Source organism: Pristiophorus japonicus, chromosome 2 (genome assembly GCF_044704955.1).
Source record: "Pristiophorus japonicus isolate sPriJap1 chromosome 2, sPriJap1.hap1, whole genome shotgun sequence".
Taxonomy (NCBI): Eukaryota; Metazoa; Chordata; class Chondrichthyes; family Pristiophoridae; genus Pristiophorus; species Pristiophorus japonicus.
Genome location: NC_091978.1, coordinates 116,457,737 through 116,714,434, shown reverse-complemented (window position 1 = coordinate 116,714,434; position 256,698 = coordinate 116,457,737). Strand labels below are relative to the sequence as shown.

Genomic DNA, 256,698 nt, shown 5'->3' with positions numbered 1-256,698 from the left:
CCCTTCCCCCCCTGTCTCCCTTCCCCCCCTCCCCCCTCTGTCTCCCTTCCCCCTCCCCCCTCTGTCTCCCTCCCTCCCCCCTCTGTCTCCCTCCCCCCTCCCTCCCTGCCCCCACCGTCTCCCTCCCTCCCTGCCCCCTCCCCTGTCTCCCTCCCTCCCCCCCTGCCCCCTCCCTGTCTCCCTCCCCCCTGCCCCCCCGTCTCCCTCTCTCCCCCCCCTCTGTCTCCCTCTCTCTTCCCCCCCCTCTGTCTAATTCTCTCCCCCCCCTGTCTCCCTCTCTCCCCCCCTCTCTGTCTCCTCCCCCCTCTCTCCCCTCCTCCCCCCCTGTCTGTCTCCCTCCCCCCCACTGTCTCCCCCCCCCCTCTCTCCCTCCCTCCCCCTGTCTGTCTCCATCCCCCCCACTCCCCCCCTCTCTCCCTCCCTCCCCCCCCCTCTGTCTCCCTCCCTCCCCCACCCTGTCTCCCTCCCTCCCCCCCGTCTCCCTCTGTCTCTCCCTCCCTCTGGTGGCACATCATATGTAATAGTACAAGCAGTAAACGTGCTTGGATACATGACATCACTCTCCCCCAAGTCCTTAGTGCAAATCGCCTTCATGCATTGACTGTGCTCTGGGCTTAGCTCTATCTGGTTGACCCTTGGAGGGTCGTTTCCGTCTTGGGTGAGTGGGTGGTGTTTCGTTGGCAGTAGAGGTGCTGGTGATTTTGATTTGTGTGTCCATGGCCACTCCATTCTCTCCCCCGCCCCACATATAGGTTATGCCGGTGGCTCATTGCATTCATATACATTCAGGTTTAGAAAAAAAAAATTGCACTTATATCATTACATTTGTGGTACAGTTGTGAGGCAAGTAAATTTTGACCGATGACTTAATATATACTTGGGGTCAGTGTTGGTGTCAGCACCAGTGCGTGAGGACAAACTAGTATCAGAACTGCTGGATGGTGTCCAGGTAGTCTGGTGGCGGTGCGGTGCCCAATGCTGGCAGTGGGAACCCGGTTGGCTCAAGTTGCCTGCTCTCAGGGCCTTTGCTGTTGCTCCTAGCGTCGGGCAGGTTCACAGATGCCTGTGACCTCCCTGTCATTTCCTTGCGCCCCGGGTCGCTGCTGCTCCCTGAGGAGCTGTCGTCTAGCAGTGCGCAGGGAACTGCTGACTCGCTTGCCTGGGCATTATTTGGTTTGGGATCTTGGTTGGTCCCAGTCCCATTTGGGAGAACCGTTGTGGGTGACCCTTCGTTCCCGGGTGTAGCCTTGGTGGCAATAGGGTCTGGGGGCTGTGCATTAGCGCGATTTGCTCTTTCAGGCTCGTGGCGGTTGGTGCTATCGGGTGCCTGAGAGATGGAGCCAATCAGGGGGCAGGGTATCGATACCAGTGCCGTTGCCCTCCTGAGATCATTTGCTCTGCAGCTTGTCTATATTGGCTGCTTGTGGCCACACTCCGTGGTGCATCACTCTAGTCCCAGGGACGCAGGCTACAGCATTGGGTAGCTCGCTGGATCTGTGTGCTCCCGATGGGTGTTTGCCCACTACATTAACTGAATACAGTTGAAATCCTGCATCGCACAACGTTTCATTACTCATTGTCGATAAACTGGAGCTCCGACTTTTCTTTGCTTATTACAATTATAAAACTCTGATCATCAATTACAAGCTTTACATCTAACTCACAGTTGCTGTTACATTGATTGAGAATGTGAACCTGTCCCTTTAAGTGTGGTGGGTTGCTGGCCTCCTTTAAGAGAGCCTTGCTATCTTTACCCCAATCATCATCTTCGCTTGGTACCACGTGTTGCTCCATCAGCGCTGCACCTTGTGGTCTGGCCGCCGCCATCTTTTTCTTCGGCGCTTCACCTCGTGGTTTGGGCGCCATCTTTCTTCCATCCACGATGTCGACTGCGGTGATCCTCTTCCCCCTGGGTTCTGCCTCCGAAGCTGGGAAGTCACCTTTGGATCCGATTTTCTTCCTCCGGAGTCCTGCCACTGGAGCCTGGAAGGTGCATTTGGGTCGTCTCAGCTGGATCATCTCCACGCATGCTGAGCGGTCTGTGCCTCGGGTGCTGTGCTGGTCTGCTCTCTGGTGCCGGATCCAACATCAGGTGAGGGCTTGCTTTGCCTCTGAGCACGGCGGACGTCGATTGCTGGAGGGATGAAATCTTCCCAGCTCCAATGGATCTTCTCCATCCACCACCTTCCGAGTAGCGTTGGTCCATCACCTGCAACAATCCACAGAGGTAACTTGTGCACCACGCCATCATGGAGTACCTTTATATCCGCACTACCAACGACTGGGATAAGTTAATTGGTGTAGGTGCGCAGTTTTGCCTGAACCGGGACCAACTTGGGTCATTCAGCTTGATTGTCCCATAGCCTCTCAAAGGCTTCTTGATTCATTACTGACTGGCTCGCCTCGCCCCCCATGTCCACTTCCATGAAGACTGGAACGCCGTTTATCTCGACTTCCATCCGCAACGGGGAACATTCTGTGGTGCAGGTAAACATGCCATACACCTCATCGTGGGGCTGAGCTGCCTCTCTGACTTATCGCTTCATAATCCGCGCTGGATTCATAGTCATCTGCAGACTCTTCATCAACACAGTGAGTCATATTTCTTTTACACATTCGCTGGAGGTGGCCCTTTGTGCTGCAGCCTTTACACACACAGTCCTTAAAATGGCACTGGTGAGCCCGGTGATTTCCTCCACAACGCCAGCATGGTGCTACTCGATTAGCCCCCCTCGGCGGACTCTGAGTTAAAGGACTCAGTGGCCTGTTCTCTCTCTCCTGAGGAGATTCACGTTCTACAGTCCAGCCTCTAAAAGGCGCCATTCTGTGTACAGTATTTGCCGGGTTTGAGTCCTGAGGATGGGTCATCCACCTAGAGCCGCAGGTCGAGGTCATGAATGCCTGGCTCACGGTGATGGCCTTCTGCAGTGTAACTGTGGTATCAGCAGATAGTAGTCTGTGAAGAAGGCCCTCATGGCCGATTCCGATGACAAAGATATCCCGCAGCGCTTCGGTGAGGTGGTCGCTGAAATCACACGGTGCTGCCAGCCTCCTGAGGTCTACAGCATATTTCGCGATTTCCTGGCCTTCGGGTCGTCGGTGGGTATAAAACCGGTGTCTGGCTGTGAGGATGCTCTCTTTGGGCTTGAGTTGTTCTTGGATCAGCGTTACAAGCTCCTCGTATGTCTTGGTCATTGTCTTCGCTGGTGCCAGCAAGTCCCTGACGAGGCCATAGACGGTGGGCCTACAACTGGTTAGCAGGATAGCTCTGCGCTTGTCAGCCAGTGTGGCCGGATTATCGCCTGCCAGGTCATTTGCTGTGAAGAAATGGTCGAGCCTCTCCACAAAAGTGTCCCAATCATCACCATCGGCGAACTGCTGCAATGTACCAAGATTAGCCATTTTTGCGTGGAAGTCCGTAATCTCATCGCCAATTGTTATGTCTTTGTCTCATGGAGTCATTATCAGAGCATCCAATGTGTTGTACTTGAACTGTAGTGACCTTAGTCCATTTAATGTAACTCCAGAGTGAGGATCACACATGGTGGCCTGCCTTTTATACTAGGCCTGGCACACCTGTACAGGTAACCTACAAGTTTCCCGCTGCAGTGCCCTCTGGTGGCACACCTTGTGATAGTGCAAACAGTAAACATGTTTGGATATATGATAAGGTCCGTCCGCGCTGTCGTCAAAATCATGGGCGCAGACAGGGCCATATCCAAAAAAGACAATCTTGAGCTACGCCGGCTCAAAACGTTCCTCGCTGGATTGCTGAGGGAGTGGAGGTCATCACACGACTCTGCTCCCTCCCCCCAGTAGGTTCATTAGAGGTTGCACTATGCTCTTGTCATGAAGATAACCATAGCCAGACTCAACATCAACGGTGGCAGAGAGCTGCACCGCAGATTTAATAACATTTCGCTCCTCAGGGAGGGGAAATATGCGGTGTGTTTCCTGCAGGGAACCCACACTGTTCCGGGAGACGTGGCTCCTGGAATGGCAAGAAGAGGTCTGCGTGAGCCACCTTAGCGCCACGCCTTGTAGGGTGGCTATCTTGCTGATCCCACATTTTCAGTCGGAGATCTTGGGGGTCAAGGAGCCTGTGCCAGGCCAATTGCTCCATGTCACTGTTCGCCTGGGGGACGTGCCACTCCATTTAGTGAACGTGTACGCCCCTCAACCTGGTCCGCAGCAAGTGCGCTTCTTCGAAGAAGTGTCCACTCTTTTAGGCTCCGTCGACATCTGTGACTGCATTGTCCTCGGGAGGGGTTTTAGCTGCACCCTCGAGGCGAGGGGCCACTCTGGTACCCCACAGAGCATGACCGTGATGGATATTGTGTATGTAGGCACCTTTAGTCCCCCTCGTCGCCAGTTATTGTGTATGTAGGCACCTTTAGTAATGACTCCACAAGGCAGGATATGATACTTAAACTATGCAGAACTGTAGTCCTTTATTTGCAGTTCCTGAGTGACGACAACAAGCTGTGAGTTCCCTTTTATACTGGGTTACCTGCTGTGTGCAGGCAATCCTTAGGTCTCCAGCAACAGCACCCTCTGGTGTACAGGCAAGGTGTGTACAGTGTAAGGGTACATTCAGTGTTCCATAACAGTGTTACAGACATCACACAGTAAACAGGCATGCATACACAACAATGGAGAAGTTGAGGGACTTGTTTGGGTCCTTCGACTTGGTGGACGTCTGGTGAACTTTCCATCCCGACTCCAGCGCATTCACTAGAGTGAGGCCTGGAAGAGGATGGTCCAGAATCGACCACCTGTATATATCCTGGGCATACATCTCCTGTGTTCTGGCGGCTTCCATGCTCGGATAACCACCTTGTGTGGGCGGAGCTTGCTTCACTGTCCACGTACTGGCATTTTAACAACCTGCTGCTGGAGGACGAGCAGTTCCAGGATTCATTCCGTCAGTTCTGGGCCGACTGGAGAAGGAATCAGGGGGGCTTCCCCTCCTTGAGGTTATGGTGGGATGTGGGCAAAGCTCACATCCGTCTCTTCCGTCCGGAATATGCGAAGGGGCCGACCAAGAGGCGGGAGGCCAGGGTGGGACACCTGGAGAAAGAGGTGCTCGACCTGGAGTACCATCTCGGTCAAGTTGTTGAGGACCCGGCCCTGCGGACTGTGTATGAAGAGAAGAAGGGCGTGCTGAAGAACCTGCAGCTTGTCAAGTCGTGAGGTCGCACATCCGGTTCCTCCGGGACCTGGACCGCAGCTCCCCCTTCTTCTACTCGCTGGAAAAAAGACGGGAGGTCTCGACGCTGCTGGCTGATGACAGATCTCTGGTCTCGGATCCGGAGGGCATCAGTAATAGAGCCCGAGACTACGACGGGGCTCTGTTCTCTCCGGATCCGTCCAGCGAGGAAGCAAGCAGAGTTTTGTGGGAGGACTTGCCGAAAGTCGGCCCAGAGGGCGCAGAAAATCTGGACACTCCGCTAGGCTTGGCAGAGCTGACTGGTGCCTTTGACCAGCTCTCCAGGAGAAAGTCCCCGGGGCTGGACGGGCTGACCATGGAGTTCCATAGGATGTTTTGGGTCGTCCTGGGGGGCGACTACGCGCGGGTCCTGGAGGAAAGTCTGGCAACTGGGGAGATGCCCCTCTATTGGCGCAGGGCAGTCATCGCCCTGCTGCCTAAGGAGGGCGATCTCTGCCTACTTAAAAACTGCCGCCTGGTCTCCCTCCTCAGCACGGATTACAACATTTTTGCCAGGGCCATGTCTGCTCGCCTTGGCTGGACCACATGATCCACCCCGACCAGTCCTACACTATCCCGGGCCGGACAATCCACAACAACATCTATCTGATCCAGGACCTGGTCCAGCATTCCCAGAGGGTTGGTCAGTTGGTTGCCTTCCTTTCCCTGGATCAGGAGAAGGCATTCGAAAGGATGGATCATGAGTATCTTTTCTGGACTCTGCGCGCCTTCGGGTTCGGGATGGATTTCGTCGCCCGGATCCGACTTTTGTAAGCCGCCACGGAGTGTTTGATTAAGGTTAACGGGTCTTTGACGTCTCCCCTTTGCTTTGGGAGAGGGGTGTGCCAAGGATGCCCCATGTCCGGCCAGTTATATGCTATATGCGTAGAGCCCTTCCTGCGCCTGTTGCAGAAGAGGTTGACTGGACTGGCTGTGCAAGGACCGGGCGTGGAGATCATCCTCTTGGCTTACGCCGATGACGTGCTCCTCATGGTCGAGGATCCCCTTGACCTGCGGAGGATGCGTGAGTGCCAGAAGATTTATTCGGCTGCATCCTCCGCCAGGATCAACTGGGAGAAATGTTACGGACTCCTGGTGGGCCAGTGGCGGGTGGATTCCCTGCCGGAGGAGTTCAGGCCTTTTGCCTGGAGCACCATCCATCTCCTCTATCTGGGAATCTACCTTAGCCCTGCCAAGGAAGCCTAGCCAGCGAACTGGCAAATGCTGGAGGCCAAAGTCGCCGCTCGCCTCAGGCGCTGGACAGGACTGCTGAGTGCTGTCCTACAGGGGTTGAGCGCTAGTCATAAACCAGCTGGTACCCGCTATGCTGTGGTACCGGTTGGTCACTTTGACCCCTCTCCCTGCGTTTGTCACCAAGATATAGAAGAAGCTGGTGGACTTCTTCTGGAACAACAGGAAGCACATGGTCTCTGCTGCGGTTCTCCCACTTAGGGAGGGCGGTCAGGCATTGGTATGCGTCAGCACCCAGCATGTGACTTTCCATCTTCAGATCCTGCAGAGATACCTCTACGTCGAGCCCCCTTCAAGATGGTGTGCACTGACATATTTCTTCTGCCAGCTGTACTATCTCAATTATGACATGCAGCTCCTGTTTGTGCACCATGCGGGGACTGCCTGTCTTTTACCAGGAACTCATCGGGGTCTGGAAGAGGTACCAACGATACAGCTAAAAAACAGGATGAGGTCGTACAAGCTGAGTTTAGGGAGCTAGGAGTTAAATTTAAAAAGTAGGACCCCAAAGGTAGAAATCTCAGGATTGCTACCAGTCCCATGTGCTAGTCAGAGTAGGAATAGCAGGATAGCTCAGATGAATGCGTGGCTTGAGGAGTGGTGCAGGAGGGAGGGATTCAAATTCCTGGGACATTGGAACCAGTTCAGAGGTGGGACCAGTACAAACCGGACGATCTGCACCTGGGCAGGACCGGAACCAATATCCTAGGGGAATTGTTTGCTAGTGCTGTTGGGGAGGGGTTAAACTATATGGCAGGGGGATGGGAACCTATGCAGGGAGATAGAGGGAAGTAAAATGGGGGCAGAAGCAAAAGATAGAAAGAAGAAAAGTAAAAGTGGAGGGCAGAGAAATCGAAGGCAAAAATCAAAAAGGGCCACATTACAGCAAAATTCTAAAAGGACAAAGTGTGTTAAAAAGACAATCCTGAAGGCTCTGTGCCTCAATGCGAGGAGTATTTGTAATAAGGTGGATGAATTATCTGCGCAGGCAGCAATTAACGAATATGATATAATTGGGATTACGGCGATATGGTTCCAGGGTGACCAAGGCTGGGAACTCAACATTCAGGGGTATTCAACATTCAGGGGTATTCAACATCCAGGGGTATTCAACATTCAGGGGTATTCAACATCCAGGGGTATTCAACATCCAGGGGTATTCAACATTCAGTGGTATTCAACATCCAGGGGTATTCAACATCCAGGGGTATTCAACATCCAGGGGTATTCAACATTCAGGGGTATTCAACATCCAGGGGTATTCAACATTCAGGGGTATTCAACATCCAGGGGTATTCAACATTCAGGGAGGATAGACAGAAAGGAAAAGGAGGTGGGGTAGCACTGCTGGTTAAAGAGGAAATTAACGCAATAGTAAGGAAGGACATTACCTTGGATGATATGGAATCGTATGGGTAGAGCTGCGGAATACCAAAGGGCAGAAAACGCTAGTGGGAGTTGTGTACAGACCACCAAACAGTAGTAGTGAGGTTGGGGACAACATCAAAAAAGAAATTAGGGATGCGTGCAATAAAGGTACAGCAGTTATCATGGGCGACTTTAATTTACATATAGATTGGGCTAGCCAAACTGGTAGTAATACGGTGGAGGAGGATTTTCTGGAGTGTATTAGGGATGGTTTTCTAGACCAATATGTCGAGGAACCAACTAGAAGGCTGGCCATCCTAGACTGGGTGATGTGTAATGAGAAAGGACTAATTAGCAATCTTCTTGTGTAAGGCACCTTGGGGAAGAGTGACCATAATATGATAGAATTCTTTATTAAGATGGAGAGTGACACAGTTAATTCAGAGACTAGGGTCCTGAACTTAAGGAAAGGTAACTTCGATGGTATGAGACGAGAACTGGCTAGGATAGACTGCCAAATGATACTTAAAGGGTTGACGGTGGATAGGCAATGGCAGACATTTAAAGATCACATGGATGAACTTCAACAATTGTACATCCCTGTCTGGAGTAAAAACAAAACGGGGAAGGTGGCTCAACCGTGGCTAACAAGGGAAATTAAGGATAGTGTTAAATCTAAGGAAGAGGCATATAAATTGGACAGAAAAAGTAGCACACCTGAGGACTGGGAGAAATTTAGAATTCAGCAGAGGAGGAAATAGGGTTTAATTAGGAGGGGGGGAAATAGAGTATGAGAGGCTGCTTGCTGGCAACATAAAAACTGACTTCACATATCAATAGAAGCTTTTGCAGAGAAAAAAATTAGTGAAGACAAACGTAGGTCCCTTGCAGTCAGAATCAGGTGAATTTATAATGGGGAACAAAGAAATGGAAGACCAATTGAACAAATACTTTGGTTCTGTCTTCACGAAGAAAGACACATATAACCTTCTGGAAATACTAAGGGACCGAGGGTCGAGTGAGAAGGAGGAACTGAAGGAAATCCTTATTCATCAGGAAATTGTGTTAGAGAAATTGATGGGATTGAAGGCCGATAAATCCCCAGAGCCTGATAGTCTGCATCTCAGAGTACTTAAGGAAGTGGCCCTAGAAATAGTGGATGCATTGGTGATCATTTTCCAACAGTCTATCGACTCTGAATCAGTTCCTACGGACTGGAGGGTAGCTAATGTTACACCACTTTTTAAAAAAGGAGGGAAAGAGAAAACGGGGAATTATCGATCAGTTAGCCTGACATCAGTCGTGGGGAAATTGTTGTAATCATTTATTAAAGATGAAATAGCAACGCATTTGGAAAGCAATGACAGGATCGGTCCAAGTCAGCATGGATTTATGAAAGGGAAATCATGCTTGACAAATTTTTTGAGGATGTAACTAGTAGCGTGGACAAGGGAGAACCAGTGGATGTGGTGTACTTGGACTTTCAAAAGGCTTTTGACAAGGTCCCACACAAGAGATTAGTGTGCAAAATTAAAGCACATGATATTGGGAGTAATGTATTGACGTGGATAGAGAACTGGTTGGCAGACAGGAAGCAGAGAGTAGGGATAAACGGGTCCTTCTCAATGGCAGGCAGTGACTAGTGGGGTGCCGCAGGGCTCAGTGCTGGGACCCTAGCTATTTACAGTATATATCACTAATTTAGATGAAGGAATTGAGTCTAATATTTCCAAGTTTGCAGATGACACTTAACTGGGTGGCGGTGTGAGCTGTGAGGAGGATGCTAAGAGGCTGCTGCAGGGTGACTTGGACAGGTTAGGTGAGTGGGCAAATGCATGGCAGATGCAGTATAATGTGGATAACTGTGAGGTTATCCACTTTGGTGGCAAAAACATGAAGGCAGAATATTATCTGAATGGCGGCAGATTAGGAAAAGTGGAAGTGCAGCGAGACCTGGGTGTCGTGGTACATCAGTCATTGAAAGTTGGCATGCAGGTACAGCAGACGGTGAAGAAGGCAAATGGTATGTTGGCCTTCATAGCTAGAGGATTTGAGTATCGGGGCAGGGAGGTTTTAATGCAGTTGTACAGGGCCTTGGTGAGGTCTCACCTGGAATATTGTGTTCAGTTTTGGTCTCCTAATCTGAGGAAGGACGTTCTTGCTATTGAGGGAGTACAGCGAAGGTTCACCAGACTGATTCCTGGGATAGTGGGACTGACATATGAGGAGAGACTGGATCAACTGGGCCTGTATTCACTGGAGTTTAGAAGAATGAGAGGGGATCTCATAGAAACATTAAAAATTCTGATAGGACTGGACAGGTTAGATGTAGGAAGAATGTTCCCGATGTTGGGGAAGTCCAGAACCTGGGGTCACAGTCTAAGGATAAAGGGAAAGCCATTTAGGACCAAGATGAGGAGAAACTTCTTTGCTCCGAGAGTTGTTAACCAATGGAATTCTCTACCGTAGAGAGTTGTTGATGTCAGTTCGCTAGATATATTCAAGAGAGAATTAGATATGGCCCTTACGGCTAAAGGGATCAAGGGGTATGGAGAGAAACCAGGAAAGGGGTACTGAGGTGAATGATCAGCCATGATCTTATTGAATGGTGGTGCAGGCTCGACGGGCCGAATGGCCTACTCCTGCACCTATTTTCTATGTTTCTATGGAATAGAGTTGCCAGCAAATGCAGTTCTCCCCCGTCTGGCGTGGCGGCTGTCCTTCGGGAGCTGCTGCTCAGGAATCCGTACCTCTACGAGCGCAGTTTTAGGTCGAAGGCAGCGAGTCGGCTGTGTTTGGCAAGGTGACCAGGATCAGGGACCTACTCATGGCGGAGGAGCAGGCTACATGGCGCCAGAGGAGATGGCACGGCGCCTATCCTGGGCCATGTCCGGGGCGCGGCCGATGCCATCGAGTCGCTAAAAACAGGACTGGGCCCTGACTCCATTAGATGTGTCGAGGATGCTCAAGCACGTGGGGCAATCCCGTCCGAACTGACCCTCGTCCGGATGGAATTTCTTATCGGCGCCAAGCCCCGAAACCTCCCTTTGGAACCAGCGCCTCACAACTTGAGCCTCTTCCGGGAAATCCCCTCCGTGCCTTTCAGTTCTGCGCGGAGGGCATTTCTTTACAGGCTGCTCTTGCACACTCTACACTTTGCCATCCTTGTCTGCTGTCCAGTCACGCCATGGTGCACCATCTTGCCGTCTGGAGGAGGTGGGGGTCCCCAATGGAGTGCTCTCTACACAGGAGTCCTCCCTTTATTTATTGGGGACTTGGCCTGGAGGGTGTTGCATGGAGCAGTCCCATGCAATAGGTTTTTAAGTTGGTTCACGGACTCCCAGGCCACCTGCAATTTCTGCAGTCTGGAGGAGTCCGTGTTCCACGTCTATGTTGTATGTGTGAGGTTGCAGCCCCTCTTCCAATATTTGAAGGAGTTGCTCCCCAAACTCTGGTTGCACTTCAGTCCCACGCTCCTGATCTTTGGGCACCCTGTGCGGTGGGGAGCGGACAGGTCGGAAGGCCTTCTCGTAGGACTGCTCCTGGGCATGGCCAAGGTGGCGTCAACCGGTCCAGGCAGCGGGCGGTCGAGGGGCTCGTTCAGCCCGAATGTCTGCCTCTCTTCCGCGGTTATATTTGAGCAAGGATGTCCCTGGAGATGGAGCATGTGGTGTCCACCGGCACGCTCGCGGCCTTCCGCGAGAGGTGGGCGCCAGAGGGACTGGAGTGCATCATCACCCCTGGCAACCAAATTTTAATTTGACCGTTTAAAGTTTAATTTGTTTAAATTGTCAGTTTTAGTGCCCCTTTAATAAGGGGGCACTTGATTATTGTTTCAACTGAAATAGTTGTGGAGCTGTTGAGAGGGCTTTCTATGCAGGAGTCCTCCTTTTTATTTATTGGGGACTTGGCCTGGAGGGTGTTGCACGAGGCAGTCCCATGCAATAAGTTTTTAAGTCAGTTCACGGACTACCAGGCCACCTGTAATTTCTGTGATCTGGAGGAGTCCGTGTTCCATGTGTATGTTCAGTGTGTGAGGTTGCAGCCCCTCTTCCATTATTTGAAGGGGCTGCTCCTCATTTTCGAGCTGCACTTCAGTTAGATTAGATTAGACACTTCAGTCTAGTTAGATTGTTAAACCTTTGCTAATAAACCAATTAGTTCTTAAGCAAAGAACCCATGAAGCAAATCCATTACAATATAAATGCCAGTTTCTGTTGTTTCAAAAGGAATTTGATCAAGTTTCACATGAAAGGCTATTATTTGAGCGTAAAGTTGTGCAGATTCAGAATGTATCTTGGGAATGGATAAGAAATTCACTCGGGTACAAACCAATGGATTCATTTTGCAAAAGTTCATTCTTGGAATGTGGTGTCGATGGCAAGGTTGGCATTTGTTGCCTATCCAAGTTACCCGGAGAAAGTGGTGGTGGGCCTTCTTGAACTGCTGCAGTCCGTTTGCTCCCACAATGCGGTTAAATAGGGAGTTCCAGGATTTTGACGAAGCGATGATGAAGGAACGAGAATAACTGTCGAGGTCAGATTGATGTGGCTTGGAGGGGAACTTGGAGGTGAAAGTGTTCTCATGCACCCATTGGAGCAGTTGGTTAGAGGAGTTAGTTAGTTATAGTATAAAGGAAAGCAATGGATAATGCTGATAGGGTTAGATAAAGAGGGGTGGAGGAAGCTCATGTGGAGCATAAATACTGACATCGACCAGTTCGGCCAAATGGCCTGTTTCAGTGCTGTAGATTCTATGGTCCCAATTTTGCCCAAGCAGAAATAAAGGCGTACGCTGACTTGCACATTTCATTGTGGACCATCTGTGCTGGAAAAAAAAATCCCAAGTTTCTGGTAAACATAAACATCCTGTTGCGCCGGTGTTACCTGAGTCGATCTCGGGGGGCAGTGCTTAGAGTGTGCGCCTAAGACGCACAGCGCATGTGCTCAAAAAAAACAACCAACTCATTGCGCGTGGAAGAAAAAAAAATGAAAAAGAACTGCGCATGTGCAAAACAAAAACAAAAAATCAGCATGTACGTATGGGGACTGTGTGGATCGGCCGGGGGTGGCAGCGGGTCCAGTCGGCTGTGTGGGGGATTGGGAGAAGGCTGCCTTTGATGTTTTTGGGTTGAAGACTCTTATTCATTTGGTGATTTTGCCTGCCGTGTGGATTTAGAAGGCTTCCTTGGACTTCAGGAACACCTTTGAAAATTTTGGGCCACTTGGGACATTGATGGAGAAGGTGGTGAAGATTTATGTTTTATTTGAATGCTTACAGTTCTATCATCGAAGGAGTACCATTAATGGTAAGTTTTCTTTTATCTGTTTTATTTTTAAAGTTCCATCAAGTTTATGTAAAATAGCCAGGGACTCCCTTCGGCCGGGGATAGGAGCAGGCCAGCGCGGATTTCTTTAACTGCAGGTAAGGTTTTTTCCAATGGTGTTTCTAGTGTCTGTGCGCCGATTTAAAAAATATTGTTAATGAGGAAAGTTGACCGTTTATGGCCCGAAGTGGCACTTGCCATTCTGGCGCTGGTAGTTGACACCAGTGCCCCAACATTGTGGAATCTTTAAACTAAGCTCCATTACGAAAAAATAGCTGGGCGCCAAAAAAATGGCGCTCAGTGCTGGACAAAATTGTGACCTATGTAATTCTATGTCATAAGGTAGGGGAAGGATTCGTGTTGTGATCACTAATTTGCATAGGTGGCTTGGACTCAGAACCGAATACAAATTGCAAATGATATCAAGCTAGAAAGATCGGTGGAATTGGAGGGGGATCTTAGAAATTATAAGAACATAAGAAATATGAGCAGGAATAGGCCAATTGGCCGCTCTAGCCTGCTCCACGATTTAATAAGATCATGGCTGATCTGATCTTGGGCTCAGCTCCAATTCCCTGCCCGCTCCCCATAACATAGAAACATAGAAACATAGAAAATAGGTGCAGGAGTAGGCCATTCGGCCCTTCGAGCCTGCACCGCCATTCAATGAGTTCATGGCTGAACATGCAACTTCAGTACCCCATTCCTGCTTTCTCACCATACCCCTTGATTCCCCTAGTAGTAAGGACTTCATCTAACTCCTTTTTGAATATATTTAGTGAATTGGCCTCAACAACTTTCTGTGGTAGAGAATTCCACAGGTTCACCACTCTCTGGGTGAAGAAATTCCTCCTCATCTCAGTCCTAAATGGCTTCCCCCTTATCCTTAGACTGCGTCCCCTGGTTCTGGACTTCCCCAACATTGGGAACATTCTTCCTGCATCTAACCTGTCTAACCCCGTCAGAATTTTAAACGTTTCTATGAGGTCCCCTCTCATTCTTCTGAACTCCAGTGAATACAAGCCCAGTTGATCCAGTCTTTCTTGATAGGTCAGTCCCGCCATCCCGGGAATCAGTCTGGTGAACCTTCGCTGCACTCCCTCAATAGCAAGAATGTCCTTCCTCAGGTTAGGAGACCAAAACTGTACACAATACTCCAGGTGTGGCCTCACCAAGGCCCTGTACAATTGTAGCAACACCTCCCTGCCCCTGTACTCAAATCCCCTCGCTATGAAGGCCAACATGCCATTTGCTTTCTTAACCGCCTGCTGTACCTGCATGCCAGCCTTCAATGACTGATGTACCATGACACCCAGGTCTCTTTGCACCTCCCCTTTTCCTAATCTGTCACCATTCAGATAATAGTCTGTCTCTCTGTTTTTACCACCAAAGTGGATAACCTCACATTTATCCACATTATACTTCATCTGCCATGCATTTGCCCACTCACCTAACCTATCCAAGTCGCTCTGCAGCCTCATAGCATCCTCCTCGCAGCTCACACTGTCACCCAACTTAGTGTCATCCGCAAATTTGGAGATACTACATTTAATCCCCTCGTCTAAATCATTAATGTACAGTGTAAACAGCTGGGGCCCCAGCACAGAACCTTGCGGTACCCCACTAGTCACTGCCTGCCATTCTGAAAAGTCCCCATTTACTCCTTCACTCCGTTATTGTTCAAAAATCTGTCTATTTCCACCTTAAATATATTCAATGACCCAGCCTCCACGGCTCTCTGGGGTAGAGAATTCCACAGATTTACGACCCTCTGAGAGATGAAATTCCTCCTCAATCCAGTTCTAAATAGGTGACCACTTATTCTAAAACTAAGCCCCCGAGTTCTAGATTCCCCCACGAGTGGAAACATCCTCTCTGCATGTAACTTGTCGAGCCCCCATAGTATCTTATATGTTTCAATAACATCACCTCTCATTCTTCTAAACTCCAATGAGTATAGGCCCAATCTGTTCAACCTTTCCTCATAAGTGAACCCCTTCATCTCAGGAATCAACCGAGCAAACCTTCTCTGAACTGCCTCCAATGCAAGTATTAAATAAGGAGATGAAAACTGTACGCAGTACTCTAGGTGTGGCCTCACCAATACCCAATGCACAAGGACTCTCAGGCCCCTCTGTACTCCAGCATTTTGTAATCTCTCGCCATTTAAAAAATAATTTGCTTTTTTATTTTTCCTGCTAAAGTGGATAACCTCACACTTTCCCACATACTACTCCATCTGCCAAATGTTTGCCCACTCACTTAGCCTGTCTATATCCCTTTGCAGATTCGTTGTGTCCTCCTCACAACTTGTTTTCCCACCCATCTTTGTATATCCTCACAACTTGTTTTCCCACCCATCTTTGTATCATCAGCAAACTTGACTACATTACACTCGGTCCTTTCATCCAAGTCATTTAATATAGATTGTAAATAGTTGAGGCCCCAGCACCGATCCCTGTGGCACCCCACTAGTTATTGTTTGCCAACCGGAAAATGACCCATTTATTCCGACTCTCTATTTTCTGTTAGTTAGCCAATCCTCTATCCATGCTAATATTACCCCCAACCCCGTGAACTCTTATCTTGTGCAGTAACCTTTTATGTGGCACCTTACTGAATGCCTTCTGGAAATCCAAATACACCACATCCACTGGTTCCCTCTTATCCACCATGCTCGTTACATCCTCAAAGAACTCCAGCAAATTTGTCAAATATGCTTTCTCTTTCATAAAACCATACTGACTCTGCTTGACTGCATTATGATTTTCTAAATGTCCTGCTACTGCACCCTTAATAATGGACTCCAGCATTTTCCCAACAACAGATGTTAGGCTCACTGGTCTCTAGTTTCCTGCTTTCTGTCTGCCTCCTTTTTTAAATAGGGGCGTTACATTTGCAGTTTTCCAACCTGCTGGGACCTCTCAAGATTCCAGGGAATTTTGGTAGATTGCAACCAATGCATCCATTATCTCTGCAGCCACTTCTTTTAAGACCCTAGGATGCAGGCCATCAGGTTGAGGGGACTTGTCCACCTTTAGTCTCATTATTTTACCGAGTACTTTTTCTTTAGAGATTTCGATTGTTTTAAATTCTCCCCTCACTATAGCCCCTTTACTATCTATTATTGGGATGTTTTTAGTGTCTTCTACCGTGAAGACCTATACAAAATATTTGTTCAAAGTCTCTGCCATTTCTCTGTTCCCCATTATTAATTCCCCAGTCTCATCCTCTAATTCACTTTAGCTACTCTCAAGCTCTTACTATCTGTTTTTATATTTCTTGCTAGTTTACTCTCATAATCCATCTTCTCTCTCTCTCATTTTTTTAGTCATCCTTTGCTAGTTTTTAAAAATGTCCCAATCCTCTGGCCTCCCACTCATCTTGGCAACATTGTATGCCACTGTTTACAATTTGATACCATCCTTTACTTCTTTAGTTAACCACGGATGGTTCTCCCATCTCTTAAAGTTTTTCCTTCTCTGTGGAATATATTTTTGTTGAGAGTTATGAAATGTCTCCTTAAATGCCTGTCACTGCTAATCAACCATTTTACACTTGAATTTATTTTCCCAGTCTATTTTAGCCAACTCTGCCTTCATACCTTTGTAATCGCCTTTATTTAGGATCAGGACACTGGTTTGAGACCCAACTTTCTCACCCTCCAACTGAATTTGAAATTCAACCATGCTATGATCACTCTTTCCTGGAGGATCCTTTACTATGAGATCATTTATTAATCCTGTCTTATTACACAGTACTAGATCTAAGATAGCCTGCTCCCAGTTGGTTCCACAACGTACTGTTCAAGGAAACCATTCCGGATACATTCTATAAACTCTTCCTCAAGGTTACCATGGCCAATTTGATTTGTCCATTCAATATGACGATTAAAATTGCCCATGATTATTGCCGTACCTTTCTTATAAGCCTCCATTATTTCTTGATTTATACTCTGTCCGACAGTGTGGCTACTGTTAGGGAGCCTATAGACTACACCCGCCCAGTAACTTCTTCCCCTTATTATTTCTTATCTCCACCCACACTGATTCTACATCTTGATCTTCTGAGCCAATATCATTTCTCACTACTGCACTGATCTCCTTTATTAACAGAGCTACCCCACCTCCTTTTCCTTTCTGTCTATCCTTCCGAATTGTCAAATACCCTTGAATATTCAGTTCCCGGCCTTGGTCAACTTGCAACCACATCTCTGTAATGTCTATCAGATCATCCCCATTTATATCTATTTGTGCCATCAACTCATCTATCTAGTTACAAATGCTGTGTGCATTCAGATAAAGAGCTTTTAATTTTGTCTTTTTACCATTTTTCCCTACTCTGACCCCACTCTTATTTTTATACATTCTGTCCTTTCCTGTCACACTTTGATTTTCATTTCCCCCATCGCTACTCTGCTCTATTGCCTTCTCCTTGCTCTTTGACTTTTAAAATTTCCGCTCAACTGGACCCTCCCCCCCCCCCCCACTATTTAGTTTAAAACCCTCTCTACAGCCCTAGTTATTCGATTCGCCAGGTCACTGGTCCCAACATGGTTCAAGTGAAGCCCGTCCCAGCGAAACAGCTCCCTCTTACCCCAGTACTGGTGCCAGTGCAGCAGGAATTGAAACCCATTTCTCCCACTCCAGTCTTCGAGCCATGCATTCATCTCTCTGATCTTATTTACCTTATGCCAATTTGCTCATGGCTCAGCTAGTAATCCAGGGATTATTAACTTTGCGGTTCTGCTTTTTAATTTAGCCCCTACCTGCTCATTACTCCATCAACAGAACCTCTTTCTTTGTCCTATCTATGTCATTTGTACCTATGTGGACCACGACAACTGGATCTTCCCCCTTCCATTCCAAGTTCCTCTCCAGCCCAGAGGAGATGTCCTTTACCCTGGCACCGGGCAGGCAAACACAGCCTTCGGGACTCAGGCATTCGGCTGCAGAGAACAGTATCTATCCCCCTTAGTATACTGTCACCTACCACTACAACTTTTCTTTTTACTCCCTCCACTTGAATGGCCCCCTGTACCATGATGCTGTGGTCAGTTTGCTCATCCTCCCTGTAGTCCCTGCTCTCATCCACACATGGAGTAAGAACCTTGTACCTGTTGGACAAGAACAAGTACTATGGCTCCTCCATCATGACCTCCTGGGTCCCCCGTACCTGCCTCGCTCGTAGTCACATGCACCTGTCCCTGACCACGGACCAAATTTGAATTATTTAACCTAAGGGGTGTGACTACCTCCTGGAACACAGTGTATAGGTAACTCTCCCCCTCCCTGATGCATCGCAGTGTTTGAAGCTCAGACTCCAGCTCATCAATGAGGAGCCGAAGTTCCTCGAGCAGCCAACACTTACTATAGATGTGGTCGCTGTGGACTTCAATGGGGTCCACCAGGTCCCACATGCTGCAGCAGTAACACATCGTCTCCCTTGCCATCTCTAATGTATTTTATTTAATTAGTTAAGTTTTGAATGTTTAGATTTTAATCCCGGCTGTTAACTTAAATCAATGCCCAAGAAAAAGAGAGAAATACTGATCAACCAATCTCTTCCCTGCTTTTCTGTGATGTCAAACTTTGATTTATTTTTACTTCTCTCACTCACAGGTTGGTTGGTGCTGTTCCACCTAGCTCATTTTATCTGGTGGTGTGCTCTCGTGCTGGTTTCGGGCTCCTTTTATATCCCACTTCGATCTCCCGTTGGTGGTGATTGGTTATAGAATGAGTTTGAAAAAATATGTAAATTGTCAGAACAATGGCAGATGAAATTTAATACAGTACAAACAAAATTTAATTACTGTACATAATTAGGAAAAATAAGCAACACTAACCTAGAATGGAGGTGTCTGAGAAGTGATCTTATAGCGGTAATCATGACTGTAAATAGCATGGAAAAGTAAAATTCAGAAAATCAAATTAAATTGTCTATCTGGGGCAAGGGAGCACAGATTCAATCTACTAAAAGACACATTTAGAAGTAATATCAAGAAATTCTTCATACAGCATGATAAACACATGGCTACAAGTCCACGCCATCACGATGACTGCCTTTTTCCACCTCTGGAACATTGCCTGATTCTGCCTCTGCCTCAGCTCATCTGCTACTGAAATCCTCATCTATGCATTCGTTAGCTCTAGAGTTGACTGTTCCAATGCACTCCTGGCTAATTTCCCACAATCTATCCTCCATGAACTTGAGGTCATTCAAAACTCTGCTGCCAGTGCCTTAACTCGCACCAAGTCCCATTAGAAATCAGGGATGCCTAAAAATGTATAAAACTGATATGAATGTTGTGTTTAAATCGTTGTTTTGAACTGGAGATGAATTGTCTATTCAAGATGCTTAGAAATGCTAATGTCTTGGTACCCTGCTAAGATGTTAGTGTTTTGCACTATGACAACCATTATCTGTGGTTTTCAAGTTAAAGCTTTCATTTTGTTTATGTATCTTTAAGACAATTTGTTTTGGAAAGGATGGAAGTTGAGAGAGTTAACATAAATATGTTGCTACGTCGTAAATGAGGTAACGACTCTGGGGCAAGCAGTTTTCAGGTTTGGCTTTATGGGATAAAAGGAAAGGATAGGGATGAGAAAGATTTCCACAGGAAGAAACCCTGGGTTAGTATAAACAGAGAAAACATGGTCAAAATCGTAAGACACCTTTAGGGCGGGCTTTGTTTCGAGAATTGAGACAAAGAACTAGAAGCCTTATTGGATATTAAGTTTTATGGGGAAACTCTATAGGTCAGAATGTCTTGTCAATATCCAGGATCAGGCCCACCATTATGGAATAACGGTAGTATTATGTATGTAACTATGTAATACTTGCCACCAGAGGGCGCGACTATTGGAGTCCTAATGGTCACCTGCACACACTAGCAGGGCTAGTATAAAAGGTTGGCTGCCATGTTGTTTAGGCACTCTGGAGTTGTAATAAAGAAGACGAAGGTCACACTAAGTTTAGCTCACAGTACCCAGCCTCGTGGAGTTCTTCTATACACAACAGGTAGCCTCCTCAAGGTTGCTCTCATAGACGGTGTTAGGGGAGGGTGAAACAGAAGTTGAGCTGGTCAAACACTTTTTGAGTGATCCCATGCTTTACCGAAGGAAGCTCCAGACAGAGAAAGAGACTGCAACCCAGAGAACTGCTCATGTGCAGCAGCCATTTGTCCGATCGGCATGGGTATTAACTATGTGTTATGGTTGTATGTTTTTGCTATATAACTAGTGTGTTATATAACTAATGTGTTATATTCCATCTTAAACTCTGATTAAACACAACATATCCACCAGATTGTTTTTACAGTCGATCCTGATTATTAAAGTAACCTGAGAAAGCCATAAACTTGGCTATTTCTAACATCGCCTGTGCTCATTGACCTACATTGGCTCTCGGTTAAACAACATCTCGATTTTAAAATTCTCATCCTTGTTTTCAAATCCCTCTATGGCTTTGCCCCTCCCTATCTCTGTAATCTCCCCCAGCCCTGCAACCATTCGAGATATTTGTGTTCCTCCAATTCCGGCCTATTGAGCATCCCCAATTTTCATCACTCCATCATTGGCGGCCATGTCTTCAGCTGCGAAGGCCCCAAGCTCTGGAATTTCCTTCCTAATCTCTCTGCCTCTCTATCTTTCTTCAAGATGTTCCTTCAAACCTACTTCTTTTGATGATCTGTCCTAATATCTCCTTATATGGCTCAATGTCAATTTTTGTTTAATAACGCTCCCGTAAAGTGCCTTGGAATACAAGTTGTTGTTGTTGTTGGAATAGCTGCCAGATAGTATGGCGGGGGCATTGGAAAAAGTGCAAAAAAGATTGACATGGATGATACCAGAACTAAAAGGTTATAACTATTGGGAATGATTGAACTGGTTGGGACACTTTTCTCCAGGAGAGGGCCGAGAGCTGACTTAATCAAGGTCTTTAAAATTATAAAGGGGTTTGATTGGGCAAATGTATAAGAACATAAGAAATAGAAGCAGGAGTAGGCCATTTTGGTCCTTGAGCCTGCTCTGCCATTCAATAAGATCATGGTTGATCTGATCTTGGCCTCAACTCCACTTCCTTGCCCGTTCCCCATAACCCCATATTCCCTTATCATTCAAAAATCTGTCTATCTCCACCTTCAAATATATTCAATGACTCAGCCTCCACAGTTTTCTGGGGAAGAGAATTCTAAAGATTCACGACCCTCTGAGAGAACAAATTCCTCCTCATTTTCATTTTAACTGGGCGATCCTTTATTTTGAAATTATGCCCCCTAGTTCTGGATTCCCCCACAATGGGAAACATCCTCTCTGCATCTACCCTGTCAAGCCCCTTTAGAATCTTATATGTTTCAATAAGATCCCCTCTCATTCTTCTAAGCATAGAAACATAGAAATCTACAGTGTAGAAGGAGGCCATTTCTGCCCATCGTGTCCGCGCCAGCCGACAAAGAGCACAAGGCCCTTGGTCAGCAGCCCTGAAGGTTACATATAAACCTCTGAACAATGAATGGTGGAAAAGTAAAGAGCATCCGGCCCAACCAATCTGCCCTACAAAACTGTGACACCCTTTGCACCGCAACATTCTACACTCCACCCCAACGGGAGCCATGCAATCTCCTGGGAGAGGCAAAAAAACAGATAAAAATCTGTCATGTATTCTACTGTCATTGTAATCCATGTATAAACTGACCTAAGTTGTACACTGTGAGAACACTGACCACTAGATGGTGAACTTGTGGGAGACACTCCTAACCTGGACTTTCAGGTATAAAAGGGGAAGTTCCACCCATCTTCTCCACTTCAGTGCTGGCAAATAAAGGTTACTGGTCACAGAGTGACCTTCTCTCTAGTATGGGCCTCGTGCATTTGTACTGTGTAGTAAGGACATATTAAAACCCAGGCCAATTGGGGAAAAAATCTGGGAAATTTCCTCTCCGATCCATCCAGGCGATCGAAACTAATCCAGGAGATCACCCTGGCTGTATTCGATTTCCTGCAGTATTTACCATCGTATCTGCGCCAGCCAACAAGAGGTTATCCAGTCTAATCCCACTTACCAGCTCTAGGTCCGTAACCCTGCAAGTTACGGCACTTCAAGTGCCCATCCAAGCAGCTTTTAAATGTGGTGAGGGTTTCTGCATCCACCACCCTTCCAGGCAGTGAGTTCCAGACGCCCATAACCCTCTGCATGAAGAAGTTCCCCTGAAATCCCCTCTGAACCTTCCACCAACCACTTTAAAATTATGCCCCCTCGTAATTGACTCCTCCACCAAGGGAAATAGGTCCTTACTATCCACTATATTCAGGCCCCTCAATGTTATACACATCAATGAGGTCTCCTCTCAGCATTCTCTCTTCCAATGAGAACAAACCCAGCCTATCCAATCTATCCTCATAGCTAAGATTCTCCATTCCAGGCACCATTCTAGTAAATCTCCTCTGCACCCTCTCTAGTGCAATCACGTCCTTCCTATAATACGGGCGACTAGAACTGCACGCAGTATTCCAGCTGTGGCCTAAATTATACAATTTCAGCATAACCTCCCTGCTCTTATATTCTATGCCTCGGCCAATAAAGGCAAACATTCCGTATGCCTTCTTAACCACCTTATCCACCTGGCCTGCTACTTACAGGGATCTGTGGACAAGCACTGCAAGGTCCCTTTGTTCATTTACACTTCTATGTGGCCTATCGTTTAATGTGTATACCCTTTCCTTATTAGCCCTCCCCAAGTGCATTACCTCACACTTCTCCGAATGAAATTCTATTTGCCACTGCTCTGCCCACCTGACCAGTAGATTGATATCCTCCTGCAGTCCATGACTTTCCTCTTCATTATCAACCACACAACCAATTTTAGTGCCATCTGCAAACTTCTTAATCATAATCCCTATATTCAAATATACCACAAAAAGCAAGGGACGCAGTACTGAGCCCTGTGGAACGGCACTGGAAACATCCTTCCAGTCACAAAAACATCCATCAACCATAACCCTTAGTTGCCTACCTCTAAGCCAATTTTGGATCCAACTTGCCCTGGATCCCATGGGTTTTAACCTTCGTGACCAGTCTACCATGTGGGATCTTATCAAAAGCTTTGCTAAAGTCCATATACACTACATCGTTCGCACTACCCTCATTGACCCTCCTGGTTACCACCTCAAAATTTCAACCGGGTTAGTCAAACACGATCTTCCCTTAAATCTCTGCTGATTGTCCCTAATTAATCTATTTCTTTCTAAATGTAGATTTACCCTGTCTTTCAGAATTTTTTCTAATAAATTTCTCACCAGAGGTTAGGCTGTCATGCCTGTAATTACTCGGCCTATCCCTTTCTCCCTTCTTAAACAAAGGTACTACATTAGCAGTCCGCCAGTCCTCTGGCACCATGCCCAAATCCAAAGAGGACTGGAAAATGATGGTCAAGGCCTCTGCTATTTCCTCTTTTGCTTCGCTCAACAGCCTGGGATGCATTTCATCCGGGCGTGGGGACTTATCTACTTTCAAAGCTGCTAAACCCCTTTAGACCTCCTCTCTCACTGTTTATATCATCCAGAATTTCACATTCCTCCTCGAAAGCAGTATCTGCATTGCCCCTTTCCTTTGTGAAAACAGATGCAAAGTATTCATTAAGAACCATACCAACATCTTCCGCCTCCACACAGAGATTCCCCTCATGGTCTCTAATCGGCCCTGCTCGTTCTTTAGTTATCCTCTTGCTCTTAATATATTTATAGAACATCTTTGGGTTTTCCTTAATTTTATTTGCCAAGAATTATTTATGCTCTCTCTTAGCATTCCTAATATTGTTTTTAATTTTACCTCTGAACTTTCTATATTCCTCCAAAGATTCTACAGTATTTAGCCGTCGGTATGTGACATAAGCTTCCCTTTTTTTCTTTATACTCCCCTGTAAGTCCCTAGACATCCAGAGGACTCTAGAATTGTTATTCTCACTCTTTTTTTTCTTTAAGGGCACATGTTTGGCCTGAGCCCACTGGATCTCCTCCTTGAATGCCTCCCAATGTTCCGACACTGATTTTCCTTCAAGTAGCTGTTTCCAGTCCACTATGGCCAAATCACTTCTCAACTTAGCAAAGTTAGCTTTTCCCCAATTTAGGACTTTTGGGCCCAAATTTCCCCTACAGTTACCCAGTTTTTTTTTTGGAATAAGTAGCTTTTTTTGGAGTAACTTAAAAATCGCAAATTTCCCCATTTAACTTGCTCCAATGTAAGTCAGTTAGTTAGACTTTTTTTTAGTTTAATTTGTTCTCTCCAAAAGGGGGCGTGACAAGCCACTTACACCTCTTCTGGCCATAGAAGCAAATTTGGCCAGCTGAGAGTTAATCCAAACTAATTTAGGCCAGTGTATGTGGCCATTTTTGTAGCCACAGAAAAACCTTACCGACATTTAAGAAATCAGCGCAGGTAGCCATGGCGGGGAGGGGGCAGGGCAGGGTGGGGGGGGGGGGGGGGGAAGGTGAGTTAGAGGATTCCAAAGCTCTAAAGACCTTCACAACATCAGCACAACATTACAACATCTTCAGCACAACATCACCACAAATAAATGAAAGATAAATCAGCTACAGAAAATAGAGCAGTCCTACCTTGCCGACTGCAAAATGCACCGGCTAGCCCTCCCACCAGGGCTAGGGGCAGCAGGCACGTATGACTGTAGGGGTGAGGGATTTTTACTTTTTACAGTTGACCCTAAATGTTGCAGGTCCTAATGAAGGATGATTCAGTTTTGATGCAAAATATCTTTTATTGTGAATTTTACAGTGCACTTCAACGATACCAACAACAACAACAACAACAGCCACAACAGGAAAGAAAGTTTGCACCCATCCCTCACCCACATCTCAGGGAAAGTGCACTTCCTTATAGGGTTGGTGATGGTGGTGGGGGGGGGCGTTGGGGGCCTGGCTTGCATCTGACCGATGGCTGGTGCGTGGAGTGAAGTGGGAGTGACATTTGAGTCTCCAGCCTTTGTGCCCTTATTGCAGAAGCCAGCTCCCTCATGGCATCTGCCATCATCTGCACACCCTCTGAAATGCCCGCCCTGACTTCCCGTCTTAGTGCAGAGATTTCACTCGATAGTGTGGCGACCTCATCACGCACCCAACTGACGGCCACCACAAGTGATTTTGTGAGGGCATTGGTCTCCTCACCCAATGAAAAAAACCTGATTAACTTCTGCTGAGGGCTGCCTCTCAGGAGAGACTGGTCGGCTTTTCCTTCCCCATGCCCTGGGTCTACTAGTGGCATCCCTCCAGTACAAGGCGCAGGCTGGGACAGTGGGGGACTGGGTGTCCCAAGATGCATTTCCCGACCGCCACTCGGACCCGCGACCTCGGAAGGTGTGAACCCATGGAAGGTTGCCGAGGAGCTAATGGAGGGTTCTGGCTGTGTGATGCCCTGTGATATGTCCTGATCGATATTGCGGTCAGCATTCTCCTGAGCACACATTTCCATGGACCCCTCCTCCCTCCACCCGTCTTGGTCTGGAGCGCACGCATCTGGATCCTCAGGATCTTGAGGAGTGTCTTGTTCTTCTGCAAAAGACAACACAACAGTCAAATGGTTAGCAGCACAGGAGGGGGCAGGGTGGGTGGCATGCGTAGTCTCACGCGTAGCAGGCCAGTCAGCAGGTTGATTTGAAGGGCCACTATGCATTTTAATGACTCACCCTCACCCTCGCGTGTGGGTCCAGCTTGTGCAGAGCTTATTCTTTTTCTGCCAGTGCGAGTCAGCAAAGCAGCAACCCTCTGTTCCAGGGGTGTTAGTTGGTGCAGATTTGGTGGACCTCCTCCTGTTCTAGTTCTCTCCCTCTTGTTGTGGGCCAATTTCCTCTGCAAAGATGAAAATATTAATTGTCAGACATGGTGCAGTTCTGATGGGTGGGACACATACAGATGGTCACATTTTCCACTGCAATTCAATTTAAAGATGAAGATATTACTTACACTCACTACTTGACCAATGTCCTGCCATTTCTTCTTGCACTGGCTTCTAGATCTTGCGCTGTTGACCCCAGCGGAGAATTCTTCAGCAACGAGTTTCCATCTTTTTCTCATTTCCTTGGGGAGACCTTTGATGGACCACTCTTGCTGATATCCAGCTCCAGCCATTTCTCCTCAATAACTCACTAATTCACCACTTCCTCATGGAGGAAATTCTTGGGGTTTTTTGCACGCTCTTGCGCCATTCGTCCATTGGACTCAAACGCAGGTAATGTTTAAAGATCGCAGTTACACCTCTCTTACACCTATCCAGCACTCCTTTCCACTCCCTCAGCCACACAAAAATCAATATTCAGACCTCACCTTTATATATGCTCCATAGCCACTTATTCTGAGGATGCTCTCCCTTTAATTGGCCGACTGTCAAGCTTCCTGTTACACTGCGTATGTGCGTAGACTGAACCGCCCAGTGCGCTGCACACTCAAGCAGTCATGCGTGCCCCTGCCGACGCTGCATGACACGCTGGGCCAAAGGCCTGCCCCCCCTGCCGGCCGCGCTGTGCGACGCCGATGGATCCAGACGACAAGGGAGCAGCCAAATTCAGAGGTAGATTTTTGGCGCTTTTTTTCCTCCAGGAAGTCGGCACACCACATCGAGATACGTCACTCTAAGCAGCTGGGGAAATTTGGGGCCATAATTCCTGGTCTATCCTTCTCCTTATTCATAACTATCTTGAATCTGATTAAATTATGGTCACTCGCATCCAAGTGCTCTCCCACTAATACCCCTTCCACCTGCCCAGTTTCATTCCCCAAAACTAAATCCAAAACTGCCCCCTCTCGTGTTGGGCTTGTTATTTCCTGACTAAAAAAAGTTCTCTTGAATGCATTTTAAGAAATCCGCACCCTCTACACCCTTCACACTATATTTGTCCCAATCAATATTAAGATAGTTGAAATCCCCTACTATTACTGCCGTATGGTTTTTGGACTTCACAGAAATTTGCCTACATATTTGCTCTTCTATCTCCCTCCCACTGTTTGGGGGTCTATAATACATGCCCAGCAGCGTGAACACCCCTTTTTTATTTTTCAATTCAACCCATATGGCTTCATTTGATGATTCCTCTAACATATCATCCCTCCTCACAGCTATAATAGTTTCTTTAATTAATACCGCGACCCCCCCCCGCTTTTTACCCCCCTCTCTGTCTTGTCTAAAAATCCTGTAACCAGGAATATTGAACTGCCAAACGTGCCCCTCTTTCAGCCATGTCTCTGTAATGGCTATAATGTCATACTCCCAAGTGTCTACCCGTGCTCTTAGCTCATCTGCCTTATTCGCTATACCCCTTGCATTAAAGTATATACCATTTAGCACAGGAAGACCTCTTTGATTACTACTTACTAACCCTTGTTTCCTCTGTCTTACAGATTCACTTTCTACATTCTTGCTGTCAAATTTCAGCTTTACTTCCTTCCCTATTGAATTTGTTCTCAGGTTCCCTTCCCCTGCCAAGCTAGTTTAAACTGTCCCCAACAGCACTAGCAGAAATCCCCGCACGGATATTGGTCCTGGCGCTGTTGAGATGCAACCCATCCGGTTTGTACAGGCCCCATCTCCCCAGAAGTGGTCCCAATGCCTCAGGAATTTAAAGCTCTCTCTCTTACACCAACTCTCCAGCCATGCGTTCATCCTCTCTATCCTTCTATTCTTGTACTCATTAGCACATGGCACCGGTAGTAATCCAGAGATCTCATCCCTCTTTCTACCCGATATGGACCATGGTCTCTAGCTGTTTACCCTCTCCCTCCAGAATGCCCTGCAAGCGCTCTGTGACATCCTTGATCCTGGCACCAGGGAGGCATCATACCATCCTGGAGTTACATCTACGGCTGCAGAAATGCCTCTCCGTTCCCCTAACAATTGAATCCCCTATCACTACAGCTCTTTTATTCTTTGTCCCTACCCCCTGTGCAGCTGAGCCACCCATGGTGCCTTGGACTTGGCTCTGGCTGCACTCCCCAGAGGTACCATTGCCTTCACAGGTACTCAAAGGAGAATATCGGTTGGAAAGCGAGATGGACTCACAGGGGGAACTTGTGCACTACCTGCCGCGCGTTCTTCATCCATCTGGTGGTCACCACTTCCCCTCTGCCTGCATGCTTTTAAGCTGCGGAGTGACCACCTGAAACGTGCTATCCACGTAGCTCTCAGCCTTGTGGATGCACCGTAGTGACTCCACCCGCTGCTCAAGCTCTGAATTGCGGAGCTCGAGTAGTTGAAGCTGGAGACACCTGTTGCACACATGGTTGTCTAGGCCGCGCGAAGCATCCAGGACTGCCCACATGCCGCAGGACATGCATACCACAGGTCTGAGCTCCCCTGCCACCCCTCTATTTAGACTTATCTGGTTAAAAAGAGAAAGAGATACTTGCCAATCAAACAGCTAATCACTTACCTGCCCAGCCGAGGGCTGTGAGCTCCTCACCATAAGTGAACTCTTCGCCGACCTCCAGATCTCCTGCTCCTCGAATTCCTGACCTCCTGAAGTCACAGGGTCTCCCGAGTCCCCGACCTCCCGACCTGCCGAACTCACAGGGTCTCCCAACTCGCCGAAATCCCGATTCCAATTAATATAGGCCCAACCTGCTCAACCTTTCTTCATAAGCCAACCCCTTCATCTCAGGAATCAAGCTCGTGAACCTTCTCTGAACTGCCTCCAATGCAAGTATATCCCTCCTTTAAATAAGGAGATCAAAACTGTACACAGTACTCCAGGTATGGTCTCACCAATGCCCTGTACAGTTGTTCATCTCTTCCCAAGAGGATCCTTTCCTGTGAGATCATTAATTAATCCAGATATCAATATGGAAGATCTTTCCACTTGTGTGGAGTCCAAAACTAGGGATCATAAATATACAAACATCATTAATGGCTGCGGTAGCATTGTGGTTATGTTACTAGATTAGTAATCCAGAGATCTAGTCTCATAATTTGGAGATATGAGTTCAAATCCCACCATGGCAGCTGGGGAATTTTAATTTAGTTAATTAAATAAATCTGGGATACAAAAAAAAACATGAAACTACTGGATGGTCATAAAAACCCATCTGGTTTGTTAATATCCTCCAATAGCCATTAGGAAAGGAAAGCTGCCATTCTTACCCGGTCTGGCCTAAATGTGACTCACATTCTGTGAATGAATAAATAACAATCCAATAATGAATTCAGTTGAAATGTCTTTACTCGGAGAAAGGTTAGACTGTGGAACTTCTTACCACAAGTAGTAGTTGAGGGAGGTGAATAGCCTCACAGGGAAGCTAGATAAGTACATGAGGGAGAAATAAATAGGATATGTTTATAGGTTTCGATGAAGGTGGGAGGAGGCTCGTGGGGAGCATAAACACTGGCATAGATTTGTGGGCTGAATGGCCTGTTTCTATGCTGTAAATAGTATGTAAGACTATGGGGCAGAAATTCTGAGGAGGAGGGCTTCCCATGGGTAAATTCAGAAAAAAATAGAAATAAAATGCGCACTTACCTGAAGCTGTTGTGCTTGCTGGAACTTCCGATCCACAGGCCTCCTCTCCCTGCGATGCGCAGTGTATGCACGTTGGGATGTTCGCAGAAGTCACGTGTGCCTGGACACCCAATCACAGGTAAGTATTTTCTCATTCATTGTATTAGGATTTTCGGTTATGAAACATCTATTACAATGAATGAGAAAAAGCCCAAAACGTACAAACACTACATAAAACATTTTAAAAAACACCTCACACAATAAACTAAATGAAATAAAAAATGTTACACGTTTCTTAAAGAAAATTCCTGATTTTAACAAAAAAGTTAAGGTTGGGGTTTAAAATAACATTATCTGAGTGGGCAGGGTTTTAACATAAATGTGTTTTTTAAATTTTTATTTTAATCATGTATTTTCTATGTATTTAAACTCTTACACCTGTAAAAGTAGGCTATGCGCCTGCTTTTTCAAGCGCAAGAGTTTTGAGGACATTTGTCGTGCAAGGTATGGGTAAATAGCCTGAACTTCCAGGTACAAACATCCACGTTCCCGATCTGCGGATCATCAGCTTGACAGATCGGAAAAGCCAGTTTTCAGCGGATGCTCATTGCGTGTTGAAAGCCGGCTTTTTCGATGCCTTCCATAGAAACTTTGTATGAAACCAGGACGTCGGAATTTCTGTGCCAATGTACGTATTGCACATTGGCCAATTAGGCCGGCACTTCCGGGGAATCCCCCTTATGTTTACCACTTTCCTTCCCAGTGCTCAGATTCAGGTTTACAGTGTCAGCTGTGGCTCAGTGGGTAGCACACTTGCCTCTGAGTCAGAAAGTTGTGGGTTCAAGTCCCACTCCAGCAACTTGAATACATAAATCTAGGCTGATATTGCAATGTAGTGCTGAAGGAGTGCTACACTGTTGGAGGTGCTGTCTTTTGGATGAGACTAACTGAGGCCCCATCTGCTCTCTCAGGTAGACACAATTTTGAAGAAGAGCAAGGGGAGTTATCCCTGGTGTCCTAGCCAATATTTATCCCTCAATCAACATCTAAAAAACAGTTTATTTGGTCATTACCACATTGCTGTTTGTGGGAGCGTGGTGTGTGCAAATTGGCTGCAGCGTTTCCCATATTACAACAGTGACTACACTCCAAAATTGGCTATGAAGTACTTTGAGACGTCTGGTGGTTGTGAAAGGCGCTATATAAATGCAAGCCTTGCTTCACACGCCATCATTGGAGCGTCATTTCCTGCAGATTGACCTATAACCCCGGTGTCGGAGCATGCGTGCAGCGGTTTAACGCGTGGAGTGCTTCGCTGCCTGTTTGTGCGTTTCATGAAGCGCGCGTGCGGCTGCAAGTAACTGCAGGGAACTGCTCGAGACTGATGGGGGGGAAGAAGAAGAAGCGAGCCGAGGCTGCGGCGGCGACGACAGCTGTGCTGGCGGCCCGACTTCAGCGCCCAGATGGAGCCCAGCTTGCGACTGATGGGAAAAATCAGAGCCTGCGGCCAACCGCAGCCAAACCGGGCACGAAGGAGAATAAAGCCAAAGCAGGTGGTGTACTGGAGCGTGTCAGTGCGGGCGGGCGGTGCTTTAATTGTCGGTAGTTTCTTGAATGAACGCGTTAATATTACAGGCCGTTGTAGCCTCGGTTCGCAGGTTCCAGCATATCGGCGCGCTCTCCAGGGGACAGAATCCCTGACCAAACCCGGTGGGGAGATTTTTACTTTGTTAGTGGGATGTGGGCGACGCTGGCAGAGACGCCTCGATTGAGAAGTTGTGTGGCGGGCCATCTCCTTGACCGCCTGTAGTGACTGGGGGGTGTTTGTGCTGGCTGGAGGATTCCAGGATGTTAATCCAGTGACTATGAAAAAAGGCCACATATATCTAATGGGGTGTGCCTCTGTCACCGGACAACATCACCATGGAGTATTGTGCACAGTTTTGGTCTCCTAACTTGAGGAAGGACATTCTTGCTATTGAGGGAGTGCAGCGAAGGTTCACCAGACTGATTCCCGGGATGGTGGGACTGACATATCAAGAAAGACTGGATCAACTAGGCTTGTATTCACTGAAGTTCAGCAGAATGAGAGGGGATCTCATAGAAATGTTTAAAGTCTGATGGGTTTAGACAGGTTAGATGCTGGAAGAATGTTCCCAATGTTGGGGAATTCCAGAACCAGAAGTCACAGCCTAAGGATAAGGGGTAAGCCATTTAGGACTGAGATCAGGAGAAACTTCTTCACCCAGAGTGTGGTGAACCTGTGGAATTCTCTACCACAGAAAGTTGTTGAGGCCAATTCACTAAATATATTCAAAAAGGAGTTAGATGAAGTCCTTACTACTAGGGGGATCAAGGGGTATGGTAAGAAAGCAGGAATGGGGTACTGAAGTTGCATGTTCAGCCATGAACTCATTGAATGGTGGTGCAGGCTCAAAGGGCTGAATGGCCTACTCATGCACCTATTTTCTATGTCTATGTTTCTATGTTTATGAAGGGAGTGGTGGCAGGAATAGGAGGCATGTTGAAGCAACCTTGGTGAGTTGCTGCCGACTAAAGCCACAGTACACCGGCAGTGGATATTGAGCCTGGTAACAGGCACGAATCAAGCAAACTGCCTTGTCCTGGATCATGTTAAATTTCGTGGGAGTTGTTGTGACTGCATTGAAGCAGGCGAGTGATGAGTATTCGGTTTCATTTTTGACTGTCATATTTTTGAATTGATTGTAGATGGTGGTAAGAATTTGAGGGGTCAGGAAGTGAATCATTTGTCTGAGTACCCAGACTCTAATCTTGTTGCCATAGTGCTGTGGTGAGCCCTATAAGCCACTGCTCAGTGGCCCCAAGAGAATGATGGGGGACTGTGATGGTAGTGCCTTTGAAGATCAGGGGAGATGGTTAGACTTTTTCTAGTCAAAGAGAAACAATGTGGTCTGAATGTTGCTTTCTAAGCCTGGCTATCATCTACTTTCTGCTGTAGGCTGGCATGGGCTGCTTCATTATCTGAGTTGTTGTGAGTATATGATTAGACAGTCAACATGGTTTAATGAAAGGGAAATTGTGTTTGACATATTGGAGTTTCTTGAGGATGTAACTAGCAAGGTAGATAAAGGTGAGCCAGTGGAAGTAGTATATTTGGATTTCCGAAAGGCATTCAATAAGGTGCCACATAAAAGGTTGTAAAACAAAAGATAACAGCTTATGGGGTTGGGGGGTAAGGTATTAGCATAGATATTAAGGATTGATTAACAGTAGAGATAAATGGGTTATTGTTAGATTGGCAGCCTATAACTAGTGAGGATCAGTGCTTGCTTGGGCCTCAGCTATTTACAATCTATATTAATGACTTAGATAACTGGACTGAATCTAAGGTATCCAAGTTTGTTGACTATACAAAGCTAGGTGGGAAAGTAAGATGTTAGGAGGATGCAAAGAGCCTTCAAAGTGATATAGACAGGTTAAGTGGCAGATGGAGTATAATGTGAGGTCATTCACTTTGGTACGAAGAATAGAAAAACAGAATATTTTTAAATGGAGAAAAACTATTAAATGTTGGTGTTCAGAGTGTGGATGTTCTAGTTCAAGAAACAGAGTTAGCATGCAGGTACAGCAAGTATGTCTTTGGCCAGGCCAACATCCCCAGCATAGCAGCACTGACCACACTTGATCAGCTCCGCTGGGCAGGCTACATTGTTTGCATGCCTGACACAAGACTCCCAAAGCAAGCGCTCTACTCTGAATTCCTTCACGGCAAACGAGCCAAAGGTGGGCAGAGGAAACGTTACAAGGACACCCGCAAAGTCTCCCTGATAAAGTGCAACATCCCCACTGACACCTGGGAGTCCCTGGCCAGAGACTGCCTGTAGTGGAGGAAGTGCATCGGGGAGGGTGCTGAACACCTCGAGTCTCATCGCCGAGAGGATGCAGAAAACAAGCGCAGGCAGTGGAAAGAGCGGGCGGCAACCAGTCCCACCCACCCCTTCCATCAATGACTATCTGCCCTGCTTGTGACAGTCTGTGGCTCTTGTATTGGACTGTTCAGCCACCTAAGAACTCATGTTAAGAGTGGAAGCAAGTCTTGCTCGATTCTGAGGGACTGCCTATGATGATGATGACAGCAAGCAATTAGGAAGGCAAATGGCATGTTGGTCTTTATTGCTAAGCGGGTTGGAGGACAAGAGGAAGGAAGTCTTGCTACAATTGTACAGGGCTTTGGTGGGACCACACCTGCAGTATTGTGTGCAGCATTGGTCTCCTTATTTAAGGAAGGATGTCAATGCCTTGGAGGCAGTGCAACAAAGGTTCACTAGATTGATCCCTGGGATGAGAGGGTTGTCCTATGAGGAGAGATTGAGTAGATTGGGCCTATATTCTTGAGTTTAAAAGAATGAGGAGATCTCATTGAAGCATATACGATTCTGAGGGGGATGGATGGGGTAGATGCTGAGAGCTTCTGGCTGGAGAGTCTTGAACTAGGGGGTGTCTCAGGGTAAGGAGTCGGCTATTTAAGACTGAGATGAGGAGGAAATTCTTCTCTGAGGGTTGTGAATCTTTTGACTTCTTGACCACAAAGTGCTGTGGATGCTCAGTTATATTCAAGGCTGAGATGGATCGATTTTTGGACTCGAATAATAAAGGGATATGTGGATAGGGTGGGGAAGTTGAGGTTGAAGATCAGCCATGATCTTATTGAATGGCGGAGCAGGCTCGAGAGGCCGTATGGCCTACTCCTGTTCCTAATTCTTAGGTTATTGTGAATGAGCGGGACATTTGAATCGTCAGCATGCAGGCACACTCCTGACTAGCTGGGTGTCATTGACTGGTGAAGTTATGCAATGATGAAATTTGTGTTTGTAAGCATAAGTATCTTGTATTTTTTTTTCATTATGGTAATGTCCTTTATTGATACTATGACTATGATGGGCTACACTGAATTTATTGTTTCATTGAAAGTCAGCGATTAAGTATATGTTTTGTCACAGAACAAAGCAAATTCTCAAGACAGGAGATTTGCTTGAAGGATTGAAGAGGAGGAAAGTATAAATTGGGTAAAACTACCACAGAGTTTATCTATCTTGTCCTAAGCACGGACTACTTGGTTTCTGCAGCTTCATACACAAATCACATACTTGGTTACAGCGGTAAAGCAAGACAGTTTGGCTGTGACGGTTGTGCACAATATGCAGTGGGATAAAGCTGTATATATTATTTACTGGGTCTGAAATAAACAGAGTGAAGTTTATTTGCTCTGAGTGCCAAAAGAAAACTGGGTAAACGTCTTTGCAACATTAAGGCATCACGAAGGCAGTTCAGTTGTGTCACAGTAGTTAAACTGTAACTGTGTCCTGATTTATAAATTGAAAGTTGATATCAGTGTCTGAGATGGATATAAATTGGTGAGCTTAATTTAGTAGATTCCTTAGGTGACAGGGTAAGAGCATTAAATAGCCAGTTTTAAGGAATGAATAGAATAAAGTCTGTATACCTTTAGTTAGCAATGTTTACAAAACTATGCAATATCGTTCTTATCAGTAAGAAACCTTTGGCATAGTTGCCAAATTAAATTAATTTAAGGGTTAAGTCGTGGCAGGAAAGCCCAGACCTGTCTCATGCTCCTCCTGTGCTATGTGGGAAGTCAGGGATGCTCCCAGTGTCCCTGACAACTACACGTGCAGGAAGTGTATCCAGCTGCAGCTCCTGACAGATCGCATTGCGGCACTGGAGCTGTGCATGGATTCACTCTGGAGCATCCGCGATGCTGAGGATGTCGTGAATAGCACGTTTGAGTTGGGCACACTGCAGGTAAAGGTTACTCAGGCAGATAGGGAATGGGTGACCATCAGTCAGTGCATTGGAAGGATGCTAGTGCAGGGGTCCCCTGCGGTCATCCCCCTCCAAAACAGATACACCGCCTTGGGTGCTATTGGGGGGGATGACTCATCAAGGGAAGGCAGCAGCAGCCGCCAAGTTCATGGCACCATGGGTGGCTCTGCTGCATAGGAGAATAGGAAAAAGAGTGGGAGAGGTATAGTGGTAGGGGTTCCTGTTGTAAGGGGAATAGATAGACGTTTCTGCGGCCGCAGTCGAGACTCCAGGATGGTATATTGCCTCCCTGGTGCAGGGGTTAAGGATGTCTCGGAGTGGCTGCAGGACATTTTGGAGGGGGAGGGTGAACAGCCAATTGTCGTGGTGCATATAGGTACCAACGGGATGAGGTCCTACAAGCTGAATTTAGGGAGCTAGGAGTTAAATTAAAAAGCAGGACCTCAAAAGTAGTAATCTCAGGATTGCTATCAGTGCCACGTGCTCATCATAGGCAGTCCCTCGGAATCGAGGAAGACTTGCTTCCACTCCGAAAGTGAGTTCTTTGATGGCTGAACAATCCGATACGAGAGCCATAGACCCTGTTACAGGTGGGACAGACATTCGTCGAGGGAAGGGGTGGGTGGGGCTGGTTTGCCACGCGCTCCTTCCGCTGCCTGCGCTTGGCCTCTTCTTGCTCTTTGCTTTGAGACACGGAGAGCTCAACGTCTTCCCGGATGGACTTTCTCCACCTCGGGCAGTCTGTGGCCAAGGTCTCCCAGGTGTTAGTGGTGATGTCGCACTTTACCAGGGAGGCTTTCAGGGTGTCCTTATAACGTTTCCACTGTCTTCCTTTGGCTTGTTTACCACGAAGGAGCTCCGCATAAAGCATTTGCTTAGGGAGTCTCGTATCTGGCATGCGTACTACGTGGCCTGCCCAGCGAAGCTGATCGAGTGCAGTCAGTGCTTCAATACTGGTGATGTTAGCCTGGTCGAGGACACTGATGTCGGTGCGCCTGTCCTCCCAGGGGATTTGCAGGATCTTGCGGAGACATCGTTGGTGATATATCTCCAGCGACTTGAGGTGCCTTCTATACATCGTCTATGTCTCAGATCCATACAGGAGGGCGGGTATTACTAGAGCTCTGTAGACCATGAGTTTGGTGGTAGATTTGAGGGCCTGTTCTTCAAATACTCTTTTCCTCAGACGGCCGAAGGCTGCGCTGGCGCACTGGAGGCTGTGCTGAATCTCCGCATCAATGTCTGCCCTTGTTGACGAGGCTTCTGAGATATGGGAATGGTCTACGTTGTCCATGGCCACGCCATGCATCTTGATGACTGGAGGGTAGTGCTATGTGGCGGTGACAGGTTGGTGGAGGACCTTTGTCTTATGGATGTTAAGCGTAAGGCCCATGCTTTCATATGCTTCAGTGAATACATTGACTATATTCTGGAGTTCAGCCTCTGAATGTGCACAGACGCAGGCGTTGTGCGCATACTGCAGCTCAACGACAGAGGTTGGGGTGATCTTGGACCTGGCCTGGAGACGGCGTAGATTAAACAGCTTCCCATGGGTTCTGTAGTTCCACTCCAGCAGGGAGCTTGTTGATTGTGAGGTGAAGCATGGTGGCGAGGAAGATTGAGAAGAGGGTTGGAGCGATAATGCAGCCATATTTGACCCCGGTCCAGACGTGGATCGGGTCTGTAATGGATCCATTGGTAAGGATCACGGCCTGCATGTCATCGTGCAGCAGGCGAAGGATGTTGACAAACTTTTGGGGGCATCTGAAATGGAGGAGGACGCTCCATAGACCCTCACGGTTGACCGTGTCAAAGGCCTTTGTAAGATCGAAAAAGACTATTTCTAGTCAGAGTAGAAATAACAAGATAGTTAAGATGAATATGTGGCTTGAGGAGTGGTGCAGCAGGGAGGGATTCAAATTCCTGCAACATTGGAACCGATTCTGGGGGAGGTGGGACCAGTACAAACCGGACGGGCTGCACCTGGGCAGGACCAGAACCAATGTCTGAAGGGGAGTGTTTGCTAGTGCTGTTAGGGAGGGGTTAAACTAATATGGCAGGGGGATGGGAATTGATGCAGGGAGACAGAAGGAAGTAGAATGGGGGCAGAAGCAAAAGATAGAAAGAAGAAAAGTAAAAGTGGAGAGCAGAGAAACCCAAGGCAACAATCAAAAAGGGCCACATTACAGCAAAACTCTAAAGGGACAAAAATGTGTTAAAAAGACAAGCTTGGAGGCTCTGCCTCAATGCGAGTAGTATTTGTAATAAGGTGGACGAATTAACTGCGCAGGCAAATATTAACGAATATGATATAATTGGGATTACAGAGACATGGCTCCAGGGTGACCAAGGCTGGGAACTCAACATCCAGGGGTATTCAACATTTCAGGAAGGATAGACAGAAAGGAGTTGGGGTAGTGTTGCTGGTTAAAGAGGAGATTACGCAATACTAAGGAAGGACATTAGCTTGGATGATGTGGAATTTGTATGGGTAGAGCTGCGGAATACCAAAGGACAGAAAACGCGAGTGAGGGTTGTGTGCAGACCACCAAATGGTAGTAGTGAGGTTGGGGACAGCATCAAACAAGAAATTAGGGATGCATGCAATAAAGGTACAGCAGTTATCATGGGCGACTTTAATCTACATATAGATTGGGCTTACCAAACTGGTAGCAATATGGTCGAGGAGGATTTCCTGGAGTGTATTAGGGATGGTTTTCTAGACCAAGATGTCGAGGAACCAACTAGAGGGCTGGCCATCCTAGACTGGGTGATGTGTAATGAGAAAGGACTAATTGGCAATCTTGTTGTGCGAGGCCCCTTGGGGAAGAGTGACCATAATATGGTAGAATTCTTCATTGAATTAACTGTGTCACTCTCCATTTTAGAGACTAGGGTCCTAAACTTAAGGAAAGGTAACTTCGATGGTATGAGACGTGAATTGGCAAGAATAGACTGGCGAATAATATGTAAAGGGTTGACAGTGGATAGGCAATGGCAAACATTTAAAGATCACATGGATGAACTTCAACAATTGTACATCCCTGTCTGGAGTAAAAAATAAAACTGGGAAGGTGGCTCAACCATGGCTAACAAGGGAAATTAAGGATAGTGTTAAATCCAAGGAAGAGGCATATAAATTGGCCAGAAAAAGCAGCAAACCTGAGGACTGGGAGAAATTTAGAATTCAGCAGAGAAGGGCAAAGGATTTAATTAGGAGGGGGAAAATAGAGTATGAGAGGAAGCTTGCTGGGAACATAAAAACTGACTGCAAAAGCTTCTATAGATATGTGAAGACAAACATAGGTCCCTTGCAGTCAGAATCAGGTAAATTTATAATGGGGAGCAAAGAAATGGCAAACCAATTGAACAAATACTTTGTTTCTGTCTTCACGAAGGAAGACACAAATAATCTTACGGAAATACTAGGGGACCGAGGATCTAGCGAGAAGGAGGAACTGAAGGAAATCCTTAGTAGTTAGGAAATTGCGTTGGGGAAATAAATCCCCAGGGCCTGATAGTCTGCATCTCAGAGTACTTAAGGAAGTGGCCCTAGAAATAGTAGATGCATTGGTGATCATTTTCCAACATTCCATGGACTCTGGTTCAGTTCCTATGGATTGTAGGGTAGCTATTGTAAGCCCACTTTTTAAAAAAGGAGGGAGAGAGAAAACTGAATTATAGGCCGGTTAGCCTGACATCGGTGGTTGGGAAAATGCTGGAATCAATTATTAAAGATGTAATAGCAGCGCATTTGGAAAGCTGTGACAGGGTCAGTCCAAGTCAGCATGGATTTATGAAAGGGAAATCATGCTTGACAAATCTAGAGTTTTTTGTGGTTATAACTCTGAGTGGATAAGGGAGAACCAGTGGATGTGATGTATTTGGACTTTCAAAAGGCTTTTGACAAGGTCCCACGCAAGAGATTGGTGTGCAAAATTAAAGCACATGGTAACGGAGGTAATGTATTGATATGGATAGAGAACTGGTTGGCAGACAGGAAGCAGAGAGTCGGGATAAACGGGTCCTTTTCAGAATGGCAGGCAGTGACTAGTGGGGTGCAGCAGGGCTCTGTGCTGGGACCCCAGCTATTTACAATATACATCAATGATTTTAAATGAAGGAATTGAGTGTAATATCTCCAAGTTTGCAGATGACACTAAGCTGGGTGGTGGTGTGAGCTGTGAGGGGGATGCCAAGAGGCTGCAGGGTGACTTGGACAGGTTAGGTGAGTGGCCAACTGCATGGCAGATGCGGTATAATGTGGATAAATGTGAGGTTATCCACTTTGGTGTCAAAAACATGAAGGCAGAATATTATCTGAATGGTGGCAGATTAGGAAAAGTGGAGGTGCAACGAGACCTGGGTGTCATGGTACATCAGTCATTGAAAGTTGGCATGCAGGTACAGCAGGTGGGGAAGAAGGCAAATGGCCTTCATAGCTAGGAGATTTGAGTATAGGAGCAGGGAGGTCTTACTGCAGTTGTGCAGGGCCTTGGTGAGGCCTCACCTGGAATATTATGTTCAGTTTTGATCTCCTAATCTGAGGAAGGACGTTCTTGCTATTGAGTGTGTGCAGCGAAGGTTCACCAGACTGATTCCCGGGATGACAGGACTGACATATGAGGAGAGACTGGATCGACTGGGCCTGTATTCACTGGAGTTTAGAAGAATGAGAGGGGATCTCACAGAAACATAAAATTCTGACAGGACTGGACAGGTTAGATGCAGGAAGAATGTTCCTGATGTTGGGGAAGTCCAGAGCAGTCTTAGGATAAGGGGTAAGCCATTTAGGACCCAGATGAGGAGAAACATCTTCACTCAGAGTTGTGAACCTGTGGAATTCTCTGCTGCAGAGAATTGTTGATGCCAGTTTGTTAGATATATTCAAGAGGGAGATATGGCCCTTACGGCTAAAGGAATCAAGGGGTATGGAGAGAAAGCAAGAAAGAGGTACTGAGGTGAATGATCAGCCATGATATTGAATGGTGGTGCAGGCTCGAAGTACCGACTGGCCTACTCCTGCACCTATTTTCTGCGTTTCTATGAAATGAATGCCCTGGCTTCCTCTGGGAGGAAGATGTTAACATTCTGAAGCATTATTGATGAACCTCTGTCTGAAGAGATGCCATCCATAACTCCTGGATCCTTTGATCTAAGGTTTAAATTCACTTTCCACACTAGTATCTCGACGAGCTGATTTAAATCTTACCTCCCTTGATCTCTGGGAACTTAGTACACACTTGTGGTTGATATTGTTGTAGATTCTACAATCTTACTCTTGGTGGAGATGAACTTTCTGAATTTGCACAACTCATCCATACATAGCCGAGACAAAGTACTACTAAAGACCGGGACGGAAGTGTCAACACAATGGGCTCCATTGTACCCAAGCCCGTTTTCTGGAGTATTGCCAGAGTTACGCCAGTTATTTAGGTCCATAAATCCACCAGAACAACATGTCCAAACTTTCCCCGGTGTTTATATTGTAATCCGGAGCCGCGCAGCGTGGTCAGTCGCCTCGGGGGTGGGGTGGGTGGAGCCTGCTATCTGCGCCGAAAAACGCAGCCGGGCCTTCTGCGCATGCGCGGATGATAAACTTACGTTCTTTACGTCGCTGAAGTGGCTTCGCATGCCCGGTACAGCTGAGTTGACAATCGGCCATTTTTAAAGAGCCAGTTGTGTGTATGCCAGAAGAAGTGCTGTGTGTGTGTTGGAACATTGAAAAATTGCAGCTGCATGCAGAAGGAGTGCTGTGTGTGTCCGAGAGCAGCTGCAGCAATGCAAGATGCAACATGGACCAAGGACCAAGAATTTCATGCTGGAACTGGAGACACTAGTTACTGTGATTTGAGAACAGATGGCAGGAGCTGGATACCAGCAGAGATCACAAAAGTTCCACCAAAAGAACTGAAGAAATGCTGGAACCAAGTTGCAGAAGATTACTGTGCAATGGTGACCATCACAAGACCTGGAAGCCAGTGTAAAAAGAAATGGCAGGATCTTGGTCAAATAGTTAGTGTAAGTAATATTTTCATTTATTCAATGCAACTGTAAATGTGACCAGCTGTATATGTCCCACCCAGTAGAAAGACACCCTCTCTAAAAAGCTGCATTTTCATTTTTACAGATGAAGGTGGCACATAATAAAAGGGAAAGAACTCGAACAGGAGGGCCCAGAAAATGTGCACCCACTGACCCCCTTGGAAGAGAGGGTCGCTGCTTTGCTTTTCTCCAGGCAGGACCCATCAATCAGTACTGCGCAAGCTGGGCCCACATTCAAGGGAGGGGGCAAGTCCTGCAAATTCATCGTGGCCCTTCAAATCAGTCTGCTGCCTGGCTGGCTATATGTGAGCCTACTCTTGCCACCCATCCTGCCCCCTCCTCTGCTGCTAACCATTTGACCATTCTGTTATATTTTGCAGAACTTGAGGCCAATCCTGAAGATGCAGAAGATGATTCAGAAGCGGATGAACCTGGAGAACATCTTCCAGTCCCACCCTCCAGAGCGCGAGGGAGGGGGAGGGGATGGAGCTGGATGAAGCTCCCACTGTTGGATTGACTTTGGAGGGGTGCCGCTCATGGAGTTGGCAGCCCCTTCCGTGACTCGTGGTTTGAGTGTTGATGGGACTTTCCATGGTTTCGCACCTTCCGAGGCTGCGGGTCCCAGTAGTGGGGTGTAGCAAGGCACACCCAGGGCCCCACCGTCCCAGGCTATGGGTTCCATTGTGGGGTGCAGCGAAGCAGACCCAGGGTGAGGGGAAGGAGAGCTTCGCCACGCTCTCCTGAGATGCAGGATATAACAGATGTGGTTCAGATGATGTCATTGAGTGCGGAGAGCATTGACCTTGCCCGATCACTCCTGGACACCATCAGTGGGATGAGTGATGAGGTAGCGGGACTGTCGGGAGAAGTAACAACACTCGCTGGGACTATCAGTGAAGGAATAGTGTCCACGAGGGAGGGAATGTCAGAGGTAGTGCCAAGCACGACACTGGCCATGATGGAGGGAATGTCAGAGGTAGTGCAAACCACGACACTGGCAATGAGTGAGGGAATGTTAGGGATAGTACTGGCCATTAGGGAGGGAATGTTGCAGTCTGCTGAGACACTGTCAGCGTGCATGAGGGAAGGCATGTGTGTTAGCTGCTGCAGTAAGGGAACACGCCCAGACTCTGCGCCCATTGACAGAATCAACTGCCACTCCCACTGCAATCCCCACACCAGTCTCTGAAGAGCCCCAAGCCGGGACCTCCAACTTACTGCCTGACGCTGACGCCCTCCACCATCAAGAGGTGCTCAGTACCCGAAATGTTAGAAGAAATAAGCATGCTACCAAGCCCAAAATCACTGCACCACGGCCTGCGGGCAGGGGTGGTGGAGAGTCCAAGACCGAGCGCTGTGGGCGTTCAGTCTTACACTGAGGGGGATGAGAGATAGGTACAGCCTTTCTTTGCTGCTACTGTTGTTATTATTGTTGTTACTGTTGTAACTGTTCTCAAATTACAAGTTTTTTGTAAGTTATGTAAATTTACAAGTTTATAACTGCTCTTAAAGTCAAGTTTGATACAAGAATAATTTTATTAAAGTTAAGTACATTGTAAAGTTTTGAATAAAATATATTTTACATTAAAACTGAATCATGTTCCATCAACACAACATTACGGAACAGCTCTAAACAGTAAACATGTCCATGTGGAATAGTTGTCACAGAGCCCTCCGGCATCAGTAAAGCGCTCACTGATGAGCTGCTGGCGTGGGGCATGATGGCCCGCCCTCCTCCGCTGTCATGCTCCGGCCTCAGGCACTTGCATAGCTTCCTCGTCGTCATCCTCCTCCTGCTCGTCACCTGCATCTTCTACATCATTATCATCAGCCACTCTCACCGCAGGTGGGTCTTCCACTACCAGGTGCTGCTGCCTCATGATGGCTAAGTGATGCAGGATGCAGCACACAATAATGAACTGACTGACAGTCTCCGGGGAGTGCAGCAAGTAGCCTCCGCAACGGTGCAGGTATCGGAAATGCTGTTTCAATATGCCAATGGTCCTCTCAATGATGCTGCGCGTCGCAATGTGTGACATGTATTGACAGTCAGTTTCCGTCCGGATTATGCATAGTGGTGTCATGAGTTAGGTGGCGAGGCCGTACTCTTTGTCTCCCAGTAGCCAGCTCTGCCCTTCTGACTGCTGCTCAAACATGGCAGATATAACGCTGTCGAGTAGGATGAACGCATCATGGCTGCTACCAGGGTATCTTGCATCGATTGATGCATGTCGTCACACATGAGCTGCACATTAATGGAATGGAAGCCTTTTCTATTCCTGTACATCTCTGAATCATCCAAAGGTGCTCGCAAGATGATGTGGGTACAATTAATGCAGCCTTGTACATTTTGGGAAGGATTGCTTGGGTCGTCATGGGGAACTTGAAGTCATTCCTCTGCGCAAATAGTGCAGTTGTGACCTGGCGAATGGAGACGTGTTGCATGTTGAAAGATGGCGCACAGATCCCCAGTTGTAACTTGAAACGATCCGGAGGCATAGAATGAAAGTGCAGCTGTAACCTTCACTTCAACTGACAAAGCAGTCCTCTTGACGCTTCTTGGCTGCAGGTCTGGTCTCACCAACTCTCAGATCTTATAGACAACAACTTTGCGGAAATGCAGCCTTCAGACACAGTCTGCATCATTTAGGTGCAGGTACGAACGCCTGTCTCGCTATACCTGATGTGGGTAATGCCTCCTGCCCAGCAGCCTACAGGCTCTGATGTTCCTGATGCGATGAGCTCTAATCAATTGTCTCCTACGTAGCACCATGATGCAGAATGCTCGCACAAGGTATGGCATTGTCAGTATTGCTCCCATACTTAGTTAAACTTTCAAAGAAGCTCAAAACAGCAGGAAAGCAGGCAGCACAAGTTCGCAGTTCTCTTGCCCCAAGCTCTATGGCTGGACCAAACCCAAAGGTCTTGTCCTCTCCTCTCTCTTTCCCCCCCTCCTTCCCCCCCCCCCCCCCCCACCACTTGAATCTTGTGACCTCTCTCTCCCTCCTCCCTCCCCTCCCCGGGCACCAAGCCTTCAGATCGGCTGTCTGCGACCCTCTCCGGTCCTCGAGTGCGTGCCGGTCTCGGTCCGCTGTGGCCCCGAGTGCGTGCCTGTCAGTGCCATCCCTACCCCGCTGACCCTCTCCGGTCACCGAGTGAGTGCCTTCCTGGTCCGTCCGCCTACCGCCCCTAGCCCAGGCCGAATGGCCTCCGATTTACTTACCTACGCCGATTTCTTTAACTCTCCGCAAGGGTTTTCTCGAGAGGCCACATATACTGGCCTAAGCAGAAATGGAGTAACTATTAACTGGCCAAAGTTCACTAAATGGCCAGAATTGACGTCGGTGGCTGGTTACGCCCCCTTTGGATGGAAAAAAAAATGTAACTTAATGTGTTACGCTGGTGAAAATTGATTGGGGAAACTGGGTTTTTGAGTTAGGCCAGAAAATGCAGCCTGCTCAAAAAAAATGGCGCAAATCACTGGGGAAAATTGAGCCCATTATTTTCTACATCCTTAATTTCCCAAGAAACGTCTGCATTTCTGTTGACGTGAGTGACGTGTATTAGAAAAATTCAGCCCTTCTGGCGTCAATCACCTCATCGCTGATTACCTCAGACTCAAAGAAGCAATAACACCTCGACAACTAGTTCACTCGTTTACTTACTAGCTTCAAGTCTTTGCTAACAAAGGACCTTACACAGGTCCAGACAAGGCAGAACCTTGTGTCCCTCTTAATGAGCCATCTCTTAGCCTGTTGTCTTAAAGGCTTTTCTGTCCAGTGAAGGAATTTTGTTTGTATAAACCTTTACGGCTAAATTAGCATCAGCCCTTTCCTTTTCGAGCATTCGCTCTGATGACTTATTTAACATTTTAGGAACACATTTAAGGAAATTCTTGGGGCATTTCTCTTCCAAGCCATTAGTTGTATTTAACTTAAAAAAAAAAAAAAAAAAAAATTTGTATTATTTAGGACAATGAATCACAACCAATTAATAATTTAGGAAGTGTTGTCATTTTGTCGGTAAACTAATTTGTACACAGTATGATTCCACAGTCATAAAATTAGATAAATGACCAGTTAATCTGTCTGTGGTGGTGTTGATTGATTGAGATGAATGTTGGCCAGGACACGAAGAGAAAACTCTGCTGTTATTTGAATAGTGCCCCGGAATCTTTTACATCTACTTGAAGAGGCAGAGAAGGCCTTGGTTTAACATCTGATCTGAAAAAAATACTATATTGAAGTGCCAGCTGAGATTCCGTGTTTTAAAAAAAAAAAAATTCTGACAGAGATTTTAACCCACAACCTTCTGACTCAAAGAACATAAGAAATAGTAGCAGGGATAGGCCATTTCGCCTCTCGAGCCTGCTCCACCATTCAAGCAAATCATGGCTGATCTGATCATGGGCTCAGCTCCACTTCCCTGACCGCTCCCCATAACTCTTATCGCTCAAAAATCTGTGTCTCTCCGCCTTATGACCCAGCCTCCACAGCTGCCTGGGGCGGAGAATTCCATAGATTTACAACATTTAGAGAAGAAATTCCTCCTCATCTCCGTTTTATTCTGAGACTATGCCCCCTAATTCTAGATTCCCCCATCAGTGGAAACCTCCTTTCTACCTGGCCGAGCCCCCACATTATCTTATGTCTCAATAAGATCACCTTTTATTCTTCTGAACTCCAATGAGTACAGGCTCAACCTATCTTAAGTCAACCCCTTCATCTCAGGAATCAAGCTCGTGAACCTTCTCTGAACTGGCTCCAATGCAACTATATCCCTCCTTAAATACGGAGACAAAAACTGTACGCAGTACTCTAGGTGTGGCCTCACCAATACCCTGTACAGTTGTAGCAGGACTTCTTTGCTTTTATACTCCATTCCCCTTGCAATAAAGGCCACCATTCCATTTGCCTTCCTGATTACTTGCTGTACCTGCATACTAACTTTTTGTGTTTCATGCACAAAGACCCCCAGGTCCCTCTGTACTGCAGCATTTTGTAATTTTTCTCCATTTAAAAAATAATTTGCTTTTTTATTTTTTCTGCCGAAGTGGATAACCTCGCACTTTCCCACATTAATACTCCATCTGCCAATTTTTGCCCACTCACTTAACCTGTCTATATCCCTTTGCAGATTTTTTTGTGTCTGCCTCACAACTTGTTTTCCCAACCATCTTTGTATTATCAGCAAACTTGGCTATATTACACTCAGTCCCTTCATCCAAATCATTAATATAGATTGTGAATAGTTGAGACCCAGCACTGACTCCTGTGGCACCCCACTAGTTACTGTTTGCCAATCGTAAAATGACCCATTTATCCCGACTCCCTGTTTTCTCTTAGTTAGCCAATCCTCCATCCATGCTAATATATTACCCCCCAACCCCATGCACTTTCATCTTGTGCAGTAACCTTTTATGTGGCACCTTATCGATTGCCTTCTGGAAATCCAAATACACCACATCCACTGGTTTCCCCCTTATCCACCCTGCTCGTTACATCCTCAGAGAACCCCAGCAAATTTGTCGAACATGATTTCCCTTTCAGACAGGAATACCTGTACTACCATTGAGACCAGCTACTAGTGTGTTATAGCTATGTATTGCAGAATGTACTCAGAACTTTGTAGAAAATTTGCAAGAGAAAAATTCTGACTCGTATTGCAGCAGATAGACAATTTACAATCTTATTTTGACAAACCAGGTGGAAGCCCAGTGCTTATCATGTAGGCATCAGATGGTAATGATTAAATGACATTCAGAGTAGTTATTTCAAGCAACAAAAGGCAACAATATGTTGATAAAATATCCATACGTGTCAATATCATTAACAGTTCAGCTGAATTTTTTTTTGACATGAATTAAATTAACTGACATTGGGACTAAGCTGCCATTATTTGACAGCAGCACTATGAAGTCAATAAAGTGGCACTATTGCCTCTGAAAGTACAGTGAATCAACTGCACATCAGAATATTGAGCATCTTCCTGGCTCAGTTAACTGATTATAGAGCCTGCCACAGGGTTCACTTGGTTCCAGATTTCCATCGGTAGGTGTGTCATCTTGAGGTCACCAAGACCATGTAGATCTCACTTACCTACCCCCAAACGGAAAAAAAACCAGTCGCTCGGTCTTTAGATAATTGAGATGTTGCGTTGTCGCTAGGGGACAACATATCAGGAGCTCCTTGTGGGCAGCATGGTAAGCGGCACAATCTATATAAAATGTGTGAATGTCTTTCCACCATCTTGAACGTGGAAATGTACCATATCCCATTGAACAGTGGTCAACATTGAACCTTGGATGTATACATGTATGTTCTCACACATGGCTTCCAGGTAATACCTTCCGACAGATGTTCCCCCAAGTCTCAGCAGCTGAATGATGCACATCTCGCCAGTAGGTTTTGCTCAGATATCACACTCTGTATAGGCTCACAGATGAAAATGGACAAGTTACTGGGGAGCATTAGTACCTAGAACTCATGGGACCATACTGCAGTATGTGTTGGTGCTTTTGGGATAGGAGGGGAGAACTTCAAGGGCTAGATTTTCGTTGCCTTTGCGACCATTTTAGCACTTGGGGGAAGCGCTAAAGCTGGAAAAAAAAGTTAGTGCCGGGGCAGAACTCTCGGCATTGTTTTTGTGCTTGCCGTCGTGACGTATTGAACATTTGGATGATGTCAGTCGTAGCGCAACGTCACGCTAGCGTCCCGGGTGGAACTTTCGAACATAACGCCCGATTTAGCATCTGCCCGTGAACCCGCCAGCAAAAAGCAGTCGGATGTAGGTCGGACCCAATGCTAACGGCGCCATCTTGAAAACTGAGGCTAAGTTTAATGGTGTTTGGTAATGATATAAAATTATTTAATTTAATAAAAATGCATAAGTTTACTACAGTGCTGATCATTTATTCTCTGACTGAAAACCTGAGTATATCTTTGGCATTTGGAAGGAATAGACAATGTAACTTTTTACCTTGCTTTAGTGACTAATGAAATGTTGTTACATGTTCTGTTCTGAGCAAACTTTTTTTTTGTGTTTATGGATCATTCTGTCAAACAGATGTTGCTCACTTCATTGGCATTGCTGGGCTATTTTATTTTCTTGAAAGCCAATAATGGCTCACCACTACTGGCCAAGATCAGCAAACTTTGCACAGGCAAGTGGGTTAAGCCTGAGACCTTTATGATCTGCAGACCTGTTTAGATAAAAAAAATCAGTGAAAGTGAGTGTAGGGACGGGGAAATGCAGCCTCATCTCACTGATTATCCATACGTGTGCAATTTCTAGAATGTTCACTAAACCATCTGTCATTGTCTTGGGATATAAGCCAATTATATGTTGGCCATTGCTGTCTTGACTAATTCAGTATCGAAAAAGATTTGGAAAAGAAGGCTGCATTTATCATAGTGAAGTTAATAGTTTATAGTTTACAATTGTCAGTTTATAGTTAGTTGTAAAGAACGTTTTAAAAGGTGGGGGCGATAGATTGTCAGCCATTATTCGTGGCTGCTATATTTACATGCAATACTCCCCTCGGCAGGTCTGAGTTTATGGCCATCAGGAGGGGACAGGAATTGCCAATGGGGATTGCAGAACCACTTGAGAGAGGGGGTGGAGGAAGAGGAGGAGGGTGAGAAAGAGGAGCCTGGCGAGGAACCCATGCCACCACCACTACAAGCACAGGGGAGGCATCGTGAAAATTTTGCCGCTGCAAAAAAATAGAAAATAGGTGCAGGAGTAGACCATTCAGCCCTTCAAGCCTGCACCACCATTCAATGTGATCATGGCTGATCATACAACTTCAGTACCCCATTCCTGCTTTCTCTCTATACCCCTTGATCCCTTTCGCTGTAAGGGCCATATCTAACTCCCTTTTGACTATATCTAATGAACTGGCCTCAACAACTTTCTGTGGTCGAGAATTCCACAGGTTCACAACTCTCTGAGTGAAGACGTTTCTCCTCATCTCGATCCTGAATGGCTTACCTCTTATCATTAGACTCTGATCCCTGGTTCTGGACTTCCCCCAAGGGGAACATTCTTCCTGCACCTAACCTGTCCAATCCCGTCAGAATTTTATATGTTTCTATGAGATCCCCTCTCATTCTTCTTTTAAATTCCAGTGAATATAAGCCTAGTCGATCCAGTCTTTCTTCAAATGTCAGTCCTGCCATCCCGGGAATCAGTCTGGTGAACCATCGCTGCACTCCCTCAATAGCAAGAATGTTCTTCCTCAGATTAGGAGACCAAATCTGTACACAATATTCAAAGTGTGACCTCACCAATGCCCTGTACAACTGCAGTAAGACCTCCCTGCTCCTATACTCAAATCCTCTCGCTATGAAGACCAACATGCCATTTGCCTTTACCGCCTGCTGTACCTGTATGCCAACTTTCAATGACTGATGTACCATGACACCCAGGTCTCGTTGCACCTCCCCTTTTCCTAATCTGTCACCATTCAGATAATATCCTGCCTTCCTGTTTTTGCCACCAAAGTGGATAACCTCACATTTATCTACATTTATACTGCATCTGCCTTGCATCAGCAGCTGATAATTGAAGGCTATTCAAACACGTTCACTATTCCCCCTCTAATTCTGCAAATGAGACACGACACACGAATGGTTGAGGTAAAGACCAGATTTTGTGAAAAATGTAAAGTTGTCCAGCTTTACAAACTAAAACAAACTTTAATAAACACTGTAAACTTTTAAAATTTAACAGTAAGATAATTGGAAAACTTTAAAAACTTTCAGAAAACAACAGCAACAAGAACAACACAACAACCCCTATCCCAACGTCTTTTTACACCGGGTGCTTCCCTCCCCTCCTCCTCGCTCTTTCACACCCCCCCCCCCTTCCCCATGCCCTTGCATCTCGCCCCCTCCCTCATCAGCTCCCCATCCCCAAAGTAGCACTAGTTCATGCAGCAAGGTGACCAGAGTCCTGCTGCATTCAGGAGAACGACCTTGGAGATGCCACGTGTGGATGAACTGGAGAAGCTCGGGGTATGGAAGGCCTGGCTTCTGACTGGCAAGCCTGCTGCTTGGTGTTGCCAGTCATGGGTGGTGTGGGTCTGGTGGAGGTCAACAATTGCGCATGCGCATTGACAGCCTCGCAGGTTTCCTGGCTTGCATGGACAATCTGCGACCAGACCTCTGTGATGGTCACAGTGAGTGTCGCGATGCTCGCGGGAATACTACCCAGGACCTCCAGGAGCTGTCGGGTGAGCTGGATGCTCTCCCTGCAAAGTGACACCATGTCCGGTTGGACGTCTGCCTGTCTGTCAGCAGACCTACTTTGCCGACTCGCTCTCTGGAGAGACGGCAGATAGGATTTCAGACGTGCATTGCTGCACGCCATTAGTAGTCCCTGGAGCCTCTATGTCAAAGCCCGGGAATGTATGGTCATCCCTGGACGACATGTTACCCGGTGCAAAAAGAGGTGTGGAGTGTTTCCTTCCCCCCACCCCCCAGCAGTCCTCTATCTCCTTCCCCCCCCTCCCCCCACACACACACACATGATCCCTGATGTGGAGGGTTCATCGGAGGCATGAGGCGCATGTGACTCTTCATCTAAGTAGAAAGCAACAGACCAGTGGTTAACAGCAGGTGAGGGGACAGGGTGACGAGAGGAAGGTCACAGTACACAGGCTCGTTTGAAGGATTGGTACTACCCCATTATATGTAGTCCACAGACACTGCACCACATTGCCCCAACCCTAGTCCATAGACACTGCATCACATTGCTCCAACCCTAGTCCACAGACGCTGCATCTCACTGCCCCAACCCTAGTCCACAGACACTGCATCTCATTGCCCCAACCCTCGGTCCACAGACACTGCATCTCACTGCCCCAACCTTAGTCCACAGACACTGCATCACATTGTCCCAACCCTAGTCCACAGATACTGCATCACATTGCCCCAACCGTAGTCCACAGACACTGCATCACATTGCCCCAACCCTCGTCCACAGACACTGCATCACATTGCCCCAACCGTAGTCCACAGACACTGCATCACATTGCCCCAACCCTCGTCCACAGACACTGCATCACATTGCCCCAACCCTCGTCCACAGACACTGCATCACATTGCCCCAATCCTAGTCCACAAACGCTGCATCTCATTGCCCCAATCGTAGTCCACAAACACTGCATCACATTGCCCCAACCCAGCCTAGGGCGTGTGCAGGACTTGCCCTCAGTTTCCAGGTGGGGGTCAGCACCCCCACGGGCAGTTGCCTGACGGTCGGGGCCGATGAGAGCCGCCACACTCTCCTTCATCCGTTAGTGGGAGGATTTGAGGCGGACCCCAGCCTGTCCGCAGCTGCTCGCCATGATTATGCGCCCCTTTTTGCCTATCGATGAAAATGGGAATGTTTACCAGAGGGTCCATCTGCTCTTTTGGCACACAGATAGCCACCGAAGCACTTATACCATACTGTGGTAATGTAATACAGTCCTGTGTTTAATTGCCTTGGAAGTTGCATGTGGTTCATCAGGAGGACATCGAAGTGTGGAAACATCTTATGAGATCTCAGAAAGCAATCTTAATAATGTGTAAAAGATTATTCATGGCAAATTCGGTGCCAAACGAAGCCTACCTCTGTGTCATGCATTTTAGGAGGCAACCCACACACAGCTGAGACCTAGCAACGGCATCAGAACAAATAATCTGTCAGATTAATAATTTCAGTAATGAAGGGGTGCATGAATCAAAATGGTACTCTGACGATTCTTGTCAGATCGATGAACTATTTTGCGGCACTGATCTGCCATCCTTGCCACATTGCCCGAAGCAGACACCTCTGCTATCTTCAAAAAACTACCGGGAGGGCTCTACCTCCCACCCACCTCCTGTGTAGCTGACCCCATTGGGTCCCCACTGCATTAAGCAGGACATCATTGGCCTTGATGGTAAACTGTCTGGCCCTTTGCCTTTCCTCATCAAGTTCCCCGCGATGATGCTGCATCTTGAAGACCGGAAGTAAAATGGCTGATTCAGCCTTTGGTATACTGCGCATACGCAAGACCCTCCCTGCTTGCAATCGTGTTTGTGATCGGACAGCTGACCACGAGCGTGGGAAGAAGAGAAAAAAAATCACCAAAAGGGCCAATTTTTTTTTGCCAGCGCAATTTTTGGCTCCGGTGCAAAAAATGTTTTGTGTAACACTGGAGTTAATGATCGCGCAAATATTGATTGCTGTTGGGCAAAAGTTGACAGTTCCAGCGCTAATGCTAACTCGGCGCTAAAAAAAATTTTTTCCACGATTTGCGCCCAAAAATGGCCCAAATTGCAAAAACCCAAAAATCCAGCCCCGTTTCTTGCCTGTATTTTGGAGCAGTAAGACCAGTAAGACTTGTATGACGGTTTCTTAGAATGCCCAGTATTCACCCTTGCCACTGCTACTCCAGTTTTGAATGTCCTATTAATAAATGCAAGAATTACAGTACTGTCTACATTATATTTATTTATGTATTTTGGGAATGTATATCATAACCGAGACAATGCACTTTGTATACAACAACGACTGAACTGTTACGGAATGTCGGTTGTTTTCTGATGGTTTTTCTGACCTTATGGTAATCTGGCCTCTTCCCAAAGAGAAAGAAAGACTTGGCATTTACATAGTGCCTTAAACTGTAGGACATCCCAAAGTGCTTCGCAGCCAATGAAGTACCTTTTGAAGTGTAGTCACTGTTGTAATGTAGGAAACGCGGCAGCCAATTTGCGCACAGCAAGCTCCCACAAACAGCAATGTGATAATGACCAAATATTTTGTGTCACTGATGTTGATTGAGGGATAAATATTGGCTAGAACACCATGGAGAACTCCCCCGCTCTTCAGATGGGGGCCTCAGTTTAACTTCTCTGAAAGATTGCATCTCCGACAGGGCAACATTCCCTTGCTGCTGCACTGGAGTATCGGCCTAGATTTTTGTGTCAAGTCGCTGGGTGGGACTTAAATCCACAATCCTTTATTAGTCAGGAAATTGTGTTAAGGAAATTGATGGAATTGAAGGCCGATAAATCCCCAGGGCCTGATAGTCTGCATCCCAGAGTACGTAAAGAAGCCCTAGAAATAGTGGATGCATTGGTGATCATTTTCCAACAGTCTATCGACTCTGGATCAATTTCTATGGACTGGAGGGTAGCTAATGTAACACCACTTTTTAAAAAAGGAGGGAGAGAGAAAACGGAGAATTATAGACCGGTTAGCCTGACATCAGTTGTGGGGAAAATGTTGGAATCAATTATTAAAGATGAAATAGCAGCGCATTTGGAAAGCAGTGACAGGATTGGTCCAAGTCAGCATGGATTTATGAAAGGGAAATCATGCTTGACAAATCTTCTGGAATTTTTTGAGGATGTAACTAGTAGAGTGGACAAGGGAGAACCAGTGGATGTGGTGTATTTGGACTTACAAAAGGCTTTTGACAAGGTCCCACACAAGAGATTAGTGTGCAAAATTAAAGCACATGGTATTGGGGGTAATGTATTGATGTGGATAGAGAACTGGTTGGCAGAGAGGATGCAGAGAGTAGGGATAAACGGGTCCTTCTCAGACTGGCAGACAGTGACTAGTGGGGTGCCGCAGGGCTCCGTGCTGGGACCTCAGCTATTTACAAAAAACATCAATGATTTAGATGAAGGAATTGAGTGTAATATCTCCAAGTTTGCAGGTGACACTAAGCTGGGTGGCGGTGTGAGCTGTGAGGAGGATGCTAAGAGGCTGCAGGGTGACTTCGACAGGTTAGGTGAGTGGGAAAATGCATCGCATAAATGTGAGTTTATCCACTTTGGTGGCAAAAACATGAAGGCAGAATATTATCCGAATGGTGGCAGATTAGGAAAAGGGGAGGTGCAACGAGATGGTACATCAGTCATTGAAAGTTGGCATGCAGGTGCAGCAGGCGGTGAAGAAGGAAAATGGCATGTTGGTCTTCATAGCTGGGGAATTTGAGTATAGGAGCAGGGAGGTCTTACTGCAGTTGTACAGGGCCTTGGTGAGGCCTCACCTGGAATATTGTGTTCAATTTTGGACTCCTAATCTGAGGAAGGACGTTCTTGCTATTGAGGGAGTGCAGCGAAGGTTCACCAGACTGATCCCCGGGATGGCAGGACTGACATGAGGAGAGACTGGATCGACTGGGCCTGTATTCACTGAAGTTTAGAAGAATGAGAGGGGATCTCGTAGAAACATATAAAATTCTGACGGGACTGGACAGGATAGACGCAGGAAGAATGTTCCCGATGTTGGGGAAGTCCAGAACCAAGGGTCACAATCTAAGGATAAGGGGTAAGCCATTTAGGACCGAGATGAGGAGAAACTTCTTCACTCAGAGTTGTTAACCTGTGGAATTCTCAACTGCAGAGAGTTGTCGATGCCAGTTCATTGGATATATTCAAGAGGGAGTTAGATATGGCCCTGACGGCTAAAGGGATCAAGGGGTACGGAGAGAAAGCAGGAAAGGGGTACTGAGGTGAATGATCAGCCATGATCTTATTGAATGGTGGTGTAGGCTCAAAAGGCCAAATGGCCTACTTCTGAACCTATTTTCTATGTTTCTATGTTTCATAATAAAACCAGATTAAAAAAACCAGGCCAGTTTGTGTGGAAAAAAATCTGGGAAATTCCTCTCCATCGATGCGATCAAAACTAGTCCAGGAGATCACTCTGGCCATGAATTGTGTAAGAGCTGATCTCCGCCCCAGCCAGAAACACGTCCAGCTCTCGCTTGAAGGAATTCAGCAAATCAGCATCCACCGTATGAGACGGAAGTCTGTTCCAGAGGTCCACTACTCTCTGGGCAAATAACCACCTCCTGGTGGTTCAAGAAGGCAACTCACCACCACCTTCTAGAGGGTAATTGGGTATGGGCAATAAATGCTGGCAGCAATGCCAACATCCCATGAATGAATGAATCAGTTAATGAGAAAAAAATTAACTTTGATCTGACCTTGTACAACTTAAATTTGTGACCCCTGTTTCTCCCTAATCTATTTAATTTGAACAAAATGTAAACTGGAACACAATCTATTCCCTTCATTATCTTAAACCTCAATCAGATCACCCAAAGTCAATTCTTCTCTAAAATGTAGAGTCCCAACTCTTTTAGCCTGTTTTAATAACTAAAATGCTTTAACCTGGAATTCATCTAGTGGTGATCTTCTGTACCCTTTCCAAAGCCTCAATATCACTGTGAGGAGACTAAAACTGGACACAATATTGCAAGTGAGACCTGACCAAGGTCTTGTACAAGAACAAAATAGTATGCCTTGTCTTGTACGCAATTGTCCTATGTATACAGCTCAACACCTTTATTTGCTCTAGCTATCACTTCATGGCATTGCCCATGTACCTTGAAAGATGTAGGCACTAGAATGCACAAATCTGTTTCTATCTCCACCACCTTTAATGCTTTTCCCTGATAGGTGTATGCATGTGGGTAGGGCAAATTCATATCACTGCACTTATCCAAGTTGTGCATCACTTGCCAGTCATGAGCCCAATCTTGCAAAGCATTAAGATCCACCGAAAGCAGACTAGCATCATCTGCAGTCCGAACACTCGCACAGATCTGAGTATCATCTGCAATATTGCAGATCATACCCCCAACGCTTACACCCAGATCCATTGATAAAAATAGTAAAGAGCAACGGTCCCAACAGCAGACCCTGCAGGAGACTACTGGTGACCAGTCTCCAAACAAATCCAAATCCATCCAGAAACATTTTCTGCCTACAACCTGCCAGCCAGTTCTCAATCCAGCTCGATATATTACCACTAATACCAGACACTTCGATCTTGTATAGAGAAGCCTCTTCTGGGTACCCTATCAGAAGCATTTTGGAAGTCTTAATGTAGGCAGTGTTTACTGGGCTTCCCTCATCCATCAACTTAGTAACTTCTTCAAAAAATACAATTAGATTTGTATTTCTATAATTATATAATTTTTTGGGGAAACACTGCTCTACAGTACAGTAACTTGAGCAGAAATGTATTGGGCCACTGGACCAGTGTTTGCAGGTTTCAGCTAATACAATTTTCTATATTTTCTTTTAGGTCCGAAGACATATAGCTTTGGAGCAACCTCTGCAAATGAACTGAGTACTACTGGAAATTTGGATAGATCCATTCTTAAGGTGATCATAAACAGTGATGTAATTCCAAGATTTTTGAAAAGACCATGACTTTTGCAGTTCATATAAAATCAATTTGCACTTCTTAAAAATTCCCTCTCTATTTTTCTTATTTCCCTCTTAAAATACTAACACAATCACCTGATCACTAAGATGGGCAGGAAACATAGTTCCAGGTGTGTTTCCATATAGCTCTGCAATGGCCATCAGTTGCTGTGCAAGATCAGTCTGACTTGCTGTACTTTTTTGGGCGTGCTTAATCTCAATTTTTCAGCTTATTTGTTAACAGCTTGGAACCGTGTATCAGCAAACTAGTGTTTTAAGAATAAGTTTTGTCAGTGCCATAGAAACATAGAAAATAGATGCAGGAGTAGGCCATTCGGCCCTTCGAGCCTGCACCACCATTCAATATGATCATGGCTGATCATGCACTTCAGTAGCCCATTCCTGCTTTCTCTCCATATCCCTTGATCCCTTTAGCCATAAGGGCTACAACTAACTCCCTTTTGAATATATCTAACAAACTGGCCTCAACAACTTTCTGTGGTAGAGAATTCCACAGGTTCACAATTCTCTCAGTGAAGAAGTTTCTCCTTATCTCGGTCCTAAATGGCTTACCCCTTATCCTTAGACTGTGACTTCCCCAACATCGGGAACATTCTTCCTGCATCTAACCTGTCCAATCCCGTCAGAATTTTATATGTTTCTATGAGATCCCCTCTCATTCTTCTAAATTCCAGTGAATATAAGCCTAGTCAATCCAGTCTTTCTTCATATATCAGTCCTGTCATCCCGGGAATCAGTCTGGTAAACCTTCGCTGCACTCCCTCAATAGCAAGAATGTCCTTCCTCAGATTAGGAGACCAAAACTGTACACAATATTCAAGGTGTGGCCTCACCAAGGCCCTGTAGTAAGACCTCCCCGCTCTTATACTCTCATCCTTTCGCTATGAAGGTCAATATGCCATTTGCCTTCTTCACCGCCTGCTGTACCTGCATGCCAACTTTCAATGACTGATGTACCATGACACCCAGGTCTCGTTGCACCTCCCCTTTTAATCTGTCACCATTCAGATAATTTACCTTCCTGTTTTTAGCACCAAAGTGGATAACCTCGCACTCATCTACATTATACCACATCTGCCATGTATTTGCCCACTCACCTTACCTGTCCAAGTCACCCTGCAGCCTCTTAGCATCCTCCTCACAGCTCACACTGCCACCCAGCTTAGTGTCATCTGCAAACTTGGAGATATTACATTCAATTCCTTCATCTAAATCATTAATGTATGTTTTTATATATATATTTGTGTTGGAATCGGACATTCCGAGTTACTGCATGGGTTACATGTAGAGTGAAGCACCCTTGGCATTCTCCAAACTTTGTTTCTTGACTTCCAATCCTGATATGTGAGTTTTTCACACCAACTATATCCTGATGGTCTCCCATTTAGACTGCCAATTTTGAGCAGAATTATGGGAATATTCATGCTGTTGACTTACATTCACAAAGAATTGGTTAAGGCTAGTCATAGTCAATCTTACTATAAATTTTGAGCCAGCATGAGTAGTCTGAGTTCTAGTTTGAGGTCTGAAGTGAAAGGACAGACTATACCCTGCTACCTTGTTCCCTCACACTGGAGAACAACTATTGATACCGAAGTTTTGCCTGTTGTAAATCACTTGTGTTCATTCCAGAATGTGTAGATATTGGAATCGTGATATGACACTATCAGACATCCATACTGAAATTGTGTTGTCATGTAGTCATTGTTCAGTGCCAACTGCTATCTCAATTGTGCAGTTTAGTCAACCTGACAAAATACTGGTCACCTTTAATTAATGGAGACCAGGTTAAAAAGTGCTTTAGATATCATAGAAAATAATAGAATTCTGGGAATGAACTATAGATATTCTTGTACCCGTTATAACTCCAAATCAATTGAATTGGATGCATACTTTCTAATTCACTTTTGCCATTTGTTATTTGACCGATTGCGTAATAACTCTGTGATAAGTTCTTTATTGATACCAGTGTCAGCAATGTAAACCACATGTAATTGTGAATCATAATGATTAAGTACCAGTGTTATTTATAAATGGTTAAAGGAGTTTTGAAGATTAGGTATTTAATTGTACATTTATGTTAGGTGGAAAAACATACTGTTGCATTGACACTTTGTTAATTTTAATTGTATTTTTTTAAAGATTAATTTAATTAATTATAATTTCTTACAGGTGGTCATTAAGCCTGAGCTGGAACAAAAAATTATAAAATTGATCAATCAATTCAAAACCCAACATAGAAAATCAGGAACTATTTCTGGAAGGCTCACCGCTAAAAAACTACAGGTAATGCCATTTACTTCCTCAATAAACATGTGTAATGGCAGGTGTGAATAACTGCAGTGACTGTACATTATGTAAACGTGACAAAGGATTTTCTCTGCACTTAGTGCAGCTAAGTACTGTGGCTACAAGAGCAGGTCAGAGGCTGTGTATTCTGCAACGAGTTTCTCCCCTCCTGACTCCCCAAAGCCTTTCCACCATCTACAAGGCACAAGTCAAGAGTGTGATGGAATACTCTTCACTTGCTTGGATGAGTGCAGCTCCTGCAACACTCGAGGAACTCGGCACCATCCAGGACAAAGTAGCCCACTTGATTGGCACCCCGTCCACCTCCTTAAACATTCACTCCCTCCACCGGCGTACTGTGGCTGCAGTGTGTACCATCTACAAAATGCACTGTAGTGACTCACCGATGCTTCTTAGACAGCAGCTCCCAAACCCGCAATCTCTAGCTTCTAGAAGGACAAGGGCAGCAGGCGAATGGGAACACCATCACCTCCAAGTTCCTCTACAAGTCACACACCATCCTGACTTGGAAATATAACACCATTCCTTCACCGTTGCTGGGTCAAAATCCTGGACTTGCTCCATAACAGCACTGTGGGAATACTTTCACCACATGGACTACAGCGGTTCAAGAAGGCGGCTCACCGCCACCTTCTCAAAAGCAATTAAGGATGGGCAATAAATGATGGCCTTGCCAGCATCGCCCACTTCCCAGAAACCAATAAAAAAAAAATTGATTCATAACTTTGCCATAGCTGGCACACCAAGGACCTTCCCCTCTTCCCCCTGTGAACACAAAAGTACTGCTATCTAACATCTAATAGTAGTAGAAAGAAAATTATATAGTTGAGTGTTATAACGCAGAATGAGTTTTATTAAAAAAGGACACACTTGTCTTGCAACATACTTTGTTAATATTTGTGAACTGTCATGCAATATAGGTTGAGCGTCCAAAATCCAGAATGTTCCGGACTCCGGGGACGATCCGTGGCAGGGTCGTCTGGAATCTGTAAAATGTTCCGGAATCCGTACCGGATGCCACTGCCCGGCCTTGGGGCCTCGACGCTGGCCGGCCTCGAGGCCTCGACGCTGGCTGGCCTCGGGGCCTCGCCTGAACACCTCCACGGCAGCAGGGCCCACCCGAACACCTCCTGGCAACTGGGCCCCGCCCAATGAGCTCCCAAACAGAGCTGTCGACCCGAACAGCTCCTCGAAGAGCAACCCCCACCCCTTTCTGACCTTCCGAAATCCGGAAATACCCAAACCTGAGCTCGGGTGTTTCCGGATTTTGGATGTCAGAAACACGTCCCGAAGTCTGGAAAAACACTAAAACCGGCTCGGCCTCGATCCGGAGGTTGCCGGATTCTGGATGCTCAACTGTACAAAGAATGATGCCAAATTATTGGGCTCAATTTTCTCTGGTCATTTGTGCCGTTTTTTTTTGGCATATTTATTTTTTTCCAAGTTGCCCCCTGCGATCTGTGTGGCGTAACTGACTTAGTTACGATTTTTCTAGGCCAGTTTTTTTTTAACGTTATGCCTGTGCCGGTTTTTTTCAATTGTTCGCAGTTTGGCCAACATTTTTTTTCTCTTAGGTTGGCGTATCTGGCCACTCCCGAAAAACCTTCTCGTGAGTTAAGAAAACCAGTGCACATTCACAAATCTGCGCTGAAAGATGCCATTGTTTTTAAATTGAAGATTTTGGATGGAGTCAAGAACACCGTCAAAATCAATAATAAAGTTCAACTTTTTTTTAACCTGTCAGCCTAGAAGTGTAAATTTGTTGGATTTCAGAAGTTTTCTCATTTTTTCTACTCACTCACACACCACCACCGAACGTCTTGAAACAGCGCTGGAGGGTTGCAGCTTTGGCCGGCAGAATCGGCATTGCGTCCGGACACAGCAGCTCGGGGTTCGGCTACAAAACAAGGCCTGTGGGGGGGGAGGGGGAGGGGGTGGTGGTGGAGAAGAGAGGGAGGGAGGGAGGGAGGTGGAGAAGAGAGGGAGGGAGGGAGGGAGGAGAAGAGAGGGAGGGAGGGAGGAGGAGGAGAAGAGAGAGAGGGAGGGAGGAGAAGAGAGGGAGGGAGGAGGAGGAGGAGGGGGGAGTGCGATGTACCGATCGGAAGGCTTGGAGCCCGGGGAGAGAGAGAGAAGTCACAAGACTCGAGTTGGGGGGGTGTGGGGGTGGGGGAGTGAGAGGAGAATTCGCAAGACCTTTGGGTGTGGTCCATCCATACAGACCTGGAGAGATACAACTGCGAACCTGTGCTGCCTGCTTTCCTGCCATTTTGAGCTTCTTTCAAAGGTTGAATTTACGTATGGGGGCAATACTGACAATGCCATATCTTGTGCGAGCCTTCTGCATCATGGTGCTACGTAGGAGACAATTGATTCGACTTCATCGCATCAGGAACATCAGAGCCTGTAGGATGCTGGGCAGGAGGCCTTACCCACCTCTGGTATATTGAGACAGGCGTTAGTACCTTCACCTGGGTGATGCAGACTGTGTCAGAAAGCTGTGTTTCCGCAAAGAAGTTGTAAGTGAGATCTGTGAGTTGGTCAAAGCAGACCTGCAACCTAAAAGCATAAGAAGGACTGCTTTGTCATTTGAAGTGAAGGTTACAGCTACACTTTTATTTATGCATCCATTTCAAGCTACAACTGAGGGATGTGTGTGCCATCTCTCAACATGCAACACATGTCTCCATTCGCCAGGTCACGGCTGCACTGGCGTGTAGCGTAGGAATGACTTCATAAAGTTCCCCATGACTGCCCAAGCAATCCATGACTGGGCTGTGGGCGTCACCAGGATTGCTGGCTTCCCAAAGGTACAGGGCTGCATTGATTGTACCCACATCGCCTTGCGAGCACTTGGAGGATTCCGAGATGTACTGGAACAGAAAAGGCTCCACTCCATTCATCTGCAGCTCGTGTGTGACGAAATGCATCATATCATGTCAGTCAATGCAAGTTACCTTGGCAGCACCCATGATGCGTTCATCCTACATGACAGCGTTATATCTGCCATGTTTGAACAACAGCCAGAAGGGCAGAGCTGGCTACTGGGAGACAAAGGGTATGGCCTCGCCACCTGACTTGTGACGCCCCTCCGCATAACCCGGAGGGAAGCTAACCGTCAATACAACATGTTGCACATTGCGACGCACAGCATCATTGAGAGGACCATTGGCATATTGAAACAGCATTTACGATGCCTGGAACATTCCGGAGGCTACTTGCTGCACTCCCCTGAGATTGTCGGTCAGTTCATTGTTGTGTGCTGCATCACTTAGCCATCATGAGGCAGCATCACCTGGTAGTGGAAGACCCACCTGAGGTGAGAATGGCTGATGATAATGATGTAGAAAATGCAGGTGACGAGCAGGAGGAAGAGGAGGATGGTGACTAGGATGAGGAAGCCATGCAAGTGCCTGAGGCCGGAGGACAACGGCGGAGGAGGGCGGGCCCTCATGCCCCTTTAACGATTGCTCGAGCCTTGCGCCAGCAGCTCATCCGTGAACGCTTTACTGATGCCTGAGGGCTCAGCGACAACTATTCCACATGGACATGTTTACTGTTTAGAGCTATTCTGTAATGTTGTGTTGTGTTAATGGAACATGATTCAGTTTTAATGTAAAATATTTAATTCAAAAGTTTACATAGAAACATAGAAACATAGAAAATAGGTGCAGGAGTAGGCCATTCGGCCCTTCTAGCCTGCACCGCCATTCAATGAGTTCATGGCTGAACATTCAACTTCAGTACCCCATTCCTGCTTTCTCGCCATACCCCTTGATCCCCCTAGCAGTAAGGACCTCATCTAACTCCTTTTTGAATATATTTAGTGAATTGGCCTCAACAACTTTCTGTGGTAGAGAATTCCACAGGTTCACCACTCTCTGGGTGAAGAAGTTCCTCCGCATCTCGGTCCTAAATGGCTTACCCCTTATCCTTAGACTGTGACCTCTGGTTCTGGACTTCCCCAACATTGGGAACATTCTTCCTGCATCTAACCTGTCTAACCCCGTCAGAATTTTAAATGTTTCTATGAGGTCCCCTCTCATTCTTCTGAACTCCAGTGAATACAAGCCCAGTTGATCCAGTCTTTCTTGATAGGTCAGTCCCGCCATCCCGGGAATCAGTCTGGTGAACCTTCGCTGCACTCCCTCAATAGCAAGAATGTCCTTCCTCAGGTTAGGAGACCAAAACTGTACACAATACTCCAGGTGTGGCCTCACCAATGCCCTGTACAACTGTAGCAACACCTCCCTGCCCCTGTACTCAAATCCCCTTGCTATGAAGGCCAACATGCCATTTGCTTTCTTAACCGCCTGCTGCACCTGCATGCCAACCTTCAATGACTGATGTACCATGACACCCAGGTCTCTTTGCACCTCCCCTTTTCCTAATCTGTCACCATTCAGATAATAGTCTGTCTCTCTGTTTTTACCACCAAAGTGGATAACCTCACATTTATCCACATTATACTTCATCTGCCATGCATTTGCCCACTCACCTAACCTATCCAAGTCGCTCTGCAGCCTCACAGCATCCTCCTCGCAGCTCACACTGCCACCCAACTTAGTGTCATCCGCAAATTTGGAGATACTACATTTAATCCCCTCATCTAAATCATTAATGTACAGTGTAAACAGCTGGGGCCCCAGCACAGAACCTTGCGGTACCCCACTAGTCACTGCCTGCCATTCTGAAAAGTACCCATTTACTCCTACTCTTTGCTTCCTGTCTGACAACCAGTTCTCAATCCATGTCAGTACACTACCCCCAATCCCATGTGCTCTAACTTTGCACATCAATCTCTTGTGTGGGACCTTGTCGAACGCCTTCTGAAAGTCCAAATATACCACATCAACTGGTTCTCCCTTATCCACTCTACTGGAAACATCCTCAAAAAATTCCAGAAGATTTGTCAAGCATGATTTCCCTTTCACAAATCCATGCTGACTTGGACCTATCATGTCACCTCTTTCCAAATGCACTGCTATGACATCCTTAATAATTGATTCCATCATTTTACCCACTACCGATGTCAGGCTGACCGGTCTATAATTCCCTGTTTTCTCTCTCCCTCCTTTTTTAAAAAGTGGGGTTACATTGGCTACCCTCCACTCCATAGGAACTGATCCAGAGTCAATGGAATGTTGGAAAATGACTGTCAACGCATCCACTATTTCCAAGGCCACCTCCTTAAGTACTCTGGGATTTATCGGCCTTCAATCCCATCAATTTCCCCAACACAATTTCCCGGCTAATAAGGATTTCCCTCAGTTCCTCCTCCTTACTAGACCCCCCGACCCCTTTTATAACCGGAAGGTTGTTCGTGTCCTCCTTCGTGAATACCGAACCAAAGTACTTGTTCAATTGGTCCGCCATTTCTTTGTTCCCCGTTATGACTTCCCCTGATTCTGACTGCAGGGGACCTACATTTGTCTTTACTAACCTTTTTCTCTTTACATATCTATAGAAACTTTTGCAATCCGTCTTAATGTTCCCTGCAAGCTTCTTCTCATACTCCATTTTCCCTGCCCTAATCAAACCCTTTGTCCTCCTCTGCTGAGTTCTAAATTTCTCCCAGTCCCCAGGTTCGCTGCTATTTCTGGCCAATTTGTATGCCACTTCCTTGGCTTTAATACTATCCCTGATTTCCCTTGATAGCCACGGTTGAGCCACCTTCCCTTTTTTATTTCTATGCCAGACAGGAATGTACAATTGTTGTAGTTCATCCATGCGGTCTCTAAATGTCTGCCATTGCCCATCCACAGTCAACCCCTTAAGTATCATTCGCCAATCCATCTCAGCCAATTCACGCCTCATACCTTCAAAGTTAGCCTTCTTTAAGTTCTGGACCATGGTCTCTGAATTAACTGTTTCATTCTCCATCCTAATGCAGAATTCCACCATATTATGGTCACTCTTCCCCAAGGGGCCTCGCACAACGAGATTGCTAATTAATCCTTTCTCATTACATAACACCCAGTCTAAGATGGCCTCCCCCCTAGTTGGTTCCTCGACATATTGGTCTAAAAAACCATCCCTTATGCACTCCAGAAAATCCTCCTCCACCGTATTGCTTCCAGTTTGGTTAGCCCAATCTATGTGCATATTAAAGTCACCCATTATAACTGCTGCACCTTTATTGCACGCACCCCTAATTTCCTGTTTGATGCCCTCCCCAACATCACTACAACTGTTTGGAGGTCTGTACACAACTCCCACTAACGTTTTTTGCCCTTTGGTGTTCTGCAGCTCTACCCATATAGATTCCACATCATCCAAGCTAATGTCCTTCCTAACTATTGCCTTAATCTCCTCCTTAACCAGCAATGCTACCCCACCTCCTTTTCCTTTTATTCTATCCTTCCTGAATGTACTCAACTTTAATAAAATTATTCTTGTATCAAACTTTACTTTAAGATCACTTATAAACTTGTAAATTTACATAACTTACAAAAAACTTTTAATTTGAGAACAGTTACAACAGTAACAATAATAATAACAACAACAACGGCAGCAAAGAAAGACTGCAGCCATCTCTCATTCCCCTCAGTGTAAGACCGACCTCCCGCTGCGCTTGATCTTGGACTCTCCACCACCCCTGCCCGCAGGCCGTGGCGCAGTGATTTTGGGCTTGGTACCAAGCTTATTCCTTCTAATATTTCGGGTACTGAGCACCTCTTGACGATGGGGTGCGTCAGCGTCGGGCAGCAAGTTGGAGGGCCCGGCTTGGAGCTCTTCAGAGACTGGTGTGGGGATTCGATTCGGTCAATGGACGCGAGGTCTGGGCGTGTTTCCTTATTGCAGCCGCTAACTCTAACATGCCGTCCCTCATGCGCCCTGACAGTGTCTCAACGACCTGCAACATGCCCTCCCGCATGTTGAACAAACTGTCTGAACTACCTGCAACATTCCCTCCCTCATGGTCAGTGACGTGGTTTGCACTACCTCTGACAGTCCCTCCCTCATGGCAACTATTCCCTCACTGATGGTCCCGGATATCGTTCCCATTTCTCCTGTCATTGCTGTTACTTCTGCCGACAGTCCCGCTACCTCATCATTCACCCCACTGATGGCATCTAGGAGTGACCGGGTAAGGTCAATGCTCTCCGCACTCAATGACATAGTTTGAACCACATTGTTAGATCCTGCACCTCAGGAGAGCGCGGTCAAGCTCGCCTTCCCCATGGGTGTGGCTGGGACGGTGGGGCCCTGGGTGTGCCTCGCTGCACCACACCACTGGGACCCGCAACCTCGGAAGGTGTGAAACCATGGAATGTCCCAACAACATTCGAACCACTAGTCACAGAAGGGGCTGTTAACTCCATGAGCGGCATCTCCTCCAAAGTCAGTACAACAGCTCTGTCCCCTCCCCCTCTCCCTCACCCCCATGTTCTTGGTCTGGAGGATTCTCCCCTTCAGGCTCATTCTTGTCTGAATCTTCTTCTGCATTGTCAGGGTTGGCCTCAAGTTCTGCAAAAGATAGAACAGTCAAATGGTTAGCAGCAGAGGAGGGGGCAGGGTGGATGGCATGAGTAGGCTTACGCGTCGCAAGCCAGGCAGCAGGCTGATTTGAAGGACCATGATGAATTTGCAGGACTTGCCCCCTCCCTCGAGTGTGGGCCCAGCTTGCGCAGTACTGATTGCTTTTTTCCAGGCAGGACCCATCAAAGCAGTGACCCTCTCTTCCAAGGGGGTCAGTGGGTGCAGATTTGCCGGGCCTCCTCCTGTTCCAGTTCTTTCCCTTTTATTATGTGCCACCTTCATCTGCAAAGATGAAAATGCAGCTTTTTAGAGAGGGTGTCTTTCTGCTGGCTGGGGCATATACAGCTGGTTACATTTACAATTGCAATTCCATTGACTTACACTAACTACTTGACCAAGGTCTTGCCATTTCTTTTTACACTGGCCTCCAGATCTCGTGATGGTCACCACTGTGCAGTAATCTTCTGCAACTTGGTTCCAGCATTTCTTAATTTCTTTGGATGAAACTTTTGTGTGACCTCTGCTGGTATCCAGCTCCTGCCATCTGTTCTCAATTACAGTAACTAGTGCCTCCACTTCTTCCTGCAAGAAATTCTTGGTCCTTGCACTGCGTTACATCTTGTATTGCTGCAGCTGCGATTTTCCCAATGCTCTCACAGCACCCCTTCTCACACACACAACTGGCTCTTCAGAAATGGCCGATTGCCAAATCCGAGCTGTACTGAGCATGCGCGCCCATTGGAATGACATCAGAAAAGTAAAGTTTTTTTCCTGCGCATGCGCAGAAGGTGCGGCTTAGTTATTCGGCGCAGACAGCAGGCTCCACCCCCTGAGATGACTGGACATGCTGCGCGACACCAAATTCGAATTATACATCAGGGAAACTTTGGCAAAATATTTCTGGCACATTTCTGGCCCAGAAAAATGGGCGTAACTCTGGCAATATGTCAGAAAACGGCTTGGGGAAAATTAAGCCCATTGTTTGTTAAATGAAATAAGGAAGCTACAATGAAACTTAAGATAGACTTCTGGAACATGGAAGTTTTGTCATTGGAAAGCACAAAAGCAAATTTCAGGTTTATTTAATTATAAAGCTCTGCCTCTTCGATACACCCATGGTGAGTTTTTATGGAATATTGATAGTGGGTGCTTCGAGAAAATGGCTATGCATATTGTGGGCAACAGATGATTACGGTAAAGGGTGCAGGTAAGTTTGTATCAATAACAGAAGATTCAAACTCTTAATAGTGTAGTGGTGGTTGGGAAAATGAACAGCTTTTGGTATGCTTAAGGCAGTAAAACACTCTTGGGATTTACATGAGGTTAGCTTCTGTAGTTTATGATGCTATCTAACAATACTGGCATTATCTGCTACCTCGAAATATTCCCACAGGATTATGAACATTTTCAAGAAAGAAATTTTAAGATTGGAAATTTCATTTGATATTTTAATGCTGATTGAAAATGTAAGGAATAGTAAGTTGAAGTAGGCATTAATAACCGTGTTGTCTGTGTAGGACCTATATGAAGCTTTGCAAGAATTTTCATTTCGGCCAGAGGACATTGAAGAAGCCATGAAAAATACTGTTATTTATGGTGGGGACCTTCATTCTGCTTTGGACTGGTTGTGTTTAAATCTTCCTGATGGTAAGTTGTTTGAATAGCAATAGCTAATTAATTTATCTGTGATAAGAATGAAATAGTACTTAGATACAACGTTCGTCTTCAGAAATTACTGCTCCCTCTTCAGCAGTGTTTTACCTCTGCTGTCAATATTTTTCCCCATAGTTTGCTGACAGTTTCTTTTCAAGGACAATTATGGTTCAACATTACTTTATCTTTATTATTGTGTGGCATACCAATCCGACTGATTCATTTCAGAATACTGTTGAACTACAAGTTAATGGGCTATATTGCCTTGAAAAATTCTGCTCCTGTATTTCTGTGATCAAGATATAGGATGCGCAAGTATATTTTAAAATACAGTTTGCGATACAACACCCCTGTGCTTACAAAACACAAAAAGTTAGTATGCAGGTACAGCAAGTAATTTGGAAGGCAAATGGAATGTTGTCCTTTATTGCAAGGGGGATGGAGTATAAAAGTAGGGAAGTCCTGCTACAACTGTACAGGGCGTTGGTGAGACTACACCTGGAGTATTGCGTACAGTTTTGGTCTCATTTAAGGAGGGATATACTTGCATTGGAGGCAGTTCAGAGAAGGTTCACGAGGTTGATTCCTGAGATGAAGGGGTTGTCTTATGAAGAAAGGTTGAGTAGGTTGGGCCTATACTCATTGGAGTTTAGAAGAATGAGAGGTGATCTTATTGAAACATACAAGATACTGAGGGAGCTTGACAGGGTAGATACAGAGAGGATGTTTGCCCTCCTGGGGGAATCTAGAACTAGGGGGCATAGTTTCAGAATAAGAGGTCGCCATGTAAAGCGTAGATGAGCAGGAATTATTTCTTCTCAGCGAGTTGTAAATTTGTGGAATTCTCTGCCCCAGAGAGTTGTGGCGGCTGGGCCATTCAATATATTTAAGGTGGAGATAGACAGATTTTTGAATGATAAGCGGGTATGGGGTTATGGGGAACAGGCAGGGAAGTGGAGTTGAGGCCAAGATCTGATCAGCCATGATCTTATTGAATGGCGGAGCAGACTCGAGGGGCCAAATGGCCTACTCCTGCTATTTTTTATGTTGTTATATTCTTATTATCATAGAAACATAGAAAATAGGTGCAGGAGCAGCCCATTCAGCCCTTCGAGCCTGCACCATCATTCAATATGATCATGGCTGATCATGCAACCTCAGTACCCCACCCCTGCCTTCTCTCCATACCCCCTGATCCCTTTATCCGTAAGGGCCACATCTAACTCCCTTTTGAATATGTGCAATGAACTGGACTCAACAGCTTTCTGTGGCAGAGGATTCCACAGGTTCACAACTCTCTGGGTGAAAAAGTTTCTCCTCATCTCAGTCCTATATGGCTTACCCCTTATCATTAGACTGTGACCCCTGGTTCTGGACTTCCCCAACATCGGGAACATTCTACCTGCATCTAACTTGTCCAGTCCCATCAGAATTTTATAAGTTTCTATGAGATCCCCTCTCATTCTTCTAAATTCCAGTGAGTATAAGGCTAGCCGATCCAGTCTTTCCTCATATGTCAGTCCTGCCATCCTGGGAATCAGTCTGGTGAACCTTCGCTGCACTCCCTCAATAGCAAGAATGTCCTTCCTCAGATTAGCAGACCAAAACTGCACACAATACTCGAGGTGTGGTCTCACCAAGGCCCTGCACAACTGCAGTAAGACCTCCCTGCTCCTGTACTCGAATCCCCTCGTTATGAAGGCCAGCATGCCATTTGCTTTCTTTACTGCCTGCTGTACCCGCATGCCTACTTTCAATGACTGATGTACCATGACACCCAGGTCTCTTTGCAACTCCCCTTTTACTCATTGCACTTGCAATAAGCTCCACCATAGAAAATCTGCTAATATTAGTAAAAACAATACATTGATGCATTTCCTTGGCCATCACTTGACACTTTCTGTGAAAATAATCATGGGCAAAATCCTAATCAATTCTTTTGTTTCACATTGGTAGTTTAGCTCAATAGGAACATATTTTTACGTGACTAAAACAGCAGGGCATCATAACAATTGGAAAGTAAATAGTATATTATAAACTGTAAGCAGCCAATAATGAAAGTGAAGATTCGATAAAGTAATGTACATTGTTCAAATGCTTTACAGTTACAGTGACCAGTGCAGTTTTAATTATAAACCTCTGCATTTTCTTTACATTCTACCCTACGTAAACTAGAGGTGCTTCAAAATTCGGCTGCCCATGTCCTAACTTGCACCAAGTCCCGCTCACCCATCACCCCAATATTTTTGCCCATTATTCAAATGGTATTCAGTTACATTGGCTTTGATTATTGTAAAATTGCTGAACTAAACTAAATGATTGTTTTGTTACAATTCCGCCATTATGCTTTTTATAGCCTTCTATGTCAATGCTCTCTATTCACTGAGATTGCAATCTTTAACTTTTGACAACTGCTCTTGTGAAAAGGTGCCTTCTGCAGTACAGGTATCAAGACGGTAGACAGCAGCATGCTTCTAGACTCTGCCACTCTTTAACTGGATAATAGGAGGCAAAGAAAAACACCTTGTGGAGAAGAATAGACTATGCTCAGCACGTCCCTTCATAGATTAGCTGAATTCAGGACCTTTGCAAGTGGGGAATTGTAAATGTAAACCTACGTCCTAATGCTGTGGCACAGCATGTGTACTACCAAGATGCCTTGTCAGTTATATTTATTCTGCAGATATCCAAATTTCCATGAAGTATAAAAGAAATGTCGGTTATTAATTACAGTAATTTAAATTGGGATAATTTCTCATTGAACAAAGGACAGAAATTAATTTAGAATAACTTGTAACATTTCTTCAAGATTCGTTACCCGATGGATTCAGTCAGAAACTGCAGGAGGAAGAGACGAAAACTAAGCCCAAATTTGAGATGCCCGTAAACCCTGTGGCAAAATATGAAGTATCTGAGGGCAAAAAGAGTGATGACAAATCTCAGATCAAGGTGAGAATATTAAGCTTTTGTCTGGTTTAATTTTTTAGAAAAAGGAAAAAAATGGAGGTGCGCCTGCTGGTGATTCAGTGTTGCCTTTTTTCCCTTTCCCCACCAACCCAAAGTCTCAGCTTTTGTTTCATGGGCACTTCACAGTGGAGAATTCCAAGAAGTGATAAGACAAATATGTAGGCAAATTTCTGAGAATTGCAAAAGCAATAGGGCAATCATAATAGGGGATTTCAACTACTCTAACATTAAGTGGATAGAATCAGTGTAAAAGGTATAGAGGGGGCAGAATTCTTAAAATGCATTCAGGAAAATTTTTATAGCCAGTATGTAACAAGTCCAACAAGAGAGGGGGTAGATGTGGACTTAGTTTTAAGGAAACATAGAAACAAAGAAAATAGGTGCAGGAGCAGGCCATTCGGCACTTTGAATCTGCACCACCATTCGATACGATCATGGCTGATCATGCAACTTCAGTATCCTACTCCTGCCTTCTCTCCTTACCCCTGATCCCTTTAGCTGTAAGGGCCATATCAAACTCCCTTTTGAATATATCCAATGAACTGGACTCAACAACTTTCTGTGGTAGAGAATTCCATAGGTTCACAATTCTCTGGGTGAAAAAGTTTCTCCTCATCTCGGTCCTATATGGCTAACCCCTTATTCTTAGACTGTGACCCCTGGTTCTGGACTTCCCCAACTTCGGGAACATTCTTCCTGCATCTAACCTGTCCAATCCCATCAGAATTTTATATGCTTCCATGAGATCCCCTTTCATTCTTCTAAATTCCAGTGAATATAAGCCTAGTCGATCCAGTCTTTCTTCATATGTCAGTCTGCCATTCCAGGAATCAATCTATTGAACCATCAGCTGCACTCCCTCAATAGCAAGAATGTCCTTCCTCAGATTAGGAGACCAAAACTGCACACAATACTCAAGGTGTGGTCTCACAAGGCCTTGTACAAGTGCAGCAAGTCCTCCCTGCTCCTATATTCAAATCCTCTCGCTATGAAGGCCAACATGCCATTTGCTTTCTTTACTGCCTGCTGTATGTGCATGTCTACTTTCAATGACTGATGTACCATGACACCTTGGTCTCGTTGCACCTCCCCTTTTACTAATCTGTCACCATTCAGATAATCTACTTTCCTGTTTTTGCCATCAAAGTGAATAACCTCACACTTATCCACATTATGCTGCATCTGCCATGCATTTGCCCTCTCACCTAACCTGTCCAAGTCACCCTGCAGCCTCTTAGCATCCTCCTCACAGCTCACACTGCCACCCAGCTTAGTGTCATCTGCAAACTTGGAGATATTACATTCAATTCCTTCGACTAAATCATTAATATATATTGTAAATAGCTGGGGCCCCAGCACGGAACCTTGCGGTACCCCACTAGTCACTGCCTGCCATTCTGAAAAGGACCCGTTTATTCCCACTCTTTGTTTCCTGTCTCCCAACCAGTTCTCTATCCACGTCAATACATTACCCCCAATCCCATGTGCCTTAATTTTACACACTAATCTCTTGTTTGGGACCTTGTCAAAAGCCTTTCAAAAGTCCAAATACATCACATCCACTGGTTCTCCCTTATCCACTCTACTAGTTACATCCTGAGAAAATTCTAGAAGGTTTGTCAAGCATGATTTCCCTTTCATAAATCCATGCTAACTTGGACCAATCCTGTCACTGCTTTCCAAATGCGCTGCTATTTCATCTTTAATAATTGATTCCAGCATTTTCCCCACTACTGATGTCAGGCTAACTGGTCTATAATTCCCTGTTTTCCTTTTTTTTAAAGTGGGGCTACATTAGCTACTCTCCAATCCATAGGAACTGATCCATAGTTCATGGAATGTTGGACAATGACCACCAATTACATCTACTATTTCTAGGGCCACTTCCTTAAGTACTCTGGGATACAGACTATCAGGCCCTATCGGCCTTCAATCCCATCAATGTCCCGAACACCATTCCCTGACTAAAAAGGAATTCCCTCAGTTCCTCCTTCTTGCTAGACCCTCGGTCCCCTAGTATTTTCGGGAGGTTATTTGTGTCTTCCTTAGTGAAGACAGAACCAAAGTATTCAGTTGCCATTTCCTTGTTCCCCATTATGAATTCACCTGATTCTGACTGCAAGGGACCTACATTAGTCTTCACTAATCTTTTTCTCTTCACATATCCATAGAAGCTTTTGCAGTCCGTTGTTATGTTCCCTGCAAGCTTCCTCTCATACTCTATTCTCCCCCTCCTAATTAAACCCTTTGTCCTCCTCTGCTGAATTCTAAATTTCTCCCAGTTCTCAGGTTTGCTGCTTTTTCTGGCCAATCTTTCTTGGATTTAGCACTATCCCTAATTTCCCTTGATAGTCATGGTTGAACCACCTTCCCTGTTTTATTTTTTACGCCTGACAGGGATGTACAATTGTTGTAGTTCATTCATGTAATCTTTAAACGTCTGCCATTGTCTATCTACCGTCAACCCTTTAAGTATCATTCGCCAGTCTATCCTAGCCAATTCACGTCTCCTACCATCGAAGTTACCTTTCTTGAAGTTCAGGACCCTAGTCTCTGAATTAACTCTGTCACTCTCCATCTTAATGAAGCATTCTACCATATTATGGTCAGTCTTTCCCACGGGGCCTCGCACGACAACATTGCTAATTAATCCTCTCTCATTACACAAGACCCTGTCTTGGATGGCCTGCTCTCCAGTTGGTCCCTCGACATATTGGTCTAGAAAACCATCCATTATACATTCCAGGAAATCCTCCTCCACAGTATTGCTACCAGTTTGGGTATCCCAATCTATATGTAGATTAAAGTCACCCATGATAACTGCTGTACCTTTATTGCACGCATCCCTAATTTCCTGTTTGATGCCATCCCCAACCTCACTAGTACTTTTCGGTGGTCTGTGCACAACTCCCACTGACGTTTTCTGCCCTTTGGTGTTTTGCAGCTCTACCCATATAGATTCCACATCATCCAAGCTAATGTCCTTCATAACTATTGTGTTAATCTCTTTAACCAGTAACGCTACCCCACCTCCTTTTCCTTTCTGTCTATCCTTCCTGAATATTGAATACCCCTGGATGTTGAGTTCCCAGCCTTAGTCACCCTGGAGCCATGTCTCCGTAATCCCAATTACATCATATCTGTTAACAGTTATCTGCGCAGTTAATTCATCCACCTTATTACAAATGCTCCTCGTATTGACTCTGAGAGCCTTCAGGCTTGTTTTTTTTAGCACTCTTTGTCCTTTTAGAATTATGTTGTAATGTGGCCCTTTTTGATTTTTGCACTTGATTTCTCTGCCTCCACTTACTTTTCTCCTTCCTACCTTTCGCTTCTGCCCCCTTTTTACTTCCCTCTGCCTCCCTGCATAGATTCCCATCCCCCTCCCCAATAGCATGAGCAAACACTCCGCCGAGGGCATCGGTTCTGGTCCTGCCCAGGTGCAGACCATCCGGTTTGCACTGGTCCCACCTCCCCCAGTATTTTGAATTCCTCCCCCTTGCATCATTCCTCAAGTCACGTATTCATCTGAACTATCCTGCTATTCCTACTCTGAATAGCACGTGACACTGGTAGCAATCCTGAGACTACTACCTTTTGAGGTCCTACTTTTTAATTTAACTCCTAGCTCCCTAAATTCAGCTTGTAGAACCTCATCCTGTTTTTTTTACCTATATCGTTGGTTCCTAGGGGTATCAGTGGGAGAGCATTTTAGTGGTTGTGATCATAATTCAGTTAGATTTAGCGTAGTTATAGAAAAGGACACCGCTGGACCAGGAGTAAAAATTCTTGATTGGGGAAAGGCCAATTTTACTGAGCTGAAATCTGATTCAGCAAAAGTGGACTGGAAACATGTACTTGAAGGTAAAGCAGTGGGAGGCATTCAGAGAGCAGATAGTGAGGGTTCAGAGCAAATATGTTTCCACAAAGGAAAATGGTGGAACTCCCAAATCTGGAGCACCCCTGGATGTCAAAAAGCATACAGGGTAGGATAAGGCAAAAGAGGGATGCAGAGAGCTAAATACTGCAGAAAGCCTATAGAAAGTGCAAGGGTGAAATTAAAAAGGAAATTAGGAAAAAAAAGAGAAGGCATGAAAAAATGATTGGCAAGTAAAATCAAGGAAAACCCAAAGATGTTTTATAAATACATAAAGAAAGACTTGCATTTATAGAGCGCCTTTCATGACCACCGGCCAATGAAGTACTTTTGAAGTGTAGTCACTGTTGTAATGACCAAGAGGATAACTAAGGAAAGGGTAGCGCTTATTAGAGAGTAACAAGGAAGCTTGTATGTGTGGAGGTGGCAGACGTGCATATGGTTCTCAATGAATACTTTTCGGTTGTGTCCACAAAAGAGAGGGATGATGCAGACATGGTCGTTGAGGAGGAATGTGAAATATTCGATGAGGTAAACATCGTGAGAGAGCAAATGTTGGGCCCAAGTTTTCCCCCAGGGTTGGAATGGCGCATCTCCATGTGTTGTGCCGACTTTTTAGAATAGAAACGGCACCTATTATTTACCTTTGTATTCTCCCCTCCGTCTGGTCGATCCAGGCCCTTTGCGCAGCACAGCAGAATATGTGGAGGGTGGAGCCAGGTCCCGGCGCTGAAAACATTGCCGGGACCTCTGCACATGCGCGCTAGAGTGTGCACGCATGTGCAGCAGCTCCAGGCCCCCGAGACTGTGTGGGAGCGGCCCGAAGCACGCCGCCCCGAACCCTGGCTGAATGGCTGCCAGGGCGAAGATCGGACTCGAGCCTCCTTCCCTCCCTCCCGTTTAGCTCCTGCTTTCCCCCCCCCCCCCCTTCCCGTTTAGCTTCCGCTCGCCCCCCGCGCCCTCCCCCCCCCCCCCCCCCCCATCTCCATGTTGTCGTCGGCAGGGCCCGCCCGGCATCTTCGGCGGCCCGGCCCAGCTTCTACGTCCTCGGTGGGGCATGCCCGCCCCGCCCGAAGACTTCAGCGCGGCCCGTTCAGCCTCCCTCTTCCCTCTCTTCCCCTCCTGTCCCTCCCCCTCTCCTCTCCCTCCATCCTCCCCCCCCCTCCCTCCCTCCATCCTCCTCCTCCTCTCCCTCCCTCCATCCTCCTCCTCTCCCTCCCTCCCTCCATCCATCCTCCTCCTCTCCCTCCCTCCCTACATCCTCCTCCTCTCCCTCCCTCCCTCCATCCTCCTCTCCCTCCCTCCATCCTCCTCCTCTCCCTCCCTCCATTCTCCTCCTCTCCCTCCCTCCTTTTCTCCCTCCCTCCATCCTCCTCCTCTCCCTTCCTCCATCCTCCTCCTCTCCCTCCATCCTCCTCTCCCTCCCTCCATCCTCCTCCTCTCCCTCCCTCCATCCTCCTTCTCTCCCTCCCTCCATCCTCCTCCCCTCCCTCCATCCTCCTCCCTCCGCTCGCTCCCTCCCTCCTCTCCCACCCTCCTTGCCTCCTTCCCTCCTCCTTCCCTCCCTCCTCCTTCCCTCCCTCCCTCACTCCTCCCTCCTCTCCCTCCCTCCCCCCTCCCACCCCCTCCTCTCCCTCCCTCCCCTCCCCTCCTCTCCTCTCCTCTCTCTCCCCTCCTTCACTCTCTCCCCTCCTTCACTCCCTCCTCTCCTTCCCTCCCTCTCTCCTCTCCTTCCCTCCCTCTCTCCTCTCCTTCCCTCTTTACTCCTCTCCGCCCTCCTTCCTCCCTCCGCTCCCTCCCTCCCCCTCCTCTCCCTCCCTTCCTCCATCCTCCTCCTCTCCCACCTCCATCCTCCTCCTCTCCCTCCTCCCTCCATCCTCCTCCTCTCCCTCCTCCCTCCATCCTCCTCTCCCTCCATCCTCCTCCTCTCCTCTTCCTCCCTCCCTCCCCCTCCTCTCCCTCCCTCCCCCTCCTCTCCCTCCCTCCCTCTCCCTCCCTCCCCCCTCCTCTCCCTCCCTCCCTCCCCCCTCCTCTCCTTCCTTCCCCCCTCCCCTCCCTCCCTCCCCCCTCCTCTCCCTCCCTCCCCCCTCCTCTCCCTCCCTCCCCCTCCTCTCCCTCCCTCCCCCCTCCCCCCTCCTCTCCCTCCCTCCTCTCCCTCCCTCCTCTCCTCTCCCTCCCTCCTCTCCTTCCCCATCCTCTCCCTCCCTCCTCTCCTTCCCCATCCTCTCCCTCCCTCCATCCTCCTCCTAAACCTCCTTCTCTCCATCCTCCTCCTCTCCCTCCTCCTCTCCCTCCTCCTCTCCTTCCTCCTCCTCCTCCTCCTCCTCTCTCTCCCTCCTCCTCCTCCTCCTCTCTCTCCCTCCTCCTTCTCCTCTCCCTCCCTCCTCTTCCTCCTCCTCTCCTCCTTCCCTCCTCCTCCTCTCCTCTCCCTCCTCCTCCTCCTCCTCCTCCTCCTCCTCCTCCTCCTCCTCTCCCTCCCTCCTCCTCTCCCTCCCCATCCTCTCCCTCCCTCCATCCTCCTCCTAAACCTCCCTCCCTCCTCCTCCTCTTCCTCCTCCTCCTTCTCTCCATCCTCCTCCTCCTCTCCCTCCTCCTCCTTCTCTCCCTCCTCCTCCTTCTCTCCATCCTCCTCCTCCTCCTGCTCCTCCTCCTCTCTCTCCCTCCTCCCCCTCCCTCCTCCTCCTCCTCCTCTCCTCCTTCTCCTCCTCCTCCTCTCTCCCTCATCCTCTCTCCCTCATCCTCATCCTCCTCTCTCCCTCCTCTCTCTCCTCCTCCCCTCCCTCCTCCTCTCCTCCTCCTCCTCCTCCTCCTCCTCCCCCTCCTCCCCCTCCTCCCCCTCCTCCTCCTCCCCTTCCTCCTCCCCCTCCTCCTCCTCCCCTCCTCCTCTCCCTCTCCCTCCTCCTCTCCCTCCTCCTCCTCCTCCTCCTCCTCCACTCTCTCCCTCCTCCTCCTCCCCCTCCCTCCCCCTCCCTTCCCCTCCTCCTCCTCCTCTCCTCCTTCCCCCCTCCTCCTCCTTCCCCCCTCCTCCTCCTCTCTCCCTCCTCCTCCTCCTCTCTCCCTCCTCCTCCTCCTCTCTCCCTCCTCCTCCTCCTCTCTCCCTCCTCCTCCCCTCCCTCCCTCCTCCTCCCCTCCCTCCCTCCCTCCCTCCCTCCCTCCTCCTCTCCCCCCCTCCTCCTCCCCTCCCCTCCCTCCTCCTCCCCCCTCTCCCCCTCGCTGTCAGAAACACAGAGACATTGGGGAGGCCCCGTCCCAGCCCTGTTGGAGGGCTCCCGATGCTGCAGTCGGTGAGTAGAAACTTAATTTTTTATTTATTGATTGATATTTAAACAAAAATTTAAATTAATTATTTTTTTTTTTATTTTATTGGTTGATTTATTGATTGATTTATCATTTATTATTGATGATGGCTCTTTATTTGTAAAAGTGAAGTGTTTAACGTTTGTATACGCCCCATCCCCCCACCCCCCCCCCCCCAATCTCTCGTTCCCTACACCTGATTTATAAGTGTAGGCAAGGTTTTTCTGAGCGTACAAAAATCTACACTTACTCCATTCTAAGTTAGTTTGGAGTAAGTTTTTGCTGCCTAAACTTGCAAAACAGGCATCAGTGGCTGGACATGCCCTCTTTTGGGGAAAAAAAATCTGTTCTGCAATGAAACTATTCTAACTCACTCGAACTGGAGCAAACTAAATGCAGAGAATTGCAATTTCTAAGATGCTCCATTCTAAACTAGTTGCTCCAAAAAAATAGGAGCAACTCAGGCCAAAATTTGAGCCCTTTAAGAGGTTTAGCATCTTTGAAAGTTTAAAAATCACCAGGCCCGGATGAGCTGCATCCCAGGCTGTTGGGTGAAGCAAGGGAGGAATTAGCAGAGGCACTGACCATCATTTCCAATCCTCTCTGGCTACAGGTGTGGTGCCGGAGGACTGCAGGGCTGCTAATTTGTACTGTTGTTTAAAAAGGGAGAAAGAGATAGACCGAATAATTACAGGCCAGTCGGCCTAAACTGTTGAGTTGGAAAAATTCTGAGGGACAATATTAATCATAATTTAGAAAGGCATGGATTAATCAAGGAAAGTGAACATGTACTTGTTAAGGGACGGTCACGTCTGACTAATGTGATTTAATTTTTTGAGGCGGTAAGCAGGAGGGCTGATGACGACGATAGAACATTTGATGTAGTCTACGTGGATTTAAGCAAGGCTTTTGACAAGGTTCCAAATGGCAGACTGGTCAGACAAGTAAAAACCAATGGGATCCAAGGGAACGTGGATCTAAAATTGGCTAAGTGACAGAAAGCAAAGAGTAATGGTCGACTGATGGTTTTTGTGACTGGAAAGCTGTTTTCAGCGAGGTTCCGCAGGGCTCAGTAGTAGGTCCCTTGCTTTTTTGGTATATATCAATGATTTAGACTTCAATGTAGGGGGCATGATTAAGAAATTTGCAGATGATACAAAAATTGGCCATGTTGATAGTGAGGAAGAAAGCTGTAGACTGCAGGAAGCTATCAATGGACTGGTCAGGTGGACAAAAAAGTGGTAAATGGAATTCACTCCTGAAAAGTGTGAGGATAATATATTTGGGGAAGGCTAACAAGGCAAGGGTAATACACATTAAATGGTAGGACACTGAGAAATGTAGAGTAACAGAGGGACCTTGGAGTGCATATCCACAGATCCCTGAAGGTATCAGGACATAGAAACATAGAAAATAGGTGCAGGAGTAGGCCATTCGGCCCTTTGAGCCTGCACCACCATTCAATATGATCATGGCTGATCATGCAACTTCAGTACCCCATTCCTGCTTTCTCTCCCTACCCCTTGATCCCTTTAACCGTAAAGGCCACATTTAACTCCCTTTTGAATATATCTAACGAACTGGCCTCAACAGTTTTCTGTGGTAGAGAATTCCACAGGTTCACAATTCTCTGAGTGAAGAAGTTTCTGCTCAGCTCGTTCCTAAATGGCTTACCCCTTTTCCTTAGACGGTGACCCCTGGTTTTGGACTTCCCCAACGTCGGGAACATTCTTCCTCCAGCTAACCTGTCCCATCCCGTCAGATTTTTATGTTTCTATGAGATCCCCTCTCATTCTTCTAAATTCCAGTGAATATAAGCCTAGTCTATCCCGTCTTTCTTCATATGTCAGTCCTGCCATCTCAAGAATCAGTCTGATGAACCTTCGCTGCAGTCCCTCAATAGCAAGAATGTCCTTCCTCAGATTAGGAGACCAAAACTGCACACAATATTCAAGGTGTGGTCTCACCAAGACCCTGTACAACTGCAGTAAGACATTCCTCTCGCTATGAAGGCCAACATGCCATTTGCCGCCTTCACTGCCTGTTGTACCTGCATGCCAACTTTTAATGACTGATGTACCATGACACTCAGGTCTCGTTGCATCTTCCCTTTTCCTAATCTGTCACCATTCAGATAATATTCTGCCTTCCTGTTTTTGCCACCAAAGTGGATAACCTCACATTTATCTACATTATACTGCATCTGCCATGCATTTGCCCACTCACCTAACCTGTCCAAGTCACCCCGCAGCCTCTTAGCATCCTCCTCACAGCTCACACCGCCACCCAGCTTAGTGTCATCTGCAAACTTGGAGATATTACACTCAATTCCTTCATCAAAATCATTGATGTATATTGTAAATAGCTGGGGTCCCAGCACTGAACCCTGCGGCACCCCACGAGTCACTGCCTGCCATTCTGAGAAGGACCCGTTTATCCCTACTCTCTGCTTCCTGTCTGCCAACTAGTTCTCTATCCACGTCAATACATTACCCCCAATACCATGTGCTTTAATTTTGCACACTAATCTCTTGTGTGGGACCTTGTCAAAAACCTTTTGATAGTCCAAATACACCACATCCACTGGTTCTCCCTTGTCCACTCTACGAGTTACATCCTCAAAAAATTCTAGAAGATTTGTCAAGCATGATTTCCGTTTCATAAATCCATGCTGACTTGGACCGATCCTGTCATTGCTTTCCAAATGCGTTGCTATTTCATCTTTAATAAATGATTCCAACATTTTCCCCACGACTGATGTCAGGCTAACCGATCTATAATTCCCCATTTTCTCTCTCCCTCCTTTTTTAAAAAAAAGTGTTGTTACATTAGCTACCCTCCAGTCCATAGGAACTGATTCAGAGTCGATAGACTGTTGGAAAATGATCACCAATGCATCCACTATTTCTAGGGCCACTTCCTTAAGTACTCTGGGATGCAGACTATCAGGCCCTGGGGATTTATCAGCCTTCAATCCCATCAATTTCCCAAACACAATTTCCTGACTAATAAGGATATCCTTCAGTTCCTCCTTCTCACTAGTCCCTCGGTCCCCTTGTATTTCCGGAAGGTTATTTGTGTCTTCCTTCGTGAAGCCAGAACCAAAGTATTTGTTCAACTGGTCTGCCATTTCTTTATTCCCCATTATAAATTCACCTAATTCTGACTGCAAGGGACCTATGTTTGTCTTCACTAATCTTTTTCTCCACATATCTATAGAAGCTTTTGCAGTCAGTTTTTATGTTCCTCGCAAGCTGCCTCTCATACTCTATTTTTCCTCTCCTAATTAAACCCTTTGTCCTCCCCTGCTGAATTCTAAATTTCTCCCAGTCCTCAGGTTTGCTGCTTTTTCTGGCCAATTTATATGCCTCTTCCTTGGATTTAACACTGTCCCTAAATTCCCTTGTTAGCCACGGCTGAGCCACCTTCCCAGTTTTATTTTTACTCTAGACAGGGATATACAATTGTTGAAGTTCATCCATATGATCTTTAAATGTTTGCCATTGCCTATCCACCGTCAACCCTTTAAGTATCATTTGCCAGTCTATTCTAGCCAATTCACGTCTCATACCATCGAAGTTACCTTTCCTTAAGTCCAGGACCCTAGTCTCTGAATTAACTGTGTCACTCTCCATCCTAATGAAGAATTCTACCATATTGTTGTCACTCTTCCCCAAGGGCCTCGCATAACAAGATTGCTAATTAGTCCTTTCTCATTACACATCACCCAGTCTAGGATGGCCAGCCCTCTAGTTGGTTCCTCGACATATTGGTCTAGAAAACCATCCCTAACACACTCCAAGAATTTTTCCTCCACCGTATTGCTACCAGTTTGGTTAGCCTAATCTATATGTAGATTAAAATCGCCCATGATAACTGCTGTACCTTTATTGCACGCATCCCTAATTTCTTGTTTGATGCTGTCCCCAACCTCACTACTACTGTTTGGTGATCTGTACACAACTTCTACTAGTGTTTTCTTCCCTTTGGTATTCCGCAGCTCCACCCATACAGATTTCACATCATCCAAGCTAATGTCCTTCCTTACTATTGCGTTAATTTCCTCTTTAACCAGCAACACTACCCCACCTCCTTTTTCCTTTCTGTCTATCCTTCCTAGAGTACAAGGCGTTTCTCTAAATATATGGCAAATATTTGAAATATAATCAATACTAAATATCAGCAAAACAATGCAGCTTTTAATTGTTACCCATTTTTGTTTTCTTAAATGTGTGAAAATAGCTTTTAAACTAAAACATTATTGGGATAAGTTAACTTTGTTTTGAATTTAAAGTGTGATATTTAATGTTTTACATATAATTACATAGAATATACAGCACAGAAACGGGCCATGCCGACATTTATGTTGCACTCAAGCCTCCTCCCATCCTCATCTAACTCAATCAGCATAACCCTCTATTGCCTTCACCTTCATATGTTTATCTAGCCTCCCCTTAAATGCAGCTATACTGTTCGCCTCATCCACTACCTGTGGTAGTGATTGAGTTCCACATTCTCACCACTCTATGGGTAAAGAATTCGCTGTTTGTTTTCTTAATGACGATCTTCTATTGATGGCCTGTAGTTTTGCTCTTCCCTAGAAGTGGAAACAGTCTCTCCATGTCTACTCTGTCAAACCTTTCATAATTTTAAGACCTCTGTTATGTGCTCAACCTTTTCTTTTTCAAGAGAAAAGAGACCCAGCCTTTCCTGATTGGTATAACCCTGCAGTTCTAGTATTTGTACAGTTAAAGGCAGATGTCTGATTCCTAAATATATTTGGAACAGACAAAGATTGACATATTTTTGAATTGAATGGTAAGGATTTTGAGTTGTAATATTCTCTTGCTGATAGGCAGTTGGAGGTCAAAGCACAGAAGTTAGCATGAAGGAATGGATTTTACGATACGCTGAAGAAGCAAGTAGTGGTGATGATGATGATGATCAGGATAATGAAGTACCTGAAGAGAACACTGAAAAGGAAGAACACTTTGATCCAGTGAGTATGATAATTATTTTGAACTGAGTGAAGGACCAAAATTGGTACAATTTATTTGTGTCTGAAAATAACTTTCATTTGAGTGGAACATGAAATTCTTTACATGAAGTGTGATTTTTTTTTTTCTTTTCCATAGTACTCAGAGAGCTTTTTCAGCCAGTATGTAGAAAGCCCAACAAGAGAGGGAGCGGTTCTGGACTCCGTTTCAGGGAATGAAGCTGGGCAGGTGGAAGTGGTGTTTTAGGGAATAAAGCTGGGCAGGTGAAAGGGGTATCAGTGGGTGAGCATTTTGGTGATAGTGATCATACTTCAGTTAGATTTAGTGTAGTTATGAAAAATGACAAAGATAGACTGGAGTAAAAGTTCTCAATTGGGAAATTTTACTGAGCTGAAATGTAATTTTGTGGAACTGGACTGGAAACGGCTACTCGAGTATCTCAGTATCAGTATCTCTGCAGTGGGAGTCATCTAAGAAGGAGATGGTGAGGGTTCAGTGCAAATATGTTGGGCGGCCTCGCCGCCGAGGAGGAACTGTTCGGGCGGGGCCCGCCGCCGAGGAGGAACTGTTCGGGTGGGGCCCGCCGCCGAGGAGGAACTGTTCGGGCGGGCCTCGCCGCCGAGGAGGAACTGTTCGGGCGGGCCTCGCCGCCGAGGAGGAACTGTTCGGGCGGGGCCCGCCGCCGAGGAGCAAGTGTTCGGGTGGGGCCCCGCTTTGGAGGCCCCGAGGTAAGGGCGGCAAGGCCCGAGGTCGGGCAACGACGGCAAGGCGAGGCCCGAGGTTGGCTGGTCCGGATTCCGGAACATTTTATGGATTCCAGACGACCCTGCCGGTCCGGATTCCGGAACTCCGGATTTTGGATGCTGCACCTGTACCACGAAAAGCAAGGGACCTACTACTGAGCCCTGCGGAACCCCGCTGCAAACAGCTTTCCAGTCACAAAAACACCTGTCGATCATTACACTTTGCTTCCTGACACTGGATCTTGATCTTGGAACTGCCTTTGTTTTTTCTTTCTCATCAATTTTCTTCCCTCTTTTGAAGATACTGACCCCATGATGGGTTACAGTTCTGTCGATGTCAAGTACCCACTGGCACCTCACACAATACCATTATTGATGTGAGCTTCAAGTGAGTCAGCAGGCTATTTGACCATAGGAAACATCAAAGTTGAGCTAAATACTGCCTCAATGAACAGTTTTTATTTTTTTTTTACTTTCTCCAACTCAGGGCCATTGAACCCAATTGTAATGGTCTTAACGCTGCACTGGCTGAAATCAATAAACTCTGAATAGATCAGGAAATCATGTTCCTCAGGAGAACAAATCAATTTCAGAGGGCTCAGTTGGAAGAGTTGGACTTGGTGCCATTTTTTCTTCCTTACTCATTATAACTGCTTATGTTTAGCATAAAATATTGCAGTTACTAGCATAGGACCTGAAGGTTAAGATCTTGTGATGGAAATTCAATTGGATTTTTCACTTGTTTATTGAACAGAATGATCTTTACTTGGAACTGACAGCAAAACTACTTGATACCAAAGAGCGGGCTCTGTCCTTTAAGCAGAATAATAACAAACATGCTCACCGAGAAGCAGGCGATAGAATAAAGATACTCCAACAGGGTAAGGACAAAGTTCCTCTGTTTCTCAGATGCTATAATGTTGCAGGGGATCTTTTTGAAGTAGTTTTCAAAGTTAATTGTTGTGACCTTAAAGTGATCATGGGTTGGGAAGGCCGGAATGAGGATAATATCCGACTAAAAATTGTTTTTCTGATTACTTATCCTTGCATTAAAGATTGTGACTATCTTTAAATGGTAAACATGAAGGTCATGTCTACTTACAACACCAGCTTTCAGATTGGTCTATTTGGAGGACAAAACCAGCTTTCTGATTGGTCCCCTTGGAGGACAAGGCACACCCAGCTGTTTATCTGGAATGTGTAATTATATCCTGCCTGCCTAAGTAATCAAGTACTTCACAATGCGTAATTCGAGCCATTCATTCTGACTGCCAGGCTCCAGAAAGCTCTTAAAGAACAGACAGGGCTCAACCTTGCAGGTTAGGATCTTCTCTTCTCCACCCTACCCCCAACAAGTTCCGAACCATCCACCCAACACCTGAATTTCTGACTGTTCCCTCCCCAACAAGTTCCTGACCTTTTACCTCTGCCCAAGTTCCTGACCTTCTTCCCCTGCCCAAGTTCTTGACCTTTCCCATCACCACCACCATTGATGCAGCATTGTGTGTGGGTCATGGATTTTAACAATTTATTGGGTATGACGAGAATAGTGACAGTGTCATGATTTCGTCCAGTCCAATAGTGTCACGTGAAATACATGCACCAAGCTTTCTGAGAAATCAACAGGTCTAGTGCGAGGAGAGGGAGAGCGTGGTGTGGGTGTAAACACCATCCCCACAATGCTCTCTGTGCTCGTTACCCACCCCCGAGTTCCTGATCTTCCCTCCCTCGAGCTCCCCCCCCCCCTCCTCACCTGCCCTCCAAGTACCTGAGCTTCCCCCCCCCCCCCCACCCCCCCGAGTATCTGGCCTTCACCCCCCCCAGTACCTGACCGTACCTCTCCCCCCCCTTTCCCCCACCCCCCCGGATACCTGAGCTTTTCCTCCCCTCTCCCCAAGTACCTGGCCTTCACTATCTCCCCCGTAAGTACCTGGCCTCCACTACCTCCCTCCCTCCCCCCTGAGTACCTCCCCCACCCCCCCACCCCCCCCCCCCGAGTACTTGACCTTCACTCCCTCCCTCCGAGTACTGACCTTCTCCCCCCCCCCCCCCCCTCCCCCAGTACCTGACTGTACCTACATAAGAGATAGGAGTAGGCCATTCAGCCTCTCGAGCCTGCTCCACCATTCAATATCATGGCTGATCTGATCATAGACTCGGCTCCACCTCCCTGCCCGCTCCCCATAACCCTTTACTCCCTTATCGCTCAAAAATCTATCTATCTCCGCCTTAAATATATTCAATCATCCAGCCTCCACAGCTCTCTGGGGCAGAGAATTCCATGGATTTACAACAGAGAGAAGAAATTTCTCCTCATCTCAGTTTTAAATGGGCGGTCCCCTAGTTTTAGTTACCCCTATGAGTGGAAATATCCTCTCTGTATCCACCTTGTCGAGCCCCCTCATTATCTTATATGTTTCGATAAGATCACCTCTCATTCTTCTAAACTCCAATGTGTATAGGCCCAACCTACTCAACCTGTCTTCATAAGTCAACCCCCTCATCTCCGGAATCAATCTAGTCAACCTTCTCTGAACTGTCTCCAATGCAAGTATATCCTTCCTTAAATATGGAGACTAAAACTGCACGCAGTACTCCAGGTGTGGCCTCACCAATACTCTGTACAGTTGTAGCAGGACTTCTCTGCTTTTATGCTCTCTCCCCTTGCAATAAAGGCCAACATTCCATTTGCCTTCCTGATTACCTGCTTTCTAACTTTTTGTGTTTCATGAACAAGGACCCCCAGGTAGCTCTGTACTGCTGCATTTTGCAATTTTTCTCCATTTAAATTATAATTTGCTTTTCTATTATTGCTGCCAAAGTGGATAACCTCACATTTTCGCACATTATACTCCATTGGCCAGATTTTTGCCCACTCACTTAGCCTGTCTGTATTCCTTTGCAGATTTTTTGTGTCCTCCTCACAATTTGCTTTCCCACCCATCTTTGTATCATCAGCAAACTTGGCTACATTACACTCGGTCCCTTCATCCAAGTCATTAATATAGATTGTAAATAATTGAGGCCCCAGCACCGATCCCTGCGGCACCCTACTAGTCACTGTTTGCCAACTGGAAAATGACCCATTTATCCCTACTCTCTGTTTTCTGTTCGTTAGCCAATCCTCTATTCATGCTAGTATATTGCCCCCAAGCCCATGAACTTTTATCTTGTGCAGCAATCTTTTATGTGGCACCTTGTGAAATGCCTTCAGGAAATCCAAATACACCACATCCACTGGTTCCACTTTATCCACTCTGTTCGTTACATCCTCAAAGAATTCCAGCAAATTTGTCAAACATGACTTCCCCTTCATAAATTCATGCTGACTCTGCCTGACTGAATTATGCTTTTCCAAATGTCCTGCTACTGCTTTTAAAAATATGATACCTGACCTTCACTCCCTCTCACCCCCCACCCCCCCCCCCCGAGTACCTGACCTTCTCCCTCTCCCTCCCTCCGAGTACCTGACCTTCACTCCCTCTTTTCCTCCCTCCCCCCCTGAGTACCTGACCTTCACTCTCAGCCACCGCCCCCCCCCCCAGTACCTGACCTCCACTCCTGCCCCCCCCGAGTACATGACCTTCCCTTTCTCCGCCCCCCCCCCCCCCCCCCCAAGTTCCTGACCGTCCCCCTCTCCCTCCCTCCGAGTACCTGACCTTCCGTCCTAAGGAGTAATTAGGGCAGATGACCAAAAGCTGCTCAAAGAGGTAGGTTTTAAGGAGCATCTTAAATGAGGATAGAGAGGTTTTGGAAGGGAGTTCCAGAGCTTAGGGCCGAGGCCGCTGAAGGCACAGCCACCAATGGTTGAGCGATAATAATCTTATGATATATTTAGGAAAAGATAGGCTTTCCCCATCATGGAGTGTCTCAGTGGCTTTTAGTGTCTGTTTACGTCCTCATTCCGAGGTGCAGCAGTAGATTTAAATTGGTTATGCAATTAGCTATGGAAAAATACATTTAACCCTAGTAAACTATAAGGTGTTACACTGGGGTTGAAAAATATGGAGAGTGCCGCATAAGCATAGAGTAAATAAAGTTGAATTAATGTAGACATACTTGAAGCAAATTTGGATGGAATAATTGACATGTTGCTTTTGAAGTCTTGACAATGTACCAAAGCAGTGTGCGTGTGTCTATAAATATATATAAAATGCACACGCAAATAGTCTGGCTACAGACATTATGCTGAGGTTTTACAATGCACATGTCAGCCTTATTTTGTTTGGTGATTTGTTCCTGCTGAAATACTGGGGGACCGAGGGTCTAGTGAGAAGGAGGGACTGAAGGCAATCCTTATTAGGCAGGAAATTGTGTTCGGGAAATTGATGGGATTGAAGGCCGATAAATCCCCGGGGCCTGATAATCTGCATCCCAGAATACTTAAGGAAGTGGCCCGAGAAATAGTGGATTCATTGGTGATCATTTTCCAACAGTCTATCAACTCTGGATCAGTTCCTATGGATTGAAGGGTAGCTAATGTAACACCACTTTTTAAGAAAGGAGGCAGAGAGAAAACGGGTAATTATAGGCTGGTTAGCCTGACATCGGTAGTGGGGAAAATGTTGGAATCAATTATTAAGGATGAAATAGCAGCGCATTTGGAAAGCAGTGACCGGATCGGTCCAAGTCAGCATGGATTTATGAAAGGGAAATCATGCTTGACAAATCTTCTGGAATATTTTGAGGATGTAACTAGTAGAGCGGACAAGGGAGAACCAGTGGATGTGGTGTATTTGGACTTTCAAAAGACAAGGTCCCACACAAGAGATTGCTGGGCAAAATTAAAGCGCATGGTATTGGGGGTAATGTACTGACGTGGATAGAGAACTGGTTGGCAGACAGGAAGCAGAAAGTAGGGATAAACAGGTCCTTTTCAGAATGGCAGGCAGTGATAGTGGGGTGCCGCAGGGTTCAGTGCTGGGACCCCTGCTATTTACAATATACATCAATGATTTAGATGAAGGAATTAAGTGTAATATCTCCAAGTTTGCAGATGACACTAAGCTGGGTGGCGGTGTGAGCTGTGAGGAGGACGCTAAGAGGCTGCAGGGTGACTTGGACAGGTTAGGTGAGTGGGCAAACGCATGGCAGATGCTGTATAATGTGGATAAATGTGAGGTTATCCACTTTGGTGGCAAAAACACGAAGGCAGAATATTATCTGAATGGTGACAGATTAGGAAAAGGGGAGGTGCAACGAGACCTGGGTGTCATGGTACATCAGTCATTGAAAGTTGGCATGCAGGTACAGCAGGCGGTGAAGAAAGCAAATGGAATGTTGGCCTTCATAGCTAGGGGATTTGAGTATAGGAGCAGGAGGTCTTATTGCAGTTGTACAGAGCCTTAGTGAGACCTCACCTGGAATATTGTGTTCAGTTTTGGTCCTTAATCTGAGGAAGGACGTTCTTGCTATTGAGGGAGTGCAGTGCAGGTTCACCAGACTGATTCCCAGCTGGCAGGACTGACATATGAGGAGAGACTGGATCGACTGGGCCTGTATTCACTGGAGTTTAGAAGGATGAGAGGGGATCTCATAGAAACATATAAAATTCTGACGGGACTGGACAGGTTAGATGTAGGAAGAATGTTCCCGATGTTGGGAAAGTCCAGAACCAGGGGACATAGAAACATAGAAACATAGAAAATAGGTGCAGGAGCAGGCCATTCAGCCCTTCTAGCCTGCACCGCCATTCAATGAGTTCATGGCTGAACATGAAACTTCAGTACCCCCTTCCTGCTTTCTCGCCATAACCCTTGATCCCCCGAGTAGTAAGGACTTCATCTAACTCCCTTTTGAATATATTTAGTGAATTGGCCTCAACTACTTTCTGTGGTAGAGAATTCCACAGGTTCACCACTCTCTGGGTGAAGAAGTTTCTCCTCATCTCGGTCCTAAATGGCTTACCCCTTATCCTCAGACTGTGACCCCTGGTTCTGGACTTCCCCAACATTGGGAACATTCTTTCTGCATCTAACCTGTCTAAACCCGTCAGAATTTTAAACGTTTCTATGAGGTCCCCTCTCATTCTTCTGAACTCCAGTGAATACAAGCCCAATTGATCCAATCTTTCTTGATAGGTCAGTCCCGCCATCCCGGGAATCAGTCTGGTGAACCTTCGCTGCACTCCCTCAATAGCAAGAATGTCCTTCCTCAAGTTAGGAGACCAAAACTGTACACAATACTCCAGGTGTGGCCTCACCAAGGCCCTGTACAACTGTAGCAACACCTCCCTGCCCCTGTATTCAAATCCCCTCGCTATGAAGGCCAACATGCCATTTGCTTTCTTAACCGCCTGCTGTACCTGCATGCCAACCTTCAATGACTGATGTACCATGACACCCAGGTCTCGTTGCACCTTCCCTTTTCCTAATCTGTCACCATTCAGATAATAGTCTGTCTCTCTGTTTTTACCACCAAAGTGGATAACCTCACATTTATCCACATTATACTTCATCTGCCATGCATTTGCCCACTCACCTAACCTATCCAAGTCACTCTGCAGCCTAATAGCATCCTCCTCGCAGCTCACACTGCCACCCAACTTAGTATCATCCGCAAATTTGGAGATACTGCATTTAATCCCCTCGTCTAAATCATTAATGTACAATGTAAACAGCTGGGGCCCCAGCACAGAACCTTGCGGCACTCCACTAGTCACTGCCTGCCATTCTGAAAAGTACCCGTTTACTCCTACTCTTTGCTTCCTGTCTGACAACCAGTTCTCAATCCACGTCAGCACACTACCCCCAATCCCATGTGCTTTAACTTTGCACATTAATCTCTTGTGTGGGACCTTGTCGAAAGCCTTCTGAAAGTCCAAATATACCACATCAACTGGTTCTCCTTTGTCCACTTTACTGGAAACATCCTCAAAAAATTCCAGAAGATTTGTCAAGCATGATTTCCCTTTCACAAATCCATGCTGACTTGGACCTATCATGTCACCATTTTCCAGATGCACTGCTATGACATCCTTAATAATTGATTCCATCATTTTACCCACTACTGAGGTCAGGCTGACCGGTCTATAATTCCCTGTTTTCTCTCTCCCTCCTTTTTTAAAAAGTGGGGTTACATTGGCTACCCTCCACTCCATAGGAACTGATCCAGAGTCAATGGAATGTTGGAAAATGACTGTCAATGCATCCGCTATTTCCAAGGCCACCTCCTTAAGTACTCTAGGATGCAGGCCATCAGGCCCTGGGGATTTATCTGCCTTCAATCCCATCAATTTCCCCAACACAATTTCCCGACTAATAAAGATTTCCCTCAGTTCCTCTTCCTTACTAGACCCTCTGACCCCTTTTATATCCGGAAGGTTGTTTGTATCCTCCTTAGTGAATACCGAACCAAAGTACTTGTTCAATTGAAACGCCATTTCTTTGTTCCCCGTTATGACTTCCCCTGATTCTGACTGCAGGGGACCTACGTTTGTCTTCACCAACCTTTTTCTCTTTACATACCTATAGAAACTTTTGCAATCCGCCTTAATGTTCCCTGCAAGCTTCTTCTCGTACTCCATTTTCCCTGTCCTAATCAAACCCTTTGTCCTCCTCTGCTGAGTTCTAAATTTCTCCCAGTCCCCAGGTTCGCTGCTATTTCTGGCCAATTTGTATGCCACTTCCTTGGCTTTAATACTATCCCTGATTTCCCTAGATAGCCACGGTTGAGCCACCTTCCCCTTTTTATTTTTACGCCAGACAGGAATGTACAATTGTTGTACTTCATCCATGCGGTCTCTAAATGTCTGCCATTGCCCATCCACAGTCAACCCCCTAAGTATCATTCGCCAATCTATCCTAGCCAATTCACGCCTCATACCTTCAAAGTTAACCTTCTTTAAGTTCTGGACCATGGTCTCTGAAATTACTGTTTCATTCTCCATCCTAATGCAGAATTCCACCATATTATGGTCACTCTTCCCCAAGGGGCCTCGCACAATGAGATTGCTAATTAATCCTCTCTCATTACACAACACCCAGTCTAAGATGGCCTCCCCCCTAGTTGGTTCCTCAACATATTGGTCTAGAAAACCATCCCTTATGCACTCCAGGAAATCCTCCTCCACCGTATTGCTTCCAGTTTGGCTAGCCCAATCTATGTGCATATTAAAGTCACCCATTATAACTGCTACACCTTTATTGCATGCACCCCTAATTTCCTGTTTGATGCCCTCCCCAACATCCCTATTACTGTTTGGAGGTCTGTACACAACTCCTACTAACGTTTTTTGCCCTTTGGTGTTCTGCAGCTCTACCCATATAGATTCCACATCATCCAAGCTAATGTCTTTCCTAACTATTGCATTAATCTCCTCTTTAACCAGCAATGCTACCCCACCTCCTTTTCCTTTTATTCTATCCTTCCTGAATGTTGAATACCCCTGAATGTTGAGTTCCCAGCCCTGATCATCCTGGAGCCACGTCTCCGTAATCCCAATCACATCATATTTGTTAACATCTATTTGCACAATTAATTCATCCACCTTATTGCGGATACTCCTTGCATTAAGACACAAAGCCTTCAGGCTTGTTTTATTAACACCCTTTGTCCTTTTAGAATTTTGCTGTACAGTGGCCCTTTTTGTTCTTTGCCTTGGGTTTCTCTGCCCTACACTTTTCCTCATCTCCTTTCTGTCTTTTGCTTTTGGCTCCTTTTTGTTTCCCTCTGTCTCCCTGCATTGGTTCCCATCCCCCTGCCATATTAGTTTAAATCCTCCCCAACAGCACTAGCAAACACTCCCCCTAGGACATTGGTTCCAGTCCTGCCCAGGTGCAGACCGTCCGGTTTGTACTGGTCCCACCTCCCCCAGAACCGGTCCCAATGCCCCAGGAATTTGAATCCCTCCCTGCTGCACCACTGCTCAAGCCACGTATTCATCTGCGCTATCCTGCGATTCCTACTCTGACTATCACGTGGCACTGGTAGCAATCCCGAGATTACTACTTTTGAGGTCCTACTTTTTAATTTAGCTCCTAGCTCCTTAAATTCGTTTCGTAGGACCTCATCCCTTTTTTTGCCTATGTCGTTGGTACCAATGTGCACCACGACAACTGGCTGTTCTCCCTCCCATTTCAGAATGTCCTGCACCCGCTCCGAGACATCCTTGACCCTTGCACCAGGGAGGCAACATACCATCCTGGAGTCTCGGTTGCGGCCGCAGAAACGCCTATCTATTCCCCTCACAATTGAATCCCCTATCACTATCGCTCTCCCACTCTTTTTCTTGCCCTCCTGTGCAGCAGAGCCAGCCACGGTGCCATGAACTTGGCTGCTGCTGCCCTCCCCTGATGAGTCATTCCCCTCAACAGTACCCAAAGCGGTGTATCTGTTTTGCAGGGGGATGACCGCAGGGGACCCCTGCACTACCTTCCTTGCTCTACTCTTCCTGCTGGTCTTCCATTCCCTATCTGGCTGTGGACCCTTTCCCTGCGGTAAGACCAACTCACTACACGTGATACTCACGTCATTCTCAGCATCGTGGATGCTCCAGAGTAAATCCACCCTCAGCTCCAATTCCGTAACGCGGACCGTCAGGAGCTGGAGGCGGATACACTTCCCGCACACATAGTCGTCAGGGACACCGGAAGCGTCCCTGAGTTCCCACATGGTACAGGAGGAGCATAACACCCGACCGAGCTCTCCTGCCATGTCTTAACCCTTAGATACACTTAAACTGGTAATAACAATGTTAAAAGTTACTGACCAATATAAGAAGAAAAAGAAAAACTACTCACCAATCACCAGCCAATCACTTACCCCCTAGGCTGTGACGTCACCTTTGTTTTTTTTGCCTTCTCCCTGTAGCTGCACCGGCACGCCTCTCGCCGACCCCGGACTCGCGCTGCTCCGAGCTCCCGCCTCCTCGACTGACTGCTCGACTCCCGCTGGCCTTTATAGGCCTCTCGCCGACCCCGGACTCGCGCTGCTCCGAGCTCCCGCCTCCTCGACTGACTGCTCGACTCCCGCTGGCCTTTATAGGCCTCTCGCCGACCCCGGACTCGCGCTGCTCCGAGCTCCCGCCTCCTCGACTGACTGCTCGAACTGCTCGACTCCCGCTGGCCTTTATAGGCCTCTCGCCGACCCCGGACTCGCGCTGCTCCAAGCTCCCGCCTCCTCGACTGACTGCTCGAAGGATAAGGGCTAAGCCATTTAAGACTGAGATGAGGAGAAACTTCTTCACTCAGGGTTGTTGACCTGTGGAATTCCCTACCGCAGAGAGTTGTTGATGCCAGTTCATTGGATATATTCAAGAGGGAGTTGGATATGGCCCTTACGGCTAAAGGGATCAAAGGGTATGGAGAGAAAGCCGGAAAGGGGTACTGAGGTGAATAATCAACCATGATCTTATTGAATGGTGGTGCAGGCTCGAAGGGCCGAATGGCCTATTCCTGCACCTATTTTCTATGTTTCTAATTCTGTTACGTTTTAATGAAGCTGAATTCTATAAATTACTCTGCTGGCTGGAGTTTGGCAGTTTGTCATGAATTAGCATTAAAATATATCTGGATTTATGAAGGTGTCCTTGAACAATGCATTTTGGATAAAATGGTATTTTTATTTTTTGGTGTAGAGATTAAACAGTTGGAGAAACATCCTGCTTTTGATCCTTCAATAAAGATGGCAGACCTAAAGAAGAATGACAAAAGTGCTACCCCACCTCCTGATAAGCATGAAGCTGTCCTGAACTTAAATTTGTTGGAAGAATCTGCAACAAAATTAAAAGAGAAAAGTAAGAAATTGAATAATATCAGACCTGTGATTGGATAATATATTTGTAGCATTTATCTTTTTCTACAATACTATGGATTTCTTATTATTATTATGATCTTTTGATCATTGTAGCAAAAAATGAGCCAAAGGATATACGGAACTTTGACTACACTTCGCGAAGTTGGACAGGCAAATCTCCCAAGCAGTTTCTGATTGATTGGTGCCGGAAAAACCTCCCGACTAGTCCAGCTCCTAGCTATCGCAAAATCTCTGTGGGTAGATTCTGGAAGTGTAGGTTTGTGTGTTTTGTTGTACTTTGACAAAAATCTTAAACTGTAATATCTTGTCAAAATGTAATCTTAAAATAACCAGGGGTCAAGCTCTCAGCCAACCCATTTCTGTTTGTTTTCAGCTCATGCACTTTGATGTTGAAAAATTTATTACAGTAATCTATTCAAATATCAGGAATAGTTTTATTTATAAGAAAACCCTTTCCTTGTTTTCTCTATCCTTAATAGTTTTTTTTTATTCTTAGCCTTTTTTCTTCAAGTTTAATATGTTTTGTGTATCTTTCTTTTTCTCCTTCCCTGCTCCCAAAATCTATTTTGGAGATGGGAATTTTTGTGAACACACAATTTTCTGCCAACAATACCAAGTTAGGAAGCTAATGAAAAGCCTAAATTTGATCTGATCATTTATTTCGGTGGTGAAATGCAAGTTTGTTAACTGATTCCTTAAGAATTCCAGCAAATTTGTCAAACATAACTTCCCCATCATAAATCCATGCTGACTCTGCCTGACTGAATTATGTTTTTCCAAATGTCCTGCTACTGCTTCTTTAATAATGAACTCCAACATCTTCCCAATCACAGATGTTAGGTTAACTGGTCTATAGTTTCCTTCTTTTTGTCTGCCTCCTTTTTTTAAATAGGGGTGTTACATTTGCAGTTTTCCACTCTGCTGAGACATCCCCAGAATCCAGGGAATTTCAGTAAATTACAACCAATGCATCCACTATCCCTGTCGCTACTTCGCTTAAGATCCTAGGATACAAGCTATCAGGACTAGGGGATTTATCCGCCTTTAATCCCATTATCTTACTGAGTACCACCTCCTTAGTGATTGAGATTCCTCCCCCCTTATAGCCCCTTGACTATCCACTGTTGGGATATCTTTAGCGTCCTCTACCGTAAAGACTGATACAAAATATTTGTTCAGAGTTTCTGCCATCTCCATATTCCCCATCACTAATTCACCGGTCTCCTCCTCTCAGGGACCAACATTTACTTTAGCTACTCTTTTCCTTTTTATATACCCGTAGAAACTCTTGCTATCTGTTTTTATATTTCGTGCTAGTTTACTTTCATAGTCAATCTTTTCTTTCTTAATCCTTTTTAGTCGTTCTTTGCTAGCTTGTATAAGCTTCCCAATCTTCTGTCCGCCCACTAGTTTTGACCACTTTGTATTCTCATGTGGATAGCTCCATTTTGGAACAGTTGTGTTTTTTTCCTTCAAATTCATACTTGGTTCAGAAAAACAGTGTCAAATCTAGAAGTGTTATTTACTTCAAAAGTACTTCAGTCTCTTACTTTCTGTAAAGTTTATGGTATACAGGTGCAGTATCCAGAATCTGGAACCCTCGGACCGTTCCGGATTCCGCGTTTTTCTGGAATTTGGAATGTCTTTCTGACGTCTCAAATCCGGAAACACCCGAGCCCAGGTTTGGGTATTCCCGGATTTCGGAACGTCGAAGTTTGTGGGGTGGGGGGGGGAGGGTGTGCTCCTCGAGGAGCTGTTCGGGCCGCTGGCCCTGTCGATGAGGTCGTCAGGAGGGGCCCAGCCGCCAAGGAGTTGTTTGGGCCGGACTGCCGAAGAGGAGATGTTTGGGCGGGACCCCGCCAAAGAGGAGGTGTTCGGGCGGGCCCAGTTGCCGAGGAGGCCCCGAGGTAAGGGCAGCAGCAGCGAGGCCAGAGGTCAGGATTCCAGAACATTTTACGGATTCTGGACAACCCTGCCACCAATTGGTCTGGATTTTGGACGCTGCAGCTGTATCAAGTTTTTCCATTTCAGACTTTTATATTGATGAAGAGTTTTAAGCTGTGTCTAACTTGAGAATCTAGTTATTAACATATTGGTATAGTTTGTTTAGGAAGTGGAATTTTTGATGCAGAATGGCAGAAATGTTACTTTGAGATTCCCATCAGTATGCAGTATGCTGGTGTGGTGTCATTATTTAAATGGAGAGAGACTACAGAATACTGCGGCACAGCAGGATCTGGGTGTCCTCGTACATGAAACCCAAAAACTTAGCATGCCGGTACAGAAAGTAATTAGGAAGGCAAATGGATTGTTGGTCTTTATTGCAAGGTGGCTGGAATATAAAGTAGAGAAGTCTTACTACAACTGTACAGGTCGTTGGTGAGACCGCACCTAGCGTTCTGCGTACAGTTTTGGTCTCCTTATTTAAGGAGGGATGTACTTGCATTGGAGGCAGTTCAGAGAAGGTACACTCGGTTGACCTCGTCCTGTTCCTATTTCTTATGTTCTTACCTGTTCTGCTACCTTCAGGGATCTGTGGACCTGTCCGCCAAGGTTTCTCAGTTCTTTACATTTCTCAGTATCCACCATTTATTGTGTATTTCCTTGCCTTGTTAGCCCTCCCCAAATGCATTACCTCACACTCCTGAGGATTGAATTCCATTTGCCACTTTTCTGCCCACCTGTCCAGTTCATTGATATCTTCCTGCAGTCTATAGCTATCTTACACACTAGCGAATTTTTGTATCATCTGCAAACTTCTTAACTATGCCCCCACATTGAAGTCTGTATCATTGATATATACCACAAAAAGCAAGGGACCTACTACTGAGCCTTGTGGAACACCACTAGAAAGAGATTTTCAGAAAACAGAGTAGTGGCTAAAGTTGCTACTTGGACTGGTAAATGGTGATAGTGATGTTCCACAAGGATGGGTGCTGGGACCACTCTTGTTCATCATTTACATTAAGGATTCGGACTCTGCAATTGGATGTACAGTTTCAAAATTTGCAGATGACACCAAATTGCAGGGTATAGTTAATACAGTTGAGGTTTGCGACAAAATACAAGAAGATATTAATAATCATCATAGACAGTCCCTTGAAATTGACTTGCTTCCACTCTAAAAGTGAGTTCTCAGGTGACTGTATGGGAATTACAGTCTCTGTCACAGGTGGGACAGACAGTCGTTGAAGAAAAGGGTGGGTGGGGAGTCTGGTTTGCCGCATGCTCCTTCCGCTGTCTGCGCTTGGTTTCTGCATGCTCTCAGTGACGAGACTTGAGGTACTCAGAACCCTCCTGGATGCTCTTCCCCCACTTAGGGCGGTCTTGGGCTAGGGATTCCCAGGTGCTGGTGGAGATGTTGTACTTTATCAAGGAGGCTTTGAGGGTGTCCTTGAAATGTTTCCTCTGCCCACCTGGGCTCATTTGTCGTGTAGGAGTTCCGAGTAGATCGCTTGCTTTGGGAGTCTCGTGTCGGGTATGAGGACGATGTGGCCCATCCAACGGAGCTGGTCGAGTGTGTCAGTGCTTCGATGCTGGCCTGATCGAGATACTGACATTGGTGCTTCTATCCACCTGATCGAGATACTGACATTGGTGCTTCTATCCACCCAGGGGATTTGCAGGATCTTGCGGAGGCGGCGCTGGTGGTTTTTCTCCAGCGCTTTGAGGAGTCTACTGTATATGGTCCATGTCTCTGAGCCATATAGGAGGGCGGGTATCACTACTGCCCTGTAGACCATAAGCTTGGTGCCAGATTTGAGGTCCTGGTCTTCAAACACTCTCTTCCTCAGGCGACCAAAGGCTGCGCTGGCACACTGGAGACACTGGGGTTGGACCACCTTGCATAAACTTGCTTAATGGATGTGTAATTCGCAAATTAACTTCAATATAAATAAGTGCAAGGTACAGAATATATTTTGGAAGGAAGAAGGCGGCGGCTACATACTCCTTGGAAAATAAGTTTCTAAATGGGGTAGAAGAACAGGGATCTGGGGTTAGTTTAATAAAGCTGTTTATAAAAAAAAAATGTAAAACAGGCACTGGGGTTCATTTCTCGAGAGATCAAAAAGCAGAGAAGTGATAATCTTGTATAGAAGCTTGGTTAGATCACACTTGGTGTACTGTGAACTGTTTTGGTCTCCATATTATGAAAACGATATACAGGCACTGGAGAAGATGCAAAAAAGATTTACTTGACATACTAGAATTGAGAGGTTATACCTATCAGGAAAGATTGCACAGGCAAGCTGTGCATTCGTGCGACTACAGTCATCTGAAAGATCCCGTGCAGGGTGCTCATATGCTTTTACATTGTAAATATCGCACATGTGCAGAAATTTAGAGGGACCGTGCATTAAAAGCAGCAGGCCACGCAGAACAAAGTGCAGCTTACAGGGAACATTAGCTGGGGTTCTTTTCTCCAGAAAGCTCAGGTATGACCAACATTATAAAAGGGTTTGAAATGGTAGACGTAAATGGAGAAGATGTTTCCACTTGCAAGCGAGACCAGAATTGGGGGCTATTAATATAAAATAGTTATTAATAAATCCAGTGGGGAATTCAGGAGAATCTTCTTTACCCAGAAATGTGGAACTCGCTACCTATTTTCTATGTTTCTATGTTGAAATTGACGCTGTGTTTTCGGATTTGATGTTGCCAAGGGACAGCATATAGATGATAAATAGGAGGGGACGGACCCAGGATAGATCCTTGGGGGACACCAGAAGTAACGATGCGGGGATGGGAAGAGAAGCCATTGTAGGTGATTCTCTGCTGTGGTTAAATAGGTAAGAATAGAATCAGGTAAGTGCAGTTCCACCCAGCTGGACAATGGTGGAGAGGCACTGGAGAAGGATAGAGTGGTCAAGCGTGTCAAAGGCTGCAGACAAGTCAAGAAAGACGAGGAGGCGTAGTTTGCCTTTGTCACAGTCACAGAGGATATTGTTTGTGACTTTGATGAAAGCCGTTTCGGTACTGTGGCAGGCGCGGAATTGAGATTGGAGGGATTCAAACATGAAATTGCGGGAAAGCTGGGCACGGATTTGGGAGGCGACAACACGTTCAAAGACTTTGGAGAGGTAAGGGAGGTTGGCGGTGGGTGGTTGTTTGTAAGGACGGAGGGCGAGGTTTTTTTTTGAGGAGAGGGGTGATGACAGCAGATTTGAGAGAGAGGGGGCCAGTACCTGAGGGGAGAGAACATTCAACAATGTCAGCTAACATGGGAGCCAGAAAAACAATTTGGGTGGTCAGCAGTTTGGTGGGATTGGGGTCGATGGAGCAGGAAGTGGGACTCATGAACAGGATGCGTTCGGAAAGATTGTGAGGGAGGATCGGAGAGAAGCTAGAGAAAGATGTGAGTCAAGGCTAGGGCAGGGGGGATCCTTACAGGAAGTTTGGCCTGGTGAGCTAGGGGAAGGAAGGAAAGGGAAGAGTCAGAGGCAGCCAAACCGATGGTATCAATTAGAGAGACAAAGAAGTCCATGAGCTCCTCACACTTATTGTCGGAAGTGAGGGTGGAGACTGGGGATAAGGGTTTAAAAAAGCAGTTTGCAGTGGAAAAAAGAAGCCGGGGTTTATCTTTACATTCCAGAATGATTCTGGAATAGTGAGCGATTTTGGCAGACGAGAGCAGGACCCGATACTGCTTTATGTGGTCCAGCCATATCTGGCAGTGAATGGCTAAGCCAGTTGTCTGCCATATCCGTTCAAGTCTGTGTCCCTTTTACTTAAGGGAGCGAAGATCAGGGCTGTACAAGGGGGAATGGCATGGTGAGAGAGAGTAATTGTTTTAACAGGGACTAGGGCATCAAAGGTGGTGGTGAGGGTGTGATTGAGCAGATCAGTAGCTGCAGAAATGTCATGGTGAATGGAGGGCCAAAGGTGGGACAGTGGGAGTTCATATTAATGACTTGGAAGAGGGGACTGAGTGTAACGTAGCCAAGTTAGCTGACGGTACAAAGATGGGAGGAAGGGCAATGTCTGAGGAGGACATAAAGAGGCTACAGGAGGACATAGACAGGCTAAGTGAGTGGGCAAGAATTTGGCAGATGGAGTATAATGTTGGAAAGTGTGAGGTCATGCACTTTGGCAGAAAAAAAATCAAAGAGCAAGTTATTATTTAAACGGAGAAAGATTGCAAAGTGCTGCAGTACAGTGGGACCTGGGGGTCCTGGTGCATGAAACATAAAAGGATAGTATGCAGGTACAGCAAGTGATCAGGAAGGCCAATGGAATCTTGGCCTTTATTGCAAAGGGGATGGAGTATAAAAGCAGGGAAGTCTTGCTACAGCTGTACAGGGTATTGGTGAGGCCATACCTGGAGTACTGCATGCAGTTTTGGTTTCCATATTTACGAAAGGATATATTTGCTGTGGAGGAAGTTCAGAGAAGGTTCATTAGGTTGATCCCGGGTATGAGTGGGTTGACTTATGAGGAAAGGTTGAGTAGGTTGGGCCTCTACTCATTGGAATTCAGAAGAATGAGAGGTGATCTTATCGAATCGTATAAGATTATGAGGTGGTTTAACAAGGTGGATGCAGAGAGGATGTTTCCACTGGTGGGGGAAACTAGAACTAGAGGGCATGATCTTAGAATAAGGGGCCGCCCATTTAGAACTGAGATGAGGAGAAATTTCTTCTGAGGGTTGTGAATCTGTGGAATTCGCTGCCTCGGAGAGCTGTGGAAGCTGGGACATTAAATACATTTAAGACAGCTTCTTAAACAATAAGGGATTATGGGGAGCGGGCAGGGAAGTGGAGCTGAGTCCATGATCATATCAGCTATGATCTTATTGAATGGCAGAGCAGGCTCGAGGGGCCATATGGCCTACTCCTGTTCCTATTTCTTATGCTCTTATAAGTGCAGTTGTAAGAGAGTCGGGAGAGAGTTTTTTTCCAGGGGTGGACACAGAAGAAGGTAGGATTGGGGGGGTGGGGGTGGGGGTGTAGAAGGGGGATGTGGGTTGAGAGCGATATGAGGAAATGGTCAGAGATGGCCTTACCTGTGATTGACACGATGGGAGTAGCGAGGCCATGAGATGGCAAGGTCGAGGGGGTGGCCGTGAATATGGGTTGGGGAGTTTACATGGAGGGAGAGATAGGAGGCTAGTGAACTCGGAGGAGAGAGAGCATGATGAATTGAGATGGAGGTTGAAATCACCGAGGATGAGAAGTCGTTCGGTGAAGAGGTAGAGGGAGGAAAATATTGCAGAAATAACGGTAATAACATTTTTATGGTGCTTGGGTGGGCAATAGAGAATGAGAATTTTAAATGAGAGGTGAGAGGGGTGGAATAAGATGAGATGCTCAAAATGAGGAGTAAGTGACGGAGGAGTAGGGGGACAGACCAAGGTGTGATTTGCTTATGAAAGCCACGCCGCCACCTTTGATGCGGTCTGAGCGGGGCAAATGGTGGAAGGTATAGCCAGGCAGGGAGGCTTCATTTAAGGGTAAGGTGAAATCGCCCTTCAACCAGTTTTCCGTCAGGCCATGATGTCAATGCCATCATCCAAGATATGCACATGGATGGGAAGGGCCTTGTTCGCAAGAGGGAAATGCAAAGAGGGTCAGTGATGGCTGCCCCACTGCCTGCATCCACGAGGTCAGCGTTGGGGGGGATTGGTGAGTTGGACGGGGAGGAGTTTGGCAAGATTAGCTCCCAGTGAGTGCGCTGGGTGGGAAGGTCAGCGAGACAGTAAGATGGGACAGTTGGGGTTGCTGCTCAGAAGGAGGCAGCGATGAGTGTCTTGATGGGCCCTTCGTAGGATGCCAAGGCAGGCACAGAGAAAAGTTGTAGGCTTAGCTAGGAGGAAGTCCAGTCTAGGACGGCGGCAGGAGAATAAGAAGGTCGAAGAGTAATGAAGGATTTGGGAGGGCAGAGTATCCGAGAGTGATATTGGGCCCAAGTTTCCACACGATAAAAAACGGGCGCCCCTCCGAGCTGGGCGCCCGTTTTTCGCGCCGAAAACGGCGCCTAAAAAAAAACCTCGCAATTCTGGAGCGTTCTGCAGCTCCTTGTCTGCCTGGCACGGTGCCCAGGGGGGCGGAGCCTACACTCGCGCCGATTTTGTAAGTGGGAGGGGGCGAGTACTATTTAAATTAGGTTTTTTTCCTGCTGGCAACGCTGCGCGTGCGCGTTGGAGCGTTCGCGTATGCTCAGTGTGAAAAAACATTGGCACTTGGCCATTTTTGTAGTTCTTTGTAGCTGTTTAATTTTTGAACATTTTTTTAATAAAAGCACATTAGCACTTGCAGCCTTCTCACTGTCTCCTTCCCCCCTCCCCCGTGGGAACAAAACGGCTGTTCCCTTCCCCCCCTCCCCCCTCCACGGGAACGAAGCGACTGTTTAATTCCCCCCCCCTCCACGGGAACGAAGCGACTGTTTAATTCCCCCCCCCTCCACGGGAACGAAGCGACTGTTTAATTCCCCCCCTCCCCTCCACGGGAACGAAGCGACTGTTTAATTCCCCCTCCCCTCCCACGGGAACGAAGCGACTGTTTAATTCCCCCCCCCCCCCTCCACGGGAACGAAGCGACTGTTTAATTCCCCCCCCCCCCCCTCCACGGGAACGAAGCGACTGTTTAATTCCCCCCCCCCCCCTCCACGGGAACGAAGCGGCTGTTTAATTCCCCCCCCCCCCTCCACGGGAACGAAGCGGCTGTTCCCTTCCCCCCCCCCCCCCCACGGGAACGAAGCGACTGTTTAATTCCCCCCCCCCCTCCACGGGAACGAAGCGGCTGTTCCCTTCCCCCCCCCCTCCCCTCCACGGGAACGAAGCGACTGTTTAATTCCCCCCCCCCCTCCACGGGAACGAAGCGACTGTTTAATTCCCCCCCCCCCCCACGGGAACGAAGCGACTGTTTAATTCCCCCCCCCCCCCCCCCGGGAACGAAGCGACTGTTTAATTCTCCCCCCCCCCCCCTCCACGGGAACGAAGCGACTGTTTAATTCCCCCCCCCCCCCCCGGGAACGAAGCGACTGTTTAATTCTCCCCCCCCCCCCCTCCACGGGAACGAAGCGACTGTTTAATTCCCCCCCCCCCCCACGGGAACGAAGCGACTGTTTAATTCCCCCCCCCCCCCCCCGGGAACGAAGCGACTGTTTAATTCTCCCCCCCCCCCCTCCACGGGAACGAAGCGACTGTTTAATTCCCCCCCCCCCCCCCCCCCCCCCGGGAACGAAGCGACTGTTTAATTCTCCCCCCCCCCTCCACGGGAACGAAGCGACTGTTTAATTCCCCCCCCCCCCCACGGGAACGAAGCGACTGTTTAATTCTCCCCCCCCCCCCCTCCACGGGAACGAAGCGACTGTTTAATTCTCCCCCCCCCCCCTCCACGGGAACGAAGCGACTGTTTAATTCCCCCCCCCCCCCCCCGGGAACGAAGCGACTGTTTAATTCTCCCCCCCCCCCCTCCACGGGAACGAAGCGACTGTTTAATTCTCCCCCCCCCCCCCTCCACGGGAACGAAGCGACTGTTTAATTCCCCCCCCCCCCCTCCACGGGAACGAAGCGACTGTTTAATTCCCCCCCCGCGGGAACGAACGCCTGCAGAATTCTCCATGCCTGAAGCACTTTCACACAGGTAGGAAGATGGTTTATTTAATCGTTTCTTTGCTTATAAATGTTTATTCAGGTTGGATTTATTTGTATAATATTTGTAGAAGTATAAATAAGGATTTATTGTAGAATTTAATGAGTTCCCTCCCCCCCCACCTCGTTCTGGACGCCTAATTTGTAACCTGCGCCTGATTTTTTAATGTGTAGAACAGGTTTTTTCAGTTCTACAAAAATCTTCACTTGCTCCATTCTACTTTAGTTTGGAGTACGTTTTCACTGTGGAAACTTTCAAATCAGGCGTCAGTGGCCGGACACGCCCCCTTTTGAAGAAAAAATTCTGTTCCAAAGTAGAACTGTTCTACCTGACGAGAACTGCAGAAAAAAAAATGTGGAGAATTGCGATTTCTAAGATAGTCCGCTCTCCACCAGTTGCTCCTAAAAATCAGGCGCAAATCATGTGGAAACTTGGGCCCTTTAGGGGAGAACGGTCTGCGATTGGAGGGATAAAGAGAAAAGGAGACAAGTGGAAATATATTGAATGGCTCGGGTCTGGAGCGGCAGCCAAAGTGCGCACGCAAATTTACGGGAAAAGCTCAGGTTACATAGTCCTGTTTACACTTCCTGCATAATCCCTGCCCCGCTTGCAGCCGTGTCGTCACCTGGGAAAGGCACAAAACCAGAGGAAAAAAAGGCACAAGTTTGGAATGGTTACCATCTTCAATGATTTGTGCACATATACCCCCAAGTCTCTCGTCTCTCTGTTCATTCACCCCTTTTAGGATTGGACCCGTTAATTTATATTGCCTCTTCCTACCAAAATGTATCATTTCGCACTTTTCTGCATTAAATTTCATCTGTCACATGTCCGCCATTCCACCAGCCTATCCATGTCCTCTTGAAGTCTGTCACTATTCTCCTCACTGTTCACTATACTTCCAAGTTTTGTGTCACCTGCAAATTTTGAACTTGTACCCTGTACACCCAAGTCCAAGTCATCAATATCTATCAAGAAAAGCAGTGGTCCTTGTACCGACCCCTGGGGAACACAACTATGTACCTTTCTCCAGTCTGAAAAACAACCGTTCACTATTCCTCTCTGTTTCCTGTCACTTGGCCAATTTCGTATCAATGCTGCCACAGTCGCTTTTATTCTTTGGGCCTTCACTTTGCTGGCAAGCCTATTATGTGGCACTTTATCAAACACCTTATGGAAGTATATGTACGCCACATCAACCGCATTGCCCTCGTCAACCCTCTCTCTGTTGCCTCATCATAAAAACTCAATTGAGTTAGTTAAACATGATTTGACTTTAACAAATCTGTGCTGGTTTTCCTTAATTAATCCACACTTGTCCAAGTGACTTAATTTTGTCCCTGTTTATCGCTTCTAAAAGTCTCTTCACTAACTAGGTTAAACTGACTAACCTGTAGTTGTTGGGTTTATCCTTGCGTCCTTTTTTGAACAAGGGTGTAACATTTACAATTCTCCAGTCCTTTTACATCACCCCCATATCTAAGGAAGATTGGAAGATTATGGCCAGTACCTCTGCAATTTCCACCGTTGCCTCCCTCAGCATCCTAGGATGCATCCCATCTAGCCCTGGTGACTTATCTAATTTAAGTACAGCCAGCCTTTCTAGTACCTCTATCAATTTTTATCCCATCCAGTATCTCAATTACCTTTGGCAGCATCATCTTCCTTGGAAAAGACGGATGCAAAATACTCATTTAGTTTCTCAGCTATGCCCTCTGCCTCCATGTGTAGATCTCCATTTAGGCCCCTAATTGGCACCACTCCTCCTCTTACTTCCCTTTACTATTTATATGCCGATAAAAGACTTTTGGATTCCCTTTTGTGTTAGCTGCCAATCTATTCTCATACTTTCTCTGTCCCTCTTATTTCATTTTTCACTTGCTCTCTGAACTTTCTATATTCAGCCTGGTTCTCACTTATATTCTCGACTTAACAAGATCCTGCAAATCCCCTGGGAGGACAGACACACAAACATTAGCGTCCTCCCATTTGCACTCCGTCCCAGGGATGAAGTTGATATATATTTCTTAAGCGGTCCAATTGGTCCCACGTTTTTACTCCCCCTTTCTTTGGATTGGGCAATTCCTTGGACCATTTATCAATTTTCTCTGGGTCTGCCGGAGCATGAACTAAGTATACTTCGTACACCCTTCTCTTTGTTTTTTTGGTTCCGCCCTCATCCGCAGTCTCTTCTGATTTGACTACAACTCGTCTTTTTTTAAACGGGGCAAAGCGCACCCCTAATTCGTCATCCTCCTCCGACACTGTATTGTCGGAAGATTCAGAAACCGTATCTATTCCTCGGTTGTGTCTTCGAGTTTGCGCTTTTAATTTATCCAAACATGGGTACCCTGGGAATTGATCAATACATTTTTCTTTTCCTATTACTGTCTCTTGACCTAATGATTTTTTCCATTCTTTAATTTCACCTTTAAGATCTTTAACTTCCGCTTCCAGCTTTTCAAGTTCAAGCTTTTTCTGTCGCAGCTGTGCACAAACAGCTTGCAATTGATCCTTTGTACTGGTCAGTTCTCGATCATGTTGGGAACGCATTATAATTTCATTCCAGTTTCGGATCTGGCCCATAACCGCTAGGGACCATCTAGTTCGCTCTTTATTTTTCATACGGGTCGTTTTTACCCAGACCCTTTTAATCTCATCCAAGGACCATTGTCCTTTGGAGGTTCCGTTCTTAATATAGGTTTTAGATAAATTGAATTGTTGCTCTATGTATTCTTTCAACTGTTCGAGAATTAAATCTAGCGAAACTTCAGGTGTTGCCTGCCCACCTTTAACAGTTGTAGGCAATTCTTTGTTTTTATCTCCTGCTGCCATTTCTTTACTGAGTTCTTTGCTGGGGTCTCGAGTCGTAGGCCTGCTAGCCGATCAATAGGTCGGTGATTAATTAACTAACATACCGCCGAAGTTTAGACGTCTATGGGACCTCAAGCCGACTGCCAACCGGAGGGTTCGCAAACCGGAGGCTTTCGGAATCGCGTAGAAAGAGAGGCGACTTTTGACCGAGGACTTTTTTTAAAAAGAGGAGTCCTTACCTCAATATATAGGTCCGATGTCCAAAATTCAGTTTCTCTCCTCAGCGATCCTGTTCGCAGCGCCAAAATTGTTAGATCTCTTCATTTCCAATGAAATACGAACTCCGATGGTAGTTTTAACTTTTTAATCTTGGCAGAGAGCAACAAACTTCTTGGCTTCAAGCCAGGTCTTTGTTCTACTGAGACACATGGTCAAAATGGCTGTATTTATGCCTGGATCAATTTACAGAAAAGAACTCACCTTCTTTGACCTTATTGGCTGAATTGAAAGTCTTTTAACGTTTTATTGGCTTGCTACCCAAGGTCCGAAAATGTCAAGTTGATTGATGAGTTAATGCAACATGCCGAACTGCATGTAGCAGCCTTGACTTGGGGGTCTGTGAATTTTCACAGTCTGTCTAAATGAGCCTGTTTGAATTCTCTATCACCAACTTTCAATGACTGATGTAGCATGACACCCAGGTTCTCGTTGCACCTCCCCTTTTCCTAATCTGCCGCCATTCAGATAATATTCTGCCTTCATGTTTTTGCCACCAAAGTGGATAACCTCACGTTTATCCACATTATACTGCATCTGCCATGCATTTGACCACTCACCTAACCTGTCCAAGCCACTCTGCAGGCTCTTGGCATCCTCCTCACAGCGCTCACTGCCACCAAGATTAGTGTCTTATGCAAACTTAGAGATATTATTCTTAATTCCTTCATCTAAATCATTGATGTATATTGTAAATAGCAGCGGTCGCAGCACTGAGCCCTACGGCACCCCACTAGTCACTGCCTGCCATACTGAAAAGGACCCGTTTATTCCGACTCTCTGCTTCCTGTCTGCCAACCAGTTCTTATCCACTTCAAACATTACCTCCAATACCATGTGCTCCAAATTTGCACACCAATCTCTTGTGTGGGATCTTGTCAGAAGCCTTTTGAAAGTCCCAATACATCACATCCTAGCACCATACATCGTGGAACCAACCAGGGAACAGGCTATTTTAGATCTTGTATTGTTTAATGAAACGGGGTTAATTAGTAATCTCACAGTAAAGGGTCCTCTGGAGAAGAGTGATCATAATATGATAGAATTTCACTTCAGGTTTGAGAGTGAAATACTTAAGTCCAAAATGAGACCCCTAAACTTAAAGCCAATTACATATCTGAGAGGCGAGTTGGCTAAGTTAGATTGGGAAATTAGATAAAAAGGTATGACGGTCGATAAGCAGTGGCAAACATTTAAAGAAATGTTCCAAAATTCTCAACAAATACACATTCCATTGAGAAATAAAAACTTCACTTTAAAAGTGATGCATCTGTGGCTAACTAAAGAAGTTAAGGGTAGTATTAGGTTAAAAGAAGAGGTGTATACTGTTGCAAAGAGTAGTAGTAAGCCTAAGGATTGGGAGAGCTTTAGAAACCAAAAATTGATGAAAAGGAAGAAAATACAATATGGATAAATTAGCCCAAAATCTAAAATCAGATTGTAAGAGCTTCTACAAGTATGTAAAATGGAAGAGTAGCAAAAGTAAGTGTTGGTCCCTTGGACGCTGAGACAGGAGAAATTATAATGGGGAATAAAGAAATGGCAGAGACTTTAAACAAATATTTTGTATCTGTCTTCACAGTGGAAGATGCAAAAAGCATACCAAAAATAGTGGGGAACCAAGGGGCTGATGAGAGAGAGAAAGTAATTAAAATCAGTAGAGAAAAAGTACTGGAGAAACTAATGGAACTGAAAACCAACAAATCCATTGGACCCGATGGCCTACATCCTAAAAGAGGTGGCTGTAGAGATGGTGGATGCATTGGTTTTGATCTTCCAAAATTCCCTAGATTTTAGAACAGTCCCAGTGGATTGGAAGATAGCAAATAATAACTCTGCTATTCAAGAAAGGAGGGGGAGAGAGAAAACCGGGAACTAGAGGCCAGTTAGCCTGACATCAGTTGTTGGGAAAATGCTGGAATCCATTATTAAGGAAATGGTAACAAGGCCTTTCGAAAATCAGCATATAATTAGGTAGAGCCATGGAGATGACTTACCAAGGGAAGGCACCAGCAGCCAGGTTCATGGCACCATGGGTGGCTTTGCTGCACAGAAGGGTGGGAGAGTTATAGTGATAGGGGACTCTATTGTAAGGGGAATAGATAGGAGTTTCTGCGGCCGCAACCGAGACTCCAGGAAGGTATGTTGCCTCCCTGGTGCAAGGGTTAAGGATGTCTCGGAGCGGCTGCAGAGCATTCTGGAGAGGGAGGGTGAACAGCCAGTTGTCGTGGTACATGTAGGTACCAACGATATAGGTAAGAAGCGGGAAGAGGTCCTACAAGCTGAATTTAGGGAGCTAGTAGTTAAATTAATAAGTAGGACCTCAAAGGTAGTAATCTCTGGATTGCTACCAGTGCCACGTGCTAATCAGAGTAGAGGGAGCAGGATAATTAGAATAAATACGTGGCTTGAGCAGTGGTGCAAGAGGGAGGGATTCAAATTCCTGGGACATTGGAACCAGTTCTGGGGGAAGTGGGACTTGTACAAAAGGGACGGTCTGCACTTGGGCAGGACTGGAACTGATGTCCTCGGAGTAACATTTGCTAATGCAGTTCGGGAGTGTTTAAACTAATATGGCAGGGGGATGGGAACCTATGCAGCGAGGCAGGGCGAAATAATATGGAATCAGAAACAGATGGTAGAAAGGTAAAAAGCAATAGTGGAAGGCCGAGTAAACAAAGGCAAGAAACAAAAAGGGCCACACTACATCATAATTCTGAAAGGACAAAGGGATGTTAAAAAAACAAGCCTGAAGGCTTTGTGTCTTAATGCAAGGAGTATCCGTAATAAGGTGGATGAATTAACTGTGCAAATAGATGTTAACAGATATGATGTGATTGGGATTACAGAGACGTGGCTCCAAGATAATCAGGGCTGGGAACTCAACATCCAAGGGTATTCAACATTCAGGAAGGATAGAATAAAAGGAAAAGGAGGTGGGGTAGCATTGCTGATTAAAGAGGAGATTAATGCAATAGTTAGGAAGGACATTAGCTTGGATGATGTGGAATCTATATGGGTAGAGCTTCAGAACACCAAAGGGCAAAAAACGTTAGTGGGAGTTGTGTACAGACCTCCAAACAGTAGTAGTGATGTTGGGGAGGGCATCACACAGGAAATTAGGGGTGCATGCAATAAAGGTGCAGCAGTTATCATGGGTGACTTTAATATGCATATAGATTGGGCTAACCAAACTGGAAGTAATACGGTGGAGGAGGATTTCCTGGAATGCATAAGGGATGGTTTTCTGGACCAATATGTTGAGGAACCAACTAGGGGGGAGGCCATCTTAGACTGGGTGTTGTGTAATGAGAGAGGATTAATTAGCAATCTCATTGTGCGAGGCCCCTTGGGGAAGAGTGACCATAATATGGTGGAATTCTACATTAGGATGGAGAATGAAACAGTTAATTCAGAGACCATGGTCCAGAACTTAAAGAAGGGTAACTTTGAAAGTATGAGGTGTGAATTGTCTAGGATAGATTGATGAATGATACTTAAGGGGTTGACAGTGGATGGGCAATGGCAGACATTTAGAGACTGCATGGATGAACTACAACAATTGTACATCCCTGTCTGGCGTAAAAAGAAAAAAGGGAAGGTGGCTCAACCGTGGCTATCAAGGGAAATCAGGGATAGTATTAAAGCCAAGGAAGTGGCATACAAATTGGCCAGAAATAGCAGCAAACCCGGGGACTGGGAGAAATTTAGAACTCAGCAGAGGAGGACAAAGAGTTTGATTAGGGCAGGGAAAATAGAGTACGAGAGGAAGCTTGCAGGGAACATTAAGACGGACTGCAAAAGCTTCTATAGAGAAAAAGGTTAGTGAAGACAAACGTAGGTCCCCTGCAGTCAGAATCAGGGGAAGTCATAACTGGGAACAAAGAAATGGCAGACCAATTGAACAAGTACTTTGGTTCGGTATTCACTAAGGAGGACACAAATAACCTTCCAGATATAAAAGGGGTCAGAGGGTCTAGTAAGGAGGAGGAACTGAGGGAAATCCTTATTAGTCGGGAAATTGTGTTGGGGAAATTGATGGGATTGAAGGCCGATAAATCCCCAGGGCCTGATGGACTGCATCCCAGAGTACTTCAGGAGGTGGCCTTGGAAATAGCAGATGCATTGACAGTCATTTTCCAACATTCCATAGACTCTGGATCAATTCCTATGGAGTGAAGGGTAGACAATGTAACCCCACTTTTTAAAAAAGGAGGGAGAGAGAAAACAGGGAATTATAGACCGGTCAGCCTGACATCGGTAGTGGGTAAAATGATGGAATCAATTATTAAGGATGTCATAGCAGCACATTTGGAAAGAGGTGACATGATAGCTCCAAGTCAGCATGGATTTGTGAAAGGTAAATCATGCTTGACAAATCTTCTGGAATTTTTTGAGGATGTTTCCAGTAGACTGGACAAGGGAGAACCAGTTGATGTGGTGTATTTGGACTTTCAGAAGGCTTTCGACAAGGTCCCACACAAGAGATTAATGTGCAAAGTTAAAGCACATGGGATTGGGGGTAGTGTGCTGACATGGATTGAGAACTGGTTGGCAGACAGGAAGCAAAGAGTAGGAGTAAACGGGTACTTTTCAGAATGGCAGGCAGTGACTAGTGGGGTACCGCAAGGTTCTGTGCTGGGGCCCCAGCTGTTTACATTGTACATTAATGATTTAGACGAGGGGATTAAATGTAGTATCTCCAAATTTGCGGATGACACTAAGTTGGGTGGCAGTGTGAGCTGCGAGGAGGATGCTATGAGGCTGCAGAGTGACTTGGATAGGTTAGGTGAGTGGGCAAATGCATGGCAGATGAAGTATAATGTGGATAAATGTGAGGTTATCCACTTTGGTGGTAAAAACAGAGAGACAGACTATTATCTGAATGGTGACAGATTAGGAAAAGGGTAGGTGCAATGAGACCTGGGTGTCATGGTACATCAATCATTGAAGGTTGGCATGCAGGTACAGCAGGCGGTTAAGAAAGCAAATGGCATGTTGGCCTTCATAGCGAGGGGATTTGAGTACAGGGGCAGGGAGGTGTTACTACAGTTGTACAGGGCCTTGGTGAGGCCACACCTGGAGTATTGTGTACAGTTTTGGTCTCCTAACTTGAGGAAGGACATTCTTGCTATTGAGGGAGTGCAGAGAAGGTTCACCAGACTGATTCCCGGGATGGCGGGACTGACATAACAAGAAAGACTGGATCAACTGGGCTTGTATTCACTGGAGTTCAGAAGAATGAGAGGGGATCTTATAGAAACGTTTAAAATTCTGATGGGTTTAGACAGGTTAGATGCAAGAAGAATGTTCCCAATGTTGGGGAAGTCCAGAACCAGGGGCCACAGTCTAAGGATAAGGGGTAAGCCATTTAGGACCGAGATGAGGAGAAACTTCTTCACCCAGAGAGTGGTGAACCTGTGGAATTCTCTACCACAGGAAGTTGTTGAGGCCAATTCACTAAATATATTCAAAAAGGAGTTCGATGAAGTCCTTACTACTAGGGGGATCAAGGGGTATGGCGAGAAAGCAGGAATGGGGTACTGAACTTGCATGTTCAGCCATGAACTCATTGAATGGCGGTGCAGGCTCGAAGGGCCGAATGGCCTACTCCTGCACCTATTTTCTATGTTTCTATGTTTCTATGAAGTGAAATCATGTTTTACAAATTTATTAGAGTTTTTGAGGATATAACTAGCAGGGTAGATAAAGGAACCAGGGGATGTGGTATATTTGGATTTCCAAAATACATTCGATGAGGTGCCACATAAAAGGTTGCTAAGCATGATAAGGGCACATGGGTTTGGGAGTGAAGTATTGGCATGGATAAAGGATTGGTTAAGAGACAGAAAAGAGAGGGATAAACAGGTCATTTTCAGATTGTCAGGCTGTAACTAGTGGGTGTCGCAATGATCAGTGCATGGACCTCAGCTATTTACAATCTATATTAATGACTTAGATGAAGGGACTAAGTGCAATGTATATAAGTTTGCTGACGATTCATAGCTAGATGGGAAGGAAGCTGTGAGTAGGACACAAAGATCCTGCAAAGGGATATCGACAGGTTAAGTGAACGAAAGAAAGACTTGCATTTATACCACCGGACGTCTCAAAGCGCTTTACAGCCAATGAAGTACTTTTGGAGTGTAGTTATTGTTCAATAGAGAAAGTGAGTGGCAAGCAGACGGAGTATAATGTGGGGAAATGTGAGGTTATTCACGTTGGTAGGAAGAATAGAAAAACAGAATATTTTTTAAATGGTGAGAAACTATTAAATGTTGGTGTTCAGAGAGATTTAAGTATCTTCGTACAGGAAACAGAGTTAGCATGCAGGGTACAGCAAGCAATTAGGAAGACAAATGGCATATTAGTTTTTATTGCAAGTTGGTTGGAATACAAGAGTAAGGAAGTCTTGGCTTTGGTGAGACCACACCTGGAATACCTACACACAGTTTTGGTCTCCTTATCTGAGTAAGGATATTCTTGCCTTAGAGGCGGTGCCATGAAGGTTCATGATTGATCCCTGGGATGAGAGGGTTGTCTTATGAGGAGAGATTGAGTAGACTGGGTCTCTACTCTCTGGAGTTTAGAAGAATGAGAGGTGATCTCATTGTAACCTACAAGATTCTGAGGGGGATTGACAGGGTAGATGCTGAGAAGTTTTTTCCCTTGGCTAGATAGTCTAGAACTAGGGGGCATAGTCTCAGGATAAGGGGTCGACAATTTTAAGACGGAGATGAGGAGGAAGTTCTTCACTGAGGGTTGTGAATCTTTGGAATTCTCTACCCTAAAGGGCTGTGGATGCTGACTTGTTGAGTATATTCAAGGCTGAGATGTAGGTTTTTGGACCTCCAGGGAAACAAGGGATATGGGGATTGAGCAGGAAGGTGGAGTTGAGGTCAAAGATCAGCCATGATCTTATTGAATGGTGGAGCAGGCTTGAGTGGCCGTATGCCCTACTCCTGCTCCTAATTCTTATGGTCCAACCAAAATGAATGTAAACCTGAGCAATAGTAGTATTTTGTTCTTCTTGGCGCTCTGCAGCTCTCTGATCAAAGCTTTGACACGAACAACTTCAAACCTTTATTTCATTCCCTATCCTCCTTTATTTCTTTGCTGTTTCTTCCACATGCCTTCAGCTTTATCCCCTTTCGGTTTGGGGCTGTTTAGTTCTGATTTTGTCCCCCTTGTACCTCTTCAATGTTTGACATTTGAACTTTCACCTCATCCAGTTTAAAAAAAAATTCACAGGTAATCAATCCCCCTTAACAGTTGCAATAGTTATATCTGATTCTTGACGTTTACCCATTGTTCTCCCTTCCCCAGTGATATTGTTCAGCCTGGTATCCAGTTCTAATGATGTATTTCCATCCAAAATATTAAACTTTTTAATGTTATTGGATGCTGGCTGATGTGCTGTGTTATGTTTTTTGTTTTTTAGTTTAATTGTTTTAATCATTACAATAAACTGTTTGTAACTGTTCATGTAACATTGTGGGGAAAAAGCTGTCCTAATATTTCTCAACACAAGTTCCTTGCCTTTGTAATTCCAGTGCATCATATACTGACTTAAGCATTGAATAAATTATACCGTGTGGGGAGCTGTAGTTATTATTTAGAAAAAATAGAGGTTGGTACATTCATTTGCTATTTTCTGCGTAATGTCACACCCTTTGCCAGGAATAATGTAAGAGAAGGAATTTCAAAATGGTGCAAGTGCTTAGCTAACAGTGAAGAATATAAATGTTTTGTTTCAGTATGTGTTGGCATAAGCCTGCACTAAATATTGTATATATTTTATTCAGTGTAAGAGTAAATCGGCAGAAGGATGGAATACTGGATGTATGTCCTACAATTCTCACAGAAGATGCCATGCAAGCCCAACATCTGGCATCTACATTGGCCCTGTGGCATTTAGTAAGAGGACAGGTAAGGTAAATCATTAACCATCCATTAATTATGCATTTGCCAATTCAGTCGCCAGCATATTTTCTCTTCTATGCCGAAAGGAATGGAAAGATTTCCACTAGGAGCACGAATAGCCTGCGCACCTCCAGGCGAGGGAGTGGAAACAACCAGCCAGATTTCCCCCTCCTGATTCCTATGCAGTGATTTGTTGGAAAGTGTACATGTGTGGATGTTAGACAAAGCTAGGATCTGGCTCGGCTGTGGTGCCCACCCTCGTCCCTAAATTGTCAAATAGCCTATCTGGAATTATCTAGGTGAGTGGACGCTAGTGTGAAGTACTGAAGAGTGTCCAGCACTGTTAGAACCTTCCATTACCAGAAGATAATATTTTATGGAGAGGAGAAAGGAAACGAGGAGAAAAAAATTGGTTACCAAAAAGTACAATTGGAGTCTGCTAAATCATGATTGCACTTTACAATGCTCTGAGAGAGTTCTTTAATGAAATTGTGTGGCCTCATGTGAACATCAATTTGAGGACATATCAATTCTGACAGCAGTGAATTAACTTTGGGATGCTTTAGCACACCTGTTGGTTTGACTGTGTTTGCTAAACTTTCTCAATTTCTTGCAAGTAGTGACACTAATTAAATGTTATAAAAATCAATGGAAATAGGAAAGATCCATTTGATTTCTTCTTTGAGAAATATAATTTTAGATTGCTGGCCTACTTGCATTTGTTTAAGCATGAATATAAACATTTTAATCTTGGTAAAATAATGGGAATTAGAATTTTGCCTTCCTGCCTCCCTTGCCCTTCTTGGGATGCTGTAATGACATGAAAATTGCAGTATATCTCTGGAGTCAGATCCTGACCTAACTCCGGAGGGAATGGTGAGAGACCTCCCTGAAGGAGGCAGTCTTGCACTGCTTGGGTTTCAGACTATGTGGAGTATAACTCCAACCAGTGTTCAGTCGGGTTTACAAATGCTTGAGGGGTCTTTTGGAGTCCACAGGCATTTAATTAGCATACTGACATTATTTAAGATATGCTGAGTGTGTAGGAAATCCTGCCCATGTTCTTGATGTATTTAAAATTTAATGGCTGGTGCATAACTCTGTCCATGCATGTAAGCACACATGTACAGAGCAGCCCAAATCACAGCCAGGTCGTATAAACAAAGTACTGTTGGCAGCTAATGGAGCGTATAGCTACTGATCAGTATGTTTACACTCGCACCCTTAGGTTCAACTCCCTCCCGATTCCTTTCTACCTCTTAAAACACATCTGGAGGTATGTGGTGATGATCTTAATTGTGACACTCTCATGATGCAATCATTTATTACACAAATTTGCTATGCCACCAAGCTGTTAACATTTAATAACATGCGTGCCAAGAAACTTCAATATCTTTTATTAAAATTTTTTTATAAATTCCCCTCCCTAAAATTGATAACATAATAAGGTACTGATAACTATCATTGTCTCACCCCATGGGGCCATTCATCATGTGTGATTATCAATAGGCTGTTTGAGGGAAGTATTGCATCCAAATTTGAAAAAAATGTTCTTGGGATATGGGTGAGGCTGATCAAGCTGCAGTTATTGCCCATTAGTGGTTACTGACCCATCTGCCAATAGAAACAGTTTCTCCTTGTTTACTCTTCTCAAAACCCCTAAATTTTGAACACCTCTATTAAATCTCCCCTTAACCTTCTCTGCACATAACTGGACTGCTCTGTTCGAGGTTATATTTTTGAGTGTTATTGCCGCTGCATTTAGCCAGTACATATGTCTGAAATGAGCCTTGCAGATGGTGGAGAAGCATTGAGGGACCAGGAAATGAGCCACTTGACATAAAATATCCAGTCTTTCCCCATCTCTTGTAATCATAATGCTGATATGGCTGATCCAGTTAAGCTTCTGGTCAGTGGTGACTCCCAGAATGTTGATCATGCAGGGACTCATTGATGATGGTTCCCTTGAAGGTCAGCGGGAGGCATTTGAGTCTTAATGGAGATGGTCATTGCCGAACATTACTTGTCCGTGTCATTCCATGCTGGATGTTGTCCAGGTTCTTCTGTAGGCTGGCATGGTGTGCTTCATTATTGCAAGTGTTGTGTATGGAGAACTGGCGAATTGTGTTCTCTCAGTCTCCACAGGGTTACTTACAAACAGGGTTCACTGAGCAGCCATCAGGAGCGGGATCAGTAGCTTTGCCTTCAATTTTTTTTTAAAGATATTCGCTTCCTTCTCTTCTTCTCCTTGCTGTACTTTCTCACCTCCCACCCTAGCGCTGTGCAGTCAGTGCCTGAAGGTTTAGCGAGCGCCGCCAATTTGGTGACGAGTGTGCAGCGTCCCCGTAGTGCCAATTTGCAAATTCAGTCTTTCGCATGCTGTAGCGCCTGGCGCTGAGACCAGCAGGGAAAAGCAGTTGGCCCAGGGCGATATCGTCCGGATTGCAAGGTAAATCCTGAAAATACACTTTTTCAACTTTTATTTATTTGTTACAGTAGTGGGAAAGTGTGGGTGAGGCTTATTGAATTATAAATCATAAATCATAAAATCTTACAACACAGAAGGAGGCCATTCGGCCCATCGTGTCTGTGCCGGCTCTTTGAAAGAGCGCTCCAATTAGCCCTACTGCCCCCATTTCTTCCCTGCGGTAATTCTTTCCTTTTCAAGTGCATATCAAATTCCCTTTTGACAGTTATCATGGCAACAAATTTCAAATTGGCTCAGTAGTAGCAATCTCCCTTCTGAGTCAATTTGTGGGCTCAAGTCCCACTCCAAAATTTGAGCATATAATCTAGGCTGACATATTAGTGCAGTAGTGAGACATTAAACCAAGGTCCCATCTGTTTTGGTGGTTCAGATTTAAAGATCGCATCGTTTCATTACAATCACTGGGGCCGATTTTCAGCAGCCCACTGACCATTGCCGCCCACATTGGCGGCATACGTCTTCCATTTGCCGCCCGCCGAACTTTGAGGGACCTTCTTCATGAATACCCCGCCCAAAAAACTGTCTGGTACCTCAACGGCCATCAGCGGCAATTTGAGCAGCACTTGGGCGGGCAGAGGTCGTGCTGAAAATCTGCCCCATTAAGTTTGAAATGCTTGGGACAGGGAAAGATGCTGGATCAACACAATTCCTTCTTTTTAGATTTATAGTTAAAAATTAAGTTTGTTGTTCATTGTTAGTAACAGTGGGGTAGCAGTGGAATTATTCAACAGGAATTTTTTTTCCATCTTTAAGCGCTAAGATGCCAGCATCCTGGCGCCAATAATTGAGAAGGCCACCTGCACTATCGCTCCATTAGCGCCTGAAGAGGAATGTGGAACGCTTCTCTTCGTGCTCCATTTTCCTCTTGGAGTGATACAACTGAATATCCCACTTTGAGGCGGTAGACATCGCCTGGTACTAAAGGTAGAACCCCAGCGATGTCACCGCCTCAAAGCGGGCGATACCGAATTTGTAAAGTTTAAAAAAAACCTCTGGTTTCGTTTTGGGTGTATGGGCTGGATTTTCGGGTTTTAGCGATTTCGCCCGTTTTCAGGCGCAAATAGGGGCAAAATATTTTTTTTAGCGCCGGGTTAGCGTTGGCCAAATGAAAGTTCACGCCGGGTGTTAGCGCTAACTCCGGCATTGCACGACAGAATTTGTGCGCGGAGCTGAAAGTTCCGGCCGGAAAAAAAATACATAAAATCGGCCGCTCTGTGCCCGCGCTAATTTTTTTTTCTTTTTTTCTCGTGTTTCTGGTCTGCGGCCGCGCGCATGCACAGTGCACCCGGGGTTGAATCAGCCATTTTACTTTTTGATTTTCATGAGGGTGGAGGAGGTCACCAGGTAGCGTGCTAGGAGATTCAGCCCAGAGGCAAATGAGGCTTCAGTGGGGACTATGGAGCGTAGATGGCCTAAGTTGTACAGGAGGGGTGGATCTAGACCCCTACCATAGTATTTAAGAAGATATGGAGGCAAATTGCAGAGGAAGTCTTTGCCTCCGACACTGTGGAAAGGACTGCAACACTGTGCCGGAAAAAATTCAATGATCATTCGAGGGTCGTTAGAGTAAGTACAATTTTTGTTGATGCACTCCTTCATTACTTAAATTATAAATCTGATACACTATTTGTTCTCATGCTGTTGCTGTCTCTGAGCACTTTGTGGGTTGCCTCCTAAAATGCGTAACACAAGGCTTAGTTTGGCACCCTATTTGCCATGAATGATCTTTACACATTATTAAGATTGCTTTCTGATATCTCAAAAGATGTTTCCGCACTTCAATGTCCTCCTGATGAACCACGTGCAACGTCCAAGGCCTTTAATCAGAGGACTGTATTACATTCAGACAGTATAGCTTTGGTGACTATCTGTGTGCCACAAGAGTAGATGGACCCTCTGGTAACCATTCCCATTTTCATCTTTGCAGGCAAAGAAGTCCCACTACTGCTGGGAGTAGTGACGGACAGGCGGTGGTCCGCCTTGGACCCTGCTACTCACTGACCTGGAGGAGTGAATGGCAGGTCTCATCAGTGTCTCAGGTCGGGCAACTTCCCGTGGGGGTGCTTACCCTCTCTTGGATACTGACTGTGTCCTGCACACTCCCTGGGCTGGGTTGGGGCAGTGTCATGCAGTGTCTGTGGACTAGGGTTGGGGCAATGTAATGCAGTGTCTCTGGATTACATATAATGGAGTAACAGCGGTCCTTCAAATGACCCTGTGCTATGTGACCTTCCTCATGTCACCCTGCCTCCTCCCCTGCTGTGCTATCCACTCGCCTTTGCTTTCTACTTCCAGATGAGGAGTTGCAGGCGCCGAATCCATCATAGCAAACCTCCACCTCAGGCCGTCATGTGGGGAGGAGGAGGAGAATGAATTTGAGGAAGGGGAGCTGACTGAGCAGCTTACTCCAGGGCCGGGGGTGGGGTGGGGAGGGTGGTGTTGGGGGCAGCAAATGCACTTGACACCACTCTTGCTACCGGCGAACAATTCGTCCGAGGATGATCAAACATTCCCAAGCTTTGAGATCTCTGAGGCTCCTGGGAGGCAGGCAGACACAGAACTGGACATGGTGGCACTGTCCAGGAAGAGCATCCAGCTCACTCGTCAGCAGCTTGATGTCCTGGGGAGGATTCCCGTGAGCATCGATAGTCTGACAGAGGTAGGGCTGCAGATTGACGGTGCGAGCCGTGAAACCTGCGAGGCCATCAATGCCTATGCGAGGCTGGTGGCCTACACCAGTCACACTGCAGTCCCCAGTGTGACATCCAGACATACCCCCACACCACCTGTGACTGGCGACACCGATCAAGAGGCTCGCCAGTCAGAAGCTGGGCCTTCCATGTCTCGAACGGATCCAGTTCGTCCCCAGATGGCGTCTCCAATGTCTCTTCTCTTTCCACCCCCCCACCCCCCCAACTCATTTGGACTCTGACCACCTTGCTGCACAAACGGTGCCACTTTGGGTAGGGGGCATGAGGCGAGGGGGGAAGAGCCAGTGGTGAAAGACAGTTGGGGCAATGCAAACCGAAGCATCATTACTGTATCACTGGATACACTTTATTCCTTTTTTAATTGTAATGCTTTTGTGTTGTATTTGGTTTTTTTTTAACGGAGAACTCTGTGCAACAGATGCACGGCACCTCGTGTCAACTGGACTCTGCTGAGGACTCCATTTCAGTGAATGTAGCAGAAACCTTTGCTGCTTACTTTGCTGACAGTGGGATTGATTTTTTTATTTTATTTTATTAAAGTTTTCAAAGTTTCCCAATTCTGTTCATAAAATTATAAAAGTTCACAATGTTTAATAAATGTTATTCAGGTTTCTCAATTACGTTTACAATGTTTAATAATTTATTTTGTTCACCTTAACCATTCCTGTGTAGTGTCTCATTTGCAGAATAAGAGGGGGACTAGTCAACATGGTGGGATAGAGTGGCCAGGCAACGGCCTCACGTGCCGTTCACTCTTCAAGCAAAGCGTTGAATTATGAACTGCTGACGTAAGGCATTTGCGGCGGCAAAAGCTCCACGAGACCTCCCCTGTGGTTGAAGTGGTGGCATGGATTCCTCGCCAGGCTCCTCTTCCTCCTCTTCTTCCTCCTCCTCCTTCTCCTCTCTCCCCACCCCCCTCCCCACTTTCCCCCACCACCCCCCCTTTCCTGAGGTGCTTCTGCAATCCCCATTGGCAAATCCTGTCCCTTCATGATGGCTGCTAAGTTGTGTAGCATGCAGCACACCACAATGAACTCAGAAGTGCTGAGGGATGTACTGCAGGCAGCCTCCAGAGTGGTCCAGGCATCGGAAGCGCTACTTGAGCACTCCAATTGTCTGTTCGATGATGTTGCGTGTGGCTGCATGGCTCTCATAATAGTGATACTCGGCTTCTGTCTGAGGGTTCTGGAGGAGGGTCATGAGCCAGGTGGCGAGGCCGTGACCTTTGTCCCCCAGCATCCAGCTTTGGCCTTGTGGTTGACGCTGGAACAGGCCTGAGACAGTGCTCTCATGCAAGATGAAAGCATCATGAATGCTCCCTGGATATTGGGCATTGACTGCCATGATGCGCTGAGTATGGTCGCAGACGATCTGTACGGTTAGCGAGAGGAATCCCTTTCGGGAACCTTGGGGAAGCCAGCAAATCGTCCAAAACCTACAGCACTCTCATTCTGGGCCTCCTTGGTCATTGGGAAGTTTATGAAGTCCATCCTGCGTGCGTACAGAGCAGTAGTCACCTGGCGAATGCTGCAATGTGTAGTGTACTGCGAAATGGAGCATATGTCCCCTGCTGATGCCTGAAAGAAGTAGAAGGCAAGTGCCGCAGTCACCTTACTTAACCTCGATGGGCAGTGCAGTCCTGTTGCCGCTGGTAGGTTGTAGGTCTGCCTTTATGAGCTGGCATATTTCTGTCGGCACTTTTTGGAAGTGCAGCCTACTAATGCACTGTGCCTCAGAGAGCTGCAGGTATGAGCACGTTCCCTGTAAACTCATTGGGGATAAGGCCTCCTCCCCATGCGTCTGCGACCTCTTCGATTACGTTCAAAATGATCATCAATAAACCTTCTTGCAGCTCGACGCTGTATAAATATAGCAGCCAGGAATAATAGCTGACATAGTACAGCCCCCATCTTTTTAAATGTCCTTTAAAACAAACTATAAACTCACACATAAAACCTCAGTATGAAAAACGCAGCCTTCTTCTCCCAATCCTTTTATGCACTCAACTTCTGCTCCGTTTTCAAGATGGCGCTGGGTGTGGCCTAGGTCCAACCTGGGTGTGACTGCTTTTTGCTGGTGGATTCCTGGGCGGAAGCTAAATTGGGCGATATGCTCGAAGGTTCCGCCCAGGGCGCTTGCGCAGCGTTACCAATTGACGTCATCCAAACGGTGAAAACATCGAGCAGGCACTAAGTTTTAGCGTCGCCGCAAAACCACTGCCAAAAGTTCTGCCCGGGCGCAAAATGTTGTGCGCATCATTACGTGCCAAAAAAAAATCGTTTCTGTGCTCTGCCCAAGCGCTAAATTGGTCATAAACCGCTCGAAAATCCAGCCAAATGAGTGGAATTACCATATTACTGTATTCTTACCGAGGCAGAATAACTACTTCAATCTTTTATACCTCAAATTTTAACACTTAATTTTAAAATAAATTTCAGGCAATACATCAGCTGCTTCCGTCTACATATCGGGATGTGTGGATTGAATGGAGTGAAGCTGAAAAGAAGAAAACTGATAAAAGACAGATGGAAAGGAATAAACCACGTGAACAATTTATCACCCGACTGTTGAGCACACTAAAACAGCAACCATCCACTTGTGCTTCACTAACAGCAGAGGAACCAGAGGACTCCTGGGAGAATTTGATAACTGAGGATGACTTCAAAAGCCTATCTATTGATAGAGAAAAGGCAGATAATTTGGACTCCGCAAAGATTATTTTAAAAAGCTTGCAGAGTTCTGTAAAGTTTCAGAAACTTTTAAAAGATAGGCAAATGTTACCTGTCTTTCAACACAAAATGCAAATTCTTGAAACTCTTAGAAGACATCGAGTGGTGGTTGTGGCAGGTGAAACTGGTAGTGGGAAGAGCACTCAAATACCTCAGTTCTTGTTAGAAGATTTACTATCAAGTGAGACTACAAAGTGCAATATTATTTGTACCCAGCCTCGAAGGATTTCGGCAGTGAGTCTGGCAACAAGGGTTTGCGAGGAACTTGGTTGTGAAGAAGGTCCTGGAGGAAAAGTGAGTTTTATAAATTATTTCTGAGATTTTAAGAATTTAAAAAAAAAACCTTACTTCCGTGATCACAGTGTTTTTAATTGCAAAACCAAGATGCATGTACCACAAAGATTGAAAAAGGTAAAGAAGACTATGCAAATCGAAGTAGTGATTAAGTGCCGAAATGTTTAGGCTTAAGATGATAGGAGGAAAGAAAAGCTAAAGGAGATAAACGAGTTAGACAGTTTTAAGGGGCTGGCAAACAATAAGTTATTTTAGGAGACAGCCGTGGGTTTTGATTTCGATATAGGAATGTAGAGCGGAGGAATATGCAGGGGAGTGCATTTGGAGTTCAGTAGCAGTAAGGGGGAAAGTTCAGAACCGCATTGATTATGGTGATATTTATAAAATAGAAAGAGGTTAAAAAGGTTGAATTTTAAGTGAGAGATTGTTAGTAGAGGTGAGAGGGGTTTCAATTATCAGCTTTTTCCTGGAGAGCGAGAGCGGTGTTAAGAGCCTCTTTAGGTAAGGAGGAACATTCTAGTCTGAGACAACCTTTTGCTTTACTAAGTTGTGACTGGTTGAGGGGAAAATAACTGATTGGCAGAAACACAAGAACATAGGAAATAAGAGCAGGAGTAGGCCATTCCGCCCTTTAAGCCTGTTCGGAAGTAGGAAATCTAGCTTCTTAGAACCTTTAGCAGTGGAAGAAATGTGGGACTTTTATTTGAGGTTAGATGATAGTGAGATGACTAGGAAGGTTGCTAAGTAAGAGATGGAGGCTACGATGTCCATGTTGAGATATTGCAGCTTTTGGGTATATTTGCAAGGGATTTGAAGAAATTGGGTCTGAAATTCTGGAGGGGAGCTCTGTGGGGGTGAGATCGGGATCTGAATCTGGATCTCATTGGAAATTGTGCACCAAGGGAACATGGGTGCTTTTCAAGTCCACTCCCTTTATGCCCTTCTTTGTGGATGTTCCCAGCATTTCTGTCCAGCTTTCTGTTAAGCCCATTGAATCCCACATCTGCTGAGAGCCGCGAGGCTCTTGTTGTAGGCCCCCTGAAGGATCCAAGGACTTTGAGATACCTCAGGTAATTCATCCAGAACGCAGTCCCTTGGTTCCCTATGGGAGTTTAATAATAATTTAATCTTTGGTCCAATAAGGGTCTTGGGTTCCTCCCCTCTTTCCACCCCCGCCTCCTTTAAAGGGGCAAAGCAGCAAAGAGAGGTGGGTTCCTCTGTTGTGCCACTACAAATGCAAGGCACCTGCCCCAAATATAAATAACCCTGTCCCTGCAATTTGGGAGAGGGTGTACGACCCGGCAAAGTGCTGGATAATAGTCCCATTTCACAGGACGTAGGCCTCCTAAAGGGGGCCTGCATAATTTTTGGTACATTGCATCTTTGAAGAATTGAGAGAAAAATTATATTCATTGTCCTATTGAGGGACTGGGTAGCTTGAGCATGCAGTGACTAAGCCATTGCACTGCAAGAGGAGTGGAGATTGTGTGCATTTAAGGGCTTGTGAACAAATATAAAATGTTAGCAGCAGGGTATAATACAGTATGTAGATTTTCTGTATTCAGTTCCTCGAAACGAGGATGACTTGCTTCCACGCCCAAAAAAAGGATGAGTTCACAATGTTTCAATGAAGGACCTAATATTCCAGGTCCCGAACAACATCCTGAAGTGTGGAAGGTTCCTGTGCGTGGATTTTTTGTGTGAAATTACCTCATGCTTGTCCTACTCATCCAATTCTGTATTTGTAATAAGTTATTTAAAAAAAAGACCTTACCACTTTGTGATGTCATTAGAGAAAATAATTCAGAATAGTTTGTTATTTTTTCCAAAGTAACTATTTGTACTGCACGTTTCTTTGATAGACAGGCGTCCGTCCAGCCCCCCCCCCCGCCCCCCCTGCCCGTACTGCACTTTTTTGCCTGACAAGCTCTGCCCCTGTCAAGCTCCACCCCTCTTCCCGCACCCCCCCCCTTCCCGGGCCCCAAAGCAGGACTTGAGGTCCGAGCCTCCGCTGATTCCCTCGCCGACTTGCTCCCTCCCTGGGCCCAGAGAGCAGTGTAGGGGGTGGTGATTTGGTCAGGTTTCTCTGACTCTTTGACGTTTTCGAGGCGCCCCACACCCTGGATTCTAGACTGTGGACTGATTTGGGGGTTGTGAGAAACTGAGGCAGAGTCAGTTGGGTAGGATGCAAAACTGGTTTTATTATGTTCAAACAGAGTAAAAAGGCACGTTTTTAATAATCACAGTAATCAGGTACAAATAGGAAGAAATGGCAACTCAAATGCTCTATATTTGGGAAGAACACATAACACATATAACAGATTAAAAGAACACAGTCCTCCCACCTCCCAAAATACTTATGCACTAAACCTGGAAGGGGAAAACACACAAGAACATCAACAGGTAGGAACCGTAAGAAAAACCCAACCTCCCAGACCCACTATCTAGCTAGGTTAGAACTCTGGGGTTTCAGGGACCATGCTCACCAATTCCCTTTTGACAGTTCCAACTCCGGGGTTTGCCTTAGTTGTTCGGGTTCTATAGTCTGTACCCCGGACCTCGTTGGGGACTTCAACCTGCGATACTTCTTCAGTTGGGCTGAGTCCACTGATGCGGTAAGGTAAGATGTTGGGTGAGTATTCACTTTTCCTTGGTCAGGGTAGTCTTAAAAGTTCCGTTAGGTAATGTTTTACCCCATAGCAGCTTGTAGAGTGGAAAATTCTTCGTTATTTCTTCGGTTTTGTCGGGTTGGTTCTGGCCGAATGTTTGGTCGCAATGGTCCGAAACTTTCCGATAGTCGTTTTGAAAACCTGTTTGCTGTCGTGGTGCTGTCCTTCTGGGTTTTAGAGATTCCTTTCGCCGATGTTTCGGGGTCCCACCTTTCGAGGCTGGTGTTAAACGAGGCTGCTATCTTAATAGTGTCTCTAGAAGCACACCTAACTGCCAGAACAGGCCTTCAATTATACTAAAACAGGCTTCCTTATCTTCGCCCCAAATCAGTTCTTGGGCTTTGTTTAAACTGTTCTGTCCATTGATTTTCAAATGTCTCCTTTGTCAGTGTTTTTGATGGGCTAGTCAGCAGTAACTCGATTAGGGTGTGATAATACGCTATCACTAGTTTTGCATTGTTTTAGGATTGTCCAGTTTCCTGGCCATCTATTTGGGCCCATGATTTCCATAGTGATTGATTGGGTAATTGGCTTCTTACATATTTTGGATGAGTTCTGTAGTTTAGATAATGGCTGGTAATTTGATTATCACTTAGGGGGTGAATTGGTGCTGCAAAGTTCCCCCAGACAGTCTGGGATCCTGAATACACGAATTTGCTTCACAGAGGTTAGCCCCACCTCCTGTATTCGGTAACGCTTCTCCGCAGCCAAAATGTTGTCGAATCTTAAAATTGATATGTTCCTTCCCATAGATGTTTAGAGGATCTCAGGCTTCTGTAATTTAGGTCCATTTTGAATTCTCTTTTCAAAAAGTCCAAACACTGGGAGGGTTTCCATGAGGTTGGTCCCCTTTTGCTTTTTTTTTCCTTTTAAAACTTAGATCTCCACTTGAAAAATCCAAAGCTCATTTTTAACAGTCCAAGAGGAGCTTTTCTTTAATTTTCAGGGAGAGGGACTCATGGGCATTTTTGGGAACCCTTCAATGGCCGGCGGTCTTGAGCCCGGAGAGCGGCCGGCGCTCCGCGAGAAAGGCTGAGGGGGGGAAAGGGAAACAGTGAAAAAGGTGGGGGAGGGGTGAGAGCAAGAAAGGCTGGGGAGATGAGGGGGCGGTGGGGGTGAGCGAGAAAGGCAGGGGGGGGCGGGAGAAGGGGCGAGAGAAGAGTGTGAAAGGCTGGGGAGAGCTAGAGGGGCTGGGGGGTGGAGGGGAGCAGAGGGGCAGAGCGAGAGGGGTTGGGGGGGTGGAGAGCGAGAGTGGCTGGGGGAGCGGGGGGAAGGGACAGAGCGAGAGGCGGTGGGGGGTGGGGAGCGCGAGAATGGCTGCGGAGTGGGTGGGGGGAGTGCGAGAGTGGCTGGGGGGTGGATGGGGGGGAGCGCGAGAGTGGCTGGGGGGGGGGGGGAAGAGGCGAGCGAGAGGGGCTGGTGGGGAGGGGGAGAACGAGAGAGGCTGGGGTGGGGGGAACTCATGGAAGACAGATCCACGTTCTTCCAACCCCCTAAAAGGGACATCGTTGGAGTAGATGATATCCAGATGTCACCAGACTGTCACTGTTTACTTCATACCCAATAAATCTGTTAACAATCTGTACACAATGCCCCATCTATGGTCGGTTTGGGGGAGGGGAGAGGGATGCACTTGCGCTGGGGTATGGGACTTTGGCTGGGAGAGGCATGCACTTGGACTGGGTTAAGGCACTTCGCCTGGGGGAGGCATGCACTTGGACTGGGGTAAGGCACTTTGGCTGGCCCTTGCTGTCTTCTGGGGAGCTGGGAACTGGGAGAAATTTAGAATTCAGCAGAGGAGGACAAAGTGTTTAATTAGGAGGGGGAAAATAGAGTATGAGAGGAAGCTTGCCGGGAACATAAAAACTAACTGCAAAAACTTCTATAGATATGTGAAGAGAAAAAGATTAGTGAAGGCAAACGTAGTACCCTTGCAGTCGGACTCAGATGAATTTATAATGGGGAACAAAGAAATGGCAGACCAATTGAACAAATACTTTGGTTTTGTCTTCACAAAGGAAGACACAAATAACCTTCCGGATGTACTAGGGGACCGAGGGTCTAGTGAGAAGGAGGAACTGAGGGATATCCTTATTAGGCGGGAAATTGTGTTGGGGAAATTGATGGGATTGAAGGCCGATAAATCCTCGGGGCCTGCATTGTCTGCATCCCAGAGTATTTAAGGAAGTGGCCCTAGAAATAGTGGATGCATTGGTGATCATTTTCCAACAGTCAATCGACTCTGGATCAGTTCCTATGGACTGGAGGGTAGCTAATGTAACACTTTTTTTTTAAAAAAAGGAGGGAGAGAGAAAGCGGGTAATTATAGACCGGTTAGCCTGACATCAGTAGTAGGGAAAATGTTGGAATCAATTATTAAGGATGAAATAGCAGCGCATTTGGAAAGCAGTGACAGGATCGGTCCAAGTCAGCGTGGATTTATGAAAGGGAAATCATGCTTGACAAATCTTCTGGAATTTTTTGAGCATGTAACTAGTAGAGTGGACAAGGGAGAACCAGTGGATGTGGACTTTCAAAAGGCCTTTGACAAGGTCCCACATAAGAGATTGGTGTGCAAAATCAAAGCACATGGTATTGGTGGTAATGCACTGGCGTGGATAGAGAACTGGTTGGCAGACAGGAAGCAGAGAGTCGGGATAAACGGGTCTCTTTCGGAATGGGAGGCAGTGACTAGTGGAGTGCCGCAGGGCTCAGTGCTGGGACCCCAGCTCTTTACAATATACATTAATGATTTGGATGAAGGAATTGAGAGTAATATCTCCAAATTTGCAGATGACACTAGGCTGGGTGGTGGTGTGAGCTGTGAGGAGGATGCTAAGAGGCTGCAGGGTGATTTGGGCAGGTTAGGTGAGTGGGCAAATGCATGGCAGATGCAGTGTAATGTGGATAAATGTGAGGTTATGCACTTTGGTGGCAAAAACACAAAGGCAGAATATTATCTGAATGGCGGCAGATTAGGAAAAGGGGAGGTGTCATGGTTCATCAGTCATTGAAAGTTGGCATGCAGGTACAGCAGGCGGTAAAGAAGGCAAATGGCATGCTTGTCTTCATAGCTAGGGGATTTGAGTATAGGAGCAGGGAGGTCTTACTGCAATTGTACAGGGCCTTGGTGAGGCCTCACCTGGAATATTGTGTTCAGTTTTGGTCTCCGAATCTGAGGAAGGACGTTCTTGCTATTGAGGGAGTGCAGCGAAGGTTCACCAGACTGATTCCCGGGATGGCTGGACTGACATATGAGGAGAGACTGGATCAACTGGGCCTTTATACACTGGAGTTTAGAAGGATGAGAGGGGATCTCATAGAAACGTATAAGATTCTGACGGGATTGGACAGGTTAGATGCAGGAAGAATGTTCCTGATGTTGGGGAAGTCCAGAACCAGGGGACATAGTCTTAGGATAAGGGGTAGGCCATTTGAGATGAGGAGAAACTTCTTCACTCAGAGTTATTAACCCTGCCGCAGAGAGTTGTTGATGTCAGTTCATTGGATATATTCAAGAGGGAGTTATATATGGCCCTTACTGTTAAAGGGATCAAGGGGTATGGAGAGAAAGCAGGATAGGGGTACTGAGGGAATGATCAGCCATGATCTTATTGAATGGTGGTGCAGGCTCGAAGGGCCGAATAGCCTACCTCTGCACCTATTTTCTATGTTTCTATGAGCTCTGTCCTCTGTCGCTTCAGGAAGTCAAAGTGGATCGTATTACAATTTGTAATGTCGATGAGACCTTGGGATGGGCTGGTCCATTGAAACCTCAGGGTGTGGCTTATCCTCCAAGGGGACCAATCCGAAACAAAGGGTGGAGCATGTTGGCCATTTTGGCAGTACAAATAAGTGCATCCTATTTTTTCAGACTTCGCTCACATGACGGTCATAAAATTTACCTTCCAAGGAGCCACTGAGTTTAATTGGAGCTCAGCAATTCTTTAAATACATTTTCACACATTTTACAACCTGAAAAAAACATTTGGAATTTTCTTCTGTAGTCTATCGAGTACAGCCTGGTTGAGTTGAAAATCTAGTTTTGTATTGCTAATGCCCTTTTGTAATACTCTTGAGTTTTGCTCAATTGTTTTTGAAAAATTGGAGGGCTGATTTCAGAGTTTTATCCTGGAAGTTTTACCCGGGCTTTATTGCTTCCCTCATAAGACTATCAATTGTTTTTTAAAAATGTATTCTTGGGATGTGGGCGTCGCTGGCAAGGCCATCCCTAATTGCCCTTGAGAAGGTGGGGGTGAGCCACTGCCTTGAACCGCTAAAGTCCATGTGGTGAAGGTACTCCCATAGTGCTGTTCGGGAGGAAGTTCCAGGATTTTGACCCAATGACGATGAAGAAACGACGATACATTTCCAAGTTAGGATGGTGTGTGACTTGGAGGAAATGATGTTCCCATGCGCCTGCTGCCCTTGTCCATCTCAGTGCTCGAGGTCAAGTGTTTGAGAAGTGCTGTCGAAAGAAGCGTGACAAGTTGCTGCAGTGCATCTTGTAGATGGTACACACTGCAGCTATGGTGTGTTGATGGTGGAGGGAGTGAATGTTTAAATGGTGGATGGGGTGCCAATCAAGCGAGCTGCTTTGTCCTGGATGGTGTTGAGCTTCTTGAGTGCTGTTGGAGCTACACTCATCCAGGAGTATTCCATTACATTCCTTACTTGTACCTCGTAGATGGTGGAAAGGCTTTGGGGAATCAGGAGATGAGACACTCTTCGCAGGATACCTAGCCTCTGATCTGCTCTTGTAGCCGCAGTATTTATGTGGCTGGTACAGTTAAGTTTCTGGTCAATGATGACCCCCCCAGGATGTTGATGTTGGGGGATTCAACGATGGTAATGCCATTGAATATCAAGGGGCGGTGGTTAGACTCTATCTTGTTGGAGGTAGTCATTGCCTGGCACTTGTAAGGCTTGTGGGTGGTATCATTTAATCCATGATAGGCAAATTGTCCAATGTCTTTAGAGGAAGTGGGCTTGGTTGTCTGTATACAAACCAATTTCTCATTTCTGAGCTAGATTTGTGCTTTGATTCACTCATCATGGACACCGTCTTCTTATCTTCCCAAGAAGCATCCTTTTGTAATTTGGGTTAATGTCTCCATTTGCAGAACTCTCTTTGTGGTTATCAAATCAGACTGGAAACAAAAGTTGGAGAATCATCCAGACTTTTATACTGTACTACTGGTGTTCTTTTGCGGAAACTGCAGCAAGATGGGTTTCTTACCAGTGTCTCTCATGTCATTGTGGATGAGGTAAGAAAAGCTCCAGTGAAACTTTGCTCTACTTTGCTCCTGTGTAATAAAAATGTACATGTACTACTGTGCTGCTTGGAGCAGTTTCAGTGTCGGTTAGGTGAAAATCTTGAGTACAAACTATACAAGTAAGGGATTAAGCTTGGTACAGTGCTACACCACATAATGTTTTTATCCACTTAAACTGCTGAGGATCCATGTTCCCTGTAATCTGTGTTTTGGTATAGAAACATAGAAAATAGGTGCAGGAGTAGGCCATTCGGCCCTTTGAGCCAGCCATTCAACAAGATCATGGCTGATCACCCCCCTGACCCCCCCAGCCGCAAGGACCACATCCAACTCCCTCCCGAACACATCCAATGAACTGGCATCAACAACTTTCCGTGGCAGGGAACCCCACAGGCCAACAACTCCCCGAGTGAAAAAGACTCTCCCAATCCCAGCCCCAAACAGCCCACCCCCCATCCCAAGACCGTGCCCCCCCACCCCCACCCCCGGCTCCGGACCCGGACCCACCCAACACCGGGAACACTCCCCCCGCACCCAACCCGCCTCGTCCCGTTGGAATCCTTCCTAAATGCCGAACACCCCCAGATGTCGAGCCCCCAGCCCCCGCCACCCCGGAGCCACGCCCGCGCGACGCCAACCACACCACACCACATCCACCAACCGCTATCTGCACAGTCAACCCATCCACCCCACTCTGAACACTCCCCACACCGAGGCACAGAGCCCCCAGGCCCGCCCCTCCAACACACTTCGCCCCCCCAGATCTCTTGCTGCAATGTGGCCCCTCCCGTCCCCCGCCCTGGGTTTCTCCGCCCCCCCACCTCCACCACTCTCCCCTCCATCCCCGTCTCCCCTCCACTTCCCTCTGCCTCCTCGCACAGGCTCCCATCTTGGGGGCGGTAACCTTCTGGGGCCTGGAATTTTAGCCCCCAGCATGGAAGTCCTGCTCCTGCCGCAGAATTGGCTTACCACCTCTCAATGGAAGCGAAGTGCAATTTCCCACACTCCACTTCCTTTGGGGGCAGTTACCGGGGCACGACTGGGTGCTCCTGTGACAGTTTGAACTGGTGCTCTCCACTCTCTCTCCTGTGATGCACCACTACCTTTTTTTTTAATGTGCGGTCCCTTTAACTTTCTGCGCATGCGCATTATTTACCATGTAAAAGCCGGTGAGCGGCCTGTATGGGTTCTTGCAGTTTAGTGTGAACATTGCTGAGGATATGAATCTGCAACATGTCCAATTAGTTTGAATTTTCAATGTAGCTTGTTGCTTTGATATCTGAGCTGGGGGAGATATTTAACAATTTTGAATGAAATAATCTCACTACCTGTTCACCCATTGATTTTTGTTTTGGCACTGTTGCAAAACATTGGTATGTGTAGTTCAATTATAAGCCCTAAGTGAAAATTAGTTGTTTCAACCTGTTTTTAAAACAGATTTCCTGATTGTACCTTTATATTGTAGGTTCATGAGAGAAGTGTTCAGTCAGATTTTCTGTTAATCATCTTGAAGGAGATAATGCAAAAGCGTTCAAATCTAAACCTGGTTTTGATGAGTGCAACTGTGGACAGTGATAAGTTTGCTAATTACTTTGGATACTGTCCTGTTATCAATATCCCTGGGAGAATTTACCCAGTACAGGTAAGGTCGAAGAATGAGGACGCAATGTTTCATTTTTATATATTATACTATTTTTTTTTCCATTAAGGATTTGCATGTGTGCACAGTCGTGCCATGAATTTGTATGTAATATGGCAAACTAAGTATTCCACATTTTTAGGAATGTACTGTTTTTAGTTTTATTTACTTTGTGGACTTGCTCTGTTTTTTTCTGCACTATTATAGATACCATTTAAATTTAGTTTCACTATGTAGATCAACTATTTGTCTCTCATAAATTCCCCTCCCCCAATTATATACAGGTTTTTCATTTGGAAAATGTGGTAGAAGAGACTGGTTATGTTTTGGAAAAGGATTCTGAATACTGCCAACGATATTTGGAGGAGGAGGAAGAAATCAATCTGACGGTTACTGGAAAAGGAGGAAGAACCTTTCAGCATCAGGTTGTTCATAAGTGGTTTGTGATGTACAGTGTATATAGTATTCACTTTCAACTGAAGCAGTATTCTATATTATGTAATCAGATGTTTCAGAACAGCAGGTCATTTGGTTTTTAGCTGTTTTCATACCAATGACATGACATTTTGTGGAATTTGCTGATAGTACGAGAGTTCAACTGAATTTGAACCAATTATTCGCTTCGGATGCTTCTGTTTCAACCATGCAAACTCCGTCACATTATTGGGATTAGAAAGTTTTCTGAGTAAGTTTCCCTGGTCTTAGCTGTTACTGTTCAAACAAAAATAATTGCAGTTTCATAATTATTATAGGTTTGTATTTAGAATGGATTCTGATGGGGATATTTATGTATGTGTATTTCCATATCATAGTTGACTAATGACCACTGGTTGTGAGCAGGGCAAGGGAAAGTAAGCAGGGTCCCTTTTAGGATTGAGTTAGCATCAAGGGGACATGCTTGGTGATAGAAAGACTTGGATTTTTATTGCGCTTTTCACGACCACCGGATGTCTCAAAGTGCTTTATAGCCAATGAAGTACTTTTGGAGTGTAGTCACTGTTGTAATGTAGGAAACGTGGCAGCCAATTTGCGCACAAGCAAGCTTCCACAAACGATAATGACCAGAAAATCTGTTTTTTTTGGTAATGTGGATTGAGGGATAAATATTGGCAAAGACTAGTGATAACTCCCAGAAGAGAGAGAGAGATAAAAGCACAGTCTTGTATCTGTGTCAACAAGATCCTCCGTATTCCAGGGTGCCGTTAACCCTCGGGTTCTGCCCTGAAATTGTTGAACTCGATGTTGAGTCCAGAAGGCTGTAAAGTGTCTAAATGAAAGATGTGGTGTTGTTCCTTGAGCTTGCATGGAGCTTCATTGGAACAGTGTTGAAGGCTGAGGACTGAGATATCAATGGGAGTGGAGTGGAGAATTAAAGTGACAGACGACCGGAAGCTCAAGGTCACGCTTACGCACTGAATGGAGTTGTTCAGCAAAGCGGTCACCCAATCTGAGTTTGGTCTCCCCAATGTAGAGGAGACCACATCATGAACCCCTAAATTGAAGGCAAATTATTTCTGACTAACCTGATTGAGGTAGCATGGGATGCATGAAACTTTGTCCAGATGTATATTGAAGATTCCTTCTCTTCAAACCTCTACACCTTAACATAATGGCCATCTTGGGTTTAACTGCTAATCAATTTAAGCTGATGTTTCTGCCTGAATTTACTAAGGAATAGGAGATGACCTGGACAATATTAGATAGTTAATGTGACGCTTACGTCTGCACACACTCAGAGGCCGAAGTCCAAGCCATCGTCAACACCTTCACCAAGGCGTACAAAAGCATGGGCCTTACACTAAACATCCGTAAGACAAAGGTCCTCCACCAAACTGACCCCGCCGCACTGCCCCCCCCCCCCCCCCCACCCCGGGTCATCAGAATCCACGGCGCGGCCTTGGACAATGTGGACTATTTTCCATACCTCGGGAACCTACTTTCAACAAGGGCAGACATCAATGACAAGGTCCAACACTGTCTCCAGTGTGCCAACGCAGCCTTTTGGACACGTGACAGAAAATTCTAACATAAGACACGTGTAATATAGTTTTTCTGAGGGCTGTGATGGAGATTAAATCAAGCCACTAATGACATTTATAAACGTAAAAAAAGCAACGAATTTCATGATTTTTAAGAGTTTGTCTGATTCTCATGATTTGAGACAGTGGGTTTCCAATATACCATTTTTGCAGTACAAATAAGCACGTCCTTAAAAATATACATACTTTTAAGGGCGTGCTTATTTGTACTGCAAAAATGGCCACCATGCTCCACCCTTTGTTTCTGATTGGTCTCCTTGGATGATAAGCCACACCCTGAAGTTTCACAGGAATGTGTAACTGGAACCGCCCATCCCAAGGTTTCACTGACTTTGCAAATTGTAACTCGATCCACTTTGACTTCCTGAAGTGACAGAGGACAGAGTTCTCCAGAAGACAGCAAGGGCCAGCCAAAGTACCTTACCCCAGTCCAAGTGCATGCCTTCCCTAGCCGAAATGCCTTACCCCAGCACAAGTGCGTGCCTTCCCCACCCCACCCCACCCCACCATAGATGGGGCAGGCGTTTTGCACAGATTGTTAACAGGTTTATTGGGTGTGAAGTGAATAGTGAGTGTGTCGCGACTTCTGGATATCATCCACTCCAATGATGTCCCTTGTAGGGGGTTGGAAGAATATGATCCGTCTTCTCCCCCTCTCTTCTCCCACCCCCCAGCCTCTGCCTCACCTCCAGCCCCTCTCCCAACCCCTTCCCCACCCCAGCCTCTCTCCTCCTCTCCACCCCCCCCCCCCCCCCCCTCCCACCCTCCCACCCCCAGCCTCTCTCCTTCCCTAGCCCACGCCAGCCGGGGGAGAGAGAGTCGAAGCCTCATGTCCTGCTTCTCAGCACCATGTGCATGGATTGATTTGGGCTGGGAGGGAGGGGGGGCGGGGCTTGTCGCCTGTCTGTAAATAAAGTGCAGTACAAATAGTTGCATCGTACTTTTAACTAGTTGTTGTTGCTGTCATTTTTGTAAAAGTTGTTGTTGTGTTTGTAAAAAATTTGCCCTCCGACAAAAAAGGTTGTGCTCAAAGGACTTCATGGGCCGCTCCATACAAAAAAATGGAGGGAACATTGTGCATAACATTGTGTTGCAAACAGTTGCTTTAGACATTGTAAAATTACAATTTTGAAAGTTGTGAATATTGAAATCCCTTCTGTTTCCCCTCTTTTCCCATAGATGAAATAAACATAGTAAGAGAGGAAGTATTAAGGGGCTTCGTAGCTTTGAAAGTGGATAAATCCCCAGGCCCAGATGAAATGTATTCCAGGCTGTTAAGACAAGCAAAAGAGGAAATAGCAGAGGCTTAGACCATCATTTTCCAATCCTCTCTGGCTACAGGTGTGGTGCCGGAGGATTGGAGGACTGCTAACATTGTACCTTTGTTTAAAAAGGGCGAAACGGATTGATCGCATAATTACAGACCAGTCAGCCTAACCTCGGTGGTGGGAAAATTATTGGAAAAAATTCTGAGGGACAAGATAAATCTACATTTAGAAAGACACGGATTAATCAAGGACAGTAAGCACGAATTTTTGAAGGGAATATCGTGTCTGACTAATTTAATGTAATTTTTTGAGAGGGTAACAAGGAGGGTTGATGACGGTAGTGCATTTGATGTAGTGTAAATGGATTTTAGCAAGGCTTTTGATAAGGTCCCATATAGCAGACTGGTCACGAAAGTAAAAGCCCATGGGATCCAGTTCAAAGTGGCAAATAGGATCCAAAATTGGCTGAGGCAGGAAGCAAAGGGTAATGGTTGATGGGTGTTTTTGTGACTGGACGGTTGTTTCCAGTGGGGTTCTGCAGGGCTCAGTACTCAGTCCCTTGTTTTTTGTGATATATATCAATGATTTAGATCTATGGGCCTCTCCGACCTGCGAGAGGACACCACCGCAGGTTGGGAGTATAAGAGCTGGAGCGCTGGGCCCCAGCAACATCGTGAGCCACCCTGACCTGCGAGAGGACACCACCGCAGGTCGGGAGTATACGAGCTGGAGCACGCCACTGCAGCTTCTAGTACGAGCTGACACAAATGTGCGACGGCTTTGAGGTGGCCGAATGGGTGACGTCATCAGGACCCAGGTTGCCGTTTGGAGCGTGGGCAGGAGCATCGGCTGGGCCCTGGTACAGCAGAGGAGCAGGAAGGTCATGGCGAACTTGCGACGAGTGATCGGGGTGGAGGAGTGGCTGAGATTTGGCGAGAGTTTGTGGTGGAGATGCAGCGAGTTTGTGGCGAAGGAGCGGCGAGAGATCGTGGCGGAGGTGCGGCGACTGAGGGTATGGGGCCCAGAAGAGCCGAGTGCCCAGGGGCAGCACGGGCCAGTCCACACTGCGATATGTGTATGCACTCGGTCGGTGCAGCAGAGCAGGTCTCCAGTCGTCCTGGTTAACCCTTGCCACTGGATAAAGACCTAGTTCTGTCAAGCCCGTGTGGTGGCTAATGTGCAACAGTCACCACACGTTAAAAAAATCCACTCACAGACATCTTCTACCCTTCAATTGGAGTTCAGGACTGGAACATCGGGTCCTTCATTGAAACATCTGTGAACCCATGTGGAAGCAAGTCATCCTCGTTCGAGGGACCGCCTATGATGATGATGATGACAATGATTTAGGCTTGAATGTAGGTGGTATGATTAAGAAGTTAGCGGATGATACTAAAATCGGCTGTGTGGTTAATAATGAAGAAGGAAGATATCAATGAATTGATCAAATGGCAGAACAGTGGTAAATGGAATTCAATTTGGAGAAGTGTGAGGTAATGCATTTAGGGAGGGCTAACAAGGCAAGGGAATACACATTAAATGGTAGGACACTGAGAAGTATAGAGGATCCCTGAAGGAAGCAGGCCAGGTAGATAAGCTGGTTAAGAAGGTATACGGAATATTTGCCTTTATTAGCCAAGGCATAGAATACAAGAGCAGGGGGTTATGCTTGAACTGTATAAAACACTGGTTAGGCCACAGCTAGAGTACTGCTTGCAGTTCTGATCACCACATTACAGGAAGGACGTGATTGCACTGGAGAGGGTACAGAGTAGATTTACGAGGACGTTGCCTGGACTGGAGAATTTTAGCTATGAGGAAAGATTGGATAGGCTGGGTTTGTTTTCTTTAGAACAGAGGAGGCTGAGGGGCGATCTTATTGAGGTGTATAACATTGAGGGGCCTAGATAGAGTGGATAGGAAGGACCTATTTCCCTTAGCAGAGGGGTCAACATCTAGGGAGCATAGATTTAAAGTAATTGGTAGAAGGTTTAGAGGGGATTTGAGGGTACATTTCTTCACCTAGAGGGTGATGGGGGTCTGAAACTCACTGCCTAAAAGGGTGGTAGAGGTTGAAACCCTCACCACATTTAAAAAGTGCTTGGATGTGCACTTAAAGTGCTGTAACCTACAAGGCTATGGACCGAGAGCTGGAAAGTGGGATTAGGCTAGCTAGCTCTTTGTTGGCCGGCGCGGACACAATGGGCCGAAATGGCCTCCTTCCATGCTGTAAATTTCTAAGATTCTATGATTCAAATACCCATATCTCTTTCTAATTGGTCACTGTTCATATCTATTTCAGGAATATTTTGTGAAAGGAACAGGACCTGGAAATAATTTGGTTCTTGACCTTGAAGAATACAGTCGTCGTACTTGTCATGCTATTCAGTACATGCATCCAACTAAAATAAATGTGGATCTTATTTTGGTGCTCATTAACTTCTTGGGTAGGTGAAAAAATATTTCCTATAGCGTTCCAATAAAAGACACAGTTGCATGATGAACTTGTCTTTTATCTTTACAAATGCTTACTGACCAGATGTGTATTTCCAACATTTCTGTTTTTATTTGATTTCCAACAGTCACAGGGTTAAATGTAGATGGAGATGATCAAATATTTTCATTATTCTTGTGCTGAAAGGGCCAAAGAAATATTGTCTGTGGGAAGAAATTGGATGGGTTTGAATAACAGGATAAATCTGGTAAATATTATAGCTTCAGTATGTAGACTATGTGCCAATAGGTAGATAGAATATTATGTGCAGACACACATGGAATGCATAGTACAGTGTGTCTGTACATGTGTCATGATTGAATTTCTGAGGAAGCTAAAGTGCATTCTATTAACCTGATTGGGATACTGAGGTGTCTTTATTTAATATGCCTCACTCAAGCTGGTTGGTTATAACAATAAATGAGCAATTGAAAAAGGACAAACAAAACAAAGTGGTCCATCTAGCCTATTTGGAGGGAAAAAAGACAGACTTGCATCTATATAGCACCTTTCACAACAACTGGACATCCCAAAGCGCTTTTACAGCCAATGAAGTACTTGATTTTTTTTGAAGTCTAGTCACTGTTGCAATGTAGCAGAGTTTTGGACAAGTTGAGGTTTGAGGATCACTGAAAGCCAGGAAGGAGAGGATTTAGAGCAACCACATGTAGAGATGACAAAGGCAAATATAAGGGTTTCAGTGGTGGAGGAGTTAAGATGTGGCTAGTGGTGAGCAGATGTTGCAGAGGTGGAAATGAGTGGTTTTGGTGATGGATAGAATGTAGGGTTTAAAGCTCAGGGTTGAGCAGGATGTCCAGGTTGTGCATGGTCTGGTTCATTCCGAGACAGTGACTGAAGTGGGGGTTGAAATCTATAGCTTTGGTCTTCTGGATGTTAACCAGAAAGAAGTTATGACTTGTTATAACTCAAATCTTGGACAAGCAGTCTGCACGATGGAGGTGATTGAGAGAGGTGATGTAGAAATATCACTGGGTGTCATCTGTGCACATGTGAAAGCTGCCTGCAGAATATGTTGTTAAGGGGCAGCATGCAGAGGAGGGGGTGAAAAATTGATCCGTGGGGAATTTTGGAGGTGACCGCAAGGAAAAAAATTTGCATGCAAATATTGATGGCCAGAACTTGCAATGGAATATAATAATTAGTTTGAGTTAATGAATTTAATTCCCTTTCAGAAAAAAGTGTCCAGTTCAGAGCGGTTGATGGTGCAGTGTTGGTATTCTTACCAGGTCTGGCTCATATTCAGCAGCTTCATGAGCTTTTAACTACGGACAAAAGGTTCCAAGACAGAAAAAGGTACAATTCCCCCCCCCTCTCCACTTTAATGTATGTTACAAACATTTGAATTGCATTACTATTTAAATTTACTTTGTGAAATGGTACAAAACAAACTATGCAAGAATTCCTTTTAAAGTGCTATCCACCTTCATGTTCCAGATGTCCAATTCCAATGCCATATACAAGGCTCACTCTACCAGCTATTTAATCCAGATCTCTTTTCCCAAAGCCACTTGCATGAGGAAAAGTAGATCTGGAATGCACACCTAAAGTATTTAGGTGGCTGACACATCGCAACCAGTCCTGCGTAGGTCCTTCTATTGTGCTGAAGGCAGATTTCTATCACACAACTGATGAGGATACTGTAGACGTGTTAACTAAAGGCTGGGTACATGAATGCAAGTTCATATATCTTGGTGCCTACCTTGAATGTATTACAAGGGGACAAGCAGTTGCAGCAGAAGCTCTGGACTGCCAACTGATGGAACCATTGTTCATTGAAATATATATATTCCAGTGAGGAGGAAAGGGTGTAAGAGAAAAGAGAGCCATCTGTGGCTAACTAAAGAAATAAAGGACGGTATCCAATTAAAAACAAGGGCATACAATGTGGCTAAAACTAGTGGGAGGACAAGATTGGGAGGCATTTAAAAGCCAGCAAAGAATGACTAAAAAAATGATTAAGAAAGGGAAGATCGACTATGAAAGTAAGCTAGCATGAAATATAAAAACAGATAGCAAGAATTTCTATAGGTATATAAAAAGGACGAGTGGCTACAGTAAATGTTGGTCGCTTAGAGGACGAGACCGGGAATTAGTAATGGAGAACATGGAGATGGCAGAAACTCTTAACAAATATTTTGTATTAGTCTTTACGGCAGAGGACACGAACAATATTTCAACAGTGGATAGTCAAGGGGCTATCAGGGGGAGGAACTTAACACAATCACAATCACTAAGGAGGTGGTACTCTAAGATAATGGGACTAAAGGCAGATAAATCCCCTGGACCTGATGGCTTGCATCCTTCGGGCTTAAGAGAAGTAGCAGCAGGGATAGTGGATGCATTGGTTGTAATTTATCAAAATTCCCTGGATTCTGGGGAGGTCCCAGCAGATTGGAAAACTGCAAATGTAACGCCCCTATTTAAAAAAGGAGGCAGACAAAAAGCAGGAAACTATGGACCAGTTAGCCTAACATCTGTGGTTGGGAAAATGTTGGAGTCCATTATTAAAGAAGCAGTAGCAGAACATTTAGAAAAGCAAGTTAACTACCAAGGGAGGTAGTTGGAAAGTGGATATTTAGTGCAACTTCAATCAGCTGTTCACACTGCGTGCATTGAGAGAAATACAGCAAGTTCTTGCATTGATGATTGACAGCTGCAGGCTTCATGCAGTTACTTAAATGAAGTTCCTTACCAGTTCCGTTCCCGTTTTCTATCATTAACAAAAGCTGAGAACACAGCAGTAAAAGCGAAAAAGTATATGAACTGCTTCAATCAGCTGTTCACACTGTTAACTATGGGAGGCAGTTGGAAAGTGGAGACATTGGACAACTAATCTGAAGAAATGAGGCAGAAGAAGGCTTGGAGTACCTTCTAATGTCTCATTTCCATGGAAATTCTAGGCCTGTGCCTGTTGTGTGGCCCAGGTTCCCCCCAGAATTCCCAGGACAATGTCAAGGGGGCAGATATGTGGTATGTTTTCATTCTCGTTTTCTTCCCATAGCACCAGGTTCTATGGAGAGGAATATCCGAGCCTTATAATTGAGAGTCTGACCATGCCTCACAGAGAAACCTGGAGCACAAATGCTGTTCCCAACTTCAGCAACACAGCCCCCTTGAACAACGGAGTGATGATACACAAGATGGCTCAACCAGTGGTATTCCCCTCCGCATAGACCAATCCACCACACCACACGCAGTGAACCAGGAGTCAAACACCCCTCTCCCAGGACTGACCCAACGATTCAATTGTTAAAGAGGGATTGGGAAATAGCCCCTAAGGTGCTGATAACCAGGGCTGTTGAACTATTATGTTATCCTTGAAGCCCTGAAGAGAAATAGACTAATGCTATTCGACCAGGAAAGCCTTCGATTTGGACAAAATGGTGGACTTGACCAAAATTTAGCCCCCATGCACACACATCCACAACATCAACTCTCTGACAAAAGAGATAAAATACAGGATGACTTGCCCTGTGGGTCTCCAACCTTCCCCTCTCGCTTTTGCCAGCACTCTAGGCAGTCTGCACCTTCCCACAAAGTAGAAACATGCCCCTCCCTCTATCCAGGAAACATCCACTGCTACACGCTGCAACTTCATGGTAAAGACGGTGATTGAGAAAGAGCAAGACAACCCTATAAGGACTGTGGAATACTTTACCTACACTCACCATGACCAAACCTAGTGCTGATGTCTGCCATCTGAGCATTCACCCACCCCACCAGGAAATAGGACAATATTCCAGGAAACTTCCAGTCACAAAAGGCTATTGGATAAAACTTTACATAAAGCTGACCAGTTGTACCTCTTGGTTGTTAAGGTGCCCTACTCTCCATTGGGACATGAGGTATTGGGGTTGATTCTTTGCTGAATCAATCTGTAAAATTGATTACACTATTGTCTGTCACCCTGGCTGTATGTCAACTGTGAGGGACTATGGAACGTCCTCCTCCGTCTTGGCTGCCCCCAAAAGTTTGTCACCATCCTCCGCCTGCTCCACGATGACCTGCAAGCCGTGATCCTGACCAACAGATCCACCACAGACTCAATCCACATCCGGCCCGGGGTCAAGCGGGGCCGCGTCATCGCACCAACGCTTTTCTCGATCGTTTTTGCTGCAATGCTTCATCTCACACTTAACAAGCTCCCCTGCTGGAGTGGAACTAAACTGTAGAACCAGTGGGAACTTGTTCAACCTTCGCCGCCTCCAGGCTAGATCCAAGGTCACCCCATCCTCTGCCATTGAACTACAGTATGCGGATGATGCTTACGTCTGCGCACACTCAGAGGCCGAACTCCATCGTCAACACCTTCACCGAGGCATAAGAAAGCATGGGCCTTACACTAAACATCCGTAAGACATGGGTCCTCCACCAACCTGACCCCACCACACAGTGCTACCCTCCGGTCATCAAAATCCACAATGCGGCCTTGGACAACGTGGACCATTTTCCATACCTTGGAAGCCGATTATCGGGGGCAAGGGCAGACATCGATGATTAGGTCCAACACCGCCTCCAGTGTACCAGCGCAGCCTTCAGTCGCCTGAGGAGAGTATTTGAAGACCAGGACCTCAAATCTGGCACCAAGCATATGGTCTACAGGGCAGTAGTGATGCCTGCCCTCCTATATAGCTCAGAGATGTGGACTATATACACCAGACATCTCAAAGCGCTGGAGAAGTACCACTAGCGCTGCCCCTGCAAGATCCTGCAAATCCACTGAGGGAATAGATGCACCAACGTCAGTGTTATTGAAGCACTGACCATGCTCGACCAGCTCCGTTGGGTGGGCCACATTGTCCGCATGCCCAACATGAGACTCCCTAAGCCAACGCTCTACTCGGAGCTCCGACATGGCAAGCGAGCCCCAGGTGGGCAGAGGAAATGTTTAAAGGACACCCTCAAAGCCTCCTCGATAAAGTGCAACAAGCGGCACCTGGGGCCCAAGACCACCCAAAGTGGAGGAAGAGCATCAGGGAGGGCGCTGAGCACCTCAAGTCTCATCGCCAAGAACATGCGGAAATCAAGCACAGAAGGAGCATGCGGCAAACCAGGCTCCCCACCCATCCTTTAACCAGGCTCCCCACCCATCCTTTCCTTCAAATACTGTTTGCCCCACCTGTGACAGAGACTGTAATTCCCGCATTGGACTGTACAGTCACCTGAGAACTCACTTTTAGAGTGGAAGCAAATCTTCCTCGATTTCAAGGGACTGCCTATGATGATGATGATGATGTGTATCTTTTTCCCAGTACAGTGTTTAAATAAGTCTGCATTCACACTATCTTTCAATGGTCATGTAGGTTATTCCTCTTGATGGTTGATTTTTAAATGGTGAGAGATTGGGAAATGTTGGTGTTCAGAGGGACCTGGGTATCCTTGTACACAAATCACAAAGTTAACATGCAGGCACAGCAAGCAATTAAGAAAGCAAATGGTATGTTGGCCTTTATTACAAGAGGATTTGAGTATAACGTCTTACTGCAATTATATAGGGCCCTGGTGAGACTGCACCTGGAGTATTGTGTACAGTTTTGGTCTCCTTACCTAAGGAACGATATACTTGCCATTGAGGGAGTGCAACAAAGGTTCACCTGTCTGATTACTGACATGGGGGGATTATCTTAGGATGAGAAATTGAGTAGACTAGGCCTGTATTCTCTAGAGTTTAAAAGAATGAGAGGTGAGCTCATTGAAACATACAAATATTTTACAGGGCTTGACAGGGTAGATGCAGGGAGGATGTTTCCTCTGGCAGAGGAGCCTAGAACCAGGGGTCACAGTCTCAGAATAAGGGGTCAGCCTTTTAGAACTGAGATGAGGAGAAACTTCTTTATTCAGAGGGTGGTGAATCTTTGGAATTCTCTACTTCAGGGCTGTGGAGGCTCAGTCTTTGATTATATTCAGGACCGAGATCGATCGATTTTTGAATATTAAGGGAATCGAGGGATATGGGGATAGTGCAGGAAAGTAGAGTTGAGATTGAAGATCAGCCATGATCTCATTGAATGGTGGAGCAGGCTCGAGGGACCGGATGGCCTACTCCTGCTTCTGATTCTTATGTTCTTATGGTGGTAGGGGAGTGGAGTTGGGCCTTGACTATTCCCACTGCTACGCCTGGTCCTGTGTGTTTGGATAGTAACTGTGCACATGTCCATCAGGGTCATTGGCAGAACATGGGGCACCCATCGACTCCAAGCCAAGATTCTGTGCATAAATAATTCCAAAACCCCAGTATTCTCCATCCAAGTTACAAGATTCCTCCCTGCCTTCTTCCTCTTTGCGCTGGACATCCCATGGCACTTCAGAGGTGTAATCACAAAAAAATAATTCCAAGCTAACAAGAGATATTCGATGGGGTGATCAAAAATGTGGTTAAAGAGGCAGGTTTTAAGCAAAGTCTTTAAACTTTGAAGTGACCGAGGAGTTTAAAGAGGGAAATCAAGATTGTTTGGCCTAGGCAGCTGAAGGCACAGCTGCTAATTGTGGGGCCAAGGGAGGGTGGTGTGGATGTGCAGGAGACTAGAATCAGTGGAATGGAGAGGCGGCAGTAGGGCTGAAGGGAGATCAGAGATCGGGAGGACCAAGTCAATGAAGCGACAAACACAACAAAAATTTTGAGTTTGAGGCACTGGATGTTGAATGGGTCACAAAGGTGTAAGGGATAGGACATGGACAGCAGAGTTTTGGATGAGCTGAAGTTTACAGAGGGTAAAAGATATGAGGCTGCCCAGGAATCTGTTGGATTATTCGAGTCTGGAGGCGATAAAAGTGTGGATGAAGGTTTCTGAGGTGGGCAATATTATGGAGGTGGAAGCAGGAAGTCTTTACAATGAAGATGATATGGGGGTCAGAAAGGGGACAATCGCGTTGTGGTTATGTTTGTAATCTAGTAACCTGGTCTAACAGTCCCGTTGGATGATTAAAGCTAAACTTCCCCAAAAGCAAGGACATGTTTCTTAATCAGAAGGTTGCCAAAATATTCACGAAATCTACCCATTTGTGTGGCTATGATCTAGCTTTAAACATCTGTATCCTGGCTTCTCTGGTCAGGCAATAAACTCTCCAAATATCTCTGCTATCTGCAGCTTGCCAAGCAGGAAGGAGGGCTCAGTCTTGCATACCTCGACACTGCTATTGGGCAGCTTAATTCCAGGGAGTTATGGCTTGGAACTGTGCTGCTCCATAACCTTGGCTGAACACTGAGATCAAGGCTTCCCATTCTCTCCCACACAGTCTGCCCTTCAAAGACACCAAAAAAAGTCTGATAAAGGCCCAGAAACATCCGGTATTAACAGCAACATTGTCTGCTTGGATGGAGGGTTTCATCTACCTTTTTCCAATCTGATACAGGTTGAGCAACCCGACCGGCAACCTCGGGACCGAGGCTTAGCCGGTTTTCGTGTTTTTCTGGATTTTGGAACATCTTTCTGACATCACGAATCTGGAAACACCCGAGCCCAGGTTCGGGTATTTCCGGATTTCGGAACGTCAGAAGGGGGGGTTGGGGGGGGGGAAGGTGAGGTGTTGTTCGCTGGGCGATGAGGTTGTCGGCCGGGGCCTCTCTGCCGGGGAAGTGCTCGGGCGGGCCCTGCTGCCGGGGAGGTGCTCGGGTGGGGCCTGCTGAAGAGCTGGTCGGGCGATCCCATCGTGGAGGTGGTGTTCGGGCGGGCTGGTGAGGAGGCCTCGAGGTAAGGGCAGTGGTGGCGAGGCTCAAGGTAAGGGCAGGGGCGGTGAGGTGAGGCCCGAGATCAGGCAGCAGCGAAGCGAGAGGCGGCGAGGCCCGAGGTCGGGCAGTGGTGAAGCGAGGCCCGAGGTCGGGCAGTGGTGAAGCGAGGCCCGAGGTCGGGCAGTGGTGAGGCGAGGCCCGAGGTCGGGCAGTGGTGAGGCGAGGCCCGAGGTCGGGCAGTGGTGAAGCGAGGCCCGAGGTCGGGCAGTGGTGAGGCGAGGCCCGAGGTCGGGCAGTGGTGAGGCGAGGCCCGAGGTCGGACAGTGGTGAAGCGAGGCCCGAGGTCGGGCAGTGGTGAGGCGAGGCCCGAGGTCGGGCAGTGGTGAGGCGAGGCCCGAGGTCGGGCAGTGGTGAAGCGAGGTCCGAGGTTGGGCAGCGGTGGGACCTTGAGGTTGGCAGGGTTGGTGGGTCCGGATTCCGGAACATTTAACTGATTCTGGAAAACCCTGCCACCAATTGGTTCGGAGTCCGGATTCTGGAACATTCTGGATTCTGGAACTCCGGATTTTAGATGCTCAACCTGTTCTTTGAAAAAGTAAAAGAACTGGGATTAATGTAATGAATCGAACATCTTTGAAACATCCCAGAGTATTTTATAACCAGTAGATTACTTTTGAAGTTGTTTATGTAGGTAAAAGGAGCACCCAATTTGCACATAACATAGCACAGAGCATACAAGATGAATGAGCAGATGATCTATTTTTGGTGATGTTGGCCAGGACACCGGGATAATTCTCTGCTCTTCAAACATTGTCTACCTGAGCAGACAGGCAGGACCTTGGGTTTAACATGTCATCTGAAAGACACCACCTAAAACAATGCAACGCTCTCAATACTGTACTAAAGTGTCAGCCTAGAATATGTACCCAAGAGTTGAACCCTCAACTTTCTGATTTTGAGGTGAATGCCAATCCCCAGAAATATATTTTCACCACATTTGCTTCTGGATCAAAAAATAACAGTCTTCAAGAAACCCAGGAGTGCGACATGGGAAGAATGGGGATCAGTATGGAAATAAGCTTTTCCCTGACCTGCAGCAGAATGTGCAATGGCCAGATCAAAATAATGGATCAAACGTACCACATCCCATTCTAGGCCCACAGATTCCTTCCTGGGCATGAATAATGGAGGGATGAGGCCGGAGGGGTGCACTGCTGCAGATACTCTGTCCTTGCTTCTCATTTATCCTTTTTGGGCAAAAATTTGTACGTCTATATCTCTCTCAATCATTGCAAATCTGAGCTCATACCTGTTGGGCTTGCCCATCAAGCACTGATTTTCTCCCCTGCACCACATAGACGAGCGCCGCTGTCGTGTCACCGCTTGCTGCATGATAATGTTTGCCTTCCCTCAGCAAAAATAGGTAATGCACCAGTGGGAACTACAGGGAAATACCAGGCAGTCGGGAACTCATTCCTTGGAACGCATGTAGCCCACGTATATATCACACAGGCCCAGATCACCCCTCGAGAAAGTCAGAGGGGGACCACAAGCTAGAAATCCCCTATAATTCCACAAAGGCCAATGTCGGAGTCCGAAAAGACCCACTGTCATAATTGCAAGAGTCTTAAAGCACAAACTCCCTGACCCAGCCAAACCCGTGACCCTTTTCAACTTTATCCCTTCCAAGCATGTTCAAAATCTGCCAGTTACCTCAGTGTGCATAATGTATATTGTGATGAACTACAGTGTCTTCATTACTATATCTATGTACTTTTGTCTTACGTATTTTAAAAAGTGAGCAGTTCAGAGGTGTGTTATACAAGAAAGAAAGCTTACATTTATATTGCGCCTTTCATGTCTTTCGAACACCCCAAAGTGCTTCACAGAAGTACTTTCCAAGGGTAGCCACTGTTGTAATGTAGGCAATGTAACATGGCAACCAATCTATGCACAGCAAAGAGGTAAATGACCTGATATGTTTTTTTACTGATGTTGGTTGTGAGACAGTTATTGGCCAGGACACTGGGAGAACTTCCCTTCTCTTTGAAAAGTGCCATGAAATCTTTTACATCCCCCTGAGAAGGAAGACGGAGTCTCCAACAATGCAGCACTCCCTCAGTAATGTACCAGTATGTATTCAGGCCACTGGAGTCAGGATTGAACCTGTGACCTTAAGAACATAAGAACAGGAGTAGGCCATTTGACCCCTCGAGCCTGCTGCGCTATTTAATAAGATCATGGCTGATCTGATCATGGATTCAGCGCCACTTCCCTGCCTGCTCCCCATAACCCTTTATTCCCTTATTGCTCAAAAATCTATCTATCTCCGCCTTAAATATATTCAATGTCCCAGCCTCCATTGCTCTCTTGGGCAGAGAATTCCACAGATTTATAACCCTCAGAGAAGAAATTCCTCCTCATCTCAGTTTTAAATGGGCGGCCCCTTAATCTGAGACTATTTCCCCTATGAGTGGAAATATCCTCTCTGCATCCATCTTGTCGAGCCCCCTCATTATCTTTCGATAAGATCACCACTCATTCTTCTGAATTCCAATGAGTATAGGCCCAAACTACTCAACCTATCTTCATAAGTCAACCCCCTAATCTCTAGAATCAACCTAGTGAACCTTCTCTGAACAACCTCCAATGCAAGTATATCCTTCCTTAAATACGGAGACCAAAACTGTACGCAGTACTTCTAGGTGTGGCCTCACCGATACCCTGTACCTTCTGACAGGCGAGGGTGCTACCACTGAGCCTAAGATTTATAGTTTTTCTCTTTGGCATGGTTACCAAAATTGTACATGATATTCTCAATGTGTTCTGAATAGTGCATTGTAAAGTATTAACCGAACCTCTGTAGGTATATTCTAATGTTCTGGCTCTATTTCCATATATATATTTGAATTGCTTTGCCACATTGGCTGGTTATATCTACTGTTACTCCAAGATTGCTTTCTAGGTTTCCCTATGCAAATTCAATTCTGTTCATTGTATCTTGTTGTCCTTCAAGTTTTTCGACCTGTATTGACCACTGGAGTTTAATTTCTCAACTTGACATTCTCTGGTCAGTTTCTGGACTCATTTTCACAAATCAGTGTATGTTCCTTCTCCACAAGTTGACTTAACACCTCGATACTTTTTAAATCGGTGTGTGACTTTTAATGTGCTGGGGAGGGTGGGTGGTGGTGTGTGGGGAGGGGGTGTTGCATTATTGGGGGAAGGAGTGGGTGTTGTATTATTGGGGGTACAGTGGGTTTATCAAGTAAATGATCTGTTCTCCTCCCTTCCCTCAGATGAACTTGATAGACTACTTCTTTTGTCAGGCTGATTTTCTTATTTTTAAATTACACCTTTGTATAAATTTGTTTTTATGTCACTAAATCTGTAGGTACAAAGTGATTGCTTTGCACTCGATTCTTTCATCACAAGATCAAGCTGCAGCCTTCACAGTCCCACCACCAGGGGTCAGGAAGGTAAGTCTTATTTTATCAGATCCCTTCTTAATGTTTTATTCCAATTACATTAGCCACAGTTTCTCCAGTCTTCATAACTGAACTGGCAGAAACAGAGGTAGTAATGGCATGTTGATATTTAGACAATTGTTGATGGCTGCATATGCTTCATTTGAAGAATTCCAGCCAGGATATGGCAGTTCTTTATAAGGGAGTGCTGGTGCAAGTTATGCAAAGGGAAAATCTATCAGCAAATAATTGAAGACAACTGATGGTTTTATCAGAGATTTACACACAAATATTAAGATTAAACTAAACAGAAAACATCATTGACCCAAGACATAGGTTTTCAAACTGACATCCCTGGATGTTGGCTACGCCTGGAAAGGATCCTGAAAAGATCCTCAGTTTTTTCATCCTTACTAGCTTGTTTCTCGTAAACTAATTTAAAAAATGCTTTGCGCAGTGTTGACACTTTTTCCTATAAGCAGCCAAAACAGTTTCAGGGATGCGTGTATCTATATTTGTCAACTGCAGCTCTAAGGAAAAGAACCACCCAATGGGCCCAAGTTTCCGCCCTTTGTAAGGTGCGCCGACTTTCTGGAATAAAAAGGGCGCTGAAAACTTACCTTGTGATTCTGCAAGCACCTCAGGACGTCTTCGTGCTCGGCGTGGTGCAGCACAAGGGGTCAGGGGCGGCGTCAGGTCCCGGCGCTGAAAACAGTGTCGGGACCTCTGCACATGTGTGCTAGAGTGTGCGCACATGTGGAGTAGCTCCAGGTCCCCGAGGCTACGTGGGAGGGGCCCGAAGCACGCCAGCCCTAGCCCTGGCCGAATGGGCTCCCCGGGCGAAGATCGGGACTCGGGCCTCCCTCCTGTTCAGCCTCCCCCCCTCCCCCCCCCGCTCCCCGTTCAGTGCCCCCTCCTCCCTCCCCCCCCCCCCCCCTTTCACGTCGGTGGCAGGGCCCACCTATCCGGCATCTTGCTGGGGGGGCGGGTCCCGCCCGGCGGGGGCGGCCCAGCTTCTTCGTTGGGGGGGCCTGTTTAGCCTCCCCACCCCCCTCCCGCTCAGCCCTTCCCACTCCTCTCTCCGCCCCTCCTCTCTCCGCCTTTCCTCTCCCCGCCCTTCCTCTCCCCGCCCTTCCTCTCCCCGCCCTTCCTCTCCCCGCCCTTCCTCTCCTCGCCGCTCCTCTCTCCGCCCCTCCTCTCCACCCCCCTCCCCCCTCTCCTCCCTCCCTCTCTCTCTCTCTCTCCCCCCCTCCTCTCTCCCCCCCCTCCCTCTCTCCTCCCACCTCTCTCCCCCCCCACCCCTCGCTAACAGAGAGAGAGAGACACTGGGGGGGTGGGGGGCCTGTCCCAGCACGCTGTTGGAGGGCTTCCAGTGCTGTAGTGAGTAGAAACTTAATTTTTTATTTATTGATTTTTAAAAAAATTACTTTTCTTATTTGTTTATTTTTTTTGATTGATTTATTGGCTAATTTATTGACTTATTTGTCATTTATTATTGATGATGACTCTATTTGTAAAAGCGAAGTGTTTAATTTTTGTAAACTGCCCCCCCGCCCCCCATCTCTCGTTCCCTACGCCTGATTTATAAGTGTAGGCAAAGTTTATCTGAGCGTACAAAAATCTACACTTGTTCCATTCTAAGTTAGTTTGGAGTAAGTTTTCGCTGCCTAAACTTGCAAAACAGACGCAAGTGGCTGGACACGCCCCCTTTTGAAAAAAAAATCTTTCTAAAATGAAACTATTTTAACTCACTAGAACTGGAGCAAACTAAATGCCGAGAATTGCAATTTCTAAGGTGCTCCATTCTAAACTAGTTGCTCCAAGCAAATAGGAGCAACTCGGGCCGAAACTTGAGCCCAATGACTCTGAAGGCTACCCTTGCTACTGCGACCACAAGGGTGAATGGCAAATCTGATCTTTTGGTCACTAATTATGTTTTCATTTACAACTTCATTCAGTGTTTTCTGTTCCTCATCTAACCTTTTGGAAGGCATTGTAATAAAAATAAATCCATTTGCTCCAAATTAGTAAACGCTTTGAAGGAAATAGTAATTTATCATGGCTTGTTAATATATCTTGTAATGTGATATGCTGGCTCACTGGAAGAGGTGAAAAGTTCAGCACGACTTTTTAAATGAATGGATTTAACATGATATAAATGACATGAACATGAATGGTCATTGAATTGGTGCAAGGTTTTGGAGTTTTATGTCCGTTATTGGTTCTGTGTTTAAAAATTGTATCTAACTTTCAGCAAGCCATAAGGTATTTTGTGGTCAAGTGAGGTTGTGTTTATCACAACTGAATGCTGCAAGATGGTGGTATAACTTGAAACTTAATGCGGGAAAAATTAGGAAATCCTTTGTAGCTGATGATTTAATTGTCTAATCCTTCACTTTTCAGATTGTTTTGGCAACAAACATTGCAGAAACGGGTATCACAATACCTGATGTTGTCTTTGTCATTGATTCTGGAAAGACTAAAGAAAACAGGTTTGTTTACAACCAGGTATTTTGTCAACATTCTTTTAAACACTGACTAGGTTATAACTACCTTTCAGATTTTGTTCAATAAAAGTACAAAGCAGTATAATTACAAACAATTCTCAATTTTTGTTAATAGTTAAGGTTAAAGTATCAAATAGTAATCTGTTCTGCAATATATATTGGGGTAGAAATTATGGTCAGAGACGTACCTCCAGAGAACGCTTCTGACCCGCGAAACAAATCTGAACCTGCATCCAGTCTCTGGCCTCCAGGCGGACGTCTGCGTAAAGGCCCACGGATCCCAGGGACGCAGGCGGTTCAGAAGCGTCTCTGGGATCATGTGGGCTTGGTCCTCCAATCACAAAGGAGGATTCCATTGCAGTCATTCACAAAGGGAATCCCCGAATTAGATACAATGGAATCCCCAAATAATTGAACAATTCACATAATTCTAATAAATATAAATGTACTGAATTTCAGTTTTATTCATAAGTCTCTCCATTACATCAACCTGAATAAAAATTAAAATTTTTGATAATTTTAAACATTAGGCCAATTTTCTCCAGTATTTGCGCCGTTTTTTTGGGAGCGGGCTGCTTTTTTTGGCCTAACTTAAAAATCCCCAGTTTCCACAATCAATTTGCACCAGTGTAACTCAGTTAGTTACAAATTTTTTAAGTCAGTTTTTTTTTGAGCCAAAGGGGGCATAACCAGCCACCTGCTCCACTTCTGGTCATTTAAGGAAGTTTGGCCAGCTGAGAGTTACTCCAGTTCTGATTAGGCCAGCGTATGTGGCCTGTCTTGAAAAACCTTTCCAAGAGTTAAGGAAATCGGCGCAGGTAGGGAAAGCGGTGCAGCAGATGGCCGGATACACACGTAATTGAAAAACACATAGCAACAACTGACTTCCAACCCCGCCCGAAGGCTGTCCGGTCCTATTTTCGGTTCCCGGTTCTCACACACAATCTGTTCCCATTCTCGGTCCCATTCTCGGAGAGAGAGAGAGAGAACTCTTCAAATATGCTAAAAAAAAATGCTTTGGGGAAAATTGAGCCCCTTAATCTGGGCCAATCTTTGCATAAGCTAACTTATTGTGTGTGTGCATAATTTTGATTTTTAAATGTTTAATTTAGGGGTACAGTAGCATAGCGGTAATGTTATTAGATTAGTAATCCAGAGGCCTGGACTAATGATCCGGAGACATGAGTTCAAATTCCACCACGGCAGCTGGGGAAAGAGAAGTTCAACCTGTACTACCAGTTATGTTTTGAATTAAATTATAAATAAAAGCTTGATAAAAGTTTTTTTTAAAGAAATATATTTAAACCCCCCAGAAAATTTTTCGCTCTCCTGTAGCTTTGCTTACGCTGGGCGGGCTTACTCTTAACGTGATCCTGGCTCAGCACACAGTCCCATTGGACCTGCCTCCCATGCCCTGGCCTGGGTTGGGCCGACGTGCCGCGACCTGGGGCCGGCCGGTTGCTCCTTCCTTCCCCGCTGCCCTCGGCACTCCCTCCGGGGTCAGGCTGGCGGGCCACATCCTCGGGCCGGCCGCTCCTCCCCTCCCCGCTGCCCTTGGTGCTCTGCCAAACAAAAAGAAAAGACCTCTTCATTACTTTGAATGTTCTAGGAGTGAGTCTTGGAGATGCACAGCTGGTATATCCTGTGGGATAAACCACGATGGGGCAGAAGGAGGCCAAGTGTCGCAGAGGCACCGAAGCTGGACCCCAAATGCTGATCTCCCCATATCCGGCAAAATCCCTTATCCAGCACAGGCCAGGTCCCGAGGGTGTCGGATAAGACAAGTCCAACCTGTATCAGTAAAGGTGACCATGAAATACTGGATTGTCGTAACAACCCATTTGGTTCACTAATGTCCTTTTGGGAAGGAAATCTGCCATCCTTACCTGGTCTGGCCTATATGTGACTCTTAACTGCCCTCTGAAATTACGGCTCACTGCCACCTTCTCGAGGGCAATTGGGGATGGGCAATAAATGCCAGGGATGCCCACATCCCAGGAACGAATAAAAAAGGTTTATATGTTTTTACCAGCTGTAAGAGTTTTGTGGGCAATTGCTGGGTAGTTCTTGGGCAAATATCCCAACTCTGTTCCAGAAATAGTGTTTCCAGTTGGTTTGGATGATCTGTCAAGGCATACCTTGACAGATTGCAAGTTCCGGATTTTACGCATGCGCCCAGAAGTTGCGGGGCCTTTGAAATGGAATACAACGGTGTACTCAGAGACTGCAAATACCAGTCCAGTGTATGCAACTGAATTACATCAATATTAAATTAACCAAGTACTGAATATTTTTCATAGCTTTTAAAATAACAGGTTACATGTTTGTATAAATATACACACATTTTAAATGTTTGTAGGTATCATGAAAGTAGCCAAATGAGCTCGTTGGTGGAGACCTTTATCAGCAAAGCCAATGCTCTTCAGAGGCAGGGTCGAGCTGGGCGTGTCCGAGAGGGATTCTGTTTCCGTTTGTACACACAAGCAAGGTGAAAATCTGTAACATTACTCATATCTAAAATGGTAATGTACTTTTTAATCTAAGATTTTAGTAGTGGGAGAGTTTTTCAATTTTTGTTTTTTGAAATTTGTAATTTTAATGAAGTAGCATGTCTCTGACAATATTGTTCCAGGGAATGTGGAACAGCTAGGTGATGAGTGGAGCACTGGAGAAAGGAAGGCTTGCATTTATATAGTGCCTTTCACGACCACTGGATGTTCCAAAGCGGTTTAAAGCCAATTAAGTACTTTAAAAAAAAAAGTGTAATGACTTTGGAATGTAGGAAACGCAGCAGCCAATTTGCACACAGCAAGCTCCCACAAACAGCAATCTGTTTTTAGTGATGTTGATTGAGAGATAAATATTGGCCAGGACACTGGGGATAACTCCCCTGCTCTTCTTCAGAATAGTGCCTTGGGATCTCTTGCATCCCCCTGAGAGAGCAGACGAGGCCTCGGTTTAACGTCTCATCCGAAAGATTTGAGCATTTAATTGGGAATGGGAGGAATACATTACAGGGGTACAGATTGGGATCTAGAGGAGGACGAGAAGCCCAAGTTCAATCAGGGATAGTACAAGTTTGGCTTCCTTTTACTTGACATTTAGGTGGTTCGAGGTGTTCCTGGGTCAGACTTCAGAAATGGAGGCTGGGATGGTGCTGTTGAGTGTCCGGGTTGGTTCTGTGCAACATATAACACACTTGCACTATTATTGCATTATTTATTACAAACTCGTGTATATAGTTACATTTGTTTTGCTCATCTTATCCGGTATTGTTCAAAACATGCTTTTCTATAAAACATGTTGATAGCTACCATCAGAAGTATTCACTTATGACCTCCTCTGGATTTTAGTACTGTTGGACTTTTTCCAAATCGAGGAATTGGGAGGACTTACAAACAGCAAGTTGGCTAGCTTGGCTATCAATCATAAATTCCAATGTTTTATTTTCTTAACATGTGTTGTATGCCTTGAGGGTTCTTTATGAAGTGCATTCATGATTTTTTTGTTTTAAGACCTGTCTTGTCCATTAGATTGAGTAGTTGGTTGCCTTGAGCCATGTTGAGTGAGTTGTAGTCAGTGGAGTGAAATCAGTACATTCTGGGTGTTATCCGCAGAGTGCTTGCCACAGAATGTCACGGATACATTTTGGGAATTGGTCATTACGTTGAGCTCTTCATTCAGGGAATCCTCAGGTACACAATATTAGCTGTGAGAATAAAGCAGCACTCGGTTCCCAACCCCAAGATAAGAACTGTTGCATGGTTTTCCAAGACGGCAAAGTCGACTGTATGGGTAAGAGTAAGTATAGTGTTTTCTTTTGTTAAATCATTAGATCTAAGAACCAAGATTGCCACTGAATTTATTGTATTTTTAAGCAGTTTTATTGGTGGTTGTTATGGAGCTTGCTGCTTGTTCTTTGTACTTCTTTTACTGCTTGGAGATTCATAATTTTGCTACTTGTATTGTCATTGCAGGAAATCAGTATTATTAAGTCAGCAGTAATTTGTTTTTAATTTAGGATTTTTTTTGCCTCACAGACACTTTGATGTGTTATTTGCACTCCAGATGAAAGGCTTTTAATTGTGCAGATAGGCTTGCTTTGATAATATTTGGAATTAGCTGTTGTGTTTTTGGTATAAAATATCCACCTATTAATGACGTTATTTTAAGTTGGGTCCCATATTTTTAAGGAGTAACATAATTTGCTTTATTCCTCCAGGTATGACAATTTCATAGATTACTCTGTCCCAGAAATCTTACGAGTTCCCTTGGAAGAGCTTTGCCTTCATATCATGGTAATATTTACTTATAAATATTTCAGACTTTTTGTAATGGCTGAGAGGACCCTTTGCTGTGCAGCCAGTGCAGCACTGTGTCTGTAATACATTTAAATAATTTGTATTTTTTTAATTCATGGAGTGTGGGTGACGCTGGCAGGGCCATGATTTATTGCCCATGGTATGGGTGGAGCTACGGAATACCAAAGGGCAGAAAACGCTAGTGGAAGTTGTGTACAGGCCACCAAATAGTAGTAGTGAGGTTGGGGACAGCATCAAACAAGAAATAAAGGATGTGTGCAATAAAGGTACAGCAGTAATCATGCGTGACTTTAATCTACATATTGATTGGGCTAACCTAACTGGTAGCAATGCGGTGGAGGAGGATTTCCTGGAGTGTATTAGGGATGGTTTTCTAGACCAATATGTCGAACCAACCAGAGAGCTGGCCATCCTAGACTGGGTGATGTGTAATGAGAAGGGACTAATTAACAATCTTGTTGTGCGAGGCCCCTTGGGGAAGAGTGACCATAATATGGTAGAATTCTTTATTAAGATGGAGAGTGACAATGTTAATTCAGAAACTAGGGTCCTGAACTTAAGAAAGGGTAACTTTGATGGTATGACGCGCGAATTGGCTAGATTAGACTGGCAAATGATACTTAAAGGGTTGACGACGTATAGGCAATGGCAAACCTTTCAAGGTCAAATGGACGAACTTCAACAATTGTACATCCCTGTCTGGAGTAAAAATAAAACGGGGAAGGTGGCTCAACTGTGGCTAACAAGGGAAATTAAGGATAGTGTTAAATCCAAGGAAGAAGCATACAAATTAGCCAGAAAAAGTAGCAAGCCGGAGGACTGGGAGAAATTTAGAATACAGCAGAGGAGGACAAAGGGTTTAATTAAGAGGGGGAAAATAGAGCACGAGAGGAAGCTTGCCGGAAACATAAAAAATGACTGCAAAAGCTTCTATAGATATGTGAAGAGAAAAAGATTAGTGAAGACAAACATTGGTCCCTTGCAGTCGGATTCGGGTGAATTTATAATGAGGAACAAAGAAATGGCAGACCAATTGAACAAGTACTTTGGTTCTGTCTTCACAAAGGAAGACACAAATAACCTTTCCGATGTACTAGGGGTCCAAAGGTCTAGTGAGAAGGAGGAACTGAAGGATATCCTTATTAGGCGGGAAATTGTGTTCAGGAAATTGACGGGATTGAAGGCCGATAAATCCCCAGGGCCTGATAGCCTGCATCCCAGAGTACTTAAGGAAGTGGCCCTAGAAATAGTGGATGCATTGGTGATAATTTTCCAACAGTCTATTGACTCTGGATCAGTTCCTATGGACTGAAGGGTTGCTAATGTAACACCACTTTTTTAAAAAGGAGGGAGCGATAAAACGGGTAATTATAGGCCAGTTAGCCTGACATCAGTAGTGGGGAAAATGTTGGAATCAATCATTAAGGATGAAATAGCAGCACATTTGGAAAGCAGTGATAGGATTGGTCCAAGTCAGCATGGATTTACGAAAGAAAAATCATGCTTGATAAATCTTCTGGAATCTTTTCAGGATGTAACTAGTAGAGTGGACGGGGGAGAACCAGTGGATGTGGTGTATTTGGACTTTCAAAATGCTTTTGACAAGGTCCCACACAAGAGATTGTTGTGCAAAATCAAAGCACATGGTATTGGGGTAATGTACTGATGTGGATAGAGAACTGGTTGGCAGACAGGAAGCAGAGAGTCGGGATTAACGGGTCCTTTTCAGAATGGCAGGCAGTGACTAGTGGAGTGCCGCAGGACTCAGTGCTGGGACCCCAGCTCTTTACAATATATATTAATGATTTGGATGAAGGAATTGAGTGTAATATCTCCAAGTTTGCAGATGACACTAAACTGGTGGCAGTGTGAGCTGTGAGGAGGACGATAAGAGGCTGCAGGGTGATTTGGACAGGTTAGGCGAGTGGGCAAATACATGGCAGATGCAGTATAATGTGGATAAATGTGAGGTTATCCACTTTGGGGGCAAAAACACGAAGGCAGAATATTATCTGAATGCTGGCAGATTAGGAAAAGGAGAGGTGCAGCGAGACCTGGGTGTCATGATTCATCAGTCATTGAAGGTTGGCTTGCAGGTACAGCAGGCGGTGAAGAAGGCAAATGGTATGTTGGCCTTCATCGCAAGGGGATTTGAGTATAGGAACAGGGAAGTCTTACTGCAGTTGTACAGGGCCTTGGTGAGGCCTCACCTGGAATATTGTGTACAGTTTTGGTCTCCTAATCTGAGGAAGGACGTACTGCTATTGAGGGAGTGCAGCAGAGGTTCACCAGACTGATTCCTGGGATGGCAGGACTGACATATGAGGAGAGACTGGATCGACTGGGCCTGTATTCACTGGAGTTTAGAAGGATGAGAGGGGATCTCATAGAAACATCTAAGACTCTGACGGGACTGGACAGGTTAGATGCGGGAAGAATGTTCCTGATGTTGGGGAAGTCCAGAACCAGGGGACATAGTCGTAGGATAAGGGGTAAGCCATTTAGGACTGAGATGAGGAGGAACTTCTTCACTCAGAGAGTTGTTAACCTATGGAATTCCCTACCGCAGAGAGTTGTTGATGCCAGTTCATTGGATATATTCAAGAGGGAGTTAGATATGACCCTTGCGGCTAAAGGAATATGGAGAGAAAGCAGGAACGATCAGCCATGGTGGTGCAGGCTCGAAGGGCCGGATGGCCTACTCCTGCACCTATTTTCTATGTTTCTATCCCTAATTGCCCTTGGGAAGGTGGTGGTGAGCCACCATTCAGAATTAAGAATCAACCACATTATTGTGGGTCTGGAGTTACATATAGACCAGACTGGGTAAGGATTGCAGATTACCTTCCCTAAAGGACATTAGTGAACCAGATGGGTTTTTACGACAACCATACTAGCTTTTTTAATTCTAGATTTTTTGATTTAATGAACTGAATTTAAATTCACCAGCTGCCATGATGGGAATTGAACTCATGTCTCAGGATCATTAGTTCAGGCCTCTGGATTACTAGTCCAGTAGTCCAGTAACATAACCACTATGCTACCATAGTCTAGCTTTGAAAAGTGATTTATTCAAACTGATCTGTAATGCTAATCTGCTCTCTCCCACTGTATCCATTTTGGCATTCGCATATGTGTTTTTTTTTTAAAAGAGGAAGGTTTCAATCATCTGTTCAAATCTAGAGCTTTAAGGAGCAGTAGTTGTCAGTGACAGGACATGAGCATGTGTCTCCTGAGCTAATTGAATTGAAGCAATGTGGGGAGAAGCTCATTAGCTGTTGGAGAACTAGTTTAGTTGCTATTATGGCACATGCAGTATTACCGGTTTGTAGGCTTTTGAATCATCATGGTAATAAGCATTGCTTTTTTTAAACTTCTCTCTTAATTCTTTCTCTTTTCTTTCCCGCACCCTCCCCATGATGTATCACACTAACCTAGCCCTCTGACAATACTAATTTCAAAGGCATATGAGTGTAGACTTTTCCTTTTGTATATCCTCATCTCAGTTCCTCTGGAAGTATGCCTCACTTCCATTTTGCACTTTCCTCGATTGAACATAAGAACATAAGAACATAAGAATTAGGAACAGGAGTAGGCCATCTAGCCCCTCGAACCTGCTCCGCCATTCAAAAAGATCATGGCTGATCTGGCCGTGGATTCAGCTCCACTTACCCGCCCGCTCCCCATACCCCTTAATTCCCTTATTGGTTAAAAATTAATCTATCTGATTTGAATACATTCAACGAGCTAGCCTCAACTGCTTCCCTGGGCAGAGAATTCCACAGATTCACAACCCTCTGGGAGAAGAAATTCCTTCTCAACTCTGTTTTAAGTTGGCTCCCCCGTATTTTGAGGCTGTGCCCCCTAGTTCTAGTCTCCCCGACTAGTGGAAACAACCTCTCTGCCTCAATCTTGTCTATCCCTTTCATTATTTTAAATATTTCTATAAGATCACCCCTCATCCTTCTGAACTCCAACGAGTAAAGACCCAGTCTACTCAATAGTTGAGTAGTTGAATAGTTCAATAATGATTGGCACAGCTATGATCAGCAACTTGCTTTTATGAGGATCTGAGGGCTTGAACCACTCAGTTTTACAGTCCCAGCATATTCTGCTGAAGAGAGATTTAAAACTTGTAAAATTAATGTTAATTTATTTGGCCGTGTTCAGCAACAGAAGTGCACATATTGGGCTAAAATGACTGACATTCTCTGGTTATGGTACATTATCCTTCCTTGTCCTCGCTGCAGCCTTCAACACGATTCTTCTCCAATGGTTCTCTCCTGTTGTCCAGTTCAGAAGAACTGCCCTCGTTTGATTCTATTCTTAACTAACCACTCATAGCCAAAGCATCTCTAATAATGGCTTCTCTTTCCACCCTATCTCTGGAATCCACTTTTGTATCTACACCTGCCTCGCCCGCTACCTCAGCCTATCTGCAGCCCATTTGGTACCTCTGGACTAGATTACTCCAACTCTCTCTTGGCCGGTCTTTCACTCTGCACGCTCCATAAACTTTACCTCATTCAAAATTCTATCCATCCTGCCCAAGCCCAACTCACCCATTACACCTGTCCTCATTGATCTATATTGGCTCCCAGTCTCCAAGTGCTGCAAATATAAAATTTCTCACCCCCTTGTTTAAATACCTCCATGGCCTTGCCCCTTCCTATCCCTGTAACTTCCTCCAGTCGTGCAACCGTCCTCCCCTGCCAAATTCTCCTTTCCTCTGACGTCAGCCTCTTGTACATTCAACCCTCCCTGTGCGCCCCCTCATTGACAGCTGTGCCTTCAGTTACCTAGGTACTTCTGCATTACAATAAATGAAAAATAAACAAGGCCAATTTTTTTCATCTGCATTACCCGTTTATTTCCATACATAATTTCCTTAAGCAGTATTGTCTTACTAAACATTTCCCATTTATTTTTTTATTTTTAGAAATGCAATCATGGATCTCCAGAAGATTTTCTCGCCAGAGCTTTAGATCCACCACAACTCCAAGTCATTAGTAATGCTATGAACCTGCTGAGGAAAATTGGAGCTTGTGAGATCAACGAACCTAAACTGACTCCATTAGGTCAGCATCTTGCTGCCCTGCCAGTAAATGTGAAAATTGGGAAAATGTTGATTTTTGGAGCCATTTTTGACTGTTTAGAACCTGTGGTAAGTGGATTTAAAGAATGTTAAGATTTCAAACCAACTGCAATTTTACATTATAAAAATCTATGAGGATCTCGAGACATATTAAGGCTTTACCAAAAGATTATTTAAAGTAGTTTGTTGAATTTTTTATCTTGGGATTGATCACCTGGTCGATTTTCCAAGTATGTGTTGGTGGTGGGGAACCTTGTTCGCCACTGTCTGTGCTGTCAAACTGCTTATCTGCGATTCAGCTTTTTTAAATTCATTCACAGAATGGGGGCGCCGCTGGCAAGCCAACATTTATTGCCCATCCCTAATAGCGCTTGAGAAGGTGGTTGTGCTTGAAACAACTGCTCTCCATGTGTGAAGGTACTCTCACAGTGCTGTTGGGTAGGGAGTTCCAGGATTTTGACCAAACAAGAACGTTGGCGGTTGGGATGCCAATCAAGCGGGCTGCTTTGTATTGGATGGAGTCGAGCTTCTTGAGTGTTGTTGGAATTCAACCCATTCAGGCAAGTGGAGAGTATTCCATCACACTCCTGACTTGAACCTTGTAGATGATGGAAAGGCTTTACCCAGTCAGGATGTGAGTCACTTGCTGCAGAATACCCAGCCTCTGACCTGTTCTTGTAGCGCTAGTATTTATGTGGCTGGTGCAGTTAAGTTTCTGATCAATGATGACCCCCCAGGATGTTGATGGTGGGGGATTCGATGATGGTAATGCCGTTGAATTTCAAGGCGAGATAGTTAGACTTTCTCTTGTTGGAGACGGTAATTGCCTGGCACTTGTGTGGTGCAAATGTTACTTGCTACTTATCAGCCCAAGCCTAAATGTTACTTGCTACTTATCAGCCCAAGCCTGAATGTTGTCCGGGTCTTGCTTCATTTTCTGAGGAGATGCGAATGGAACGGAACACTGTGCAATCATCAGTGAACATCCCAACTTCTGATCTTATGATGGAGGGAAGATCATTGATGAGGCAGCTGTAGATGGTTGGGCCAAGAACACTGCCTTGAGGAACTCCAGCAGCGATGTCCTAGGGCTAAGGTGATTGGCCTCCAACAACCACAACCATCTTCCTTTGTGCCAGCCAGTGGAGAGTTTTCCAATGATTCCCATTGACTTCAATTTTATTAAGGCTCCTTGATGTCAAGGGCAGTCATTCTCAATTCAGCTCTTTTTTCCATGTTTAGACCAAAGTTCTATTGAGGCCTGGAGCCGAGTGTTCCTGGCCAAACTGAGCATCGGTGAGCAGGTTATTGGTGAATAAGTGCTGCTTGATAGCACTGTCGACGACACTGGGTATATGTCAATGTTGTAGCTGTACTGCAACAGTTTGACTAGATCTGGAGCACAAGTCGGGATGTTGTCGGTGCCCAAAGCCTGTATCCAGTGCACTCGGCCATTTGTTATCACGTGGAGTGAATCAGATTGGCTGAAGACATGCTTCTGAGATGGTGGGAACCTCGGGGGTAGGCCGAGATGCATCATCTACTTGGCACTTCTGGTTGAAGGTGGTAGCAAATGCTAGATGCAGTCGAAGACGAGCTACAATTTCCTTCCACGTAAATATTGGGAAGACTGAAGCCGCTGTCTTCAACCTCTGCACAAATTGCATACTCTTGCCACCCCCTCCCCGGCCATTGTTTTATGCTGAATCAGACTGTTTATAACTTTGTCGGTGTGTTCTGTCCAACCCCAAGCTAAACTTCTGACCCCATATCTTCTGCATCACAAAGTGGAAGCTCCTACTTTCACTTGTGTAACATCATCTGCCTCCAACACTGCCTTTTCCACCGAAATTACCGTTTGCTGAAACCTAGTCCATTCTTTTGTCACCTTCAGACTTTATTACTCCAGTGTTGTACTGTCTGACTTCCCTTCAGACACCCTCCATAAACTTCAGCTCACCCAAACTCTGCCCATTTTTTATGCTGCATCAAGTTTCATTCACCCATCACCCTTGGCCCCTGGTCCACCAAAGCCTCAGATTTAAAATTCTCAACCTTGTGTTTAAACTCCTCCATGGCCTCACCCATCCTTATATCTATTACCTCCTTTGGCCCTAAAAGCCCTCATTCCTCTCAACAAACTTTCTGTTCTTCTGACCTCTTGTGCATCCCCTTCATGTCATGCTTTCAGCCCCCTAAGTCTCCTCCATAAAAACCTCCATCTTCCTTTCCTTCTTTAGGACCCTCCTTAAAATCAGCCTCTGAGTTTTTGATCACCCCTCCTAAACTACTTTGGCTTGGCCTCCATTTTCTCCTTAGGCTTCTGAAGGAGCGTGGGGTGTTTTTTCAGTGTTAAAGGTGCTATATAGATGTAAATTAATAAGAACAGAAGAAATAGGAACAGGAGTCGGCCATAGAGCCCCTCGAGCCTGCTCCACCATTCAATAAGATCATGGCTGATCTGATCATGGACTCTGCTCCATCTCGCTGCCTGCTCCCCATAACCCCTTATCGTTTAAGAAACTGTCTATTTCTGTCTTAAATTTATTCAATGTCCCAGCTTCCACAGCTCTCCGAGGCAGCGAATTCCACAGATTTACAACCTTCTGAGAGAAGAAATTTCTCCTCATCTCTGTTTTAAAGGGGTGGCCCCTTATTCTAAGATTATGTCCTCTAGTTCTAGTCTCCCCCATCAGTGGAAACATCCTCTCTGCATCCACCTTGTCAAGCCCCCTCATACCCTTATATGTTTCGATAAGATCACCTCTCATTCTTCTGAATTCCAATGAGTAGAGGCCCAACCTACTCAACCTTTCCTCATAAATCAACCCCCTCATCTCTGGAATCAACCAGGTGAACCTTCTCTGACCTGCCTACAAAGCAAGTATATCCTTTCATAAGTATGGAAACCAAAACTGCACATAGTATTCCAGGTGTAGCCTCACCAATACCCTATATAGCTGTAGCAAGACTTCCCTGCTTTTATACTCCATCCCCGTTGCAATAAAGGCCAAGATACCATTGACCTTCCTGATCACTTGCTGTACCTGCATACTATCCTTTTGTGTTTCGTGCACAAGTACCCCCAGGTCCCACTGTACTGTAGCACTTTACAATCTTTCTCCATTTAAATAATAACTTGCTCTTTGATTTTTTTTCTTCTGCCAAATTGCATGACCTCGCACTTTCCAACATTATACTCCATCTGCCGAATTTTTTCCCACTCACTTAGCCTGTCTATGCCCTTTTGCAGATTTTAGTGTCCTCCTCACATACTGCCTTTCCTCCCATCTATGTATCATCAGCAAACTTGACTACATTACAAAGTCCCTTCTTCCAAGTCGTTAATATCGATTGTAAATAGTTGGGGTCCCAACACTGATCCCTGCGACACCCCACTAGTTAATGATTGCCAACCAGAGAATGAACTATTTATCCCGACTCTCTGCTTTCTGTTAGGTAGCCAATCCTTTATCCATGCTAATATATTACCCCCAACCCTGTGAACTTTTATCTTGCGCAGTAACCTTTTATGTGGCACCTTGTCAAATGCTTTCTGGAAGTCCAAATACACCACATCCACTGGTTCCCCTTTACCTACCATGTTCGTTACATCCTCAAAGAATTCCAGCAAATTTGTCAAACTTGACTTTCCCTTCATAAATCCATGCTGACTCTGTTGACCGAATGTTGCTTTTCCAAATGTAGCAGTAGTACATATCAGGAAATTGTAGGCAGTGTGCAAGATTCCCCATCACCTATGCATACTTGGAAAATTACTCCTTTTATGTAATCTTATTATCATTGAAAACATTCACAACATATATCAAATACGGGCTTAAAAATGTATACTTTGTTTGCAGGCAACCATAGCTGCAGCCATGACCGAGAAATCTCCCTTTATTACTCCAATAAATGGAAAAGATGAAGCAAACCTTGCAAAGGCAGCTCTGGCAGTGACTAAATCAGATCACCTGACTGTTTACAATGCATATTTAGGGTATGTTCAACTAGCATAAAATTACCAAGAGTTATTGATGGATAAAGTGAATGGGCAAAACTGTGGCAAATGGATTTCAGTGTAGGCAAATGTGAGGTTATCTACTTTGGACCTAAAAAGGATAGAACAGAGTACTTTCTAAAAATGGTGGAGGTCCAAAGAGACTTGGGTTTCAGGTACATAGATCATTAAAATGTCATGAACAGGTACAGAAAATAATCAAAAAGGCTAATGGAATGTTGGCTTTTATATCTAGAGGACTAGAATACAAGGGGGTAGAAGTTATGCTACATCTATACAAAACCTGGTAACCGTACATGAAGTATGGCCTTTATTGCAAAGGGGATGGAGTATAAAAGCAGGGAAGTCTTGCTACAGCTATATAAGGTATTGGTGAAGCCACACCTGGAATACTGCGTGCAATTTTGGTTTCCATATTTACGAAAGGAATACTTGCTTTGCAGGCAGTTCAGAGAAGGTTCACTAGGTTGATTCCAGAGATGAGGGGGTTGACTTATGAGGAAAGGTTGAGTAGTATGGGCCTCTACTCATTGGAATTCAGAAGAATGAGAGGTGACCTTAACGAAACATATAAGATTAAGAGGGGGCTTGACAAGGTGGATGCAGAGAGGATGTTTCTGTGAAATTCGCTGCCTCACAGAGCTGTGGAAGCTGGGACATTGAATACATTTAAAACAGAAATAGACAGTTTTTGAAACGATAAGGGGTTATGGGGAACGGGCGGGGAAGTGTAGCTGGGTTCATGATCAGATCAGCCATGATCTTATTAAATGGCGGAGCAGGCTCGAGGGGCCATATAGCCTACTACTCCTCCTATTTTTTATGTTCTTACGGTTCAAGGCACCACACCTTAGGAAGGATAGATTGGTCTTTGAGGAAGTGCAGCATAGGTTTACCAGAATGATACCCGGACTCCACGGGTTAAATTACAAGGAGAGATTACACAAACTAGGGTTGTGTCCCTGGAATTTAGAAGATTAAAAGGTGATTTGATTGAGGTTTTCAAGATATTAAGGGGAACAGATAGGGTAGATAGAGAAAAATTATTTCCGCTGGTTGGAGAGTCTGGGACTAGGGGGCACAATGGATAGTAGAAGTTTGGAACTTTCTTCTGCAAACTGCAATTAATGCTAGATTAATTGTTAATTTTAAATCTGAGATTGATAGATTTTTGTTAACCAAAGATATTAATGGATATGGGGCAAAGGTGGGTATTTGGAGTTAGTCAAAGATCAGCCATGATCTCATTGAATGGCGAAACAGGCACAAGGGGTTAAATGATCTATCTACTCCTGTTCCTATGTTTCTAGTCTGGCAGTGTGCTGTGCATTATTAATTGAACATATATAGGAATATTTTAGATTTTATAGCTTGGAGTATGTATGCGTGTGTATATACTCTTCAAATAGCTGATCCTATTGTATCTAAATTTGAACCTGTATTTGCATCTTAAGATGGAAGAATGTGCGAAGTGATGGATATCGTGCTGAAATGGCTTACTGTAAGAAGCACTTCCTGAGTCGGACAGCACTTCTAACGATGGAGGTTTGTTTTTTCTTTGTATTAAACACTCTAATTTTGTCCATTTAATTCAAGACTCATAAAAACATAAGAAATAGGAGCAGGAGTCGGCCATTTGGCCCCTCGATACTGCTCCGCCATTTAATAAGATCATGGCAGATCTGATCTTGGGCTCAGCTCCACTTCCCTGCTTGCTCCCCATAATCCTTTACTCCCTTATTGTTCAAAAATCTGTCTATCTCCACCTTAAATATATTCAATGACCTAGCCTCCACAGCTCTCTGGGGCAGAGAATTCCACAGATTTATGACTCTCTGAGAGGAGAAATTCCTCCTCATCTCAGTTCTAAATGGGCGACCCCTTATTCTTAAACTATGCCCCCTAGTTCTAGATTCCCCCATGAGTGGAAACATCCTCTCTGCATCTACTTTGCCGAGCCCCCTCAGTATCTTATATGTTTCGATAAGATCATCTCTCATTCTTCTAAACTCCAATGAGTATAGGCTCAACCTTTCTTCATTAGGCAATCCCTTCATCTCAGGAATCAACCTCGTGAACCTTCTCTGAACTGCCTCCAATGCAAGTATATCCCTCCTTAAGTAAGGAGACCAAAACTGTATGCAATACTCTAGGTGTGGTCTCCCCAATACCCTGTACAGTTGTAGCAGGATTTCCCTACTTTTATACTCCAGCCCCTTGCAATCAAGGCCAACATTCCATTTGGCTTCCTGATTACTTGCTGTACCTGCATACTAACTTTTTGTGTTTCATGCACAAGGACCCCTAGGTCCTTCTGTACTGCAGCATTTTGTAATCTCTCTCCATTTAAGCAATTATTTGCTTTTTTATTTTTCTTGCCAAATTGGATGACCTCACACTTTCCCACATTATACTCCATCTGCCAAATGTTTTCCCACTCACTTAGCCTGTCTGTGACCCTTTGCAGATTCTTTGTGTCCTCCTCACAATTTGCTTTCCCACCCATCTTTGTATCATCAGCAAACTTGGCTACATTATACTCGGGTACATTATACTCAAGTCACGAATATAGACTGTAAACAGTTGGAGGCCCCAACACCGATTCCTGTGGCACCCCACTAGTTAACGTTTGAAAACTGGGAAAAGACCCATTTATCCCGACTTTCTGTTAGTTAGCCAATCCTATATTCATGCTAATATATTACCCCCAACCCTGTGAGCTCTTAATCTTGTGCAGAAACCTTTTATGTGGTACCTTATCGAATGCCTTCTGGAAATCCAAATACACCACATCCACTGGTTCCCCTTTATCCATCCTGCCTGTTACATCAAAGAACTCCAGCAAATTTATCAAAATGATTTCCCTTTCATAAAATCATGCTGACTCTGCTTGATTGTATTATGCTTTTCCAAATGTTCTGCTACTGCTTCCTTAATAATGGACTCCAGTATTTTTCCAACGGCAGATAGGACAGATAGTGGTGTTTGTTATCTTCCCAGATATTTAAGGTTATACACGTTCCTCATGATGAAAAGGGACTGGAAGTTTACAGAATGTTTGCTAATTTTGTGCTTTTAAAAAGAAATTGATTTGTATTTGAAGGACTAGGTTCCATATGAATTCATGATAAAATGGTAATTGGAATGTATAACCACAGACTGAATGGTGGCTAATGATGTTTTTCATGAAAAATCAACTTGCAGGATATTAAACAAGAACTCACCAAGCTGATGGAAGCAGTGGGTTTTGTGTCACCAAGAACCAGAGGAATGAAGCATCAAAGTTGCAATAAATGGTCCTTGGAAGAGTACCCTAAAAGGAGTTTTTCATATCAGGAGGTCCCCCTTCTTAAAGCTGTACTAACAGCAGGACTATATGACAATATTGGGAAGATTATTTCTACTCCATCAGTGGACATTGCTGACAAGGTGATTTGTTCCATAGAAACTGCACAAGGTAAAGCACAACCGCATCCTTCATCTGTCAATAGGGATCTGCAGACCAATGGCTGGCTTTTGTATCAGGACAAGGTAACTCATCTATAGAATCAATAAATGCAAGTCTTTCTTTTTGTTTTTATCTGTCTATTTTGTTGTACTGGAATGAACTGGGTATTGTACTGCGGGGTGTAACCAAAATGCTTCTATAAACATGAAAGTGTTGACCGTAAGTAACATAGAAGTAAGCTCCATTTGAAGTATATTGTCGCATGCTATCTTCACTATATTCTTGTTACTGTTTGTTCCCTTTCCCTTGGATTGATTATTAGTGTCTGATCTTTCAGTCAGTCGACTACTCCATCTGGATTTCTCTCCCAAAACTGCTTTTCCTAGGCACTCTCTCTTTGCTTTCAACTGTGTCCTAGGATGCATTTTCAAAGCTGCTATGTGTCTTGAGTTTAGGTTCCAGCCAGGAAGAAGGCCTGTTGACATTGATTGGCTCTTGTCTGGTTTGCCTCAGAACGTTCCAAAGTGCTTTACAGCCAATGAAGTACTTTTAAAGTGTAGTCATTGTTCTCATGTAGGAAATGTAACAGCCAATTTGCGCACAGCAAGGAGTCACAAACAGCAAAGTGTTAATGACCAGTCAATGCAAATCAATGTGATATGAGACTTGCCTTTTTGGGGAGTTACATTGTACTGTGTTCCAGACTTGGGTTGGGTTCTCGCAGTCAGTTTAATATTGAAAAGCAATTTCAGCTTTGAAACAGCACTAAACTGTCAGTGTTCTCCCAAAATACTATCTCTTTGATTGTGGCTTTGGTATCTCTCCATAATTCTTGCTTTCCTGCTTGATGTCCCCTACTCTTCCAGTAAAGCGCACTGTAAAGTTTTTTTATGAGGAGCACTATATAAATGCAAATTGTGTTAGTGTATCAATACACTAAATGTCTGATGATAATATGGAGATAAATTTGACAGAAAAGCAGTGAAAAATTCCAGGAGTTGAAAGGTTCAAACAGCATTTGGTCTTTTTTTTCTGGTGCTCTGCGGCTCTTCTGAAATATAGCTGACAAGCGGGAGAACTTCCGAAAATTCACCCCTTTCAACTTTTTCCTATAGAGCAGTGATTAATGCTGTTATTAAGATTCTGCTAAATATTTATTTTTCTATCAATGCTGACACATTAATTTTTTGAAACTGTTAATCATCACATTTGTTGGTTATAGTGGAGCAACGCAATTAATATGTTCCCTGTCCAAAGTGATTACATGTACCTGTATTACTTTGTATTTGAAATAAACTGCACAGTAGGACCACTTAATGACTATAAATAATCTATAGAAGATCAAATTAAGTTTTCTCGCTTTTTAAATATGTACTTTTTGGCAATATTCTACTTGCAATGTTATAATATCCTGTTTTTGATGTGTGTGGAGACTATGAACAACATACAACTCTGTTTAAGTGGGACATCTATATGCACAGATTGAGCACATGAGTATACAGGCTAGCCAAGTCGTCAGTCTGCTTTAAGTTACCATTTAAATATTGAAGACCTGAGTTTTTTATATTTTCGTAGTGTTGTTCTCGTATTGACAGAACTATTTAATAATGGTACGAATCCATTTTTTTTTGTTTAAATAAGGTGAAATATGGCAAGGTATATGTGCGAGAGACAACCCTGACTTCACCTTTTCCAATCTTGCTGTTTGGTGGTGATATAGAGGTGATGCACCGTGAAAGATTACTTTCAGTTGATGGCTGGATACATTTCCAGGTAAGAATACTTGTTTAATGTGCTATGCTGAATCTCACTGGAAAATCAACCTTTTTATACGCTGTTTCTAATATGCACCTTCCATAAACTCGAGCTCATCCAAATCTCTGCTGCCTGTACCCTAACTCGCACCAAATCCCATTCATCTTTCATCATCATAGGCAGTCCCTCGAAACGAGGATAACTTGCTTCCAGGCCAAAAAAAAAGGATGAGTTCACAGGTGTTTCGAATGAAGAACCCGAACAAGGGTGGAAGATGCCTGTGCGTGGATTTTTTTTAACATGTGTTGGCCGTTGCATACCAGCCACCACATGGGCTTGACAGAGCTAGGCTTTGGTCTAGTGGCAAGGATTACCCAAGACAACTGGAGACCAGCTCTCCTGCACGGACCTGGTGAGCACACATATCGCAGTGTGGGCTGGCCTGTGCTGCCCCTGGGCCCTCGCCTCTTCTGGGCCCCAAACTCTCGCCTCTCCCGGTCCCGATCACGTCCCTCTACATTCTCTCGCCCCTCCTTCGCCCCGACCTCGCTGCTCCTGCTGCATCTGCCCACGCTCCAATCACCGACCTGGAACTTGCTGACATCCCTCCGCTGCCGTTGCCCTCCTGCACCAGCTCACGCTGTACCTTGCAGTGGTCTCCACGTTGCCCATGGCCGCCGCTCGCCGCTCCTTTTATGGCCCCGACCTGCTGCTGACGGTCTCTTGCAGGTCGGGGCCTCTACGCTGATTTCACCCTTGTGCTCGCTGACCTACATTGGCTCCCGGTCCGGCAATTCCTCGATTTTTAAAAAGTCAAAGCCTTGTTTTTAAATCTTTACATGGCCTCGCCAATCCCTATATCTGTAACCTCCTCCAGCTCTACAACCCTCCGAGATCTCCGTCTCCTCCAATTCTGGCCTCTTGCGCATCCCTGATTTTCTTCGCCCTACCATTGGCGGCAGTGCCTTGAGCTGCGTAGGCCCTAAGTTCTGGAATTCCCAGCACCAGCACCGTAGGTGGAGAAAATGTACCCTGAAAGTGAGGCCCATTACCATCTCCTTTTGCCTCACTCCATTATCACTTTTGTCTTATAACCTCTCCTGCCTTCCACCCTATCACAGACCTTCCCTTTTGTTCTTTCTTCCCCTCCCCTCGTTCCCTGCCTTTTCACTTGCTTTAAATCTGTTATATCTCTAACCTTTTCCAGTTCTGTCGAAAGGTCATCGATCTGAAATATTAACTATTTCTCTCTCCACAGCTGCTGCCTGACCACCTGTTTTTATTTCAGATTTCTAGCATTTGCAGTATTTTTCTTTTGTAGGTATTTTTGAATACATGGTTTCCAATGAACTTTTGCACCAAACTCCATGTTCACCATTTACCCTAGTATAAATTAATTCTATATAAAGTGAAAATGCAGTTCAAATAATGTATTAGCTTAACAGAGCTTTCTGTGTTGTCACTGTGCTGCAGATCCCTCCTCCCCCCACCCCCGGTGTTTCCCCTTTGTGATTAAGTGTATCCTATTACTTAATCTAGTGCTTATTCCAGGCGCTAGCTTAGTGGGAGAAGGAAATGAAGTGCTTGGCTGCAGAATGGTCATGCTGGACACTGGGATGATGGTGGATCAAAACATGACCCTGTAATTGCTGTTGCCATGTCTGAAGCTGTGCAGTGCTCAGTACCTAGGCCTGCCCTCTTTATGGCTTAGCATGGGTAGTTTAGGGCAGTTGGGAGGCATGGATATTGTGTTGCTCTGTGAGACAGATCCTTCATTCCTGCCTACTCTGCCATGCTTCTACTTCTGTGTGTCATGGGACCAGGACACATGGCTACAATGAGATTGTTGAAGTCTCTTGTCTGGGTACTGGTGCAGACTGCAGCTAATTTCCCCTGCATGGTTTGTCTAGACAGGACAAATTTGCGGAATTCCTGGTATCCCTAACATCAGTTGGTATGCTCTTGAGAAAATCCAACTATGCTTAGGATCTCTGTAGCTGGTGCTGGAGGTTTACACCAGGTGCTCCAGGGTTGACTCATCTGTAAGTGGCTATCTTGTATTTATTCCCCCTTGTTCTGGGCTCACCCAAAAATGTATCCATTTCTCTGCATCCACCCTAATGAACCCTTCATAATAAAGACCTCTATCAAAACATAACAAATACAATCAAGAGTGGGCCATACGGCCCATTTGAGCCTGCTCCACTATTCAATAAGATCACGGCTGAACTTCTACATCAATTCCACTTTCCTGCCCTATCACCATATCCCTTGATTCACTTAGTGCCCAAAAATTGATCTCAGTCTTGAATATATTTATCGTCTGAGCATCCACAGCTCTCTGGATAAAAATTCCAAAGATTCACAACCCTCTGAGTGAAAGAAATTACTCCTCACCTCAGTCCTTATCCTGAGACTATGACCTCTCGTTCTAGACTCTCCAGTCAGGGGAAACAGCCTCTCAGCATCTACCCTCTCAAGCCCTCTCAGAATTTTATGCGTTTCAATGACATCACTTTTCATTCTTCTAAACCGCAGGGAATATAGGCCCATTCTACTCCAGTTCTCCTCATAGGATAGCCCTCTCATCTCAGGAATCAATCTAGTGAACCTTTGTTGCTCCACCTCTAAGGCAAGTCTATCCTTCCTTGGGAAAGATCAAAACTGTACACAGTACTTCAGGTGTGGTCTCATTAAAGCCCTATATAATTGCAGCATGATTTCTCTAGGGAATTCGACTCCACTCCAATTGAATACAGTGATATTTTATTTTAAGACTTGTAAAACTTAACACATACCAGTCCATGAGCAATAATTTACCGAACCAAGCAGAAAGTACATCATCCACCCTGTTCTGGATAGAAGTGTGCCCCTTGATGTTACACGATAGGTTTGTCTCCTTCTCTTGGATGCTTCGCCTCGCCTCGCCTCAATCCTTCTACACTACACAGCCTCGAGCTTATCCTTTACACACCAGAAAACAGTACTACACACAGGCTAATCAAATCAGCACTTAATTCTGTTGTTTTTCTTAATGTTCCTGCTCTAATTACACCATATACCTGCACCAATCAGATACCTGATCATAACACAAAAGCAAAATACTGCGGATGCTGGAAATCTGAAATAAAAACACAAAACGCTGGAAATACTCAGCAGGTCAGGCAGCATCTGTGGTGCAAGAAACAGTTAATGTTTCATGTCAATGCTTCTATCGGAAGTGGAAAAAGTTAGAGATGTAACAGATTTTTAAGCAAGGGTAGGGGATGGGGAGGAAAGAACAAAAGGGCAGGTCTACGATAGGATGGAAGACAGAAGAGATTAAGAGACAAAATCATCATCATAGGCAGTCCCTCGGAATCGAGGACTTGTTTCCCCTCTAAAAATGAGTTCTTAGGTGGCTGAACAGTCCAATATGAGAAACATAGTCCCTGTCACAGGTGGTACAGATAATCGTTGAGGATAAGGGAGGGTGCGACTGGTTTGCCGCACGATCTTTCCGCTGCCTGCGCTTGATTTCTGCATGCACTTGGCGATGAGACTCGAGGTGCTCAGCACCCTCTCAGATGCACTTCCCCACTTAGGGCGGTCTTTGGCCAGGGACTCCCAGATGTCAGTGGGGATGTTGCACTTTATTAGGGAGGCTTTGAGGGTGTCCTTGTAACGTTTCCTCTGCCCACCTTTGGCTCGTTTGCCGTGAAGGAGTTCCGAGTAGAGTGCTTGCTTTGGGAGTCTGGCATGCGAACAATGTGGCCTGCCCAGCGGAGCTGATCAAGTGTGGTCAGTGCTTCAATGTTGGCCTGGTCGAGGACGCTAACGTTGGTGCGTCTGTCCCACATGGGGATTTGCAGGATCTTGCGGAGACATCGTTAGTATTTCTCCAGCGACTTGAGGTGTCTACTGTACATGGTCCATGTCTCTGAGCCGTACAGGAGGGCGGGTTTTAATACAGCCCTGTAGACCATGAGCTTGATGGCAGATTTGAGGGTCTGGTCTTCAAACACTCTTTTCCTCAGGCGGCCGAAGACTGCACTGGTGCACTGGAGCGGTGTTGAATCTCATCGTCAATGTCTGCTCTTGTTGAAAAAGAGGCTCCTGAGGTATGGGAAATGGTCCACGTTGTCCAGGGCCGCGCCATAGATCTTGATGACTGGCTGGCAGCGCTGTGCGGCAGGGACAGGTTGGTGGAGGACCTTTGTCTTACGGATGTTTAGTGTATGGCCCATGCTTTCGTACACCTCAGTAAATACATTGACTATGACTTGGAGTTTGGCCTCTAAGTGCGCAGACGCAGGCGTCGTCCGCGTACTGCAACTCGACGACAGAGGTTGGGGTGGTCTTGGACCTGGCCTGAAGCCGATGATGGTTGAACAGGTTCCCACTGGTTCTGTAGTTTAGTTCCACTCCAGCGGGGAGCTTGTTGAGTGTGAGCTGGAGCATGGCAGCGAGGAAGATTGAGAAGAGGATTGGGGCGATGGCGCAGCCCTGTTTGACCCTGGTCCGGACATGGATTGGGTCTAGAATGGATCCGTTGGTAAGGATCACGGCCTGCATGTCGTCGTGGAGCAGGTGAAGGATGGCGATGAACTTTTCGGGGCATCCAAAACAGAGGAGGACGCTCCATAGACTCTCGTGGTTGACAGTGTCAAAGGCCTTTGTAAGGTCGAAGAAGGCCATGTAAAAGGACTGCTGCTGTTCCCTGCATTTTTCCTGCAGCTGTCATGCTGTAAAAATCATGTCCGATGTGCCCCGTATAGACGAAATCCGCACTGCAAGAGGAGCTCCTCGACCATAGGGAGGAGGAGGACTTCAGCGACAACTTTCCCAGTGGATGACAACAGGGAGATTCCTCTGTAGTTGCCGCAGTCGGACTTGTCCCCTTTTTTAAAGATGGTCACGATCACTGCATGTCTGAGATCTCCTGGCATGCTCTCCTCCCTCCAGATGATAGAGATGAGGTCATGTATTCACACCAACAGTGCCTCTCCACCATACTTCAGTGCCTCAGCGGGATTCCATCCGCTCCCGTAGCCTTGTTGTTCTTGAGCTGTCTTATGGCTTTTTCTACCTTGTGCAGTGCTGGGGTTTTACTGAGGTGATGGCGGGTACCATGCTGCGGGATGGAGTCGAGAACACTCGAGTCAAAGGCAGAGTCTCGATTGATGAGATCTTCGAAGTGCTCCTTCCAGCAGGTCCTGACTGCCTCGGTGTCCTTGATGAGTGTTTCCCCGTTCTTGGCCAGCAATGGGGTGGGACCTTGGGTGTTTGGACAGTAGGTGGCCTTGACTGCAATGAGGAATCTTTGCACATCATGGCTGTCAGCCAGCTGCTGTATCTCCTGTGCTTTCTCCATCCACCACCTGTTCTTTAGGTCCTGGGTTTTTTGTTGGACCTCAGCCTTGAGCTGCCTGTAATGTTGCTTTGCTGCTCCCGCATTGGGTTGTTGTTTAAGGCTCAGAAATCCCCTGCGCTTGCAAAAAGGGATGGTGGTGAAAGGCAAAAGGAGGTGGTAATGGGGCAAGTTAAAAAACAAAAGATGAGTCGAGATGATGTGTTAATGGAAATGGCAGAATCATCAACAGCTGCCATGGGGAAAAAAATAGGGGTAGAGGTTATGGTCTGGAATTGTTTAACTCGATGTTGAGCCCAGAAGGCTATAAAGTGCCTAAACGAAAGATACCTGATTATGTCTGGTCATCCTAACATTCTAGCTGAGCTTTGTTCTGGCTTCAATAACTGGATTCAGATTCCTGAATTTCCTGCTCTCTACACAATAGTCTATATCTCTTTTCAAACTGTTGGTGTCCTCCTCACAGCTTACTTTCCCACCTAGCTTTGTATCATCAGCTAACTTGGAATATATTACACTTGGTTCCCTCATCTAAGTTCTTGATGTAGATTGTAAGTAGCAGAGGACCAAGTACTGATCCTTATAAGACTCCACGAGTTACACCCTGCCAGCTTGAAAATAACCCATATATTTCTACTCTCTGTTTTCTGTCCATTAACCAATCTTCAATCTGTGCTAATATACTAACTCTAATCCGACGAGCCCTAATCTTGTGTAACCACCTACTGTGTGGCACCTTATTGAATTCCTTCTGAAAATCCAAATAAACTACATCCACTGGTTCCCTTTATCAACCCTGCTAGTTACAACCTCAAAAAACTCCCAATAGATTTGTCAAACACGATTTCCCTTTCATAAAACCATGCTGACTGCTGAATCATATTGTAATTTTCTAAATGCACGGTTACCACGTCCTTAATAATAGATTTTAGCATCTTCCCTACTACTGATGTTAAGCTAACTGGCCTATAGTCCCCCGTTTTCTCTCTCCCTCCTTTCTTAAACAGCAGGGTTGCATTTGCTATCTTCCAGTCCACGGAGATGATTCTAATATCTAAGTCTGCTCGACATCTCTTTTCCAGACAAAGTGACCCAGTCTGCTCAATTATTCCTCTCTCTCTTTCTCTCTCTCTCTCTCTCTTTCTCTCTCTCTCTCTCTCTCTCTCTCTCTCTCTTCCTCACCCACTCTCTCTCTCTCTCTCTCTCTCCCCACCCACTCTCTCTCTTTCCCCCCACCCACTCTCTCTCTTTCCCCCCACCCACACTCTCTCTCCCCCACCCACTCTCTCTCTCCCCCACCCACTCTCTCTCTCCCCCACCCACTCTCTCTCTCCCCCACCCACTCTCTCTCTCCCCCCACCCACTCTCTCTCTCACCCCACCCACTCTCTCTCTCACCCCACCCACTCTCTCTTTCCCCCCACCCACTCTCTCTTTCCCCCCACCCACTCTCTCTTTCCCCCCACCCACTCTCTCTTTCCCCCACCCACTCTCTCTTTCCCCCACCCACTCTCTCTTTCCCCCCACCCACTCTCTCTTTCCCCCCACCCACTCTCTCTTTCCCCCCACCCGCTCTCTCTTTCCCCCCACCCGCTCTCTCTTTCCCCCCACCCGCTCTCTCTTTCCCCCCACCCGCTCTCTCTTTCCCCCCACCCGCTCTCTCTTTCCCCCCACCCGCTCTCTCTTTCCCCCCACCCGCTCTCTCTTTCCCCCCACCCGCTCTCTCTTTCCCCCCACCCGCTCTCTCTTTCCCCCCACCCGCTCTCTCTTTCCCCCCACCCGCTCTCTCTTTCCCCCCACCCGCTCTCTCTTTCCCCCCACCCGCTCTCTCTTTCCCCCCACCCGCTCTCTCTCTTCCCCCCACCCGCTCTCTCTCTCCCCCCCACCCGCTCTCTCTCCCCCCACCCGCTCTCTCTCTTCCCCCCACCCGCTCTCTCTCTTCCCCCCACCCGCTCTCTCTCTTCCCCCCACCCGCTCTCTCTCTTCCCCCCACCCGCTCTCTCTCTTCCCCCCACCCGCTCTCTCTCTTCCCCCCACCCGCTCTCTCTCTTCCCCCCACCCGCTCTCTCTCTTCCCCCCACCCGCTCTCTCTCTTCCCCTCACCCGCTCTCTCTCTTCCCCCCACCCGCTCTCTCTCTTCCCCCCACCCGCTCTCTCTCTTCCCCCCACCCGCTCTCTCTCTTCCCCCCACCCGCTCTCTCTCTTCCCCCCCACCCGCTCTCTCTCTTCCCCCCACCCGCTCTCTCTCTTCTCCCCACCCGCTCTCTCTCTTCCCCCCACCCGCTCTCTCTCTTCCCCCACACCCGCTCTCTCTCTTCCCCCCACCCGCACTCTCTCTTCCCCCCACCCGCTCTCTCTCTTCCCCCCACCCGCACTCTCTCTTCCCCCCACCCGCTCTCAATCTCTCCCCTCACGCTCCCACCCCACTCCCCTCACGCTCCCACCCCCACTCTCTCTCTCCCTCTCGTCTCCCTCCCCCCCCCCTCTCTTCCCTGCCACCCCTCTCTCTCCCCCACCCCTCACTTCTCCTCCACCCCTCACTTCTCCTACCCCACCAGCCCTCTTTCCCTAGCATCCCCGGAATTGGTCTAATATCCCCCACCCTCTAACCTTTTTTGACTTGAATGTTCCATTTGGTCTTGATTTCCCATGTGCAATTCCATGGAAGATCAGTTAGTTACCATGGAAATAAAATGGTGAAATATGAGATTGTACCAAGCAAATTTTGTTGCAATCAGAGGCCAGATTCAAAACTTTTTGTATAAACTTATATTTGTAATCTAAATAGAATTTTCAGGGATATTTCATATTTACAAATTTCTCGTTTTTTCAGGCTCCTGTGAGGACTGGAATCATTTTTAAGGAGCTGAGAGCCTTAATTGAATCTGTTCTTCTGAAGAAACTTGAAGACCCTAAAATGTCAATTAAAGGTAATTTGAGTATATTTATCCCGGTTCTATTTGAGATGTTATGAATCCTAATTATGCAGGTTATGTGTGTGTGCACGGTGAATTTTGATTTTAGAATTATTTCTGATATGAACTCACCATTTCTGAATGGATGTGAATCTAGGCACTAAAGGTAGACTTCGAAACTGTCTCTTTTCCTACTCATGTTGTTTGTTCTGCTTTAATTTGTGCTGTCATAACCAATTCTTCAGATTACTATTCTAACAAATCAAATGCTATTTTCTACTGCTTCGCAACATGCACACGATTATGTTAGGCAAAGTACGGCAGAAATCCTGGGCGATTTTAATCTTCATATTGATTGGACAAATCAAATTGGCCATGGTAGTCTTGAGGAAGAGTTCATAGTGCATCTGGAATGGTTTCCTTGAACAGTACATTGTAGAACTAATCGGGAGCAGGCTATCTTAGATCTAGTACTGTGTAAAGAGACAGGATTAATAAATGATCTCATAGTAAAGGATCCTGTAGGAAAAAGTGATCATAGCATGGTTGAATTTCAAATTCAGTTGGAGGGTGAGAAAATTGGGTCTCAAACCAGTGTCCTGATCTTAAATGAAGACAATTACAAAGGTATGAAGGCAGAGTTGGCTGAAGTGGACAGGGAAATTAGATTAAAGTGTAAGATGGTTGATGAGCAGTGGCAGACATTTAAGGAGATATTTAATAACTCTCAACAAAGATATATCCCAGTGAGAAAGAAAATTCAAGAGATGGGAGAACCATCCGTGGCTAACTAAGGAAGTAACGGATGGTATTAAATTGAAAACAATGGCATACATTGTTGCCAAGATTAGTGGGAGGCCAGAGGATTGGAAAATTTAAAAAAACCAGCAGAGGACAACTAAAACTAAAAAAATAATAGAGAAGATAGATTATGAGAGTAAACTAGCAAGAAATATAAAAATAGATAGTAAGAGCTTCTACAGGTATATAAAAAGGAAGAGCGTAGCTAAAGCAAACATTGGTCCCTTAGAGGATGAGATTGGGGAATTAATAATGGGGAACAGGGAAATAGCAGAGACTTTGAACAAATATTTTGTTTCGGTATTCACGGTAGAAGACATTAAAAACATCCCAATAATAGATGGTCAAAGGGCTATAGGGAGGAGGGAACTTAAAACAATTATTATCACGAAAGAAAAAGTACTTGGTAAAATAATGGGACTAAAGGTGGACAAGTCCCTGGACCAGATAGCCTGCATCCTAGGGTCTTAAAAGAAATGGCTGCAGAGATAGTGGATGCATTGGTTGCAATCTACCAAAATTCCCTGGATTCTGGAGAGGTCCCAGCGGATTAGAAAACTGCCAATGTAATGCCCCTATTTAAAAAAGGAGGGAGACAGAACGCAGGAAACTACGGACCAGTTAGCCTAAGATCTGTCGTTGGGAAAATGCTGGAGTCCATTATTAAGGAAGCAGTGACAGGATATTTGGAAAATTATAATGCAGTCAAGCAGAGTCAGCATGGTTTTATGAAAGGGAAATCATATTTGACAAATTTATTGGAGTTCTTTGAGAATGTAACGAGCAGGGTGGATAAGTGAAAAACCAGTGGAAGTGTGGTGTATTTGGATTTCTAGAAGGCATTCGATAAGATGCCACATAAAAGGTTACTGCACAAGATAAGAGCTCACGGGATTGGGGGTAATATATTAGCATGGATAGAGGATTGGCTAACTAACAGAAAACAGACCGTCGGGATAAATGGGTCATTTTGTGGTTGGCAGACAGGGATCGGTGCTGGGGCCTCAACTATTTACAATCTATATTGATGACTTGGATAATGGGACCGAGTGTAATATTGCCAAGTTTGCTGATGACACAAAGATGGGTGGGAAAGCAAATTGTGAGGAGGACACAAATAATCTTCAAAGGGATATAGTCAGGCTAAGTGAGTGGGAAAATGTTTGGTAGATGGAGTATAATGTGGGAAAGTGTGAGGTTATCCACTTTGGAAGGAAAAATAAAAAAAGCTAATTATTATTTAAATGGAGAGAGATTACAAAATGCTGCAGTACAGAGGGACCTGGGGGTCCTTGTGCATAAAACAAAAAAAGTTAGTATGAAGGTACAGCAAATAGTCAGGAAGGCAAATGGAATATTGGCCTTTATTGCAAGGGGGTGGAGTATAAAAGTAGGGAAGTCCTGCTACAACTCTACAGGGTATTGGTGAGACCACACCTAGACTACTGCATACAGTTTTTGTCTTATTAAAGGAGGGATGTACTTGCATTGGAGGCAGTTCAGAGAAGGTTCACTAGGTTGATTGCTGCGATGAAGGGGTTGACTTGTGAAGAAAGGTTGAGCAGGTTTGGCCTATACTCATTGGAGTTTGGAAGAATGAGAGATGATCGTATCGAAACATATAAGATACTGAGGGGGCTCGACAAGGTAGATGCAGAGACGGTGTTTTCACTCGTGGGGTAATCTAGAACTAGGGGGCATAGTTTCAGAATAAGGGGTTGCCCATTTAGAACTGAGATGAGGAGGAATTTCTTCTGAGGGTCGTAAATCTGTGAAATTCTCTGCCCCAGAGAGCTGTGAAGGTTGGGTCATTGAATATATTTAAGGTGGAGATAGACAGATTTTTGAACGATAAGGGAGTGGATGGTTATGGGGAGCGGGCAGGGAAGTGGAGCTAAGCCCAAGATCAAATTAGCCATGATCTTGTTAAATGGCGGAGCAGGCTCGAGGGGCCAAATGACCTACTCCTGCTCCTATTTCTTATGTTCTTATGTAGTGAAGTATATTTCATCCCAGCATACATAGTAGCCTTGTGGTGAATTGCATGTAACCACTTGTGTTTAAGTTAAAATTGGCTATTAATTTACCTCAAAAGTAGTAATCTCAGGATTGTTACCAGTGTCACGTGCTAGTCAGAGTAGGAATCGCAGGATAGCTCAGATGAATACGTGGCTTGAGGAGTGGTGCAGAAGGGAGGGATTCAAATTCCTGGGACATTGGAACTGGTTCTGGGGGAGGTGGGATCAGTACAAACTGGACGGTCTGCACCTGGGCAGAACCGGAACCAATATCCTAGGGGGAGTGTTTGCTAGTGCTGCTGGGGAGGAGTTAAACTAACATGGCAGGGAGATGGGAACCTATGCAGGGAGACAAAGGGAAATAAAATGGAGGCAGAAGCAAAAGATAGAAAAGAGAATAGTAAAAGTGAGGGGGCAGAGAAACCCAAGGCAATAAACAAAAAGGGCCACATTACAGAAAAATTCTAAAGGGGCAAAGTATGTTAAAAAGACAAGCCTGAAGGCTCTGTGCCTCAATGTGAGGAGAATTCGGAATAAGGTGGACAAATTAACTGCGCAGATAGCAGTTAACGGATATGATGTAATTGGCATCACGGAGACATGGCTCCAGGCTGGGAACTCAACATCCAGGGGTATTCAACATTTAGGAAGGATAGGCAGAGAGGAAAAGGCGGCGGGGTGGCGTTACTGGCTAAAGAGGAAATTAATGCAATAGTAAGGAGGGACATTAGCCTGGATGATGTGGAATCTGTATGGGTGGAGCTGCGGAATTCCAAAGGGCAGAAAACGCAAATGGGAGTTGTGTACAGACCACCAAACAGTAGTAGTGAGGTTGGGGACAGCATCAAACCTGAAGGCTCTGTGCCTCAATGCGAGAAGTATTCAGAGTAAGGTGGACGAATTAACTGCGCAGATAGCAGTTGGGGACAGCAGGGCATCCCCCTGCAAAACAGATACACTGCTTTAGGTACTGTTGAGGGGGATGATTCATCAGGGGAGAGCAGCAGCAGCAGCCAAGTTCATGGCACCGTGGGTGGCTCTGCTGCACAAGAGGGCAGGAAAAAGAGTGGGAGAGCTGTAGTGATAGGGGATTCGATTGTAAGGGGAATAGATAGGTGTTTCTGCAGCCGCAACCGAGACTCCAGGATGGTATGTTGACACCCTGATGCAAAGATCAAGGATGTCTCAGAGCGGGTGCAGGACATTCTGAAAAGGGAGGGTGAACAGCTAGTTGTCGTGGTGCATATAGGTACCGACGATATAGGCAAAAAACGGGATGAGGTCCTACGAGACGAATTTAGGGAGCTAGGAGCTAAATTTAAAAAGTAGGACCTCAAAAGTAGTAATCTCAGATTACTACCAGTGCCACGTGCTAGTCAGAATAGGAATCGCAGGATAGCTCAGATGAATATGTGGCTTGAGGAGTGGTGCAAGAGGGAGTGGTTCAAATTCCTGGGACACTGGAACCGATTCTGGGGGAGGTGGGACCAGTACAAACTGGACGGTCTGCACATGGGCAGGACTGGAACCAATGTCCTAGGGGGAGTGTTTGCTAGTGCTGTTGGGGAGGAGTTAAACTAACATGGCAGGGGGATGGGAACCTATGCAGGGAGACAGAAGGAAATAAAATGGAGGCAGAAGCAAAAGATAGAAAGGAGAATAGTAAAAGTGGAAGGCAGAGAAACCCAAGGCAAAAAACAAAAAGGGCCACATTACAGAAAAATTCTAAAGGGGCAAAGTGTGTTAAAAAGACAAGCCTGAAGGCTCTGTGCCTCAATGCGCAGACAGCAGTTAACGGATATGATGTAATTGGCATCACGGAGACATGGCTCCAGGGTGACCAAGGCTGGGAACTCAACATCCAGGGGTATTCAACATTTAGGAAGGATAGGCAGAGAGGAAAAGGAGGCGGGGTGGCGTTGCTGGTTAAAGAGGAAATTATTGCAATAGTAAGGAGGGACATTAGCCTGGATGATGTGGAATTGGTATGGGTGGTGCTGCGGAATTCCAAAGGTCAGAAAACGCGAGTGGGAGTTGTGTACAGACCACCAAACAGTAGTAGTGAGGTTGGGGACAGCATCAAACAAGAAATAAGGGATGTGTGCAATAAAGGTACAGCAGTTATCATGGGCGACTTTAATCTACATATTGATTGGGCTAACCAAACTGGTAGCAATGCAGTGGAGGAGGATTTCCTGGAGTGTATTCGGGATGGTTTTCTGGACCAATATGTTGAGGAACCAACTAGAGAGCTGGCCATCCTCGACTGGGTGATGTGTAATGAGAAGGGACTAATTAGCAATCTTGTTGTGCGAGGCCCCTTGGGGAAGAGTGACCATAATATGGTAGAATTCTTTATTAAGATGAAGAGTGACACAGTTAATTCAGAGACTAGGGTCCTGAACTTAAGGAAAGGTAACTTCGACGGTATGAGGCGTGAATTGGCTAGAATAGACTGGCAAAGGACATTTAAAGGGTTGACGTTGGATAAGCAATGGCAAACATTTAAAGATCACATGGATGAACTTCAGCAATTGTACATCCCTGTCTGGAGTAAAAAGAAAACTGGGAAGGTGGCTCAACTGTGGCTAACAAGGGAAATTAAGGATAGTGTTAAAATCAAGGAAGAGGCATATAAATTGGCTAGAAAAAGCAACAAACCTGAGAACTGGGAGAAATTTAGAATTCAACAGAGGAGGACTAAGGATTTAATTAAGAGGGGGAAAATAGAGTACGAGAGGAAACTTGCAGGGAACATAAAAACTGACTGCAAAAGCTTCTATAAATATGTGAAGAGAAAAAGATTAGTGAAGACAAATGGAGGTCCCTTGAAGTCAGATTCAGGTGAATTTATAATGGGGAACAAAGAAATGGCAGACCAATTGAACAAATATTTCGGTTCTGTCTTCACGAATGAAGACACAAATAACCTTCCGAATGTACTAGGGGATAGTGGGTCTAGTGAGAAGGAGGAACTGAAGGATATCCTTATTAGGCAGGAAATAGTGTTAGGGAAATTGATGGGATTGAAGGCCGATAAATCCCCGGGGCCTGATAGTCTGCATCCCAGACTACTTAAGGAAGTGGCCCTAGAAATAGTGGATTCATTGGTGATCATTTTCCAACAGTCTATCGACTCTGGATCAGTTCCTATGGACTGGATGGTAGCTAATGTAACACCACTTTTTAATAAAGGAGGGAGAGAGAAAGCGGGTAATTACAGACCGGTTAGCCTGACATCAGTCGTGGGGAAAATGTTGGAATCAATCATTAATGATGAAATAGCAGCGCATTTGGAAAGCAGTGACAGAATCGGTCCAGGTCAGCATGGGTTTATGAAAGGGAAATCATGCTTGACGAATCTTGTGGAATTTTTTGAGGATGTAACTAGCAGAGTGGACAAGGGAAAACCAGTGGATGTGGTATATTTGGACGTTCAAAAGGCTTTTGACAAGGTCCCGCACAAGAGATTGGTGTGCAAAATCAAAGCACATGGTATTGGGGGTAATGTACTGACGTGGATAGAGAACTGGTTGGCAGACAGGAAGCAGAGAGTCGGGATAAACGGGTCCTTTTCAGAATGGCAGGCGGTGACTAGTGGAGTGCCGCAGGGCTCAGTGCAATATACATCAACGATTTAAATGAAGGAATTGAGTGTAATATCTCCCAAGTTTGCAGATGACACTAAACTGGGTGGCAGTGTGAGCTGTGAGGAGGACACTAAGAGGCTGCAAGGTGACTTGGGCAGGTTAGGTGAGTGGGCAAATGCATGGCAGATGCAGTATAATGTGGATAAATGTGAGGTTATCCATTTTGGGGACAAAAACACAAAGGCAGAATATTAACTGAATGGCGGCAGATTAGGAAAAGGGGAGGTACAACGAGACCTGGGTGTGATGGTTCATCAGTCATTGAAAGTTGGCATGCAGGTAAAGCAGGCGGTGAAGAAGGCAAATGGTATGTTGGCCTTCATTGCTAGGGGATTTGAGTTTCAGAGCAGGGAGTTCTTACTGCAGTTGTACAGGGCCTTGGTGAGGCCTCATCTGGAATATTGTGTTCAGTTTTGGTCTCCCAATCTGAGGAAGGACATTCTTGCTGTTGAAGGAGTGCAGCGAAGGTTCACCAGACTCATTCCAGAGATGGCCAGACTGACATATGAGGAGAGACTGGATTAACTAGTCCTTTATTCACTGCAATTTCGAAGGATGAGAGGGGATCTCATAGAAACGTATCAGATTCTGACGGGACTGGACAGGTTAGATACGGGAAGAATGTTCTTGATGTTGGGGAAGTCCAGAACCTGGGGACACAGTCTTAGGATAAGGGGTAGGCCATTTAGGACTGAGATGAGGAGAAACTTCTTCACTCAGAGAGTTGTTAACCTGTGGAATTCCCTGCCGCAGAGAGTTGCTGATGCCAGTTCATTGGATATATTCAAGAGGGAGTTAGATATGGCCCTTACGGCTAAAGAGATCAAGGGGTATGGAGAGAACGCAGGAAAGGGGTACTGAGGGAATGATCAGCCATGATCTTCTTGAATGGCAGTGCAGGTTCGAAGGGCCGAATGGCCTACTCCTGCACCTATTTTCAATGTTTCTATGTTACTAAATGAATGGAAACTTTGAATAGATTGCATATGAAATCCGAATAACTGCAGATATTGCTGGTGGTGCCTATTTGGGATTAGCTTTTGTTCCCCTTTCAGAAGTTCCTTTTTTAAAAAAAAAAATAATTCTCTGGATTAGCATGTGGCTGGCAAGACCAGCATTTCATTGCCCATCCCAAATTGCCCTTGCCGCTGCCTTGAACCACTGCAGTCCTTGTGGTGAAGGTATCACTATAATAGTGTTTGGTAGGGAGTTCCAGGATTTTCACTCCGTGACAATGAAGGAATGGATATGTTCAAGTAGAACTGATGTGTATTCATCAACAAATAGCTCCACTTTTGACCTGATGAGGAAGGGAACTCATTGATGAAGCATCAAGGGATTGTGGAGGCATTGGTTGTAATTTACTAAAATTCCCTGGATTCTGGGGAGGTCCCAGCAGATTAGAAAACTGCAAATGTAACGCCCCTATTTAAAAAAAGGAGGCAGACAAAAAGCAGGAAACTATACACCAGTTTGCTTAACATCTGTGGTTGGGAAAATGTTGGAGCCCATTATTAAAGAAGCAGTAGCACGACATTTGGAAAAGCAAAATTCGGTCAAGCAGAGTCAGCATGGATTTATGAAAGGGAAGTCAAGTTTGACAAATTTGCTGGCGTTACTTGAAGATGTAACGAACAGGGTGGATAAAGGGGAACCAGTGGATGTGGTGTATTTGGACTTCCAGAAGGCATTTGACAAGGTGCCACATAAAAGGTTGCTGCGCAAGATAAAAGGTCACAGGGTTGGGGGTAATATATTAGCATGGATAGAGAATTGGCTAACTAACAGAGAGTCGGGATAAATGGGTCATTCTCTGATTGGCAACCAGTAACTAGTGGGGTGCCGCAGAGATCAGTGCTGGAACCCCAACTATTTACAATCTACATTAATGACTTGGAAGAAGGGCCCGAGTGTAACGTAGCCAAGCTTGCTGATGATACAAAGATGGGAGGAAAAGCAATGTGTGAGGAGGATACAAAAAATCTACAAAAGGACATAGACAGGCTAAGTGAGTGGGCAAAGATTTGGCAGATGGAGTATAATGTTGGAAAGTGTGAGGTCATGCACTTTGGCAGACAAAATCAAAGAGCAAGTTATTATTTAAATGGAGAAAGATTGCAAAGTGCCGCAGTACAGCGAGACCTGGGGGTGCTTGTGCATGAAACACAAAAGGATGGTATGCAGGTACAGCAAGTGATCAGAAAGGCCAAGGTATTTTGGACTTTATTGCAAAGGGGATGGAATATTAAAGCAGGGAAGTCTTGCTACAGCTATGCAAGATATTGGTGAGGCCACACCTGGAATACTGCGTGCAGTTTTGGTTTCCATATTTACGAAAGGATAGGCAGTTCAGAGAAGGTTCACTAGGTTGATTCCAGAGATGAGGGGGATGACTTATGAGGAAAGGTTGAGTAGGTTGGGCCCCTACTCATTGGAAGGTGATTTTATCGAAATGTATAAGATTATGAGGGGGCTTGACAAGGTGGATGCAGAGAGGATATTTCCACTGATGGGGGAGACTAGAACAAGAGGGCACGATCTTAGAATAAGGGGCCGTCCATTTAAAACTGAGATGAGGAGAAATTTCTTCTCGGAAGGTTGTAAGTTTGTGGAATTCGCTGCCTCAGAGAGCTGTGGAAGCTGGGACATAGAATAAATTTAAGACAGAAATAGACAGTTTCTTAAATGATGGGATAAGGGGTTATGGGGAGGGGGCAGGGAGGTGGAGCTTGAGTCCATGATCAGATCAGCCATGATCTTATTGAATGGCGGAGCAGGTTCGAGGGACCGTATGGCCTACTTTTGTTTGTATTATGTTCTTCTTATGTTCACCCTGGTGAACTCCTGCAGCGATGTCTTAGGGCTGAGAATATTGACCTCGAATATTGACATCTTCCTTTTTGCCATCCACTGGAAGGTTTTCCTTCTGATTACCATTGACATTAGTTTTACTCGGGCTTCTTGATGCCACACTTGGTCGAATGCTGCCTTGATGTCAAGGGCAGTCACTCTCCCCATACCTCTGGAGTTTAGCTCTTATTTCCATGTTTGGGTCAAGGCTGTAATGAGATCTGGAGCCAAGTGGTCTTAGAATCCAAACAGAACTAACAAATACCTCAGTTGTAGTAATCTGTAAATTGTAATAAATCACTTCAATATGGTGAAATATCAAAACATGGGTCAGAGCTTTTACAGGTCATTGTGTCGTGTCGCTACACCGTCCCTTGGCATGCAGGTTCTGGCTGGAGAATTGAAGTCCTTTAGGTCTGCATAGCTCTGGTCAGAGATGGTATTCAAGGAGATGCTCCATTGTTTGAGATGCCTCTCCATAGTCACAGTTGCTAGAGTCAGTTTGACTGTATCCCCACTTCTGCATGAGGGCTCTGCAGCAGCCAACCTCAATCCTGAGGTAATTGAGACACAGCCAAGTAGGCCAAGTCTCACTGGCTCCTATTGGAAGAGATTCCTCTGAATCAAAAGATAGCTTGTGTGGCTGTGGCTGTAGATCCTTTGACCAAGCATTTAGCCTACTGCTGTGGGGATTACATTGTAGATTAAAGTAACAAGTATGCATTGGCAAAGTAAAACTGTACAATAATCGTTCATAAAAGTCACAAGGGTTTAATTGTTCTTTTGAATCTCTGATCAAGTGAATATGAACTGTTTTGCCTCACAAAACTTCTTAAAATACTGGAAGCGAAATATTTTTTCTGTTTTCACTCCAGTCTTTCTCGCAGATGAACTTTTTTTCCTGTAGCTAAAGATCCCATTTTTTTTTAACATACTATTTTCCTTTTCATGCAATTTCAGTCGGGCTATAATAAGCTCAACATTTATAAACACAACCAATGTGGTTGAAATTTGTCAACTTAGACCTACACCTCAAGTAATAATCCTTGATGATTTACTTCAAATCTGCCAAGAATTTCCTGTCCGAAGAACAGAGTCTATTTTAGATATCCTGTGATATAATTTCTATGATACTAGCCAAACACTAGTTGCCTGGCTCAGGTCAAGAAATATGGTTAATAATACTGCAGTACTTAATGGTTATTGAACCACATCATTGGATGCTAGGATGATTTCCCAGGGCCAGACACCGCCACAAATTTAAAGTGACTGTATTTGTTGCACTTTGCAGCAGTCATTGACTGTCATTTTTTAAATGTCGGTTTTGACCAGCATATTCATTGCACTGATGCGTTTGGCTACGATCATAGTTTCTTTCAATGTGATTACAAGCCTGTGGTGCTCTCAAATTGGCCACAAAGAGATGTTTGAGCTATGTGTAGATTAAACAAGTCAAGGGGACGAAGTTGGTAAATTTAAGATAAGTAAAAGGTAATGAAGAAAATAATGGGACTTAAGATAGCCAAAGCTCCAAAACCTGATAGTTTCCATTCCAAGGGTATTAAAATAATAGGTGAAGAATTGCAGCTGTATTAGTCATAATTCTCAATGCTCTCTAGATTCAGAAATTATGCCTTTTGGATTAAAAAAAATTTGTTTGGGGATGTGGGCATCATTGGCGAGGCCAGGATTTATTGCCCATCCCTAATTGCCCTTAAGAAGATGGTGGTGAGCCGCCGCCTTGAACCGCTGCAGTCCTTGTGGTGCAGGTACTCCCCACAATGCTGTTGGAGAGGGAGTTCCAGGATGTTGACCCAACGACGATGAAGGAATAGTGATTTATTTCTAAGTCAGTATGATGTGTAACTTGGGGAACTTGCAGGTGATGGAGCTCCCATGCGCCTGCTGCACTTCTCCTTCTACAACAACAACATGTATTTATATAGTGCCTTTAACATAATAAAATGTTCCAAGGCGCTTCACAGGAGTGTTTTAAGACAAAACAAATACATTTCTAGGTGGCAGAGGTCGCAGGTTTGGGAGGTGCTGCCGAAGAAGCCTTGATGAGTTGCTGCAGTGCATCCTATAGATGGTACACACCCTGTAGCCACGATGCGCTGGTGGTGGAGGGAATGATTGTTGAAGGTGATGGATGGGGTGCCAATAAAGCTACATTGTCCTGGATGGTGTTGAGTTTCTTGAGTGTTGTTGGAGCTGTACTCATCCAGGCAGGTGGAGAGGATTCCATCACATTCCTGACGTGCTTTGTAGATGGTGGAAAGGCTTCGGGGAGTCAGGAGGTGAGATAGTCGCTGCAGAATACCCACCCTCTGACCCGCACTTATTGCCACAGTATTTATGTGGCTGGTCCAATTAAGTTTCTGGTCAATGGCGGCCCCCAGGATGTTAATAATGGGGGATTCGGGTATGGTAATGCCATTGAATATCAATGGGAGGTGGTTAGATAATCGATTGTTGGAGATGGTCATTGCCTGGCACTTGTGTGGCACAGTTGTTACTTGCCACTTATCAGCCCAAGTTTGAATGTCGTCCTAGTCTTGCTGCAAGCAGGCATGGACTGCTTCATTTTCTGAGGAGTTGCTAATGGAACTGAACACTGAAATCATCAGCGAATATCCCCACTTCAGACCTTGCGATGGAGGGAAGATTGTTGGGCCCAGGACACTTGCAGCGATGTCCTGGGGCTGGGATGATTCACCTCCAACAACTAAAATCATCTTCCTTTGTGCTAGATATGACTAGCCAATGGAGAGTTTTCCCCCTGATTCCCATTGACTTCAATTTTACTAGGGTTCCTTGATGCCAGTCGGTCAAATGCTGCCTTAATATCCAGGGCAGTCACTCTCACCTCACCTCCGGAATTCAGCTTTTTTGTCCATGTTTGGACCAAGGCTGCAATGAGGTCTGAAGCCGAGTGGTCTTGTCGGAACCCAAACTGAGCATTGGTGAGCAGGTTAGTGGTGAGTAAGTGCTGCTTGATAGAACTGCCGACGACACCTTTCATCACTTTGCTGATGATTGAGAGTAGATTGATGGGGCAGTAATTGGCCGGATTAGATTTGTCCTTTTTGAAGATAGGACATACCTGGGCAGTTTTCCACATTGTCGGATAGATGCCAGTGTTGTAGCTGTACTGGAACAGCTTGGCTAGAGGAGCACAAGTCTTCAGCACGGGATGTTGTCGAGGCTTTGCTGTATCTAGTGCGCTCAGCCACTTCTTGATATCACGTGGAATGAATCGAATTGACTGAAGACTGGCTTCTGTGATGGTGGGGATCTCAGAAGGAGGCTAATATGGATCATCCACTCGGCACTTCTGGCTGAAGATGGTTGCAAACGCTTCAGCCTTGTCTTTTGCACTTGTGTGCTGGGCTCTGCCATCATTGAGGATGGTAATATTCATGGAGGCGCCTCCTCCCATTAGTTGTTGAATTGTCCACCACCATTCAGTACTAGATGTGGCAGGATTGCAGAGCTTTGATCTGATCCATTGATTGTGGAATTCCTTAGCTCTGTTTATAACATACTGCTTCCGCTGCTTAGCATGCATGTAGTCCTGTGTTGCAGCTTCGCTAGGTTAGTACCTCATTTTTAGCTATGCCTGGTGCTGTTCCTGATATGTTCTTCTGCATTCCTCATGGAACCAGGGTTGGTCCCCTGGTTTAATAGTAATGGTAGTGTGGGATATGCCAGGCCATGAGGTTATAGATTGTAGTGGAATACAGTTCTGCTGCTGCTGATGGCCCACAGTGCCTCATGGATGCCCAGTTTTGAGCTGCTAGATCTGTTCTGAATCTATCCCATTTAGCACGGTGGTAGTGCCATAGTGTGTGTATGTACTAGGCCCATACAGCGGAGCCTGGTCTCCAGTCGTCTTGGTCCCTCTTGCCACTGGACCAAGACCTTGCTCTGTCAAGCCCATGTGGTAGCTGGTGTGCAAAGGCCACCCCACGTTAAAAGAATTCACGTACAGGCATCTTCCACCCTTCAAAATGAAGTTCAGGACCTGTAACGTCAGGATCCTCATGGACAATCCCAACAGTGACAGACCGGAACGGCGTACTGCCATCGTTGCCCGAGAGCTCGGACGTTTCAACATCGACATCGGTGTCCTAAGCGAGACCCGGCGAGCAGGGGAAGGCCAGCTTAAGGAACAAGGTGGTGGTTACACCTTCTGGAAAGGTAAACCAGAAGAAGATCGCCGCCTCCATGGGGTTGGCTTTGCCATTAACAAAATTAACTAGTTGACTGTCTGAGACTCCCCTTGCGGGGCAAACGAACACCTCATGGCCCTTCGGATCACCCTAGCCCAGAACCAGTGCGCTACGTTCTTCAGCGCTTACGCCCCAACACTGGAAGCTACAGACAAGACCAAAGAGGAGTTCTACTCCAGCCTCGAACAATACCTATCCTGAGTACCAACGGACGACAAGCTGATCCTCCTGGATGACTTGAACGCCAGAGTTGGAAAGGACACAGACCTCCGGGGAGATATGATTGGCAGAGAGAGAGAGTAAGGAAAACCAACTCCAATGGTACCCTCTTCCTGACGAAATGCTTAGAACATGGCCTTGTCATAACCAGCGCCCTGTTCTGTCAGAGAGTATAAGGCTTCATGACAGCACGCTCGCTTCAAGCACTGGCATCTGCTAGACTACGTCATCATCCAAGCGAGGGACCTCAAGGGCGTGTGCATCACCCGCGCCATGATGGGAGCTGGCGACTGCTGGACGGACCACTGCCTAATCCGCTCTGTCATCACCATCAACGTAGCCCCAAAGCAGCGACGGGAACAGAAACAATGCCGCAGGAAAATCAACGCTGGAGCACTCCACGACCCGACTAAGAAAGCACTATTCAGCCAATGCCTTGTTGCCAACCTGGCAACTCCCAGAGATGCAGAATGTCCACAGGGTCTGGTTTGCCATCAAGGCCTCCATAATTAGCACCTGTGAAGAGACGCTGAGTCACTCGACCACGAAACACCAAGACTGGTTCAACGAGAACGACCAAGAGATCCAGGAGCTAATAAACTACAAATGCAAGGCATTCTTGGATTGGAAACAGCAACACAACTTGAGAGCAAGAATGCAGCTCTACAGAGGTCTAACAAAAAACTTGCGACCTAAAGAACAGATGGTGGGTGGAGAAAGCGCAGAAGATCCAGCAACTAGCCGACAACCACGACATGCGAGGATTCTTCAGCGCAGTCCAGACCACCTACGGCCCAAGCACCCAAGGCCCTACCCCACTGCTGGCCAAGAACGGAGAGGTACTCATCAAGGACAGAGAGGGGGTCAGTGCTCGCTGGCAGGAGCACTTCGAAGATCTCATCAACCAAGATTCCGTCTTTGACGCAAGTGTCCTCGACTCCATCCCCCACAGCATGCTACCCGCCACCATCTCCGCACAACCCCAGCCCGGCATGTGGTAGAAAAGGCCATCCGATAACTGAAAAACAACAAGGCCTCGGGAGCAGATGGAATCCCCGCCGAAGCATTAAAACATGGCGGGGAAACACTTCTGGTGTGAATATACAATCTCATTTCTCTCATCTGGAAGGAGGAGAGCATGCCAGGGGATCTCAGAGATGCGGTAATTGTGACCATGTTCAAGAAAGGTCAAGTCCGATTGCGGTAACTACTGAAGAATTTCCCTGCTGTCCGCCACAGGTAAAGTCATCGCAAAAATCCTTCTCAGTCGCCTTCTCCCTGTGGCTGAAGAACTCCTCCCAGAGTCGCAATGCGGATTCCACCCACCAAGGGGCACAATGGACATGATCTTCACCGTGCGTCAAATCCAAGAGAAATGCAGGAAACAGCACCAACCCCTATACATGGCCTTCTTTGACCTCACAAAAGCCTTCGACACTGTCAAGCATGAAGGATTATGGAGCGTCCTCAAATTCGGCTGCACCCAAAAGTATGTCACCTTCCTTTGCCTGCTTCACGACGACATGCAAGCCGTGATCCTGACCAACGGATCCACCACAGACCCAATTCACGTTCGGACCGGGGTTAAGCAAGGCTGTGTCATTGCACCAATGCTCTTCTCGATCTTTCTTGCTGCAATGCTCCATCTCACACTCAGTATGCTCCCTGCTGGAGTGGAGCTAAATTAAAGGACAAAGGGGAATTTGTTCAACCTCCGCCGCCTCCAGGCCAGATCCAAGGTCGTCCCGTCCTCTGTCATTGAATTACAGTACACAGACGATGCCTGCATCTGCGCACACTTGGGGGCCGAATTTCAAACCATCGTCAATACCTTCACTGAAACGTACGAGAGCATGGGTCTTACACAAAACATCCGTAAGACAAAGGTCCTCTACCAACTTGCCCCCGCCATGCAGCACTGCTCCCCGATTATCAAAATCCACGACGAGGCCTTGGACAACATGGACCATTTTCCATATCTTGGAAGCCTACAGTCAACAACGGCAGATGTCAATGACGAAGTCCAACACTGCCTTCAGTGTGCCAGTGCAGCCTTCGGTCGCCTGAGGAAGAGGGTGTTAGAAGACCAGGACCTCAAACCCGGCACCAAGCTCATGGTCTACAGAGCAGTAGTGATACCCGCCCTCCTATATGGCTCAGAGACATGGACTATGTATAGCAATAACCTCAAAGCACTGGAGAAGTGCCACCAATGCTGCCTCCGCAAGATCTTGCAAATTCATTGGCAGGATAGGCGCACCAACGTCGGCGTTCTCGCTCAGGCCAGCATCGAAGCACTGACCACGCTCGATCAACTCCGTTGGGCGGGCCACGTTGTCCGCATACCCGATACGAGACTCCCAAAACAAGCACTCTACTCGGAGCTCTGACATGGCGAACGACCCCCAGGTGGGCAGAGAAAACGCTTCAAGGACACCCTCAAAGCCTCCTTGGAAAAAGTGCAACATCCCCACCGACAGCTGGGAATCCCTGGCCCAAGACTGCACAAAGTGGAGGAAAAGCATCCAGGAACGCGAGTCTCTACGCTGGGAGCAAGCTGAAGTCAAACATAAACAGCGGAAGGAGCGCACGGCAACCCCACCCACCCATTCCATCAACCACCGTCTGCCCCACCAGTGACAAAGACTGTCAATCCCGCATAGGACTCATCAGTCACATGAGAACTCATTTTTAGTGTGGAAGCAAGTCATCCTCGACTCCGAGGGCCTGCCTAACAAGAAGAAGAGTGCCACACAACACAATGGTGTCTTTAGTGTGCAGAAGGGACTTCGTCTCCACAATGACTGTGCGGTAGTCACTGCTACCAATGCTGTCATGGACAGATACCTCTGCAATAGGTAGATTGGTGAGGATGAGATCTAGTAGGTTTTTCCCTCGAGTTGGTTCGCCACTTGCTGCAGGCCCAGTCTGGCAGCTGTGTCCTTCAGGACTTGGCCAGCTCGGTCAATAGTGGCGCTATCGAGCCACTCTTGATAATGGACATTGAAGTCCCCCACCCAGAGTGCATTCTGTGGCCTTGCTACCCTCAGTGCTTCTTCCAAGTGATGTTCAACATGGAGGAGTACTAATTCATCAGCTGAGGGAGGGCAGCAGGTGATAATCAGGAGGAGGTTTCTTTGCCCTTGCTTGACCTGAAGCCATGAAACTTCATGGGATCCGGAGTCAATGTTGAGGACTCTGAGGACCACTCCCTCCCGACTGTATACCCTGTGCCGCCACCTCGGGTGAGTCGGTCCTGCCGGTGGGCCGGGACATATCCAGGGATGGTGGTGGAGGCGTCTGGTACATTGGCTGAAAGGTATGATTCTGTGAATATGACTATGTCAGGCTGTTGCTTGACTAGTCTGTGGGACAGCTCTCCTAATTTTGGCACGTTCCCAGATGTTAGTGAGGAGGACTTTGCAGGGTCGACTGGGCTGGGTGTGCCGAAGTCGGTGCCGAGGTCGATGCTGGGTGGTTTGTCTGGTTTTATTCTTTGGTTTATTGAAACTGAATGGCTTGCTAGGCCATTTCAGAGGACAGTTAAGAGTTAACCACATTGCTGTGGATCTGGAGTCACATATAGGCCAGACCAGGTAAGAGCGGCAGATTTCCTTCCCTGAATTCCCAGATGTTAGTGAGGAGGACTTTGCAGGGTCGACTGGGCTGGGTGTGCCGAAGTCGGTGCCGAGGTCGATGCTGGGTGGTTTGTCTGGTTTTATTCTTTGGTTTATTGAAACTGAATGGCTTGCTAGGCCATTTCAGAGGACAGTTAAGAGTTAACCACATTGCTGTGGATCTGGAGTCACATATAGGCCAGACCAGGTAAGAGCGGCAGATTTCCTTCCCTGAAGATCAATAGTGGACCAGATGGGTTTTTACGACAATCCGGTAGTTTCATGGTCACCATTGCCGACATTAGCTTTTTTATTCCAGATTTATTTAATTAACTAAATTTAAATTCCCCAGCTGCCATGGTGGGATTTGAACTCGCGTCTCCGGATTATTAGTCCAGACCTCTGGATTACTAGTCCAATAACTTAACCAAAATTGCAAATGTCACTCCAATATGTAAGAGAGAGCTAACAACGGACCTATCAGTTTAACACCAATTGTGGGGAACTTACTGCAATCTATCATCAGAGACAGAATGACTGAGCACTTGGACATGTATCAATTGATCAAGGAGAATCAACATAGATTTGTGACTGGTAGGTCATATCTGATTAAGCTAGTTGAATTTGTTGTAGAGGTTTCAAGCATTGTGGATAGGGGAGTGTATGGATGTTGTCTGTATGGACTTCCCGAGGCATTTGATAGCATTCCGCAAAAGAGATGAACAAAATGAGAACGCACGGAATTAGAGACAACCTTGTTACATGGGTCAGTAATTCATTGAAGTAGGAGACAGAGACGATGGATAAAGGGAATATTCTCTGCTTAGCGGAATGTGACCAATGGTGTTCCCAAGAATATATAGAATTGCATAGAATATACAGCACAGAAACAGGCCATTCAGCCCAACTAGTCTTTGCTGGTGTTTACACACCACACGAGCATTATCTGATTCCATCTACCTCCATTTCAGCATATCTTTCTATTCCCTTTTCTCTTGTACTCGTCTAGTTTCCTTTTGAAAACATCTAAGCTATTTGCCTCAACCATTTCATGTGGTAACAAGTTCCACATTCTAACCACTCTGAGCAAAGACATTTCTCATTATTTCCCTATTGGGTATATTAGTAACTAGCGTGTATTTATGGCTCCCAGTTTTGGATGACTGGAGCCTCAGATTTTCACCATGTGTGTATATGTAGCAACTTGGATGAGGAGGTAGTTGAGATACTGGATGTGATAAAAAAAGGACGAGGAGCTACTAGAAAGGCTGGCTGTACTTAAAGTAGTTAAGTCACCAGGACTGCATGGAATGCATCCTAGGATGCTTAGGGAAGTAAAGGTGGAAACTGCAGAGGTACTGGCCATAATCTTCCAATCTTCATTGGATATGGGATTGGTGCCAGAGGACTGGAGAATTGAAAATGTTACAGCCTTTTTTTTAAAAAAGGGTGTAAGGATAAACCCAGCAACTACAGGCCAGTCAGTTTCACCTTGATAGTGGGGAAGCTTTTAGAAACTATAATCTGGGACAAAATTAACAGTCACTTGGACAAGTATGGATTAATTAAGGAAAGCCAGCACGGATTTGTTAACGGCAAATTATGTTTAATTAACTTGATTGAGTTTTTTGATGAGGTAACAGAAAGTTGATGAGGGCAATGCACTTGATGTGGTATACATGGGGCACTCTACTCGGAACTCGTCCACGGCAAATGAGCCAAAGGTGGGCAGCGGAAACATTACAAGGACACCCTCAAAGCCTCCCTGATAAAGTGCGATATCCCCACTGACACCTGGGAGTCCCTGGCTAAAGACCGCCCTAAGTGGAGGAAGAGCATCCGGGAGGGCGCTGAGCTCCTCGATTCTCGTCGCTGAGGGCATGCAGAAATCAAGCGCAGGCAGTGGCAGGCAGCGGAAGGAGCATGCGGCAAACCGGACTCCCCACCCACCCTTTCCTTCAACCACTGTCTGTCCCATCTGTGACAAAGACTGTGATTCTTGTATTGGACTATATACCCACCTAAGAACTCATGCTAAGAGTGGAAGCAAGTCTTCCTCAATTCCGAGGGACTGCCTATGATGATGATGATGATGATGATGGACTTCCAAAAGGTGTTTGATAAAGTGCAATATATTAGTCTTGCCAGAAAAGTTAGGAAACACTTCTACACACAAAAGATGGTAGAAGTTTGGACATCTCTTCAGCAAACGGCAATTGATGCTAGTTCAATTGTTAATGTCAAATCTGAGATTTCTAGCTTTTTGTTAACCAAAGGTATTAAGGGATATGGGCCAAAGACAGGTATATGGAGTTAGGTCGCAGATCAGCTGTGATTTAATTGCATGGTGGAATAGGCGCGAGCGGCTAACTGGCCTGTGCCTATGACTAAAAAAACATTCATCTGTTAAGGTATCACTATTTTTCCTTTCAGATGACGAGATGATACAGATAATTATGGAACTGATCAAGACTGAGAACACTGACTGAAATGAAGTATGATTCCCTAATGCTGTGGTCTATTTATGTACAGATGGCAAAAATGATATATATTTGCCTTAAAGTCTAGGTTTAAATGATAAATTGAACATTGCAGAGTTTTTTTTTAATGTTATTTTGAAATCAGTATAATGCCTGATTGTCAATAAATGTTGCACTCTGCTGCCAATGGTGTTTCTGTTGGGTGTTTTGGTTATCTTATTCATTACTGATTTACCAAGTCTGCAGATTTCAATCCCAATAATTTAGTGTACCTTTTATTAAAAAAACGGTTTTACAACTCAGGATAAAGAATTGTAACACCTTTTTACTTTGTTGCCCAATTTCAAGGTTAAATACTCTCGGGTCAAGTATAGCTCAGAGGGAGGTTGAAGCTAATCCTATTCTGCCCCTAGCGATATTTCTTATAGTAGAGTCGGGAGCAGCGTGAGTCCGTTGGTGAGGCCTATAAAAGGTCGGGAGGTGCGTCGCTGAGTCGGGAGCAGCGTGAGTCCGTTGGTGAGGCCTATAAAAGGAAGCGAGGTCGGGAGGTGCGTCGCTGAGTCGGGAGCAGCGTGAGTCCGTTGGTGAGGCCTATAAAAGGCCGCGAGGTTGGGAGGTGCATCGCTGAGTTGGGAGAAGTGTGAGTCCGTTGGTGAGGCCTATAAAAGGCTGCGAGGTTGGGAGGTGCGTCACTGAGTCGGGAGCAGCGTGAGTTGGTGAGTCCGTTGGTGAGGCGTGCTTGTGCAGCTACAGGGAGAAGGCAAAAAAGAAGTCGAAAGAAACAGAAAGGTGATGTCACAGCCAAGGGGGTAAGTGATTGGCTGGTGATTGGTGAGTAGTTTTTTTTTCTCTTCTATAACAGTGAGTAAACTTTAGCATTGTTGTTGCCAATTTAAGTGTATCTAAGGGTTAAGTCATGGCAGGAGAGCTCGGTCACGTGATATGCTCCTCCTGTACCATGTGGGAACTCAGGGACACTTGCGGTGTCCCTGACGACGACGTGTGCGGGAAGTGTATCCGCCTCCAGCTCCTGACAGTTCGCGTTGCGGAATTGGAGCTGAGGGTGGATTTACTCTGGAGCATCCATGATGCTGAGAATGACGTGGGTAGCACGTGTAGCGAGTTGGTCTTACCGCAGGTGAAGGGTCCACAGCCAGATAGGGAGTGGAAAACCAGCAGGAAGAGCAGTGCAAGGAAGGTAGTGCAGGGGTCCCCTGCGGTCATCCCCCTGCAAAACAGATACACCGCTTTGAGTACTGTTGAGGGGGATGACTCATCAGGGGAGGGCAGCAGCAGCCAAGTTCATGGCACCATGGGTGGCTCTGCTGCACAAGAGGGCAGGAAAAAGAGTGGGAGAGCTGTAGTGATAGGGGATTCGATTGTAAGGGGAATAGATAGGCATTTCTGCGGCAGCAACCGAAACTCCAGGATGGTATGTTGCCTCCCAGATGCAAGGGTCAAGGATGTCTCGGAGCGGGTGCAGGACATTCTGAAAAGGGAGAGTGAACAGCCAGTTGTCGTGGTGCACATTGGTACCAACGATATAGGTAAAAAAAAGGGATGAGGTTCTACGAGACAAATTTTAAGAGCTAAATTAAAACATAGGACCTCAAAAGTAGTAATCTCGGGATTTCTACCAGTGCCACGAGCTAGTCAGAGCAGGAATCGCAGGATAGCTCAGGTGAATACGTGGCTTGAGCAGTGGTGCAGCAGGGAGGGATTCAAATTCCTGGGGCATTGGAACCGGTTCTGGGGGAGGTGGGACCAGTACAAACCAGACGGTCTGCACCTGGGCAGGACCAGAACCAATGTCCTAGGGGAAGTGTTTGCTAGTGCTGATGGGGGTGGTGGGAGTTAAACTAATATGGCAGGGGGATGGGAACTAATGCAGGGAGACAGAGGGAAACAAAATGGAGACAAAAGCAAAAGACAGAAAGGAGATGAGTAAAAGTGGAGGGCAGAGAAACCCAAGGCAAAAAACAAAAAGGGCCACTGTACAGCAAAATTCTAAAGGGTCAAAGTGTAATAAAAAGGCAAGCATGAAGCTCGATGCCTCAATGCAAGGAGTATTCGGAACCCAGGAGAGGGCTCTGAGCTAGTTAGAGTGGGTGAGAGCTCAGATGAACAGGACCCCAAGAAAGAATGCAAAAGGCAGGAGGCAACAGAGCAGAGTAGCACTGGGGTAAGTGTAAACTACAAGATGATAGGAAGGGACAATATGTATGAATATAAAGGGGCTGCAGGAGGGGTCAAAACTAAAAATCATGATTTAAAAACTAGTATTAAAACACTACCTAAACGCACGCAGCATTCGAAATAAAATAAATGAGTTGACGGCACAAATCATTACAAATGGGTATGATTTGGTGGCCATTTCAGAAACGTGGTTGCAGGGTGGCCAAGACTGGGAATTAAACATACAGGGGTATCTGACAATTCAGAAAGATAGACAAGAAGGGAAAGGAGGTGGGGTAGCTCTGTTAATAAATGATATCAGGGCAGTTGTGAGAGACGATATTGGCTCTAACGAACAAAATGTTGAATCATTGTGGGTGGAGATTAGAGATAGTAAGGTGAAAAAGTCACTGGTGGATGTAGTTTATAGGCCCCCAAATAATAACTTCACGGTGGGGCGGGCAATAATCAAGGGAATAATGGAGGCATGTGAAAAAGGAACAGCAGTAATCATGGGGGATTTTAACCTACATATCGATTGGTCAAATCAAATCGCACGGGGTAACCTTGAGGAGGAATTCATAGAATGCATACGTGATTGTTTCTTGGAACAGTATGTTACAGAACCTACAAGGGAGCAAGCTATCTTAGATCTGGTCCTGTGTAATGAGACAGGAATAATAAACGATCTGCTAGTAAAAGATCCTCTCGGAATGAGTGATCACAGTATGGTTGAATTTGTAATACAGATTGAGGGTGAGGAAGTAGTGTCTCAAACGAGCGTACTATGCTTAAACAAAGGGGACTACAGTGGGATGAGGGCAGAGTTGGCTAAAGTAGACTGGGAACACAGACTAAACGGTAGCACAATTGAGGAACAGTGGAGGACTTTTAAGGAGCTCTTTCATAGTGCTCAACAAAAATATATTCCAGTGAAAAAGAAGGGCGGTAAGAGAAGGGATAACCAGCCGTGGATAAACAAGTAAATAAAGGAGAGTATCAAATTAAAAACCAATGCGTATAAGGTGGCCAAGGTTAGTGGGAAACAAGAAGATTGGGAAAATTTTAAATGACAGCAAAGAATGACTAAGAAAGCAATAAAGAAAGGAAAGATAGATTACGAAAGTAAACTTGCGCAAAACATAAAAACAGATAGTAAAAGCTTTTACCGATATATAAAACGGAAAAGAGTGACTAATGTAAATGTTGGTCCCTTAGAAGATGAGAAGGGGGATTTAATAATGGGAAATGTGGAAATGGCTGAGACCTTAAACAATTATTTTGCTTCGATCTTCACAGTGGAAGACACAAAAACTATGCCAAAAATTGCTGGTCACGGGAATGTGCGAAGGGAGGACCTTGAGACAATCACTATCACTAGCAGGGTAGTGCTGGACAGGCTAATGGGACTCAAGGTAGATAAGTCCCCTGGTCCGGATGAAATGCATCCCAGGGTATTAAAAGAGATGGCGGAAGTTATAGCAGATGCATTCGTTATAATCTACCAAAATTCTCTGGACTCTGGGGAGGTACCAGCGGATTGGAAAGCAGCTAATGTAATGCCTCTGTTTAAAAAAGGGGGCAGACGAAAGACAGGTAACTATAGGCCGGTTAGTTTAACATCTGTAGTGGGGAAATTGCTTGAAGCTATCATTAAGGAAGAAATAGCGGGACATCTAGATAGGAATAGTGCAATCAAGCAGACGCAACATGGATTCATGAAGGGGAAATCATGTTTAACTAATTTACTGGAATTCTTTGAGGATATAATGAGCATGGTGGATAGAGGTGTACCGATAGATGTGGTGTATTTAGATTTCCAAAAGGCATTCGATAAGATGCCACACAAAAGATTACTGCAGAAGATAAAGGTACGCGGAGTCAGAGGAAATGTATTAGCATGGATAGAGAATTGGCTGACTAACAGAAAGCAGAGAGTCGGGATAAATGGATCCTTTTCGGGTTGGAAATCGGTGGTTAGTAGTGTGCCACAGGAATCGGTGCTGGGACCACAACTGTTTACAATATACATAGATGACCTGGAAGAGGGGACTGAGTGTAGTGTAACAAAATTTGCAGATGACACAAAGATTAGTGGGAAAGCGGGTTGTGTAGAGGACACAGAGAGGCTGCGAAGAGATTTCGATAGGTTAAACGAATGGGCTAAGGTTTGGCAGATGGAATACAATGTCGGAAAATGTGAGGTCATTCACCTTGGACAAAAAAACAGTGAAAGGGAATATTATTTGAATGGGGAGAAATTACAACATGCTGCGGTGCAGAGGGACCTGGGGGTCCTTGTGCATGAAACTCTTTTTGGAGTTTATCTGCAAAACAAAACACATTAAACCGTGCCACCCGACCTGGGTGACACACCAGACATTTACAAGGCCCTTTTTTTCTTTTTTTTGGTTTTTTTGGGGGGTTTTTTTTCTTTCTTTTTTTTGGTTTTTTTTTTTGGGCACTAAAATCACAATTTTTCCCCAGTGCCCCCTATAAAAGGGAAGGGGACACTAAAAACACCGGCAATTAAAACAAATTAAACTTTAAAACGTAAAATCAAATTAAAATTTGGTTGCCGGGCGTGATGATGCACTCCAGTCCCTCCGGTGCCCACCTCTCGTCCTTGTGCATGAATCCCAAAAAGTTAGTTTGCAGGTGCAGCAGGTAATCAGGAAGGCGAATGGAATGTTGGCCTTCATTGCGAGAGGGATGGAGTACAAAAGCAGGGAGGTCCTGTTGCAACTGTATAGGGTATTGGTGAGGCCGCACCTGGAGTACTGCGTGCAGTTTTGATCACCTTACTTAAGGAAGGATATACTAGCTTTGGAGGGGGTACAGAGACGATTCACTAGGCTGATTCCGGAGATGAGAGGGTTACCTTATGATAATAGATTGAGTAGACTGGGTCTTTACTCGTTGGAGTTCAGAAGGATGAGGGGTGATCTTATAGAAACATTTAAAATAATGAAAGGGATAGACAAGATAGAGGCAGAGAGGTTGTTTCCACTGGTCGGGGAGACTAGAACTAGGGGGCACAGCCTCAAAATACGGGGGAGCCTATTTAAAACCGAGTTGAGAAGGAATTTCTTCTCCCAGAGGGTTGTGAATCTTTGGAATTCTCTGCCCAAGGAAACAGTTGAGGCTAGCTCATTGAATGTATTCAAATCACAGATAGATAGATTTTTAACCAATAAGGGAATTAAGGGTTACGGGGAGCGGGCGGGTAAGTGAAGCTGAGTCCACGGCCAGATCAGTCATGATCTTGTTGAATGGCGGAGCAGGCTCGAGGGGCTAGATGGCCTACTCCTGTTCCTAATTCTTATGTTCTTATGTTCTAACCCATTTTAGGTCATTGCCAGATTGAAGAGTTTTGATTAGATTGTTACTATAAATTAATTTGAAAACTGGTTCAGCAAAGAATGGAGTGTATCATTCTGTTAGTACACTAGCTTTTCAATTCCTAGAACTCAAATATGAAACTTACCATCCTGATGGAAAGAAATTCCCTTCCATCTGTAATGATTGCCCACAACACAGAACTGCCAATAATGCTGTACCAATTACTGTTGAAAATGAAAGTGGCATATTGGTGGTGTATTTTGAGAATGGAAACTGAGGGGCACTGTCAAAGACGTAAAAGGGCCGAAATTGTCACCCTCCATAAGCTCCATTACTGTGTCCAAGATGCGGGAATGGAGCGGAGAGGCCTTACCCTCCGGGGGCGGACGGACGGGCCAACCAGTCAGAAATTGCCCCCGGGCTGGGAGCAGCAGGAACGGTTTACCGCACCACCTGTTTTCCCGCCGTGTCGGGCACGCGCCGACCCCTTACCGACCGCGGTGACCCACTTTCCGACCCCCCGTGAGAACTTGCCCAGTGCGGAATTGCCCAGCGGAAGCACTGCTGATGCCGGTCAGTGCCACTGACGGCTTTCCCCAGCTGTCTGTGTGGCTGGGCGGCGTGCCCATCCTTAAAGGGGAGGTTGTGCTTCCGGCGACTCCCATTTTATTTTTTGTCAGCCGACTGCCAGGTTGGGCCAACAGTTATGCCCACAGATTCGGCTGGGCCAACAACATGCAGCCTAGCACCCCCTCTTGGGTGCCAGGCTGCTGGCGTGGCCGAAACCCTCCCCGGTGGCTCAGTGTTTTCCACTAAAGTTCGCAGTGGCCCTCCCCTTTAACTGAAGGGGATGGACATTGTGATGCGTCAGCGCGACGCTGATGACTTGGATCGACAGCCGTTCTGACCCGCCCTCACTTCCACCCCGCTGATGGCAGCCGCTCCGACTCACCCCCGCACTTCTGCCCCGTAACACCGCTCCGACCGAAGAAAATAAAAAATTCCAATTCCTGAATTTCTCCAGATTCTCTGCCCCATGGATTGGGGTGGAGAAACACTTTAAAAAAAAAAAAAAATGGTAGATGTGCCTCATTTGGGGCGGGGCTTAATTTCGGCCCCATAATCTCCATCCAACCTACGCAGAATGAGATTTAGTACATCAAACCTACTCCTATCATAGCACTTACAACCTGTATTGTAATTAACCCTCTCCAAACTATTTGCTGAGCAGTGGCAGAGATTTAAGGAGATATTTCATAACTTGCAACAAAAATATATCGCAATGAGAAGGATGCTGTTGGGGAAAAAAAATACATTTATAGGATGGTATGGTAACTGTTGATGAATAGGCGAGCGCTGATGAGGTTCCATAGGACTGGAAGCAGACAAATATAACTAATTTTAAAAGGACAACAAAACTGACCCAGGTCTGTTCGTCTCTCAGTGACAGCTAAAATAATGAAATCAAAACTTGAGGAATACTGTGTAAGAATAAGAAACATGGCCTTAGAAGGAAATGACAACCAATGTATTTGCTTTGAGTATGTTCCAGATAATGCAGATGGTGGATTTACCTATGACAGTTTATTTAAACTCCGAAATTATCAAAAAGTTTTGCATAATACAACATGGGTCTGGATAAAAAAAGGAAATAGAGAATACATGCAAGAGGTGTCATGTCATACTACTCTGCTTAGCATGTAGACACTTAACAGTTGTGCTCTACTTAAAATACCTGTTTTAATCATTGCTCTTTTAAGAAACAAACATCTCAGTCACTGTACAATGCCTTCATAATTTATTTATTTGTAAACTCTTCCACTCGACTGACTTCTTTATAATCCTGATGTAATTTCAGTTTTTAAAAAGAAAACTCTTCCCATTTTCCTGTGACGCAGAAACATGAAGAAAACCTCTGCAATGATACAAATGTTGGTAAATCACTAAATGTTGTTGTATAAATGTTCAAAGCTGCAACAGCTTTTGGATCATTATTTATTCCCCCTCTTTTTCTACCACCAAATATTAGATAAAATAGCTGCACAGTGGGGGCTCCATTTTAGTTACCGTCATCTTGATTTGGTTATTTTCTAGAAAGTCTAATCAGGTAACAATATCGTGTATCTTCAAATTATGTATTGTTGGAAATAATAACTGATATGATAGCATAGTGGTTATGTTACTGGACTAGTAATTCAGAGGCCTGGACTAATGATCCAGAGACGCGAGTTCAAATCCCACCACGGCAGCTGAGGAATTTAAATTCAGTAAATTAAATATTTATGGAATAAAAAGCTAATGACAGTAATGGTGACCATGAAACTACCAGATTGCTGTAAAAACCCATCTGGTTTGCTAAATTCCTTTAGAGAAGGAAATCTGCTGTGCTTACCCGATTTGGCCGATGTGTGACTCCAGACCCACGGCAATGTGGTTGAATCTTAACTGCCCTCGGAAATGGCCCAACAAGCCTCAGTTGTAACAAACTGCTACTAAAAACAATAATAATTTTAAAAACCGGACGAACTAGACCTAGACATTGGCTTCGGATACTTTTCCAGTCGACCCTGCAAAGTCCTCGTCAACATGTGGAGACTTGTGCCAAAATTGGGAGAGCTATCCCACAGACTAGTCAAGCAGAGAGCTGTCCCACAGCCTAGTCATTATGTTATACTTACAGAATCATATCTTTCAACCTCCATCACCATCCCTGGGTATGTCATGTCCTACCGGAAGCACCACTTGGTGACACCATTACTTGCCGACTCCTGAAGCACAAAACTGCCAGACTGGCCCTTCTGCAGGTGGTGAAAAAACCTACTTGACCTCGTCTTCACCAATCGACCTGTCACAGATGCATCTGTCCATGACAATATTGGTAGCAGTGACCACTGCATGGTCCTTGTGGAGTCAAAGTCCCGTCTTCACACTGAAGACACCCTCCCATCATGTTGTGTGGCACTACCACGGTGGGATAGATTTAGAGCAGAGCTGGCAGTTCAAGACTGGACATTCCTGAGGTAATGCGGGTCATCAATCGCAGCAGAATTGTATACCACCACAATTTGTAAACCCATAGCCAACATATCCCCCATTCTAGCATTGCAATCAAGCCAGGGGATCAACCTTGGTTCCATGAAGAGTGTATAGGTGCATACCGGGAGTGGCACCAGGTGTACATAAAAATAGGGTGCCAACCTGGGGATGCTGCAATGTAAGTCTACATGCATGCTAAACAGCAGAAGTAGCATGCTATAAACAGAAGTAAACAATCCCAGAACCAATGGATCACATCAAAGCTCTGCATCCCTGCCACATCCACTCGTGATGGTGGACAATTAAACAACTAATTGGAGGAGGATGCTCCATGAACATCCTCATCCTCAATGATAGCGGAGCCCAGCACACGAGAACAAATAACAAGGCTGAAGCGTTGTTCTTCAGCCAGAAGTGCCGAGTGGTTGATCATCTCGGCCTCCTCCCGAGGTCCCCACCATTTCAGAAGCCAGCCCCCAGCCAAGTCGATTTCACTCCACGTGATATCAAGAAATGGCTGAGCACGCTGGATAGAACAAAGGCTATGTGCCCTGACAAGAGCCCAGCTGTCATGCTGAAGACGTGCTCCAGAACTAGCCATGCCTCTAAAGCTGTTCCAGTACAACCATATCATTGACATCCACTGCCCAGGTATGTCCTGCCCACAAATCCAATCGGGCCAATTACCACCCCATCAGTTTCTTCTCAATCATCAGGAATGTGATGGAAGGTGTCATTGCCACTGCTATCAAGTGCCCTTATTCAACAATAATCTGCTCACCGATGCTCAGTTTGGGTTCCACAATGACCACTCGGCTCCAGACCTCATTACAGCCTTGGTCCAAACGTGGACAAGAGAGCTGAATTCCAGAAGCAAGGTGAGAGTGACAGCCCTTGACATCAAGGCAGAATTTGACCGAGTGGCATTAAGGAGTCAGAGTAAAATTGAAGTCAATGGGAATCGGCGGGGGGTGGGGGTGGGGGAACTCTCCACTGGCTGGAGTCATATCTTGCACAAACGAAGAGGATTATGTTTGTAGGAGGCCAATTATAACAGCCGCAGGACATCACTGCAGGAGTTCCTCAGGGCAGTGTCCTAAGCCCAACCATCTTCAGCTGTTTCATCCATCGTAAGGTCAGAAGGGGGGATGTTCGCTGATGATTTTACAGTATTCAGTTTTATTCACAACTCCTCAGATAATGAAGCAGTCCGTGCTTGCATGCAGCAAGACCTGGACAGTACTGAGGCTTGGGCTGATAAGTGGCAAGGAACATTCACGCCCCTCAAGTGCCAGGTAATTACTATCTTCAACAAGAGAGAGTCTCACCATTACCCCATGACATTCAACGCCATTACCGTCACCACTATCTATGTTCTAGGGGGGTCACCATTGACCGAAAACTTAACTGGACCAGCCGCATAAATACCGTGGCTACAAAAGCCAGTCAGAGGCTGGATATTCTCACCTGACTCCCCAAAGACTTTCCATCATCCACAAGGCACAAGTCAGGAGTGTGATGGAATACTCTCCACTTGCCTGGATGAGTGTATGCTACAACACTCAAGAAGCTCAACACCATCCAGGACAAAGCAGCCACTTGATTGACACCCCATCCATCACCTTAAACATTCACTCCCTCCACCACTGGTGCACCGTAGTTGCAGTGTGTACCATCTACAAGATGCATTGTAGCAACTCGCCAAGGCTTCAGCAGCACCTCTCAAACCCACGACCTCTACCATCTAGGACAGGGGCAGCAGGCACAGGGGAACAGCCATGAACTCATTGAATGGTGGTGCAGGCTAGAAGGGCCGAATGGCCTACTCTTGCACCTATTTTCTATGTTTCTGTCATCACCTCCAAGTCACACACCATCCTGACTTAGTAATATATCTCCATTCCTGGAAGTCCCTTCCAAACAGCGCTTTGGGAGTACCTTCATTACAGGGGCTGCAACAATTTAAGAAGGCGGCTCACCACCACCCTCTCAAGGGCAATTGGGGATGGGCAATAAATGCTGGCCTTGTCAGCGATGCTCACATCAAGAAACGAATAAAAACGTTTACCTACTAGGTTATTGAATGCTAAGTTTTTATGCAAATAGTAAGGCTGCTGAGAATTTTTGCTGTCACATTTTGGGTGGTCAAACATTTTTGTACGGAAGGACCTGAGTATGACATATGTTGAAGTGTTACTTTTAAATTAAGTGGAGCTCACAAGGCTTTAAAAATGCTGTCTGCAGTATGAAGCTGGGATTATTGTGGGAGATACAAGTAAAAACCAAATGGACAGTGTATGGATTGCTGTTTCTCACATACCACTCCAATCTGAAGCAGTGGAGATTGTTGCATCTTTTCTGTGAACCATCCAAGCTGGGAAACAGTTTCATGGGATTAATTGCCTATTTGCAGGTCATGTGCCATTTTCGCATGGAGATTCAAAGTGGAACACGCCACAAGATCCATGCATGGTAACTGAGTGAGAAGGGCACTTGATCTTGACATTGTTGCGACATTATTTGCTGGGGCTGCCTTTACTGGTGGTGGATTTGAGAACCGCTACAATGTGTTACTGGGACGTTTCTGTATTGAGTCACCATTTGAATCCAGTGACATCCTGTAGGATCAGAATGCCTGAGAAAGATGTTCTTTTCTGTTTTTTAATTTAATAGGGACGATCATAGGAGACTTGAGATATTGGAATTTTCATTTTATTTCACTGAAGTAGGAACTTAATTTCCTAAGTTTAAGGAAAACAGATTTAGAGGGTTGGTATAGTGGTCTGTCACAGCACGATGATTGAACCCACTGTACTTATAGGTCACATAACATGACTCTCAAAGTGCTACCTACAGATTCAATTTATATTCAATGAGAAGAAACATTCTGCATCTACCCTGTCAAGCCCTCTCAGAATCTTGTATGTTTCAATAAGATCACTTCTCATTCTTCTAAGCTCCAATGTGTATAGGCCCAACCTGCTCAGATTAAAACTCAGCAATGGTGAACAATTAATGCAGGCTAGTTTCATAACAGTAGGTGGCAGACAAACACTAGATTTCGATGCATATTGGAACTCCAAAAGATATTATGATTGGAAAAATTTGACTGTACTATCAGTTATAATATGAATAAGCAAGTTACCAAAAATAAATTTCCCATAACTTCAAAGTAATGTGAAAAGTTATCAACTGACTTGGTTTCTTAAAATTGGGAACAAATTCTCACAAATTAGATACCTAATTCATTTTAGAAAAAATGGATGCACTACATTTGAGTTGTATAACTTGAGAAACTCATCAGTGCATGAAGGCTTGCATAAAAAAGTGCCGTAGTACGATCTAAGCATTTCCTTATTAGAAATGTTGCAAATTGCCATTTAACCAAACTTATGATCTATTATGAGCTTATACATATCAGGGAATCAGTATGATACAACTGTGTACACAGATTCATGTATGTTATTCCATGGCATTATTCACCCACCCTCCTGGTCAACATTCCTGTCACCTAGAATCTCCAAAGACAGATCAACTGTTTATTCCTCTCATTTACGTTTTTGGAATTTGCTGTGTGCAACGTCTTTGCAGCTTTCATCTACATAACGGCAGTTACTGCATTTCGGAGTAATTCACCTATTATGAAGCGCTTTGGGATGTCCCGAGGACGTGATGAAGTGGTATATCAAGGCAAGTTCTTTATTTCCATAGCTCTTAGCATTTATTAGATACCATTGGAGCACAGTAACCAATTGTTATAAACCATAGGAATTATTTTAATTTTTATAGAATTATTGGTGAGTTGACAGAGAAAGGAACAATGAGTTTATTTGCTGATAACACTACATGAACATAGTGTGGAAAGAGATGAGGCCATTTAACTCAGTACATCCATTCCAATAACAATGTTAGGGAAACCTTTAATTCAACTGGTCATAAATCTGACAAAGTTGAATGTTGGTGATTCTGAGAAACATTTAGGACTGGTATCATTCCTATCCAGTCATTACTATCAAGAAATTTGATATTTTTGGCACAAGGTCAGGAACCCGCTGTGAACCCGCCGACGCGTGCCTTTCCCGATGTCGGGTCCGTCAGCACTGAGCAGACCCGACAGGCAATGGCAGGCAACCCAATTCAGGTAATTAGTGGCTTGTTTAGAGCCACTTAAGAATGATTTTCAGCTTACCTTTTGCATTTGACAGCTCACCCATGGGGTCCATGCTGGCCATTGAATCAGCTGATGAGTTGACAGCTTCAAATGTAAAGTAAAAGCTCCCACCTGAGAGATATCTTCCCTCAGCCACAAGCTCTTCCTCACTGCATTTCCACAACAGATTCAGCATTCTACAAGTCTTGACACAAGTCTCCATCCAGTTTGACCTCATTACCTCTCACCATTGACAGATTGCTTCTGTCATCTCTACTTCACCTGTCATCTATTCCATCAACATGGGTGCCCTTTAAACTCTCTCACCTTGGTCCTCAGAATCCCACCACGGTCGGTCCCAATACTAGCAGCTCCAACAACACCAACCTTTGCTGCAATCAATTGATGCTGTACAGGACACAGGGCATCAGCATCTGACCACATTGCTCCCTGGAAGGTCAGGGATGGCCTCACCACAGCCAGATTTACTTCACTTGACGCTGTACACCCTGGCTGCCACATGATGCACCAGGTTGGCACCACCCCACATCAACGCTATAACGTATCCTTGCAATGCAAAGCCATTCCTTTCACACTTATGACCATTGAGGGGGTGGGGGGGGGTACCGTTATATCTCGCCATTCACTAAGCCACTTCCAAAGATGCACACAAATCTGTCCAAGAACGCAAAGTGTTGAAAATAAAGGTTTTAATGCTTGACACCATATTTTACATGAACATTACATAAACATCCAAGTGCCTACTCTTGTGTGTTGTTAGTTGGTATGATTGTACTGGGATAACTGTGAGGAGTGGCTAGTGAGATGGGGATGTGATAATATAGATAGAGAGGGATGGATGGAGATCCAAGGTAAGTTGGTGTGAGTAAGCATGTGCAGGAGTAGGGTAGGGAAGGCAGAGTAATGGCGATATGAGAGGTACAGCAAGATGAGGATGAATGTGGCTTTGTACTAACGTTTCGTGATCTGAGATTATTGAAACATTTGCAGCAATGCACCCAGGTCCTCCTGACCACATCCCTGCTTGTGCCCTGCTTTGCAATGTACAACCAGGCTGTGTTGATTTTCTCAGGAAGTCTCTTCCGCCCATGGGAAGGAAAGAGAACCTCCCTGTGTGCTGTGACTCCCCCCATAAGCATATAGAGGTTGTCCTGGGAGAGCCTGGGTGCAGCCCTGTACCTTTGCACAGTCATTGTCAGTATTTGCAGCACCTCAATGCTATAGAACACTGACAGCACAAATGTCAACACAAATGTGGCCATGGTACCTTTAAGGACACGTCATCAGATGACGTCACCAGACGCAAAATGCACTGGCCGGGCATAACAAGCCCTATTAATGGAAATTCATTTCACAGAGTGGGATGGAGCCAGCAGCGGGGTCGGGACCTGCCACTGACATCTCCTGTTACGGACCCACCGGGGTAAACAAAATCCCGGCCATTATCTTCAGTCCCCACCACAGACTCTGTTCCTTAGCCACGGACTCCAACCGTCTCACTGGCCACTGTCTGATGCTGAATCAGATCGTATGCAACCGTGAAGTACTGTTTGACCCTGGTTTGCCATTCTGACCCTATATCTGCTCCATCACCAAGACCGCCACTTCCACCTCAATAACATCACTCGCCTCCGCCCCTGCCTCAGCCCATCTGCTGCTGAAACCCTCATCCATGCTTTTTTTTTAACCTCTAGACTCGACTATTTACAATTCTCTCCTGGCGGGCCTCCAGCCTTGCGCCCTCCTTAAAATTGAGCTTAACTAAAACTCTGCTGCCCATATCCTAACTCGCACCCAACACCAAGGAGAGAATAGAGAGAAATTATTTCCTCTGGAGGGGGGAGTCCAAAACAAGGGGACATAACCATAAAATTAGAGCTAGGCCATTCAGGTGTGATGCCAGGAAACACTTCTTCACAAGGGGTTGTAGAAATCTGGAACACTCACCCCCAAAAAGCTGTTGAGGCTAGATTAATTGAAAATTTCAACATTGAGATTGATAGATTTTTGTTAGGTGAGTGTATTAAGGGTTTTGTATCCTTCAGCGGGTAAATGGAGTTAAGATGCAGATCATCATGATCTAACTGAATGGTGGAACAGGCTCGAGTGGCTGAAGGGTCCACTCCTGTTCCTACCAGGAGTGATCGAGAGTGTGGAGGATCCTTAACCTATACCACATGGAGTCTTTAAAAATTCCTGCTGGATTCCTACGGTGATTGAGCCAAGAGCATATTTGATTGATTGCAAATGAAACACACAATTCCTAACTATTAAAAATAAAGTACTTAATTGTCCTGGAACTTTATTTATCTAGTTATATTAAAAAAAAACATTTTTCACACACCTGAGATGAGCTTCCAGCCACATATTTGCGCCATCACTAAGACCACCTATTTCCACCTCCTTAACATCGCCAGACTCCATCCCTGCTTCAGCTCATCTGCTACTGAAACCCTCATTCATGCCCTTGTTACCTCTAGACTTGACTATTCCAATGCACTCCTGGCTGGCCTCCCATCTTCCACTCTCCATAAACTCATCCAAAACTTGGTTGCCCGTATCCTAACTCGCAACAATTCACATTCACACATCGCCCCTGTGCTCGGTGACCTACATTGGCTTCAGGTTAAGCAACGTCTTGATTTTAAAATTCTCATCCTTGTTTTCAAATCCCTACATGGCCTCTACCTTCCCTAGCTCTGTAACCTCCTCCAGCCCTACAACCCTCCCGAGATAGCTGCGCTCCTTCAGTTCTGGTCTCTTGCACATTCCCAATTTTAATCGCTCCACCATTGGCAACCATGCCTTGAGCCGCCTAGGCCCTAATCTCTGGAACTCCCTCCCTAAATGTCTCTGCTTCTCTACTTCCTACTTTAAGACACTCCTTAAAACCTATCGTTTTGACCAAGCTTTTGGTCATCTGCCCTAATATCTCCTTATGTGGCTCAAATTTATGTAGTGCCTTGGGATGTTTTATTACATTTTGACATGTGTGTGTGTGTATATATATATTTTTTTTTAATGTATATATATATATACATACAAGTTGTTGCTGAAAGAGTAAGATGGCTTAACATTTTGGTTATAAACAGTTTTATTTGAGAAAAGAAGGTATAGTGCAGGACTGTACCAAAGTTGAAAAACATTTAGATGTCGAGAAGTAGTCATTAGGTGTCACAAAGCTTGAAGATCATAGGAAGAAGGAAAGAATGAGGGCAGTAATGGGGCAGAATTTCCGATGTCTCGGGCCCGTACAAAATTTCTAAGGACCCGGGAAGGCATCGGAAAAGCCGGTTTTCAACGTGCAATGCGCATGCGCCGAAAACCAGCTTTTCTGATCTATCAAGCTGGAGCTTGACAGATCCAACGCAGATCAGGAGCGAGGACATTTGTACGTGGAAGTTTGGGCTATTTACCCATATCTTGCACGGCAAATGTCTTCAAAGCTCTTGCGCCTGAAAAAGAAGGTGCATAGCCTACAGGCATAAGAGTTTAAAAACATAGAAAAAACATGATTAAAACATGATTAAAAAACACATTTATGTTAAAACCCTGCCCACTCAGATAATGTTATTTTAAACCCTAACCCTAACTTTTTTAAAAAATCGACGATTTTTTATCTTTAAAAAAACACGTGTAACATTTTTAATTTCTTAGTTTATTGTGTGAGGTGTTTTTTAAATGTTTTATGTATTTTTGGGGTGAGTTTTGGGATTTTTCTCATTCATTGTAATAGGAGTTTCAGAATTACAAAACTCCTATTACAATGAATGAGAAAATACTTACCTGTGATTGGGTGTCCAGACACACGTGACTCCTGCGGACGTTCCACCGTGCACGCGCTGTGTGTCATGGAGAGGAAGCCTGTGGATCGGGAGTTCCAGCGGCGCAGCAGCTTCAGGTAAGTGCGCATTTTATTTCTATTCTTTATTGATTTGCCCGTGGGAAATCCTCCTCGGAATTTCTGCCCTAATGAGTTCCACAATTTTGAACAAGTTAGAGTAAGTACCTCAGTGGGAGCTTATGCAATGAGTCTTAGTAACCTGATGAAGTATCAGATCTGAAATGTTTACACATTCTCTTCCAGATACTGATTGACCTTTTATGTATTTCTAACATTTTCTACCTTTATTTCAAAATAGCTGCAGACTTCATCAGTTTCCATGATTGCCATATATATCACACTAATTCAAAAATACAAATTAATGTCCCCATTTGAAATAATCTACAGCTTCTTTTAAAGTGGCTAACAAATTATGACTAGAACATTATCTAATGAGTGGTTGATTTTTTTAAAGAATTTTTTTGTGCTGTAATTGCCAATTATTGACAGGGATAGTATCTGTTTCAGAAAATGAACACGAACTGGATGCAGTGCCAGATTCAAGGAATAAAGGTCAATTTTACTCCCTGAAAATCAATTGTTTGTAATTGGAAATACAGGAAAACTTCTGACGCTAAATAGCTTTAAAATTTTCAGCATATTAAGTAACATAATTATTCCAAGAAAACATGGTGGAAAAAGGCAAGATATGACAAAAATAGATTTATTATGCAATATGTCAGAACTCCAAAATGACTATGATTTCCCTAATCTGCCATGCCATCATCTCTAGAATCTAGAGAATAAAATTTCTCAAGACCACCTTCAAATCCACAAAAGGGATACAGCAAGAGGAGGATAAAGTAATATGTACTTTACAACAACAAGGTGCACTGAAGTCAGGAATGTGCTTCACCATCCACAAACCCACTTGTAACAACTGGATCTGGATCTCGCAAATATAGAATCAGTGCAGCATTGGTGCATGTTTGTTCTGCTAACTAAGCTAATTTGTCAGATTCAAGCTCCACTCAGATCTTTGATAGTTTACTCTGACTCATTTAGGCTACCCCATTTATTTTGCATTCCTGGAGTAAGCAAAATAAATTTATTTGGGAAGGCAACCACAGCACAAAACTGACAGATAGAGATGCCATATGGATAGCAGAGGTAGGAATCCGAAAATTTATACTGCTGCAATAGGGGTGCTGTTGAAGGTATGATTATAGTACATTATTCAGACAGACAAAGTGAAACTTTGTCCTGCATCCATTCCCGTTATGTTATCTGGCAGTGGTGGTGGCAGCTGACACCGGGGATGTAAATGTTCTCTTTGCATATGTCAGAAATCCGGGCACATGTTGCAGTGAAAAAATGAAACCTACTCAGTGGGAAGGAATTTACAATTATTAACATTAAATTTAATAAATTCTGAGCACTGCTTTTTATACTACAGTTTCCTAAAAAGTTGCATGCAATCATATTAAGTAATTGTTCATGTCATAAATGACGAACCAATCAAAATTATGATTAATTATCCAAATATAGTGCAGCTATCAGGCTGACTCATTACAGTTGTGCAAACCAACTCATGCAGTCATACCCAGCACACTATATGTACTTTACAACAATGTGGCCCTCTGATCTGCGAGAGAACAGCTCCACAGGGCAGGCTATAAAAGAGCTGGAGCTGCGGGCCCTGGAACATCATGCCCCCACCCCCCCGACCTGCGAGAGAACAGCTCTGCAGGTCGGGCTATAAAAGAGCTGGAGCAGCATATCACTGCAACCTGTAGCGCGAGCTGCTCCAAGTGTGCGACAATTTTGAGATGGGTGACGTCATCAAAACCCTGGTTGCCGTTTTGGAGCGTGGGCAGGAACATCGGCAAGACCCAGGTACAGAGGAGTGGGAAGGTCGGGGCGGATGAGCGGCAAGTGTTTGTGGTGAGATGCAGTGAACGTTTATGGCGAGAGATCGTGGCGGAGGTGCGATAGATGAAGGTATGGGGCCAGAAGAGCCGAGGGCCCAGGGGCAGCACGGGCCAGCCCACACTGCGATATGTCTGCGCTAGGTCTGTGCAGCAGAGCAGGTCTCCACGCGTCTTAGTTAATCCTTGCCACTGGACCAAGACCTAGCTCTTGTCAAGTCCGTGTGGTGGCTGGTGTGCAACGGTCACCACCCGTTAAAAAAAATTCACGCACCGGCATCTTCCACCCCCTCAATTGGAGTTCAGGACTGGAACATCGGGTCCTTCATCGAAACACCTGTGAACTTGTGGAAGCAAGTCATCCTCGTTCAAGGGACCACCTATGACTATACTCCAATTAAAATGTCATTCATTAAGAATTTTGTTTTTTACTGCACAGGCCCAAGAGGAAATTAATGTTTTAACAAAACAATTGGCCCTTTTGGAGGGAGCATTGTGGCTGCCTACACCGTACAATTGTTTTTGTGACTGCAAGTCTGTATCCAGTGGGGTTCCGCAGGGCTCAGTGCCGGGTCCCTTGCTTTTTGTGGTATATATCAATGACTTGGACTTGAATGTTGGGGGTATGATTAAGAAGTTTGCAGATGATATGAAAATATGCTGTGTTTGAAGAAGAAAGCTGCGGACTGCAGGAAGATATCAATGTACTGGTCAGGTGGGCAGAACAGTGGCAAATGGAATTCAATCCAGACAAGTGTGAGGTAATACATTTGGGGAGGTCTAACAAAGCAAGGGAACACACATTAAAGGTATGACACTAAAAGGTGTAGAGGAACAAAGGGACCTTGGATTGCAGGTCCACAGATCCCTGAAGGTAGCAGGCCAGGTAGATAAGGTGGTTAAGGTATATGGAATATTTGCCTTTATTAGTTGAGGCATGGAATACAAGAGCAAGGACGTTATGCTTGAACTGTATAAAACACTGGTTAGGCCGCAGCAGGAGTACTGTGTGCAGTTCTGGTCACCATATTACAGGAAAGATGTGATTGCACTAGAAAAGGTGCAGAGGAGATTTATAAGAATGTTGCCTGGACTGGTGAATTTTGGCTATGAGGAAAGATTGGAGATGCTGGGTCTGGTTTCTTTGGAACAGAGAGGCTGAGGGAGACCTGATTGAGGTGTATAAAATTATGAGGGGCCTGGATAGAGTGGATAGGAAGGACCTGTTTCCCTTGGCAGAGGGGTCAACAACCAGGGGGCATAGATTTAAATAATTGAGGGGAGGTAGAGAGGAGATATGAAGGGAAATTTCTTTACCCAGAGGGTAGTGGGGGTCTGGAACTCACTGCCCGAAAGGGTGGTCGAGGCAGAAAACCTCACCACATTTAAAAAATACTTGGATGTGCATTTAAAGTACCGTAACCTACAGGGCTACGGACCAAGAGCTATAAAGTTGGATTAGGCTGGATAGCTCTTGGTCAGCCGGCCGCAGACATGATGGGCCGAAATGGCAGTAAATTTCAATGATTCTTTGAACTGGGAGCCAGCCACAGCAAATTGAAGCCTCCAATCGACGGGACTGTACGCTGGAGGAGATGGGCCTGCTTCTGATATTTAAATAGCCTCAAGGTTAGAAGATTGGCCAAAGTCAGAGGTGCATTTTTGGCCAACGGAAATTCTGCTGAAACGGAAAATCTAGGCTGTTTGTCTTCCACGACACTGCAGTAGTTCCTACTCACACTTTCATACATCCTGTTGTACACTGAAATATGGCACCACACAGAGATCTACTTAGATTAAGAGGCTAGGATTATGCATAATTTTATGTCACATAAGAGCATAATCATTACATTTTTGTCTTACTGTGATGCTTTTTGTTGAAAATTACATATTATTTAGCTTTGTTGGCAAAAAGTGCCAGAAAACAACCCTGACAATGCCTCTTTAAATACTGTTGCAAGTTATGTATATCTTTATGACCTCTAGCTTTTATAAATCATAAAATGAACCCTATCATCTGTCTGATAAGGTTTGAACAAAGATGTATTTGTGAAGGATAGCCTTAAATGATTACAGCATCGTCTGTACAAGTTTCTATATCTGCAATAAACATGATATCTGCCTTTTTAAAGGTAATGATGTCTATATGCTATCGGAATGAACTGACCGTGGAAGCAATATTTTGACGGAATTACGACACCTCAGACAGTTACACGATGGCAAATAAATGTCTTTACTTACTGCCTGGGCAGGAATACTACAAATTCTGATGAACACTATCTTAACTTGGTAGGCTAAAACACCCAAACAGTAGTTAGGTAGAAGCATTTAATCTACCATCTCAATAAGGGAAAATTGTGTAATTTTTCATGTTACAGTTGTATGGTACTATATATTGCTTTCATGGCATGCAGTGTGTATGGTACTTTATGGCAGATGATAAATGTTTCTGAATGGCAAGTGAATGAGTCTGACAGGTAATTTTGCTGAGTAGTAAATATATCTGGGTATTCTGCTGCATGTATCCATAGTTTGAGATTTTGGCTCTTACGCAGTTATTATGAGTTTAATTAATCGATCCAGTTGATGTTTTTCCTTCAATACTCTGTTGGTGCTCTGTGAAGAGTGTTGTCAAAACTCCTTTCAGTCGTTTGCAATAGGTTAGACTAGATTTTGTGGAATTTCTCTCGTTCTCAATGAGTACATTAGGGGGGCAAAATTCCATGGTGGGGGGCACATCCTGGATTAAGTGTTTGGATATGCCCACCAGGAACCTCCTGGCAGATTTTCTGCATTCTGGGAGAAGTTTCCTACTTTGAGTACCAACGGCAGGCTTTTGGTGGGAACCAGTGCTATATATTTTTGTTGCTTTTATATCTTTCCTATAATGGGGCGAACAAAACTGCACAATATTCCTACTACTGTCTGGCTGATGTGTTATACAAGTTCAATATTATCTCCTTGATTTTGTATTCTATGCTTCTAGCTACAAAACCAAGGATCTTACTTACATTATTATTGCTATATCTACTTGCGCTGTCACCTTTAATGACCTGTCCATCTTTGCATGAAGAACCTTCTGCTCCTCAACTTTCATTTTAACGTGCATTTCCTTTCTCTATCCTTACTTGCAAAATGTATAATTTCATATTTTTCTACATTGTACTGTATCTGTCCATCATGACCTCATCACAATAAACTATATCTGCAATTTGGTGTCATCAATGATTAAAAGCTTGGTCACAGGGGTAGGCTATAAGGCATGCAGTCATGAACCAGCATCGGGTGATCCAGCAGAGGTGAGTAGTGGTCTTGATGATGTGTAACGTACACCAGAGAATCCAGTTTACCAGTAGAGAAGTGAATGGAATCAGCGGCAATTGAAAGCAAGCAAAAACAGTAAAGCAAAGGTCATTCGGCAGCAAAATCAGCAGGCACCTGAGGTGCACATGCCATTATGCCACTCATGATATCTGCAGAACTTTGCACATCAACCTGCCAATGACCAAGTAAAACTGCCTATACAGACTCTGGATCAGTAAGGAGACAGTTGCAAAGATTTTCCATGCAATACAGGGACACCATCAGTAAGACAAAGGTCCTCCACCAGCCTGTCCTCGCCGCACAGCATTGCCCCCCCAGACATCAAGACCCACGGCGCAGCCCTGGACAAGGTGGACCACTTCCCTTATCTTGGGAACCTCCTATCAACAAGAGCAGGCATTGACGACGAGATCCAACACCGCCTCCAGTGTGCCAGTGCAGCCGTTGGCCGCCTGAGGAAAAGAGTATTTGAAGACCAGGCTCTCAAAACTGTCACCAAGCTCATGGACTACAGGGCCGTAGTAATGCCCGCCCTCCTGTATGGCTGAGACATGGACCATGTACTGTAGACACCAAGTCGCTGGAGAAATACCGCCAACGATGTCTCCGCAAGATCCTACAAATCCCCTGGGAGGACAGAAGCACCAACATTAGTGTCCATGACCAGGCCAACATCCCCATTGAAGTACTGACCACACAATCAGCTCCGCTGGGCAGGCCACATAGTTCACATGCCAGACATGAGACTCCCAAAGCAAGTGCTCTACTCTGAACTCGTCCATGGCAAACGAGCCAAAAGTGAGCAGAGGAAACGTTACAAGGACACCCTCAAAGCCTCTCTGATAAAGTGTGACATCCCCACTGACACCTGGGGGTCCCTGGCGGCACTGATGGTACTCTTTCAGGCAAACAATAACAGAAATGGAATAAGGGGTAAAAAAAATCCACGGTTCGAACAGTGCACTCCTCGGTAGCTGCAGTGGGAGTGTGCTGGAATTCAGCTGGAGCCCAGTCATGCTTTGCGAGGGAATTCCTACTCGTACTTGTAAGGGGCACAACTTCTACCACCCCTTGCAAAGTAAGTGGGGTAATGGGGGGAGGTGGCAAGACCAGAAGGCAGACTCCAAACGCGGAGTTTCTGCGTGCTCAGTTGGCGTGGTAAGGTCAATGGCTGATATGTCCAGTGAGAAGAGGCTTATAAAATCTTTATGAATTATTTTTATATTATCTAACGTTTTGATATTCCATTTAAACCTTCCCTTTTCATATCCTACTACATTTCCTCCAGATTTTCTTGAGTATTGCTTGAAGTACGAACCCCTCCCTGACTATTGATTTGTTTTGAATACTTTGTACATTCACACACACTATACAATACTACTACATTTTTTCAGAAGGTTGACATATATTCTTTTTCAAAGTTTTTAAATGTAATTTTTTGATATTCCTTTTTCTACAGTGTTTCTTTTATCTCTGCCTACCGGTTGGCAAACAGTAACAAGTGGGGTGCCACAAGGATCGGTGCTGGGGCCTCAACTATTTATAATCTATATTAATGACTTGGATGAATAGACCGAGTGTAATGTAGCCAAGTTTGTTGATGATACAAAGATGGGTGGGAAAGCAAATTGTGAGGAGGACACAAAAAATCTGCAAAGGAATATAGACAGGTTAAATGAGTGGGCAAAAAATTGCCAGATGGCGTATAATGTGGGAAAGTGTGAGGTTATCCACTTTGGCAGAAAAAATAGAAAAGCAAATCATTATTTAAATGGAGAAAAATTGCAAAGTGCTGCAGTACAGAGGGACCTAGGGGTCCCTGTGCATGAAACAAAGTTAGTATGCAGGTACAGCAAGTAATCAGGAAGGCAAATGGAATGTTGGCCTTTATTGCAAGGGGGATGGAGTGTAAAAGCAGAGAAGTCCTGCTACAACTGTACAGGGTATTGGTGAGGCCACACCTAGACTACAGCGTACAGTTTTGATCTCCGTATTTAAGGAAGGATATACTTGCATTGGAGGCAGTTCAGAGAAGGTTCATTAGGTTGATTCCGGAGATGAGGGGGTTGACTTTTGAAGATAGGTTGAGTAGGTTGGGCCTATACTCATTGCAGTTCAGAAGAATGAGAGGTGATCTTATCGAAACATGTAAGAGAATGAGGGGGCTCGAGAAGGTGGATGGAGAGAGGATATTTCTACTCATAGGGGAAACTAAAACTAGGGAGCATAGTCTTAGAATAAAAGGCCGCCCATTTAAAACTGAGATGAGGAGGAATTTCTTCTGAGTGTTGTAAATCTGTGGTATTCTCTGCCTCAGAGAGATGTGGAGGCTGGGTCATTGAATATATTTTAAGACGGAGATAGACAGATTTTTGAGCAATAAGGGAATAAAGGGTTATGGGGAGCGGGCAGGGAAATGGAGCTGAGTCCATGATCAGATCAGCCATGATCCTATTAAATGGAGCGGGCTCGAGAGGCTAAATAGCCTACTCCTGCTCCTATTTTTTATGTTCTCGAAGCCTCTTTCCCTTTCTCTTACTATTTTTTCACTATTTATTATGTCTTCTGCTTCTACTTCAATAGTTTCACAATTCTGTTTCCTTCTCAAGTCCTGGGCCGAGGTTTTCCTTACTAGTGTCAATGCTTTGTTTAGCGCCTCCACAAGGTGATGCCATTTTACATCAGCTAAAAGCTGTTCATTTGCATATATGCTTCCCTTGTTCCAGAACTCATTCCAGTGCCCCAAGAAGGAAAATGTTTCCTCTTATACCATCCTTGCAGCACCGACTTAATCTTCCTCCTTAACTTGTCTAGCAAATGACACGGAAACCAAATATAAACAGTTGTTAGACTTGAGTCAAAATTTGAGAACAGGTGTGAATGCTGTGCAAATGGCATAGAATGCCATTTTGTATGATGATAACTTGGTGCTAAAATTACAATCTAATGAAAAATTATCCCTTTGATGATTGTTATGTACCTATGCAATCAGCAAACATTGCCAGTGCCACATTTACTCTCCAGCTTATTTTTTTTCAGTTGTAGTCCAATTTTAGGGTATATTCTTTTCAGTACTCCTGACTATGAAATCATATATATTGTATTTCAAAACAACTTCAACATTGACGAAAGGTTAGCACTGTTTCTCTCTCCACTGATGCTGTCTGACCTGAGTATTTGCAGCACTTTCGTTTTTATTTCAGATTTCAAGCATCTGCAGTATTTTGCTATTGTATTAGTGTTTAATGCACTGCCATTTCTGTTCCAGGAATGCTCACCTTGAAGAAGTTCTGCTCTTCTCTCCAATGGGATTTCTGTTTGTTTCTTTTACTTTGTTCATTTTCACTGCTTCTGTTTTCCTTACCACGTTGGACCAGGTACCTCCCAAAACATAGAAACATAGAAAATAGGTGCAGGAGTAGGCCATTCGGCCCTTCAACCTTGCACCACCATTCAATAAGATCATGGCTGATTATTCGCTCAGTACCCCTTTCATGCTTTCTCGCCATACCCCTTGATCTCCTTAGCCGTAAGGGCCATATCTAACTCCCTTTTGAATATATCCAATGAACTGGCATCAACAACTCTCTGCGGCAGGGAATTCCACAGGTTAACAACTCTCTGAGTGAAGAAATTTCTCCTCATCTCAGTCCTAAATGGCCTACCCCTTATTCTAAGACTGTGTCCCCTGGTTCTGGACTTCCCCAACATCGGGAACATTCTACCCGCATCTAACATGTCCCGTCCCGTCAGAATCTTATATGTTTCTATGAGATCCCCTTTCATCCTTCTGAACTCCAATGTATAAAGGCCCAGTTGATCCAGTCTCTCCTCATATGTCAGTCCTGCCATCACAGGAATCAGTCTGGTGAACCTTCGCTGCACTCCCTCAATAGCAAGAATGTCCTTCCTCAGATTAGGAGACCAAAACTGAACACTATTCCAGGTGAAGCCTCACCAAGGCCCTGTACAACTGCAGTAAGACCTCCCTGCTCCTATACTCAAATCCCCTAGCTATGAAGGCCAACATACCATTTGCCTTCTTCACCACCTGCTGTAAGTATGCCATCTTTCAAAGACTGATGAACCATGACACCCAGGTCTCGTTGCACCTCCCCTTTTCCTAATCTGGCACCATTCAGATAATATCCTGTCTTCGCGTTTTTGCCACCGAAGTGGATAACCTCACATTTATCCACATTATACTGCATCTGCCATGCATTTGCCCACTCACCTAACCTGTCCAAGTCACCCTGCAGCCTCTTAGCGTCCCCCTCACAGCTCACACCGCCACCCAGTTTAGTGTCATCTGCAAACTTGGAGATATTACACTCAATTCCTTCATCTAAATCATTGATGTATATTGTAAAGAGCTGGGGTCCCAGCACTGAGCCCTGCGGCACTCTACTCGTCACTGCCTGCCATTCTGAACAGGACCCGTTTATCCTGACTCTCTGCTTCCTGTCTGCCAACCAGTTCTCTATCCACGTCAGTACATTACCCCCAATACCATGTGCTTTGATTTTGCACAACAATCTCTTGTGTGGGACCTTGTCAAAAGCCTTTTGAAAGTCCAAATACACCACATCCACTGGTTCTTCCTTGTCCACTCTACTAGTTACATCCTCAAAAAATTCTAGAAGATTTGTCAAGCATGATTTCCCTTTCATAAATCCATCCTGTCACTGATTTCCAAATTCGCTGCTATTTCATCCTTAATAATTGATTCCAACATTTTCCCCGCTACTGATGTCAGGCTAACTCGCTTTCACAGCCACATCTCCTCCTCAGCTCCTACTTATTCCCCACGGATTCCAATTGAAATTCCACCCTTCATGTTTCGGATCCAACCATGATTACAGATATCTCCAAGATATTCAGCGTTCCTTGAACCACTGCCCTCGCCGCATCCTGGGATTCACGCTCAACACCATGCACTGTCACATGCACACTCTCGACTTCACTCTTCAGCGGCACCAACTCACTCTATCTCAAAGCTGTCCTGGTCCGCAGTTCCATTTCACCCTTCGCCTCATCCAGAGCTTTAAGAAAAAATTTATTTTCTTCCTTTCAGGTGTCAAGGATAGCAAGCTTCAACAACTTTTGGATACCAACGCTCTACCCCCCCCCCCGGAATCTTCTTCCCCTTCACTTTCCTCTGACCCCATCCCTTCTTCCAGTTTCACCCCTACCATGTTTTCACTATCAACTCTCTTCTTCCCCTATCTGACTCCAAATGATCAGTCCTCAGCAAAAGCTTGAGCTTCATCCCCTTATGCCCCCACCTCAATGAATTTCAAGCTTCGTGTGATGCTGAGCTCTTCTTCCGTTGCCTTAGCCTCCATGCCTACTTCTATGGCCAGGATTCTTCTCTTTTCCCCCGCACAGCGGATCCTTTCTCCCATTTTCAGAATTCTCGTTCTACCTGGACGCTACCCTCTAACCTTTCAATCTCTCTAGATCTTTTAATTGCGAACTGCCATCTCAATTTCTCTACTCCCCTCACTCACTCCAACCTACCTCCCTCTGAACTCCGTTCTCTCAGATCCAACCCTAACATTGTCATCAAACTTGCTGACAAGGGTGGCGCTGTTGTTTGTCGAACTGACCTCTCTACCTTGCTGAGGCTGAATGCCAACTCTTCGACACCACCTCCTACCTCCCCCTGGACTATGACCCCACTACCGAACATCAAGCCAGTTCTGATGGAAGGTCACCAACCTGAAACATTAACACTGTTTCTCTCTCCACAGATGTCTGACCTGCTGAGTATTTCCAGCACTTTGTTTTCATTTCAACTTCAATGTTCTTTGTTAAGGAAGATTTTTTGAAATATTAATAATAATGTGCAAAGAGACACTCTCTAGTTTTTCATTGGAATCGCACTGTAAGAGAGAGACAGCTATTTTGCAACAACATACTAATATTCTCCAGATGAGTGCTTGAACTTCCCTTTACAACACTTGCTGCAGACAACAAAAAATCTATTCTACTCCCCATTATCTGCAGTAGACTGAGACCTGCAAGAACTGCTATAGCAGTTTTGTACAACATCCAATTAGTAATGTAATACTGGTTCCACTATCTCAATTCCAATCAGTGTACAAGGGGATTAAGAATTTTAAAATTTTTACTGACTTGATGAATCTGGCTCTATATATGGTTGGTGGTTTACACACTCATTTTTGCAGCATATCATCTGTGATTTTCCTGGCTGGCACTTTGCTGTGTTGGAATGATATTGTAGGGATTTGCATCCACCTGACTTGACCTGCCGCTGGCCCCAGCAATGTTTCTGGGTCTAGGCAACTGAAAGCACAGTCCTCAGTGGGCCGAATGGAGGGGGCTGCACAAGAGGCCCAAGTCAGAGGAGCGGAAAATTTGGGAGAGGGTTGTAGAGCTGGAGGAGTACCATGTCCTGCTGATACTTCTATTCCACAGGAAAATTGATGACGGTGTTATTTCCTTGTAAACATTGTAGTTGTTGCTTTCCTGATACAAGTGTGCACTGCAGACTTCCTGATATGGCAGATGTTTCATCCTACTAACGTAAAAGTTGCATGTTGTGGTAACCTTCATTGTTACGGGAGGAGCTGTCGTCAATCCAGATAATGGGTGCAGGTCATTGTGCAATGGATGGTCTGTAGTAGCCTATCCTATAATGTGGATGCCTCAAATAAAAATCTCCTTTGGCATGTGCAAGTTCCAGGGTAGTGATGTGTGTAGTCAAAATGCTTCAGGAATCATATCACTTGCTTTGTTGACCCTTCGTAAATTCTTCTTTAACTCAATTATGCAGTATGTTAGGATCTCCCAAAGGAATAATGAAGAAAAGTATGGATAGGGGACAAAAACCCAAAAAGCCCAGTCAGCAACAATTAATACATGGAGTAAAAAGGAATCATGTAATAGTACAGCACAGAAGAAATCCATTCAGCCCATCGAGTTTGCACCAGTTCTTCTGAAGAGCAATCCAGTTAGTTCACTCTTTTTGAGTTGAGCTTGGAAAACTGCCTTCTCTCCACTGAATTCCTACTTTCAGCTTATACTCTGTTTGCGATTCACTACTATTGGAATTCACCCAGCTCTATCTCCCAATGAATGAAAATACAGCAAAAAAATAAAATAACAAAGTTCTTTAATAACCTACCTCCTGCCTTCAAGAAATCTGTTTCATCAGGCAAGATCCTGGACTCCCATGTGTCAAGTTTCTGTGGATGAGATTAACATTGTTGGCAAAACCTTACTCAAAGTTGTAAAATTCAGAGTCAAAATCTTTGCTGTAGAATGTAAATATCCAAGTACCATGCATGCTGGTAGCACGGTCCTGTCATTCACCAAATTGGTTGTTGAAAAATTGGATACTCTGTGATTCATTTGCATGAAATCGGGCATCTGATTTTCTGACCAAAGTAATGTTCTGATCTTAATACTACATTTCTCTTGAACTATAGCCTTCAGATTTAAGTAAGATCATTACTTTTACTAAACTTGCTACTGGTAGTATTTTCCTGTGCTCCTTCAGTGGGAAGATTACAGGATAAATGTTCTTGTGTCAGTTATCTCAAATCATCTGTGAATACAACAACAACTTGGATTTATGTAATGCCTTTAACATAGTAAAACATCCCAAGGTGCTTCACAGGAGCATTATCCAGCAAAATGTTCTGCACTGCATTTAATCACTTCTGCTTGACCACTGATTCTCAGTACCATTTCTCCAAGTCTTTCTGTACACCTATACCAAGCATTAGGCTCAAACTTGGAAATACCAGCCACTATTACAGTTGCTGTGGGTGCATCCTGTTACATTGCATCCTGTTACATAAATTAGTATTACAAGAAAACAAAAAAAAATCAATTGTTCAAAAAAAATGTACGAAACCTTATCACTTCTGTGGGTGGAACCAAGCAAACTTTGTTTCTGCTGGACTTTGCTTTCCTTTCATCTTGGTTGCTAATGGCGATGAAAAGCAGAAAAACTTGTCAACAAAATTAATACTTTGTTCTGAATCATTAAGCTCAGCATTTCTGTTCAGGTTTACAGTATTGCAACACTCTGTCATTGTGTAATTTTAACAAACCCAAAACACTAAACTATCTTTAGTTTTCAGATGCTGAGTCACTTCTGTGCATTTCTAAAATTTTCAGTTTTGATTTATGCACTTGAACAATATACTACGTAGTGTATGTCTGTAAATGGGTTTGTCTCCAGAAATGTAAAGATTTTCCAATGGAATACGAGACCTGAAACTATTTAAAGGACCAAGCACCAGGTGATAGCATTGTGCTTCGATAAGTAACATGTTCTTCACTGCAGCATAGAAATTGCACACTCAAACTATTCAACCTAGTCACAACTTAGGAAAGGTTTCTTAAAAACTGCAATTGTCTTTCAGATGGGAAAATAGACAAGAATGTTAATGTGCCATGCCTGTAACCTCTGATAGTGCTGTGCATTTATAACATAAAATGCTAACTCTGCCAAGATGTAGATTTATTTCATCATCATAGGCAGTCCCTCGGAATCGATGAAGACTTGCTTCCACTCTTAATATGAGTTCATAGGTGGCTGAACAATCCAATACGAGAGCCACAGTCCCTGCCACAGGTGGAACAGACAGTCGTTAAGGGTAAGAGAGGGTGGGGCAGGTTTGCCGCTGTACTTTCCGCTGCCTGCGCTTGTTTTCTGCATGCACTCGGCGATGAGACTCGAGGCGCTCATCACCCTCCCGAATGCATCTCCTCCACTTAGGGTGGTCTTTGGCCAGGGACTCCCAGGTGTCGGTGCGGATGTTGCACTTTATCGGGGAGGCTGTGAGGGTGTCCTTGTGAATTTTCCTCTGTCCACCTTTGGCTCATCTGCCCGCTGGGCAGGCCGCATTGTCCGCATGCTAGGCACGAGATTTATTTATACTAACATTGACTGACGGTCATTTTTAATGTAATTATTATCATTTTCTGGTGCAATTTCACCCATTACACTGTCATTCTTGCTGACTAACAGATGCCGCACATTCATAGTCTTTTGAGTGGCTATAAAGCATAAAAATAATTAAATACATGTTACATTGTACTAGTTAACTTTATGGATGCTTTGGTAATTGAGAATCATAATGTTCTACCTGCATGTTTGCAATGACCTTCATCAATGACCTTTCCTCCATCGTAAGGTCTGAAGTAGGACTGTTCAATGCTGATTGCACAGTGTTCAGTTCCATTTGCAATTCCTGGGATATTGAAGCATTCCATGACCAAATGCAGCAAGAACGGGACAACATCTCAAATCATGTCAAAACAACTTGCATTTATGTAGTGCCTTTAACATAGTAAAACATCCAAAGGCGATTCCCAGGAGCATTATCCAGCAAAATGTTCTGCACTGCATTTAATCACTGTTCTGCTTGACCGCTGATTCCTAATACATAAGAACATAAGAAATAGGAACAGGAGTAGGCCATACGGCCCCTCAAGCCTGCTCTGCCATTTAATATGATCATGACTGATCCGATCATGGACTCAGGTCCACTTCGTTGCCTGCTTTCCATAACCCCTTATTCCCTTATCGGTTAAGAAACTGTCTATCTCGGTCTTAAATTTATTCAATGACCCAGCTTCCACAGCTCTCTGAAGCAGTGAATTCCACAGATTTACAACCGTCTGAGAGAAGAAATTCCTCCTCATCTCAGTTTTAAATGGGCGGCCCCTTATTCTAAGATTATGCCCCCTAGTTCTAGTCTCCCCTATCAGTGGAAACATCCTCTCTACATCCACCCTGTCAAGCCCCCTCATAATCTTATACATTTCGATAAGATCACTTCTCATTCTTCTGAATTCCAATGAGTAGAGGCCCAACCTACTCAACCTTTCCTCATAAGTCAACCCAATCATCTCCAGAATCAATTGAGTGAACCTTCTATGAACTGCCTCCAAACCAAGTATATCCTTTCTTAAATATGGAAACCAAAACTGTACGCACTATTCCAGGTGTGGCCTCACCAATACCCTGTACAACTGTAGCAAGACTTCCCAGCTTTTATACTTCATCCTCTTTGCAATAAAGACCAAGATTCTATTGGCCTTCCTGATCACTTGCTACACCTGCATACTAACCTTTTGTGTTTCATGCACCAGGACCCCCAGGTCCTGTTGTACTGCAGCACTTTGCAATTTTTCTCCATTTAAGTAATAACTTGCTCTTAGATTTTTTTTCTGCCAAAATGTATAACCTCACACTTTCCAACATTATACTCCATCTGCCAAATTTTTGCCCACTCACTAAGCCTGTCTATGTACTTTTGCAGGTTTTTTGTGTCCTCACACATTGCTTTTCCTCCCATATTTGTCTCGTCAGCAAACTTGGCTACAATTACACTCAGTCTCTTCATCCATAGATTGTAAATAGTTGGGGTCCCAGCATTGATACCTGCGGCATCCCACTAGTTACTGATTGCCAACCCGGAATGACCTATTTATCCCACTCTCTGTTCTCTGTTAGTTAGCCAATCCTCTATCCATGCTAATATATTACCCCCAACCCCGTGAACTTATCTTGTGCAGTAACCTTTTATGTGGCACCTTGTCAAATGCCTTCTGGAAATCCAAATACACCACATCCACTGATTCCCCTTTATCCACCCTGTTCATTACATCCGCAAAGAATTCCAGAAAATTTGTCAAACATGACTTCCCTTTCATAAATCCATGCTGACTTTGCCTGACTGAATTATGCTTTTCCAAATGTCCTGCTACTGCTTCTTTAATAATGGACTCCAACATTTTCCCAATCACAGATGTTAGGCTAACTGGTCTATAGTTTCCTGCTTTTTGTCTGCCTCCTTTTTTAAATAGGGGTGTTACATTTTCAGTTTTCCAATCTGCTGGGACCTCCCCAGAATCCAGGGAATTTTGGTAAATTACAACCAATGCATCCACTATCCCTGCCGCTACTTCTCTTAAGACCCTAGGATGCAAGCCATCAAGTCCACGGGATTTATCCATCTTTAGTCCCATTATCTTACTGATTACCACCTCCTTTGTGATTGTGGTAAGTTCCTCCCCTTCTCCTCCGCCCCTTTAGTCCCTTGACTATCCATTGTTGGGATATTTTTAGTGTCCTCTACCGTAAAGACTGATATAAAATATTTGTTCAAAGTTTCTGCCATCTCTATGTTACCCATCACTAATTCCCTGGTTTCGTCTAATGGACCAACATTTATTTTAGCCACACTTTTCATTTTTATATACCTGTAGAAACTCTTGCTATTTGTTTTTATATTTTGTGCTAGTTTACGTTCATAGACTATCTTCCCTTTCTTACTCATTTTTTTAGTCATTCTTTGCTGGCTTTTAAAAGCTTCCCAATCTTCTGCCCTCCCACTAGTTTTGGCCACTTTGTATGCCCTTGTTTTTAATTGGATACCATCCTTTATTTCTTTATTTAGCCACGGGTGGCTATCTTTTTTTACACCCTTTCCTCCTCACTGGAATATATTTTTCATGAGTTATGAAATATTTCCTTAAATATACGCCACTGTTCATCAACCGTCCTACACTTTAATCTATTTTCCCAGTCCACTTTAGCCAACTCTGCCCTCATATCTTTGTAGTCTCCTTTATTTAAACTTAGTACGCTGGTTTGAGATCCAACTTTCTCACCCTCCATCTGAATTTGAAATTCAACCATGCTATGATCACTCATTCCAAGGGGATCCATTATTAGGAGATTGTTTATTAATCCTGTCTCATTACACAGGACCAGATCTAAGATAGCCTGCCCCCTGGTTGGCTCCATTACATACTGCTCAAGGAACCCATCCCTTATGCACTCTATGAACTCCTCCTCAAGGCTACCCTGTGCAATTTGATTTGTCCAATCAGTATGGAGGTTAAAATCAACCATGATTATTGCCATTCCCTTTTTACAAGCCCTCACTATTTCTTGGTTTATACTCCGACCAACAAAGTTGCTACTGTTAGGGAGCCTATAGACTACGCCCACCAGTGACTTTTTCCCCTTATTATTCCTTATCTCCACCCAAACTGATTCAACATCCTGATCATTTGAACCAATATCGTTTCTCACTATTGCATTGATTCCATCCTTTATCAAGAGAGCTACCCCACCTCCTTTTCCTTTCTGTCGATCCTTCCGAATTGTCAAATACCCCTGAATATTTAGTTCCCAGTCCTGGTCGCCTTGCAACCACGTCTCTGTAATGGCTATCAGCTCATACTCATTTGTATCTATTTGTGCCGTCAACGCATCAATTTTGTTACGAATGCTACATGCATTTAGACAAAGAGCCTTTAAATTTGTTTTTGTATCCTTTTTTCCTGCTTGCTTCCTCTGTCCTTCAAGCTCACTTTCTTCATTTTTGCTTTCTAATTCCAGCTTTACTCCCTCCCTACTGAATCTATTCTCAGGTTCCCATCCCTCTGCCAAGTTAGTTTAAACTCTCCCCAACAGCACTAGCAACCCCCCGCCCACCCCCATGAGGATATTGGTCCCGGCTCTGCTGAGTTGCAACCCGTCTGGCTTGTACAGGTCCTACCTCCCCCAGAAGCAGTCCCAATGCCTCAGGAATCTAAAGCCCTCCCTCCTGCAGCATCTCTCCAGCCTCGCATTCATCTGCTCTATCCTCCTATTTCTGTACTCACGAGCTTGTGGCCCCGGGAGTAATCTGGAGATTACTACCTTTGAGGTCCTGCTTTTTAATCTCTCTCCTAGCTCCCTAAACTCTGCCTGCAGGACCTCGTCATTGGTCCCGATATACCATTTTTACAAGTCTTTCTGTACTAAGCGGCAAATAACATTTGTGCCACACAAGCGCCGGCCAATGACCATCTCCAACAAGCGAGAGTCTAACGAGCTCTTCTTGACATTCAATGGCACTACCATTGCCAAGTCCCCTACATTCAATAGAAACTCAATTGAACCATCCACATAAATGCCGTGGCTACCAGGTCAGGGCTGGGTATTCTGCGCCAAGTGGTTTACCTCACTCCCGAAAGCCTACAAGCCCCAATTCAGGAGTGTGATGGAATATTTTCCACTTGCCTAGATGGGTGCAGCTGCAACAATGCTCAAAAAGCTCAGCACCAACGAGAACAAAGCAGTCCACTTGATCAGGACCCCATCTATATCCATTAATCATCCTTAAACATCCATTCCCTCCACCATAGGCGCGCTGTAGTTGCAATGTGTACTACTTACAGGATGCACTGCATCACCTCACCAAGGCTTCTTTGATAGCACCTCCCAAACCCGCGACCTCTACCATTTGAAGGACAAGCATGGAAACACCATCATCCCCAAGTTCCTCTATGAGTCACACACCATCCTGATTTGGAAATATATCACAGTTCCTTCATCGTTGCTGGGTCAAAACCCTGGTACTCCCTACCGATCAATACTGTGGGAGTACCTTCACCACATCGTAGCAGCAGTTCAAGAAGGCGACTCACCTCCACCTTCAAGGGCATATAGGGATGGGCAATAAATGCTGGCCTTGCTAGTGATGCCCATATTCCAAGAATTCATTCAAAAAAATTGTTTATTGAAGTCATATTTTCAAGAACAATGCAAAAATATGGAAAATAAGGATTCATATTGATTATGGTGAATTATATCAATTTTATGGTATGATAGCATAGTGGTTATGCTACTAGACTAGTAATCCAGAGGCCTGGACTAATAATCCAGAGAACGTTAGTTCAAAACCCACATAACAGTTTGAGATTTTGGATTGAGTTTATAAGAAGAGCTGGAAACAAAACATTTGTATCAGTAAAAGTGACCATAAAGCTTCATAATCATAGGCAGTCCCTTGAAATCGAGGAAGGCATGCTTCCACTCTAAAAGTGAGATCTTAGGTGACTGAACAGTCCAATACAGGAATTATAGTCTCTGTCACAGGTGGGACAGACAGCTTCATGTTGTTGTAAACACCCAACTGGTTTATTAATGTCCTTTGGGGAAGGAAACTTCCCGTCCTTACCCAATCTGGCCTAAACTCCAGTCCTGCATCAACATAGTTGACTCTTAACTGCCCTCTGAAGTGGCCTATCAAGCCACTACAAAGATTAACCATCGGACTGCAGCAGTCCAAGAAAAAGCCCTCCACTACCTCCTCAGGATAAGTAGAGATGGCCAATAAATGACAACCATGTCAGTGACACACAAATCCCGAAAATAAATTGGAAAACATTTATTCAAGGAAATGGTGAATACAAGTCCTAATTGTTAACTCTCACATTTGAATGAAAAAGACATCACTAATCCATCATCTATTAGACGGTAAGTAATTGTAATGAATGACCGCTGAAGGGCAGCAGCAGCCAAGTTCATGGCACCATGGTGGGCTCTGTTGCACAGGAGGGCAGGAAAAAGAGTGGGAAAGCGATAGTGATAGGGGATTCAATTGTAAGGGGAATAGATAGGCGTTTCTGCGGCCGCAACCGAGACTCCAGGATGATATGTTGCCTCCCTGGTGCAAGGGTCAAGGATGTCTTGGAGCGGGTGCAGGACATTCTAAAAAGGGAGGGAGAACAGCCAGTTGTCGTGGTGCACATTGGTACCAACGACATAGGTAAAAAAAAAGGGATGAGGTCCTACGAGACGAATTTAAGGAGCTAGGAGCTAAATTAAAAAGTAGGACCTCAAAAGTAGTAATCTCGGGATTGCTACCAGTGCCACGTGCTAGTCAGGGAAGGAATCGCAGGATAGCGCAGATGAATACATGGCTTGAGCAGTGATGCAGCAGGGAGGGATTCAAATTCCTGGGGCATTGGAACAGGTTCTGGGGGAGGTGGGACCAGTACAGACCGGACGGTCTGCACCTGGGCAGGACCGGAACCAATGTCCTAGGGGGGAGTGTTTGCTAGTGCTGTTGGGGAGGAGTTAAACTGATATGGCAGGGGGATGGGAACCAATGCAGGGAGACAGAGGGAAACAAAAAGGAGACAAAAGCAAAAGACAGAAAGGAGATGAGTAAAAGTGGAGGGCAGAGAAACCCAAGGCAAAAAACAAAAAGGGCCACTGAATATAAAGGGGCTGCAGGAGGAGTCAAAACTAAAAATCATGGTTTAAAAACTAGGATTAAAACACTCTACCTAAATGCACGCAGCATTCGAAATAAAGTAAATGAGTTGACGACACAAATCATTACAAATGGGTATGATTTGGTGGCCATTACAGAAACATGGTTGCAGGGTGGCCAAGACTGGGAATTAAACATACAGGGGTATCTGACGATTCGGAAAGATAGACAAGAAGGGAAAGGAGGTGGGGTAGCTCTGTTAATAAAGGATGATATCAGGGCAGTGGTGAGAGACGATATTGGCTCTAATGAACAAAATGTTGAATCATTGTGGGTGGAGATTAGAGATAGTAAGGGGAAAAAGTCACTGGTGGGCATAGTTTATAGGCCCCCAAATAATAACTTCACGGTGTGGTGGCCAATAATCAAGGGAATAATGGAGGCATGTGAAAAAGGAACGGCAGTAGTTATGGGGGATTTTAACCTACATATCGATTAGTCAACTCAAATCGCACGGGGTAGCCTGGAGGAGGAATTCATAGAATGCATACGGGATTGTTTCTTAACAGTATGTAACAGAACCTACAAGGGAGCAAGCTATCTTAGATCTGGTCCTGTGTAATGAGACAGGAAAAATAAACGATCTCCTAGTAAAAGATCCTCTCGGAATGAGTGATCACAGTATGGTTGAATTTGTAATACAGATTGAGGGTGAGGAAGTTGTGTCAGAAACGAGCGTACTATGCTTAAACAAAGAGGACTACAGTGGGATGAGGGCAGAGTTGGCTAAAGTAGACTGGGAACACAGACTAAACAGTGGCACAATTGAGGAACAGTGGAGGACTTTTAAGGAGCTCTTTCATAGTGCGCAACAAAAATATATTCCAGTGAAAAAGAAGTGCGGTAAGAGAAGGGATAACCAGCCGTGAATAACCAAGGAAATAAAGGAGAGTATCAAATCAAAGACCAATGCGTATAAGGTGGCCAAGGTTAGTGGGAAACTAGAGAATTGGGAAAATTTTAAACAACAGCAAAGAATGACTAAAAAAGCAAAAAAGAAAGGAAAGATAGATTACGAAGGTAAACTTGCGCAAAACATAAAAACAGATAGTAAAAGCTTTTACAGATATATAAAACGGAAAAGAGTGACTAAAGTAAATGTTGGTCCCTTAGAAGATGAAAAGGGGGAATTAATAATGGGAAATGTGGAAATGGCTGAGACCTTAAACAACTATTTTGCTTCCGTCTTCACAGTGGAAGACACAAAAACCATGCCAAAAATTGCTGGTCACAGGAATGTGGGAAGGGAGGAACTTGAGACAATCACTATCACTAGGGGGGTAGTGCTGGACAGGCTAATGGGACTCAAGGTAGATAAGTCCCCTGGTCCTGATGAAATGCATCCCAGGGTATTAAAAGAGATGGCGGAAGTTATAGCAGATGCATTCGTTATAATCTACCAAAATTCTCTGGACTCTGGGGAGGTACCAGCGGATTGGAAAGCAGCTAATGTAATGCCTCTGTTTAAAAAAGGGGGCAGACAAAAGGCAGGTAACTATAGGCCGGTTAGTTTAACATCTGTAGTAGTTTCAAGCATTTTCCCTATCATTAAGGAAGAAATAGCGGGACATCTAGATAGGAATAGTGCAATCAAGCAGACGCAGCATGGATTCATGAAGGGGAAATCATGTTTAACGAATTTACTGGAATTCTTTGAGGATATAACGAGCATCCTATACTGTATAGGGTATTGGTAAGGCCGCACCTGGAGTACTGCGTGCAGTTTTGGTCACCTTACTTAAGGAAGGATATACTGGCTTTGGAGGGGGTACAGAGACGATTCACTAGGCTGATTCCGGAGATGAGGGGGTTACCTTATGATGATAGATTGAGTAGACTGGGTCTTTACTCGTTGGAGTTCAGAAGGATGAGGGGTGATCGTATAGAAACATTTAAAATCATGAAAGGGATAGACAAGATAGAGGCAGAGAGGTTGTTTCCACTGGTAGGGGAGACTAGAACTAGGGGGCACAGCCTCAAAATACGGGGGAGCCAATTTAAAACCGAGTTGAGAAGGAATTTCTTCTCCCAGAGGGTTGTGAATCTGTGGAATTCTCTGCCCAAGGAAGCAGTTGAGGCTAGCTCATTGAATGCATTCAAGTCACAGATAGATAGATGTTTAACCAATAAGGGAATTAAGGGTTACGGGACGAGGGCGGGTAAGTGGAGCTGAGTCCACGGCCAGATCAGCCATGATCTTATTAAATGGCGGAGCAGGCTCGAGGGGCTAGATGGCCTACTCCTGTTCCTAATTCTTATGTTCTTATGTTCTTTATAATATTTGCCACAGTGCTACAGACAATTTCACAATAATCCCACAATTGATATCTGACAACATTGAGATAACTTTCTTTGTCATCACACATCAAAGACATGGAAAATGCTGATAATTATCATGAACTTAATAACTGCTGGCCTGAAATCTGATTGGGAATTAAATAGACCTTGCACACATTCAAAGTAAATAGTATATATAAAAATATATTTTAAAAATAGATATCACGGAGTGAGTTCGGAATATAATTCTGTGATTCAGGTTGAGTTACAATCCACAGTTAGATTACAGCTTTATAACTCTCCTTGGTATCCATTGTTTTCTATTAATTTAACTGCAGTGCCATCACTGTGAAATTATCATCTGTACATAGCGAATAATGAATTAAAGAGAGTAATTCAGCCATTCTGAGTTGTGCTGTCAAGTTGGAGAGGCTGGATAGTGGTGCTGTAAGGGTGGATGTTTAACATAAGAATATTACGTAAGAAATTAGAGCAGGAGTAGGCCATATAGCCCATTGAGCCTGCTCCGCCACTCAATAAGATCATGGCTGAACTTCTATACCAACTCTATTTTCCCGCCCTATCCCCTTATCCCTTGATTCACTTAGTATCCAAAAATCTATCGATCTCAGTCTTGAATATACTCATCGATTGAGCATCCATAGCCCTCTGAGGTAGAGAATGCCAACGATTCACAACCCTTTGAGTAAAGACGTTTCTCCTCATCTCAATCCAAAATGGCTGACCCCTTATCCTGAGGTTATGACCCCTAGTTCTAGACTCTCCAGCCAGGGAAACAGCCTCTCAGCATCTACCATGTAAAGTCCTCTAAGAATTTTATGTGTGTCAATAAAATCAACTCTCATCTAAACACCAGAGAATATAGGACTATTCTATTCAATCACTTCTCATTGGACATCCCTCTCATCGCAGGAATCAATCTCGTGAATCTTTGTTTCAGCCCCTCTAAGGCAAGTATATCCTTCCTTAGGTAATGAGAACAAAACTGTACAAACTACTCCAGGTGTGGTCTCACCAAAGCCCTAAATTGCAGCAACTCCCTTGCAATAAAGGCTAACATACTATTTGCCTTCCTAATTGCTTGCTGTACCTGCATGTTAACTTTCTGTGATCCATGTCAAAGGAACTTCAAATCTCTCTGAATACCAACATTTACTAATCTCTCACCTTTTTAAAAAATATTCTGCTTTTCCATTCTTCCTACAGAAGTGGATAATTTCACACTTCCCCACATTATACTCCATCTGCCACCTTCTTGTCCAATCATTTAACCTGTCTATATCCCTTTGCAGCCTCTTTGCATCCTCCTCACAGCTTACTTTCCCACCTTGTTTTGTATCGTCAGCAAACTTGAATATATGCACTCAGTCCCTGCATCTAAGTCATTGATATAGATTGTAAATAGCTGAGGCCCAATCACTGATCCTTGCGGCACTCCACTAGGTACACCCTGCCACCCCAAAAATAACCTGTTTATTCCTACTCTCTGTTTTCTGTCTGTTAACCAATCTGCAGTCCATGCTAATATACTATCCCAATCTCATGAGCCCTAGGGGCCAAAATTCAGGGTCTCAAAGAGACCCGTTAATGCCCGTTTGCAGCGGCCATTCCTAAAAATCAAATGGCTGCCACTTTGGGGTCAACAGACCAACCCAACCTAAATTCAGGTCGGGAATTTTTCGGCCTGGACCCCATTCTGCCCAAGTAGTTGCACCGCCAATTGAAAGAAATAAAAAAAATACTTACCAGCCATTTTCAGCTGAATCCCTCGATCCCCTGCCATACGGCGCCCCCGGCAGGTTTTTCTGCCGGTGCACCATCTCCACACTGAGTACGGCCTGGGAGCGCGGTCGCCCTTAAAGGGGAGGGCCCACTGCCGTGGCTGCAGTGTAAACATTTTTGGCAGCTGACTTGCCGATCGGCTGGCAAAATACTGCTCTCGGGTTTGCCCGGGCCGCCAACAGGCAGCCAGGCACCCCCTGTTGGCCAAAACCCTCCCTGGTGGCCCAGTGGCCAAAGGTAAAAAAATTATAGAATCTCTCCACTTTAATGGAGGGGAGAGAGCATGGTGATACACACGCGCTGTGATGTCACCACGACGCCACCACTGATTGACAGCGGCGGAGGCCCCAACTGACCCATTTTCAGCCAGTCAGCTGGGCTTTGAATCTAAGGCCTGCCCCCATTATGATCCATTTCCTGTAGGACTTTGAAAAAATGTCAAAGTCCTGAAAATGGATCTACTTACCGTACCAAGAGTTCTAGCGGTAAGTACCACTCCAAAAGTCATGGGTGCGTCAGCCTTCTGGTACACCTGAATTTCGGCCCCCTAAACTTGTGGAACAACCTCCTGTGTGGCACCTTATCGAATGCCTTCTGAAAATCCTAACATACTACATCCACTGGTCCTCCCTTATCTATGCTGCTAGTTACAGCCTCAAAAAACTCCAACAGATTTGTCAAACACGATTTCCCTTTTATAAAGCTAAGTTGACTCTGCTTTATCGCGCTGTGATTTTCCAAGTGCCCTGTCACCAGATCCTTAATAATAGTTTCTAGAACTTTCCCTTCTATTGATGTCAGCTTAATTAACCTATAGTTCCCTGTTTTCTCTCTCCCTCCTTTCTTGAACAGCAGGTTTACATTCCAATCCACATGAACATTCCAGAATTTAGGGAGTTCCAGAAGATCAAAACCAATACACCTACTATCTCTGCAGCCACCTCTTTTAAAACGCTAGGGTATAGGTGATCGGATCCAGGGGATTTGTCAGCTTTTAGTCCAATTAATTTCTCCAGTACTTTTTTGTTACTAATATTAATCACTTAAACTTCCTCACTCTCATTAGACCCTTGGTTCCCTACAATTTCTGGTATGTTCTTTGATTTCTCTACTGTGAAGACAGACACAAAATATTTGTTTAACATCTCTTTAATGTCCTTATTCCCCATTATAATTTCTCCTGTTTCCGCCTCTAAGGGACCCACGTTTACTTTCACTAATCTCATCCTTTTTGCATACTTATAAAAGCTCTTACAATCTATTTTTATTTGTTAGTCTACTCTCATTCTATTTTCTCCCTCTTTATAAATTTCTTGGTCATCCTTTGCTGATTTTTAAAACTCTCCCGATCCTCAGTCTTACTACTCTTTTTGGCAACATTGTCAGCTTCTTTTAATCTAATACTATCCCTAACTTACCTAGTTAGTCATAGCCACTTTTTCAGTAGAGTTTTTATTCCTCAAGGGAATGTATATTCATTGATAATTATGAATTATTTATTTAAATGTTTGTCATTGTTAATCTACCATCATAATATTTTAATCTAATTTCCCAAGCTACCTCAACCAACTCACCTCCATACCTCTGTAACTGGCTTTGTTTAAATTTAAGACACTAGTTTTGGAATTAACCACATCACTCTCAAACTTAATATGAAATTCTATCATATTATGATCACTCTTCCCCAGAGGATCCTTTACTATAATTCTTGCTATTGCCTTTCCTGACAGATATTGCCCTCCCTTGGCCAGCTTACTGTGCAGTGTTTTCTCTACTTATCTTAATCAATGCCTGAGTAGGAAATGGAGAAATGTAAAATTAATACATGGTTGAAATACAAGTGATGACCAGGCACATTTAAAAAATGTGTTTTCACTGTTTTCTTTAATCCATATTTTACAGCTAGTACCAACAACTTGCAATTATATCTTTAATGCAAAATATTGTCCAAGGTGTTTTAACGAGGGAAACATTTTGTTTAAATAACTGACGCTGTCACAGTGGGTTATTTAGGGGCGTGCACTTAAACCTTGATCAAAAATGGGTTTCAAGACATTTTTTAAAGTGAGGGGGTGGGGGACAAGTAAAGAAGTGGAAGGGTTTAGGAATGGAGTTCAGGAGAGTAGGTCTAAGGCAGTCAAAGGCTCTGTAATCAGTGGCGGAGAGCAAAGTGGAAGGGATACACGGGATGCGAGAGTTGGACTGAAGGATTTGGGAGGTGAAATAAGGCAGGATGTGGTTGCAAAGGTGGGGTGAAGCCAACCTGTGGAGGGTGTTATCAGTATACTCATAGGTGATACTACCAAGGGGCATCATATAGATAAGGAAGAAGAAGGGGCCAAGGATGGGGCACTTTGGAGGTCATTGTGTGAGGTGGGAAGATAATTTGTTGCTGGCTATGTGCTAGCTGCATTGGAACCATGCAAGACCAGCCCCATGCCACAAGACAATAAAGCATCTATGAGCATCTTCTGGGTAATTTGGACAATATTAGCCACATTTCTTTTGTCTGGGAAAGAAAGTAATTGAAAATTCCTAGGACACTGGGAAAGGTTAGGAGCTTCTTATAATTGCTGGGCAGTTTGTGAGGATTTCATGTGATAAGTGATAAGTGCACGTTGGAGGGGAAAAAAAGGAATCTGCCTTCAGTGCGTTATCAAGGATTTGGTATTTCAAACAAGAAAAGACTATTATGTTTCTTCAGGAGTCATTAAAACAGGTACCTAACCCATAATGGACTTTGCTCATTATATTTCTGTATTGTATCATTTTAGATTTGTCAAATTATTTGATGCTTCTTATTTGCATTCAATACTAAATAAATATTTTTAGTTGCTTTAATCTGTAAAATGAAATATCTGTATTTAGTATTCTGGCAATCCGAAGAGATTGGCACTATAGCACAAGAATATAGTAAATGCATTAAACAGATTACTGCAAGTAAAAGTAATCTTTGGGTAATGCAATTATGACAAGAATAGATTATTGATAAAAATGCATCTTCTGGATTATAGAAGATTAAAATTTAAGGGGAATACACTGAAAGAAAGACCTTGCATTTATATAGTGCCTTTCATAACTTCAGGACATCCCAAAGTAATTTACAGCCAATTAAGTACTTTTGAAGTGCAGTCATTGTTGCAATGTAGGAAACACCGCAGCCAATTTGTACACAGCAAAGTCCCACAAACAGCAATGATAAGATAATCAGTTTTAGGGATAAATATAGGTCAGAACACCGAGGAGAACTTCCCTGATTGTATTTGAATGGTGCTGAGAGCTCTTCTGCATCCAACTAAAAGGGCAGCTGTAAGCTCAGTTTAATGTCTCATCCAAAAGATAGCACCTCAGACAGTGCGGCAATCCATCAGTACTACACTGGAGTGTCAACCTAGATTTTGTGCTCAAGTGAAATGGGCAGACACACGACCTCAACAACAACAAAAACTTGTATTTATATAGCACCTTTAACATATAAAATGTCCCAAGGTGCTTCACAGGAGGGCTATAAAACAAAATTTGACACTGAGACATATAAGGAGACAATATGGCAGATGAACAAAAGCTTGGTCAAAGAAGTAGGTTTTATGGAACGTCTTAAAGGAGGAAAGATAGGTAGAGAGATGGAGAGGTTTAGGGATGGAATTCCAAAGCTTGGGGCCTTGGCAACTGAAGGCACGGCCATCAATGGTGGAGTGATTAAAATCAGGGATGCTCAAGAAGCCAGAATTAGAGGAGCGCAGACATCTCGGAGGGTTGTGGGGCTGAAGGAGATCACAGAGATAGGGAGGAACAAAGCCATGGAGGCATTTAAAAATAAAGGTTTAAAATTCAAAGCATTGCTTAACTGACAACCATTATAGGTCAGCAAGCACAGGGATGATGGGTGAACAGGACTTGGTGTGAGTTAGGTCATGGGCAGCAGAGTTTTGGATGACCTCAAGATTATGTAGGGTAGAACATGGGAGGCTGGAAAGGAGTGCATTGGAATAGTCAAATCTACAGGTAACAAGGGCATGGATGAGGGTTTCAGCAGCAGATGAGCTGAGGCAGGGGCAGGGGCAGAGTTGAGCGATATTCCAGAGATGGAAATAGGTGGCCTTAGAGATGGCACAGATGTGTGGTTGGAAGCTCATCTCAGGGTCAAATATGACACCAAGGTTGTGAACAGTCTGGTTCAGCCTCAGACAGTTGCCAGATGGAGTTGGTGGCTAGAGCGCAGATTTACGGTGATTGTCAACAAAACCAGAGGCGAAATGAGAAAATATTTTTTTACACAGTGAGTTCTGATCTGGAATGCATTGGGTGAAAGGGTGGTGGTAGCAGATTAAACAGTATTTTTCAAAAAGGAATTAGATAAATACTTGAAGGGGAAACAATTACAGGCTATCCCCTGTGAGGTCAGATGCATTGACATCAATGTTCTCGATCAGGCCAACATCCGCAGCACTGACCACACTCGACCAGCTCTGTTGGGCAGGCCACATTGTCCGCAAGCCGGACACAAGACTCCCAAAGCAAGTACAGTGGAGGGGGATTTCCTGGAGTGCATAAGGGATGGTTTTCTAGACCAATATGTCGAGGAACCAACTAGGGGGGAGGCCATCTTCGACTGGGTGTTGTGTAATGAGGGAGGATTAATTAGCAATCTCGTTGTGCGAGGCCCCTTGGGGAAGAGTGACCATAATATGGTGGAATTCTGCATTAGGATGGAGAATAAAACAGTTAATTCAGAGACCATGGTCCAGAACTTAAAGAAGGGTAACTTTGAAGGTATGAGGCGTGAATTGGCTAGGATAGATTGGCGAATTATACTTAAGGGGTTGACTGTGGATGGGCAATGGCAGACATTTAGAGACCGCATGGATGAACTACAACAATTGTACATTCCTGTCTGGCGTAAAAATTAAAAAGGGAAGGTGGCTCAACCGTGGCTATCAAGGGAAATCAGGGATAGTATTAAAGCCAAGGAAGTGGCATACAAATTGGCCAGAAATAGCAGCGAACCCGGGGACTGGGAGAAATTTAGAACTCGGCAGAGGAGGACAAAGGGTTTGATTAGGGCAGGGAAAATGGAGTACGAGAAGAAACTTGCAGGGAACATTAAGATGGATTGCAAAAGTTTCTATAGATATGAAAAGGTTAGTAAAGACAAACGTAGGTCCCCTGCAGTCAGAATCAGAGGAAGTCATAACGGGGAACAAAGAAATGGCGGACCAATTGAACAAGTACTTTGGTTCGGTATTCACTAAGGAGGACACAAACAACCTTCCGGATATAAAAGGGGTCAGAGAATCTAGTAAGGAGGAGGAACTGAGGGAAATACTTATTAGTCGGGAAATTGTGTTGGGGAAATTGATGGGATTGAAGGCCGATAAATCCCCAGGGCCTGATGGACTGCATCCCAGAGTACTTAAGGAGGTGGCCTTGGAAATAGCGGATGCATTGACAGTCATTTTCCAACATTCCATTGACTCTGGATCAGTTCCTATCGAGTGGAGGGTAGCCAATGTAACCCCACTTTTTAAAAAAGGAGGGAGAGAAAACAGAGAATTATAGACTGGTCAGCCTGACATCGGTAGTGGGTAAAATGATGGAATCAATTATTAAGGATGTCATAGCAGTGCATTTGGAAAGAGGTGACATGATAGGTCCAAGTCAGCATGGATTTGTGAAAGGGAAATTATGCTTGACAAATCTTCTGGAATTTTTTGAGGATGTTTCCAGTAGAGTGGACAAGGGAGAACCAGTTGATGTGGTATATTTGGACTTTCAGAAGGCTTTCGACAAGGTCCCACACAAGAGATTAATGTGCAAAGTTAAAGCACATGGGATTGGGGGTAGTGTGCTGACATGGATTGAGAACTGGTTGTCAGACAGGAAGCAAAGAGTAGGAGTAAATGGGGACTTTTCAGAATGGCAGGCAGTGACTAGTGGGGTACCGCAAGGTTCTGTGCTGGGGCCTCAGCTGTTTACACTGTACATTAATGATTTAGACGAGGGGATTAAATGAAGTATCTCCAAATTTGCGGATGACACTAAGTTGGGTGACAGTGTGAGCTGTGAGGAGGATGCTATGAGGCTGCAGAGCGACTTGGATAGGTTGGGTGAATGGGCAAATGCATGGCAGATGAAGTATAATGTGGATAAATGTGAGGTTATCCACTTTGGTGGTAAAAACAGAGAGACAGACTATTATCTGAATGGTGACAGATTAGGAAAAGGGGAGGTGCAACGAGACCTGGGTGTCATGGTACATCAGTCATTGAAGGTTGGCATGCAGGTACAGCAGGCGGTTAAGAAAGCAAATGGCATGTTGGCCTTCATAGCGAGGGGATTTGAGTACAGGGGCAGGGAGGTGTTGCTACAGTTGTACAGGGCCTTGGTGAGGCCACACCTGGAGTATTGTGTACAGTTTTGGTCTCCTAACCTGAGGAAGGACATTCTTGCTATTGAGGGAGTGCAGCGAAGGTTCACCAGACTGATTCCCGGGATGGCGGAACTGATCGATCAAGAAAGACTGGATCAACTGGGCTTGTATTCGCTGGAGTTCAGAAGAATGAGAGGGGACCTCATAGAAACGTTTAAAATTCTGATGGGTTTGGACAGGTTAGATGCAGGAAGAATATTCCCAATGTTGGGGAAGTCCAGAACCAGGGGACACAGTCTAAGGATAAGGGGTAAGCCATTTAGGACCGAGATGAGGAGAAACTTCTTCACCCAGAGAGTGGTGAACCTGTGGAATTCTCTACCACAGAAAGTTGTTGAGGCCAATTCACTAAATATATTCAAAAAGGAGTTAGATGAAGTCCTTACTACTAGGGGGATCAAGGGGTATGGCGAGAAAGCAGGAATGGGGTACTGAAGTTGCATGTTCAGCCATGAACTCATTGAATGGCGGTGCAGGCTCGAAGGGCCGAATGGCCTACTCCTGCATCTATTTTCTATGTTTCTATAAATTGGTCGATGTATTTTTTATGGTTTTCAAATCTTACAGCTATTTATTCATTTTAAATGAAATAAACATTCTATTTAATATTTATATATCAGTATGTAGTTGTGATTTTTTTTGTTTCTTTTCCAAATCATTAAAATGTCTTTACAAACAAATTATCTTTATTGTTATTATTCCCAAAACACTGTCAATTAATGTTCTTTTAGGCATCCATTTCCTTCCAATTTGTAATATTCTACAAAGGCCACTTATGTAGTTACAAAATGTAAAGGTGATTTTAACTAGCTTGAGGAAACAACATTTAAAGGTTAAATATATCAGCTTATATTTTAATTGGTGAATTGCAATTGCCTCAGTAGATGACGTTATTTGGATTTAAATTGAGGATTATTAAACAAAAGGCATTCTTAATGGAATGGACCTTAACACTCAGTCTGATTATTCTAACATCAAGGTGAAAGTTAGTGACATTTTATTTGAAACCAATTAACAAAAGTTTTTTTAAAAGATTATGTCAACGCTCGAAATAGCAATTTAGATCAATTACATGAAAATAGGAATTGTAGTGAAAGGTGGAATAACTTGTTCGACCATTTCCGTCTCATTGAGAGAACAGCGTGTGCTGGCTGTTAATCCCGTAAACTCGGCGAAGCGTTAAAGGTGCAGTATGTCGTTAGCTCTCTGCTGTTGAGGTCCTGCCTGATGTGTTTGTTTGGAATGTGTAGCGGCTCGGATTGCAGCCCGGCTGTGTTTGTACAGAGAAGCTGCGACTCTCTTGGTGCCTGGAGTCTGACATCACTCCCCAGGGGATCCCTCCTTCACAGAGCTCAGCGCGGCAACTCCCGCTCCGCTTTTATTCCGTACATCTGAATATGGCAGGATGGAAACTGTCAGTGCAACAGAACCCATAGATTTCAATAGGCTCTCCAGACCGACAATGCATACTTTAGAGGCGGTTGGAACCCCATTGTATTTTATTTGTAAATGTTTGAGTAGGACAGTGTTTATTTCATTCCTATTATTGTGCTTTCTAAATCAGCAATTTCAGTAATAAGCACCATATAATATGCAAAGCAAAATCTCCTTAACATTTTAATGTAAATATTCTCAGAATAACATCAGATAACATAATTTTGCAAAATGCAGCCCCCTAGGTTGGTGGGCGCTTTATCTTGAAACGTGAGTGTAGCTTGCCCCCTCTGTGTTACGAAGTTTGAAGATCACCAGAAATATTCTGCTTCTGCTATTTAGTTAATACCATAGATATTATACGCATGGCTGAACATTATAAATATTGTTAGTTATAATACAATTATTCGATATTTATTTATACGATGTTATTTAAACCGTGACATTTATTTGATGTCGTGACATATTAAAATAAAATATAACCTTAAACTTTCACACCACTTTATACGCTCGTTTTCGCTCAGATTCCCCTATCATCCTCTGATTTATTGGCCTTTGCACACAATGGACAGAGTAAAATCTCATGATACTTGCAGAACAAGGGACATTTGTTTGTAAGAATCACTGCATTTCAGTCTCCGCGGCTACATCTGTGAAGTTCAGTTGGTACTTAATTGCCGTTAAAATTTGCTTCGATTTGGATCTGCTCAATTTCGTGTACACACGCTCTCCCATATTGAAAGTTACACCGGTTCATTCAACGTTGTTTACATCGTGATTGCTTTATCTGGTATTGCAACCCACAATTGCTTTCTTTGCATTGACTATTAAACAACGTGTAAGTTGTTGAGCATTTCTCGTGCGTTGATTGCAACAGAAACTGTCGGAATTATTTCAGTCCAATCGGGAGCGTGTGGGAGCTTTGCTGCTGGGCAGATCAGCCCAGTTGAAATTGACAACTCAGCCCGTTGCCATGCAACAGGTGGGCGCGTGCAGTGGATATTGCACCGAGACCCGTGCCGCTCCCAGCCAAAATTGCAGGAGAGGGAATGAGCGGTCATTTGACCGGGAAAACTGCCACCCTGCTGCGCCTGGATGACGTCGAAAAAAATGTGGCAAAATTCCAGACAGATGGGCCAATAACACGAGGTTGGTGCTGCCGAGAAACGCATGTAGGATTCAGAATGAAGCCAGTGTCTTTCAGTTCCACAGTACTGAACCTATGGTTGCAAACGCTATGGACGAAGAACCTTCTCTGCAACCGGTGCTGAGCCAGTTCAGCCCCACTAAAAGAAAACGACGGGGCGCTGTGAATGAGGATGTTACTCCCGAAGACCGGGCTGAAACGGTCCCTGACAACGCCAGTGCCAGAGCGCCGGTTAAAAGACCCAAATACCCAAGATACAGAAAAGACAGCACAGTTTCCAGCGGATGTGACAGTGGTATTTGTGTTGATCAGTCCCCTTGTTCGAGCCCTTCAGATGCAGACTGTGCCAGTCCCGCTCTGAGAAATAACTGGTCCTCTCATGGGCTGACAACTCCACTTGATTTACAATTTTTTAGAGAATACGGGGAGATATGTTACGATTTTAAACGAGAATCTGAGAAGAAATGTCACCCCCGGAATTGCCTGACACGTCAGCCCCAGGTAAGAAATAACATCAATCTATGGAAATATAGTGATTCGACAACCCTTAAAGCCCTCCTTAGCACATAATTTCTTATGGCACGATATAGTAACTGTCAATACTGCACGTATAAAAGGTATTTGGAAAACTACTTTAAAAATTGTCTTACTTATATTTTTGTATAGAAACAGATAGCTAGCAACTCTACGCTCCTGGACACGAGTGCAGCTGGCATCGCTGATACTGTTTAGAAGCTCAATCTTGCACCTAATCACTGTTTTAAGCACTTCCATGTTATGCTAATACATTCCTTGTATGAAATTCCTGATTCAGCGACTCACATTGTTCCCATCATTAGCAGAGGAACAATGGCCACCAGTACTACTTGATAGTGTACTACGCCTATATGCTTCCTGTCGACACAGCTCAAGTTTGAAAGGCCAGAATCTCAAGATAGGCAATCCCTCGGAATCGAGGAGGACTTGCTTCCACTCCTGAAGTGAGTTCTTTGGTGGCTCAACAGTTCAATAAGAGCCACAGACTCTGTCACAGGTGGGACAGATAGTCATTGAGGGAAGGGGTGGGTGGGACTAGTTTGCCGCATGCTCTTTCAGCTGCCTGCGCTTGATTTCTGCATGCTCTCAGCGATGAGACTCCAGGTACTCAGCGCCCTCCCAGATGCACTTCCTCCACTTAGAGTGGTCTTTGGCAAGGAACTCCAGGTGTCAGTGGGGATGTCGCACTTTATCAGGGAGGCTTTGAGGGTGTCCTTGTAATGTTTCCGCTGCCCACCTTTTGACTTGTTTGCTGTGAAGGAGCTCCGAGAAGAGCGCTTGTTTTGGGAGTCTCAACATGCGAATTATATGGCCTGCCCAGCGGAGCTGATGGAGTGTGGTCAGTGCTTCAATGCTGGTGATGTTAGCCTGGACGAGGACACTGATGTTGGTGCGCCAGTCCTCCCAGGGGATTTGTAGGATCTTGGAGACATCATTGGCGATATATCTCCAGCGACTATATGCTTCCTGTGGACACAAGTTTGGAAAGCCAGCATCTATACTTGGAGGACTGAGTAGCTTCCGCAGTTTAAGGGGACACAGTGCAACAAATGACGTATTACATTTTGCTGAATTGCTAATGACAAACCTGCCGCCATAATGTATATTTTGCATGTTATTGTCTCTCAGGTAACTGCAGAAGACCGGTGTAAACTCGTTAGCTGGCTGATCCCGGTTCACAGATACTTTAACTTCTCCTTCGAGTCTATGTGCCTCACTGTGAACATTATGGACCGTTTCCTTCAAACAACACCCGTGGCTTCTGATTGTTTCCAGCTTGTTGGAGTAACTTCGCTTCTCCTTGCATGTAAACAAGTGAGTGAGCATGCGGTGAATGGGCTTCTGCACCCCGCCCTTCCTGAAATCCTCTTTAAAGCACCAGGTCAAATGAACCAGAACAAAAGAAGCAGGTCACTTTTTCGCGGTGCTTAGGCTCAGTTGGATATTGGTCATAAACTGTTAATGTGTCAGTTAAAGTTTAGCTATGTGAGTAACTCTACTATCTGAATACATATCTAGACGAAAAGTCAAAATGAGATTCGGTTCAATTTCGTCCAGATATACACCTCTTGCAGCATGAGTCATTGGATAACTATCAGGAGTGGGAATTCAGGCTACCGTTCCCTCTCGAACACAAGATACAACGCACCCATAGCAGCACCCCAGCTCTGCTCAGTTAACCCGCCAAAGACAATCAAACCAGGACCTCCCTGGTCGGTTTTGGTGCAGCATCACGAAATGCAGTGCATTTACTTACTGAGCCAAACATTGTGGGAAGTTTGGAACTTTTTGTTGACATCTTAGCACTTCCCAGCAACACACATTGCCAGTGTTTTGTAATGAGGTATTTTATTGCAATCATAACAGAAAAGCAATTACGTCAAATGTCACCTGACCACACCGTATTTAAGTGTATGGGCTCTGAAAACTAGCAACACCCATGAAATAATTTTTACACCTGTAGAATATTACTTTTTAAAATTCATTATCGGGATGATTCCATAATCCCACACTCCCAGCGGGAAGCTGCATTGGCAAGGAGTGCAGATCGGAGAATTGAGGCTACGACGTTATAGCCCCATATCTCTAACATCTAGGATCTCCAACTTGTGGCCATGAACCAAAAGTATTTCACCATCGCCACCAATTAATTCCTTCCGAAGTGCAGTCACTGTAAACCAATACAGCAGCTAGTTTGGGCGGAGAACATACACGTAAACAGTAAATGAGATGAATGACTGGCTAATCTGTTTTTGTGATGTTGATTGGGGGAACATCAGGAGAACGTGCCCATTCTGCTTCAAATAGTACCATGGCATCTTTTCCATCACCAAAATAGGCATGGATTTAAGGTCGCATCTGAATAACACTCCCTCAGTAAGGTACTGAAGTGCGTGCTGAAATCTTGGAGTGGGTCTTGAACCCACAATCTTCGCACTCGGATAACAGAATGCTACCAACTGAACCAAAGTGACACTAAACTGAAGCAATAACTGTGGAAAATAAATCAACATGTTGCTTATTTTTCATCTAATTCTATTTATTCCATCTCCCCAGGTTGAAGTTTACCCTCCCAGAATTAAACAGCTGTTGGCTCTGTGCCGTGACGCTTTTACCCGTGAGCAGCTCCGCAATCTGGAGTGCATCATTCTGATCAAACTCGATTTCGAGCTGGCCACACCTGGTGTGGACTTTTTCTTGGAGTATTTCACCAACACGAGTGTGGGGCGCCAGCAAGCACGCAGCCAGGCCGCCAGCAGTGGACGGCTAGCCAGGCGCATTGCCGAGCTCAGCTTCGCCGATTACTCCTTCAACGGGTATCCGCCCTCCCTGCTGGCCATCTCTGCCCTCAGTTTGGCCGATCGTATGTTACATCCCAAGGAAGGCACCTACCTAGAGCTCAGCGATTACTCTCCCTGCGTGCTGGAGGCCTGTGTGGAGAGGCTGAAGTTGCTGGTGGCTTTGAACGAAGAGTCACTGGCATCCTTACAGGCCTCTGAGCCGACAGATAATGAGTTGAGTACTGAATTATGAAATGTTTCGCAGCTCCTTACACTCCAATCGCACTTGTTCCCCTTAAACCATTACATCAATGTTAGCCGAATGAAATTGCATCAAATTTGAATAAATATAGATTTAGAAAAAAAATAGAAATTGATTTGGCTGTTTACATTTATGAAATATAGCCTTGTTCTCACCTAATCCTTCTGGCTAGGCCAGAATGTAGATAGGAATGATACAAATATGTAATTAAAATAAAGAGGTGATGGAGATAGCTGAAGTCTGAACACTTTTTATTACAACAATCTAGAAGTTGCACTCCTTAATTTAGAACAAATGAAACCACATGCAACCTAATGCACTGATATTACTGTCGAAGAATAGTACTGTAACCTGTAAATAGTTTACATGGCGATTGTATGTATTTTATTTTAAGACATTGAATTCGCGGGGTACTATGGATTTATATGACTAAGCATTAAATTATTTATTTTGTTTTATTGTCCAGATTTATTTTATGCTAATAAATGCTTCTTTTTACAAATCCCTCCAGTTCTTATTTGTGTTCATGACAAATATGATTCCGTAATGAATCGGTCCATCACTCCAGCCTTTCATCGAATACATGCTAAGCGCGGCAGAAACGTGATATATACATCGATTATTCCCCGCCGACTTTCTGTCCCTTTCCTGGAAGCATTGGCTCGTTCCGCAGTCCTCTGGTACCTCACCCAAGTAGTCATCTTTCACATGTGAGCCTTGACAATGTGTGGACAGGCAGATCATGAGGGAGGAGGATCACAGATGAGCATTCATTGGACAGACAAACATTGGCATTTTCTCGGTAGTAATCAGGCATGCAAAAACTGGCTGTTTTTTCTTCTCACTACACCCAATTATATAATAAAGGATATGCATTTATATAGCGCATTTCACAATATCCCCAAACACTTTACATTTAATTAAGTGGAGCCACTATTGTAAGGTAGGCAGCCAATCTACTCACAGCAAGCTCCCAAAAACAGCAATATGATAATGACCATACAGTCTTTTAGTGATGTTGATTGGCCAGGACACAGGGAGAATTCCCCTGCTCGGCCTCAAAATAGTGTCATGGGATATTTTACGTTGGTTTTAAGTCTCATCAGAAAGACGGCACTTTCCTCCGTACTCAGATTTTGTGTTCAACTTGCTGGAGTGGGACTTGAACCCACAGCCCTTGACTCAGAGGTGAGAGTATTATGATTGAACCATGGCTAACACCATTATAGTGCTTCTATTGCAGTCTAGTTGAGATCAGCTAACGCAGAGACTTAAACTTGGACATTCCTCATCTGTGTAGCTCAGTCCCACACTGGGTTGCTTACTTCCTGTTGACCAATCGGGTAATTGGATTGTTCTCCTTCTCTTAAGTTAGCTTTCAGGAAAAAATTTAAATTGAGAAGGGAGTGAGCGAAAAAAAATGTTATGCAATGATAGCATAACAATGAATGCAGTTTTGGTCACCTTACTTAAGGAAGGATATACTAGCTTTGGAGGGGGTACAGAGACGATTCACTAGGCTGATTCCGGAGATGAGAGGGTTACCTTATGATGATAGATTGAGTAGACTGGGTCTTTACTCGTTGGAGTTCAGAAGGATGAGGGGTGATCTTATAGAAACATTTAAAATAATGAAAGGGATAGACAAGATTGAGGCAGAGAGGTTGTTTCCACTGGGGGAGACTAGAACTAGGGGGCACAGCCTCAAAATACGGGGGAGCCAATTTAAAACCGAGTTGAGAAGGAATTTCTTCTCCCAGAGGGTTGTGAATCTGTGGAATTCTCTGCCCAAGGAAGCAGTTGAGGCTAGCTCATTGAATGTATTCAAATCACAGATAGATAGATTTTTAACCAATAAGGGAATTAAGGGTTATGGAGAGCGGGCGGGTAAGTGGAGCTGAGTCCACGGCCAGATCAGTCGTGATCTTGTTGAATGGCGGAGCAGGCTCGAGGGGCTAGATGGCCTACTCCTGTTCTAATTCTTATTATATTCTTATAGCTAAATGGATAGAAATCTGGACAATATTTACACAGAACGTCCTGCACATATACATATTTAAAACATTCCTGCAATTGTCATTTTATTTGGAAAATATTGTAAATGTATTAATACTGTGCCTGTTTATTAAATCCATTCTGATTTATTTTAGAGTGGAGCACACATGAATGCAAAACAATCATAAATTATTGTTAAATATTTTCTCAAATTATTGGAAAACCAGCAGGCAAAAAGAAAATATACATAGACAGAAAAAAAGAAATTGTATTTATACACCTCTTGGTCTTCACCTTCAATAAATTATTTGGAAGTTCAGTCACTGTTGTTATGTAGCCAAACTGCTAAGTTAGAACAGACTTCACTTTAGGAAATCTAGCAGTTTCCCAGGCTTTTCTTGCTGCTGACAAACAGAAAGAGAATCAGTACTCCTATACTCTCAAAAGGAAATTCAGTATTTGTCACACTTGGCCATTCTTGAAGTTTCCACAAATCGCTCAGAATCAGAACCAACTCTGAACTGACTCATTTTCAGCAAGGGAACAGGTTATCAGAATTATACTGGGGCTGAAACGGTTAAATTACCTGTATAACCTGTATAACACTGGTCCAATTCTGGGCACCACACTTTAGGAAGGATGTGAAGGCCTTAGGGAGGGTCTAGAAAAGATTTACGAGAATGTTTCCAGTGATGAGAGACTTCAGTTACATGGAGAAACTGGAGTTGTTCTCCTTAGAGCAGAGAAGAGTGAGAAGAGATTTGATAGAGTTATTCAAAATCATGAGGGATCTGGACAGATAGAGAGAAACTGTTCCCATTGGCAGAAGGGTCAAGAACAAAAGGACACCGATTTAAGATGATTGACAAAAGAAGCAAAGGCGGTAAAAGAAACAACTTTATTACACAGCGCATGGTTAGAATCTGGAATGCACTGCCTGATAAGATGGTGGAGGCAGATTCAATCATGGCTTTCAAAAGGGAGTTGGATAAGTACCTGAAGGAAGAAAAAAAATGTAGAGCTACGGGGAAAGGGCGAGGGAGTGGGACTAGCTGAAGTGCTCTTGCAGAGCAGCATGGGCTCGACGGGCCAAATGGCCTTCCATGTTGGAACCATTCTATGATCCATTCTATGACCGGTTGCATAAACTCGGCTTTTTAATACACTTATATACAGGATTGAGGGGTGATCTGATCGAGGTGTTACAAATGTTAAAAGGATTTGATAATGTATATACTGAGAAACTATTTCCTCTGATGGAGAATAAAGAACAAGGGGAAACAATATTAAAATAGTGCTAGGATATTAAAGAGCAAAGTAAGGAAGCACTTTTTCACACAGAGGGTAGTAGAAATGTGGTACTCTCTCCCCCAAAACACTGGGTGGCGGGACAATTGGAGCTTTCAAGACAGAGCGAATTTTGTTAAGTAAGGATATCAAGGGATATGAATCAAAAGTGGATAATGGAGTTGAGGTATAGATCAACCATTATCTAATTGAATTACGCAGGAGGCTCGAGGGGCTAAATGGTCTCCAATCTCTAGTGCTCCCATGTTGCTCTTGCCATAGCCACGCTAACACCTGAGCGTTAATTAACAAAGACTATCTTGCAGCAGATAGATTCGGCTTCAGTTACTTTCCATTCAAATATCAACGGTCAAT

The 256,698-nt window shown here is 45.1% G+C and overlaps 2 protein-coding genes across 2 annotated transcripts; both read left to right on the top strand.

Moving 5' to 3' along the window:
• The first annotated feature begins 30,935 nt into the window (after nt 1-30,935).
• On the top strand, nt 30,936-199,612 carry dhx29 (DEAH (Asp-Glu-Ala-His) box polypeptide 29). Its single transcript, XM_070868797.1, has 27 exons — nt 30,936-31,202; nt 56,599-56,678; nt 58,914-59,027; nt 68,048-68,177; nt 70,993-71,132; nt 83,180-83,323; nt 84,819-84,945; nt 94,641-94,799; nt 94,913-95,075; nt 115,308-115,431; nt 123,063-123,647; nt 131,440-131,583; nt 133,058-133,234; nt 133,516-133,656; nt 138,841-138,985; nt 140,226-140,346; nt 150,117-150,201; nt 152,593-152,681; nt 155,056-155,184; nt 156,919-156,994; nt 161,958-162,182; nt 165,977-166,113; nt 167,589-167,679; nt 169,339-169,665; nt 171,224-171,355; nt 179,520-179,616; nt 199,425-199,612. Exons 1-27 carry the CDS (start codon nt 31,034-31,036, stop codon nt 199,478-199,480), a joined length of 4,107 nt encoding a protein of 1,368 aa, XP_070724898.1. The 5' UTR covers nt 30,936-31,033; the 3' UTR covers nt 199,481-199,612.
• Nucleotides 199,613-249,537: 49,925 nt separating this feature from the next.
• On the top strand, nt 249,538-253,102 carry LOC139231710 (cyclin-O). The gene is made up of 3 exons (XM_070862528.1): nt 249,538-249,963; nt 251,128-251,313; nt 252,556-253,102. The coding sequence occupies exons 1-3, from the start codon at nt 249,538-249,540 to the stop codon at nt 253,030-253,032; spliced, it is 1,089 nt and encodes a 362-aa protein (XP_070718629.1). The 3' UTR covers nt 253,033-253,102.
• The last annotated feature ends 3,596 nt before the right edge of the window (nt 253,103-256,698 follow it).

Bases quoted from the DNA above. Each gene is read 5' to 3' on its own strand.
- dhx29 (XM_070868797.1), top strand. From the start codon at position 31,034: ATGGGGGGGAAGAAGAAGAAGCGAGCCGAGGCTGCGGCGGCGACGACA. The intron at 31,203-56,598 runs GTGGTGTACTGG...ATTTTCTTTTAG, and splicing joins GGAGAATAAAGCCAAAGCAG to GTCCGAAGACATATAGCTTT. The intron at 133,657-138,840 runs GTTGTTCATAAG...TATCTATTTCAG, and splicing joins GAAGAACCTTTCAGCATCAG to GAATATTTTGTGAAAGGAAC.
- LOC139231710 (XM_070862528.1), top strand. From the start codon at position 249,538: ATGGTTGCAAACGCTATGGACGAAGAACCTTCTCTGCAACCGGTGCTG. The intron at 249,964-251,127 runs GTAAGAAATAAC...ATTGTCTCTCAG, and splicing joins GCCTGACACGTCAGCCCCAG to GTAACTGCAGAAGACCGGTG. The intron at 251,314-252,555 runs GTGAGTGAGCAT...CCATCTCCCCAG, and splicing joins TTCTCCTTGCATGTAAACAA to GTTGAAGTTTACCCTCCCAG.